The sequence below is a fragment of the Apteryx mantelli genome, chromosome 7 (assembly GCF_036417845.1).
Source record: "Apteryx mantelli isolate bAptMan1 chromosome 7, bAptMan1.hap1, whole genome shotgun sequence".
Taxonomy (NCBI): domain Eukaryota; kingdom Metazoa; phylum Chordata; class Aves; order Apterygiformes; family Apterygidae; genus Apteryx; species Apteryx mantelli.
The window spans coordinates 44383983-44644251 of record NC_089984.1 but is presented as its reverse complement, the minus strand read 5'-3'; the positions used below and the strand labels follow the sequence as shown (position 1 = coordinate 44644251).

The 260269-nt window shown below is 41.0% G+C and overlaps 2 protein-coding genes and 3 long non-coding RNA genes across 11 annotated transcripts; 3 read left to right on the top strand and 2 right to left on the bottom strand.

The window, feature by feature from the left end:
• Nucleotides 1-24252: 24252 nt before the first annotated feature.
• BNIP3 (BCL2 interacting protein 3) lies at nucleotides 24253-35181 on the top strand. Its single transcript, XM_013948433.2, has 6 exons — nucleotides 24253-24373; nucleotides 27264-27447; nucleotides 28601-28685; nucleotides 31454-31560; nucleotides 31669-31818; nucleotides 33874-35181. Exons 1-6 carry the CDS (start codon nucleotides 24337-24339, stop codon nucleotides 33923-33925), a joined length of 615 nt encoding a protein of 204 aa, XP_013803887.1. The 5' UTR covers nucleotides 24253-24336; the 3' UTR covers nucleotides 33926-35181.
• A 1673-nt stretch (nucleotides 35182-36854) lies between these two features.
• On the bottom strand, nucleotides 36855-43801 carry LOC106489243 (uncharacterized). Of its 3 annotated transcripts, none has more exons than XR_010884676.1 (3): nucleotides 42425-43801; nucleotides 41616-41851; nucleotides 36855-37140 (listed from the first exon to the last, which is right to left on the bottom strand). It is a non-coding gene; the product is annotated as an uncharacterized lncRNA (long non-coding RNA). The 3 variants fall into 3 exon arrangements; XR_010884677.1 differs by having other exon boundaries at nucleotides 41616-42526; nucleotides 42953-43801; XR_010884675.1 differs by having other exon boundaries at nucleotides 41616-43801.
• Nucleotides 43802-44375: 574 nt separating this feature from the next.
• Nucleotides 44376-77458, bottom strand: PPP2R2D (protein phosphatase 2 regulatory subunit Bdelta). 2 transcript variants are annotated; one of them, XM_067300390.1, is made up of 10 exons: nucleotides 77412-77458; nucleotides 77101-77184; nucleotides 60647-60744; nucleotides 57184-57349; nucleotides 55290-55402; nucleotides 51525-51702; nucleotides 50405-50569; nucleotides 48787-48956; nucleotides 48598-48689; nucleotides 44376-46431 (listed from the first exon to the last, which is right to left on the bottom strand). In XM_067300390.1, the coding sequence occupies exons 1-10, from the start codon at nucleotides 77416-77418 to the stop codon at nucleotides 46152-46154; spliced, it is 1353 nt and encodes a 450-aa protein (XP_067156491.1). In that variant the 5' UTR covers nucleotides 77419-77458; the 3' UTR covers nucleotides 44376-46151. The 2 variants fall into 2 exon arrangements, with proteins under 2 accessions (XP_067156491.1, XP_067156492.1); XM_067300391.1 differs by lacking the exons at nucleotides 55290-55402; nucleotides 57184-57349.
• LOC106489249 (uncharacterized) lies at nucleotides 68997-71685 on the top strand. 2 transcript variants are annotated; one of them, XR_010884771.1, is made up of 4 exons: nucleotides 68997-69087; nucleotides 69252-69406; nucleotides 70134-70359; nucleotides 71099-71685. It is a non-coding gene; the product is annotated as an uncharacterized lncRNA (long non-coding RNA). The 2 variants fall into 2 exon arrangements; XR_001293362.2 differs by lacking the exon at nucleotides 71099-71685 and having other exon boundaries at nucleotides 70134-71053.
• Nucleotides 77459-77670: 212 nt separating the features above from the next.
• Nucleotides 77671-135439, top strand: LOC106489281 (uncharacterized). 3 transcript variants are annotated; one of them, XR_010884673.1, is made up of 4 exons: nucleotides 77671-77747; nucleotides 78347-78518; nucleotides 134959-135130; nucleotides 135211-135439. It is a non-coding gene; the product is annotated as an uncharacterized lncRNA (long non-coding RNA). The 3 variants fall into 3 exon arrangements; XR_010884674.1 differs by lacking the exon at nucleotides 134959-135130 and having other exon boundaries at nucleotides 135176-135439; XR_010884672.1 differs by lacking the exons at nucleotides 134959-135130; nucleotides 135211-135439 and adding an exon at nucleotides 82302-82946.
• The last annotated feature ends 124830 nt before the right edge of the window (nucleotides 135440-260269 follow it).

The following is a 260269-nucleotide window of genomic DNA, read 5'->3' as shown; positions in this document are numbered from 1 at the left end:
AATAGAGAAAAATATATTTGAGATGATGTTTCAGTTAGTCTAGCGCATGAACTAAGCCAATAATTTTCAGTGTTTTGTGTAATACAGACTATCCTTTATGGAAAAACAAAATCTTAAAGAATGCAACCTGATCCCAGGAAGTCTTGCTAGACCAGCCGGATCCGACTGACCAGGCTTTGACCGAACAGCATCGCGAGCAGCCGAGGCACAGACACAACACTCAGTAAGCAACACTACCCTCCTTCTGGGGGGCATGGCCTCAAAGGTTAGAAGCAAATCCACGAAGCATGGAACACCTTATATGCAATTTACACTTTTTTTTTTTTTTTTAAGTAAAAATTAAATAAAACTGTTGCCTGAAAGCTGGTCAGGACACAGAGCAGAACTCTTCATGTTCTAAGCTAGTCAGCTACAGCAGGCTGACTCAAGGGAGAGGAGGAGTTTGGCGAGGAAAGCTTCTTACTCAGCAAGGAAGTAACGATTTTTATTTCTGGTATTATCAAACAAAAGGGAACTGTAAATCTTGCTCTTCTTCTTTTATCTTCTCTGACAACTTAGCAGCAAATGCTGTTTTTAATGTGGTACAAAAAAAAAAAACAAAAAAAAAACCACAGAAAAAAACTATGCCCCAGAGTTTAACATTACAAATGTTTTGGAATCAAAATTAAACTTTAGAAAAAGGTACTGTAAATCTGCCAACTGAAATTTCACATATAGCTGTGTCTCTACAAGCTTCTTTCCAGTTCTTCTCTCATGAATGAGACAGCTAGCGATTAAGATATTCACATATTTCTGAAAAGCAATCTAGCATACATGGGGTGCTTATTATTTACTCTACAAAGGTATTTTTGGAAAACAATGCTCTAAAACGCTTGTGAGCTGTAGAAAAAAATTAAGCAATGCTCTAATGTCCATCTGGCAAGTTGGGATCATATATGTTTTTTCTTCCTTCATATTTATTATGTTCAAGAAATACTTTATAGACAGGATGCAGGCCAGATACAGTCCAAATCCAGAAACTTGATTAAACTTCAATATGAGAACAAAACAGTAACGTAACAGTTACATTTTTGTAACCAATAACTGCTACCAATCCCCCCGAATGACTGTTGGCCTAATTTTAGATGTAAAAAAAAATAATTTTGGCTGAAAATAAAATGAAATAATGTCTCAAAATTTTGACCTAAAACCAGTTAAGCTAGTGCTTGGAATCCAAAACTCCAAGAAAATTTCAGAGACTTAAGCTTGTATTTTTGTTACTTTAAATAAATAAATTAGTTATATTGGTATGAAATAAGTAAGCATGAAATGATGTTCATATTCACAACCCTGAACTAGTGAACAAAATCTAAGTTTTATAAAAATTCACTGATAAAAAAATTACCCTTTTTTAAATAGCAACCAGGGTTTTGCACATTTGCACCTATTGCTTCCTAAGCATTCAACTGTGGAAAATAAAGATGTTTTCCATCTGTTTTTCTGTTTGTGAGGTAACATTTTTCCATTTATGTCAGTGAATATAGCTGATGTATATAACTGGGTCCTTCAGGCAAAACAGTTATTATTTCTATTAAGTAGACAAAACATGTCAGATATTCAACATTGATCATAGTAAAAAAAAGAAAAATCGTTGTTAGAAAAAAATGAGTTTGTTTTTGGTACAATCTGACTTCACTTCTCCTAAAGAGTTTATACCAACCACAAAGACTATATAAAATTACATAATTTTTAGATATATAGAAATACACATATAATGAAATATAAATTTTATACATATACATAATAAATAAAAATTAATATAAAAGAATTTTTTTATGACTTCACTTAATAAATCTATCACATCAATCTGAAACATACAGATAATACCTAAAAAACTTTAGCATATAACCCAACCGTCAAAGATTATTTCCACAAGAAGCTCAAAGGGCAAAATCTTCACAGGTACCCAGGGCAATCGTGCTTTGAGGTATCTGTTTATGTGCCTAGAAGCGGGTTCAGATCCATGGTTTTAAGTATGCAGTGGCTCAAATTGTTCAATGAGACCATAACTAAAGGGCTCACCAGACGCAGTGCAAAGCCGAACCATTGCTGAAACAGGCCTGCAAAGCAGCAGCACTAAAGGGGGCTTAGCTTAACCTGCTTGCGAGCAGGCGTACGCACGGTTAAGGTCACAGTAAACAGCTCGTCCCTGCCTCTCAGCCCCGCGTTTTGGGGTGGCACGCCATCATTCCCTCCACGCTCCAGCCTGCCGCGAGGGGAGGGATCGAACGCACCGGCAGGAGCGGATTTACCCCCGTTCAGCTGCACGGATGGCTGGCAGCTCCAGGCTCGCAGAGGACAGGCGTACCGCGCCACGCGAACGCAGACCGAGTTCTAACAGAACCTGCGTGCCTGCTGCTCCTCCGCCCCTCTGAACATCTCTTCTTAATGGTCTTAATTAGACATTAGTTTATCGAGCCCAAACAAGCAAACGCTCATGCATGTACCCCCTGAAACATCATATTTCTGCTTCACCATTGCAGGAGGCATTTCAGCTCATGCACGTGCTTAGATTCCTTATGTTATTAAAGAAAGTGCTACTAAAAATGCCCGAGTAGCCTCTAGAGTGGCTATGTCTATGGATTACAAGATGTGCCTGGAGCTGAGAGTACAGATGTGGGGGACTGCAACAAAGCAGTTAAAAATGGCTAAAAACAGAACAGAAGACACTTTCTCATGCTCTTAAATCACGGCCTAGAGTTACTATATACATTCCTAGAGATAGTGATATTTAAAAAAAGGTAATGGATGGTAAAGTAAGTGAAGAGATGAGGCTTTAAGCCAGAGAGTTTGGATGGATGCAAGAGCAAATTCAGAATTTCAGAGTTTCCAGGACAATTTTTTATTACCAGCTGAATTATCTGATTTCATTTAGTGCTGTTATGGATTAATGCCTTCAAATTCCGTTCCATAGATGCCTCTGTTGTTTTAACATATCCTCGCATTTCTTGCTTCCTATCTTTCATTTGTGATTTGGAGATTTACATATACAGCTATTTCTGTGTAGACCTTCCTTCCCAGGAGGTACTTCTACTCCTGAGCTGACTAATACTACTTGATATCACTGTTTGTTGATTGACATAGACATATAATCAGAAGAAAAAACTATTTATAATATTCATTTTTCCTTTGAACAAACAAAATAAAAAAAGGGATGGGAAAAAAAGCATACTTATACCTGACTTCCAGCTCCTACTCCTGATAATGAGCCTGATGCCCAAACTCAGCTATTCCCCACTCCTCTGCCGCCCTGCCTGCTTTGCCTGTCTCCCCTTTGCACACCTGTACCTACCACCTGCTTCACTGAGGACAGATCCACATGTGCCAGGCAGTCTCCTCTTCTACATTTCACCTCAAATCTATGATATTTTTCACTGATATTTCCCACTTTCTGGGTTGTTTGCTTCTCTGCTACATTTTTACTTAATTTGTGATTATAACACTTGGAAGGTCAAGACTATTAGCCAGCCTTAAACAACACACAGATATTTGCAGGGGGGAAGAATCCCAACCCAGCAAATCAGCAAGATTACTTGTCCTTAGCAAGAACTGCCTAGGAGGGCTCCCTGGCACAACCCTACCAACCTCCTACCTAAACTGAGGTCAGCAGTTTTCAGCCTGCTGGGCTAATTGACAGTGTAATGAGGGGCACCTGTGAACAAACAACTAGTTTTTAACTCCTGCTAAGCTCGAATGCATCCTAGGGATAATTAAGGATAATGAGATTTCCCTTCCACTACAAGCTTTTGAGCTAGCAAAGTCCAAAGCTTTGACACTCCTGGTTTTGTCTGTATAAGTCTTACAAATAGGCATGAGCAATATGTGTAATTGAAATTTCAACTACATTGTGTGTGTGTGCAAATCCAGGAACCACATGCCCAGCATGCTCAGGAAAGCTCAAGAAACACAGAGGAAACCAACTTGAAACAAATCTCTTTGTTTCAAAACCTTGTTTGATTTTTCAAGAACTGTGCTGCTAAATGTTGCTAACTGTGATCTCGAGAGATAAAATCAGCTATTATTATACTTTTAAAGTCAGCTAGTCTTTCTCAACGCTTAACACATGGTTATCTGACAACATCAGACACCAAACGAATTTACAGTCTCTATGATAATGTGGGGAAAAAATAAGTGAAAAGGACAGAAAAAGAATAACGCAGTGTCTGAAACACTAATAAATTCAGAGAGCCTCTCCCCTCCCCCTTCATAACCAACTAACACTCACGGTCTGTGAGTAAATACAAACAGCAGAACAGTCAAAGAATGAAAGAGCATCGGATAAGACCTAGTGTAAAATATTGAAACAAATACAGGTAAAAGGTGAAAATGTTAATGAAAACATATAATGAATCCTTCTGCAAGCAATGTAAATAATATATCATTCACCCCTGGCGCGACAAGAGTGCTTTAGCCCTTCAAGTCCAGAAGGTGCAGGCATCCACTCGAGCTAACGGAAATTTCCTGCAGCTCCCAAGAGTGCTTTAAGTTATGGCCATTCTGAGCCAACACCTTTATGGAAATGTCAGATATTTATTTACACAAACAAAATTCATAATGCTTCCCTCAAGAACAACTGCTAAAATAGATAACTTATGTAGTAAAAAAGCAACATACCATCCACCAATAAATTAATCTTTAAGTGACCATTCAAAATACAACAAATCCCCAAATTACTTTGGCTGGGGAGAAAAAGATTATAACAACTGCAAGCATTAAACTGTCTATATTCATCCATCCTATCACAGTTCACTCAGTAAATTTTCCATTTACTTCCTAGTACTTCAGAGAAAGCTAATCAGTTTCTCTTTAAGACCTTTTGCACTTTACTAACTTCATGCACACATTTCATTTGCCTGCACGTTCCTCTGGTTTTGCTTTGAATCCAAACAAGTTAGAAATATTAAAACTTAGTGATAATAATCCCCAAAGTCACAGCAGCAATACCTGACTCTCACCCACATAAAGTTTCCTATGAGCAAATGTCCATGTGCTCAGTCCGTTATGCCCATTTCCCAGGCAGGGAAGCTCTTGCCGATGTGTGGAACGGCTGAGCAACGTGTGAGGTGGCCTGTGCTCAGGAGCACCTGAAGGTTCACAGCCATGTACATATTCCACGCTCTGCCTCATACTTGCTTAGACATTCATGCGTGCTCCAACCATTTTTTTGTTGAACTGAACCATATGGATAATCTGCCTTCTTAGCCAATATAATAAACATTATCCAAGAAATACTGTCAGAATAATTTGGCCTTCCCTAACATGCAAGAAGTTATGATATTAGACAACAATGATCAATCATTTTATTTTGCTAATAAAACAAGCAAAATGTAAAGATAAAAATGTCAATTATCACCCCATAAATAACTATGGATATTTACTGTTATGGACCAAATATTAGGTACTTGCCAGGTCCCTTCTTTGAACTAGGGCAAAATTTGGATATCACATCTGGGTATGCACATCACTGCAATTCTCCAAAGTGAAAAAGGCTATTACCAAAAGTTACTATATAGTTCAACATGCAACCATGAGCATATCAACCATGTTTAGGAAACCTCTCTTCTATTTATGTGCAAATTTGAAATTTACCCTTTGAGGTAAAGAAAAATCTGTGCTTTGGATGGTAATATTAGATTTAAAGTATGCCCTCAAGTTTCTCATGAACTTTCTTTGCAGATGTTTCTTCTCAGACAGTGTAAGAAAATATCACATATGAGTAATAATCCTATATACATAAAAAAAACCCAACCTGATGGAAGTTTGCACTGTTACAGAAAACATTTTATAAACCAGGCAAATAAAAGAATGGGACAATTAAGTGCTCAAATTTATGTAAGCTCATATATAAAAACTTGTAAGCCATTAATACTAAAGCTTTATTTTTATGACAGCATTAGACAAGAGAATTGCTTTAATTCGCTGTGACATATTGGAAGATGTCTTAATTTTAAAATATTTTAGTTGTGTTAATGTTGCATAAATAGTAATATTCCAGGATGAGCAGTAGTTCATAACTTCATTATTCTGTAACATGTAAAGAGTTACAACTTGAAATCATCAATTTGGAGAAAAATAAAGTGAATATATCATTCACTGCACAATTTTTTTCATTTCCAGAACTCAACTCCTTTTGTTGTTTTGTTCTTTAAGGAAAATGCTACTTCAGATAACTGTACTCTCAATAGTTGCAGGTTGTTTCCCGATAAACAACAAATTAGCTCCAGTGAGTGCCTGGTCTCACATGTTAGTGGATGGAGCGCTCGACTGGGAGCCAAAGTTCTACTACCTGGGCTGACACAGGCCTGTTTAGGAACATCGATTTACTTCCTTTTTTACCTTCCCCCCTTTTATCAATTGATTATAATCTCTTCGAGTTTGGACTGGCGATCTGTGTGGAGTCATCTATACAGTATAAGGCAACGTTATGAAGAGTGCCATGCAAGCCAGTGCAAACATCAGAAGACAAGAACTTCAGAAAACATCATCCAGATGAATGCTGCCTGGGCGTGATCATGACAAATTCAGCTATGCTGTTCCTAGTATCCAAATAGTTCAGAGCACAGCACTGCAGTGTAAAATGTTTCCTGACTGTTCCCATACAGCACAACAAGGACTTCATGTGCTATCTAAAAATGAAAGAAGGGCTTTCATAGTCATGCACACCATAAGCAGGGACAGATTTACCATGAGGATGTGGAGTTTGAGGAGATAGAGCCTCTGTTCTTTCATAAGCACTGCCCAGAGACATTTGCTTTGGGGCACATGAAAGCTGCTGCACTACTCCCTGTCTCCTTTCTCTCCCCTGCCTGTCCTCTCCTATTCTCTGCCTCAACACTGATGCATCCAACCTTCTGCAAGTGTAAGTATACCTGCTGTGAAAAAGATGTGATCTGCTTTTGTAATTTTTTGGGCAATTTTATGTCCTTTCCTTTACAGTGCCAAAATAAAAATCATAAAAAGTAAAGAAAGAGAACACTGGAATTATAATGAACCAGTATTATAAAGTATTTTGAGAGCTTGGAATGGTAATACCTTTATGAAGAAGTGGCAGCAGCACCATCATTGCCTTTTTTAATAGCTCTTGACAAAAATAAAAGGTAACTTTACTATGACGGTACTAAACTAGTAGGAGTTTGAAGTGTTTCATACATCTGTCATGTTCCCTAAATCTGTAGTCTATGTGACATATTAAAATCAATCATTTCTAATGTTGGAAATATCACATTTCTAATTCCCCATATAATTATGAATCTGCTGCTTATGAAATTACCTTGTGATCTGATTGAGTGAAATTCACTTTGCCTAGCCTCAAAACAGACCAAATAGCATAAGCCATTTGGAAAATGATCAGTTATTCTGACATGGTGCCATAAACTTCCAGAAGTACATAAGCAAGAGAAGGAAAAACTGAAATTTTTTCCATTTTTCCAAGTCAAAAAGCACTTCTCAAAGAAAAAAAAAATCACACTGACCTAACACTGTTCACTGATAGTCAGAACTGAACAATTTTGAATGAATTTTGAACCTATTGTAGTTAAGATATACTGTTAATGAGCTGAATTCCATCAGTGAATTCTGGGGTATCACTGCCATACATTCTGTCAGACATTGCTGTCACTTTGACTGGGATGTGGATTACTCTTTACATATTAATTAAATTTGCATTCTCTGCTATCTATCATAATATCTGAGAAATCTGAAAACCTGTGCCTTCTCTTCAGAATTGAATGTGAATAGATACATGACTTAAATACCAGTAATTTGCAAGAACTGTAATTAGTTACAAGTACAGTTAGTGAGTTAAGAATAATGTTAACAAAATTAAGATACAGAATTTATTTTCCCCTCAAGACTGCCATCCTTCTTGAGTAAACAACTAACAGGTGTACCTGGTGCCTTATACAGCGGTTGTGTTCTGTGTGAGCAGAGATCTCTGTCACACAGCCTGCAGTCTTGGACTGTGAATCCTTTAAGAGAAGAAATTTCTTTTATATTTACCATCTATTTGCATCCTCCATTACATTTTCAAACATTCAGTTACTATAGAAATTAACAGCCACGCTAGCAGCAACAATAAATTAAATGCATAGATTTTCTAAATGTAAATGTCCTACCTAAACATCTAATGTATTTTGAGGTCCTCTCCACGTTAGAAGGATTATATACTTCCACACTAACTGCAGTTCTTTACCATGAACTAAAAAGACTCTGGCTGATTACCTGACCCAGTCCTCATTAGAGATGGTCCAACACACCACCTCATGTAATCCTACAAACTAATATGTGAGTTTTCTGAGGTATAACTCAAGCCTTCATCCTTCTGAAAGGTTACTAACCCAATGACAGTTGATGCTCCTTGCAGACTACCTTAGGCTGTGTGTAGCCAACACATACTGTATTACAAAGCAAAATGGTTGATACTGAAGACCTGGCATTCACACTATACACGTTTTGAGGGTACTTCAAACTCTAGTGCTGTCCCATGGTGTGAGCACTGGTTACTGGTTGGAGAACATCTTTTGATTTAGTTTTATTCAAAAGGAATCCAGAATGTGCATCTAAGACCACACCACGATGCAAACTGAAGTGCAGCAGATGGGGATGATCAGATTTGCTTCAAAAGCATCAACTAAATACACCTTTACAAACCATGACTAGAATTCATTTATCATGGAGACAGCTAGAGAAGTAATCCAGTATCAAATGAATCAGTATATTTTAATGTTAAATTAGTTAAACTGAAATGTAACAAGAATTTTTGTACAGGGCCTTGGGGATTTTAGATAAGGCTCCTATTAAAAGTTAGTATGACTCAGTAAATCTTTCAGCCACTTTGCAAAATTCTACTTCTGGGCATAGCCTGAGTCCCTTGAAGTCAGTAAGAGTTCTGACATTGACTCAGTGGGATCAGAAACAGGCCTTTTCTGTGTAATTTCTCTTTTAATTAAACAACATTAATACAGAATTTGTTTCAGATTTACAACCCACTAAAACATAGTGTGTGCCATGTGTTCCTTAATGCTCTCCTTTAATTACAGTATGTGCTAGAGGATACATATATTATGCAACCAAGGGACAGGGAAGACAAAACTGAGCAGTCAGCAAAAAGATGAGAAGACTTTTTGTGTATCAAAAGTACAAGTTGAATCAATTAATTACATCTATACTGATTTTCACAAGGTTGAAATAGAATCCAGGATTGCCACAGACTGATGACAGGTCTAAATAGCATCTCATATCATAGCAGTCTTGCACAGCTAATAGTTTGCTCCTCAATTAATGTTAAACTGCTTCCATGGGAATAAATTCTGGTTATGAATTATGATAAAATAAGCCTCATGGAATATCCAGGGTCATTTTGTCAGCAGCTTTTAGACAAGATGGGACATTCCCAGCTAAGTCTGGGAAAGTTTAGGAGAGTCACAGAGACTATTACTCTCCATACAACTCCGAATCAGAAACCACTCTCACCAAACGGTTAGGCCTCACAGCTATATTACGAAATGAGAGCTGAGCTTGAAACCAGCAAAAGGAGAAAAATAAGAATCCAGAAACATTAGTTAAATGGATAGAAAATACAAATTCTGTATCTTAAACTGACTTTCTGTTCACCTCAGATCTATGAAAAATAAGGTCTCCTTTTTGCATATGACCTTGTCAAAGTCAAACGATTATAGCACAGGTGGAATAACTTGAAAAAGAAACACAAAAGAATATCCATTTGGCTTAAAATAAGCCAACACTCCATGACCCACAGCTTACATATGTGTTTTGGGAAATAAATTTTGTCCTCCGGACATTTTCTTAGGTCTGTCTTAACTATTTTGTTTCAGACACCTGCCCTATTTGGATAGAGTACAAAAAGGAGGGTCACATTAGAGACCATAGGAAACTACACAGCTGGAATTCACTGAACCTGTATCTTGGTTCAGGATAATCAGTGAAACTGAACTCCTTAAGTGTCCCTGAAGAAAGTAATATGCAGAACTCCTGTAGAACTTAAGTGTTTTTAAAAAACCCTGCAATGATGTTACTCTCCATTAGAATAATTTCTACAAAACTATATTGAATTCCTATGGTCTTTTTTGGTTTTAGGTCTATTTGATTATAGAAGTCTTGACTGCAAGTGACAAAGGAAAAACAGGGAATTACCATTGCAAGTTAGACCACAGATAGAATCTGCTTAGCATTCTGCCTCCAATAATAGCCAACATTTGATGCTCTAGAGATGAATAAGCTCTCCTTTTTCCTTAGCAGTCAGATAAATGCTATTTATTAGTTAGTTGTGCAGAAATAAAGAGAGGATTAAAGGAAGCTGGAAGTGTTAGCTATTATTTGGCTGCTTTTACCATAGTATGTGTACAAATGCTACTATTTGTCTTAAAGTTATTCAGTCCTATCTAACAACCAGAACAGTTTGGTGGAAGTTTTGTGTTCAAATCCTAGGTTCAAATCAATTGGTTTATGTAAAATTTTTGGAGCATTCTTTTGTTTTATTGCTCCATTGAATTCAAACCTCTGCTGTTGATTATACATGAAGAGTATGCATCTGAAAAGGTAACAAACTTAGAAGGCTTACCCACAGGTAAAGACAGATGTTTTAATAGAAAGTATTAAAAAGAGATCACCATTTAGAGCCTTCATCTGTTAGCACTGATTTGCTGACGCTATTTGATTTCCAATGTGAACTATCTGCAATAAGGGTAATATTCCAGAGATGCATTTTGAAAAAGTAAAGTTTTATTCTTTTATTACACATAAATTGACAATGAACTTGGAAATTTTTTGAAGTTTCACAAGCTAGGAGGTGTTGACAACTGTTACTTTCAGAGTATATAGTATGGAAAAGCTTTATAGGCACACGGTTCCACAAGTATATTTAATACTAGTGTTCTTCAAGAGAATCAGTGGGCCCTAAGCACATTCTTAAAAGTCATCCTAAAATGGGATGCTATTTCTTCCATCATAGCCCTAGTGACAAATGCAATTTCCATTAGTCAAAGAGTTCCTTCATCCTCATACCAGTTTCAGTTACCTTTTAATCCAACACCACTACAAATGCTAATCTCTCCACCATTCTGATATTTCCTGGTGAAGAAAGAGAAGTCACAAGTCAGAAAACTGGTGGAGCCAATATAAAATAAACAGATATTCCACTGCAAAAATAAAGTATTAAGACAGCCCCTATGCCAAACTTTTCTTTTCTGAGCATAATTTAAACACCATGCGCTTAAACATACAGAGAAAAGCAAAATCTTAGAATAGTTGGTATGTTAAAAATGCTATATGAGGGCCAAGAGCTGTAAGCCTAAACTGACAGCAATGAATAACTCTCTTGCCAATAAATTACTATTGTATAGTACATGGGTTTCTCTGAAAGTATCGTGATGTGAGAAATAACAAACAAAAGTCAATCTGACTCCAGTTCAAGGTATTTGTCCTATAGACTCTGTGTGCATTTTAAACAGTTTCAGTACAGAAGCAGCAACGTTAATTCAAAGGAAAAGTAATCTTGATAAGTGACATTTAAAACCATCAAGGGAGCAAGCATCTGGAAAAAAACTTTTTTTTAATCTAACAGATTAAACAGCAAAGAATAGGAAACAGTTCTCAAGCAACACAGTATATGCATCAGAGTTCAGAAAATAGGAAATGTCCAAATCAATTATTCAGTGAGCACAGAAACTAGATTACTTTGTTACAGTAATTTATCATAAGTTGTATTACCCTGAAACACCAACATTCACAGCTGCAGAGGGAGATTTATCTACAATTACAGGCTCTGACATTTCAACTCAATCACGTATGATGGAGACTCTACCAAGATCTGGACTGAATAAATGTAGCAAGAAGGTGCAGCCCATTTAACCAATGAAATGCAGAGAGATTATCTTAGAAGGGCTGGCATGCATCCTAAACCGAAGCTGTTGTAAAATCAGAGCTATGCTTATTAACCATAGCAAAGAGAAACTAGATATTAAGGGGAAAAATTCCAAACATAGCATGCAAAACAGGACATTTGAAAATGGATTAAACAAAATCTATATGTAGTATATATCACTCACATGTAACTAATATATATATACACATACAACACATTTATTATATACATATTTATATTATGAATAAACATGTATAGGAACTAACCTTACAGGCATGCTCCATCATGATGCACACTGCTTTTCTGCTTTACCTGAGGACAGCACCATTCCTTGTATGCAGTGCACTTCATTTTAAAACCTGTGGGCTGTTCCTAACAGACAAATTTAAAAGGATTTTTATGATTCACACTGCAAAAAGCTAAAAAAAATCCATCCCTGCTGCATAAGACTATATTTTCCATCTCTATCCTCTGAACAGTGGAACCAGATGAGAAATGATTCATCAGTCCAGGGAAGCATTTAGAGGAGAGAGGGAAAAAAAAAAAAAAAGAATCAACCATACAGTAAAATCTGCTCACCATGTACACACCCCCAAAGTGAAGAATCAGAGCAGCCTAACTGAGGAGAAGCTAAAGATGGATTTCACAAGAACGCTGCAGTTGCTGGGCGATGCACTGTAAACCCTGCTCCCTCCTGGGAGAATGAGCTCATTGCGAACATCCAACAGCCGCCCCTCAGCCATTGCAGTGTCACTGCAGCTAGCAGCTGAGTGCAGGCACGTCATCACAGAGGCTCGCGAAAAACCGAAAACCCTCCCTTTGAGAAATCGAAGTCAAACATGCCAACACAAAAACACCTCACCTCCAATGCAGCCCAAAGTCATTTTATACCTGGATACTGCTACAGGGGCTTGCATTTTCAGTTTTTATTCAGCCAAAGATTTGCATTCAGCACAGCATGAACTGGAACCGAACTCCTCCTGAAGCAGGAGCTAAATTATAGAAAAGGGTAGCTAAGATTTGAAGGATATTTGGATTTAAAAATAGCTAGCTGCCTTTGCACTTGCTCCTAGCAAAGGAGACATTCGAAGTTACATGGAAATCCTTAGACATATGCAAGCTCAGGGCCAGGCATTAGAGATTATCTTTTATATGAGTATTATTACCGAATAATCCTCTACTCTGCAATTATGTGGAAATGGAGATACGATGGCAAAGAGGCAGGTGTCTTTATAAACTCCTGTAAGGTACAATTTGAGAATTAAAGCACTGCAGATATGAAAAGCCTAGCTTTTCATTAACCCCTAGCTTACTGTCTCTCACTACTTTTCAGAATTGAAAAAAATGAGCATTTTCAGTATTCAAACTCACCATACTACAGATTCTCCTTTAATTCAGTACTTAGTAACAAATACAGATAGAAAGGGAATGGAAGCTATTTGGTTACAAGATACTTAAAACTGCCCCACACATTGCAAAATTATCTAGAAGTCAATGGGATACTGGGCCTATTTGTTTGTTTTTAATTTCTTATTGATGGTGAAGATTAGGAACCTCTCAGAGTAAACTCACCATGTTGCTGACAGGCATGATGTCATGATATAGTGATCTGAGCACAGAACTGGAAACCGGAAACCTATACTAAAGCATATTTGTAGTTTTCAGAAAGGTGGGTGGTTTTTGGGGCGTTTTCTTTTTTCTAAAAAGCAATATCTAAGTATCTAGAACTTCCCATTTAAAAACCTTCTAGTTTTCCCTGAGTCCAAAACCACAGACTCTGTGCAGCATCTGAGTACAAATTAAAGAAGTGCGTACTGTATGACTACTCTAACCAGCTTCCTAGAAACTTGTTCCTATTTTTGTGGTTAACCACTGCTGTATTTCTCATAGCCTCTCTCACTCCTCTGCAATTTACTTATCCTTTGACAAAGGTACATGTAGTGATAGTCTGAGAAAACCATTAAAATAAAATTTCTGATTACTTCATAGAAATATCTAAAAGACAAAAATATATCAAATTCTAGTGATAGGAAGCTTCAAGAACAGAATCTATTTATTTTTTGCGGTCAAAGTTTTAGACTCATAATTTTCCTTTTCTCTGCCCATTCATACAGTGCTGAAGTAAAAAAGTAATGACACATACTCCTCATTAGAAAGGCATTTTTTCCTCAGCCTCAATCCTGACTGTTTAGATGGAACTTTATACCTGTTTGGCATACTCTTGAACGCAGTAATTCTTCGTGGAAGTACAAAGTTTGCCTGCAGGAAACTCTGCAGGATCAGTGCCTCAATCTACAAACACAAAGCTACTGAATTTAATATCAAACACAAGCAAAGATACACTACAAGCTTCGGACATCTCTTTTTCTAGCTTTGACAAAAACTCAGTGGTTTTCCCTGCACCTTCTTTATGACACAAATACTTCTTAAGAACTAGACCATCTTTCTGCAGCTGAACTTCTATAGCTCAACCCATTCCACAATGAGAACATCACCAAATCACCCATTCCATCCCGTTTCCCAATTTAACCAAAGAATCATTTTCCATAATATGCAAGGGTTGACTGATTCGTTGACTGTGACACCTGGCTAAAGCTGTGCAAATAACAGGTTTTGAATTGCTCTACTTAAAACAGTTTTCTATTTTTAGAGCTGAACTGAAACATATTGTGGGAATTTGTGAGTAAACAAATAAAATGGAAAACAGTGTTATAAATGACATAAAGCAAGAGGTCATTATTAGTTTATATCATTCAAAGAACCATTTTGTTTTTTTCAGCTGGAAAGTGCTAATGAAAGGACATTCTTTTGGCAATTTACATTTACTGAACCATATCCATTACAAATCTGCCCAAAGAATTCCACTACACAATGCTTTATCAACCAGAAAACAAATGTTAACAATCTTTAAAAATTTGAAGTTAGCAGTAAAAGAACAGTTGAAGAAATTTTCATGCCCCACTTTTCTGATTCATTCCACAAGTGATTAGAATTTCTTACATTTTGGAGGTTAAAAATACCAACAGAAGTCTGTTTTCTGTTTTTAAACTTCTGATTTACCTCCTTTTTTCAGCTATCTTAGCATAATGTTTACTGCTTTGCCATAATAAAGATGAGCAAGTCAGCCAGGTGATCTCTCATGTAGCATTCTGTGCAGCTATCTAAGGAAAGTGGGTAGGAATCTTCTCCTCAGTCTCTTACTCAGTAATTTCTAGAGATAAGTGTATAACACACTATACAAAATGTACAGTGCAGCCCTTGGATTGCAGTAGCTATGTCAGAAGCAGCTTTTTTTTTTCTTTTAAACTCTCCAAATGGAACAAAATGAAACCCTCTTAATCAAGAAAATGTGATTCTTGTGATGAGATCTTGAGGTAAAGGATATTAAATGACGCTTTTATAACCAGGGAAACTGCTCGGCTGAAGAATACAAACAGGGTAGGAGCAATAGATGGCCCTATTCACTAAGTACCCCTTGAATCTGTAATACGTTAAAAGAATAACGTCCTGAGGGAACTCTTCTTTATTTGTCTTTCAGATAAGCTCCATTCTGCATTTCTAATGTCAAACATGATTCTATATGTATCCGATAGAAGCAAGGAAATAGAAAGATATTTCTAAGTCTTACAGGTATTTTATCTGTTTGCATATCTAAAATCAATTTACTCTTACTTACAGTCAATGAGTCTTGCTTCCTGTGCAGCTCTAGCATGCAAAGCTAACCAGTGATGCTATAAGGCATGGAAGATACTAATGATCAGATTCTTGTTATGGGGCCATCAGAAATCGTTGCAACTAAGAAATAACACGTAGAAAGAAAAATGCAAGAAATGGTGATGCACGTTCCTAAATCAGAAAGAAGAAAACAAATTGTGGAAATAAGTTACAAGATTGGCCTCCACCCCTCACCCCTATAGTGTTGCTACCTTTTAAAACCTAATAAAAATCATGCAAAAGCAAACTTCAGTGTTCATTTAGTTTCTCCAAAATCCTGATGCATTGGGGAGCTAATATTTCCTTTTGCTTCCCTCATCACTTATAAAATGTATGCCTTGTTCACAATCTTTCTGCCCAAATCCTTTGAATCAGCTGACTCTTAGGGTTGCCAGAAGAAATGCATGAGATCAGGGTCCCCACCAGCAGCTTTTCAGGCTAATGATGTTTGTTGTTGCTGTTTTGTTGGGGTGTTTGGGGGTGGCGAGGAGCAGAGCAGAGCTGAGGAGACAGGCTATGACGGTCTGCGCCACCCAAGGTGTCTCAGGCTGTTGTTCCCCAGCAGTAGGGATGGGGTGAGCAGGCTGTATTAAAGCAATTCAAATGCAGCCGTGTGCACTCCAGGATACCATCATGTTGCTCAGGATGTGTGAAAGAGCCGTTGGATAAACAGGTATAAATTACATAACTTGATTTATCTTAAATCATTAAGAAACCTAAGAAAGTTTGATCAATATTATCCACTTTAAACTAATTTAAACCAATTTAAGAGTGTCTGCACAAGTCCCAATTTAAATCACTTTAGAAATAGATTTGGTTAAAATGGTATGATTATCATGTATAGACCTAACCCTTAATTCCTTATCTTCTTTAGATTATGTATTAAAACTTATCATTATATTGGCAAGATTGTTTTGTTTTTTAAATCAGAGATATACCAAATCAATAGACTATGCATATCGCTTACATCTCCTAATCTCAACAGTCTGGATAAGAATGAATAGCTTAGAAATGAGTAACTCAGAACAGTTTGGTAGTTAATGATGAACACTGTTCCAAGAAATGCCCCGGTATGAAAATATACATGCTGACTTGATTTACAGAGGCAGCTGATAAAGTTAATAACTAAGCCATTATAGGTGGTGAAGAAAACTGAAGGAAATACATGGTTCTTGGATTTTAGAGGCTTTTGAGGACCTGTGTTTTACACAGGTGAGCAAGATCTGCTCTGTACTGTTCCACCGGAGAACAGTAGGAGGCACATAACTAAAATAGTGTGCTTCATCTCTTGCATTGTACAAAGCAATATCACCACCCCAAGTGATTTAGGCACTTGATCCATACAGCCTCAGTCTCCCAAATCAGTCCTGAGTCTGTACCTTTCATTACACTGTATCCATTATAAAGTAGGTATAAATTACTCACTCTGATTTATCTTATATCAATAAGGAACCAAAGAAAGTTTAATCAGTATTATCCATTTTAAACTAATTCAAATAAGATTATAAACAGGTTTTACCTAATGCCTGAAATAATTTTCCCTCAAAACTGTTGCAGGCTGACGCAGAACAGAAAGACATGCTTAAGATTAAATGCAAAGTTAAGTAAGTCTGCTCAACAAGAATAACTTCTTAACTGTTTAAAGTACTGCAGTTTTCTAGTCAATAGAGGATATGCCCCATTGTCTCTGATTTAAAAGGAAATAATGCATGATTTTTCTGTTGACATGCAAGTAAACAAAATTAATGTGGGTTCCATCCTAAAACAGGATCACAGGTTAATAGATCAGTAAGCTTTTAAAGATTTAGTCGAATATAATTTACAATTTTCAGTGATCACAGCCGAGTGCTCTTCTGGCAATGATCAAAAACCACTTACCATGAAGATTTACATGAAAACAAATGCATCCAATTACTAACAAAGATCCCAGAGGTAAGCTGTCACAGGAGTACTGTGATATTTGCTAGCATGTCTGAAGATTAATCTGACCCTGTTTTATATCTGTTTTAAAGCAGAAAAGACTGCTAGTAAATTGATTTCCTGGAATAAAGGTCAGTCAACAGAACACAGGACATGAAAAGAAAGGGAGCTTTAACAAAGTTTTGTGTAGTGGGGACGTGTTAGTGTTGGGTGGCAGCAGAATGCACAAAACTGCTAATCAGCAGAGCCAGGGCAAGCAGAATTGGCAATGGACATTTGCCTAACAAACGTGCTGCACCTTTTGCTGTCTAAACTCTAAGGACTTGTCACATTACCGTTTTAATCTCCTCCTTTTTTGAGGGCTAGCATCACTTCTTTTTGTCAAGGCCTGTAGCTTTTATGAGCTCGTTCAAGTTCCCGTTGACTGTTTGACTGGATGGCTAGTCTCTCTGACCAATATTCACTCCCATTAACAAAGATGGTTTCTTAATCCGTGTCTGCACTGCGATATCTACGCATGGTGAGAATTTTAAGAACTAGGATTTAATAGCTACTTTCATCAACAGCAACGAGAAGTTGATGACTGTGAGCAGGAGTGGACAGCTGCTGATTAAGTCTTAAATCAGAGTGCTAGCAGAGTTAAAGAAGCTCTTTAGTTTAAACACACCTCCTTGTTACATTCATAGGTATTTACTCACTATTAAGTATATGACATGCATTCCTCCATGCCATGTAGCCTAGTAATTGTTATGCTTTGCCATACTGAGAGTCTGTCAGGGAGCAGTAGGAGCTGGGCTACTCCACAACAGAAAGCAGGACAGGAGCCAAGGGTGGCCACAACACAGGCAATGTCCCCACCGATGGGGCACAGTCCCACAGCACCCGAGCTGGGCAGGGCAGCAACAGCAACCAGCCACATAGACAGCCCAGCAACCACCAGGTGAAGGCAAGTTAAAAAATCAGGTCTTAGGTCAATCTGGGAAATCCAAATAATCAGGAACAGGGCTGGGATCAGGTACACCTACAGCATAGCTCAGGCTAGGAGCGGAGGTCCAGGGCTGGGCTTAAATAGGGCTCCTGGGCCATGGGCACAGGGATCGTGGCAGGTCCAGGTGTGGCTGCTCAGGGCCATCAAGGCCTTTTGGTGTTCTCAAGACCCCAGCAGGGTGTCTGGAGAGTTTATGCTACCTCTTATGCACTGGTGTCACATTTTAGGCACCACTACCTAATTATAACCACCTATATAATTACACCTGCTGTTACTACAGCCGTACATTTTTTCTATTAACTTTAGATCACCAAAGTCAGAGCAGACTCTGGCCCATGGTCTGAAGAATTAATTATTTTCCAAAGTCAGAGAAGTTTTGACAGCAAAATTGTAACCCTTCCTGAAAACTTAGCTTTAACCTTTCAGTATTTACTACTGAAATGATCCCTTTCCCAGCAATTTATGACTTTTTTCCTTACTGTGATTGAATTATTTTTAATTCAAACTAATTATCTGTGACATTTAGGATAACAATGTAATACTGTAAAGTCATAAATGTATATTCAGAGATTAAACATGGAGACCTTTCCCTGATGTTCTCTTGTCAGAAATAACTTAGTAGCATTGCAGCAAAGCTCAATGCAAGACCTTATAGGAGAGGAAAGTGGTCTTATTTTGAAACAAAACCAGTTTGACTCAGTCACACTCCCACATCCGTATACTCACCAAGTCACCAAGACATGTGTGTCCAACAGTCTGTCCAGCACTTAGGCACCAAGACATGGGTGTTCCAGTTGGGATTCTTGCAGTGATATAGAGGACAAGGGAGTACTGTCAAGTACTGGTAGAAACAGTAAACATGGTTTTATTATGGATGAATAAGGTTCTCACATTAGAAGAGTTGACTCACAAACTGCAGAATCTCACTTCAGAATATTTCCAGAATTCTCTTAATAAAATCTCTATGCATTAATGGCAGCAGATAAATAAACAGAGCATTGCTCCTAGTTATCTTGTATACCTTGACCTTCTACTTAATTCAGCACTCTAGGGCAACTGAAGAATCTAATGAAATATAAGCATATTAAATAGACTGGATACAAGCTAGATACTTCCATCAGGCTGGAAAAAAAAAGGCTTGAAAATATGAGGTCTCTTCTTATATTCCCATACAGTTGCCCAATTATGAAGCACATCCTGCAAAGGGGAAAAGCTCTCCTTTCCTCTCTTCTTCCTCTCTTCTTTCCAGTAGAACAATAGAGGAGCAACTTCATCAGGAAATCCTAACACAGATTTATGTTTGCTCAAACTCCTCCTAGAGAAGGGCTTGCTGCTGCTGAAAAACCGATAACAGAGGAAGTCAGTTCTAAAACAATGTAATATTCATGCTGCTGAAACAGGAAATAGCACATGGTAAATGTATTGCTTCACACAGGATATGTTCAGTGTTCAGCGCTAAAAGATGAAATATTTGTCTGGTTTTTGTCCTATTAGGAGACATTTTCAGAGTAGATTTCCACCTGCTATGAATATCATGGAATTATTCCTGGTTCCCAGAGTGGAGGAAAAGACTATTCAGGACTGTTGATTGGTGGATATCCAGATGGTAAATCTTCTCCCCTTAGATTTCTTGCTGTGGAAGGAGACAGAAAAAGATGAAACAATTACTTCAGTGATCCCTTCCTCTCTTCCTGAGCCAGTCAGCACATATTCTCATTCATACAGGGTTTAGCTTTCTGTTCCTTAAATGCTGCCACAGTCCCTATGGGACATATATCATATTCATGTGGAGAAAACTGACACACTTCTGTCTGTATTGTGGAATGATTAAGTTGCTCTTCAGTGTTCAAGGCTTAGATTTCTGTGGATTATTCTTCAGAGCTAGGTGCAAAGGTTTGCTGGACAGCAGAGAGCAGCAGAGAGCTACAGATGAACACGAAGTCCAGTTTGAGGCAGCCTCCAGCTGTCTGTGCCCAGCTATTGGGCCTAATACATGAAGAGAAAATAAATAAATGTATAAAGAACTTGCTTCTTGAACAGTTACTTAATTTAAAATTGTGTTTTGTTCTGTTAAGGACAAATTTCTTAGTAGAACAAAATAGATTTGTAATCATGCAAATTAAATACAAACTTCTCAACAGATTTCCTGTGGCCAGGAATAACAAAAAAATAATTTAGGTTTTGGTATGTTTTGAAGGACTAATCTCTGGAACAGCCACATGCATGTCAAGTTCCACCTCTCATTGCTCTTGGCCTGCCTGAGTGCAGCTTGGCAACAAGCTAGCCCTCCAGGCGTGTCCAGACACATGGAACCCTACAGCTTCTGAAGGACGCGCTTCCTCTGCACCTGCACCTGTGGGCATAGCATCTGTGCACCCAGCGATCTGAAGAGCTGTCTTGGGGCTGCACTGAGGAAGAAGTAAAGACGTTCCTCTCTGGCTACCTTCAGAGTTCTTATGTTTTGGGAAACCCTGCTCAAACTATCTTTAGTGGGTCTGATTTCTCTTCATATAAAGAAGAGCATGGCCTTATGGGGAAGAAGCCATATGAATTAAGTTGGAGATTGGAAGGGATTATCTCTGCCAAGGGAAAAATTCTGTCTAGTGCACTGCTCTTCTACCAGCTACACAGCAGGCACTTCTTTAAAGCAGAGCTTGGGAACCCTTCCTTACAGGGGCCAAAAAGGGTACTGAAACGGCACGGTGAAAGCCGAAGGAGCGGTGTGGTTCTTTGGCCACTGCAGCCACTGAGGAGTGCTGATCTGTCACGTCTGACTATTCCATAACCATTGGAAGCAGCAGAGCGAACCCACAGACGAGTTAAAACAAGCCTTTAGGGCAGGTGCAGATGAAAGTAGCACGGTATCCAGCTAGATGTGCAACTAGGAGAGGGCCAGATCTGATGTCTCCAAGACTAAAGCCATTTCAGGGCCTGATCTCCAAATTGGAGGTTCCAGCCTTGCAAATTATTCTACAGACAACACAACCGTTGAAACCTTATAACCCTTACAATCATGTCCTTTATCTTTTCGAATGCCTTGCTTATCTCACAGGACTGTTACTCCAGTTCCTCTCGTGAGTCCTCCGTATTCCTGCAGGCAAGAGATGGCACATTCTGCAGCTACCCTGGAGCCCCCTGCACAAGGGCGAGCTGGCCACTGCTACCAGTATGTAACTAGCCTAAGTATGTAACACCTGAGTTCTACCTGCTGGTCCCTCACTAGGCTACTGATTCGGTATTTCTTCTTTACCTAGACACTAATTTTCTTAAAATTGCAAAAACTTAGTTATTTTTTAGACTTATATCCTGCTTTCAGATTTGGCCAGTAGATTTAAGTTATTCCGGTGAGAAGGTTGACAGACTGGATAGACAGCGTCTCCTTTAGGAAGCCAGGCTAAAGAAATGACTGAACAGTCAATAACAGGATTTTATTAAAAGCCTGTTAGATAGATATAACATTTGTAATTTTTTGTATTTAAATGAAGATATTAAGATGATTAATCTGTTTTATTACATGCCAGTGCAATTTAAGTGTAATCTGGTTGCTGTATAATGCGTCTGCTAACGACTGCGGAAACAAAATCAAGGCATATATAATGATCCCAAGACATACTGCACTTTCAACATTTCTCCTTAGTGAGGGAGCTGTGTACAAAATCTGTCAGCAGAAAAAATCATGAACACCTTCAGCCTGTAAAGGCCTGAACTAATGTCACAACACAAGTTTGTGATTTCTCTGAATTATTTTTAAGAGGATTTGCTTTGGCTTTGGGGTTCTTTTCCACTGGCCATCCAAGTAGTTTTTCTCATGTGAATGAACACATGAATCAAATTTTTATCACATATGTTTCAGAATTCATACCAAGCAGAATATACTATGAGGAGACTTCCTTAATACTTAAAGCCCAAGCACCTTTAAGTAAAGTCCTACTTAAAGCCCTACTTTAGTTCCAGAAGGTCTAGGACTGAGGTACGGAAAAATGGTGTGTAAGGATGCACTAAGCAAAGCTGGAGAACTGACCATGAAAATGTCTTCATGAGCCAACCTGTTTTTCCACTTAGTCCAATAATCCACTGGCCATACTCATTATAAAATATAATATACATATTAATAAAAATTAATTTAATTAAATTAATAAAATCCTGACCTTCTATCTTTATGGATCCTTATGTGTTGGTGCTGTGCTGGGACAGTATAATCAGAGAATGTGGGCTTGATGCCTTAAGCAGCACAAGGGCAGATCACAGATTAATCTTCCTTCCTATCAAGACAGTTCACTGAAAATTTGCCAGAGATATATTTTATCTGAGTTTCACAATTGCCTACTGCAGAAATGCACAAATGAAAAAGATTTCAACCTGGAGAAAATGCCTGCATCCTACAATTAAGTAAACAAAACTTTAGCCATCCTCTGGCTAAACAAAATAAAATTTTATTTATTTGTCTTTATTAGATTAATTCCCAGCAGTAAGTCAGTATCTGCTTTCAAATGGCAACACTCTTTTTTACTATATTGTCTCTTATTTGGAGAACTCCTGCTGTCTGCTCTGATGACATTACAACCTTAGTCAATATTAAAAAAATAATTAATTATTATCTATTTTAAGGCTCTGTGCCATTAATTTTAGAGCTGTCAGAGACGGGTTTCAAGGCCACAGCTTGTGCTTTTGCAATCAGATATGCTTGCACTTGAAATCCAAGCACAGCTTTTTATTTGCCCTGCATAATTTTATGTAAGAAACATCGTATTCAATTGACAAACACGAGTTGGAAGTATGTTGTAGTACGTACGCAGATAGGCAGCATGAAGGTGGTACACAACACAGAGTACGTATGGAGTGGAAAAATGAGCAACTCCTCTGAGGAAGCCATCCCATTCCTTCCTCAATCGCTATTTTTCCAATTGTAGACCTTGGCCGTTCCAAGGTCTCCGATATTGCTCTCAGAGGCTTAGGTGATCCTCTGAGCTTGCAACTAACCTTCTCTATCAGAGGGGTGTATGTGGATCCGCTCAGGTAATTTTTGTTTTCCTTTCTCCACAGTTATATTAAGCTGTTCATAGTGACATAAAGGCAGACAGAAGCTTACGTAATTTCTAATTCCCTCATGAAAAGGAATCCAATTCACAGCAGATCACCTTTCTTCTGTATCTTCAAGCCGAAACACTAACACGTTAAATTGCCAAAACCATAGATTAACAGCAGATAGTTCAAGATACTTAAGCCGAAGCAGTTAAATAGTTGTGAATAGTAATAAGCAGCATAAATATACATAAATAAAATTAGTCATGCTAGGACTGATTGACCGGAATTGAATTCTTCACTCCCGAAACAAGGCAGTCCCATAGGATATTATGAACAGATTTGAGGAGCAGGCGCACATCAGGAACCTCGCGTTTGCCCGTGCGTGTGGTAAACATCTTCACGCCGGTTCCGAACGTGCTGTCGTGTAAAGAGCAGAGGGGCCGGGATGGGAACGCCGACGCCGTTTGCAGCAGCGGCGATTTACCACACCGAGGGTGCTGATAAGCCATTACACCACCGCTCAACCTCAACCCAACGGCCCCAACGGCCCCAACGGCTGCGCGGCGGTGGGGGAGGGGGAGGGGGCGCGGCGGCGGCCAATGAGGCGGGCGCGGCCCCTGACGTCACGGCCGGGCAGCGCCGGCGGCGGCGCGGTCAGTGCGTGTCCAGGCGCGCGGCCCGGCCCCGGCCCCGGCCCCGGCCCCTGAGGTAACGGAGCGGCGCGTCCCGTCGCGTCGCGTCCCGTCGCGTCGCGGGCAGAGACCGGGCCATGTCGCGCCTCAGCCCGCAGGAGGAGAATCTGCAGGGTAAGGGCTCGCCGGGGCCGGGCCGGTAGCGCGGGGGGGGGGGGGGCGGCGTCCTGCGGGGCAGCGTTCGGTAGCGCCGGAACTGCGTGTGTTTACACGGCGCTGAGGGCCTGATTTCGCAGTTATTAATATCCACGGGCAGGGAGCCGGTGTTAAGCTCTTCCACCTGCTCCGTTTCTGCCGTGGCCGCAAAGAGAAAGACGTTAAATGCCGCTTCCCCAGGCGGTGCGTCTAGCGTAGGACGATATTCTTCCTGATCAACCCATGCATGACAACTGGATATAAATACTAGGTTTTCATTTAATAAGATCTTTCTGTTGTTAATTTGTGATTTATATAGCAATCCCGGCAGTAGCCTCTCAGAAAACTGTCTATAAAGCCTCCTAGTAACAGAGACAAATTAAGACTCAGGTGAAAGAACTGATCAAACTCAAAAAGCCATGGTGTCTCTGTCTTGTCATTTAAGTGTCAGCTAGATTAAGGTAGATCCTCAGGAAGTATATGCACCCTGGTACAAAACCTTTGTTTTCAAAAGAAATGCCAGCTATTGAGAGTTTGGGATGTGCCTTTAAGGAAAAATCTGGGTCATCTGCATGTATCTTGCATTTACCGAGTGAATTTACAGTAGAGGTGGGAGATCTTAGTGCAACTGCGTATTAAACTATGATTCACTTGGTGATTTTAGCAGTTTAAAGAGGCATGCTCTCTTCTTTCTGTATATGTGGACTTTTTATAGTTGTGTTTTTTTTGTTTCAGATATCCATCTCTCCAGTTTTTGAAAGCTATATACTAAGAAATTAAGATTCCCAGAACTCATTGTCTTTTCTTATGCTAATCTGTACTCCCACAGTATATATGCTAGGCAAGCACATCATATAACATCATTCTCTCTTAAGATCCTTCGCTATGACTCAGTCTGTTCAGTTTGCATTGCCACATTACCCATGCTCATATCAGTTTATATTTCCAACTTTATGAAAACATAGGCTATCTTTAAGTGATAAACAGCATAAACAATAATTCAATACAGTAGCACAACCCTAGTCACAAGAAGGTCTAAAAGAAAAAGAAAAAAATGGAAACATGTTAAACATGCAGGTATCCTATGGTCCTTCTGTTGTAATCTTTCTTTTCTCCATGTTTTATCATACATTAACTGTGCTGTATCCAAAAAGATTTCAGTTCAGTAAGTTTAATTTGCTGTGTAAAGCTGTTACATATGCCTATAGTGCTGATACTCATTGAAAAGTGATGTGGGAAGTGCACCCCAAGTCATATGCATCTTTACAGGAAAATAGCTTATGACCATGTACACAAATCGTTATAGTGCAGTACATGTAGCCTGATAATAAGTGGCGGAGCAGAAGCTGAGGTAGCATGTGAAGGGGCATCAGGAGCAAGGGCAGGTGGACTCCTATTAGGTGATACTCTCAAGGTAGCTGGAACTGAGGCTCCTGTTGGACAGTATCCCTAATTTACACTTCAGTGGTTTTGATCATTCTTCTGACAGCTCCGGATTTCATAAGTTGGGGTGGGGAACAGTTTGTCCAGATATAGACAAACAACCAGATAATCAGTCATTTAAAAAGTTGTGAAGTAAAAGAGAGATTATCCAGAAAAATGTTTCTTCAGAAGTTAGTAACCCAGAATGTTTCCATTCAAAATATCTTGTGGTCTTCTGTTTTTTAAGAGAAGAGAAATTAATGTTGTTAATGGAAATTGAGTAGCTTGGTTCTTCCTGTTTTAGTTTTATTTTCGAACCTTAAATCTATTCACAACCAGAGTACCTTTCTGCTTTTATGGTTTATATGTTGCACTAGATCTATTCATTCGCTTCTCTCCTTCTGCATTACATTATTCCTTTATGTTCCTTATTCCTTCTGCTGTTTTATTGAATTTAACTTGCTTTCTGAACTCTGCCACAGTCTGTTTCTCTAGTCCAATTCCTCTCTTAGCACTAGAGCAGGAACATTCTGAACGTGAATGTCTGTCTCTGTCCCTCCCTTTCCTTGTTTTTGTCCTAGACAGCCCTTCTGCTGTGTTAACCACAATTCAGATAGTTCCACCTGCCTTCTTTCTCCTGGTATTTACTGCTATATTTCCTTATTCCCATTCAGGCTTTTGAGCTTTGAAACGCATCCTATGATGGGCGTGATACTTGTACCTACTTTTACTGTTGTCAAATTTTACATACATAAACTTTTGTTTAGGTAAATTCCATTCCTATTGATATAGTTATTTAAATAATATCCCCTGAGCTAATTTTATAAATGACAAAACAGATATGGGTCCTTTTGTGCGTTGGTTACTGCTAGCCCTGAAGAGAGTTGTTATTCAGAACACTTTAAGAAGACAAAGCAACATGTGACTGTCAGTGTTAAATATATTGCAAACAGCAACACATGATCTAGTCATTGCCACATATCCCCTATTGCCTAACAGTAACACCTAAAAATATGTTTAGTGAAAAGAGGCTAAACAAAACACAGTTAGACTGGAGTCTTGATCCTAAAATATTTTGAGTAAATTAATAACTAAACTTTGGGAGAGTACGTCAGTCCTTGAGATTAGATTCTTGGGCTACCGCCTGTGTTAAACAATAAAAATTACACATATCTCTATGAATTAAAATAAAAGATTACTAGCTTCAGAAACAGCCACAGTGTATGACCAGCTTCTTTTCAGTTTTGTGAGACTTCCCAGCTTGCTAACAAAAGCACCTACGCATTTTGGCAGTTCGTCATGTTTGTTAGCTGAGATATCAATGCCAGTACTTCTGGACGTCATACTGTAATATCACACTGGGGAGGATCAAGAGTCTCGTGTTCTACTGCCTTTTATGCAAAACCACTTGATTTATTCTGGTTCTCTTTTCAATTATGATGCACAGGTTCCTGGGTAGAACTCCACTTCAGCAGTAATGGAAATGGTAGTGGCAACACAGTGACGCCAACAAGCCAAGAACAAGTACCTGCCTCTATTTCCATTCACAATGGTGACATGGAGAAAATACTCCTTGATGCTCAACACGAATCTGGACGAAGTAGTTCAAGAGAAAGTTCGCACTGTGACAGGTAGACATAAAATGCTTTATTGAAAACAAAGTAAAAGCTCACTATTACACAAAGCCATTTTTATGTACAAGAGGCAAAGACAGATACAGAAATGTATACACGCATCTGAGTATGTGCATATGCAAATGCATACACATGGACAGAGAAGGAGACAGGAAAACTTCATATTTAAAAGATGGATATTTAAATACTGAAGTAGGGCTTGGATAGAAGCCTGTCCTGAAACCAGAAAGGAGTTACAGGCAAGAGGACACTAGAAGACTTCTCACATCTCATGAAGATGTCTTCTTGAAGTTTTGGTGTATCCTGACAAAGAAGTTCGCAGCAGCAGTTGAACTTCCCATGGGCATGCTGCTTGTGGACAAGCAGCAGTCTTGTTCCAGTAGGGGGAAAAAAAAAAATCTAGAGCACTGTGTGGCTGTTATTCTAAAGGATTGGTCCTTGTGCAAGCGGTGTCAATGCCATTCTCAAGAGCATATAATGCTGCTTACACTGCTGCCTGAAACAGGAGCGAAAGAAAGGAAAAGATGATGATAAAAACAGCTTGTGTTTTGTAAGGATATCTAATTGCTTAAAAAAAAATTGTCCAATATCTAAAAAACAAAATATACAAATTTCTGGAAGTATATATACAAATCTATAAAGATGATAGATGTCAGCCAGTGTTATTTATTCATTTGTTTGACTTTTCTGGGCTGCGGGGTCTGCAGCCTAAACTTTATTTAACCAGAGGAACTACAAGACTCGTGAAATGTACAGTAGGAAGCAGAACCTCCCAGTTTCATCTGGCTACTTCAAATTCAATTCAAAACCCACTATCATCCATCAGTTGCTTCCCAGTGTTTAGTAAGTAACGTGGGCCATACCCAGCTTACAACCTTACAGGTGTATCTTCACACTACTGAAAACCAGCTCTGTGCAGCAAGGTTCTTGGCTGATTCAGTTAGGAAATCAAAGATTAACTGTATATGATGGATGAATCATATAGCCAGTTGACAGATGATTCTTTTAGGGATTATAGGTCAGGGCACTATAGCTCCTTCAGGAGAGCTGCACATACTTCATTCACTAGCTTTTAGTTCACCCCATAGAGAATATCATCATGAAAAAATATAATGAACTCTTTCTTTCTTGTGCTTCTCTCTTTATCAAGCCCTCCTCGTTCCCAGACACCTCAAGACAGTAACAGAGCTTTGGAAATAGAGAGTCACAGCAGTGGAGAAAAGAATAGCTTTCAGGTAAGAAGTTCACCTTGCTTTAGGGAATAAATCTGTTTATCATAGTTTGAAAACCAGTATTAGAAAATAAAAGATGAGGCTGATAATGCAAATACTTAAGCAACTGAGTAACTTAGTAACCTAGAATAAACTCTGCAGAATCAGGCTTTACGTGTACTTTTAAGAATCTGATTTGCATGGACTGTTTTTTTTTTTCTTTAATATGTAACCTGAGATTTTCAGAGGAATTTAGATGCCCTAACCTATTGTTTTTCAAAATGGCCTCGTTCTCAATGCCTCTTTCCAGCCACAAATCAAAATGTTCATCTTCAGAATCGACAGTAGCTTTTAGGAGAAAAGATAGGCCAGAAGATAACCACTAGACCAGTATTAAAGAAAGCAGAATTCAACATCTTGCTGAGACTCCAACTTTTTGTGATCTTGAGTCATGTTCTGTATCATGGTCCCTCTGTGAAATGGGCATTTTTCTTCCCTACTTACCAGGTCAATTGTGAGTAAAGTCTTATCAGTGATTGTGGGACAATCAGATTTTACCCTGAGGTATACAGGGAATGTATCAATGAGACATACGTATGCATGGATATATAGATAAACATTAATGTTCTGCAGATAACCTGCCCTGCAGAAGTGTCCTCCTCTTCCTTTGATTGTCTGCTTGATATATGTCACAGACCTCCCACAATGAGATTTTACTTGCTTTAAATGTGCTGCCACAGATGCATTATGAATTAAAAAAGAGTAGATTTGACAGCAGCAAGAATTTCTAGTCACTTAAGCATGACAGCCAATAAAATATGTTTTCAAAGCAGTGCAGTAGCTTTATAATTCCAGTTCATTTTAATAACTAGTACTTAACAGGGACATTTCTACATACTGCTTTGAAAATTCACAATTATTTCCAATTTAATTCTGTACAATTTCTGTTTAGATACTTGCAAAGAAAATTAGTGAATCACACTGACAAAAGTGTGAAAAAAGCTTACTGTATATTAACCATATTTCATAAATATATAGCTTATTGCATTGTAACAGGCTAAAATCTTAAATCTTCACAGTAATTAGGTGCTAGCTTTAATATTAAAATTTTTGCTTACAAAACATTTTGAGGCTAGAAGTATTAGAATGGCTTTAAGTAAGTCTCCCTGTTCTTCTGAAGACTTCCTGTATTAGGTAAATTCTTCTCCCTGCGCTGTTTCTGTACAAAGAGATACTGTTATTTTCTCTTTAAATTGAAATATGTTCTGTAGCTGTGACTGATTATTGCAAGGTTAGCAAATAGCAGTCAAGATTATATTTCACTTGCGGCCTCTACATCAAATAAATAACAAAGTATGATATACTGGCAAAAATCATCAGCATTGATTTACTTGTGCTCTGATGTGCAATGTCATTCCTTTAATTCTTGTAAAAAAAAAAACCCAGCACCTTTACATCTTATTTTAAAAACACTGATTTCTTCCATCAGCTCTCTCTATCTTGATTACTGTGGCTTATCATCTGTAGGCTGGCTATGTGCTGAATATTCTCATCTTAGTGTCTCCTTGACAATCTCCCTGGCTGTCTGTATTCATTTTTAGATTCTTTTTCTTCCCACTGTTACAAACTTTCTTAAAGAAAGGAATGCCTTTGTGTTCAGTGCTAGTACAGCATTTAACCCAGTGGGGTTTCAGTTTTTTTATTAGAGTTTCTAAATTATACAGCTGTATAGATAATATGTAGTTTAATTGGTTCTCAAAAATTACATATAACATGCTTGGTCCCACAGCTTCTTCCTTTCCTATCTAAAGCTCTTCAGTCATCTCTACAGCTCCTACAGGAATCTAACTGAATGAATTATCAGCTTTAGGTAAACTAAATACATATACTGTGAATTAATTGTTTTTATGTTACATTACATTGTTACACTTTATGTTACCAGAAAACCCCTTATATCTTAAATATCATTATTTAGACTATGAGATCAAATAATTAAAAGTTAGAAAAATACCAGAAGTGTTAGAATTGCCTGATCAGTTTTACTTGCGTTCTTAAGTGTACATGTGTATATATAACTTTAAATCTTATGATCACATACTGTTTTTATCACAAGACTTTGACTCAATTTAATGCACATGCAATAAGCTGCAAACTGCATTCTCATTCAGTATTTATACTGTATTCCCTTGAAAATGAAGCCACTGTTGTTTTTTGCTGCACAAATTTATGCAGATAGACCTGGGCTCTCTTCATCTGTAGTCCAAGTTTCCTTGGTATGAACAAATGCTGGCCCAAAAGCCAAGTAGCTTTATTAGACTAGAATTAGTTTCATTTGGCTTGTATCATGGATCTTCAGATCAGGTAAGTATGATATCTGTATAACTTTGAATGCAGGCAAAATGAGAAGTTTTTTCTGCCAAATGTCATTCAGATGCGTGGACTTAGGATATTTTCAGATCCTTTATGTGAGGATGAAATACAGGGCTGTGGCATTATATTTCCAGGGTAGCCTTTACCTAAGCAAATATGGCATTTGGTCCATTCTGTTCAAATCTTGCTCTGAAGACAGGAGAAAGACAACACCCCACCCCCACCCGGCTCTTTATCTAGTATCTAAATATTTTACTACAAGTGATACGGAAAAATCATATTGGGAAGAGATGGGACAAGCGAGCTGTGGAGGTACAATCTAGCATATGTGCTTAGACACAGGACACAAGATTTGTTTTGCAGTAATAATTGCCTAGCCATAATAGTCCAGTGTACCGTTTGATAATGTTTCTTTGTTTTAGTCTGAAGAAGATTTTCTTGAAAGGAGGAAAGAAGTTGAAAGGCTCCTGAAGAAAAATGCAGATTGGATATGGGACTGGTCCAGCAGGCCTGAGAACATCCCACCAAAGTGAGTGCTGCCAGTATTTCTGGATGAACTTGGATATGGCTTTTACTTCCAGAAGCTTCAGTACATATTCATTAAATATTGTGTTTATATTTTCTTCCTCAAAACTAGGGAATTCCTCTTTAAACACCCCAGGCGCACAGCCACCCTCAGCATGAGAAATACAAGTGTAATGAAGAAAGGGGGCATATTTTCAGCAGAATTTTTAAAAGTTTTCCTTCCATCTCTGCTACTTTCTCATTTGCTTGCCATTGGACTAGGGTAAGTTTACATTTAAAAAAGAAGCATTTTCACTGTGAATTTTTTACCTCTTTTCTCTGAGACCTAATTTGCAGTCCTTGTTTCCTCTTTGTCTAAAAGGTAAGTGGTACACTGGTCTCCACAGAAGGGCAATGACCACTTTTTCAGAAAGTGTTTCCTGCTTGGCTTCTTGTGGTATTGCTGAATGTATCAAGCTTTTCTTCTCTGCTTTTCTTGCTATTTGAGAACTTTTCAAAAGAAGAGACAGTTTATATATATATGAACTATAATTATACATACATAATCAGTTCCATGGGAAGATTGATTTTTAATCTCAAAACTAATTATAAAGGAAGAAATGATTATCGTATTTTAAAATTCCACATTCAGAGGGGGGACACACAAAGAAAACAGGAATTGATTTTCTTTAGATGATTAAGGGTTCAGATTATCCTTCTCCTTTAAAAATACCTGCAGGACACAATGCGAAGAGATTAAATATCTTTTAGTCAAGAGCAGAGTTTGCCTGTAGCTAAGCATGGTAGATTCCTAGATACCTACAAAGAACGTTGGGAGTCCAGGCATATCCGTGCCTCTCTCCCACGAGTTCACTGAACCACATGAGAGGGCTTAGGGGAGAAGATGAATTCTGAGGAGATGCCTGTTTTCCAAGGAACCTTCCATTAGCTCTGGTTCTGCTCTTTCTCTGCTCACTCACTTGCATAAATCTTGAACCCTTATCAAGGCTACAAAAGTTTAGAATGAGGGGATGCAAGACAAAGAATGCCTCAAATTTTGTCTTTTAGGAAAATAAAGTTGTTTATTACTTAAGGCATAAGAGCTAATTCTAGTTCTAGTTTAACACACCAAATGAAAAATAGTTGTGTTCTTGGAAATTTGGTAAAGATTAGGATCCAGTGCAACATAAGCATGCCAATACTATTTCATGAGTCTCAGTCCCAGCTTTTCAGTATTTCTTCCTAAGTATAATTTTCTTACTCTTTCTTTTCACACATAGAGTTTGGCAGGCTACTAGGGCCAGACAACGTACAGGAGAAACCAGCTCTAAGGAACAAGTGTTTCACTAGCATGGACCCAGCCTTGAAAAAGTAGTCAGGAGGACTGTGCAACTACAGCAGTTGGAAAGAGGGACAGCCCCAATCTTCCTTAGTCCCGTAGTGTGCGTAATTGGGGGTGCATGAAGGCACAGACGATCTTCCTATACAAAATCAAGATGTCATCCACATTAGACTGTAAAAGCGGCATGAAACCAATTCAACTTTCTTATCTCCTTCCAAAATTAAGATGAGTAACTGCACGACATAGAACAAAAGCATACCGGAATTTTCTTTCCGGAATGAACACAAATTCTGTAACATAAGTACTTACTTTCTTCCTGGTGTCTTTCATCATTGCTACAATCTTGCAACATTCCACTTCAGTACAGAATAGCTACCACAATAATCACTTCTTCACAGAGTGCTTAATGTAAAAGCAGTTTAAATAGTTACACTTCAAAACAGTCATTTCTGCAGAAAGTAAATGAATATAAGACATAATAGAGGGCAGTTGTGAAAGCATACCAAGATGGGAAATAACAACTGAAGAAATAGTAAAAAGTACCTGAAGATGACAGTAAAATGAGATGTTTAGAAAGGTTAATGTATTTAGCAAATAGAAAAAAACCTGAGATGACAAAAGGAAAAAAAAAAGACAAACTGACTTCAGAAAGCTCCTGAAGCAATGTGATCTTGTTAATGGCATACTTACCCGATTTTTGCCTTCCTGAAACTGAACAGGTATAACAGCTCAGCTTACACAGAATTAATCTCTTTTAGAATATAGGGAGCATTATTTGACAAGGATATGCACAAAGTCATAAGCAACTGAAACCTGAGTTTTATAATAGATGCTTGTTTTGCTGTCTTAATTATAGCAGGCACTGCTGCTCCTACTGCAAATTACATTACTAGTAATCTGATGAGTTTAAAAAAAAAAAAAAGTGTTCCTTACATGCTGTACATTCCTTTTAAAATGAAATGCAACACTTACTGACCATACATCCTTGACCCTCAGGATTTACATTGGAAGACGCCTTACAACCACAGCATCAAGCAGTACTTTCTAAAGGCAGGTGAAATCCAGTTTTGAAGCGAAGAAAATATTCATCAAAGAATACAAGAGGTAAACAGCAGACACTTCAGTGCTAGCAATGGCTACATGATCCGTGTGTATCTGTTCTGTAAATGTTGTGTTCCTAGTTTAGTAAGAGTGGGAGAAGAGATGCTAAAGCTAAGGTATAACGTATAGTCTTCTGGATCAATTCATAAAGCATGTTTCAGACAGATTACAGCTGTTATATTGCTTTGTAGTGAAATATCTTTGAAAATTAAAAACTTGATGTTTAAAAACAAAACCTTAGCTTTAATATAGCAATTGTGATTCAGCTAGATCTTCATCTAAACCGCTGTTTCTTTATACTTCATAGATGTGAATATTCTTCACTGCTAATGTAATCATGACAATAAGGGATTAGCCCAGAAGAATGTGTGGCCTTATGTAACATACAGGAATTCAGAGAAAGCTTTTGCCTCATTTGAGGCAACTCCTCATTTACTTAAGATTTTGCCTAGCTCTTTTTTCATTTTACGCGAGACATGAAATGTTAAAAGACACGATCAGCTTGAAGAAACTAGCATATCAGTAAAACTTCACCAATTTTTATTAGTTTAGAATATGATCCACAACAGTCTAAATTAAAACTTGAACCTTAATATCCCATAGTGTCATTTGCAAAGGCTGTTATTTAACTCCCAAACTGCAGAAGTTCCTTCTGTTGTTTCTTCTTGCAGACCAGTGCTTCTCAGTCTTTTTATCTGTAAAATAAATTTGCATCTTAAACTTGCCTCATCCCTGTATAGATTCAAAGAAAGGTTTGCTTGCTTATTTGTTTGTATTAAGGGAATGCATTTTCATTCAATAATTTTATCTTGTTTAATGAGAAGAATGGATGTTTGCCAAATTATCGTAAGTTTTATATATTTAAATAAAAAGGTTCCTCATAGATATTCAGAGTTTTCCCATTCCTTTTTCTTTAAGCCTTTAAAAATAAAGGTTGAAAATAGCATTAGACAGGGCTCTTTGTATGATATCTATCGTCCTCTTGAACAGGACACAGTTTCACACTAAGTTTATTTGCATGACTGGCAAATCAGTAAGAATTTTTTTTCATAAAACTTTTTTTGCTAATTAATTCTTAAATTTGAATAATGCTAAGCAGTCAAGAGGAGTCATTCAATAAATAAAACTCACTGAACTTTCAAATGTGTGTTTTACTTTGTACCAGCATCATCATTTAAAAATAAACTTGCTTTCTGCTTGTTTTTTGTCCTGTAACCATAGAGTTTTTCTTCTGTGCTTAAAACAGAACTGCAGTGTTATTTAAAAAAATCTGTTTGTTGGTTAGGGGGCACCTTGCAATACCATGTAGGGTTCATGTCCTGTCATCAAGTCACATCATCACAGGTGTGGGACTGGGCTGTTGTTATCCAGGCAAGCAGTGGCCTTATGTGGCCCCTAATCCAGCGGAGACACATGCTTAGCTTTCCACAGACGTAATCCTGTAAAGGCCATCGGAAAGTCTCACGTGGATGTATTTAAGAGCATACCATTTACAGGAGAAGCAGGTTCTATCTTTGCATACTGCATGTCTATATGTGTGCAAGAGAACTCGATTTATAGGATTATTTTGATTTCTAAATAATCTTTCCCACAGCACAAATACAGGACATTGGAGACCAATAACTGAGTTGAACCATGTGTGAAAAATCAGTTGATTAATTGCTTGAATATATCTCTTAATTGGAGCAAAACTGCAGTGGAATTAAGCTTGTTTAAAATAGTCAGTGTTCCCCCCAAATAGTATTGAAAACACATTGATATTTGAACGGTAGTTAGATCAGCCTCTTCCTCCCCCTTGATTAAAAAAAAACTTACCCTTTTAATACGTACTACTGCATATAAATTCAAAGAAAATATAGATTCCATAAAAATACTGCAAAACCCCCCACCAGCTCCTCTGTGCTTTCCAGCCCTAATTCCTGTTAATAACACCACAACTCCACCATTCTTTTATTCAAGGACTAAATTACCTCTGGTTTGGTGGAGGGGTGGAACGTCTTGACTATTTGCAATATTCTTTCATCCCAGAGGCATTTGCAGATGGTCAACTTTTTTCAGATTATGCACAATGAATGAGGTCTTTAGAGGTAGCTATACATTTAATCTTTACTCCTCCTTAATTTGTAGTGAAAGAAAAGAAAGCAGCAAGAAATCAGGGGTACTAATGACGAACTCAGTACCTGGAGCTCTTTGACTTCCACAAGGATTGTAACAAAGACATTATCACTTTATTTACCCATGTTTTTAAGATCCTCATTCAGACAACCTAGTACTCAATATATTATCCACTGTATTTATATGACATGCCAAAAGTGACTATTACTCATCTCAGAAAAAGCAACATTGTATAACACTTAAAAATCATCATATGGGCCACTCTGTATCAGAGGTTTATACTTATACGTAGTAGCAAATTCTTAGGCTGCCCCGAGCCAAACTAAATCAATATATAATTATTTTTAACATGACTCAAAGAAGCAAGGTTGATTAAAAAACAAACCTAGTCACCATGGTATCATTAAACTAACAAAATGTCATTACTGAAATACTGGTTAAGACATTTTTCCAGATCTACATCAGTTTTCTATGGTCAAATGTTTGCCTTTTGCCTATGTGTTTTCAACATTGATTTAGCATGCAGAGGCTTCTCAAAAAAGGAATTATAACCAGTGGACAAATAGTATACTGAAAGATAGGGCCTAAAAATGTCTTAAACATGCTAGTAATTCACAAAAATTGCACTGAAGACTTAGCCATTTGATCCTCATATGTAATACCAGAGGAAACAGAAAATTCAGTCAGCAGTGTTACAACTAAACTTATTTTCTTTTAAAAAACCCCCAACAGTCATGGCATAAATAAGTTTAACAGCACAGTTTCAGTATGAAGAGCTTTATTTTTTAAAGAGACAAGAATATAATAATTTAACAAGAAAGAAGAACTTATTTCCAAGTCTTACTTATAGACATCAAAACAATATAGACAGTACTGTTTTCTCTTCTTGCTCTTTGGATTCTCTGGACAGTTTGTTCTCCTCCAGATGTTCAGCCCTGCAAGGCCAGGTGCTTTCTAGCACTTTGGTTGGGTTCCAGCCTTCCTGATGTAGATCGTGCACTAACAACAACGCACAGGGGGATCCTTCTGGAACCGAAGGCGCGTTAGCTGTGGGCACAGAGTAGAAAACAGTACTTAGAGTTTTGTAGGTACAATTGATAAATACAGCATTGTTCTTTGGGTAACAAATATGATCTGCAGGTTTGGGGCAGCTCCTCAGTCACTAAGGGTAATCCATCTGGAAATCTAATTGAACATGGAAAATGGAAATCAAGCACTTTGGGAAGTAAGTTTTGGAGAACTTGGCTGTGGGAATAAATATGCATGGTGGTTGCCTGAAGGTTTTACAGAATGAGGATACTACTGCCTTTCCCAGTGAACATTCACAGAAATCATTATTAATGGGAGGCACAACTTGGAAATTGGCTCATTTCTGCTCAAAGCATGCAGTGGTTCACATCACAAACTATCAGTGGAAACGTTAGCACCGGCATCGAGGCTGGGGAAGGCATCTGTCTCGCTCTGCCTTCTGTTCAACGTTCTCTTCTGTGTAGTGCATGTTCCTGGCATGAACTATTACACAGGAACTATGGAAAATCCACAAAAGATGGACACAAGGTGGAGGTAGAGAAGATGACGTATTTCATAACCACACAGATTCCGTTAAGGCACCAGAGAGCTGTAGTCAGAGTACACCCTCACAGAAGGAAGACAGTCCTATTCAAAGCAATATATTTGTCAGTCTTTTTTAATGCTTATAGACTTAGCCAGCTTATGCCACGGGCAGCGGGGAACAGGTGTAGGGCCCACTGAAGAATCACAGCATACATAGTTTTACACCAGAAATACTGTCACTGAGACTGTGGTATAAAAACTTATGATACAAAAAGGAAGTCATGAAAGAATTATCAGGAATCCATGCATTTTCCACAGTCCCTTGAAAGCTATCACCAAAGGCTTTCAAGGCATGCAGGAGAAGGCCATTCTTTCTCCAGAAGCCTAGCAACAGCGGAGCAGCAATCAGTTTGTTGCAGTTTTAAAGTAGTTCTTCTGCACGGGTTTAAAGCTTTGCATTTGAGCATGCTTTGCTTTACTAGTGGAACGTTACCATCATGAGCAAAGAGTAGACTCAAAAGCCCAAGCAGTCGGGTCCTGGGATCAAACTGCAACAAACACTGGTGTACTTGCCAAGCTGACTGCTCCCGAGACATGTATCATTTGCAACCGCAGAGGACACTGTGAGGCTGGGTCTGTGGTAAGCCTACTGTACAAGAGCCACCATCAGACATCAGTGAAGGCAAAGACAGTAGCTGAGCTCCAAGAATGACAGTTTCTCCGATGATAGAACTGAAGTGACTTGCTGCAAAAATCAGTTTCTGCTCTTTCTACATGTACCCTTCATACTCTGCAGCGTTCAGAGAAGGAGATTTGCTTAGGGGAGCCTCTTATTAACACGGTCTGGAGTGGCATATATTCCCTGTCATGTTGTCTGAGGAAAGCTGCACAGAGCTTCCCACAGCCTCCCACTTGTCCCATAGTGTCCACATGGCAGCTGGGCCACACGTGAAACAAAAAGAACAACCAAACTGAGTAAGAGCAGAAGTCCACCTGGATGCAGAGCATGCGAAGATGCCCAGTGCAGAGTATAAAGAGAACAAAAGTGTAAAGATATACCACAGATACTTTTCCAGTGCAGTTCACTGGAAGAGAGATGGTATCTTTCGATTAATAGGTGCCAATCAATTTTTCTTCCAATAATGTGTCTAAACACTCTTTGAACCCAGGAGTTTCAGCCACCTGATGTCATGCTATTCACTTCAGGGACAACAATCTTGTGGTTTCCACAAGCTTAAGTTACAGATTTGAAGGAATATGAATGAGATCACTTAGTTCAGCCACGTCCATAACTGGGTTTATTAGATGTGCATGATAGAGTCAGTGGGGAGCCACTATGTCAGCACATGTGAACCGGTGGCAATTTTGGAGACTGCAAGTGATCGACAACCCATCAGTCAGACCATTTTCGATGCAAAGCTATGGCTTACAGCTTGTTTTAGATGCTGCTTGCTTTTGTAATACCCGAGGGACTGGATAAGGCAGAAATTAGTATCAAGGAGCGGAGGGAGATTTGCAGAGTACTGATGCCTCCATTAGTGTCTAGGGGAAGAGGAGAGAGAAGAGTTAGCTCCCAGGATGTAGTTTTACTGGTGGGCTATTCGCACAGCAGCTACTCCTCTGATAGAAGCTACACCAACTGTAGAAGCTTGTCTGTGCAAAAGCACGGGTGGGGTGGGGAAATCCCTCTACTTTGAGACGAAGGGAGAGCTCTGAGCTGAAGTTGACAGTGTTATGCTCTTGAGATGGCTCCCTCAGTTCCACCTTTTCAGCATTACTCATGACCAGAGAAGGCTAAGTCTTACAGCACTACGGCTGTTACACCGTTATTTATAGCACACATACTTCATGTCTGCGTTTCTGCAAACAACTCATCCGTCCAGCCGGTTGCTGAAACAAAGGGGTCACTGTGTGATTCGGGAGTGCTTGAAAAAGGACATGCTAACGTGGCCTCGTTCCATTCGGATCAGATTTCTCAAGCCTTTTTTGATTCCCGCTTTGCAAGTCCCTCCTTCCCTCCCAAATTAAAAGCATCAATACAGCTTCACATTCACCTTTGAGGAACAGCTATATATTTGCTTTGGCTTTCACAAGGGTTTCCTAACTAAAGCTAGGGGTAGAAAGACGTATGAAAATTATGAAATTTTTTTTCCTTATATATTCTATTCTTTCTGATATATGTGTGTGTGGGGGGAAGCTTTTTAGCAGCCATCATCATCACACATTTTAGTTGTCATGGTTAGTGGGGGAAAAAACTGTGTAGTATTAAAAGGGTGAATTAGTGGATTGAAAGAACAATTGCTGCCCCATAGAGTTTCCTTCCTAGGAATAATGCGGAAGTGGCAACACATTAACCTGAAAACAGGCACTTAGAGTCTCTGCCTTTGTCCCTTTTCACACAGATACAAAGACAACCACCTTGCATTAAACCATAGGTCGACCAAGCAAAAAACTGTCTCTATTTGTACTCCACTCTAATTGGAGAAAGTAAAACTCTCGCTAAACAAGCATTTTGAAATATTATGCAAAACAGTAAAACTAATAGTACTCAAGGCTTCTTAACACTAGTTTTATAAGCATCACAGGAGTTTGGATCAAACTCGTCATAATACAGAGAAGACCTTTATTTCACAAGCGAGTTAACTAGACAGTTATATACAATCAGTGCAGAGCACAGCAATCCGCAAGAGCGAGAAAGGCATCAGCATGCCCTGTGGCCTCCACCGCAAAGCGGTTGTGTTTAGCTGTTTATACACATGTGGACACAACACCTGTGTATACGAATACAACCCAATCTTGAGGTGCTAGGAAAAGGCTGATACCTTTTTGCATTGAGTTACAGCTCCTTCTTCTGAATACCTCAGACACCAGATAACCATCATTCAAACAGTGAACAGTTTTGAATGGGCCTGTTCCTCTAAACTAAGGACTGATTAGCACGTGGACCAATTTTACCTGCGTTATGCCTGGCTACAACAACGTTTAAAGACTCTGGATGCAAAGGACAGGACAACAACGTACTGTGAAAAACAGGTGTTTTATATACAGCTGATTAACAAACTTATATCATGCTGAGGACTAATGATTTGCAGAGTAGCTTCTGGCTCCCCCTCTCCTGACCCCCCCCCCCCCAGCTTTAAAGATAAATTCCTTTCCAACTATGTTTGGTGTTTGCAAGGTGGAGAGATCAGAGAGAAAGAGTAGCGTCTCACTAAATTTTCAGAGACAAATTTCTTGAGTGTTTATCCCTAAAGTACTTCCTCATGAATTTGGATACACAGGGTTTTTGGTCCTGACTACAGGCTGTCATCGTAGACACCCAGCGTCTGCTGGGCTATGGATTACTGTTCACAAGGAGCTGCTCACTTATCTTCTCAAGTTTTCGTTCATTGAGGGTGGGGGATTGTCCCCCACCCTCAGACAACAGGATCTAGATAACCACTGCTGAAGTGGTGGATCCTCACTCTTACCGTCCCTGAAACCATTCCAATAGCCAACAGTTAAAATATTTGAAGGGGGGGGATGGGGGTGATCAAAAAACCCCACATCGGGTTTTACTGGGTGATGCAGGAGTAATTTTGCACATAGGAAAATATTGCTCACTCCCCTTTCTGTAATTCCAGGCCAGGGCGGTTGCACGGGAAAGTCCTTGCACGCCTCTGTCATGGAGAGTCTGAAAGGTTATTTAATTTCTAGATATGGCCTCTGGACAGGGTACAAAGCAAGGACCTGTGGTTAAAAGCTGAACAGAGATGATTTCTCTGACTCTTGAGCCTAAAAATAGCGCTTCCTAGGCACAAAAGCATATTACAAAAGCCTTTACGGAAAGGACCATACAATCCTTACAGCCTTGAAAAGGACAGAAATTTAATCCTAATTTTTACCCCGTCCCCATTAAGCAGCGAGCTTTCTTTACAAAGGACAGGTCTGTTTGGGCCTTTTCAGCTTCTAGAGCACAGAAGCCTTACCTTAGAGCAGGTTCACCGTGAGGATCCCCACGCCAGCGGCCGAAGCGCCAACAGCCGAGTCCTCCCTCCCCGCCGGGGAGCAAGCAGCGCGTGTCGGTCCGACGCAAAGCCGGCGGCTCCGAAAGACGAGAGCCATCCACCCGGGCTCGCTCCGAAGCCCCGAGGACCTCGTGCCGGATCTCGCGGGCTTGGCGCGACGCTCGAAGCGCTCCTCTGTGCTGCGGGCGGGGGCAGACCTGAGAAGAAGACAGATGACGACAGCCTCAAAGCTTCGGTAACAGCTTGCTTTGGACAGCGGGGAGAGACGAAGGGGTGAACTGAAAAACGCGACTTCCACCTCACGGAAAAGGAAGGTACCAAGCAAAATAACTAAGATACCAAGCCATGGAGGAAAATCCTTAGGTCTGAGATAGCGGCTTGGAGTCCTAGCAATGCATTTTATAGCCTCAAAACCCCACCCCGTATAGCAGGCATGACCCATTAACAACAAATAAGAAGGGAGGCCAAGCAGCACTAAACACCCCCCCCCCCCCTTTTTTGTGTGTTTTAAACCAGGAGGGCCAAGAACTCGAGAAACAACATGTTCTACCGCATGACATGAAGTGTCAGATCAGTCTGAATAAAGACCATCTCAAGGGAGAAACTAAAAACCACATAAAATTCCATCATGTACAGCTTATGTTTACTAACGTAGCTAAACTCCAAACTGGGGATGAGAGAATTTCAGTCATTACCTAAAAAAACTAAAGGAACTAGTGTCCTTAACTCATTCAATCTAGCTACGAAGCTGCAATTGAAGTTCTTCCTACCCTGCAGATGTTAACACAGGTTAAACACTGATGTCTTCTCTGAAATCCCTCTTCTGATTTCCTTTACGCAGAAAATTAGAAGTACAAATCAGGTGACTGGAGCTGTGGGGAAGCACAGTTTATTCATAAGCACAGCACTTCAAAATCTACGTATTTCAATCATCCCTCAGCCAAGTAAAGCACCCCTCACTATGTACTATATGCACTTTCAGAAGAGACAAAAAATAATATTTATTCTGTCTACAGTTTAGGGTAACCCAGCTCCGCAAGTACCGGTTTTTGCATTGTTTTAGCTATGGACACTACTCAGGTTAGCCGGCTTCTTCCAAGTGATAGCGCCTCTCCTCCTCTGCTCCTTCCCGTTCCCTACAACCGGGAACGGAAGGTCAGAATCCAAATGAACAGAACTGTGTGCACACAAGTTTCTGATTGCCTTGATTCTGAAAACTCTTAAACAAAACAAAACAAACAAGCCCTCAATAGAGGTACTTAAGGTTATATTTACAGATATCCCTGTTTCTTACTTACCCTTACGAATTCGTTTTTTTCAGAGTCGCTCAGCATTTTCCTAAGGAATTCGGGGTTTTTTGAGTTTGTATGTGTTTCTGTACGGTTGGATTGATGTAGCAAAATGACAATGAAATTTAAAGTTTCATCTTAAACCGCATTTTTTCCAATTTTAAAAATCAGCCCTGAGAGGAAGTAGCAGAACTTCCGGCGGGTCGTTAGTTTTCCTTTCAGTGCTTCAGCATCATCTAACAGCGGTGGCAATCGTCATGGATGCCCAGGCTCCGCTCACTGCAGAACTATGATGCCGACAATTTAAAACATGTGTCTAAGTCTTACATGCACAAGTGAAGCAAGGATCACACAAAACTGAGCAAAACATTAAACTATTTCTCAGGTTTACAAAAACAGTCTTTGATACACAGGGCTCAGTAAAATCCTAAATAACTGTGTATTATCGATATCATTGTATCAAAACAAACAACTGGTTAAAAGTTTCAAAATCTTACCTGTAAATTCTAGTACAAATAGCTTCAGCTGTTCTACTTGTTTTCTCAAAAATAACAGACTTCCCTCTCCTGAAGTTCACTTGTGGGAAATATTTGCAAGACAGTAGTTTCATACTTTTTACATAGCTGAAAACCTGTCAGAATGTGTGTGTAGGGATTTTAATGCATTAATGCCAGATACCATACATCTAATGCTAATGCAGTAGGTCCGACTGTTTGTGTCACAGATTCTTCTTTTATAAAATATACCATTTCCTGGAAATTAACTGCTCAGAATATTTTAAGTATTAGGAATACTGCGGTGCTCTTACAAACTGGTAACAGAAGTTACAAAGACAAGATCAAGACTATTTCAACTTGAGTGAACTTTTACAAACCACTTACAAATACCTAGATGTTACTTATTTCACTGATCTCTTAATGGTGGTTGTGTGCAAATATCTGAAACTGAAAGAACGGTAATTTTATCAGGTCAAACTAACAATAACATTGTTTTTTAAATAAAATGAATGATAAAAATTTCATGAATCAAAATCTATTTAATTGAAAGAGGTACAAGCAAATCATGTTTTTTATATAATAGAAGATTTTATCATATCCTTTTTCTTTTTACTCATATTCCACTTACATTTGCTGAAAAAATAGATCAAAAATAGACAGCACTGATATATTCACTGAATATGAACAGACGGCTTTCTGAGTTAGAGGTATGACCATTCAAAAACTAACCATTTAAAATGGAAATACAAACAATCTTCAGATTGGCTAACTTGGCCAATTATCTCACCAAAGGAAAAAAAAATTGTCAAAATACACAGAGCAAGTCCAGGTAAACATTTAAAATTTATTAAACTTTTTGGTCAAAATAATTGAACAAGTATGTACAATCCCATTTTATTAGCTCTATTATGTATTTTAGGAACAAGGTCAAATCTAATGCTTTAATGACCCAGAAGTTCCACATTTCAAGATTTGCAAATAGTGTCACAACCAATATACAGTATACGTTTTTTGTTTTTTGTTTTTTTTTAATTTAAACTTTATTTGTAGAATCTCGAAGTTAGTTGTACTTACTAGCTTACGGTGAACAAGAGTGGCACTCTACGGACATTAATTGAGAGGGTAAGAAAAGAGACATTTTGCTCTTGCATATGCATATTTGATTTAGTAATCATAATACACCTTCATTTTTAATAAAATGGAGTGTAAACCACACTTCTGTATTTCATCTGGGAATCTTAAAGGATCTAAATTTTCATGAAGAATTTTTAATTTGCAGGCACATTTTACAGACTGTAACTTCGAGCTACGTGATGCTACTAAAATGTGCTGCAATAATTTCAGGAACAACTTTACATCCATGCCAGTCTAGGGTATAGAGAAGGTTGATGAATGTTAGGCCCCTTTGGAGGAAAAAAAAAAAAAAAAAAAAAAAAAAAAGTACCTAAGGCTTTAAAAAAAAAAGTTAGCAATAACAAAGATACAGTAACAAATGCATGAAACATCAGCTTGTAGTCTCAGTATTTTCCGACCTCTTAGTCAGGGACCCCTAAAGTTAGAACATGTTAAAATGTATTAAGCTGTGTTGCTGCTTGGCATAATCAAGATAGTTTTTTTGCTGGCTTGAACTGCAATGTGAAATACAATATATTATGCCAAATATTTAAAATAAAGTACATCTTCAAGACAAACACTAAAACGGTTAAAAAAACATAATGCACATAAGGCATGTCTCTAACATTGAGAGGCATCAGAAACTGAGTTTCTCTCTTCAAAGAAGAAATTTTGTTAAACGTTTTGTTTTCCTTCCTGTGCAAGGCGGTCACTGTCTATTAAGGCTGTGGACATCTTTATACTAACCTTTCCAATCTCCTACTTGGTATGCAGATGGCATTTTACAAAAATGGTGCAACTTAAACTAAATGACAGTTTTATAGAAACTAAATTTAGAATTTGAAATACTACACAAAAAAGTTCAATTAGTCTGCCAAAAATCAGTGTTTTGGGACAAACATTGTCAAATCTGCCCATCAGAATTATTTTGCACAATTTCAGTACATGCAATAAAAAAATAAAAAGACTGAATACATACCTTCAGATTTAAAAACACTTTTTATAGCTTGTTATTTTATTAAGTGGTTTACACCAGAAGGTGTGGTTATAGATACAGTTGGTGAGTAAATATTCATGGAAACCTGTCTACGAACCCAACTCAAGACCTACCTAAGTGCTCAAAGGTAAAAACACCTAAGCCTAGATACAGGCCAGAGGAGGAATGTTTACAGGCATTAAGCACAATATATGTTTCAAAAGGCCCAAATATTACAGCAGAGAAAGAGCACGAGAGATAGAAATTACATTTTTATGACAATTTTTCTTCTTGGGTGTTAAATTTTTGGTCTATAAACTGGAAAGGAAGGCTCAGACTTAAATAAATACATTTGTTTTGAGTATTGGCCTTATTGAGTACTGTCCATCAGTTCTGCTTCTAGAGGGTTTCTCTCAGAAAACTGCAACTCATGCTCCCTGCCCCCACCGAAGGCAGAACTACACCATGAACTCAAAAACCAGGCCAGATTCTCTCCTTTATCTAAAGGGAAGTAAGTGCATCAATGTTCTTCACTGGTAGGACAACAAGGCCTTCTCTTTTACAGATAAACAACTGAGCTTAACTATGCAAGAAGACGACTCTGTCCTCAAGTAAGTCATCTTTAGTTAATTTTGTCCTGAAATATATACAAGTTATTGGTGGCAGCTACAGCAATGATGTTCTCCATGGGATGCCATGCTGTATGAAGAATCTTCTTGTTGAAGTCCAGACTGTCAACGCTTATTTCATCTTTCTTTCTTTTACCACCCGTACACACTTTACGCGGCTTTAAGATGGCACGAGGTTTGCTACTCTCCCTGGACGCTTCCAAAGTGATATCTCGTCGCGTGTTCCGGTCAAACATTCTAAAGAAATTGTTGTAAGATCCAGTCATGATAGCACTGTTCGAAAACAGAAGAGAAACCTTCTATAATTAGGTTTCACAGAAGTAATATTTCACCCCTATCTTCTCTTACACACAAGGCGACTGTCAGATCAAGCTCACAGTAAAGTGCATTTGGCGTTACACTTTTTTCCTCACCAATATATACCTTTCCTCAACTCCGTTCAGACTTTAGTACCACTCCCACTCCACCACTTTCTCTTCAAGATCTTGCCCTGGGGTCCAACCCCTCCTTCCACCAGTATCCAGCAGCACCCTTATCCTTAAGGTGAGAAAAGTGGGATTTCCTATTTCTACTCTATGTTTTTATCCTGCAGCACTGGAAGTCATGGTGGAAGCAAAGGCCTCGGAAAACTGCTTAATTTAAGTACAGCATCACATATGCAAGTCCCCTCCTTTGCACAGTACACATGCTGACCATGAACACACAAATGGACTGATTAACCACAGAAAAGTTTCCTTGAATCACAAAAAGAAACCCCTTATGTGAATACATGATGCAGTCCTTCAGAAACAACTCGGGCTCACTATACAGTACCAAGCTTGCTTCTGAATAAGGCAGAAAAAAAATTTGCTTCTGAAAATGCTTTCAAATAACTAACTTCCAATGAACACCTTGCTTGTAGCTTTCACAAAACAATTTGTTTGAAATTTAGGCTGCAATGTTCATTTTTTGTGTATATAAACACTTTACCACCTGAAAAAGCCATTTTCCAAGAGGCAGAAATCCCACTGATTGTTAAAATCTCAACCACCTCAGCCTTGTCATCTTATTTGTTAATACATATTGTTTTTATTACATTAAAAAAACCCTAAAGACTAGGAGCTGATTGAGATACTATCAACACAAAACGCATTGCTCAGGTTGTACTAGGGAATACACTGAGGGGAAGAATTTTTTGCTTTTTGAAAGGGAGGAGAGCATCACGACCTATGACAACTTATGTTCTTATGATATGTTACATAACAGACACTAAGCCTAAACTTAATGATACTTTGACTTTTTTTTTTTAATGTAAGATTGACTGGAATTGCTTGAAAAAAATTTAGAAGTAAGGGTCAGTTTCACTGCATTTCAGCAGAGCTGAAGAACACATACCACATCTTTTACATTTTCTGTTAGATATTGTAAATACTGTGTTTTTTTTTTTTAAAACGGGACTGATACAGTATGATTATTTCCTCAGTGAAAGAAAGAAACACAACTCCACCACTGTTATTAACTGCTGAAGTACATCCTTTCGAGTAACAGGCTACTTGACTTTACTGACCCTGGAAGCCATTTTCCTCTTCTACTTTTAAATCTGATTTAAACTACAGCATCCTGTTTTTCAACAATTTGTTTTCTAAAGATTTGCTCAGATTTGGATACATTCTTCTCCTCAGCCACTCGTAACCTGACACTTACAATAATCAGTTTTCCTTAATATTGTTTACTTACCAAATTAGTACGTAAGTGGCATGTAGCAGCACATGCAATCTCAGCCATCACTGCAATAGTGATGAAGGTAGGTTTCCCTCTGCTGACTCCTGCACACAGCTTACTAGACTTGACTTCCCTGACCACTGTCCTCTTCTATACCATGTGGTGGATCTTTCGTTCTCCAAAAGAAGATAGCTTTAGGCCAAAGCTTGTTTCACAGGCTGATCCCATTACCATCAAACCAAAACTAATGCCTTTTCACTGAACAGCTTGCAAGTATTTGGTGGCAGGCAAGTCACTGTTTTAGATAGTTCAGACATATTCACAAAACTCCTACCCCCCCCCCAAAAAAAATAAAAAAAAAAATCCCCCAGACATGCCAACATGAAGTATTCAGATACAAAAGCCAGATCTGCCACAGTCTCATCCAGGGGTTCTAAATGCATTTTAAAAGCATTTAATACCCAATATTACCATATCTACAGACAGGAAACATGCCCAATCTGGGTCAATAAAACTGGCTTTGCTATCTGATTACAACGCTTCCACAACTTGCAGGCAAGACAAGTATTTCCACTGAAGTCTTCTTGCAAAGTCAATTCATTTGCACTCAAGTAATGACATCATTAAAGCTAAGGACTGGTTATGTGTTTCAAGACTAGATAATAAATTCCTAAACTTGGGGGGATGGGACAAAAACGAAAAAACAAACAGGAAAACCCCCCACACCAAACACCTTACCTATCAGAACCATTCCAGCAGCATTCAAACTTGTCAAAGATGCAGTCATTTTCATAAAGGGAACAAAGCTTGCTTCGAAGATACTCATGAACCTTTTTGAAACATTTAAAACAGTATTAGAGAGCTTTAAAGAAAAGGAAGGGGGGAAAAAAAAAAGAATGAACGTTTAAGAAAATGTGACCACCATACTTGATATGTCTCTACAGGCCTGTTTTCCATATTGAGATCCCATACTTTAACCGAAAGGTAGTCTCTTGTCATCATGTATCGACCACTGTGACTGAATTTTACATCAGATATCGATGATATTATTTCTGAAAAAAACGATCTGCTGCTAGGATCTTCAGGTTCTTCAAAAACTGTAGATAAAAGATACAATTACGAATGAAACCAACACCAAGTTCTACAGCTTCCAACATTTTTCAGTACTTACACAATTTTAAGTCATAACAGTAGTTTCTTTTAAAATAAGGTTGCTGTTAAACAGTCTTTTAAAATAGTCTCTTTTTGAACAATGTTAGGCTCCTAGTCATCAGTTTGCTAGATGCCAATCTCCAACATACTCTCAAATAGAGCACAGCATCAGCAAGCTACAGTTCAGAGGTCTTAGGGATGAATGAGAGAAGAAAAGTTAAAAAACAGTGCATGGGTATAATAAACAACACAGATCTACAAATTATGTTGAACAATAGCAGGAAAAAACAGCAGCAACCCCAACGCAAGATATTATTGCATGACCCACGTATTTTGAGAGGGTGATATGTTTTTATTTACATTCGAACAAAAGTTGTACAACACAATCCATTGAAATGAAATACTAGTATCAACACTTGAAATGCGATTGGTATGGTTTTAGAAAGCAGATAAAGCAATATATTATTTGAGCATCATAATCTTTGAAGTCAATGTTTCATGATGCAACCTATCCAGGACTAGCTTTATTTTTAAACAGGAAGTTATTCAGTGAAAAACTTTTTAAAACAAATTTTAATAACTAAGTTAACAGCTAATAGAGTAACTAATTTTAAATAATAACTTTAATTAATAACTAAGTAATACCAGCTTAGCATTATATATCTCCCACTGTACAAATATTTCTTTCCACCAACATAAAATCCTTATCTTCACTATAGAAAGCTTACCTGCAAATATCAATATGGTAGGTCACCCCACACGAATAGTAATACAAGTAAACCACTGCTACCACAGTGGTGAACAAGAAACAACAGGCTGTGTGCAAGGCACTGGCAGTTTTCCTTATCACTGCAGTACATATGTTTTCCTCACCTACATGAGCTTAGGTGGCTCAGCAGACTGAGAACATTCACGTTTCACCCCTGCAAACTAGCTGCAAACTCAGCACATATTCTCAAGATCAAATTCTACCCCAGTAGGTGCAAATGGTCACAACTTAAATGGATTCTGGCAGCCTCAGACCAGTTCCTAATGTGCAAAGGTGAATAAACTGCCCTGAACTGGCATTTGTTAAGCAGATACCTTTGAGAAGCACCAAGACTGAGTCTGGACAGAAGACAGGTCTCACTGGTGCCAAAAGCACTTGTTCCCATCAGTTTATGATGCATAAATGGGTAAACAGGAGCAGAGTCAGATCGTCAATTGTCTCATGCTACACTTCTGCTTGCTGATGGCCTAGAACAAGACAATTAAAATGTTCCATTCTACAAAACTACCACCCCTTACCTTGTAAATTCTTTACCAATAAGCAGAACTTGGTATGTTTATTTATAAGCAGAATACCTACACAGTCTATCTTGCACCAAAACAAAAAAAATGCATACTAACTCACATTTTGAATGTCTATCACAGAGGGCTGAAGAACGCATATCACAGAGTCGAATAGTTCCTTTGCTACTACTGTAGACAAACACATTACAGTGATGAGGGTGGAACTCTGCAGCAGTAATCACTTCTGTCAGTTCCTCCATGTTAGCAGGCTTAATATCTACAATATCTGGGAAGGTTTTGGTAAAGGCAAGTAACATTTTACATTCAAATCACTTCTAGCAGATAACTATTAAAAAAAAGTTAAAAATACACCCAAATCTAATGCAGATAATCAGGGCAAGATCTCGATTTCTACCATGTACAATCTGCATAAAGTAAAAGGGACCTGAGTAGATTAAAAAAAAAATCTAGATTTTACAAATCAGTTTTAATATATGCTGGAGATAACTGAGGAAGAGCAGAATGATATACAGAATTCATTCTAAAACATAGGCTAGATCTATCCACAGAAGCACAAAGAGCCAAGAATTAATTTGTATTTTTCTTATAAGCTCTTTATTTGCATAGTAGTAGCATAAAAAAAGAAAACAAAACAGAGTTAAAAGATTGTTCTTAGAATGAAGCTACCCTCCAAACTGCCAAATAAGCATCCAGTAAGATTAAGCTCTTATGTAGAAATCTCATAGACCCTCTCAAACCTCCTTTTTAATGCCTTCTTACTGAACAACGAATATACATTCTCTCTCCATTTACCTAAAGCCTTAGAAAACTTGAGTACACTCTGTTTATATTTCTGCAACTGCTATTTTACAGCGAATTTGCCAATGGAAAACAGAATTTACAGTAACACATGATCTACTTTTCATCTTTCTGCTCTTATTTAAAATAGACTCTGAACTCCACGAATAAAGGATGATCCCAAAGGTCCTCAACTTCTCTTTAGAAATCAAACTACCTACAGTATTTCTATCAATAGTTTTCCACTGAAAGAATGCTCAAACTCAAGAATGAATGAGAGCATCCAAAGGTCTATTTTCCCTGTATTAAACCCCTAGGTATTAAAATACAGGTTTTTAAAACCTAGAGTCAAACACTTATTTTGATTAGTAAAATTCAAGTGATTCTGTTAAACACACAGATTACATGTGCTCCAGGGTTCATAAAGGACAAAAGAAGGATACTAAAACTTCTATCTGTGATTTCTAAATGCCATAGGTTAATTCTTAGGTCATCTGCAGAAAGGTACGTTTCATGATCACTATTTACTGAAATAGAGTTTATGTGATAAGTATGTGCATTTGCAAATATCCTTCTGGGACTTGCTTCTACCATTAGGTCCATGGGTTTCAATATCGGCACCTAAAACATGAAAGAGAACAGTCAAATGTGGCATTAAAGAGGTATTTGTTTCAGAAGATTTAAATTAACGCACTCCATGGGTTCCAATTTCAACTTGCTGGATCCCTCCACCCCAATTTTCCAGTAGGAGTATAAATTTGTCCTAATTTTTCACAGAACCACAGAAGTTAATGAGCGCAGTTGCAAACCCCAAGTTATGAAATGCACAATACTTTGTCTAATGGCAAACACTAAAAATAGAACTTGGATTTCTTCTTTTCTAAAAATGGTTCACCTAGTTCTAAACATTTTTCAAATCCTCACAGCAAAAAAACCTGACTTAACATACTAACAACACAAAACCTCTGACACAGACTTCTGCAAAAGTTACCTGTGACATACAAAAGCTTTGTACCTCCTCCATCAGGAAAACAGTGCATGTTTATTATGCTATTTGAGGATGATGTTAATGTGAAACTAGCACTTCTCCCCTGCCCCAAATTAGAGGAATGCTTGTGAAAGGAAAAGCTAGCAAAAAATCCCCACAATTTGTTTACTCTGAACAGTCAGTTTGATTTTATGAACACATGGACACTTTTTTCCACAACTAGTTGGAAGGAAGACATAGCTTATCACAGTGAAGTGGATTAAGCTTCCCTCTCTCTCAAGTTTTATCACTGACCAGCAAATGAATAGTTTAAGATTGCCCACGGTCATCCTATGCTCTTCTAGTACACACAGTTCAACAGAACGCTAACTTTCATCATCCAAACAAGAAAAAAAATTATGTGTGTCCAAGATCTTCTGTCTTCCCGGAACACAAAACACATTATCCAAGAGCTCTGTAATTGTCTTCGCCATGTCTATCTTACAGTCCATTTATATTATAAATGGTAACGATTAATTTTAATCAGTTACTGTTTATTAGGCATGTTTATTAGGTACTGATTATGTTCATTTCTGACCATGAGTGTTCTTAGCTCTTAGTTCCTGCTCAGTTATGAAATCAAAAATGCATTAATGCAAATCACCAGGAATAGTACTTTGATATGCCCTGGTCTCTCTCTATGTAAAGGATGCAACTTTGAAGTGCTTCTTCTCCTATGAGTCTCCTTTGTTACACAGAAATGGGGATTATACTTCTGTATTGGAACATGCAAACAAAGCCCATAGGACAAGCTATATATACTCTAGATCCCCAAATCCTGATAATTCTAATATTTGAAGGTAACTCTAGGTGAAGGAGAGCTCCCTCCTCTCCCCCAATCCTTTCTCACACTTTGTTCATTCCATAATCTTTTCCTGCAAGATGCAGTGCTTGGCAACGTCTGCAGCTCACCCCAACCTTCCTTTCCTAGAAAAACAGCAAGTTTAGAAGACTAACTTTTAAGAGGGAGGTTCTTGCTTTTTGATGCCTTCCTCCCATTCTGCTTGCTGCTTCCTAAATATATTCAAGTGCTTAAAATATATGTTCACACACTTCTTCCGTGATATAACCAATACCTTGTAAAACCATGAGGCCATATTCCGGACTCTCCATGTTTCCAGATGGGTAGTCTCCTCCTACATAAGGCCAAGGTTGTAGAAGCCAAAATTTCACCTGTACCTACTTTCTATCATTCTAGCAATTGCATTTGGGGCTAAGGTAAGATATTTTAATCTGAAGACCCTATCAGATCTTGGCTCCCACATACTTGAGTAGAAAGACACCTTCCAGAGGAACTGGATGCCCTTTCCCAACATGACTATGCATTAGGCTCACGTATACCTAAAGCTTCAGTTCAATATTCAGTTTAAAGAAAGAAAAACTGTATAATCCCAGCAAACACCAATAGTGACACAAGCTCTGAAAGCAGTGAGAATCTTGGTTTAATTCCTATTTATGGTAAAAATCATTATTCCATTTCAGGAACTCATGCTTTAAATGGTCCCAGGTTTGGAGCACCAACTCTATACTATTACATCACTACAAAGGTAGGAAAAAAACAACCAAACAAAAAAAGCAAGTATACATTAAGTTTTGCAAATGCTCAGAATTGACCTCTGACAAAAACACCTTCAACCTAACTGTAGAATTCCCAACAGTTTAAAATTTTAAGACTTATTCCTAGGAAAAAGACCCCAAAAGTTAAATACAAAGTTAAAGAAATATTCAGCAAAAACTGAATTATCAGTACAATCAAAGCTGAATATTTCCTAAATTCACATAGACTACACTTAAAGCCCAATGACAAGACCCCACCTGCCAGTTTCACTGATCAGCACTCGGGGAGGATGAAGGTTAAGCTGGGTGCCTACTCTTCCTTACTAGTGGCACAGACACTACAGCGTTATCCTCTGCTGGTATTAGCCACAGCAAGGACGAGAAGACAAGGGCCTCTGCATACTGAAATAAAAGCGTTCTCTACGTATGTCCCCCAACATATTTTGCGGGGGAAACAGGCTTCATCCTAAATGGACAAAATTTAAGTAAAACGTTGAACAAGTTTAATAACTTTCAGCACCAACGCAACTGAATCATATCAGCTGAATCTGCTGAAGCATCCAGCAGTACGTTTCATTCAGTTGTGGCTCACTATACATAGCATTTTTAAAACCTCAGCTACAAAGACGACGTGACCAAAATGTATTACATGCTCTTCCATTATTTCAGTTAAATACTTTAAATCTGTGATTTCATTCTACTTTCCTAGCTGAAATAAATAAATTTATTGTGGCTTATCATCCAACATCTCTCATCCTGTAACGGTCTGCATATTTTGTTGTTTTGTGCCAAAAAGGAAAAGAGAAGTCACTTTTAGTCATAGATAACAATTTATATGGTGCAAAGTAAAGAGAAATTATTTTTCTAGACACATTAAAGAGTTTTATGATAAAAAAATTAGCAAGTTTCTCTTCTGAAACACCATTCTTATTTCAAAATAAATATGGCTACAAGTATGTGTCAGAAGCATTCAGTTTAAAAAAGTAATCATAGTCTATCGGCACACTCCTCAGCTATAATTAAGCCAGAACGACTAGGTGTAATAGTTTAGATTAACTAGAAAGTGCAGACTGAACTTTTTATCACTATTCTTAATACTGCACCAAAACATTAGACTGTTTTATGAACAAAGCATTATGAATCCATACTTTCTGTAAACTGAGTTCAGAGTATAGCGGTCTCAATTGGTGACATCCTGAAATGCTGCAAGTTTAGGCCAGAATATCTTCAGTCTGTTATATTTTTACAGCTCAATTTTTTACAAATTTTTACAGTCAATTTGAATATACTCAGGTGGACTAATGCTGTTTCTAACAAAGTATTTTTAATTAAAAAGAGTTTAAAATTCAAATCCATTTTAAATATGTTAAGATGTTCCAAGAAAAGCATATTGGAAAGCTAATAATCAAATACTAAAGCCATGGAGGTCTGTCTTAAGTTTTCCAAACCAACCTTTTCTTATAGGTATGTCTTCATAATTAAGTATCTCCATTTATAAACGTTTTCAGTGTCCCTGACCAAAATATCATTTCTAGTCTACACATTTCAGATGACAACTTTGCTAGTACAAAGGTAAAGAAGTAAATGAGAAAAAAATATTTAAAGCCAAAGAGCAGAAACATACCCGTAGCGCTGTGATTCTGAAAGGATCCCTAAGTCTTCCATCTTCATCTTTTAAATTATAACCTTCGGCTCTTTTATCCCTTTCACTTATTTTCCATAATTTAATAGTTTTATCTAAAACCAACAAAAATTCACATCCTTGAAATGAATTAAATTCAAAATAAATCACTAAATAACAGAGTCAGTAGAGTGGGTATTATTTCTTCATCTAGGGGTCCACTGCTTGCCACAAAGAACCTCACTGGAGTCCTTTGAACAACAATATGATATAAAATACAATCCTCCCTATATATACTACAATGTATAATGCAACAGTACTTCAGTTGTACTGTTTAACAGAACTGGTACATTTAAAAAAAAAAAGCCCAAATACATTCACTCAAAGGGTGGGGATGGGAAAAAATCAATGAAAGTATCAGTGAAAAGGAAAAATAAGATACAGATAAATAGATTCCATGTTCAATCTATTGTAATGTTTAATTTGAATAAAACACAAGTCTTCACCTGAACAATAAGGCACTAAACCTATCGTTCATTGAAATTACCCTTCACAAGATAAGTGTCACACACCAATTACCAAAATTCACTAGAGAGCCCTGTACTGACTACCTAACCCATTTTAACTAACAAGACAAATGCTAGGAAAAAAAAAAAACAAACCACCCTAGGAAAACATGAATTACTTATAACTACCTCAAATTAAGGAAACCCAAATTTGTTCTAAGCGTCTGCTAGGAGACAACCAAAGGCAGTAACAGAGAGCAGGAACTTGCTCCATTATTTTAGGACTCCATGCCCGGAGGCATGTACTTCCCAGGTCTTACTAAGGGAAGTCTGTCCAAATACAGAATGTAAGTATAAACCAAGAATGAGATCTATAGATACCTGGAAACAAACCTCTCCTCCACAAACCACAAAGTATTTTTAAAGCATTTAAGATTTAAAAAAAAAAAGTTTAAGACTGCTTTGAATTTAATATGAATTAGGTCAAAGTAAGACAGTTTTAGATTTCAAGGTACTGTAGACAGAAGTCATTCTTGCTTTTAAAGTTTTGTACAGCAGAAAATACATCAGCACTTTTATAAGATCATTTAAGCACAAGGAAAAAAGTGATCCAAACTTTTAGAAGCAACACTTATTCCTCTGACAATAAAAGCAAGTTTTTCCATGCACAGTTCTACATATTAAAGCTTGCTCCATGACACAATAAAATGAAACAGTCCTAATAATTATAGCACTGATTATACCAGTAATATAAGTAACAACTAATATCATACTGGAATAAATAAAAATGTTTAAATAATTAACAGGTCAAAGAAAAGGTGGCATCGCTACCTTTCCAACTTGTAATTTTTGCATTGCATCTACGTATTCTAAGGTCCACAATGAAAATACTACAGATTACTACTTTTAATGTGACTGTTGCCTTTTAGACCTTGGGCTCTTCTAAGGATGCACATGTTTTGGTATCGGAAAAGCAAAAAGAGCACTGTAACCACTGTGTTTCAATTTCAAATGCTTATCTTTAAAACACGTGTGGGATCAGAAAAACCATCAGTCACGCTTTCAGACTTCTACTACAGTTCAACACACTGGGAAGCCCTTTATACAGAATCCAAACTAAAAGGCAGAGTAACAGGGTATGCACATTGATAACATGGCCAGCATATCCACAGAATTAAATTATGCCTGTTACGTAGCTGCTTCACTACAAATTTATGGTAAGTCAGTAACCTACAGTATTACAATCAAAACATATTTTACATATAATTAGAACCAAGAGAAGACATTAAAACAGTCCCAAAACACCCCCAAAAATCACAAATGGATCAAGGGTAAGATAATATTTAAATGAAGTATAAAAAGGTTTTTTTGCAAAAATAAAGTGTCCTTACCATTTGTAGACAGCAGGAAATGAGCAGCATTCTGTTGCGGTAACCACCTAATTTTATTAATTTTTTCCTCAATTTCTAGACTTTTCAAGTAGTCAAACTCAGGTTCATGACTCTGAAAGGTACTGTAAACATTATATTCTCCCCTAGAATGAGGACGGCTTTTATTCTGAAAGGAAACATAATATTTCTTGAAACTGATGTTACTCAGTTCATTAGGAATTGTACATACAAACTAATGACTAGAAATTGTAAATTAAGTGTCAACTAGAAAGTAAACTTATTACAACAGGTCTTGATGAATTTGACATTTTTACTCTATGGTAGTATCCAGTTTAGCATCACCATAATGCACACAGACTTACTTTTTAAAAAATAGCTTTATATATAAATAATAGAATAGGTTCTGTGATTAGACAAATAAAGTACTTTAAAGAGGCACGTTGTTTGCAAAGGAGTCCCTGCGTTTGTTTTGAAGAGGTCTAGGCTATACTATGACTACCAAGCAGTTTCAACAAAATCAGAGCAAAGAGGTTAGCTAAATCCTAAACCTTCACCTCCAAGGGATTACTTTTCCCACTTCGCTTATCTCCATACCTGTCCTCACCCAAAACTCACTCCTTTAATCACCAAGTTATGGTCATAATGCTGGGTTTCCAGACTATCAAATGTTTAATTATACTATGTTCTATGTCCTTAAATACGTTTTTATAAAATCATGACTACAAAAAGTCACTGATGAAGGGCCAGAAGGATCGAGCACCAGAACTGGCTCCTTCCTACTCTCTTTAACAAATACTGTACACAGAAAAGGTATCAAGGTTTATACTTAAACTCTGACAACCTTTCTCATTCTAAAAATCTTGAGGGAAGGAACTACCACACTTTCATCTATGGCTTTCTATAGTGTTCATCATGATATACTGAAGATTATTACACAAACAGGCAAACAACTTTTTCCCCTTATAAAATTAGAGGACAACTTTGTATTATTCTCATTTGGTAGATGAGGTACCAAGGAACAGATCAAAGTCACAAGTATCCACTGATTTGCAATGTCAGATTTGAGGTATCTAGTTATTTAGCTTTTCAAGTAAGTTCATGTTAGATACTCGTTCATGTTTGGAGAACGGCTCCCCCCACCCCTTGTAGGGCTGCATGTGCCCAGAACTTCTGAAAAAACCCCAAACCCAAATTCCCATAAAACACAATTGGAAACCACTCACTTGAGAAGAAGCAAATCATCTGCAAAGACAGGCAGGAATCAGTTGCCCAGGAAAAGCCTATTCTGCGCATTGACTGATGGTATGTTACTGTGGGAAAGCAGCAGCGACTCACGTAATTAAAGACTGCTGCGCCAACCTAAGGCTCCAAAGGCAACCTTTGTGCTGAAACTTCCTTGCATTTACATGCTTGACTTTGCAGCTTTCGATAAGGTGGTTTTGGCCAGTTTCTTTCTGCTGTCTCGCACAAGTGTGGAGTTTTGGTTAACTCTGTATGTGAAATTTTATAACTATGCTGGATTGTTATTGACCTAGTCTAAAACTCAACTAAAGTGTAAGATTTTACTTATGTTTTCAGTATTGTTTGAGTAGATTTTTTCCTCCTCTCCAGAAGTTCTGTAGTTTTATACGTGACACAAGTACTTTGGTACTATGACACACATCCTTGCCCTGTTCTGGGTTAGATCAGCTGAAGCATGTCACTTCATCTGTGTGCAAAGAAATCAAAACCTATCAAATGAATGCGTTAAACTCGTATCAAGACAATAAGCAACTTGGTTTCTGAAGTCATTTGATTCCATGGGTCTTTTCCTTCAATAAAAAACACAAGTTCTCTAACTCCTGAATGGGATATAGGAAGGGAGAATGTTAACTGAACGCTGATGAGTTAGTGGCGGTGAACTGAGCACATTAACTTACCAGCTGGTAACACACAGTGGACCCTTGGAAAGTCTATAGCAATTAAGTTAGGAACAAAAACAAAACCCCTCATGTTTGGCTGGGGGGGGGGGGGGAGATGAGCAGGAAAGAATTACTCTTATGCCTACCTCTCCCTACAGTTCATATGCGCTCCCAGCAGACAGCTGAATATTCCTGTGTGAAAAGTCTGACTTTTTTTAAACTGTGAGGAAAGGACTTGACAGCTGGGTTTTGACTTACAGAACTGAGCACTAAACAGCTGAAAGACAACCAATAATAGTTCCACTCTAAACAAGCGCCAACAAGCCAAAGACCCTGAGCAGGTGCATGCTTTTGACCTTGATCTCTCTTTGCTTTAGTTAAGTCTATACAGCAGACTAAAGAGCTTTCTAGGTGTAGTAGCATAACATTTCAGCAGCTTTTTCAGCAACAGTATTTTCATTTTACTACCTCTCAAAATCCTCACTTGAAAACTAATAAGTCACCTTCAGTAAAATGTTTTATAAATGGTACTATAGTAAAGATGAAATGCAAAATATTGAGCAGCTGTTCATTAGCTGAGCATCGTCTGAACCACACAACAAACGAAGTGGAATTCTGCTAAAAAAGAATGTAACACCTAAAAATTAGTATGCGTCAGGCACAAAAAAGCTGAATTAAAATTCCATGTTCAACTTTGGTATTTCTTATGCAAGAAAAGGCTCAAAACCAAAATTCTCATAAGCTCTTTAAAGAAAAGCATAAGCATGCTCCTCAGTGGCAAGAAAAAAAAAAAGGCCACGTGAAAAGTTCAGTCTTTAAAGGAAAGAAATCAAGGTTTCTCACAGACATGATAAGGGACGACAAGCATCTGTCTGCGTTAAGGCCTAGTTAGTAAGTCAGCATTTAGTGCGCTCTTCCAGTGCACACCACTGTGGTTATATAAAGCTCAGTAATGTATCTGTGTTGATGAACAAGCAGAATATTGCACAGTATCATCACACAACTGAACAGCATTCCAAAGATCCAGTGGAAAAGCCACATAACTTTGGGAGGGGAGATGTCTTCCTACCCTCTGGGTCTAGGATGCCCAGGTGTTTCTGGAGAAGTAGCTGCTCCCACTGTTTTAGAGCCATAGGCTCCTAAAACACACCAGATGGTTAATTCTTCAGTTTCTGAATCATCTTTTCCTGTTCTCCTTGCAGCTTAACATGTGTTCTCCTTTATAAACTTGTTTTCTTAAACTATTTTCAAAAATATTAGTATTTACCTTAAATCAACCTGACCCTAAGCATAAAGTTTAGGAGAAAGTCCACAGGCAATTCTGCAAGATGATACTGAGCATACTAAGCACATATATAAAGTGGTCATCTTTTTCTTTTGGGGGGGTTACCACCAAACCAACCTACTGAGTTCAATAAGAGGCAGATATTTAGAGATTTGGACAATTTAGGATTTTCTGAGAAAACTATCAAACCATTTAAAAGTTGCAGCATGAAAAGATGAAGTGAGACCGTGCAACACAAGAGCAGTGTAATAGCACTGTTATTTTTCATGGCACTGACCTCTTGTTCCCTTTGAAATATAACCACTCTGCCACCTTTGTCTCCTGTCGCAAGAAGATCACCAGAGTAATTAAATTCAACTGTTGAAATAATATCAGCTGTAAACAGAACAGAAATAAAATAGCACTGTAATGTGTAAAGCAAATCAAGATGTTTCAAGACTTGAACACAAAACAAAATTATTCAACTTGTATTAAAGCAACAGCAGAACTATTTGATTTACATCCTTGTATCCAAAAATTACGCCATGTTTCAGAGCCTACCCCCCCCCCCCAAATGTAAAACATTTTCTCTGTTACTCTGGAGTATCACTGCAGCTTACACTGATCACAGTAAGGTTGGCACATATCTGCCTTCCCCCTAAGCTGAGTATTTATGCAGCTAGTTCAGGAAACAAAGCTGGCCAAAAAATAATAACAAAAAAATAAAAAAAGTAAAGAAAAGTTTGACAGTTTAGCTTCCTGAACCAACTCAGTGCAGAATCATCAGCACTTGTACAGCAGATAAGAGGCAAGGATGATGGCAGGCGAAGAAACAGGAGAGCAAAGGAAAAGACTGCAGGAGCTCCAATTTAGACTGACTTAAGCTCCCTCCGAGTCAAACCCTGAAAACAACCAGCATTTATTCACCACTGATGATAGATGCTCTACCACAGGCCACAAGAAATCTTTGGAGGTGGCAATAAAGAAATAATTGTTATCAAGCAATCTCTAACCAAGAGAAGAGCTAATTAAGGTCTGTGTCTGTCAGGTTTTAAGCACACGGTAAAAACGAACAATCAGACAAAACAACCACACACATTTTGATAGCATAAAGTTGTAAGTAAACATTTTAATCACACTGTTGTTGGCTAGCCATGTAAATGCATCACTGTATTATGCAGGTAAAAACAATTTGTAAAATTGGAAGTATTTCACATCAATTAGTTTCAGAGTCTGTAATCGGAGACTAGATAAAAAGTTACTTTCCTGTATTGATTTTGATATGTCATTTTCGACTGATAGTTTCAATTCAAACTTTAAATCTCTTTGAGTAATCCCCCACTCTCAGCAGGCAGATGTTTAGACATTCTAATCAGCTTTCTCAATATATCATACATATTTAAATTATTATCAGATCCCCTTCATATAGTTGCTTCCAAGTGTATAGAGATCTTTGGTGGTGGGGGGGAACACCCCCCCCCCCCAAAAAAAAAAAAAAAAATCACAAGCTTCCTACAGATTTATCCCAGCCTTCAAAATTATACTACTAATCTGCTTCTGGACACTTCTATTTCTATATTCATCTTTCTTTAAAATGTTACAAAAAGATTCCATTTTGGTAAAGAACTGGATAATAGCTAATCCAGAATCTTCAGCAGACTTGCTTAAAACAGACCCAAAGCAAGAGAATAAAAACTACACTATTGCTGCACACACTCTGTAGTGAAAAATCAAGTCTTTCCGTAATCAATTTTTCAAAATTAGCTATACTGTTAGCTTTTAACTAGTGTCTCTAGCATACCTTGCTTTCCCTTCACAAACTTAACTTCAGCTGCCATCACGATGTCTAACTACAGTGAGCACCAGCATTAAAGCTCCTTAGTCATTTCTAAACTCGAATCACAGAATTCTTTGCAAATTCATCCCTTCACTGATGACCTCTTTCCAAGTTATTAGGAATCAATCTTTTTTGGCTTTTTACTAAGAGCATCATCAGAATAAAAATTTATTCCCCAATTTTACATTTCTGGTACATGATCATTTTGCCTCAGTAGGAGACTGTATATAGAAATATTTAAAACACAACTCCCTCCCCCCAAACCAAGACAACACCCCTCTCCAAATTGCTAAAATGGATTTACAGCAATAAAGTTACATACTGAAGATAACATATGATATAAAGGTTTCACTAGTACTAAATGATCCCTTACTTCAGAAATTGCCTTAGTATTACGAGTTCCTTGTAACACCTCACTAATAAAATCTTAAGACATAGTGGTACATGTATACATGTATTTATACCTACATATACATAAATATATATAAAAAAATCTCATGATACCATATATATAGTGGTACGATATGTTTCCTCAATTCAAAGATATAAATAAAAAAAGCTATCTATTCCACTTGCCTAGAAACTATGCACAGCAATAACATTTTATAGGCATTTTTCTTCACTGAACCTCTGTGTTAAAAATTAAAATGCCTACAAGAAGTTTAAACAACGATACAAGATCTGTCAGTCTGCATGTGAATGGGACCTCTGTCCCTCTCTTTGGAAGGTTAAAGAAAACTCGGATTATTGATGCACTAACACCTGCCCTTCCTACACTGTAAGCAAACCAAACTGAGGAGATGATAGACAAACCGAGTTTAAAATGGCTATGAAGAGACTGGGATTTCTAGCACACTGATTGCTCAGTCAATCCTGTTCATACTTTTTACTCCAATTAAGTCAAAAAGAATACACAGGTTACATTGTACATAATTTGAACCATTTCTTTGATACACTTTCTATCCCCAAAACAGAACAATTTTGTCTACCCTTAAAGCTGATATACTATTTCACTTTTCCAAAGCTCGTCACATTTCTCTAGCTTAACCACAGATACTCAGAAAGGCAGCGGGGTATCACATACATGAAGAGTGTATGAACTGGTCCATGCAAAGCTTTCTGATAACTGGATTTTTTTTTCCTCCAAGAATGAAAGCAAACTTTTTTTTAAAAAAAACATAAGTGACAAATCATATGGCACGAGAAATACTGCACGTGAAGCCTTACACAGGGCACATGCTTACAAGTTAAGAGTGATCAGTGAATGAGGTATGCATAGATGCATATGCTTGGTTAATGCTAGAAGCAGTAGATAAATGGAAAATTCGAAACGTGACTGATCCAGTTAGCTACGTCTAACAGAGCCAAGACAACAGCAACCTTTCATCCCCAAAACATATCTGAGCTGGTGCGATCCTGGGGGGAGTGCAGAATTTGCTGAATTCCCAGGGAAAATCTATCTCTAAGGAAAATTGCTGAATACACTGAAGAAAGCAAAAAAACAAAGTTTAGTACACCTGCAGACAAGTTTTATATTTTTTTCACTATCCCTGTATTTCCAGCTGGAAAACTCATTTTTCCTTTTCTTTTTTTCTTTCCTTTTGATGTACATTTTTTCCCCCAAAGAACTGTTATCCACATTTAGAAACAAACTGATTTAAAGTATCTTAAGCATTCTGAGCATTTTAAACAAGGCCCTTTCAATACAACTTGCATAATACATGTACGTGGTAATTTGAAAATGTTTTAAAGCCAACACATTCTTCCTCCATGGTAACGACTGGAAGAACAAGAGGTAAAAGACTCAAGAATCAATTAAAACAAACAAACAAAAAAACCCTCTGTATGTGACTAATATAGCTGTTGGGCCTCAATACTGATCCATGTTAATCATTTCCACAATTACACATTTGCTTTGCACCCAATACATGCCTAAATTGTGTGAATGTATAAATTATAGCTCATTACAAATGGTTGACTGGCTAAGAGGTTTTATAGTTATGAATACCAAATATCTTGTCATAAACAGAGAATTTAGGAGTAAAATGAGGAAGCCAGCATGCCCTGAACTAGCTGGAAATGCTCTCTTCATTCAATTCTACTCTAAGGTTGACTATAGTGCTAGAATAAAGAAAGTAAAACTCTTACATCCCAGTATCACTCAATTATATACATAAAAATAGGCATATCAGGAGACACCACAGGAAAGCAGAAAACCAAGGAAAACAGAAATGAACAGATGAGGTACTCAATTCAAGGTGCAGTGACTTGACAGAGTTAGTTTATGATATATTCAGTACTCTTCTCAAACATTAAGTAGCTCTTAAGTTACAAAGATTTACCACCAGCAAAACTACTATTCTGCTACCATGAAATCTGAAAGCCATTCAAGTGTAGATCATTTTTACTCTCTGAAACATTACACTGTCCTAGTAAGAATAAATCACTCTTTAACATATGCAATTATTTCAAAGGAATGAATTCATAAAAACCACTTCTTTTAGCTTCAGAAAGTAAAAAAAGACTAATAGTTTCTCCCATGTATACTATCAAAGTATTTATCGACTTATTTTCTCAAAATACACTAAACATCATTTTTGCTTTAATGTGCATGAGAAGTCAACATCACTTGTCTGACACAGCTCTTGCTTACTAGCAGTGCTAGGTGTACAAACTGAATACTGGGTACCATTATGCTAAGCATTGCAGAAAAATGCTAAAATCCAGACACTGCCTGAATTCTAAGGTTTTAGGGGGAAAAAAAAAAAGTAAACAAGATGTATAGATAAAATGACCATGCCAGTGCAGAATGTCTCTCTTTCCCAACTGACTGCCTACTGGAAAATGCTGTCTGAAATTTTAAATGTCACTGAAATGATGCACAAAAATCTATTACAAACGTGACGGGCTGCTCCTTCCCCCCCCCCCCCCCATGTGCTCTCTCCCCCTCAACCTGACCTCCCCGTAAGCAGCACGTAGGCAGGGCTAATTGAGCATGCGCCAACTAAGACCCATCTAGCATGCAAATATGACTATGAGTCAGTCACCTCCCCCCCATAAATAGGGGGCAGCCCAGAGCCCATTGAGCTCTGCTGCATGGCAGCAGGCTGCCTCCTCTTGAGCAGGGACGCCTCTCAAGGTTACTCTTCAAAGTTGAGGGATTCCTTACCTGCCACAGATCCTCGGTAAGTGATTAATAGCATGCTGAAACTTTGTAAACTTCGCAAAACTTTGCTGAGTTATATCTCTGACTAATTGTGCACATAATCCCTTAGACATAAACCATTGACCAAGTCTGAGACTAGGATTGGAGCCAGCCGCCCCCAGGCTCCTCTGAGGAGGAGTTTGGAAAGCAAGGGGGTCCTTTCCGAACCTCGTGACTCCACGGGAGGGTCTCCTTCAGACATACACCATTGACCAAGTCTGAGACTAGGATTGGATCTAGCCGCACCCAGGCTCCTCCTCCGAGGAGTTTGGAAAGCAAGGGGGTCCAGTCTGAACCTCGTGACTCAACGGGAGGGTCTTCTTGACACTTATCTGACCCTGTCCTCCATGCAGTAAATAACTGAGTGAACCTTGCCATCGAACCTCGTTAAATCATTGCCTTATTTATGACTGAACTTTGTTAAATCACTATCTTACTGCAATAAAACATGGTGCTGCTTCTCTCTTACGAGTAAAGTGCGTTACTCTCCACGCATCTGCGACAGCATGCTGCCTGGGAATAGGTAAGTGGAGGTGGCATATTGGCACAAAACCAGACTATCTGGGGAAAGCAAAGTTAGGAATAGAGCTCGCTTGTGGGAGAAACATATGTGAACTGCCACCTGACTACACTGTGGCCATTTCATTCAGCAGAAATGGTCCTTTTTTCCCCACGGATGAAATAGTCCTTGCACCACCTGTAAAAGTATTATCGACACTTACTATGGCAGCAGTACGTTGAAGTACAGCAATCAAAATGAGTTCTGTGTGTAGCAGGAATAAAAATTAAGTTTTAGATAAGGTAATGACAAAAAAAAAGTTTTGAAGGAGGAGGTTACAGAGGCTACAGAAGATTACTGTTGTTGTCATGGAGCTGACATTGACAAGCCATTGAAGAGCTCCCTTGGAAGGAAAAAAAACACTGAATACTTGCCTCTTACATAATGTTTGAGGATTTTTTTAATCTCAAGAAAGGTCTAGTTTTTGCTTAAGATTTAGGCTATTTTTTATTTAAAAATTACCAAAAAAATCTCTAGAAGCATACTTTGTTCCAAAATGAAACACAAATATGTGCTGACCACAAGAACTGGAAAAGACTGTCATAGTTGTTGTATGTGTGTACTTTATCCAAGTTACCAAGAAAAATTTAAACTATGATAAATCAACTTTTTAAAAGCACTAATGCTTTAACACTAGTGTTACAATTAGTGTAACATTAGTGTTAACAACACTTTTCCCTACAGGAATGTTTCATTGAAGCATAATGAACCCTGGAGTAATTCCATCAGTATTCTCAGCACTATACTGTTTCAAAACTGGCAAAATCCAAAAATTATGAGCCTAGAGGTAAACTGCTAAATTCACTCCAAATCAATCATTCTCTGTGTACTGCTCAGCCTACTTGACCCATTTACACCCACTCTTTCTTTCTACGTCAGCTTAAAACTTTTAGAAAAAACAAAGCAAGCCTTTGCAGATTCTTAAAGATCACATTAACTTTGGAATTTTTAAAGTATTTTTATTATATGTCAAAACTTCTTCTTACTATGCATACAAACAATCTTATTTCCCAACAGAATATTTCAGCCTTTTCTTCATAACAGCAAAATACCTTAGAATGAAACGTGCAGAAGAATGAGAAAAGGTGACACATCATGTTATTTCCTGACGTACAGCATCATAACGCACTCTTCTCACGTATGGGACACCCCTGGGTTACGTATTACGCAGAAACAGTTACAGAGGTTTGTCCGACTTGCTTCCTTCCTCTATGTTCTAGCATGGCTAGAGCTCTCTACTCCAGAAGCGGCCAAGTAAACTTGTAAACAAGTGCTCTTGTAAACCACGGAGAACAGCAAGATTTATGGCTTTACAATAGAATATTAGTCTCGCAATATTTGTTTCTTTCTTGCCATGGCAAATTAAATTTTAGGTTTACTTTCAGAAAGCAGTTCTAACTTACACTCTGCGTATAGGGTAGGAAACTCCTAGCCATTTTCAAAGCTTGTCAATTAAAAGCAGCATAGGGAGAAAATGCTGGCAACTAGATTAGGATCCTGCAGAATCCTCCCAATTTAAAAGCTCTGAACACCTCTATAGGTAGCAAATGTCCTCCCAACACGTTAGACAGCTAAAAATACCTTTAAAATATCTTTAAAATAATGTAGTGGAAGCCATTCTCAGTGACTCAAAGGCTCTCGTAAGCCTTAATACAAATTTCAAAATTCAATGTAAATGCTCCAAGTCTTTTAAAACCATTGCTTAATCTTCATCTCTGCATATCACAAAACTCCTGTCATCATTCTGTCAAAGTTTATAAATTTAGGCCTCCAAAGTCTCCTGGGCTAATTTACTTTGGGGGGAGGGGGAGAGATTTTGAGATATATTAAAAAAAAAAAGAGGAGGGTGGAAAAAAAAAAAATTAAAAAAAAAAAAAATCAAGCTTAGTCTTCCAAACTAATCTAATCTCACAAAGAATTCATACTAGGTATTCCTAACTGACAGAGATTTCAGCGCTGGGACTCTCTGTTTAGGCAATGGAGAAAGCAAGATATCCAGAAAATCTAAATTAGACACTTAAAATTAGCTAACATAAATACTCCCTCTAGAGCTGGCTGCATATTACTATTTAGTTAGAACCCCAAAACTGAGAAAAAGTAATTATTTTTTACCTGAGCCAGCAGATTCATGCATTTGGGGCTGCGGACCACGCTTTAGCACTAACTAGACACAAGCAGCATCAACTTTTCTCTTGTTCTTTTACGCTGTTCAAAGACTCTTTTGTTAAAAGCCCTCTCCTCAGACATTTAATGGACAAAGAAGCCAAACACGCACTGTTTTAGAGGATTATGTGAAGGGGAGGCTGCTTTAACTCCTAAGGGATCTTGTCTTTTATATTTTTGGAAATCTTAAGTAACACAGGTTCATACTCAGTTCGGAGACTGAGAAAAACTGCAAGTCCGCAGACCTTTCTCCTGCTCTCCCTACCTTGAGAAATCTTTTAAATATGTAACACCTTTTTGATGATCTGTCCTAGAGATCCAAGAAATGAACTTTCTGAAATGAAACTTTCTGAAGAGGCTCATGCTTTGAGAGGAAATGACTGGATACGGAACAAAGCCAGATGGCTGGCATAAACTGTAAAGGAGATTGCCAATGGAAACTAAACATAGAAAGAACATTTCTCTCCTGTAATTAAGTTCAAAGGTGACACACCTTCCCCCACCTCCCCCACTGTTATTCTAGAAAGTATTTTATTCCACAGCTGAAGAAAGTTACTGAAGACTATAGTCTCCCACAGTGGATGGAAATGAAGCAGAGAGTGTAAAAGGGGATGAGTACAGGTTATGTGCTACTAATTCCACTTGGAAATCAGGAAGCAGGAACTCCGATTTTGTGCTGGACTGTAAAAAAAAAGGCAACATAATGAACAGAACTCTCCTTTGCAACAGCTGACAGTAATATAGCACTTCAAGACAGAACTGGTTAAAAATACGGTTAGCCAGGGCCTATGCAGAGAATGGCAAGGAACCAACATTTCAGAACGACTAAGCGAAAAATCGAATGGAATGAAATAACAGAATGTAAAAGGAGCAAGTAAGAACAGTGACGTGATAGAAGATATGAAGAGAGCCATTAGAGGGAACAGAGTAAGTCAAAGCAAAAGAAGAAATGTAGCAACCAATGTCTGTTAAACAGTAAGTAATGAAAAAAAGATTAAAAAGAAATCAAAATCATATTCAAGCAAAACAAGTTAAAGATGCACAGTATCTTAGAACTGCCTTGTTACCAGATTAACATTTATTCCATGGGAACGCTCCAACAACATCACTAATAGTAAGGTATCTATTTGCATTAAAAGGCTTTTGCGGGGGCAGGAGGAGGAGCTGGCATAACAGCTGACAGTTCTTCGCATTTGGATCAGCGCTGCCGTCACACAGAGGCAACAGCACAGAGCTGCCGGCAGGCACCGCGCTGCTAACCAGAGCCCACCCTCACACTTACTGACAGGGTCAGGTGAGCTATCAGGACTTCAGTTATTACACGTTTCTGATTATTACCGAGTGGCTTCAATATCGATTTTTAGTCTTCACCATCTCCTCCTTTCTCCTCATTTTTATCTCTCTCACTGATTTGCTTCTGGGTGAATGAAGATTCTGTGCTTTGGCTGTGAGAACAGTCAATGAAAAAGATTTATATTACTCTGCAATTAGGATAGATCAAGACCATGTATTGCAAATTGCTGTTATTCTGTCGTGTCTTAGCTCTTGTAAAGTATTTCCCAAAAATTGTTTCTTAATTTAACATTTGATAGAAACCAGATGTCTATCTCTGAATTGTATTGTGAGCTGAACTTTTAAAGCTACCAATAATCACTTGACAATATAAATATTTACACAGTCACCTATTTTTCAGAATAGGCTGTTTTGCAGACTCCCATTTTCAGTTTTCCATTTTTATTGTCTATTTAAAGAGTTAAAGAAATGAGATGTATCAGAAGTCAGAAGAATATCCCAAAGATGGTGGTGCAGTTCTGCTCAGAGCAAATTTTCATTTTTGTTTTCCAGCTGACGCTGTTAAGCATTGTGCCCATTTAAAGCATACATAAGCATAACGACTTTTTCTGCCATAATACTCAACCAACTCACCAAATGGCTTGAATTGCCTTTAAGTATTCTGTATTAAGTATTATATTTAGTCTAAAATACGCCTGCTTTTTGAACTAATTCAAATTTTTGCATAGATTTAAGGTCAACCAAGTAAAGGCATCAACAGGGTCCCCAAGCTGCTCCAACCAGCACTATGGTTCTACAGACAGCAGAAGCTGGTTGAGGTCAGTACCGCCACTGAAAGGAAGTGACAAAGCGCAAACAAGAGCATTTCTCTTGGAAAGACTGTCAGCTCCGACATGTCTTGGATCTAGCGTTCAGCTAAGTCACTTGGTCAGAAATGGATGCTACAACAAACAGGTAGGAAATAAGTAACAGGTGTCAAACTAACTATTCCCAAGATCCGTTCCAAAGGCCACAGTACACAACAGATTCCCAACAACTGCACACATGCTCAATTGATTTAAAGTTACCTAACAGTTTGCACCTCTTACATGAAAAAATACTGCAACTCCCTCAATTAGATAAATCTGCAGTTTCTTTTCAATGGAACTAGATTGTAAATTGATGCTGTAACTCATTAAATCCAGTAAAGGCAGTTTTTTTTAAAGTACATCTGGATGCCTAGATGTGTTAGTGACAGCAAGGAAGTACAAAGTATGGGTGAAGCAGCAGCAAGGAGAAAAAGGTAGTACAGCTGATGTTCGGCAAGACAGAAATAAACTTTACCTTCATGCTTGCCAAAACTTGCTGTGCGCTTTTTCTTACAAGCAGTGAGAACTTAAGGAGGCTATTTTTAGTATTCAGGACATAATCCTGTATTCTGTATGTAAATCTATTGCCTCAGTATGTTTTTTAACCTATGGAATAATAATTTCAATAACCTTTCTCCCACTGGAAGTATCTTTAATTTGTTCATGTTATTATGTTAGTTTTTTATTAGTTAATCATGCTTTTCATTGTACTTTTATTACAAGAGTTAATAAAAGTCTTAACATAATGGGTAAAATTTTTCCAGTTGCAATGTTCACACCTTCCCATCATGCTTTTACTTAAATAAAAAAGTGTTTTTTTCCCTTTTTATTAATTTTTTTCCCAGATCTTATGGTACTCAACAAATGGCACACAACAACAAGAGTGCACATGGGAAGCATATCAAAGCTCTCCTGGGTCAAAAGGTAGTACAACCTACTGTTATCACAAACTACCATTCTATTTAATAACAAAGAATATTGTGCAGGGAGACAAAGTGCAGTGGTTTTCACTGTTCACAGATTAAATGTACAGATCTAGAAACTTGTATTAGTTTCTGTATTCCCACTACTCTGAATGTTTTCTTTTGCATTCCCACCTTACAATTCTGCAACCAATACTCATCACGTACCCAAACTGTTTATCAATCATTTGTGAACTATGCATTCCTGCAGCTTTGCATTTTAATCAAAATATCATCCAGCTGAACATATTAATTTGTCTTCTCTTGTAGCCCAGTGGTTGCTCATCCTTTTAAAGGATTTTCTTATTTGCTCTTTAATATTCCACTTGGCATCTTTCACTGGTCGTAAGAATTTTTTTTTCTTATACCCATAAACCTACACCTCTATATTCTTCTGACATGATTGTCATAACTTCCTTTTATGTATCTACATCTCACACACACAAAAAAAAAACTAAATAAAAAAGCTCAGCTGGAACTTCCATAGTGAAACAAGGCATTTGTGAATCATCTTTGACTGCCTTTAATGTCTCCTGCTATGTCCTAAATTTCCTTGTTTTCTTTACAAAAAAGGGAAGTCTTTTTCATAATTCTCAGAATGTGAAACACTTGGGTATTTAAATTCCTCCTCCCCCCCCACCCCGCCCCTGCAGTTCTATTACCCCATCACACACAGATGCGAGGAAGAAGAAGAAGAAGAAGAAGAAAAAAAAAAACTGATGTATGATACCAAGATTACATATTTAAATTCATAATAAGTATGTTAGTTGACAAAACAGATTCTTCTCCAATTTTTCTTCTCCAGAAGATGAGAAAGCATCACTTGACATGAATACTTTTCTTCTGAAGCCTGAAGATCATCTGGAACACTTTTTTTTTTTTTTTTTTTTTAAAAAGGTGTGCAGCATTCACTTGTAAATCTGGGCTTTCTCAGTATGAGAAGCCATACTCTAAAGATCATAAGAAACAGAAAGACCTGATTAACTAGAAGCCTCCAAAAGTTCACTAACACAGCATTTCTCACACATTGCACCCTGTCTTAATAGCCTCTCAGTGTTATTTACTCATACAGTAATATCACAGGATCACGAAATAGTTGAGGTTGGAAGGGACCTCTGGACATCACCTGGTCCAACCCACCTGCTATACAGTAAGACAGTACCTTTTACTTTCCAGGGGCATAACACCCTCTTTTTGTGTTTGGTGATGGAATTAGAATTCAAAAGAACACATTTATTATTAAATGCTGTTGCCAGAGAACAACATTTTTAAGAAATTGCGTGTTGCGGAGTAAAAGGTGAGAAAAAATTCTTGGTCCCTCAGTTGTAAGAAAGAGTACAAGATTAAAGTGGTCTACTTAGAACATTAAGACTATCTTCTCCAACTAGAAACCACTATATAATGTGCGTTCAGGTCACAACTGTTTTCAAATTATTATTTTTGTCCACATTTAAACATACCAAGATCTTATGTAATCATAGATACTAAGCAGAACACCAAATACAACTCATGAAGCAGTAAAGATCAAGGAAATTATCAATATTCTTGGTCTCTGAAACAAATAGTGGCTTTCCAGAGTATTAACAACAGTCCTTTTGGGATTCTTAGCAGAAAAGTGGTAAAGCTGTCAAAGGATCAAGGCAAAAGCACGCTATTACATATCAGCATAAACCAGTGACAAGTGCAGAAAGTTTTAGGGAGGGCAAAAACGTAGGCATGTGAAAATGCCTCTGAAGTGCTGTTTAGAGTAAATAATAGTTAACTCCCCAAAACAGCTTAAAAGCTCACCTTTCTGGCCCATTCTAATAAGAAGTGAGATTGTCAGAAATAACCAATTATTAAGGATGAAAGGAAATGCAATTTGTACTGCATTAATAACAATAACGGCTTAACAACAATTCCCTCATCAGATTTTTCAGTTCTTACTGGGAAATAAAGCCCAAAAAACTTAGCAACTTAAAGATAGTAACCAAGTCTATCACTCCTTCCATTCAATCTTAATCAGATGTCAAATAGCTATACCTTGTTTTGGAAGGAAAAAAAAAGTGAAAATATTAACTTTGAAAATAATAAGAAAATGCTTGTTAAATTTCTGAACAATACATGAAAACTTTTTTTTTTTAAACCACTGATTTGTAAAAGGGTTTTACACAAGGAGTGTTTTTAAACTTGAAAACAATGGCAGGATTACAGTTCATTATGTTTTTATTAGATCATAGTTTTCTGCTTGTATTCTGTATTCAAGTAAACTAAGACAGACTTACTCAGTACTATAATAAGTCTTAAAAGGTGAACTAAAGAATTTGTGGAACTGATGGTAACAAGGTATCTTTCAGTTTAGCAGTGCTGTAAATGCCAGTTACAATTTGGAGATTTCAGAAACTGTATTTTTCTTTTTTAACAAGCAGAAAATCCAATAAAGCAGGACAACTACTCTTAAAGTCAATGACAACCTTTCTGGTAGTATTAGAGTTCTGCTCCTATGAAATACCTTACAAAGGTTCATCCTCAAGTTAATGAATGGGATTTCACAGCATCTCTTCTCTACTACAAATGAAGGGCACCATGTCCTGCATTTATTCGCAGGACCAGGCTTCAGACTCAGCTGCTTCAAGAAAGGTTTCAAATATGACACTTAAAATGGGTAAAGACTTAAGCTAATGAAGTTCCTCAGACAAAAGCAGTACTCATTTCATTTAGTGGAGTAGTCATACTCTTAAAGCTGTTAATATCTGAGACAGGAAGATATATTTAATCAGTACTGAATTAAAACAGCACTTAGAGGGAACAGTTCATCACAATCCAAAAATCCATACAGATTGTTTTCAAACAGCTGCCTTCCCCTCCCCCTGCCCCCCCCCCCCCAAAAAAAAAACAAAACCCAAAGAAACCACAATATCAATAATGGTAAATCCAAGATCTCCACAGCATACAGCTTCACATTCTGACAAGGATTTTCAGCTTGTCAATAGCACAAGTCATTTAGGAAGACTTATAGTGTGCACTTAAAAAAAAGGAAAAAGAAAAAAAGCCCCACACAGGGGCAGGTGCACGCGTGCACACACACACACCTATTTTGTTAATTACATCCAGAAGTGATTACAGATTATATGTAGAACATCTGGCCCAGGGGATTTGGGCATATCCATACATTATTTAATGTTAACTTTCATATTTTGGTTGCCAACCCTCCTGCCGCCCCAAAAAACAGAACTTTTTTGAACATGCAGAACAAATTGGAGAAAACACTCAAATCACTAAACTAACTAGGTCTCAGGCAGCATAAAAAATTTGAAGCCTGTATTTAGAATGCTACTTTCTACCAAAACAGGTAATCCAAGAATAACAATCCCAAGTTCCACAGGCAATGAGCATTGTGTTTGTAGTCACATGCTTTTATGCAAACAATAATTACAACACAAGTTTAAATTACTTTTTTTTTTTTAAATGAAATTTGTTACTATCTTCAATACCAGTTATTTCATTCAATAACTGTTTTTCCCCCAGTCCTCCTCCTTGAATCTAGACGATTTTCTGCTTTAAAAAAAGAAAAAGTATATTTCAATAACTGAGACATTTTCCTCATCTTTTTATGTGACCAATCTGACTATTTAAACACACCATTGACTTGATTTCAAAGATTACTGGTTCAATACACAGAAAACACAAAGAAGAGAAAGTGATTCTCTATATGAATGACCCTGTTACAAAAAATTCTAGGAATGCAGATGGCAGTTGCAAATCTAACAATATCAATTTGTCATAGCCATGCTAATATTTTCATTAAAGCAATACCATCTGAAAAACAATTGTTGAATATAAAACGTATTCAAGAATTACAGTTTAAAAGGAAGAGACTTTTTGGTTAAGTCATCTGATTACCAGGCTTCGAAATTTCAATCACTGAATAAACTGCCTATATGAACATTAAGCAAAGAGTCTTTATTTAATGAATTTAACAGCTATTTTATGTTGTCATTTTTGGATTTCCTTTATAGAGCTATTTTTTTTTCCAAATCAGAGAAATAAAAAAAGATTTATAAAAATAGCAAGCTGACCAAAAAAAAAAAAAAAAAGAATTCACAGTGGTTCCACGTAATGTTTGCAGCAGAGCTATTTCAAGTTGATGGGGAACTTCAAGCAAGCCTACATGTGCAGTTTGGTTAAAGACATTTAAAAAATGGTAATGAATGAGTAAATATTTCAATAATGAGGCAAAAATCCAGCAATGAAATCACACTCCTATTGCATATTGCAGAGTCAAATTCTGCCAATTATGAGCAAATTAATTTTGTGTGTTTTCCATATTTAATTCCAATTTCAAGACAAAAACTAATAGAGGAGAGAAAAGAACAAAAATGGAATATAGACAGGGAGTCACAAAGACTACAAGTGATTCTTATATTCCAGAAGGAAAACAAAACTCTAGTACCAATTCTGCAAAACCACGCACAGAATGACTACATACACGACTCTCCCTATGAAGTAAATGGAATTATTCGTATGTAGTAATGTCACACAACCTGCAGTCCTCACCCTACAAAAAGTCTAAGTACTCAAGAGTAAATCCAGGATAAACTGTTGAACACCAGAGGCACTATTTTCCCTTACCATTTCTGGTTACTCAGAACATTGAGCTTTCACCTCTTTAACCTAGTAACTCATCAGTCTCTGTGACTTATCTCTTTAGTAATACAAGTTTGTTTTCTCTGAACAGTGCTGTTATACGCTTAGCTCATTAACTGGGTTTAAGACATACTACTGTTTCAAAAAGCAGAAGCTTTCTGGCTCTGCACAAATTCGTGTTGGTCAGTAGCAACTGGGAAGTAAGGTGCGCAGAGAAGTATATTTATTCCAAAAATGGAGAACCCACGTTTCAGTGATGCAGGTGACAGATACTAAGAAAGAAGGACCACTTCGGAAATTCATAAAAGCCACTTAACACATTACATGAGCATTCTGGGAACTTCAGATTAGCAGCACAAGTTACAAAATATATCTAGAAGAAGAAGAAAGAAAACAACCACCTCAACTGAGCGCTAGTTCCTCAAGTGGTTTTCAAGTCTATTCCTCCAATAGCTATTATTTTGAATGGAATGCCAAAACAAATGGCATGGAAACGAAAACATTGCCAACATAATTTCTCTATAGTAGACAGTAAGAAAAAATATTTACTGCATCCAGCAAAAAAAAATCCACAAGCCAAGACGACCACACACAGGGACTACAAGTAATTTCACTTAATACAATGAAAACAGTTATTTCAGTTAATACAGTAAAAATCTAAATATATAGCACAGAATTCTGTTTCTCACACACATACTTCACACCAACCTGAAGAGTCTAAACATGGAAAATTTGAAAAAAGGGAGAACTTTCTCATCGAACTCCAGCAGAGCTTCACATGGCAGTTCTACATGCTACAGAAATACCTCTTCCAAGTAAAATATTTCTCGTTTTCTACTCACGCCAAAACACGCTGCGCTTGGTACGTTTCAGGGAAACACTAAGGTGTGCCTGTTTTTCCTACTTAAAGGTCCTTATTCGTAGCTTCCAGGGGCTAATGAGTGGGAGCACAACCCATGCACAGCTGCAGGAGCCTTTAAACCCTACTTTTTAAGTTAAGCCCACATGAGGCTGCTCTCTTGGCTTCGGAGAGGAACTCGAGGAGCCCGACAGGCTCCATTCGTGTGTGGGTTTGGTGGGGGTTTTTTTGTTTTTTTTTTTTTTCCCTGCATTTTGTCACTGTCGTTAGCGCTTCCCCCCAGCGGCTGGAGGGGGGTGGGGGAGGGAGGGAGGCGGCGGCCCGGCGCGAGGGGCGGCTGAGCCGCCGCAAGGTGCGTCCCGTCCCGTCGTGGTGCCCCGGCGGCGGCAGCGGCCCTTACCTTCCGCCACGTCCTCGTCGATAGCCCCCTTCACCTGGGAGAAGCACCACTGGAAGTCGTTCCCGCCGCCGCCGCCTGCCACCCCTGCGGAGGGAAGAGAGCGGCGTGAGGGCGGGCGGACGGGCGGCCGCCGCGGCCCCCCGTGGCTCGGCCCGGCCCGGCCCGGCCCCGCGGGTGCGGCCCGCCGCCCGCCGCCGCCCGCCGCAGGCCGCGCCCCTCAGCCCCGGCCCGGCTCCCGCAGGGCCGCGCTGCCCGCGCCCGCGCGGCCTCCCGCCCTGCGCGCCCGGCGGCGGCGGCGGCGCCCCGCTCACCTGCCATGTCGCGCGGTGCCGGTGGGGCGGGGGCGGGGGGCCGCGGGGCGCGCGGGGGGGAGGCGCCGGCCGGGAGCGGGTCGCCGCCGCCGCCGCACGGAGCTGCCGCCGCTGCAGGGCTCGGCGTTTCAAAATGGCGCCCATTGCCGGTCGGCCTGATCCGGTGACGTCATCCCCCGGCTGCCCTCGGGGAGGGGGCGAGCCGCGCCGCGCCGGGGGCGGCCGTTGGGCGGCCGTTGGGCGGGCTCGGCGCCGCGAGGCGGCGGCCGTTGGGCGGGCTCGGCGCCGCGAGGCGGCGCGGGGCCCCCGGTGCCAGGCGCTGCGGGCCGCGGCGAGGTAACGTGACGGGAAACACCCGGCGCTGCCGCCGCCGCCTCCTCGGGGGGCTCGGGCGGTCGCGGCGCGTGGCGATTTGAACCCTGAATCGCTTAAAATACGTGGACGATCCACGCGGCGGCTGCTCGGAAATCATGAATCCCCCCCCCCCCCCAAATCACCGCTCTCCCGCGGAAACTGGATCCTCCGATCGTAAAATTTGGGCTTAGTACCTCTCTTCCCCCCCCCCCCCCCACACACTACGCGGGGGTTTTGGGTCATAAAGTTACCGTTAGAAATCGCATCTTCACGTTAAGAAGGTGGCGGTCGCTGGCCGCGGCGCGCGCTCGTCCCCTCGGCTGACACGCTGCTGGTGTTAGTGGCAGTAATTGATTATAAGCGCCATTTGGCGCACTGCAAATGGTGTTGAGGCTGCAGCGACGCCCTCGGGGCTGAACGACCCCTCGGAACACTTAAAACTGGGAAGTTTGGGAAATAATTTTGTTGCTATACCTTTTGATTTCCCCCCCCCACACACACTCCTTTTTCTGAAAGTCTTAAACATGGGAACTTTTGCTTTCAAAAAACGTATATATCCTTTCTTTGGGTTCCTCTTTCAGTGACTGCCAGATCCAGAGTAGCAGGAGGTAAAACATGAGGTAAAAAAGGAAGGTTCAAGTTGTGCCTGTGTGCAATGGGAGAGGAGGGACTGCCCGGCTTGGCCTGCGCGCCCGGAAAGCGCCGTTCCCCTAAGGAAGCGGGCTGTGAGGGGCCACACCGAAGAGGAGTAAGGTAAGCGTGCTTAAAGAGGAAGAAGGAAGAGGACAGGGGCTTCCAGGCTTGGGATGGAAGCAATCTGGAAAATAAAAACATGTAGGGGGAGATTTCCGCAGTCAGTGAACGGTGAGGGATTATGAGTGATCCACCTTGCTAGGGCAAGTGCTTCGGTGAGGAAATGGTCGTGGTAGAGGTCTACTCCTGAGGCTAGGAAAAGTCTCAGGAAACCAAAATAGAACTGATGCTCCATTTAGTTTTGGCTTCTTACGTTCACTGTTTTTTTCTAAATTAGCATACATAGTGAAAGCCGTGAAGATGTAGTTTTTACCCCTAAATCCCAAACAGTGCAAAGAAATCCAAATTAATTTGTTATTTTCCTTAACTCCTGTGTTGACAAGTTTTTCACCTGTAAGGCTCTAAGAAGGTGATGTGAAGTAGATTTTAAAGCCTTAACTAGTTTTGGGGATGATAAAGAAACTGGTTTGCAATAAGATATTTTTACATTCAACTTAATGTTCTGAGAGTTTCTTCTTTGTGGGTGTAGGAAACTGATCTTTTACGACAAGTGGCTGTTAGTTGCTTTTTATTTGCTATCAAGTCTCTGGGCTGGAGAGAACTTCTTGGACAAGCTCTGTTCTTAGGAAAACTATTTCTTCTCTGTTGAAAGTTGACTATTTTCTGATTGGCTTGTGCATTCAGCCCATAATGATTATCCAAATACTTTCATATATGAAATTAATGTTACATCTATGTCATAATTTCATGGATACCTGAAACTTTTGCATTAAAAAATGAAGACTATGGTAGGCACAGTGTTATATGAAAATTCTTTAGATAATGAGACATGGTATATCATTAATGTAAATCCAAATGGTATTCATTTTATTTTTAAAGGAACTCAGTCTTGATACTTTTATTTGTATTAACAATAAAAGCGTATTTAAATAAAATTTATGTATGTTGTGACCTGAATAGATATAGCTCATTAACAGACTAGACCTCGTGCTTTGAAATTTTATTTCAGCTTGAAGTTAACACTTGCTTCATTCCATTTTGAACTGAGAGGAAAAGTTTTATGTCACACTGTTGGCTTGAATCTGCTTAAATCTTGATGACAGCTACTGGTCATGATTCAGGTCCATGACCTGAGCTTTTAGGCATTGTTGAGCAATTTAAAAGCTAATTCAAAAATCAGTGAAAACTCAAATATTTTTACAGGGACAGTTTATAGCATATTGTATGTGTCATATTGTCATTATGGTGAGCTGTATGTTTAATGGTAAAATTGTAAAAAAAAAAAAAAAAAGACAAAAAAAACAAAAAAAAAAAACCAAAAAACCCAAACCCAATTGTTTGGATATCTCTTGTGCCTATGCTTTGGATGTCTACAACTACCTAATGAGTGATTGTGGAGAAGACGGAGGACAGACACTTCTCAGTGGTGCAGAGCCAAAGGACAAAGGTCAATTGATACAAATTGCAGGAAGGGAAATTCAGACTAGATGTAAGGAAAAAGTTCTTCTCAGGAAGGTGGTCTAACACTGGAACCAGGAGCCAGAGACGTGGTGAAATTCCCATCCCTGGAAAAATTCTTGTCTTGACTGGACAAGGCCCTGAGCAGCCAGATCTAACCTTGAAAGTGACCCTGCTTTAAGCAGGGGTGTGGGCTAGATGATCTCCAGAGGCCCCTTCCAACCAAAATGATTCTCACGGTGTCTGATATACATTGTGTTAATTAGCATAGTATTTTTGTATGTCTATGTGTTGGGGTATTTTTGTGCTGATGTATTTTTGGAGTGAACTAGATGCCATAAAGCCCATAAACTTATGTAAATTAATGAGTATGCATAATTTGAGAGATAATTTAAATGTTGACATAGGTAAATTTGTTTTGAGGGTATCCTACTAATCAGAAGATTGAAATTAAAATAGCTGATAATTAAGTTAGCATCCTGAAATGCATGCATACATTTGTTCATTTTCTAATCTGTGGGTTTTATGAACAGGAATTTTTTTTAAAGGACTTCACAGAAATTTAAGAAGATTTAAAAAAAAAGTTAAATATATTTGCAGAATACATCTGTTTTCTTTAATTATATTCAAAGAATAGGTTCCATAAAAATCAAGGAACTAGTTAGTTTTTATAAGCTTTCTAAAGTTTGGAACTCAAATTCAAAAAAAGATTCAGCCATTCACGATCCATTGGTTGGTTTGCAATCTATAAAGCTGTTTAAAATTGTCTGACATTTGTGGGAGATTTTCTTAAGTGTTACTCTGCTCACTTGCTTCCACCTGAAAATAGATTTTATTTTATTTTTTTTGTGTAAAAGGCTGAGGGCTGCCTATTACAGGCCAGGGAACGCTTTCCAGAATTACAAAACTCTAACATTCATCACTTGTATTAAATTGCTGGGAAATTTTTTCCAGTGCTCAGCTATCTATATATTGGTACTGGACTACGCACAGGAAGCCAGTGGGAGTGGTTATTACACAAGTGATAGGATGAGAGGAGGGTGTAATATTTTTATATAATTCCCAGAATTAAAGCACTGTGTGTTTGCATTAGCCATTTTTAGATTAATGTAATGTATGTAAGAGTTATGCTTAGGAGAAAGTGACACTTTGCTCTTGCCACATTTAGCAAGAAAAGCTACTGACAGAGATGTTTCCAAATGTTTTCTCGAAATAGTATCTTGCCTAGCCAGTTGCTTCATGCCCCCTGACATATGCTGTGTGAAATGTTGTTGCCAACTCATCAGCAGTTGTTCTTCTCATCTTATTTCCCATTATCTGTTTATGATTAAACAAAGGCCTGAACTCCACTGGTGGTTTTATACTGCTCTTTCATAACTATCATTCTGAAAATAAAGCATGCTGAAAGTATGTTTATATTTTCAGAAAATGCAGTGCAAGCCATAGAAATAGCATTTATCATAGAGTGAAATACAGCTAAGATACCACATTTCACTAATAGATACATATTACATACTAATTGACATAAAAACATCTGATTATTCTTAGGTTAAAAAAGCAAGAGATTTTCCTATTTCTGAATTTCAGAGAAAGAAGTTGGTAAGCTAGTGAGTTAGTTTTATTAGCCCTGTATTTAGCCTTATTACCTGTATTTTTTACAATGTGTTTATCAACATGGTGCATAAAAGTATTCCAAACTTCAAGCTAGTAGTACTTAAACTTTAGATTGAACTTTCTTTAATTACAAGAATTGCCTGCCCTTGTCATCTTTCCCTCCGCCCCCTGTGTACGTGAATGCCTACTCTTAGAGCTGTCCCAAAGCCATGATACAAACCCTGGTATCTCCAAAATACTATAATTTAGACTATTTTACTTCACCAAAGAGTCCTTTATTCCAAACTTCACTAAAGCCCCTTTCTCCTCATCCAGTCTGATGTCCTAAAACTTGTAGTTCAACTTTTGTCTTGATTCCTGCTCTCCCCAAACACCAGTACTCTAGCCAGCACCGTTACTCTCCCTGGCTGCCGCCAGGCTTTGTGTGCCATGCTGGTGCAGAAATTCCCGTGCCGAGTTGCAGACGCTGCTGCCAGCCTAGCCCTCAGCTGACTTGCTTCACTGGCAAGGGGAGCCCTTCCAGGAAGGAGCAGCACAACCTATTTTCTCAGTGCTAGCTTGGCTGCTGCAGCACATTTCCTTTATATATTATGGATAGCTTTTGTATGAGGGAAGGGAAGGGATGATGACATATGCTTGCTCACTGTTTACTGCTGCAAATGCAAAATGTGCCCTATCTAGTCACAACTTCTTGTCCTGCTTGCTTTCCAGTTTTACGGACCCCAGGTGAACTTCACACCTTTCATGTAGCTGTTATAAATGAAAGAATATGAGAAAAAAAGAACTAGAACTGCAGAAGCCTTTGCTGCAGGTGCCAGTCATGGAGAAGCCTTGGAAGCCTTAGCTTTAGACAATTAAAAGCAGTGTTTTTTCCCTAAAATAGAAAAAAAGTCTTTGATAGCTGAATCACCTCCTGACTGAAGAAAATGTCTTCACTATTGTGTTTCTCATGCTGTGATCCAGTAATTGCTTTCTGGCATTATACGGAAAAAGCTTTGGCTAGATAGAAACCTTAGGCTGCTTCTCAGCACTCTGAACACTTTAATGTAATACTATTGACTTAGTAATGTCAAAAACACTGCAACTTGGAGAGGATCTTGGGAATGGTTGCTTTGTATGCCTGGCTGAGGAGCCATAAGAGTTTGCTACTAAATTACATTGGTGCGGATTTGTAAACAATCTTGCATAATGGAGATGTCATTTTCCATTTCTGCATTGATTTGCTACTGCTTGTAGTAAATACAGACTGTTCCTAGCAGTTTTCTTAGTAATTGCTGGCTATCTGCATAACTGAAACTCTAATCATAATCATGTTTAACAGGTTATTACTGTTTGAAGAAAGATTATTAGGGCTTACTGTATTATTATAAGTTATAATTGGATTCCTTCTGCATCCTCACTCTTTTTTTTTTTCTTTTTGGCCTGCCTTATTGCATTTTACATTTAGTCTCACAGAGTTTGGTCCATGCTTATTTGGTCATTACTTGAATTTTTTAAAGGATACCTTCTTCTGTCTAAAGATCTCCCTTATCAGCACACTGTTCAGCCATGCTGGCGTTCTCCTGTCTTTTTCCAAGCCTTTTTAAGAGGTGGTATGCATTGGCTGTGAACATTGTGCATTGAAATAAGTAGCCTCCTTCCCACCTAAAAGATTTAATTTTCTTAGTTTCTTCACAGTCTACTTTTAACAAGCTTATTTTTTTAAGTCTGTCTTTATAAAGTTGGTCATAAATTTTAATGGATTTTAAGTCTTTTTCAGTCTTACGGGGAGACCAAACAGTATTAGAGTTGCTATATTACATGTGACTCTTCAACTGTAAGATTTGGAGTGAGATCTTGCATGTTACTGAGGACCAAGCCAGGGATCGCATCTTGTTTTGTGGGCTAACCAGTTGTTCCATAAAACAGTAGTTGGTATTAATTTTGAGGATTACCTCCTGATCTGGCCCTTACCTCCATGCAGAAAATTGGAAAATTGTGATTCCCCTTTCCTTTGCATTTCCTGCCCTTTTCTACTCTCTGACACACTTTAGCATGTTGCAGTCAGTGTTGCTATCCTGGCAGGCAGGCAGTAATTTTGATAGATGTTATAGTCTTCATATTTTGGCTTGCAGTTTCCACATGCACTCTTTGTGATAGTTGGCTTGCTAATTTAATTTTATTCTATGTTTGCTTTAGCACTGCTTGACAACCAGTATGGCCTATTCTCTTTTTCCTGCATGTTTTTCATTCTGGTGTTGAAGCGTTCCACTGTTTGTTTTCATTCCGCAAAGTTTCCGTTTATGCCTCTATGGTTGAATTCTTTGAAAGCTATATGTTCCAGTTTCTGCAGGTAGAACTGTTGTCTCTTTTCTTGGTAACCTATTTCAGTGGGTTTGTTTTCCATTTCCTATCTGACTGTTTCTATCCTCTGAACTATCCTTCATTCGAGGATACAGATTTTCCAGTCCTTCATCCCTCACAGAAGTGATGTACTGAATTGTGTGTTGTTCTTCCACACCTGCCTGCTTTCCTTCATTGTTCAATAAAAACGTCATTTGTGACCTTTTTGATTTTTGAGTGCCATCAAGTTGAATCTCTTGTGACTTAGCTGAAGTCCTTCCTTTCTGTACAGACTCTTTATTTGAAAAGTGTCCCAATTCCTGATAAATCAGAATTCCTACCACTGTCAGCAGGTATTAAAATACTGCGTGCCTCCCCCCGCCCCCAGCCTTTCACTCCTGCACGAGGAAATCTGTTTCTAGAAAGAACATTTAGGAAAAGACTTTTAAGGACTTTAAAGGCTTTAGCTGAAGGGAGGAAGCATATACATATGAAAACATGTGCCATCATTTAGGTTTTGCTGGCACTTTTCTACTTTGACTGAAGAAAACTGAAATGCAGAAACAGATTATATCTTCACAGAACATACTATCTGAACTCATCTTAGAACTAAAAATTAATGGTGGCTCCTGTCAGCAGGTATTAGAAAGCTGTGTTTCCCTCCCAGCTTTTCACTGCTGTATGGGCTGCTAGTGGCCCTTCAGAGAACACTGTTGTAGAAGTAATTTTTTTTCAACTTCCTTTCTCCAAATCTAAATCCTTCCTCCAGGTCCTCTTTCCTGTCTTCTGTCATTGGTACCACTTCACAAAAGTAATGTGGTTGATGGTAATGGATAATAGTTGCTTTCAATTCTATTTGAAGCTAGGTTACTTCCTCTTTGGACATTTACAACAGTTCCATATATATATATATATATATATTTCTTTTTTTCATTTTGTTTTGGATTCTTTCTTCTGGCTGGTTTGACTCATAACAAATAACTTTAAAGCTTATGGGACATGAAGTGTTGCTGCAGACTTACTCTGTTTGAACATAATGAAGTCATAATCACTTGGATCAGAGCCACCATTAATTTTTAGTTCTAAGATGACTTCAGATAGTATGTTCTGTGAAGATATAATCTGTTTCTGCATTTCAGTTTTCTTCAGTCAAAGTAGGAAAGTGCCAGCAAAACCTAAATGCTGTTTCCTATGTATATGTTTCCCCTCTTCAACTGAAGTCCTTAAAAGTCTTTTAAAGTCCTTAAAAGACTTTTCCTAATGCTCTTTCTATACATTGATTTCCTTGTTACTCAGCGTTCTTGGGCCTTGGGTGCTTTACTTGCATAAAAGATAGGAATTAAGTCTTGTTTCAGATTAGATTCATCTCATTTAACTTTAAAGTTATTATTTCCTTTGACATAAGTGGTTTGTTGTTTTGTCCTGCCCATGGTTAATCTCTGCCATTTTGCTTCAGGGGTTGTTCTCAGCGCAGTTCCAGTCCCTTAGAGTTGCAAAGGTGCTATCCATGTCTGTCTCACTTGGAACACCAATCCAAAGGAACCAGGTGTGTCATTATGGTTTAAAATAGAAACCATGTATTTGTTACCTTGTTAATGCATCAAGAAACAAATAAATCTGTTTTGTCACTTGCTGTGTTTTCTGATTTTGTTTTCTAGTAGTGGTTTAGATCCTAGGTTCCCTAAACACAGTGATGTTATCTGAATATACTTTTCTTTTGGGGGTAGTGGGCGTTACTTATCTGTGATGTACCATACCTCTAGAGGTGGCCCTTTATGTTTTTTTTAAGACCTATGATGAACTGATGAACTAAGAATATCTTGCTAAAATATTCATTTTCAAGATGACTGTGAAGGGAGCTTTTATTATTTGGTTTGAATTGAATTGCTCATCCCTGTGCTACTCTGAGATTAAAGTAGAAATTATCTTGATTTCACAACTCTGAGAAGATGGATGTCAGACACATAAGTGAATTAGTCATATCTGTGATGGCAAGATTTCTGTTCTGTGACACTTTGCTAAATGTCAGAGTCACATTCCTACCCAGCTACAGCTGCTTCACTCTGTGTAACTTCAATTAAAACCTCAGAATTCCAAACACTTTGGGGTTTGTCCAGCCTCACCCTGGTTTTAATTGTGACTTGTGCCTTTTCCAGTGGAAAAGAAAAGCTATAAACCTGTCATGGCTAAATTATGAGTCACTTCTTTAGCTAGGTGTGGCTACAGCTATTCTACTCCTTTGACTTCAAGACCAAGAAGTTGGTCATTACCTAAAATTTAACAGCATGGCAAATTAAACATGACATAGAATTTGTTCAATTTGTTAAAGCTGATGTGGATGCTTTGGGGGAGGAATGAACAGACCAAAAAACTTTTGTTTTGAAGAAGAAAGTATATGAATTCTGCTGTAAGTTAGAGAAACATTTATTTTAACACTGTGGAACAGGCTGCACAGAGAAATATTTAAAAGACCTTATTTGTGGTGATATACAAAAATGTAGGAAACAGCATTTATTTCTTGCTGCAACTTTCCTATTCAGAAGTAAAGAAAGCTTGAATGAAGAAAAAACCTATTTTTTTCTCTGACCATACTGATTGCAGTACGTTCTTTTGGGAAAAGCAAAAGAGGGGAGGCAGTGCATTCTGTGTGGACCGAATTCATGTCTTAAAAATAGGAAGATTGCCAAGCCTTCTGCTTTCATTGTTAGCTACTGCAGGAAATACTTCAATGTTCTAGAAGTGGTGTTAAAATAAACGCTTGGTGTGGTCTGCTCGGGAATCCTTGATACAAGGAGAAAGTGTAGCGAGTTAAGTGAAATTCTTAAACAGTGTGTCTTTTGAGAGAGATGGGGCTAAATGAAACGTTGAAATCCTTTCGTAGCCAGAAGAGTATACTGGCTGGTATTGTAGTATTTGTCCAACGGAGTGACGTTAAGTTTGGTTGGCTCACAGACTCATCATGCTTTTAAACTGTGTTTGATTTTTCGGTAAGAATTAAAACTATGTCAATAATAACATAAGAGAGTTTAAATTGCAGTGACATAATGGAGGAAATTCAGTGTTGAAATAGACAACACTAACATATGCTAGAGCTAAATAAAGTTTTATTGGAGGACTGGGAAAGAATACTTGAAATGTTGGGATACTGCTAACAGAATATAGATTTTACTACCGGCTCAGTTTGATGACATTTTAAATAATTTAAAATTCTTCTACAATCTTAAATCTGTCTGTTCTGTGCACCTATTAGCATTAATGATGTCCAACAGAGGAGTACAGTCCAAACCAATGAAAGTTGCCATGTGTATTGTGAATATTTCTGTTGCACCACTGTGCAACCTCACAGCAGGAAGGTAAGTAGAAACAAAGATCTGACTTCTGGAGAGGCAGGCCTTATGAGACAATACGTAATCTCAGTTTAATGCCAAGTGCTATTAGATTAATAGTGCTTTTGTGAGCCGGTCTGTAGAAAACAGTGGGCCAGCCTAATGTTCCACAGAGGACTACTGTCCACATACATGAGCTGGTTCAACACCTGCTGAAGTTAACAATGCTCTCCACTGATGTCAAGGGAATTTGGATCAGGTCCACATACAGTCATCTAGCCCTCAAAAGTCCATGCTAATCAAAATACATGTGCCAGTGGTGCACCAGCTTGCTGTGAACTTCACACATATATTAGAGGTCTTCCAGAATTTTAAACACCAGTCTTTATCAAAAAAGGTAAAAGAAATGTTGTTGCTTAAAGGAGTTAGAAATTTATCTGCAAATCTTGGCAGGAAATAGGCTTACAAGCCTTTAAACAGGTCCAGTGTTCTCACCACTGAAAGATGGCCATAAATATATTTCTGCAATATCATATCGATGCCAGCCAGAGTTACAGACACATTCAAGGCCAGATTTTCAGAAAAGTAATTGCAGTCAGAAAATTTACCCTGTAATTTCAGTGCTCTAAAGACTAGCAAATGAATGTGTTCTGAATCTTTTTCCTACTTATGGAAAATAGCAAAAGTACGTGATGCTTGACCTACAAAACATCATCACAAATTCTTGACTATGTAACAGAAGTTAAATTTTGATCTGAGAGAACACGTAATATCACAGAGCATCTAAGCAAAATTGGAGAGGTGTCGTTTTATCAGATATCAGTGTGTGTTGGCTAATGGTATTATATCGGCTAAATGTTTCTGCTCAAACTGATCAGCTAAAGAAAGCTCCATCATCCAGTGCTGAATGAAGTTGTAGTTAATGTCCTCAACAGAACTGCCATGAGCTGTGAAATACCAGTTTACACTGGGAGGAGAGCCAAGGCAAACAATAGTCTGAAGAAAAAGAATGCAGACATTTGCAAAATATTTATTTCAATTATTTGAACTACCCTGTATTCTTACTACAAGCATATAAATGTTTACAAACACTTCCTGATTGAGGATTACTAGTTGAAATGGGATATTCTAGTTGTTTAAGAATGCTGTTTTATTATTAGTGCAATTTGCCTCAACTTTTATTTTTTTTTAAGTCAAAATTCCAAAATGAAGCTTTTTGACTGCTAAGCATCACTGGCCAAAAGCTGTACTGTAAAGTTCTGTATACCTTTTTAAAAGACAACAACATTTAGAATGTTATAGTTAAGACTGAATAAAAATGTTTCCTCTAAAACTAGTTAAAAGCTAACTTTTATTTTTAAATTCCAAATACAAATGAAATGGTTAATATGACTCTGCATTTTTTTCTGCAATGTTCTTTATTCATTAAAAAGTAACATTTCAATGTCTTAAAAACCACACATTAAAAAGAAAAGTTGCAAGATTCTTGCGTTGTTGTAATACTAGTGCTGGTTGCTTATCTGGGAAAATGTCTTCATGGAGGTTTACTGTGGTATGTGTACTACTAGCTACGAGTTCAGCTGTCTTTGCTGGTCTGCTTTTGCTGTCTGCTTTGCTGTAATTTTAACTTTATATTCAACTTGTTCCAATGCTGGAGTACATGTATGGTTAACGCTTTTAAATTTCACTGCCTCTTTGTACAGTGTTTCCAAGATTTGATCTTTCTTCTTTATGCACACTTCAATGTTTTTGTCAAAACTCTGCTCGTCTCATGTCTGGGCTATTGGAATCCACTCTTTGGTAGTGGCACTTCTAGCTGTGCGTGTGTTCAAAAGAATTCACAGTTCTGTTGCAGATGTTGACTATTAGTTTATCACTCTGATGAATGTCCCACGAGCCCATTCACAGGTTCTCCTGCATGCAACACATCAAAACCAAGCATCATATTAAAACCTCTCAGTATCTTAGGCAGGTAAAAAATATCAGTTCTTGAAGAGTCACGAGAAAACCAAAAACCCCTCTTGAGGTCCTTGGCCCAAAGAATGGCCACACGGGACCAAGGGGAAGCAGCATTTATTTCAAAGTACAAAGCCACACTTTGTATTTCAGAGTAGGCGTCAAACGAGGGGAGAAGATGATGGTGTGTATGGCTTGGGGAAAAAGGGCAATGGAGGCAAGTTTCTGGAGTTCTTCCTGCCTGTGAAATGAAAAGCGAATTATTATTCCCAGAAGAGAAGCAAATTTATAGGGGGTAAAAAAGCTACCATCTCCCACCTTTGTTGTTGAAAGCTTGTTGCTTCTGAGCAGCTGGATAACAGTTTGGAGTTGCTTTCTGAAGCTACCTGCCTGAAGATGGCTTATCAGTTTCTATGAAGGTTGTTGCTATCTCCTGTTCCTCCTATTCCTCTGCAGCCCATGGCCTTTTTGTCACGTGTCAGCAGAAGTGTGTTGAGGTATGGAGATGGCAGAACTCAGGAACAAAATACACATCAGTTCATCAGCAATTTAAAGTAGCTTGGCAGACTTCCAGGGGACAGGAGGGGTGGGTGAGAGAGTTGAGAAGAAAACATCTAGGCATACCACGATGCTCACAGTTGGGTAAATACCTGAAACAACCTGAATGAGATCTAAAAGGGCCAGAATATGGAAAGGAGGGGAAGAGTATTGTCTCCTCATGAGAGCTGAGATCTGGAATTTTTGTTTATATGTTTCACATTATGGTCCTGCCCTTATGTCTTACCTGTTGTGCTATGGACACTTAGCTTTTATCCAGCTCTTTCAGTTGTTGTGTCATGGAGATTTATGCTTGCCCTTGTCTTGAAAATTTAGGCTATGCTAACTATATTCAAACTGTCGTATGAATGGACAGTAACATGGATATTTTCTACATCCCAACGCTTTCGTGCAACCAGACCAAAAATGAAGATGGCTGTTGGGAATTACAATGCAATGCTAATAGATCCCTAGTCATTCCAGGCATTGTTCAGGTAGTTCATATCAATTTAATACTGTTAATTGATACAAATTATGGACCATGCTTTTTAGAATTTTGTTTTTACTACATGGTGGCAAGAACATTGTCAGTTAGAATAACTGTGTCATTCATAGATTCTATATTTATGCTGATTCTGATTTCTTTTGAGCTAGGAAATGTGCTATACTGTTACCCCTCCAGCAAATTTAAAACCCATGTGTTGTTTAAAACAAATATTAATGGCTTTTTTCTTTTTTGGAAGCATTATGCTTTGTATCTAATACACGTTACTGACTGTGACCATTTGGCTGTAATCCATTGGAATGTTAGCATTAGGATATTTTGTATAACAAAGCTGCTGGAGTCTAAGAAAATCTTCCAGTCTTCTTTGGGATCAAATGTTATCTGGAGCTCATAGGGTAATTGTAAACACTAAATAAGATTCGTATGATAGTTTTAGCCCATAGTCTACCACACATTCAAATATATATTGTTTGCTGAAGTAGCATCTTTTGATTAGTGTTGTTGATGATTGTTAATTTTTTTATGTGGCATAATTGTTAGTTTAGTGCTAAACTATTGCATTTCATTAGCTTTTTTAATAAAGAAAGAAAATGATTTGTAATATTTGCAGTTTTGCACATCTGCTTTCTAGTTAGAGTTACATAATATTCAGTATCTTATTATTATTTTCTATGTGCCATAGTGCTCTCTGCTGTCCTAGATTTATAACTGCAACATGAAAATTTAATACAGTGTAGTTGATCCTTTGCTGCTTGTCCCTGAGGCTCAAGGTTTTCTTCTTCATCAACGATTTCATGCCCCTGCACTGAGATACTGTCCATTTGTAGGTTTAACTGTAGTCAGAACAACAAAATAAATGCTTTGCAATGCACAGTAGTTCATGGCTTGTAACCACGCATCTCCTCAGGTAATGAAATTGTATTTTCTTTATTTCAGAGGTAGGTATGTGGGCTGTCAGCTGAGGTGCAGCTGAGCTGGCGCCACGTCAGTGCGGCAAGGAGGCCTGCCGTTGCAAGGCCTGTGTCTGCAGCTGTTAAAATCCTGAAGCCCGGGAGGCGTGAAGGGGAAGCGGGCGATGTCTGCCCTTATACCGCCCCTGTTCTGGGCGTGTGACAGGCAGCGCAGGCCACCTACCAACTGTCTTTGAGAAGTTGGGGGAATGTTTGGCTATAGGGAGCCACTGCCTTGGGCTTCCCGTTACTGCTGCTGAAACATTGATTATTCTGAGCTCTGAAGCATGGGGAGGTGGGAGCAGTTTTCCAGCAGTCTTTCTTTCTCTCACACAGATGTACAAGAAGAGGTGTAATTGAAGCTAAAATTATTCACCTAAGGTAACAGCAGAGTGACTCAGAAGATAGATTTTCCCGAACATGTACTTTTTCATGACATTATCTTTCACGTTACCAGTATAACACCATTTCCTGTGCTTCAGTATGGGCAGTGGTGCAATGCTGGAAACTCAGGCTGAATAAATTGCAAGTCTTCCCTCTGAGATGTATTTTCTGTTTCCTTGTTGTTTCTGTATGTGGATTCAGTAAACGAGACTTAGCTTCATAATTGCGGTAAGATTGTTGTTCCACCAGTAGGTGTCAGTAATTTATGAAGAAGGTAAATGCCATTACCAGCGCTGTCCCTGTTTTTCCCGAGTCAGCCCGCCGCTGTGGGAAGAGCGGTCTGGGACCACATTTTGTGATCAAGATCTGGATGATGCCTGCTTTAACTTCCCCATAATTGTGAATAAAAAAATTAGGGGAAACTAAACATATTTCTTAGACTTTGAGGTTTGTCGATGGTGTAGAAACATGTCATTTAAATTGCTAAAGCAGTAGCATTTCATGTATTTAAATCATTCCATTTTCTTAGCAAACTCATAGGTAAAGACTGTTACGTTGTCCATGGGAAGTGGAATATCTAAGGACCAACATTACTTCTGAAATTATTTCCTGTGCCTGGGGCATAGGGGAGGGAGAGAAGGGAGCACAGTGAGGTTTTCCCTGTTGACTGCTCAGCTTGGGGAGCAGTTGCAATCATGCCAGGAGCCCGGGGCCTATGCAAGGGAAAATGATTCCTTTCCTCTGGCCATCTCCCTTGAAATCTGGGGAAAGAAATGGCCATTAACATTCAGGTGGTCTCTATTCTGTCATTAATCCCTCTTGGGTTACAGTGCACTTTTATTTCTGGGCTCTACCATTTGATAGCGACTCCTCACAGGAATAAGTACAGACCAAAGAACTTCATCAGCTCTAAAACAGTACTTGAAATCCAGAATAAGAATCTTTCTATAGTTTTGATGGACGCAGGGAAGTAGGAATCAACAAAACAAATGATAAAATAATAAAAGCAAAGGTCAAGAATATTATACAAGAATACTGCAGTGAAACACAGCATAAAAAGTCCCTTAGAGTGCATACTTTTCCACAAATAAGCCCTCATTAACAGATACTGTCCAAATACAAATGCATTTGTCACCAATCCCGTTGCACCTTGACCTGTACAGATAGATAGGTATGTTTCTGTGCAAGTAAAATGCCGCAATCCCTTTCCCCTTTGCATTTATTGAGAAGGAACCAGATCTTTGGGGATTAAAGAGCTGGAGGACTGTGCCAAATTCAGCTGTTGCATATTAAATGGTGGGATAAAAAGGTGATTTGTGATGAGCTGCTTTAAGTGGAAAGACTGTGAATTTCATTTTCTGTATAAGCCTGAGAGGATGTTCAGAGTTTCTGCATGTATTTTTATGTAGGTAGCACCTTTTTACATACAAGTAAGCCTCAGATGAGCTTTTTTGGTTTTTATTGCTTTTTTTTGTTTTTGCTTGGTGAACCTTGTTTTCTGGGGAAAGATTGTTTTGCTGCTGGCAGTAGGGCACAGAGGTCTTTGTAAAGCAGTATCCTAAGGATTTGTGATTAAAAGTTTCTTTTCTCTTTCTTCACACCTCCAGCTGTATACTAGTAGGAACATTGCCCTCGAAGTGAGACACTGTGCCTTCCCAAAGTAAGGGAGTACTTGACATTAATGAATCAGTTGAATTCTGTTGTTGACAGTGGAGTTAATTAATTTCAAAATATTTATTGTTAAAAGATCCAGAGGGACACAAGCAGTGTTTTAGGTTTCACTATAGCTCTTGAATTACTTTGAGCTACTTCCACGTCAGTGATTTTGATCTTGATGATGCCTTTAAATTCTCAGGCTGAAGCCTTATTTTCCAAACTTGTGAAAGTTAAAGATCTTCCCCCCACAAAACCCAGCAGTGACACCTGAGACTTCACCTTGCTGAAGCTTGGTTTATACGTCATACGTCCTCTATCATCACGGCTACCCAGGCAGGACATGCCTCACATGTCGTAAAATCCTGTTCCAAAGGGCTCATCTCTTCTAAATGAGCCGCGTTTTTGCCAAAGGCTTGGCCCTGCAATGCTGCTGAGTCCGGCCGGGTCCCCAGGGCAGTTTTATTCCTCAGGGCGTGAGGAGGGAGCAGTGCTCCTTCCCGCACGGCGAGGAGGGCTGGGCACGGGCACAGCCCTCTGGGAGCCTCCCAGCCGCTTGTTTGCCGTTACCGGAGCAGAGATACCAATGGACCAGGCTATTGCTTTAGGTTTTGTTTGGTTTTGTGGCTTTTGGTTTTTTTTGGTGTTTACTCTCTTCTAAAATTAAAGAGTAGTACTAAAATACTTGTATTCTGTAATTTTTAAATGCCTGACAGTCAATGCTCTTTAATTTGAAGAAAGAACCAGAAAATGTGTCGAATGGGAGAGGGACTTTTCAAACAGTTTTTAATTTTTACAAATTTTTTCAACTTTACATTGCTTAAAAATAAGAGTAACAAAAATACATAGCTGTCTAGAAGCTAGGGGGAAAGTAAGTATAATGGCTTTTGTTGAGTCTGCTGTATTTGCTTTTCTACAGCTTTCCATCAAACCCGTAAATAACAGGGAGCAACCTGGAGCGGTCTGGGCTGCTGGTGCCGCCCGGGACACAGAGCCACTTGGTGGCACTGTTGGTCCTTATTATACAGGACTTCCCTTAGAAAGGTTGCGTTTTCTAATAAGAACTATGTAAACTTTGGGGGTCTTTTAGAAACAGTTTCCACACATGAATGAAAACAGGGATGCTAAGGATTCTTTTTTAATGGCTACAATATTATGGAGATTTATCATAATGGACCGACTTCTCGGGGTCATGGTTTTTCATCTTCCTTTAAAGTGAAAAATGTGTAGAACACAGGGAAATGGCTCTGAATCCGTTTTCAAGTATTCACACACACTGAGTCAATTGGTGGCATACTAATAAAGGAAAACTGTTTTGTACGGAAATGCTCCATCACAAGTTAAAGGTTAAGGATTCATTTTTATACTCTGCAAGAATGAATGCATAATTGCTATCTGCTAATTCAGAAAAACGAGTGATGGATTAATAACTACAAGACCAAGAGGCAAGACAAAGAAGATAGATAGCGTGGTTGGTAAAAAATTATTTTCTAGGACATCTACCATTCGTATTCCTCTTTTCCTGCTCAACCCTTCTGATGTTTCCTTTTTATATTTTGTATACTAAATGAGGGCAACTCATCACCACAGAATAATAATAAATTCTACCTGCATAAATAAGCTATAGTTGGCAGCCTGCTGGCAACAGGTTCCAGAGGGTGATGTCTGGATCACTGTGGTTCTTGCTGGAATTTAGAATATGATTTAGGCAAACCAGATAATGAAAACCTTTGTAATGGCATTAGCCATTGACACGACAGGAATTTGGACAGCAAACTGGAAAATTTGTGGTTTTCAAACTACAATTTCCAATGTTTTAGAGTAATGATCAGCCAGATTTGAAGACAGTTTCTCTTGTGGATAAATTAAAATGAAGATTACCATAGTAGACTGAAGTAATATTATCACGTGAAGCTCAGGGGAAGGAAGAAGAGCTAATTTTTATATTTTTTTATAGATCTGCCCCTATCTGTGCAGGCAACAGCATTAAGAATGCTTTACAACCCAAGAGTGCTTTGCTGGCTGTTCCACTGACCCTCATGGAGATGGTCTAATTTTCACTCCGTTTGCAGAATGGCAATTATCACTGGGGTGAGAATAGGTCAGTTCAGGAAATCCCATTTCTGCTTTAAATATTCTTTAAATCCCATTAAAAATAAATAACAGTTTTTATTTAAACCTGGAGAATTCCTTTGAAAACACCCCCTGTCCCCAATTGTATTTATCCAAAAGTAGTTTTCAGTGAAAAAAACATTTTTTTTCATTTCTGTGAGAGACCTTAATTTTAACATTTGCCAGAAATAATTTCAGGGAGTCCATGAATCTGGAAGATTATATTTCCTCTAATCCTACAGTGCATTAGAGGGTGCAGCTGACCTAGAGTTTAGAGAAAACGAAACCTCAACAGTTGCTGTTAGCTCTCTGGAGTATTTCCAGAGTAATGCTGATATACTTGTTGCTGATATTGGTAGCACTTCAGTACTTTAATTCTTTAGAGTAATTCATCTTTTTAGTGAAAACTGTTTTATTTTCCTTCCTTACAAGCGGAAACTCCCGTAGCTCCTCTGTGCCGCCCCGAAGCCCTGGAGCACAGGCTTTGCGGTCCAAGGCTCAGCACCCTGGCAAGGCTCGCGAGGGCGGCTTCTGCCCTCGGCCCGCTCCTTGGGGGCCGCTTCGCAAAACACGCTCTCGTGCATTGCGGAGGAGGGCCCAGGATGCGCGGGGCAGTTATCCACTGCCTGATCGTATTGGAGGCGGTTTCGCTAGGCTGTCTTAGGAGCTCTTAGCATCATTTTCTATCGTAAAGCAATCTATTTTAAAAATCAATTATTAAATAAAATAAGGCAAAACGTTATTAAAAGGTACTTTAAAATGTTGCACCTATCTCTGGTAACTGGTTTCATGGCTGATACACCATCTCCAAGATGCTCTTATCACAAAGACTGTGTTTTCCTGCCATGATTTCTTTTATATATTTTGTTTCCTGCTTAGATATCTGTATCATAATGTCCAGGCTTGGTTGGCTCTGATGTTCTGCAGTCAAAGAGGAGGTCGAGGGCGAGAGGGTGAACTTTTTTAACATGCTGAATATATTTGACTTTGTTGTAGCTGAATATGAAACAGAATTCCTAACGATTAAATTTTAGAATTAAGTCACTTGAAAGCTATTGCAATTGAGTGCTTTTCTGTAACTGCTGTGATAGAATACAGCATGTAGATCTGTAAATTGCTTGTAGTAGGCCCAGCATTTTAACTTGGTTGGTCCTCTTTCTTATCGCAAGAAATTTGAAGAGAGCTGTGAAAGCACTTGAAAGCAGTGCCAGGGGTCGGACCTTAGGATGACACTCTGCCCTGCGGTGCGGAGCTGCAAGCGGCACCGCTGCTGCTGAGCAGACTCACAATTAGCTCTTTAGGCAGCCTGCAAGAGAAAACCGGGCGTCCCGGCCGTGTTTGCGTTCTCCTTTGCTGTTGTCAGGAATGGGCTCGGGAAAGGAATCAGGCACTGGGCTGGTTTTTGACTGCTGAAAGGGTATCTGGAAGTTGCTGGAAAACAAATCACGGGAGCCCCAGGTTCCTGTTTGTGTCGGAGATCAGACATACTCATTGCAGTCTCCCTAACACGAGATTTTCTGCTCAGCTGTAGCTCAGGTGCGGGGCCCTAATGTGTGCCTAGAGCTGGCAGAGATCAGACATTCATGTTTTTCATTCATTTCTGCTTTCCTGAGTGAACTCTAGGAGGCGTAACGTGCTTTCACACAACGCAACAACGTTCTTGTTTTGGTACCGCTTGCAAGAGCTAATGGAGATGAGCAGAGGGATGCAGGGGTCCCTGTGATCTTGCAAAGTCTGGCAAAGTTACCAGTGCTTAAAGCTGCGGGGAGGAACTTTTATTTGATGCATATTCCAGTTAGCTCTCTAGCCCATCAAGGGAGAGTACGTGAGCTCGTAGCCAGGACAGGCACGTGAAGAAATGGGACTTGAAAATCAACGGATGGAGAGCAGTGCGGGACTCCCCTTCTGGGGCTGGCGAACTCCCGGTAGTTCTCGTGCCATACGAGCCTTTCCCTGGCGTAGTGCGGCGGCAGTGCGGTAACGGCATTTGCTGGGGAGAAGCGGCCAGCACGAGGGTGCCGGGCGGCAGCCGCCGGCAGGCTGCGCGCGCAGGGGAGGAGCGCGGCGGCGTTTCGCCCTCGCTTTGCCCCGGCACAGCTTCTCAGCGTGGGGCTCGACAGGGAGCACGCTGGCTGGGAACAAGGGTGAACACGGGCTTGGTAGTCAGACACCGCTCTCCCGGGCTACTAGGCCACCGAGACCGAAAATCCTTCCCAAACAACTCTTCTGTTAAACGTAACTGAGTATAAATTCGATTAAAATAGGTAATACTTTTTGGATAATTATGGAGCCAGGCATCCTTCGGTACTTAATTTCTGTCTTTCACGGGAGCAGAATAGCATATGCATCAGTATACCCTTGTGGATAATTTTTGGGCCCCCAGCATTAAATTTTTGCCACTCCTAAGCAAGGCCAAGTCTGTCTTATAATTCAGCACGCTCTCCATTTGTATTAAACCAAAATCTCCACAACTAGGGTGTCCAAGTCCTTTGTTTTAAGAAAGATGCAAACAGTGGAAAGAGAACCGAAACACCGTGTGCCATGGCGTAATCTGCATCCCAGGGCGGATGCTTTTACAGCGGGCACGTGGTCTCTCTCTGTCATTTTGCATTAGGAAGGGACGTGGAGTGGCCACATCATGCTTAAGTGAATTGTTGGACCCCCAGCTTAAATTAGGCACATAGCTCAGAGTGAGCCGGTTCAGGCTTTCTGAAATGCCTGATGTGTAGCGGGCACGCACAGAGATTTAGGAGGGCATGGGAATCGCTGTTCCGTTAGCACTGCCGTCCTCTCCTTTCCGTTCCCGTGCTCCCTCCCGTGTCAGCAATGTGACACCCCGAGAGCTGCTTTGTGTGAACAAGTCACTCGCTCATTGCCAAGGCATCTCTCATTCGGGTAAGCTCCCGAGGTTGCTAACCTTCCTCATGAAGGTAAAATGCCTCCACTTTTCCTTTTGACTTAAATTTTAATTTTCAGCTGCAAAGAATTAGGCAACTGTGGTTACAGAAGGAGTTCATCCACTGCGTTTCATGCCTGTTTTGTTAATGCAACTTTCTTGCCTAAAAGCCGATCGCATTACACAGAGTGAATCCCGCAGCATTTTGTGTCCGGTATGAATTATTGTTTTGCATGTTTGCTATTTTGTATTATTTGAGTCTTTGTAACACATTGTGTCCCACAACAGAGTTTACGAAAACAGGTATATTTTATTGTCTGTGTATTGCAAAGAACCCAATTATGCTCTCAGTTATACCTGTGTAAATAATCATCAGTGCATTTAATCTTAGTTTTGAACTGTCATAACTAAAATCAGAATGTATTCTTGTTTTTAACTGAGGAAGTTAGTACATAAAATATCAGCTACCTGCAGAATGATCATTGGATTAATAAATAGTAATTTTTGGTCTTTATTAGCCACATTTTTTACAGTATCTTTAAAAAGCTCAAAATGTTAGAGATTGGATGAAGTGAAAATGGCAAAAGTTTTTTGATCTGTTTTTGAAATATACATCATTATTATAGTTGGTTAGCTAATACACACTTACACATTGACAAACACTACTGTTAACAAGCTGAATGTTGCGAGGCAGTTAATTAGAACTAGCAGCAGCTTTAAGTGAGAGGCATCCATTTGTTTTCACTGCAGGGAAGATCAAATCCCAGACTAATTATACCTAAAAAGGGGAGAAATTAGTAAATTGCAAACTTTTAATAAATTGGTGCACAGAAAGTGAACTTTGCAAACAAACTCATAAATGAGACTGTATGACCATACTGTACCGGAATCGCTAGCAAAGGGCAGTAAGGGAAAAATACACACTGTGTGGTCTGGCTGGGGAAACTGAGATCAGATGGTGAGATTCAGATTAACACAGAATGCTCCCCCAAATCAAATTATGAAGTTAAGGAACTAGGGAATTAATCAAACTCAAGAAAAAATATAATTTTATTAGGAAAAAAGGATGGAAGCTAATAAAAATGGTCAGCAAAATATTGAGGGGTTGCGTGGAACATTTAATGAACTGGTCTGCGCTATCCTAAAGCATTCAGCTGCTTTGTAAGTTCTTTCTCCTTTAAGGAAAGTTGCTCAGAATCTCTTCTAATGGACTCTCTCTCACTTTGACTGAAGTCGCACCAAACTTGAACCCTGACACTGCTGTGTCCACATTTGTACGGTTTGAAGAATCAAACACCTGCAAGACTATTTCAGGAAAAGATGTTAGCAAGTGACTTTTCAATAAGGTTGTGTTAGGGTCTGATCTTAGCCAAGTTAATGTGATACTTTCCTTTGAATTTAAAAGTGAATCAAAGGTAAAATATAGAAACAAAACTTTCAGCAGCATGAGCAACTGTCTCAGTTCAAAAAAGCAAATAAGGATGGAGATTACATTAGCCATTAACCAAGACGGTGCGGGCTAATAACGTGTTACTCAAGGGCTAAAACTTCAATGAAGGAGGATTATAGACCTGACAAAATTTGGATTTCTGTAATTTGAAGATGTTAAAATGTAAAGACGTTGAAATAGGAAAAAATTAGAAAACTGAAATTTTTTTACAAGAAAATAGCTTTTTTGGTGAAGCAGACAGGAATTCAGCGGGTGTCTGAGGCCCTAAGACTTGCAGCCCATGGGATGTGCAGAACGGAGGCGTCCGTGTTCGGCAGTCATCTCCAGACGGGTCCTGCCCGCTCGGCGCTGAGGCCATCCCCGCTGAGCAGCGCTGCGCTGTTGTGTGGGTCTCGCTCCGCCCTAAGCCGAGACTTTGCTCCGTGCACACCTCTCCCTGGGAAAGTCTGGTTTTGTGCTTTTTGGTACTGGCTGATCTGAGAGAAGGAGCACTCCCCGGCCTGAATTTTGTAAAGCAATCGCATCACAGCTTGTTTAGTCGGCCTTCCTGACTGATTTTGTTGGTCCAGGCAAAGAAGGTAGCAGGCAGGGAATTGCCAGCAATGTTTGTTCCTGTTTCAAAGGCAGACGGTTTGCACACAAATAATAGCTGTAACCGGTGCTTTGGCACAACAGCATGAAAGGCGAGAGCTGGTGCGGGAGCTAGGACAAAAGGCTGCATTTGCAAAGCGTGTTCTCTGCCTTTTGATTGCAACATCCCATATAGGGGCGTTTGCGATGGAATATATTCATCTCTTTTTCTATGATTTTTGGACTATGTAACAGAAGTATTTTATTCTTCCACATATTGAAAAATCAAAGTTTATATGTACTTAAGTACAAAGTAATGGAAGTCCCAGGTGGTAGGAGAAAGAAGAGGGCAAGAGGCTAACTCGGTTTCCACTGACAGTGACAAGGTTCTTCCCCAGTCTTCAGAAAAGTGGCGATGATCAGCCCCGGAGAGCTGACCAACGGGATTTGGTACTTTGGTAGTTGTCTGATGCATTAGGCTTTTATACAACCCATCCCATAAAAGCAAAACCAACTTGGAACTCACTTTTAAAAAACAGGACAAAATCAGATGGTTCTGTTCAATCATGTTTTAAAAACAGATTCCTCTGCTGTAGTAGCATCTATAGAAAATATTTATCTTACCAAGAAAAAAAACAAAACCAAAAAACACTCCAAACTCTTGACTCATTTCTCTGAAAGGTGACAGAGTAAATCCTAGATCCAACAGTGGCATTACTTTTTCTTTAATTGAGAGAAAAATACATTCCAATGCGTTCATGAAAATCTCCTTTAAGCAATTGTAAAACGATTTTGTAGCAGACCTTTCCGTGGTGCGTGTTGAAGAACAGAGGAGCTCGTGAAAGGGCTAAGACTACAGAACTTATTTTCTCGCCTGCTGGAGGGTTTTGCTGTGGCCTGGAGAGCGACTGATAATTAGCAGCGCAAGGCACAGTCCCCATGTGCGCCTGGTCTCCTTGGCTGGCCTCATTTCTACACCACAGGAGTTATGATCTTTCCAAACAAGCTGGAGGCGGGCGAGAGCGCACAGACTCAAGGATTGTTCGGGCTGATATTGTTCTTGTACAGCAAATACCATTTTTTTATAAACCCGTGTTTTGTCTCGACGATTTTTAATTGAATTCTGCAATCAATACATATCTGGAGGCAGTAGGTGCGTACACCTGGTACTGTAAGCTTCTTTTATGTGAGAAGGTTTGTTTTTTTGGGCTAATTCCTGTGATACGAGGCAGTCAGATGTCTTTGCTCGGCTGTGATGGAGATCTGAAACATATCTGTTTTTACTGCTGGTAGCAAAGGGGGGCGTGCGGCTTTACAGATGCTGCTCTTGCCAGGAGGGCGCTAGTCTCGCCGTGGGCCTGGGCAGCGGCTCGGCCCGGGGCCGGCGGCGCGCGGGGGGCACAGCCACCAGCTCTAGCGCTAGCGAAGGTCACTGCGGTCCGGTACGTGCGGCAGCGCCGGGAGCAGCAACGTCTCTCTGCCCGTGATGAACAGCAGCAACAAGAAACGGCAGCAAGCTTCGGTACTTCCTCAACGTTACATGTTCAAACTATCGCGCAAGCTTTTACGAAGCGATCCCTCCCTGCGTGAGATAAGGCAGCATCCGCAGCCCTGGTTTTGCAGCCGGAGGCACGTAGCAGGGGAGGTTAGACGAATTGCCCAGGGACAGAGAAGAGGTGGCAAAGCAGAGGTTCCTTACTCATTTCTTCCCTGCGAGTCCGTGGAAGAGCAGTTTGCCTCCGCGTCTGTCGGGACAGGTAGCTGGTAGGTAGTCCCACTTCAGTGTCTGTTCACCTGCATCAGTTTAGCATTATTCTTCTGAGCTGTCTGGACCGAATTGGGTACTCGCTCTCATGATTAACTATTAACTATTTTTTTAAGCTATATTCTTTATCTTTTGAAAGCATTAAGTATTTAAAAATGCTGAGAAAATGATGAAATCCAGAAACTGCTTTTATACCTGAGCATTTTATACCGGAGAGCGGGGTTTAAGAGAACCGGTAGGTGGAGTGTAGACGCATTTAGGTGCGTACAGTTTTGCTTTTCAGAACTAACCAAGAGGAAACACGACTTTCAAGATGTATGTGGGGCTACGGGGAAATTCTGCTGTTTACTGCTCAGGCCTCGCAGCCCGGAGTCCTCCCTAAGCCTGAGATTCGTACGGGCGCCTCCTCGCTCCCAGGACACCCAGTGCAGCGATGCTCCTGCCTCCTTTGAGGCTCTGCCACCTGACAGGCAGTAACTAGCCGGGACTGGGAGAAGAAGCAAACGCGGAGCGTGGTGCTGTCTCTGGTTTACCACCCAGGCTATGTTCTGCCTTCTGCTCTGAGGATTGCTTATATGAATTTATTGTATCAGTGTCTCATTTAAAATATATAGCCTTCACAGCATCACACGCGCATCAGATTTCCACATCCCACCGCAGGCACCTCCGCCTCTGGTTTCTACCTTTTATCTGGACAAGCTGCCTCTGCAGTGAAGGTGAGTTCTCCTTTCTCCTGTGAGGACGAGTGTGCAGAGAAGACTGGCCCCAGAGCAACTTCCTCACTTCACTTTAATGCATGAGCTATGTTTATCAGAGGCAACTCTTCCAACTTGCCTCAGCATGTTGTGCTCTTCCAAATGTGTTGTATTCTAATGTCTGAATGCATAGAAATAACAAACTATATTTGTTTTGGTAAACTCCAGAGAATTTACATTGGCCTTGTAATTTAACAACCATGTTGTCTTGGTTTAGACTGCGGACACGGCTGGAGGTCAACTTGAAGTAGGGTAAACTAAAAGAGAGGACCCTGATGTCACTTCTTGTGACCCTCTTTTGGGGATAGCATGTTATCTAGCTCTTCATGAATGCTATTCAGCACCTACTACTGGGCTTGGCTGGAGTGTGTGTACAGAGACCTGAACTCAAAATTCTTTTCACTTCCATCATTTGTTCCAACCTCATTATTTTAGTTTGGTAACACATTTATGGAAGGAAGTAGATTCAGAGCCTGTGAGGTGCCTCGAGCTGCAAATTCCCCTTGTGCCTCAGGGAAAGGTATGTTTCTTTCTCAATCCCTGGGGCCAGCATGGCCCCAGCGCCACGCAGCTCGTCAGCAGATCTGCTTCACCCGCAGGAGAAGGCAGCAGGCAGGCGTGAGGAGAAGGGGGCTGCCCTGCCCTGTCCGTTTGCAGAGCAGACTGCAGAGCACGTCTCCTCAAGTCCCGGGGCCGAGGCGAGGGCCTGAGGAACAGCTTTTGTTCTTACGCCTGCTCTGTGGCAGCTTTGAAGCACGTCTTGCGGTTCTCCTCTTCCCTGTCCTTTGCTCACCAGACATAAGTAGCGAGAAACCCTCGCTGAAGCCGTGGAGTTCCTTTCTGCTGGTCCGTAACGAAGCGAGGTCGGGCATGGGACCTCCATGGGCTTTTGTGGAATATGCTATAAACCTTGAAATGTAGCTTACTGCATTTGGGGATAACAAGCTGTGAATAAATTGAACGTTGTTATTTAAAGAGATAGAGTGTGGATGTTTTCATGAAGCCTGAACGTTTGGTTTCCAGCTTTTTTGATTTCGCCGCTTAGAACAGAGGCAATTTATGGGTGTCCCTTGCTCCTTACGTGTGCTGCCAGCCAGCCTGTAGCTCACAGTACCAAGCCGCAGAGGGCAGTGCTCTAACGTGCATAGAAATTAGCATCCAACTTCCTCCCTCTTCAGGTTGATAATCAAAAATATATTTGTCAGAGTTTTAATAAAAGAACAAAGCGTGTTTTCAATGTGTTAACTGCTTGATGATCTAGGCTGGGTTGCCCTTTAAAAAGCTCGACTGCAGTTGACAGTAACAGCCTGCCAGCAGCTAGCATGTTTTTAATATTTGTTCATCACACTGTAAAAAGCAATAAGAAGAACAATCCAGTCAAGAAAAAAGCATTTCTTGAAATTATCTTTCTAATTACTAATTTACAAAGTTATTGCGTATTAGAAAGTAAAAATTTAAAAATAAACAAACTGGTTTTAGCTTTTTCAAATAAAGCAGTCAAGGAATGATTGGTTTCTCCCATGCATCTGTAATGAAATATTAATTTCATAAAAGCTTTAATATAGATTTTTAGAGCAGCTTTTCCCCTTCCACTTTAACATATTAACTGGAAACTATTCTCATATGTCTCCGTAAGAGAGCAGATTAGAACCTAACTTTCTTTGCCGTGATTATTTTCTACTAGGTCTTGAGTCGTTATTTGTAGGGGGAATTAAGAATGAGTTAGGAGAAGAACAGGAGAGAGGAAATGCAAAAGGCAAATCAAAAGAGACAGAGCTAGAGGTTGGGTATGATAAAGCAGAGGCATGAGAAGAAGAAAATGAGCTTGGGAAGACTTTGCGCCCTGTGGTTCTAGACAGAAAAATGCGAGGGTGTATAAACGTGGAGCTCACTTTTTTAGCATAGAAACACAGGAGAAGCTGCTTTTTGGTTTGTGCGCGTGTATAGTTTTAATGCTGGCTTTACCACTTAAGCTCTTCTTTACCACTTAAGATCCTAAAGCATAAAGGAGTTCTGGCAGTGAGTTAGCAAATCCCTTAGAGGCATATTATATTAGTATTTTTTAAAGGTATAGCAGCTAATTGGAAAGAGACATTGGTTCTAATGTTAGAGTTTTCTCAGAGGGAACTGTGCTTGAAGATTCACAGCAGCACAGCTTGTACCAACGCAATTTTGCAAGTAAAGCTTCTTACTCAGACAGACCTGGGGTTTCTATGGTGTCTGGCATAACAGTAAACCAGAGCCTCACAGTTTGTGATGCAGTCTCACATTTTTGCTGTATCATAGCTAATCATTTATTAGTATGCCTCTGAGATGGATATGAAAATAAAATCAGGCAATTAGGTTTTCCCAGCAATACTAAAAAAGATGGGGACCTTCAGCTGTGGGTTTCCTTATCTGTTGCCTATAGTCTTAAATAACTTTACAGATACTGGTCCCCTGAAAACAGAACTGAAGAGATCATGGATGTTCTATATATTTTTTGTATACCGTAAGTCTTCAGAGAGAGACCTCTCCAAAAGGTTTTTTTTCTCCTTGCTTGCTTGTTTGCTTTCTCGGTGATGTTCTCTTCTATATTTATATTTAAAACACAGTTCACAAAACGCACAGGTGCAGACTTGAAGGAAAGTTATTACGGCTAGAGTATATCATTCAACTAATCAGCATTTCACCTGCTCAGGAGCAGTACACTGGAGATTTATTTTTAGAGCACTTGTTTTGGTGTAGATGTTAAAATGTTGGCTGTGAAAAGGAGAGTTTCCTGCACAGCAGCTAAAAGAGCTGCCAAATTGCAGGTGTGGAGCACCTGAACTGGGAAAATAGGATTGATAGTGATTCTCATAATAGACTGCGTATTTGGAGTTCTACTTTTATATCTATTGCAGTTATTCTATTTATAATAGTAAATGTGCAGACATACAGTTAATTGCTGTGATCATTGATAAACACAGTTCTCTAACTGCTCAATGTGTATATATACACACGTCAGAAAGTCACTGTCATTGACGTTCTTCAAGGTGTTTTACCAATGTGATTTTAAACTGGACAGTAGCTGTAGCCTCTACAGTGTCCAAGTACCTCTTAAAGTGTATCATGGGATACCTCAAGGGGATGAAGACTAGAAAGTGATGAATCCCTCAACTGGTATAGGTAGAAACTTTTTCTTGTTTCAAGGTTTTTCTGCATAGTGAAATCCAGACCCTGTGAAAGTTAATGAAAAATTTGCTAGCAGTTTTGTCTACAGCCCAGCTGAGTTGGCCAAAGATGGGCCCAGATCTCCCTAGCTCTGTGCATTTGCACTTGTCGGACTCTGGCTATGTATCTGTGCTGGTGGGTCAGGCTCTGTCTAATCCCTGCTGCCTTTTGATACAAAGGCAAGGTGGATTTGAACTTAAGTGCGGGAACAGGTTTAATAATTTATTTGTAATTTATGAAGCCAGAATGTTACTGTTGATCTCAAATACATGCTAATTATTATACTAATCAGAAAGCAGTGAACTGCTTCATTATCACTCAGAAAGAAAGTGGGTTGGAGAGTGCAACGAAGCAAAATGTGACTGCTCCGTATGGGGCAATGCAAAGCAAGAGAGGCATGATTTGCAGAGGCTCAGAGTGCTGTGGTTTGCCATATTCAGTGCAATGAAACTAATACTTTCTTGTTCTTGCTCATTTTTTCTTGCCCTTTTTCCATTTTTCTTTTCCCCTCTCTTTTGATGTTGACTGTTTCACATCGTAAGTCCCCTGGTACTTATTTCTCATTTCTGTGCTGTGAAAGACAGTTAGAATGAATTTCAATGACATACACTGTATTTGTAGAAGTGTTTTGCATATCTTTGCTCATTAGAACGTATCAATATTTCTCATGGAAACGATGCACTGCATTTTTAACTGTCTTAGATATGGGGATCAGTATGTTTAGTTAACCTTTACTTCATTAATTTGGACAAATTGTCAGTGTCGGAAAGAGTTGGATTTTAAAAATATGTTGGTTATTTTTAAATGAGTGACAAAGGCTTTTTAGATAACCTTTGCTAGAAAGCTTTTGAATCGCTGCTGTTAAAGTACATAGAATACTTTTCACAGACCTGTAGTGATACATCAAGCATGTTCAGCTTCAAGTTGTGATAACATACTAATACGTTAAATCCCCTTTATTCAATATTAGACACTTAAGAACCAAGAGCTAAATATGCTATAATGTCAAGAAAATTCCCAGCGTGTTATATGAAAAGTATGGTACTATACCAGTGATGCAAATTATTATGACATCTTTTAAGCACTGTTTGCTATGCACCCTCTACTTAAATACCTATAGTATTTTACCAGTCCTTGTTCTACTGTTGTATAACCCCAAACTGCCTATCTAAAAATTCATAAAATAAGTATTAGCCGAGTGCACTCTGCAATGAGAGATCTGGCTTTGCTAAGCTGGCAGATGAAACTGATTCCAGCTAACTGCGAAAAACTGAGATTCTGGTGTCAAATCTATATAGTTTGACCTGCCTGATATATGGCATTAATAATATATTTAGTATATATAGTATATATATAGTATATAGTATATAGATAATTTAATAGGAAACATCCTCTGCACTTCAGGGTATGGGGAAAGAAGTATGCTTTTTTTTTCCCCCCGTGCCTGAGACTGTTAGGTTTTCATGAAACTTAATGAGCTAAAATGATATTTGAAGAAAATGGGTAGCCAAAAAAAAGCACTGCAGGACTCCATCGTGCCTCAGGGTTGCCCCATTTCATTTGCGCTCTGACGGGCACCAGTTTGGCTCGGTTCACTTTCCCTCATCTCCCAGGCCAGTGAAACCGCTGGAAAGCAGGGAATTGTGTGAGGAAGCAGAAGTGCGCATCAGGACACTACGTAGCTTCGTAGGTGGTTTTACAAGGCTTCACAGCATATTCTGCAACCTCAGAATATCTTTATTTTTGCAGCAAGCAAGAACGAGTAGGAGACGTAATGGATCTGATCGTGCCCCACCAAGAAGAGTTGTTCTTCAATAACATCTGGAGTCTCTTAAAGACCGGCCCCACTGCTCTATCCACGCAGCTTTCTACTTGTCATTACGCAGATAAGACTTTCTATCTTATTTCAAATCTTGTTGGCAGTAATTTCTGCTGCCTAGAGAGTGCACAAAGCTGCTATGCTGTAGCTGAGGCTGTGCCCATCTGCAACAACATTTGGCATTAGGAATTATGCCGGCAAGGTGCCGAGGCGGAGGATGCAAAGATGCTCTAGGTAAGCGTGCTGTCCAAGCGCTGGGATGGCTCCTGCTACAGGGCATCTCCAGGCTTTCTGTGTCCCCAAATTAGCTTGTGCTTGAGCCTTGCTGAATCTGAGGAAAGCCCGGAAAATGAGTCATGGAACGAATCCTCAGCTCAGCGCTCTCCACTTGCTGTCGACATGTCACAGCCTCGTGATCCCTGAGCTCTGCCTCACCTGGGCTCCTGAGTGCCTTACGGGTATCCTGGGCAGTGAGTGTCCAGGACACTTGTGTCTTGTTTTTGACAACTCAACGCGGTTCTGCACAGCATGGGAAACACCTGCACGTGCAGCCTGGCTGCAGGGTCCATACCAATTCCTGCGGTTTCCGTATCCTAATGCAGAGGGAGGTTCTCCATCTGATCCCTGTATTTAGCTCCCTTCCACCTTCTGGCATCTCCTTCTGAAAACCTTTCCTTTTTTACCACTTCTCACTGTTACTCAGAAGCTTTCAAATTTTTAATGATTAGTTTAAAAGTACTGTCCTCTCCTCTTTTGCCAAAATTGCATTGCTTCATCCCATCCTCTGTCTGCAGTTCCTGCAGAACAATGTCAGTTCTCTGGTTTCCTAAGGTTTTAGCGACCCCGTCGCCGCAGGATGCTTCATGGGTGTCAGGGCTCATGTGAAGCATGGTTGCTTCGTCCTAGGTGCCTCTTCATTCAGGGGTGAAGCCCAGGGTGCAGTGGTTCAGTGCCACAACACGGGACAGGTTTCGTGTGTTGTTCAGAGCGACATCCCCAAGAGCATTAAATCTCAAGTCCTCAGATATCCGCTCCCCTCTTGTAGTGATGCAGAACTCTATTGCTCCCGGTTTTGCCTGAACTTTAAAGATCTGCTATACCTGCAGATGCCTTACCCTCTCGTGGAATTCAGCATTTGTTTGCTAAAGTGTGAAATCTAACCTCAGAGACACAGGACATAAAACAGGACTCTCCTCCTTTCTAAATATTTAAGTGCAGAGAGATTTCAGTTATCCAGCCTGTCTGTTCGTGTGTTTTCAAGTAACCCAAAGGCTGTAAAATTCCTCCTGTCTCGTGATTATGCTACCTCAACACGACAGCGAAATCTCTTTCAAACAAAGCGGGGGCGGGGGGAAGGGGAGAGGTTGTTTGAGGATAGAAATCAAAGTTAGTGCAAGTATAATTGATGAAATAAGTTATTTCTCTGAACATACAGTATTCAGAAAGTTAGTCGTATGCTTCAACGCTAAAAAAAATATCATCTTTAAGCCATAGAAATCAGTTAGCAAGATTGCCTCTGGTGATCTTCTTTGGACAACCTTAAAAAAACAATATATTTATGTGTGTTTATTGCAGCTACAGTTCCCCAAATGAGAAAATATGATATTCTCATATGTTAAGATTCTCTTTCTCTCCTCTCACCCTCAAGATTAATTAAGGCATAGCTATTAACAACAGATTGGTCATGTCAGTGTAAAAGAGCCTCAGGCATCTACCGTAGTAACAGGAAGGAGAGGAAGGGAAAAGATAAAGTTTTCTGGAATTGCTTTATCAGCAGCAGCCTTTAAAAGTCAGGCTTTATAGCAGCCCATCAAAGAGCGCAGCAAGCCAGAGCCACCTAGCTTCCAGTTGCTAGCAATGAGGGAAGGCTGGTACTGAAATACTTGCGCTTTATTAATATCAGTATTCAGTTACTTCTTCGGGAATAAGGCAAAATAAATATCCCAAGCTTTTAATGTGTAGAAAACCCATCAATATTTGAAAAGGTAATGTAGCTTCTAGGAACCTGCGCGGGTATTTTCTTCACCAAACAGGTGATTCTCCATGAAACCCAGTAGTTCACTGGCAAACAAAATAAGGAATATGAGCAAGTCCTGCTGTCCGTGCACACGCACAACCCTTGTCAAGGAGCTGTAGCAATTAAGTCTGCAAGGCTGGCTTTCCTGCCCAAGTCTCCTCGGCCGGTGGGGCTGGAGGAGCATGTCCCTCCACCACGGTCCCAGCCCTGGCCCCGGCCATGGCCAGATGACTTCTGCAAGGCCACAATGTGCTCGTTCCTTGCCACGGCCTAATTTTGTATCATCAGGCGTGTTTTGGTGTTTTCACCAGGAGATTTATAACTCTTTCCTTTCATATTCTCTCTTGCAAAATGTTTTCCACCAGAGTAGATCGATGTGAGGTGATTGACTGCCTTGATCCTGGTGTGGCGGCTCCGAGTGCGCTGTCAGCGCTGGCGGAGCAGCAGGCATTAAAGCGTACAACTAAAATCCTTTCAAGTCGGCCGAAAGCCCATTCACTTTGTTTGGAAGGTTATCCCTCTGCTCCCGTGGGAGTGCTTCTCCTAGGGATGCCTTTTTCAACTAGCAAATATTGGAGTGGGGGGTGAGGGGATTTGATTCCTTGGAGGCATTATTGGTATAAATAATGATGCTCTAATGTTGCATTCTGACAGCAGGAGTTTAAGCACATCTTAGCTGTTTTGATTTATAAATATGATTTATGATTACCTAATTTGTGTAGTCACTATATTGTTAGAAGCTACAAACTTAAAAACAGTCATCAACAAATTTAAAAAATGGAGCTAAAAAAGATGGATGCGGTAGTTAAAGCTTTTTGGAGCACAATCCTCCCAGTTATCAAGCTGTTTTCCTTATCGCAGCCCTTTCCCCTGACACTTTTTTGCTCTGTCTCATGCTGTTACAACAAGTAGTTCTTCATGGATATCACAGCTGAAGGACATGACCATATGGACGACCGACTGATCTGTCATCGCAGGGACTTGTTGCGCTGGAGGCGGCTCTGCATGACATCCCGACGCCAGCTTGGCTTGGCCTGGGGAGGGTTTCCTGAAGCAGCAGGGCACGGAGGTGGTGCTCTGGGCTGGACTTGTCCCACCACGCTCGCACCAGGGTCCCACCACTGAGACTTGCCCCCGTGGGACTTTCCGCCTGCTTTTGGTTGAGGCTAACACTGTGCTCTGCGTCTGCACCTCCCCTGCGCAGAGCAGGGTGAAAAAGCCCAGCGCTCTCCCGGAAAGCAGTCTAAAGAACTGAGGAAAAAAGTCCTAAATGTAATCAGCTGAAGAAGATTTATGATCATTTTTATTTACTTTTGAGTTTTCTTTGCCCTGTGGCCTAAAAAATGACCGGTCTCTGTTGTGTTACTATTCCAAGCATGTAGTAGGAAAGTCTTTTTTTGAAGAACTTTGCACTATACTTTGATGAAACAAAAAACGCGTGAGTGAAGAGGCCTAAGTGAAGAGAGGTGAAGAGAGCAGGTTGGTGGCACTGACCGGAGCCGAGCACAGGTCCTGACCGCCGATCAGGGCTTCTCCACCAGACCTACGCCGCTGCACTGTATGGAGGGCACGAAGGAGATCTTAAAATAGAAGAAAACAGACAAGTCTTCCCTCCACCTTGTTTAGAAGAGAGAAGGGAGGCGGCTGCTGTGGCTGCGCTTGCAGATGTGTCCTGAGGAGCCCTTAAAAACCTGTGTGCATGGAAATCGCTTCAGGGAGCTCTTTAGGGCAAGTCTCTGGTCAGCGTTCATGTGTTTTTGTGCTGCATCAATGGCGCAAATGGAGCTTTGAGGACGGAAGAATTTGGTCTTTTGAGGTTTTGACGCTGAAAATGTTCAAAATTAGTGATTCTTACCAGAGTTTTGCGAAACTCCGCTCTCTTTAAGAAAGGAATCTTGGTAACCAAGTTCTTGCTGATACAAGAGACCGATAACGGGAGAATCCTCAGCAAGGGGCAGGTGAGCAGCTAGCCACAGCTGCGTGCTGGTCTGCTCAGCACTACACGGGTGCTTTCCTACCACTACACAGTCGTTTTCCTGCAGAAAATTAACACGCGCATATGGTCCAAGTGTTATTCTGCTCTTATGTCTTTATGCTGTTTTAGGCCTGATTATGCATAAAGTCTGTTGTTACAGCAGATTAATTAATCCATGACAGTTTTCAAAATAAATTTGTTTTATATTTTGTTTCAGACCAAACAATTTTCACCAAAGTTGATGGGAAGGGTGTGGGTGCGAAAGGCAAGCAGTGTGGCAATGCTGTGAATGATATAGCACAGTACGGGCAATTCACCACTTTATCCAGGGATTCTGGAGGAACCATGTGTAAGAAGACAGAAGAAAAAAGCACTGGCTCTCTCTCGAGATTTTCGGGTACGAATGACTGCAATGCGCAGAGCACAGAGCCGTTCCTCCGTAGTGCGGTCCCCAGCAGCGACGGGCTGTTTGCAGAGGGCCGTCCTGCTCTCTCCCACACGTGCTCTTCAGACTGTAATTCATGGCCTTTCTGGGAAAAGGATTTGCAGAGAAGTGTGATATTCCTGTATCCTTTTCTGGCTGTCTCCAGATAACCTTCACTACCATAGGAGGTTGCTATATCAGATAATGATCATTTTTTTAAGTGCTCTGTTTATTAGGAAGGAACATTTTGTTTCTTGAGTGACTGAATTCATTGAGTTTCTCCTTTAATTTTCTATTAATATTCATTAGTTTTATGTTGAGTATTTCATTCTAGCATTTAAATGTAGATGTTAGAGAAAAATTTAACTACTGTATTAATCTTTAGTGTTCTCCAGATGTGTTATCACTTGATTGTTGCTTTCTCATTACAAGATGTTTGCCTGACTGGGTTTTGATTTGTTGGTCAGATCATTAATTTTTTATAAATGATAGAGACTAGTATCCAGGGGTTCAATGTGGCTTTACTGGGTGATGCTTACTACTACTAGTATTAAAGCTGTGCCCAGAACCCCACTAGTTAACTCACCTGAGCTGTAAATTCCTCCTTGTCCTCGTTTTTTTGCTTTTTGTCTCTTTTCCAGTATTCAGAGTGCCTAGGATAAAAATATCCATACAAGACAATTTGAATTAAGTTAGTAATCAAGATTTAGTGAGACACAATATCCAATACTTTACTGTAACGCAAATCTGTAATTTTTTTCTCTTTTTATCTTCCAACTCTGTACTGCTGTCAGAAAAGTCAATCAAGTTTCTCTAGAATGATTTATTCTTTTGAAATTATTTATTGCATGTCAGTACACTACTTGCTTGATTTTAGAGGGCTTTTTTTTCCTCTTACAGTTTTCTCCAGTTGGGGCATTTCCTGCCCAAATAAATATTTTAATGCGTTGCCCAAAAGGTCTTTGTTGAAATTAGTAGCTCCTACAGAACTTAAAGCTCTCTGTGGAAGAACTGTTGAAAAACCCTCCAGAAAACGAATTGTTGCCTCATTAGGACATCTTTTGCTTTGAGGGCAATTTTGGCCCTTTGGAAAACAGAGAGGCGAGAGAGAGAGAAGCAGCTCCCAAATTAACAGTGGGAGTAGAGACGTAGCCTGTATTTCCTGTCTGGAGCTGAGAGATCGTTGTATCGCTATGACAAATACTGACCACTGCTTTATGGTCAGCTGCTGAGACTATAAAGTAAAAAGAGGAAAATTTGCTGCATTTATTTGTTCCTTATGAAGATATATCAAGGCAGCCTCATTATTTCTGAGAAGTATCTTTCTTAAAACTTGGTTTGACCTTTAGAGAGATCAAGAATATCAGTTCTTGTCTTTCCTGCGTTTCGCTGGAGGCCACAGTGCTGGCTTAAGTATCGTCAGAGTTTAAAAGCACAACGCGTGAAGGCCCGGTTGGTGATGCCCTTTGAAACCGTCGTGAAAAGCATTCTGAGAAGAATCGCAACACCGTTAAGTGTCATATTCATTAATGAGTAAATGTTTACTTAGGAAAGTAATGTTCATAACGAATTCCTGTTGTCATCCTTTAAAACCCTCCTGTCCTGTGCCAAGCCCCAGGTCCTCGTATGAAGTTTTGGGCCCCCGTGCCCGTGCAAAGGGCATCGCCTCCCAGGTGCTCGCAGAGCCCCTGCACGTCAGTGCCCCGGCTGGGTACAAACAACGCTAAAAAGGCTGATGTGCTAATTCCTGCCACGGTCCCCAAACAGGCCATCGCTTGGGAAGCAAACATCCTGCTTAATTTCCAGCGCACATGCACATCCCTCTCCTGCACTCCTATGGAGGTTTTTCCTCAAGCACTACCTCTCTCTTCCAGATGTTCCCGTTCTCATCTGCACGTATATATGCACTTTGGCTGATTTGTGCCTTCCCAAAGGCTTCCAAAGGGAAAGATTAAAACTAAGAACCAGCAGAGCTAAACATCCGATTTGACAAGAATGACCCAGATTTATGCCTTGCTCTGCACTCAGGCTCAGCCCTGGCTGAGACAGCTCCGGCGCGTTGAGCACGGCGCGCGTCTTGATCGCGGTGCCTCCTGCCTGCCCCGGGGCTGCCACGCTGCCCCGGCCAGCAAACAGCCCTGGTGTCGCGGTCCGGGAGAGCCGGCCCTCTGCTCAACTCGTCGCTGGTGAGAAGAGCCAAAGTCGCACGGCTTCTCTGAAATTCTGGGAACCTTGGGAGATTTTTGCCATTCTGACTGTCGCTTCGGCTCCAAGCGGATAAAGAAGGGGGTGTCCTGCAACACTAGTCTGATGCCCGTTTTCCTTCCAAAAATGAAACATGCCGGCCCCGTTGTGCTTACCAACAGGGCTGATACCCATTAAAGTGATACTGTAAACGTTATTCTTACTCCTACCTGTTGCTAAAAGCTGCTTCATCTCAACAGTCGCATCAGGTGTGAATTTATTTTCATCGGATATAGCTGGAGGGCAACCACACTAGAAAGACTTTTATGTCAGTGAGGCACTTATTTTTCATAATATTTGTCAAGAGCAATCTGCAGCTGTGTATTGCTAATTACTAGGGGATTTGGATAAATGGTATTAACTAAAATATGTCTATACATGTATATATGTATATATATTTCCTAAAAGGTCCTGTGTACCACAGAACTATTTTTTTTTTCTTTCTAGCTTTTGTTCACTTTTCAAAAACAAAGAAGTATTTGTTAAGGCTTCTTCAGAATTCTGTAAAGAGAGAGGTGTCTCCAGGTCTTTTCATTTTCATGTGTTTTTCATGCATTTTCATTTTTCATGCCTTCACAAAAACTGAAAGCCAATGACTGTTTTCTGTTCTGGTGTTCTGATATTTCCTTGGTCTAAGAGAATTAGATAAATGTGAGGTTTCTGTTCAAGCATGTATAGCTATTTAATATCTTGTACCTACTGCGGTTAATTTACCAATATATGCAGCAATCAAAGATTACTACTCTCCATGTAGTAATCTGCCATTTTCAGATTGATGTTTTTTGTGTTGCACTTGGATGTTTTGCCAGAATACTTCAATTTCTGGTCTTGTACATAAAGAGGTTTTGAGGTTTTATTTATTGAAAAGCTTCTAAGGCTTCACAGTTGACTGGTGATATTTCTTTCTCTGCCTGTAACACAATAGATTTGAGTGCCATGCCTGATGGGTTCCCAAATTTTACAAACATTTCTAGAACCCTCTCTAATTTTGGGGTATATCTGCAATGTGGCTGTCTGTATCCTACAGATATATTGGTATATCGGTAATGCGGATAAATCGGGCGATGCATCAGTTTGTAGATCAAAGAACTCGTTACAGCATGATCCTAATAGCTCCAGCATTTTGCACATGTGGATATTTTTGAGTCAAATATGTTGGCTCCTTGGGCAATTCATTTCCCTGACAGAGGGAAAAGAACACTGAGGCAGGAGGAGGTAGGAGAACAGGAGAAACAAAACGGGGAATTTCCAGAGCTGATGGATACATTAAGCCATGGTGGATTTTCTTGTGGCCACCACCACAAGCTGGCATCAAGATACTATCATCAGGACCGCTGCTCCGTAATTGCTTTCCCCCCACAATTTGCTGGAAAGAAAACACCACCCTTTCTGATCTCTTCAGCTATTCTTTAGATGTTTAAAAGCTTGCTTGAACTCCATTCCTGACAACCGTATTGAGACTCTCTGGCAATCTTTATGATTTTCTTATCAGACTTAATGAGCTGCTATAGTTCATTAAGCAGTGACTATGGATTCCTGCATGGAGATGTTATTGAACGTAACAGGGTTTAACAGCGCACAAAGGGGATGCTGTATTTGCCTTTCAGAAGGAAACTGCTCTGATAGTTTTATCTTTGCATTAGGAATTAGCTGACTAGAAAACGAGAACTAAACTAATGCGTCATCTTTCTGAAGGTAAGAAGGGGTGTGCTGAAGGAAGAGTCCACTTTGCTTTAGAAGGGGTAGGACCTAATAAGTAAAAAGTGTGGTTCAGATGTCCCTTCTAAATTTTATTATATATATAATCTCATGAAGATAGGCAGTAATATGAAGATGAATCTCCTCATTGGCTCCAAGTGAAGGTATCAACATTTGGTTTCAGATTTTACAGCTAAAGACTTACACAGACAGCTTTTGTTTATGGCTTTTAATAATAATCCGACCAGTCAGGAACGGCAGCAGCAAGCAGTTGCAACAGGCACCATCAGGGAGCCCCATTTCGTCAGCTCCCCCAATACACGAACACACCTGGAAAGCAAAACAAGGGCTGTGCAAGGCACAGATGAAGCCAAAATAATTCAAAGCCCTTTTCACAGCCAGGGATGCCCTTGTTCTGTGTTTAAATATCCCCTCGTGTGTTTGGGCCCTGATTCATGGCTCGGGCTCTTAACGGCTACCACAGTGCAAAGGGATAGCAGAAATGTTAATAACACTGGTACCAGGCTGAGACAAGTGACAGAGGATTTGCCTTTGCAGTTTTTGTGCTTGAAGGGAAAGATTTTTATTTGGGAAATCTGGCTCAATGGTTCATAACAAGGAGACGTGGAGGCAAATATGAAACCCAAAACTCTCATGTGATTTTACAGCATACAAAAACCAAGCAGAGTACTGGGCAAATTACAACAGAAACTGCTTTAAGGTTTGTTGGCCTCACCCTTGGGGTTGCCTCCTGCACCCCGACTGCCTTTGCTCCTGCTCATTTGGTTTTTCAAGGAAGCTTTAATAGACATAATAAGCTAAAGTACATCTCCCTTTTAAATTAATGTTTATTTCCTAAGGCTAGTAAGGGCAGCAGGGGGGTGACGAGCAGAGCCAGGCCGCGCTGGCTGTTTTTGCTGTTAGTAGAAGACACACTGAAGTCATCGGGCAAACAGGGCATGGTCCAAGTGCGCTGCCAGCCATGGAGCATCCTCAGCAACTCGGGCAGGACAAACGCATCGCCTAACATGTGGCAACACCATGAAACCCCCCCAAGGGCGAGGGGCCCCCAAAAACGCTAGCAAAACTCTGGGGAAACTTCTCAAATGAGAGATAAGTTATAAAGCTGAAATGGTAAAATAATGTCACTTCTGTCCATTGGAGTGAAAACCCACTAAAAGAGTTGAGAGGAAGAAATAAACAGAAGAAAACAAAACACTAAAAACTAGAGAGCATCCACGGCTTTTTGATGAAATGATGAATTTTTATTGTGCTGCATCTTTGCTTAGATGAGACGTGCTCTGAGTGGCTTGGAATAGCACAGAGGGTGTTTAGGTAATCACGCGCTGCAATGACAGCAGCACGGCCTGTAGACTGCAGAGGAAATTTTATCCCTTGACTTTACAGCAAATGCAGCACAGCAACACATTTAATCAGCCTGGATAGTTTTCCGAGGCTAAAGATTCAGTTATTTCCTCCCATTCAGGGAGCATCGAGAAAATGTTTGCAAGCACTTATATTTGAAACGAACGGATTGAAGCTTCTGCTTTTATTGACAGTGTTTTCTTGGCACCAACTCAACTGCACAATTCTGTATGATATGCTGTTATGCTACATTTTTAAGCCAGTGCAGGCTGATACTGCTTTTTGCAGCCACATACTCTGTCACAAGATGCAGATTTCATCCCCATCAGGCCATATTTAAATGTGTTTTCCAGTAGTGTTTTTGCATTCTACCAAAGCACTTTAATATTTCTGTTTACTCTTTTGGAGACAAAAATCAATACTTGTTAGATGCAATTATGAAGAGTGATAGATGTGCTGTCAGTGGTATAAGAGCATGAAAAATAATCTTATGGCACAGGCTTACTCTTAATAAAAGCACAGAGGAGATGTAAACAAGCTGGCCTGAAAAAAAATCTCATCCCAAATCATGAATTCCATAATAAACAAGAAGCTTTTCAAGTGTTGGCTTAAATTAGAGTTGATTAGCTGCTTCAAGGCATTGACTGAAAATTTGCCTGAATAGAAGAGCTGCATTTGTTTTGGCTGTGTTTGTGCCCCTTCAGATTTGTTTTGACGACTATCCTGCACGTGTTCAGCATTGACTGCTCACCCTTTCTTTCAGGCATCCCTTTGCATAACCTATATGTTTTTAAAAGGCTACAGTAGATGCATTGGCTACAACTATGACTTTTTGCACTGTGCTTCCTCTGCTCTGCCAGCCTGTTTAGCATCTTCTTCCTTTTTTTATGTCTCTAGCTTTAAGTGGCATTTGAACATGCAAAGCTTGTGTTTGAGAACAAGTTTTTTAAAACAAAGTTGTGTTGTATTGGCACATTTTGTATTAACACTTAACAGGTGCAAAAAAATATGGTTTCGGAGGAAAGCAAAGAAATAATATTGAGTATTCACTTTACTTAGGCATATTATCAAACAGCAACAAATGTACAAGAACAACCAAAAAAGCACATTTTGTGATCTCAGCCAGGTTCTACCTTAGGCACAAGCAAATACAGATAAAATTAATAACAGTCTCTCCAAATATTTACAACTGTTGAATAGCAATGGTATCTTGCCTGCTGTCCTCAAAGAATGAAACCTTTAGTCTGATAATATTGGGAGGATTCATGTAATTTGAAGTTTTGCACAATCAGCTTCAAAAATTCTTACCTTCAGCTTCCAAACCCATCTGCAAACCATCCCCCAGCAGCACCCAGTCCAAGGAAGGGATCCTGTAGGATCCCGTTGCCATTAAATACCGACGCTGAAGGTGCTAGCAAGCACCTGCAGGCACCTGCCTGCAAACGAGCCCAGACCCTGCAGTGGGGCAGAAAGTGGCTTTTCACTCCCTCTGCTCCCGTGCAGGACTTGAATAGTTAATATTGCCATGGTTGTTGATTCTCAAATGCATTCTTTTTTCGGTGTTCAAGGTTAAACTTTCCACTACAGGATATTAGTTGGTAAAAGACAAAGGACATTGATCAGCAGGGATATGGGAACATACATTTTACAAAAGATTTTCAGTTACAGTACCTGAAGATAGATCAATATTTTCTATTTGCCTTAGCACTAAGCTTATTTTCCTTCATCACTGAAGAGATATGCACTTGTGCTTAGTACCAAAACATTAAAGCGTTGTCTCCTGATAAATTGTAGGGCAAACAATAGCACTTTTCAGGAGCCGCTGACATACAGGGACACATCGCTCTTCTTGAGTGTCACCTTCCTGCCCGTTAAAGAACCCCAATTTATCCCGCCTGTACGAGGCTGGTTGTGCCGTAACCACAGCACAGCCCGTGCGTAGGGCAGCCTCCCCCGGGGATCCCAGCGAAGCTGCCTGCCCGTTGCCTTCTCCCGCCTCCAGCGTGGAGCAGGACTGCAGCTGGCATGGGGTCTGGTGGCCTCGTCTAGACGTACAGTAGTTATAACCTTTCAGTGAGAATTATCTTGTAGTTTGCCTAAAAAGAAACCCGAGAGGTGCCTGCAGTGACCAGACAGGAGAAGGTGCGGTGCTGCGGGTATCCCACAGTCGAAGCGTGCCAGATGCCTCCACACTCCCAAGTCTTCGTGGTGAGAAACAAGGGTCTGAGCCAGCACCCTGAAAGCGCAGTGCGGCACTTGTCTTGGAAGAGTTCACAGCCACAGCAGATCCAGCTTCTTCTATCCAGAGTACGTCAATACGTATAGTTTTTGGTATGTAAATGTTCCAGCAGCTCTGATGTTTCTTGAGAAATTCTCACCAAAGGTTCATGTCTCCCTGAGTAGCCACCTGGGACCATACGATTTATTTACAAAGGTCGCTTTGTCTCCGTGAACGTTTCCGTTATAGTCTAGGGGGAATCTTGCTTAAATGTGTTTACTTGTCCTAATTAACCTGTTGATAGATCACAGTGTGAGCTGTGGCTGTGAACAAGGCACAAAACACAGCATAATGAAAAAAAAAATTAGTAGATCTTGGATTAGACCTCATATAAGTAGAAAAATTTAGAAGCTTAAGTCTAACTAAAATGTGAGGAGAGTACATAATTACTGATTCACCTCTGTTCTCTAATACAATCCACTGCATGAAATTATACATGAATTATTAGTTTATAAACTATAAAAACATTAAGTAAAAAACAACAAAGCAGAAGGAGACCATTTTATGTCATGTTGGGCGACATGCTGATCTGTTTTCCCAAAAGGGAGAAGAGAAACACCATTTATTGTTGCTGATACAACTGCAATTCAGCAGATCTGTGTGTGTTAGATCAGGTCGTCAATCACCCGTGCAGTGCTACAATGCAGAAGACATGGCAGAATGCCTCTTTCTGCCCAGGAACGGGACGGCTGCACGCTCGCCGCGTCTCAGGGCCCCAACACCATTATGAAATTCCACTTGGGTTCCTGCATCATCATAATTTAAATTAAAATGCTTGCATCACCAAAACCTGCCCGTCTCACTGAGAATTTTAAAGAAATTAATCTACCTTTCCGTAATATAGATCAGCTGAGCAGAATGGCCTGAACTAATGCTCAACTAGAGGTTTGTTGTGACCAGCGATGGAAGTAGATCATCCGAGGGTGGTTGTTCGGGTGTTTAGTTAAGCGAAGGGGAAGCGGGACAAGAGGAACAGACTGCAGAGCTGACTCCTCCTCGACACTGCTTTTGAGCTCAGTGGACACGTTAGTGGGATGAGCAGGCAAAGCAGGAGCCCCTGGGAGCCGGGAAGGAGGCAGGCTGGGGACGAAATGCCTTGCACAAACCATTCACTGGCCGCCCCAGCACCTCTGTCGGTACAGGACGGCCGGGGCTGCAGATGGGCTGCTGTTTTTCACAGCAGGTACCTGAGACCACAAGGAGCAAGTGTCCCAGGAAAGCTGGACGGAGGGCGGTGGCATTCGCAGGTGGACTCGCTGAAATTCGGCATCAGTAATGCGAGGGGAGACGAGACAGACCCTTGAAGCAAGAGGAAATACTCATGGGCTTCCTGAGAAATTCCTCCTAGAAAGTTGTCTATAGGCAGCCCGAAACGGTCCATCCACCACTGCTTGGGCTCCTCTCGCAGATGCCTACCAGCTGGGACCTGTGTTCGCCGGCTGCTAATGCCCCTCACCTAAAAGCAGGTGTATATCCACCTACTGCACATGTCCAGGCTGAACAAAACTCCCGTTTGGCAGAGTTCAAAAAGATTACCGAGCCTAGAGAAAGGGATTGTAAGCCGTTAGACCCCTGGACAACCTGCTGCATAGCTACTTCCATTACACATAACCCCATGACTGAAGATGATTTTTGATAAGGGATCTTGATAAATCTTATTAACGTTTGTATGTCCGGAAGTTGGTTGAATAGGTGGATTCATCAGTCTTTTCTAGAACAGGGTAACTGCTACAGACAATAAATCACGTTAACAGTATTTAAGGATCCACTTAAAAAGTACTCAGGTCTTTGCTTTGGTGCTGTGGTGTGCAGGTGTTAATGTCTGGAATGTTTATCTTTCATCCTTTCTTCTGGTTAGGGATAGAGTATAATTAATTTCTTATTTGTTAATCACTATAAGTAAATAGTTGTGTTGGGCTGTACTGTCCTTGTACCAGTTTTCGACAGCTGGGCTGAAGTTTAGCAAGAAAGCAGGGGAAAATTTCTAGTGCTTTTAAACTGTTGTTCGTTACTCTAACTGGAGAGAAGAGGGTGGGTCTTACTTGAAACGTGGGAGTATCGAGTAACATGAAACTAAAACACCATAAAACCTTGGTTCCTAGGTTGCTCCCTGTAAAACAGTCAGAGTTTAAGTGATAACAACAATGATAAGGTAGTGAAGATTTTACAGTAACAGTAGCGAAGGATACATATATTCTGGCTTTAGCAGATTTCACTAAATAAATACACATAAGTATTTTGAGTAGTCCACATTAATATGTCGTCATAGTTTGGAGCACTATACATATATATTTTTTATTACTTTTAAGAAGAAAAATGAGATATTTATGCTTTCTTTCCATAAAAAAACTATGCATCAAGTAAATGGTACATTAAATTCTCTTTCAGGAATAAGATAGGAAATAAAAGAAAGATCGTAGCTATGTGAACACTAATATCCATTATTTACTTTAAAAATTCATAGGATATTAAAATGCAGAAAGCTGCAGTTTTGTACAAGTTATAGGTATAAATGGTTCATGATCTGATACAAAATTAGCGTAGACCTCTAGAAAAATGCAATTTTTTCCCAAAGTTGCTTACTTTGTATCTGCTTCACTTAAAAGTCTAGGTACCTGAAGCATCGCAGTACGTCATTAGTCTTGTAATGTGCATTTTGCACAAGCGTGTCTGCAGAGGTTTCGTTCCAGATCCCCAGCTACGCAGCCACGCTGCTTTTGTTTCAGCCTATTATCTAGTGAATTGGTAATTCAAAAGCTCCTGATCTTCAATGAGGGCTAAGATGTCTGTGTGCACTGCGGGGCTTTCCGAGCGCCTCGGCAGCTCGGCAGCGTTCAGCGCACGCTGCAGCCCTGGTTCGGTGACATTGCTGGGCAACAAGAGCTTTGGATAATACAAGTATTTCTACATAAGAGCAAGGTAGCCTTGCGTTCATATAGTAGACTAACCATAAATGTAAACCTGAAAAATCTCCTGCGTGTCAACATACATTAAGTGTCAGTGAATTTAATTTCCGCATTTACCCAGTAATTATATGAATGCAAAATTCCCCCACATATTTGTGTCATGTGACATTTTGGGGGAACGAGGATCATCTATCTATTCCTGTAGACGTTTGGACCAGTGGTGTCTGTATTCTTAGAAATCACTATAATGGTGTTTTAAAATCAGACTGTTTCATGATGATACGGTGTTTGACGCACTGTGTGTTTTCACAACACTGTGGAGTCCCTTAAAGCCAGATCCCGTGCTGCCTCCATGACGGAGCGGGATTTGGCACATTCCTGTGTGTTTGGGAGCATGTGCAGGCACTGGTGTTTATTATTATTATTTACGATATTATTTATTGTAAATGTTATTTATTTACGATAACTATAATTGTTATTATTTACGATAACCATAAGGAACACGTGGAAACACTGCCGCCGGCCGGGGGGACAGAGCCACCTCCTAGCTGGTCACGGCAGCTGTTTAACGCCTTGGACCAACATTACGTGGCAGTGAGGGAACCGGAACGACAAATTAACACAAACTGATCATCTAAGTTAAACTTTGGTGAAACTACTTGAGCAAACAGCACTTTATTTTGCACAAAATGACAGGTCCTTTTTGTTTACTCACTCTTTTTAGGGCCCACTGTCAATGGAAATTTTGAGGCAGCATCCATAGAAACTTCCTACTAAATTACTTTGATTGCTTATTATCGTCTTCCCATTCAGTTACTACTACTGTAGTAGTAACTAAGTCTAGCGCTGATTAAACACCTGCATCAGTATTATATGATGGTACCCAGAATTTATTTGTATGTAAAGTGTGTTTCCAGCTCCATATCAGCAAGCATTGCAATTTCTTACTCTATTGTGTACATGTTTAGTAAGTCAAAAATCTCTTCACATTTGTATTTTTGTTCAGCTTCACAGCCTCAGCATATGCAGGTCTTGCAGAATGCTGTTTAAAAGTTTTGCAAAATAAAAATGTTTTAGGAAGGAATTTAAATGCTTTTCAGTAATGTTTGGCTCTTTAAACCCGATTTCAGTATGGAATTCTAAATAGTCTTCAGGTGCAAGAGCATTTGCATTGGATAAAACATTATCTGAAGGCAGAGCTACATTAATGAGTCATTTGTGAGGCTGCAAACAGTTTGAAGGAATATGGTGGTGCTTTTTCAGCTGTGTGTAAATAGCGACACATTTGTTGTCTTCTCATAAAACTTCATATATTCATAATTACAACATCAATTCATCATACTTATCATTGTCATCAATCTTTGCCTGCACCAAGTGATGCAGACAGTTGCTTGCAAGGCTTTTTTTGGATTTTTAGTCTAGAGCTTTTACACACATAGTACAGTTCTACAAATATTATGATTTTTTCCCTGTTCTTTAAGCTTTGTAGACTTTCCATGCTTGTCTGCTCTGGGCTAAATCGTGGCCTTTGTCATGTCAGGTCGCTGAATTTAAAAAATCTATCAGAAGAAACCTAACCTTGTTTTCTCTGGGAACGGCTGAGGAGCAGGTCCAACTGATGGACGAAATGCTGCACACTAACTCAGTTCGGTAATTCGAATGAGCATTAGAGAGGAGGCACTTAAGTTTGATCATCAGTTGACAGCGTGCCTCAAAAAGTCTACTAAAAGGAGACCTATGGACTTACTAGTTACTGTATGGTTTTGAACTAATATGCCTTATTTCATTCACTTTAAAATTCATGCTTTCATTTCATGATAAAACATTCAGTATTTTGAGAAGAAACATCTTCAGTTAGAGCCAAAGTATAGTGATGTGTCTTTCTGACAAATATAATACTATAAAAAACAAGTTCAGCATACTTTAGTAGTTTAAAAGGATTAAAGAGCTAAAATGTGCTGTTTGAGCAATTTTCAAAAATTCCCACATGATTCAGTAGGTTTGCTTAATGAATCCCTGAGTACTATCGCTATTCTTACCAGTGACTGACCTTACTGCTATCTCCTCTTGCATGGCAGTACAAAAAAAATATTGTGCACAGAAATATGGTTAGACAGGATGATGCAAACACGATGTAGATGTGGATGCAAAGGAATCTGCTTCTGATGGACTAACTCACATCTAGATAACTTCCTTCCTTCTCTCTGTATCTCAGTTTGAATATCTTCAAACTGTGGACAGCAAATATCTAGTTTTTCTGCGTGTCAAGACTGCTTGGACAGCTGCATATGCCATAGCTGCTCCTTTTATCAACAGTGAAGAAACAAGACTTTACTAGAGAACCGAGGGTGCCTATGGGGGCAGTCATTCGCTTTAACCACAACGCCATATTATTATGATTATTATATCCTTTCTTGACCTTCCAAAGAATGCAAAATCTTTAAATGTTCAAAGTTGTCTAGCTGGATAACAAAATGATTTATACGTAATGCTATTGAAAATTAGAATGGTATATAAATTCCCTCTTAGATCTCTATTTTAATTTTTATTTCAAAAATTATTTCAGAATTATGAAAACAATCCTCCTCAAATCACAATCTAAGCAAAATTTCACTTGTCAGTGCTGAACGGAATTAATGAATTAGGGCCTTATCTACTGATTCGGTTGCTGTGAAGGTTTTTCTTTTTATTCTGTTCCATCAGTGGTGAAGAACCCAGTTAGTTTCTGAGGTCTGAGGTGCTTTGTTTAACCACAGCCCCTGGGGCTGGTTTTGCCCTCCAAAAAGGCGTAGGTCTTGCTCAAGGGCTGCTTGGCTCCCTGAAGCTAAGGTGTTAGCCTCAGGGTAGGATCCTGCTGTTAGTCCCCAACGCCCGGAGGATCGGGGTTTGCCGACTGCGTGTAGCCTTTGCGGCAGGTGGGGAAGAGCTGTTGGGTGCAGAAGGCAGCTTGCCGTGCGGAGGACGTCGATTATATATAGGACAATATCGTCATTAATGCGACCCTCTGCTCGTGTGCGCCCCGGCTGGCAGCACGGGTGATGCTAGCGCTCAGGCCAGGTCATGTCGTGCATAAATCAGGGAGATGGCGGGCGAGGGAAATAAAAATGTAGAGAGCTGTGGTGATATCTTAAAATCTGTTATACTGCATGACTAGAATCCTGTTTTTCGGAGGATAAGAGAGAAGATGTTGTTATGATGTAATAAAGTTTTCTTTTTAATTAAAGAAGTGCTTAATGTCAGTCATGCTGCAGGAACCGAGGCCTCTGCGAGACAGCTGAGCACTGCACTGTGAAATATTGTGTTTTGTAAAACTGGAAGAGTTGAGTACAAACCACAACAGAGAGCAAACTGAATAATGAAAACAGAGAGATGGCATTTCCCCGTGGGGACTGAAAACAGATGGAGTTTACATGGTTCCTTCAAAACAGAAATATGCACGCTTTGAGCTTGCTCCAGCTTCACTGAAGTCAGTGAGTTTTCTTTTGACTTCAGAGGGTGGTGGATCTGGTCCTCTGAAGGGTTTTTTGTTTGTTTTGATTTAGAAGAAAATAGAACCTCTGTTGACCGCTGTCTGTATTATTCTCAGAGATACTGAGCATTCACAAGTATCTCCATATATGATACTTAAACTATATCCAGGTAGATTTTTTTATTGTATTACATGCCTTTTTATATTTAAAAAAAAGCAACAATCATAATTTAAGGACTTAAAATGCCTTTGGACTCTGAGGCAACCTTCATTTCAGAGCTGCGCAGTGTTGTGCAGACGTCTCCATTCTAAACTGTCCAAAAAGGAGAAAAAAGGGTGATGGGCGAGTGAAGAGTTAACAGGACGGAAGTTTGTCAATTGATATGCAAAAGAACTGATACGCACATCTTGTGTGCAAAGCTGCTGAACAGAGGAGTCAACAGGACTAAAGAAATCTACCAACCGATATGCGCAAGGATTGATATGTGCAAGGCTGCGGAATGGAAGCATTAACAAGACTGAAGAAGTTTGCCACCTGGAATCTGCACGGACCCCCGGGGAGGGAAGAAGCAATACAGAGGTGTTGTGGTCTTGCCTCGCTAGCAGGGTCCTCCCAAGCAGACAAACAAACAGTCCTGTGATTGTTAAACTTGCAAAAAGTCAGCAAAAGCGTTGTTTGCCCAGAGCCCCAGCCGTATAAAAAGAGACTTGGGAGCTAGGAGAGTTTGAGCAGGGACGGGAACGTGACCTGATCATCCTCTCCGGCTGGACCGTGAGTATCCCCCCCCTCCCCTTTTCCTGGGACGCTGGGTTAAGGTAACTCCTCGAGGTTGAGAGCCCTCTCACTAAGAGAGTGAACAAGAAAGCTTTCAAGTAGGGATAAGCAGTCCTTCCAATTAATAGTGCAGTAATTGACGGTTTCAGGTTATCCTTTCTAAATTAGTAACTGATGGTTTTGTGTTATTCTTTCTAAATTAGTAATCACATTATTTTAATGGATGTTACTAATCCAAGAACTTGTGTGAAGAAATAAACATCTTTTTTATTATTATTATATTACTGTCTCAGTCGTTGGTATTGAACCTTCATAGCGTGACAGTGCGACAAAGGGAAACTCATCCTGTAACATAAAATTGAGATACAGTGTCATGAAAAATTAAGGAAAGTGCAAATGCAATATTTCTGGATAAAAATACTCACTGTGTAATCTATTACAATTAGAGAGTCCTGCTAACATACTGCCAAGCAAAGAAGCCTGTTGGGCAGGAAAGTGACCCAAACCTGTGTATTTTGGAAATGGGCCAAATTAGCAGACTAAGCGTTGAGAGGATTGACCAGTCTGCTCTTTTATCTGTTGTGGCACCATCGTTGATGCTGATCTGTGGACAGTGAAGTGGACAGTGAAACCAAGGATCAGAAATAAAGCTGTGGGCATTGCTGTTTTGGCTCCTCTTCCCTCCACGTCGGGGTGTCCAAGCACACGCTGCGGCATCGTGGGACCTCCTGAGCTTGTTTCCAGCCGGATCGCTTTCCCGGTCTGTCTCCCTCGGCAGCTTTGTGCAGAGATTTGGGAATCCCCCCCTCCGAGGGCTCTGGATGACTTCAAAATATGCATCGGTTCCACCCAAGTTCTGAAACTGGCAATTGTGCACCAATGATTCAAAAAGCAGGAGAAAAGTCTTAAGCATTTGCGTTCTCCAGGTGTCAGAGGTGCAGACAAGGCTACGTTTGTCTGCCTTTGCTCGTCGAGCAATCCTCAGACACGGACCTAAGGTTACCGCGCCGTGGAGCATCGTGCCCAGAGCTGCATCCGAGCTTCCGGTGTCCCAGCGAGCAGGAGGAGCCACTTTGGTCGCGAGATCTGGTTCAGCGTCCGTTCGGTAAAAACATGCTACGGGGCCGGTGTCTCTGAATTACTGTGGGGAGCCTGGTGGGTCTCCAGCCTCCAGCTGAAACGTGAACAGATGTCCCACATGCAAGCCGAGTGGAGACCAGAGTTTTCACCTCCACTGCTTTGTACAACTGGGCTGAAAGCATGCAAGTAGTTTAATTTTTTTTTTTGATGGCACTGTGTAAAGAGGTTCTGGTTTATAAATAAGTGTGAATTTTCATGATCTGAGGGGTTTTAGACCATCAGCCTCAAAAATGGAATAGTAGTCATGGGTTAAAGTACATAAGTCAGTTTTTCTTGACGATTTCAGCTTTGTAAACATCTGATTTCTGCTAGTGTCTGAATTTCCAGATGGTGAAATGCAGCCGTTAGCGATCTGTATGCAGGTGGCAAAACATCTACATTTTTGAGCAAAGGCTGCCCAGCGGCGGTGCTTCTGCTCCCTGGGTTGACAGGCGCTGAGCTGGAGCTGGAGCTGGAGCTGGAGCTGGAGCTGGAGCTGGAGTTGGAGCTGCCACCGGAGGCATGCGGTGGCTGGGGCGAAGCCGTGCGGCGTGGGGACCCCAGCTCCCCGGGGGACGCGGAGCCCGCGGGACGGCATTGCCTGTGGCACGACGAGAGGAAAGCCTAGATGGAGGCTAACTCGGGTGGACATCCAACAGCAGCTGTCCTGGCGCTCTGCACGTTGCCGTGGAGGCCTCAGAGAGAAGCTGCTCTAAATGCATTTGTATCCCCAGAGAGGGGAATATAAAATAAAGGGATGAAACTGCTGTTGAGTCGGGCTATTTGTTATATATTTCTTACGAATGCTGTGAAATACCTTTGTTTTATACTGTAGTAGAAAGACCTGACAGTAGGTCACATCTTTACTTAGATGTCCATCATGCAAGTATTAGATCAAAGAGGCGCACGTTATCCATTGATTTACATCCATTATAATTCTGTGCACATTAACAGCAACCTATGGGAACAAGTCAGTGGAGACCGCAGCTGAGAGATTAAAGTTACAAAGAAAGAAAGATGTGTTGGCCAGTCTAACTGAATCTTTAGCAAAACAGTCCGATAGCGCCAGAAATGCAGTGTGCAGTACAAGCAACGTGCAACAGGGTGCAGCATAAGGCAACAATAATGGCAAAAGCTCCCGATGAAAGAAGGAAGGGTATTTGTCAGCTTGTTTCTGAAGGAAAAAGTAGCCCATAAGGTGGCAAGGAATTGATCAAAATTCAAGGAACTAGTAAAAAAAAAAAGTTGAGAAAAAAGATTACATATTGGTAAAACGAGGCTGACAGGCTCCCTTCCTCCATTTCTTCCTCCCTCCGTCTCTTTCTCTCTCTCTCTCTCCCTCTCTCCCTCCTTTTTCTCTTTTTCTCTCTTCTTCCTCTATTTCTTTCCAAAGGCACCTTTGGTTGTAGTTATCATTTTACCTGTCTTTCTGATGCCTTTGAAGTGCTCTTTCCCATCATCATTTTAGAATGTAATTTCAAAGTCAGTAGTATTTATACTTTTTTCTTTCCAAGACACTTCCTCAAATAAGCCGGTGCCCTGAGATTCCTGCAGATATGAAGGCTACTCAGTGTAATCAAATATGTATTGACTGCTCTTAGCTTCATAGGTCTTCAAGATTGACAGAAATTTAATTGTTCTTTGTACTTTTAGTCTTTCAGAGATACTATGCCAAAGCCCGTGACTTCCCTGCTGTGCGTGCCCGTGACGGGGCATTGACCCACCATCACGGTTCGTGCAAGCCGTGGGCAGATGGCATGCTTTGCTCTTGGTCTTCCTCGTTGGACCTTTGGCGCTTAGACCTGTTTCAGGCTGGCTCAGGGCTGTAGCTTCAGGATGCTCCAAGTTTGGCAGCTGCTGCTGGTCCACCCAGGAGCGTGCACAGAGCCAAACACGGCCAAAGCTAGCCTGTTTATGCACAGGGTTTAATCAGGGTTTCCCATCAGCAAGAAACGGGCTGGCAGTTTTAACCTGGGAAAAGCAGAGAAGTCGTGCCTGGAGAGCTGTTTTCATAGTGAGTAGCAGGAATTCCTGCTTCTCTAGGATATATCTGTATCCGCTATTCAGCTTCTTTCCTATCTCATTAATGTTAGACACGCTTTCTTTTCACCTTCGCTCAATGTCTTCTGCTTTTTCACTTTCCAAACTATTATTTTTAGCCTTTGCTGTGACCTTCTGCAAAGTGATATCAGAAATTTGGAACCTGTGTTCTCATCGGGAATAAGAGGCAGACTTCATTAATTTGGTAACAGCTTTCTATTGACTAAGGTCGGGCTGCGATTTCAACAGCCAAAGAGACACGGAGGCCTAATAGTATGAGGCCTAATAGGAGAAAGCACAAGCCTTGTAGGTGGGAAAATTCACTTCTGTTCAACTCTAACGCGATATTAACTTTGCATGATATTGGGCTCTCTGCCTTTATTTTCTGAGATCCAAAATAAATATACCTTTTCCCCCTTTAGAAAGTGATACAAATAAAGAAATAAATATGTAAATGCAAAGTTTATGTTATTACATTCAGATTATTTGTTTCCAAGGGATTGCTCTGTTGTTATTACAAATGTTATTTTGCACATCCAATAAAAAACATTTTTTCTGTAATTTATAAATTAAAAAAATCAACTTCAGCTATGTCTTTCATATTTAGTATTTTAATATTAGGCATGAGACTTTGAAAGTAAGCCATACGTAACCCATAAAAAGAGGCAACTGTAGTTTCTGAGCGATTGTGGAATTTTTTGAGTTACAGGGCAAGCTTTTTGTTGTTACTTCAGCAAAGTTGCAGAGGAATAGCTTTGCAAACTGCACCTGACACGAGGTGCAATCTGTCTCCTAGGAAATAAACAGTGATGACAGTAATATGTTTGCAGAAAATATCTTTGAGATTCTATTCCCAATTATTGACTTTAATTGTGGTACAGTTTAAACTTAGAGAAAAGAGATAAGCAAATAAAAAGCTTTGAAAGAATCTTAATCATAACCAAATATGCAACAGCTCAAAGTGATCCTACGTGGCGCACGCTAGGCGACACCCCAGCCCCATGGAAGTTCATCGCAACTTCTCGTCTGGGTGACCAGGGTCTTTGTCGGACACACGTAAGGGACAGCGACACGCTGGGAACGCGTCACCTCCCGGTTCCAGCACAGCAGATCAGAAACTGATGTATTTCTTGGCTGAAACGTGTGGAATTACACTGCTGTAAAAGCGGTGCAGGTGTTATCAGAATCAGGATCGTGATCATTAATACTGTTCACAACCGTCTCCTGTGAGACACTGTTGTGGCTTGCGTTGTGCAGGGGAAAATTCACTGATCTCCTACTGACGGTCGACACGAAACTCTGACTACGTCCATAGGGGTTTGGGCTCCATGGGGGCACCGGGGCCAAAGTTCTTCTGCAGAACATGTATATGCACACGGTATCATTGCTGCTAAGCCATTCCTGTTTATTCCTATACCTCTACTTACATAACCAACTTAAAAAAAACCCACAAACCCAAAACAGAACTTCTGGTTTATCTTTTCCTGGCTGATCTGTTTTCCAACCTAAATCAAGAAAATGCTTCATCTGGATGCCATGCTCTACTTCACTTTGACTTTATCTTTCCCTGCGTGAAACCTTCTGCTTCCTCCTGCAATCCCCAGTTAAGCAGTGGAACTGAAGTGACAGCTCCGTATTTCTCTTTCCCCATCTTCTTTATTACAGAGCACGCACAGACTTCTATCACATTGCGGGTGGGGAGTGAAAGAGGTGACTGTGAGAGGAACATGGCATATTTTTCTCCTAGGTTTGAGCACTGTCTTTTTTCTTCCTTGTTCTGTGCATAAATCCCACGTACTTACCCATCCACTTTGCACTTCCAGGGCTGCTTGTACATCCTCATGATAAAAATAGGTGAGAAACTCTTGATAAAACAGCTGAAATAGAGTGTCAGTAGGAGTGTGACTCTCCTATTTTTTGATAAACTTGAATGTGAATATTTCCTCTATTTTAATGCCTTCATGATTTTGTTTCCTTTTTTTCTAAAATACTGAATTTTCACTTTTACGTGTGTTTGTCTTAAAGTGGGGATCTCTGTCCACCTAAGACCAAGCTTCACTGCTCTTACCCATGCTGTGCAGAGTAGCACCTTTCTAACCATGTAACCCTTTTATTTAATGGGGAATAGGATATTTCTCCGGGCTAGTACTGCCGGCCAAAGCTGTTCCTCAGTAATAGTACTGACATTAAAAATGAAAAGCTGGGTTGTGATCCTAATTCAGCAGACCTCCCTGGTCAGCACAGGGGCTGAGGAGCTTCAGTTAAAATGATCCTAAGACAATCCAGCACTTGATGGTCCATTGTAGAAACTATTATGTATTTGCTGTCATATTAGTTAATTCTAGTTTTCGTTTCCAACATCTTGCTACACAGATGGTCTTTCATCTGTGGTAGCATCTAAATGGGGATCCAGGTGGCCAGCAATCAGCTAAGTTCACAGGCAGGCTTTGAACTTTCCGACATGCCTGGCACGTGTTCAAGTGCATTGGGTTACCCTGGGATGACATCAGCTGGTTATGGATTTGAGATGGATAAACACACATGCACTATGGTTATTTGGGCAGTTTTTAATAAAGTTTTCATCTTTTTTCCTGAACGTAAACAAAAAAAGAACAAAGGTGTTGCTTAATAAGCAATTGTCCTTTTTGTAAAATGAAAACTGAATATTAGAGAGTAATAGTGGGAAATCAGACACGCTGATGTGAAGCTGAATAAACTTGTCCATTCAATCCAGAGTCACAGCATATCACAGGTCAGACTTGAGTACGTTTCAGTAAGGTAATGGGTGTTTATGTGAAAAACAAAAGTGTTCAGCCACAGAGAAAGTAGTAATAGAGTAATAGAAAAGAATAAAGTCTGAGACTCTCAATAGGAATTGAAAACTTTGTGCTTCAGATGACAAACCCATTTCTGGATAACAAGATTGTAAAGAACATTTCTGAGTTTTTTTTCTTAAATTATTCTCTAGCTGTATTTGCACATTCCTCCAGAACATCTAGTTTTAGTCTTGTTGGAGGCACGTTAGCTTAGACAGGGCTCCTAGTCTCATCAGAAATGCAATTTCAAGGCATCTGTAGTCTTAGATGTGCAGAGGCACAAGTGTTTTACAAGCCATTTGGACAAAAGCACCACCTTGAGCTTGGTCTGCTTGGGCAAGAAGGCTTAGGCGACCGAGCTGCCTGTCCCCCTGCTTTGCTCGTTCCCACCTCGGTGACGTGTGAATGTGGCCAGTTTCCCCCAAATTTAGCAGAAGGAGGCAGGGCTTGAAGACAATCACGATAGTGTAATTTTCAAACGGTCGGTGGTTCGGTGGAGGAGAGACATCTGATTTATTGTCCACAGTGAAGCAAAGGCGAAGGGTTGGATGGGTGTCGTTTCTGCTTGGCCGGTCCTGGGCTACTGAACTTGTGCAGAGCAGTAAATGCGTGAGCAGCAGATATGGGGGATGCGGGGAGCGGGGGCTCGGGAGGCGCGCGGGGGAGAGCGGGGAGGTGCAGGGAAAACGGGGAATGAAGCCTTTTTGCTTAGGTGTTTATGAGACTTTTGTCTTCCGTGCATTTTTAGTCAGATGAGTCATTTTCTTATGACAAATTGCAATGTTATTAACAACACAGTAAGATTTTATAAAGTATAACAGGAATCATTGGTCTTCACAGTTCTGAGGGAGGGAGAAAATGAATCTTATTTTCACTTATGGGACGACATGAGGAAGCATCTGATGAGATCGAGTATAATAGTACTGCAAGGCACTGGTGTTATGGCAATATTACAGTGCAGGCTTCTACACTCAGCTTTAACGACAGTGTCAATTCAAGCTGGTGCAATGATTATATCACTGCTAAATGATATAATCAGGCCCCTTAGTCGGCTCATTTTGAGAAAAATTGCGAATTTCAACCTAGGGACTAGCAAAAATAATTAAATAGCTGAACGGAAGCTCTGGAAGCTGTACATTATGAACAGGCCTGAAGAAATTGTGTAGTTTTATCAAAATGGAAAAGCTTCATCTATCATTTACATCTCAGAGCGTAAATGGATTTTTTTGTATCGTGGGCTTTCCTGGTACAGACCTACAGAAGGGCCGAGGCCGGCAGGGACCTCTGGAGATGGTCTGGTCCAAGCCCTGCTCAAGCAGGGGCAGCTGGAGCAGGTTGTGCTCCCGGGACCATCTCCAGTCGTGTATGAACATCTCCAAGGATGGAGACTCCACAACCTCTCTGGGCACCTGCTCCAGTGCTCGACCACCCTCAGAGGAAGGAAGGGTTTCCTTGTGTTCAAGTGGAATAGCATACACATACACAGGTTTAGATGTTGACATACGCAGGTTTCAGCTGGCTGCCACATGTGAAGTCTGGAAGAAATTCCATTACAGCACAATAGTATGAACTCCAGAGGATTTTCTCTCAATCCAGTGGGCGCTCAGCAGAATTCTTAAATTGGGGTCAAGTGGATATAACCTAGAGGACCTGCTGGAGCAATCCTGCTCAGTGTTCATGAGGCGACTATTTAAAAAATCTCTTTACTTTTGATGTTATTTTCTGTATGCTTTTATAGTTCAAGTAAACCTTTTGGAAAAGAGTAAGAAATTTCAGTCTTGAGAAAGATTTGAAGGGAAGAGGTTTCTGGAGTCTAACATGTCCTCTATGCCTGCACACTTGCTGAGATGATAAAAAGAAGGGTCCTAGGTGGATGATTACAGCAGAAAAGCCAAAACACCCAAGAGATGGAAATTAGCTGTGGTCTGCTAGTAAATATCCTATTTATTTTTTATTGGAAATAGCCAGAAGAATCATTTTCTATATTGACACTGGGGCTCTCTCACACTTAGAAATACATTTTCACAGAAAGATTTTTTTTTTTCAGGTCTTTGCTGAAAAAAAATTCTGAGAAACTACACTGAACTGAGTTCACCTACGTGAAAAATTACAATTGCCATCAGCATTGCCAAGCCTTGAACCTGTGACCTTGGGCTGTCTATTTTTATCGAGTTTAGCAAGTGGACTTGAGTTGAGTGGACTACTCAGCTCTTTCAGAGGTGCAGTCTATAAACTACTCTATTGCATTTTGTCTTTTCTCTTAGATATTCACTTCCTCACTTGCAGCTGCTATTTGCAGGTACCAGGTCCCCTGACGCAATGCCTCGAGTTCCTCAAAATGAAAAGAAAAAGAATTTGGAAGCTTGCCTTGAAACACTGCAAGAGAAGAAAGAAAAGAAATTTACAGGCTTGTGTTAATTTTCTCAGTTTTCTGACATTTTTAGAAGTGGTTTTTGTCCTTGTGTTTAGAGAAGTTCAGTTTATTAGACATTGTACTACATAATATAATAATTATGCAAATAAATGCATCATATACCTGCTTAACCTAATGTTATTTTCTTTTGAGTATGTTCAGATTCTCATCTCTTTCTCTTAAATATTTTGAAAGAAAACTAAGACTCTACTGAAAGAGGGTAACTGTGTACTCTTCTAGCCAGGGGTATCAAATCTGAATAGAGAGTTTTGTCTTTATTCTCCGGTTTATTACATGGCAGAGCCTTCCCTTGCTGTTGTCCCAGGAGAACAGGTGTTCATTTGAGTAAATTCTTTCTGCTAGTCTCTCCAGATCAATATATTATAAGAATTTTTAGACTAATGAGGAAAGACAGATCCTCAGAAAGAGAATAAAGCAGGGAAAAAAATAGCCATAGAAAATTTGTCATGAGGGCAATTTCCAGCTGAGGAGAGCAAAGTGATATTAATCTCGGCTCTAAAAGTCAAGGACGCTTGCTGCTGCTTGTTTGTTGTTCAGTATCGCACGTCCTCAGTCACGAGTGTGAAAAAGTGAAGAGAAACCAAGTACGTTTGTGAACATCGGGAATTTAAGGTCATGAAACACAGGTACGTCCAATTATTCCTGTCCTTGGAACGCCCTGATCAGCGCATGGACGTTTTTCAGAATAAGGATGCTACTATAAGAAAAGACCCAACTAACCTACAACAGAGAAAAAAGTCAAGAGTCTTCGGAAATCTTTGTGGATAATCCATGTACAGAAACCAACCATTACTAATATTAATTTATACCTCAGCAGTGCTTGTTCAGATTTTGGGACTGTCGTCTCCAGGGCACTTCATAAGCACAGAAGAAAACCTGTGTTTTGAACAAAACAATGTAAAACTTATATTGGTTCTCTTTTGGAAGCTCCACAGTTTTGCAAGTTGTGTATACTCATATACAGTTTCTATCTAATGAAGAAAAGCAAGTAATAACTTAATCACTGTACAGGAAGAAAACTCCCCCTTTCTCTTACCCCTTTAATTAAATAATTTATCCACAATTCTCCAAATCCCTGTTTCTTAAGATCCAGTCTCTCAGAAATATAATAGTAAATAGAAATATATAGAAATATAGTAATAAAGTATAGTAATGTAATCTTATACTTAAGAGGGACCAAGTCTGTTTATTAGAATTTTAAACTAATTTCTCTCTTAAGTGATGAAGAAATGGGCAAAACCTCATTCCTAGAAAACATTTGCTATGTGAAAATATTTGTTTAAACCCAAAGATTTAGGCAAGGCAAGCATGGTTATGACTGACTTGGGCTGATGTTAGTTTTCGAAGCTGAGAAACGTTTTGAGACTAATCCTCACGGTATTTACGCTACACCTCATAGGACTGTTTTCCCTGGGGAAGGCTTCGCCCTGCAAGGATTTGTGGAATACTGTGAGAACAATTCTCCTTTTCACACTTCCCGTAATAACACAGGCAGTGGTGCAGAAGAGTAGGGTTATTCCAGTCAGTTCCCAAGAAAATGCTTGAACGTGCTAATGAGGGAAAAAAAGCAAGAAGTGGCGATGTTCAGTCTAGAGGCATGAACTCCAAGGAGGGACATGGGACGTCTTTAATTATGTAAAAGACTATGGCAAAGAACAAAGCATTAACCTGTTATCCGTGTCCACCCAGGAAAGAGCAACAACTGAGTCTTCAGTCGCAGCAAAGGAGAATTATTTAGTTATTCATAGATGTTTCCTGTCGTCGGAGGGAACCCGTGAGCAGGGGAAGAGGCTGCCCCTGGAGGCTGTGCCTTCGCTCAAAGAGCAGGCCGGAAAACATCCGTCAGGAATGGTTCAGCTCTGCACGATCCCGCTGAGGAATTGGGGTGATTTACAGGGTTCAGAGACCCTTTCAGTCCCTTGCCCTCCTAATATTTATTTCTCCTTGTATTAGTCATGTGTTTAGTTATTAAATGTGCTCTAAGATTAAAGGAATCTTAACTCTCACAGATATTAATTAATGAAGATTCGGGACAATCCTGTGAGGCTACTATTCCCATTTCACAGGCGGGGAAACTAAATAAGAAAGATGAGAAGCTCAGCGTTGCACAGAGAGGCTCTGGTTTCAGTAAAACCCAGGAGTGCTGACTCTCTGCTTTGCATATTCTTACAACCAGACCCATTTATTTTCCTGTTACTACCTCTGCAAAACAGTCCCCGACTTGCCGTGCAGAGTGAGCTTCCTCCTCTTTATAGCGATGAACTGGACTGACCCGAAATCTGGGCAGAGCGCCTCTCGGAAGCAGAGGAGCGGGTGAACCTGATGGGAACGATGAGGATGAGCATAGAGGGAAGTAACGAATAATTTCTTGCAAACTCTAGCAAACGGAAAAAAATACAGAAAAGACCAGAAAAAAGCCAGTATTATTTTTGTTAGCAGGGTGTCTTTCTGTGGCTTGGAAAAAAATGCATGCAATCTGAATTTCAGACATGATAGCCTACCAGTAACAGTGATAAAATATTAACTTTTTCAAACATTATTTTCATATATATTATCCTGGCTTTAACTCTTTTTTTTTTTTCACTGAGTTGCCTTCTTTCTTGAAAGTATTCCCAGGATGTAAATCAGTGTTTTGTATCTCCCTGGGAATAACAGCCACAGAAGTCAAACAGTCTTTTTCCACTTGATGTTTGAGATATGCATGAAAGCAGAAGAAAAGATGATCACAAGATGATCTACAGTGATTCTGTAAAATCACTTGTTTCAGTCAGATTAATTTTTCATTGTTCATTAGTTTTCTGTCTACCTTCAGTTACTTAGCTTCACCCCCTTCAGGAAATCTCCACCAAGAGTATGTGCGCAGAGCTGTAAACTTGATTTCACTAATTATCATTTCTTCCAGCACTAAAGTCAGCTTGGATTACTCTAGATTATTTTTCTTTTCTCTTAGTAAGACACTTGATTATATTTGGTTTATAGACGAGATGGAACAGAATTAAGCCCTGAATCCTAAACACTTGGACAGCTGAGCTAGAGCTGTCTGAGGTCCGGAGATCTTTGCTGAGGACTTTTAGTTATTTGTGTCACAGATGGTATAGATATCAGTCACAAATGACGTACGCTTGGGTATATAACACTTACAGAGAGTCACATCTTTTTGGAGCGACAGGGACATTAAATGGATGCTCAGATGTCTCAGAAGAAGGGTGTTCACGTTAAGAGTGTACAGTGCAATACTCCAAATAAAACTTGTGCGTCAGATATGGGAAATTATGTACGTGACACTGGTGATCCATCTCCCTTTGTAACACCACCCTTTAGCTGTTTAGCAGTACTTGCAGTACTACTGCTATATGCATCTATATGTGTGTATACACACACACACACACACACACACACACACATGCATATAATATATATGTTTATATAGCACACATATATGCATAAACTATGTAAATATATGTATTTATATAGCATTACTTTTGCAAATAGCTATACAGTGTAGCTATACTATTATGCAGTAAAACTTTAGGAGGTATTTTCTGGTCAGTGAATGTGACTTTAGAGTTCTTATCTTAATTCAGGACTAACAGAAAAATTCTTCTAAGGCATCCCTTAATTCTGGTTTCCTGTGCCGTTTCTTTTGGCTCTCTTTCTTTTTCTGGTTGTTTTCTGTTATTACTGGCTCTTTGAAATATGCAGGCTCATAGGATGCCTCCTTCATTCACCTAGTGGTTGAGTTAATGCTACAATTTTTATATTCATGTATTTTTCAGTGCCTGCTTGCCCAGATCGTGCCCTCTGCAGGTGACAACATTTCCAGAACGAGTGTATAGTGGCTAAAAAAGCCTCTCTGAAATCTCCTAGTAGGGCTATAAGATGCTCTCTTCCACCACACCTGAATCAAGAAAATAACTGTGCTGAGCACAGTTTACAAAAATTTGGCCGGCTAATGGAAAGAAAACGGAGCATGTGAGCCCAAAACCGGGAACGCCGCCTTGCTCGCAGCTGCCCCTCTCTCGTCCGCCAGCCCGCGGCCGAGCAGCCCACCACGCGAAGCTCTGCTCCGTCCTCGAGGCGTCTTCCTTCCACTTCCCGGGACACAGTGCTTTCCAAGTGGCCATCGTTTCTCTGATTCCCTGCGCTTTCCGGCAGTCGTGCGTAAGGAAGCGGAAAACCAACAGCAAGAGAAGGTGGAGCACGAGGCCGCTCGCCCGCGGTGGCCTTGGGAGGGTCGCTGGAGCCGAAGCTCCGTTAATGCCGCTGGAGAACTTCCCGGCGGGAAGAAGTAAGTGCAGTACGCTGTAACCAGTCATCGGAGGGGAGCGGGCCTGAAAAATAAATCTGTGCTGCTTCAGAGGGAAGAAGCACACCAAATGAACTGAAAAATGAAATGCCGCTGTGTTCACCGTTTCGTATGCTCCAGTTTGTAGTAAAGCAAATACAGAATTTCAAGTTCTGCCATCAACAAGTGAAGAGAGAGAAGGTTACCTTTTTCTCTTTCTTAGGCAATACTATCCTGGCCAGGATCTATAGGTTCGCAGCTATTATTGGGTCAATAACTCAATAACAGTGACACCATTCATGACACGATGGATCAAAAGCTTTTCAGGGAAAAGTTTCCAGCATGGCTAAATTACGATCCCTTCTCTGCATACGAACCTGTTATTAAGCAATTGAATGTTTCTTACCTCTTTACACCCGCTTTCAGGATAGGGAGAAGAGCAGCTTGCCTATCGCGCAAACATAATGCGCTTCATGCGCTCAAGAACATTTAAGATTCTTGAAAGAACTGCAGAAATACATAAATATGCAAATTCCATGCAGATTAGGCAGGTAAAAATGCGTACTTAATAAATATTCTTCGGAAGTCTCCATCTCTTCCCACAAATGTTCGCATTTTCCCCCTTTTTGGGAAAGGGCAAGTTTTGCTCCTTTTTTGGTCTTGTATGTGAGCTTGTTGCTTGTTTAATAACTGGCCCAAACAGCCTAAGGTGTCCACTGCCCTGAGGGTGTAAAAGGGCCAAGGAGAACGCTGTTTCATTTTTAGTAAAGTCTCTGTTACTCTATTCGCTGAATAGTCCTGGACTGTCATCTCACTTCTAAGTTAAAGGTTAATCAGTGGAGAAAGGAGGTGATGTCACTGTCATAGTTTAATATTAATACATCCGAGCGTGTGCACCTTCGAGCGTTAACAAGTGCGCCAAGCTGCTGCTGTTAGGATGCGCGTTACGATGATTGCATTTAAACTATGGCACATTCTTTCGAAAAGGTTTTTAAAATCCATCTTTCCCTGCTCTGCGGAAACAGGTGCCATGCTAAGTTCAAATTAATATTTTAAATGAGATCTCTTTTTATTCTTGCCCCCCGGATGCCGTGCTACCCGTATCGCCCTGCCTGCATGTCCTTGTCTTTTGGAGAAGGAGGGTCTCCACTTCAGGGCTGCGGTTACTCCTCCCTCCTGCCTCCCGGTAGCTCAGCGGCATACCTTTCTCTGATGTTACTCTGTTGGTTTTTTTCCAGTATGTTTTTCTTCTCCTTTAAAAAAAAATACCTTGATTCTGCATTAAGAACAGCCCACCAAGAAGAGGAGCCCAGGGCACAGGACGGCTTGCCTACGGCTTTTCCCATGAGCTCCAGAAAACAAATAGGGCATGATATAAGACAAAATAGCTTGGCTTGTTTTTTTCCCTAGACACCTTAGTATGCGTTTTTTTTGTTTTTTTTTTCTTTTCTGGTATATAACAAATAATTAGTGTCCTCTTTCCTTTTATCCCTTACACACCTTAACAAAGCAAGCAAGAAAAAAGAAAGCAGTTGGCACATGTATATCTAAACAACCTCTAAAACTGCTGAATTCAATGGACTAATTAGACCTGCTATAGCAATCAGTGATCACCATGGGGGGAATATGCATAGCGCAGATATTTTATGCAGAAATTCCTTTATCTAAAACTAAGCAAAAATCTTTGGTTAGTGCAGCAGAGAACCTAGTTACAAACAGGAAGACCACCGTTGTATTGAGCTGAACCCCACGGTTCTTCTTCAAATAGCCCTCCTTCATGTGTCAGCATGCGTTCATTGACTCTAAATTGAAAACACAGCTTGAAGATTAACTTGTACTTGTGTAAAATTATCTCTGAGATCCCACCGAGATGACCCTGATATCATGAGGGCCATGGCGTTGGGTGATGACTTCTACTAGTGGGACCTCTATTGAGTTAATCTTGCACTTCTGTACCCAAGTTAAGAGTATAGAATAGACTGCTCACTTATATTTCCTTCATCCTTGCCTTGTCTGACTTGCCAATCAACCAAACTATAAATCAATCCACTTACTTTGTATGTTAAAAGCAAAAGCATAGTGGTGACATGGATCAAAATCATAACCTGTCACAGCACTTCAGGATCTCCAGCATGTGTCATGCTACAATCCAATGTCACTGGAAGGTTTATTTCATTTTATTAAAATAAGAATTAATTATATCGGATCATTCTGTCAAAGTGGTTACACTGTAGATTGGTGGTTGACTGCACTGAAGCATCTGGATCTTAATTTGATATTGTATTCCCCCCACACAAACAGAAATATTACTAGTGGGACATTTTATGAATAAAGAAAATTTTATAATGAAGTATGGTACTTACTTAAAACCTCATTATCCCTATGCTGTTTTTTCCCCGAAAAGCTGCATGTTAATTTTGTTGCCTGTAGGTAGAGAAGAAAATGCTGCTTCTCTCGTCTCTCGTTCCCTTGTACATCCTGGTTGGTACACCATAAATTTTGGGGAGCAAGGATCAGAGAGATACAATTTAGAAACAACAGAAAGTGACCGTGAGCATCCAACAGAGTTCGATGATGCCCTTCATAAGCATAAAATGACAAGAATAAGAAACCTGATGTTAGAAAAGTGAAAAGGACAAATGGGACGGGAACGGCATCATTAGACATTTATTTATGCTTTTGAACACAGGTTTGCAGATATGCAAGATCAGCCCATGGTCCTGGCACAGCTCAGTCCCCTGTGAGACAGCGCTGGGTGGTTGGGTACATCCAACGAGTCACACCGCATGAGCCTTCTGCGGTTTAAAGTTTCCCACTTCTGGTCTAAGGCCTTATTTTGGATTTTAAATACAGGTTTTTCCATTTCTTGCTGACAATGTTGTGAATTGTGACTAGTTGCTGGCATTATTTTAACAGGTGCAGTGCGAACGATACTGTCTGCGCGTCTGGTCAGAACCTGCTTTTCTGCCCCACACCAGATTTTTGAGTTCCTCTTTTGAGAAGCTGTGAAGCAGAGCTAAGGAAAACAGATTCGTAAAGGATCCGGGCATATCAGACTGTGATAAATGCATAACATTTTCGGCACCTTTTAAAACGAGGCTGTTCCTGGAAGTCCGAAACCAACGCACACAACACCTGTGGTGTGGGAGCAAGGGGAAAACAATGTCTGGTACAGGAATTATTAGCAATTTCCCTACATATGCCATAAAAGAGGCATCTAGATATGCTTACAGGTTGGAGTGAGGTAGTCTTTTCTCACTTAGATTTAGAATTAGTTTCAGGCTAAAATTAATTCCTCATATAATGATGATGATGATGATGATGATGATGCGAGAGCCATGGTTGATGCCGTTGGTATGGGATTGGGGTTGGAGCCATTTTCTAGCCCCTAACTGAGAGAGGGAATATTTGTCCCTCCTTCGGGTTATGTTCAGCTGCTGAGCCAGGTGCGGAGATAGATCATAGATTTACTTTGCTAATTCTAATGTTCATATCAGATGTTCCTCTTTTTCACTTAGGCTTGCTGCCACTGAGTACTACAGGTCTGTCTCTTAGGGGTTAGCTTATTTATTTTTTATCGGCTACGAGCAGGCATCACGTTTGGAATACCAGGTCTCCTGATACCCTTTTCGTCCGGACTCCTCACACCTTGTCACCCGTACTCACAAGCACGGCTGTTCTCCCGGCACGGGGAGGGAGATGCTCTCAGTGCCTGCAAATTCCTTGAGCTGGATGGCCTGGTCCAGCTGAATTTTATTTAGTGCAAAATTTAAGGAGGGAGGGGAGATGTGGGATGATGATGCATTGAAGACTTGATTGCATATGTGTGTGCTTTAATAAAGTCTGAGGTTTGAGTATAATCTAGAAATAAGTGGGTGTTACAGTTAAGTCAGAGCTATCATGTCTGTCAGACCAGGTTTAATACAATGCAATGAGATGTATTTGACAGAAAGTAACCTTAGTCAGATCAAGTCTTGAGTCCAACAGGGGTGAAGCTCTGTTTGCTTTTTCAGCTGTGTTTAATGATATTGCAATCTAGGAGGGCTCTGAAGACCAGGTGAGAGGAGCCAGTCACATGGCGGGTGCAAATTGAGACCAAGCCAGGAGATATATAAACCTCAACAACCCCTCCTTCACTCAAGAGTGTCTTTGCCACTGCAGGTCTCCTAGATGCTGTAAGTATCTCAGCTTATTTTTTTTTTTTGCTTTTGAAAGCAAAGGCTTAAACAGTATCTGGGCTCCTCTTTTCTTCTGTGTCTTGAATGACAGCTTCCAAGCTGTCTCAGCTTAATGTGATTATGAGCGTGGAAATGTTAAAGTCTCTCTAGTGAGCTGTTTTTTAACAAGGCAAACTTTGCTTCTTTAAAACTTGCTCTCTCTTTAGTGTTTAGCAGCCTTCATACATCACAGCAGTGCAAGAAAGTTCAAGTGTTTAAAAACTCTGTGGAGTGTTAATCTGTTTAAAGAGAGCCTCTTTAGTAAGTGTTGCACTGAAATTGTGGTCTTTTCCCTCTTTGTGCGGCTGGCAGCTGCCAGGAAGCCCGATACATCGGCCTGACGAGTAGCTTGTGCATGAAAAGGTAAATGCTGCAAGGTGCTGCCTCTGTTTTCCCTTGCACTGCGGTGATGAGGGCTCTCCTCAAGGGCAGCCCTTATCTGGGTGAAAAAATGGCTTTCTGAGCAGTTTTAGAGATAAATTTTATTTAATTAGATTAGGGTATTTCTATTAGGTAGGGCTTGAAGGGGCTTTGAAAGAAGTGGTAGAAGACGGGTTGTCATTTAAAGTGATCTATCTGCCCTGGGATGCTCTTAGAGAACATTATTTAAAAACTGATAAAAGATGTGGCAAAACCTCCAGTGCGGTTTGCAAATACGGATGTTCTCCTTGGTGACATGTGAAGCTAGTAGTGATCCTGTTCTGTATGAAATAGAAACCTGAAAGCTAGGTATTTTGCTTCTTTCCCAAAGTTTTCTGGAAAACTTGGCTTCTGGAGATAGAAAAGGGGCTTTTGCCAGAAGAAATGCTTCTGACAAAGTTTCTTGCCTTATAATTTGTTTATACTTATAATATAGAAATGGACTCTGGGGTTGAGTCTGATTTTATTTATACAGGTCTCTGGCCTCCTTTGAGTGATGATGGTTATTTGCACACTGCAGCTTGCTCCACCTGCCACTTGCAAACTATTTGGCCCCATAACTGCTTTTTGGTTTTTTTTTTCAGTATTTGTTTTAATTTCTCTTTCAGTTTTGCTGCTTTTTACTATCTTGCAAGTGCAAAACACTTGTTTGCTTCTTGTAAAAATGGGCTTTGACTATGGTAAGCCAGGATTAAGCTGCTAAAATTTTGAAAAGTTACTGTCAGCTCATGTAGCAGACAACAGTGGTGTAACACAATGTGCAAAATACTAGAAAAAATCCATGCCTGCTACTCAAGCAGTGGTTTCCTTTTGGAGCATCTTTGCCCCAAGGACTGGCTCTGGGTGGGCTGCGGTGGAGGAGGAAGCTGTTTCCTCTCTAATAGTCCAGGAAGATCACTTTGAGCTCAGGAATGAGAGTCTTATCTTCCTTCAGGCTTATTTAAGGGCCTGTGTTTATTTCATCTTATCTTCAAACCTGATTAAATCACAAATCAAGAAATTGAGCAAAATGGTAAATGTTTAACTCAATTATACCTAATGAAAAACCTGAAGCATTGAAAGCAGTCTAAAGGAAAATTTTTAAAAATGATTCTTTCCCCTTCTCCCTATGATGAATTATTTTAACATTGACATTTTGAGTGCTAAATTCTATTTGAGCGCTATTCTAACTTTTATCCCATGAATATCTGAGAGTAAAGTTCAAACTATGGTAATTTAATCAGGCTGGATTTTGGCAAGGCACTGCTATTGATTGTTATCCTTTGTAAGTAATGCCTTTCAGTTAATGGGGAATTTTGTTTGGTATCTTGGTTTGAGAAACATGTTGAATCTTTCAGTAACTTAGATCTACTCTGATAAAAAGAACTTGTTTCACTTAGGGCCCAATGAAGTCAGCAGAAAGGTTTCTGCTACTGTAATCTCATGATGTATAGCTTTTGGGGAGGAAGAGGAACATCTAGACAGATTTTTTTTCTCAACTCCCTACCACCAATACTAACTGTAGCTAAGGAATAAAAAAAAGAAACAGTTTTCATGCAAGTTTCTGGTAATTAACAGGAACTGTTCTTTATAGGCTGTATAGAAGAACAAAACTGGATTTTCAGGTGACAGCTCAGATGTAAATAGTCTCCCCTTTCATCCTTCCTGTTGCCAATGGGTCCTGGAAATAGCAACTGCTGTTGTAGGCTCAGGCTTGGCTTTAGGAGAAGCCCAGTGCTGGACCAGCGGTTATTTGTCAACCATCCTCAGAGGTTGAACTGAATGATTTAGGCTGTGTTTCAGTTTAGCTCTGTTCCGATAGACCTCAGGTTTGTGTGTCCCTTGATGCCTCCCTTACTCTATTAACAGAAAGGAGCACTGATAAATCACCAAAGTAAATAAAGCTGTGACCACTTTGAAGCAAAGTATTACAGCTGCTGGGCATCCAAAGTCTTGGAGAACATGGGGCCACCTCCTTAGCTACTCAAAGGGATGCTGCTGGCAGTGTGAATTCTCTGGCAAAGAGGCTGTAGGCTCTTGCCAGCTATTTTGTTTTCTCTTGGTGGATGAAGATAGGCACATGGGATAAGGAATGGTACAAGGCTGAGGTTTTTTATGGCAACCTTGTCTTTGGAATATCATGGAGACTTTTGCAGCTTCTAAGAATCAGGTGTCTTTTAGCTTGGTCCTACTTGTACTACAAGGAGAAGCCGAGTGAAGATGAGGCCAGGATGAGGGATAAGCAGGGTCCTGCAGTCATCTTGACAGTGTCCCTTCTTGTTCATGTTCATTTGTGCCCTGAAACTGCAAGAGCACTTCAGGCAGCTGGGCTGCCCCATGGGATGGGGGTTGGCCAGGGCCTTTGCTGCCTGTGGTTTGTGTTGATTAAACACTAGAGCATCTGGTGGTGCTGTAAAGCTGTGGCTGTGCAGCCTTCTTTGATTGTTGTCCTCTTCATAATGAAGTAAGTATAAACTATCAGCTTATAAAACTCACAGAAAAAGAAAACAGATGGTCTAATTATGTGGAACTTCTGGAAATATTGAATAATATGTGTTCTGTAGCCTGGGATATGCTGTATAGCAATTAAAGTTTAGCTCAGTGCAGCTGAACAAAAAATGATTATTATAGATTGGAAAAGGGAACAGTTTCTTATTCTGCTGGCAAATGGAGAAAGAATAACTCAAAATTTCACAAAGGACACTTTAAAATAGCTTTCATCAAGATTACCCTAATAGGAAACACTAGCCAATAAATATCCTTTCAAATTTCAAGTAGTGTTAGGCAAATATGTGAAGGATGTATATTAACAGGAGGTGACTCCTCTTATGACTTAAAAACACAAACCTGGTTTTGTTGCTTGGTTTTGCAAGGGCACTGCTGTGTTTGTTTCATGGTTACTTTTGTGCGAGGGGTGACAAAAGTGAGACCTTTCCATCATTTTGTATGCTCCACGAATGCCTTTGGTTCTCCTTCCTTTTCTTGATCTAATGCTTTTGGGTATTAGAATTAAATGTTCTGGATCCACCCAGAAGTGGAGCCTCTGTATGGTTCTGGGCAAAATGCCTGCTAAGATAAAGCCTGAAGGGCTGAGTCCTTTGGTGTTGATGTCCACCAGCACCAGCGGGGTCACAGCGTGCAGAGGAGATGAGACTGTGTGGGCTGAGCTTGGGAGCAGTGATGAGCTGGGAGCTTTCCCAGCCAGAGCTGTGCCGCAGGCTGGGGAGCTGGAGAGCATCCACTGAAGCTTTATCTTGTGCATATTGAACTAAGTTCACTCAGCTCTTTTGGGCATTTTTTTGGAAAGCACTTAGGGCAAGCTTGCCCTGTGTAGTGACTGCAGAATTACATTAACATTATTTCAAGAGTTGAAAACAAAACAGTTTGATAAAATAGCTTTTCTTGCTTAGAGACAAAGCTTTAATTGCAGCAAATGGAACTAAAATCAATATACATGGGAATGACCTGCATTTTGGGACCCTGGGTTCTGTTGATTTAATATTTACTTAATGGCTTGGTTAATGTGTGGTTTGTCCATCTCAATAGATTTTGAAGAAAAGGGTAAGGCTTTATAGTAAACAATATAAAATTCAAACAAAGGCAACTTAATCAACTCCTAGAAAAATGAGTGATTGAACATGTCATAAGCTGACGTCATATTTATCATGCTAGTCATTAATACTGTAGATCTTCTGTAATGGCTTCATTAATATTAAAAAGGATTTTAGTGCAGAAGTGTTCTGTTCTTATTTTTTGCTGCTTGTTTCCATCCAAAATTCAGACTCTGTCCAGTCCCTTACAAAAAGTAGATATTTTAAAGCTAGTGTAAGCATACATAACGCCTCAATATTATCCTGAATAACCTGGATTCTTTCTGCCCAATTTTGATATGGTATATAATAAGTTACTGGTATTTGCAATATTTGGGAAGAACGTAGATGATTCAAAATAGTGTGTAATGCTACACAAAGCTGGCCGCCTGGCCTGGTTTGATATAGAATCAGCTAAAAATGTTTGTGCTGGTGGAAAAAAGCTATTCAATAGGAATAGCTCATACAGCTGTCTGAAAGACACCCGCTTCCTTGGTGGCTTAAAGAGCTTCCTCGGAGAGCAGGGTTTAAGGCAGTGGGATTTAAGAGGAAGTAAGTTGGGATTTAGCAGAATAAGCTAGTCTGTAGATGTGACTGCCTTTAAAATTGGAGCAAGGAGACCCTTGTGAGGATGCCCCTGTGTTGGGGAAAATGTACTTGTTATTGGCCACCTGGCAATACTTTGAAAAACAGCTACTAAGGGATCCTAAGAAAGAGGTTTAATTTCTTCTAGACTGAGGAGTCAGGTTGGTAGCCCATACCTTCTTGGGGTACAGATGTTATTTCTGCTAAACATGAAGGGATATTATTCTGGCTTATTTTATGTATTTAATTTTATAAAAGCAAAGTGTACTGGAAAATCAAGTAGCTGTCTTCCAGTGAAGAAATCTCTAACAAGAAATTCATAGATGAAGGTCTTTCTAGCTGCTGTAATACAGCAAATGACAAATAATAAATCTAAATGAATAAATTTGCATTTATATTTATTTGGAGACAGTTTTGAAATATCCTGGAGCAAGTGTGTAGTTAGTGTTGTGAAAAAGAGAAATTAAGGTGACATTGGTAATCAAAGCAGTGACTTCCTCACAAAAAATGTCAAGCGCCAGGGGCAAAGCCAAGAACTTCTGTGCAGCACTTTTGTGTAAAAAACCACAAAAGTGTGCTCAGACAAATGACAGGTTAACAGGTGTCTCACCCTGTTCTGGGGAGAAATTTTTGAGATCTGCTTTTGCTGATATTAGTGTCAATGCAGGTTCTCAGCTGGAGAGAATCTTGCTAATCATTCATTTGCAATGATATTCATGCAGATGGCTTTTTCTTGGCTAGCTAAACCTAAATTGCTTTTCACATTCAAGATTAGAAGTATTTCTCATTTGTGTTTTTTTCCACTCCTTTGCCACAATGCTTCTGAATCCTACTTGCCACAATATTCTTATGAGGCTCCTAGTTGCTGCTTCTTCAAAAGCAATAACTGATTTGGCTTGTAGGTGGTGGGGTCCCAGCTGTGCACCCCTAAGAGTTGGGAAGCGGTGGCACCCTCAGAGTGAGATGTGGCTTTTTATAACCAATGGTCATAGCTGCTGGTACAAGCTGCTGAGAGGGCGATGTGTGGTGCTGGGGCATCACTGTGCTGCTTGATGCTCCTCTTCTGAACCTGGTCTTCTAAATTTAAACTCTTAAATAATTGAATATTTATGAAAGTTTCAATGGCAAGTCCCTAAACACAGTGACAGATGGTCAATTACACCTTGAGTGAGACAACTCCTGAAACAGTTGACACAGATACCTGAATAATGCTCTTCCCCCTGACTCCAGTGTTGCTCATTTGGGTTGTATCAAAAATAACATTAGCTAAAAGGTATGTGAAGCATCTGCCAAGTCTTGTAATCTCTCTCTGTCCCAGCTCCCTTAAGTAAATATGCTTGAATGTTAAGGTGGCCAGAGGAGGTGGATGAAGGCAAATCCAGAAAAGATCCAGAATTGGATCTCTTGTAGGAGTGCAGCATTTTTATAAATTGCTGCTTCTTGAATCTATAGTTAATTTTCAGCCAGGAAGAAACAACAGATAAGGGTAACTTTGAAGAACTATTCTTTATCTCTCCTCCAGGAAAATGCATCTCCACCTCCATAAGTAAAACAAATGACTATGGAGTAGGTTTTTTTGTTAATGTCATCTTGTGGGATGTTGTTGGCCTTAATGCCAAAGGCATCAAAATAGACAGTGGAACATCATTCATCCTGTAGCACAGCAAAAACATCTTAAGAAATTAATTTACTGTGCCAACATGGACTGCGATGCACCTTAGCTTCCTGAGTTGCGAGGCTGGAAGTGCCAAGTTCCTTCTCTATCCTGATTTCATTTGTAAATCGTCTTTGCAATCTGAAGCCCTGAAACAGCCTATTCATTAACTTTTAAATAGGATATTAAAATGTATGTCAAAGTCAATCCTAAAGCTGACAGTTGCAAAGATAACCATTTCCTTATGAAACATGCTGAGAAGGAAATAATTAATGCATGATTAGATGGGTCCTGCCAGTGCTGGGTGTCCTCAGCCCTTTGGTGCACCAGAGAAGCTGCTAGTTCTTGCTTGTAGATGTTTGCACTGGTGTAAAAATCTGGATTTTCTGGAGTCCGGCATGCTGCCTGTTGCAGGGGTGAAGTGGGGGGGGAGAAGGTTGTTGGTTATTAGTTAACCGATTTATTGAAGATGGCCATACAGTGTAGTTATAGCAAGCAAATATTACTGCATGTTTGTTAGTGCCTGAGTCTCGGTTTCTTACCACTCCAATGGTTTCATGTCAGAGGTTCTCTTAACTCCAGGAGAGTAACCTTGAGAAGCGTCCCAGCTCAAGGGGAGATTCACTGCTGTGCAGGAGAGCTCAAGGGGCTTTAGGCTGCAGCGCTATTTATGGGCACGGAGTTTGACTCATGGTCATACAATATTTGGTGTGGAGATGTACCCTTTTTGCTGACCTCATGCCATGTTGGGGAAAATGTACCTTTTTGCTGATCTCATGCCCATTTCTGGCCTCACCGGTTGCAACCAGTATCACCTAGTACCTCCTGGTCAGCCCTGGGTGCAGTCAGTTGTTTGCGGTCAGCTGGGGCCTGAGATAAGGTGTTTGTGTGTGTGGGGGGGGGATAGTTGTGCTTCACCATGCTTTGGGCCTGAGATGTGTGTGTGCAGGGGTGAGTAGTTGCATTCTGCCCTGCTGCCCATGCAGTCTCTCTGCAGGTCGCAGCTGTAGTCATGGGACAAGTCTAAGTGCAGAGGTGATAACTTGGGTTGTGGAGCCCAGTGATATTGCCTGAACTACTTCACCGTGCAGGTGATGTGCATGCCGTGCACCCAGACCCCCTGCTTTTTTCCAGTATCCTCAGAGAGGTGAGAGGTTTCACACACCGGGTGCATACCTAAGGGTCTGGACTTGCGGTGGGTCGGCGAGGTGCTGCTGCCCTGTGCTTCCACCACTCTAAAGCTGGGGCTTCCCATGCAGTTGTCTGATGTCATCAGTTACTCCTAGTCCAAGCTGGATGCTTTGAATAGTCTGAATCTTTAACTCAATCCTTGCTTGGTTTTATGATCCAGTGTCTCAGGTTTTAGGTTAGTTTAGGCTAAAGTGGGAGAAGGTAGGATCCTCAACACCAAGCCTAGACAAAAAAGTGTGGGGGGTTTTTTGTGCTTGCTATAGCAGACAGTTAAATATTTTCCAAGACTGAAATGAGAAACAAAGAGGTAATAGCATCACTGTTGCTTGGAAGGACTTTGAGTCTGTCCGAATAGCGCACTGACTACAGTGTCCCCTTTTTTGCAGTTAGCCCATCTAGTCTTTGTGTCAAGGATAATTCATTTGTTGAGCGGTTTGGATTTTAATACCCTGCCGTATGTTATTCTGTAACTTGTGCTCTTAAGAGAATCTGAAAAATTGTGTTTAAACTACTAGACAAATTCTTGGTAGCAGCCAGTGTTACTATCTTGTTTGTAAAGAGAAGTTCTTAAATTCTCTGATTTTTGGGGTGGATTCTGGAGCATCTAACTGTCATTTAGCAAGTTACCTATGCAACTGTGTACTTAGTACATCTGATACAAGAACCTCTACCTCGTTCTATACTTTCTAAACTGTCTAGTAAATGACATCAAGGGGACAAATTGCTTTCAGTAACTCCGGTCTAGCATGTCCCTTCTCTTTTCCTTTGGTTTTATTTCCTTCTGATTTTCTTCCTTATCGCTTCAGCCTGTATTTCTTCATTGCTGCAGGACAGAATGGGCTCTGTGAGAGTTATTAGTTGAGTTTCTTAAGTAAAAGAAAGTTTTCAGATGGTGGCAGTATAAGACACTAAATTGAATGGCCTCTTCTGCTGGGAGATCACTTCCCCTTTCATTGGCTTTATCCTTCTATTCAGTTCTCTCTAGCCTTTCAAAAACATAAAATACTTTTTCTAATTTCTGTTTAGAAGTTCCTCACACTGAATGACGCTAGCTACATGAAAAAAAAATGGTCCTGGCTTGTGGCTGTGGAGAGAAAGCAGTAACACATGGCTGAGTGTTTTGTGCCAGGAGAGGACTGCAGATGAAGATAGCTGTGACTAATTCTCTTCCTTTTTGCTCTGGAAAACAGTAATTTGTGGCTCGCTGTTGCTAGCAGTAGATCAACACTTGCGTTTGGATCGGTTGCATGGGCCAGTGTGCAGATAGCTGAGCCATGGTATCGGCTGTCACTCAACTCCTCAGATGCGTTTGTTGGTGGTGGAGAAGAGCACAGAACTCGGGATCCTAATGGTGGGGGGAAGTATGAAATACTGCTTTTCCTAGAATTGCAGACGCCTGTCTGGCATACAGGAAGATGCTTGTTTCTGATGGAAATTCATTCTGGTCTCATTAAGGTAGCCTACATCAGACACTTATGAAAAGATCCTGAGGAAGATGATTAATGCTTGAAAGTCTCGGCAAATTTTGGATCCTAAATCTGTTGTCTCTAGAAAATGAGACATACCTGAACGCCCTAGCCCCAAACCACTGGGCTATGTTTTGTGTTGAGATGATCTAGATCCCTCCTGCAGGAGCTCTTTTGCTGCACAGAGTGAATATATGCTCATCAGGGCGAAGGGAGGAGAGTGTGGTATCACCCCTTCACACTCTGGTGACTCAGCTGGTGGTGGGAAGTCTGGATCCAGGCCCTGATCAAAATATGGTGTCATAAATTTTGAAATTAGCTTGATCTCTGGTGGCAGATAAGAACTTGGATCTAGTGAATCACAAGATTATTCTGAGCACTGGCCTGTGAAGTCAGTGCTTTTTCTCTGGCAGCAGTGAATAATTAGTCATGTGGAGCAGAACAACTTCAAGAAGTACTGATATTTTTTTAAAAAAAATTACATCATATTAGCTCTACAGTAAATCATTAGTTTTTCTTCTCTGCCAGGTGTTAGGTGCTAGGAAAGGATACAGCTTTCTAACCCTGAAATTTCCCATCTTCCTTTCCTTTTGCACTATAATTTTTCTTCACCACTTCCATTACTCCTGCCTCCCTGCTGAAGCATCACTTTCTCTCAGCTTGCTCCATACTTTTCCCAAACACTTCCCAGAAGGTATTTTCCAGCCTACTTAGTTGTAGCTGTGCTAAGATGAAAGTTGTTGGATGGGAAATAAGCAAAGAAAAATGATGTAAAAATGTAATGTATGAGGCTATATGCCATGGGTCACTCATGGAGACTAAGTGGGAAACAAAATAATGAAGATATTTGCTAGTGGTGAGCAAGAAGGAGGTTTCTACACAAGATGTGATGGTAGGGTCATCTGCACCATCCTACCCTTGAGGTCCACTGCAGACCTCCTATTTTCTCTGGAGGAGCAGTCCTGACTCAATGGATTGCATATGCATTTTAAAAACTTTGAAATATTTTTGCTTTGGGAATAAGGGGGGGGGGAAAAATTGAAAATGATTTTTTTAGGACACTTTTTACCTTTCTAAAATTCTACATAGGCGCTTTCTGTCTTTTTCTAAGAAGGAAGACCAGTTCAAATTGGCAGTTAGTGGAAAATGAAATGCTGCAGATACTGAAATTAAATGCCCTTATTTCAAGAATTTGGCTCGTTTTTATTATGCTTCATTGTACAGTTGTATTACTCAAAATAATTGATTACAATCATTCACAGTAAGTGGGGATGATATTCATTTCCTTTAAAAGTAGTTATCTTTCAATAACTTCTAAATTGCTTTGAGGACAAACATATTTTGTGTGTATGTATAAAATGGCAGCTTTAAAAGCAAATGTTCTTCATTTGTCATTTATAGTGATAATTGGGATTCTGGTTTACAAATTTTCAACAGGCTGTCAATCTATCTCAGCAAAATGTTGTCCTCAATGAAAACCAAATAATACAGGTTTTTTTCTTGATCCAGTTTTCTGAATCAGTTTTGGATTCCATGCTTTCAAGTACTTCACAATGTATCTTAAATGCATGTGTATAAGTGTGTGTGTGTATATATATATAGGTAAATATATGTATGTCTTACCAAATTAATCCAGCATACCGAGTATACAGACTGAAGCTATGAAATGCATGTGAAATTGCATCTGCAAATCTGTACCTGTAAAATTAAGGGGTCTTAAGCACCTCTTAAGCAATGAATCAGCCTTTAAAATAGGGCCTGGGTGGCACCTACCTGTTGAATAGGCCTTGTGCCAACCCTTTGCAGGAAGAGGTAGAAACACTGCTTTTTCTTACAAGTCCGTAGCATAAGCACTACCGTAATAGCAGATTGTGTTTATTTTCCTAGGTCTCCCTCAACAAAAGGGGCCCTGCAAGTATCAGTATCTTACAGGTGGTAGCTGTTGCTGTTCCTCAGTCTTGTTGTCTTACATGTATCTGTACGGGAAAGAGCAGTTCAGCATAAATTCTTGCATAACTTAAACTGTTGCTGAGACTAGGTGAAATCTGTTTGGAGAAATGTATTTTGTTAGGAAATGATGGTGGTTGAAGCCCGAACTTAGTCTTTATGTGAATTACCTAACTGCCCAGTGGTGGTCCTGCCTGGAGCATTGGACTAGAAATGATCTGAAATGCTTAAAGCACCAGGTTTACTTCAGAGTAATTGATTATTTAAAGTTATTTCCCTTTTTTGTATTTAATAAGACCAATGTTGAAATCAGGCCAAGACTGTCAAAGTTGTTTCCAGTTATATTCCTGTGTCTGTATTTTAGACAGCTAAAGCTCTGAGCTTGAGCATGGTTAACTTTAATGTTATGACTATTCCCATTGAAACAGATGGCAGAGCTTCAGAGGGGAGAAAACCAGCATGTGTGAAAACACTTTCAGGATGGGAAGATAATGGCCCTATTTTTTTCAAAATTGTGGAGGTGCAGTACATCCCAGCGAAGCTAACGGAATGGATATATATGGTCATAACAAAAAATGAATAAGGAGTTAAGTGAGCATAAAGGCAAAACCTTTGGGTTACTTGGGAGAAGTTTTCAGCAAATCAACGTAATCCTGGTTACGCTGCAATAAAGCACCACAGTGACCTTCAGGACTGTGCTTCTATTGCGAGCCAGGAACTTCTGAGTGATCACCTGTGTTGCCTGCCTGCTGCTGGAGTATTTTTGGCTTTTAGTTTCGTCTCAATCACTGAAAGGTCAATAAACTGCTCATTTATTTTAAGAGCTAACAGTTCACTGAGCTGTCAAATCTAGCATCTTTCAGTGCCATGATGTGATAGGACTTCATCTACTTTGACATGCCAGATATTCGCACATATCTGGGTTTGTAACTTTAGAGGTAAAATGGGCGCAAGTTAATAACCTGTTAACCCAAGTTTAACCTCTTTCTCCTTGTTTTCCTTCTTTCTCAGATTGGCATGTTTCTAGAAATAAAGTAGCGCTCTTGTTTCCCTCCACCTCTATCAATACTTCAGATGCCAATAGAGTTGATTTAGGACTGTTTCTTCAAAAATTGATGTTTATAGTTGTCATGAGCAAAAACCAAATCTGCTACAACTAGACTGAACTGCCCAAATATCTGAATCTGAAGAAGGAAGAAAAGGGATGATATTTGCTTCAAAAAAAATGCAGAGATCTGTTTGGAGGAAAACAGTGTTTATTCTGGGATCCTACCTGAAAAAGGCAATGGCCCTGGAATTTCTTCAATTGCTAAGGATTAGTTTGTTACAGAAATCGTAGGAGATCTGCTTGCAGGAGGTACGGGCCTGGATACTGAAAGCAGCAGGATTTTGGCAGACCTCCTCGCTCTGAACGGTTACTGAGCCCTTTGGGGCCAATGTGGCTGCTGCTTAAAAAAGTACAAATGGCCAGTGCTGCTTAATTTCAAGCACATCTCATTTCCCACTGGCTTTTTTGGAGCCCAAGTCTCAGTGAACATACTGAGAATTAAGACATAAAATGAAGATTTTTTTTTAAGTTGCAGCAAAAAAAACTTGCAGAGGGATATTAATAATAACTCATTAAGAGAGATCCAAACTGAAGTTTCACTACAGAGATAAATAAGAGAATAGCTGGTCAGGCGGAGTGCTAAAACGGCTGTGGAGGGAGCTGTTATTCATGGGTAAGGGTGCAAGATTAAATGGAAGTCAGCCTTGGACTTTTCACTGTTTTTTTAATGGATTTCTGCTGAACTGGTGAATCGGCCTCCTGGCTGACAGAGAAGCTCTGAACCCTTATGTTCATGGCAAATAACAGGATTGCTTAAAGAGTTAGGAAACTTAGATTAGACAATGCTTTGTTTATGGGTTCAGAAACAAACTGCAAGAGTTAACAGAAGTTACTTATAAAAAAAGAATCTCTTTAAACATTTAACTTAATGTACTTTAGAGCAAATTCTGAGCACTAGGAAGTTTATGGAAAACAAATCTCATTTGAAAACAGCAAAGATAATCCAACAAAGCTGATCCTATCAGATTTAATTTGAATTGTGGAATAAAGTGCAGAGCTATCTGATGTAGTTCTGAACACAGGAAAAAAAGCATATTGATCAAATGTAATCAGCGCCGGATCAGATAGGGGCGGAACGGGTGGAATTTCCAATAACCTTCAAGGATTCTCTAAATACATAATTCCCTGGGTGGGAAGGCTCAATGGATGAAGCACAGCTGGATTTCTGAAGGTGCTTGGCATGATCCAACATAGCACATGAAGGCCGAGTTTGGGGTACGTTGTTCATACTGCGTATGCATGTTTTGGGTAATGCTGCAGAATTATGGCTGCAGGTGTTGTTTGGAGCAGAGGCAGAGCACGGATGTGCAGATCTAGCCCAGGCGAGGTATTACCAGTATTTTCAAAACCCATCAAGTGTAGCTTGGGATGCTGCCTTCATAGCACGCTCTATTCTGCAGGCTTGGATTTCCTTCCAGAAGTGCCGAGCTCGCATCTCCTGTAAATTATGTTCCTTTAAAACACGAACCCTGAAACAGGATCTCAATTGCTCTTCACTTCCGAATCATTGTCCTTGATTACTCGGATAACTGGTCTCCTTCATGGCCAGAACAGTCAAACGGAGACAAAGCATAGTAACTCCTGTGAGCACAAAAGCTACAGGAATACAGACTTAAATACAATAACCATCTGCTCTTAGAAATGGGACTGGAAAGCTGGGAGAGATTATTGTTAAATACCAATACCATTGTAAGAGCATTCCTATGAAAATGAATTAGTAAGAATATAAACGGTAGGCACCTGGTAGCATTCAAATAAGGGATTAACCCAGATTTTTGTTTTACTCAAGCCATTTTACATCACTAACTGCTAATTATCTTTACATTCATTTTGACCCTTCTTCCTGTTCAAATGGTTGCATTAAGGACCCTTAATACAAGTGAGAACTAGATCCACAGTGTACAAGACTGATCCTGTTCCAAGTCTTTGGTAGGTCAAGGAAGCCAACAGGGCTATTGCCACTGTGGCTGTTTTCACAGAAAAATGTTCCAAACTGCGCTCCTGACCCCAGAGAAAGTGTTGTCTGAGCTGAGATTAATCTAAGAGGATCTAACATATAACGAAGCTGGTTTTACTGTCATTGCGAGAGAGAGTGAATTTTGGAAGAGAATCAAAGATCTCAGTGTTACTGACGGGTTTCAGTGTAACAGCTAGGTGTGTTTTCACACTGAGATTAAAAACTAATAGTGATGGCAAATATAAAAATCATGACTTGGTGAACTTGGGCAGAATGACTTCATGGGAAATCACAAAATGTGTGGGATAAAGCGAGCTTTAAGGTGATTAAAACAAAGAGCATCATTATATTAAATAGGTAATCTTGAAAATTGGTGTTAAGGGTATTTGAGGAAAAAAATGCACCCTAATGAATGAAGGATTGGGGTTTCAGTATGTAGGAAACTTTAGTGCTGATGTCTGGACTGGACCCTTCCTTGCTCTAGGCAGATGACTCAGCAGATGGTTTGCTGCTGCTTAAGTGGAAAGGTACTTGGAAAACGGGTCATCTGCATGACAGTTTGGTGTTTGTCAGAAGTAAAATCCAGGTTGGTACAATTCCTTTCACGTAAACCTGTTTGTGTCCAGAAGCATCTGCAGATACCTACAGGGGAAGGCTGAGCAGAATGGATAGGGATATGTTTTCAAGATGGTGAGACTGATTTCTACCCTCTGATATGGTTGCATCCATATGTTTTTAAGTAAACAGGGGCTATACTCCTAGGGTCTGCTCAAGTCTGCAGGGTATAACCAGGGACTGAATTATTTAAAACACTCCCCATCCCCAAACCCCTTTGAGTCTATTCTTTAAGCAGGAGGATTTTCACAGCTTGTGGTGGCAAAATTCATTTGTATGCCAAACTGAGCAGACTTTATGATTTTTTCATATGTTTAAATTTGCTTTCATTGAATTTATCCTGTCTTCCATCATGAATACAAAGCTGGGGCAAATAATTTACTGATGAAAGGCTTATGTTTCCAAATATTTAAAGCCTGTAAAAATCTGAGTATGATGAGAGAAGAATGGAAAGTGAATGAAGGGAAATAGCATTGTTTGAATAGATTCAAGGTATTTTAGTGAGCAGCAGGGCACCCTGCAGGACCCTGTCACACTCAAAGCCTGCAGTCTGCAAGCTGGACCACTGCAATGTGGTTGCTGAAATGCCAGCTTGTCCTGGATGGAGTATCTGTTGCATGTGATTCGACTGAAATTGAGGTGAAAACCAGATGATGCATTTGCTAAAGAAATGCAGGCTCTGGGTGCTCTGGAGCAGTCCTTCACAGGAGGAAGGAATGATGAGGAAGAAACCACAAGAGAAGACCTATTCTTCCAAGAAATTAGAAGGTGACAGAAATTGAATCTTCAAACACAGTAGCTATGACAGCTGTGTGGTGAGGTTCTTGTCTCATTTGACATGGAATGGATAAAACACACCTAAAGCATGTAAGCAATTTTTTGAAGGAGACTCTATTAGGTAGGTCTCCACTGACTGCAGTTGAAGGTAGCCAGTCTCTGCTTTGTTTGCACCTGATGCTTCCCTGTTTGGAGATCCAGGAGAAGCAGTGCATGCTTTCAAGGAGGCAACAGCTCAAGGCAGCAAATCTCATATGAGGTGTCTTTCTGCTTTCAGCTCTGAAGTTGGTTATAAGAATGAATGCTACCAGAGAACATTTTATTTTTGCAACATCTGAGGCATGCCTTTGAGCTTTGCTGTTTGTCCTTAAGCCACTTGCTGTAAGTCGTGTAAATGCACTGGCAGGAGAATGCAGCCTTGAGGTTGCACCAGAGCTGGGTCTTTGCGGTGGGCAGGAGGTGGCCAAGGGTGGCAAAGCAACTCTGGTGCTGAGAAAGCTGGGTCTTGGGGGGCTGTAGAACAGGCATGCACTGGGGGAGAGCTCCTTCTCTGCTTTAATTAGTGTTCCTAATCTTTTTTAGTGTGGCAGTCATGGCTAATGACAACTGAGAAGGCCAAGCACTCAGATATTGTTGTAGTGTGGCAATAGCAAAGATTTCAGAAAAAAAACACAGGTCCTGGTTTAGTAGCTCTAACCTGTGTACATCAAATACAAAGATCTACTTCTGAAACATGAGTGAAACCAAACTAAGTGAGCCCCTCCCCACCCTGACTCCATAAGGAGAAAAGAATTCATAAGGGGAGGGAAAAAATAGATTATTCTTAGATAAATGCTTAAATATGGCTTTGTCTTGATGCTTCACTATCCAGGCTTTCTTCATTGATTCCTGGATGGTGAGCATGCCCATTGAATGCCCTTTCAAGGACAAAGCTGTCTTTGGTAGTTGTGGACCTGCCAATTTATATTTCTTTGGATAAGCTTGTGCTGAGTAAAAGCAAAGAAGCTGAATAGGAAAGGCAATACTTCAGAAGCTACTGATTTCATTAAAAGGTGTATCAGATATTGGCACCATTACAAGGAAATATATTCTTGAGAAACGATATAAGCACATTAGAAACTGTATTCCTACCAGGGATGACTTTAAGCATACTCCAAGTTGCTCTCTGAATTTGTCCAGGCTCTAAACGATGGCATGTGGCTCTTTCCACAACGTTTTCCCTCAGGAGCCACCAGCTGTTTGGATTCCAAACCCCTTTAGTAGTTATGTCCAGAAAGCATGAAAGGCAGGAAAGAGAAACTGTTTTTGCAGCTTCTTCCAAGAACTTAAATTATCTTTGTCACAGATGTATTGGCAGTTATGCTTACATGGTAATGTTAATCTGCAAGAAAGGGAAACTTTAGACCTGATTCAAGCCTTTCGGAATTGCATTTGTTTGGATCTTGCATTAGAATAGTATGAAAATAGAGATGCTTACAGGATTTAATTATTTCTAGATGGTGTCTCCAAAGGAACACAATTTTTCAGTTTTCTTTCACACTAGGAAATATTCTGAGTTTAAAGAAGCAATAGGTGGAAAAAACGGCTTCTGAGGCTCATGCCAACTGAATTCTTCCAAGGCACCTGAAAATCCTCTTCCTTTGGTATGTTCAGTGGGTATCACATCTGGTTATGTACATTTTGAATGCGAAGGAATTCATTTTCCACGTTTTAATCCTTGAATACAATTTGCAATTTGGTCTGCGCTGTTGAAATACACTATTTTTTGCAGGTTGTATGTTTGTTCCAGATGAGAGCATTCTGTATGCATGGCCTTCCCAGTACGCCTTCTCATGGCACAGCTCTTTATTGTAGCTCTTTATTGGGCCTCTGCTTTGTATTCTTTATATTTATCACACCATATGAGTTTCTTAACATCTTTATCTTTCCTAGCCTGACCCCTATTACGTCACTGCCATTAATCTAGCATTTACTACATACTTATGTTTAGGTGGGGTGCATTCACTTAACATGGCTTTAGCTAAAATTTACTCCTCTCAGCCCCTGTTTTCTAAGATCCTGTAACTTAAGCATATGGTGGAGTTCAAAATCTATAGCTGCTTTCACGCACAGAGTAAGGCCAAGCAGCAAAGCGCCCGGCTGGGTGGCAGCCGCGGCCCCGGGAGGAAGGAAAGGGCTCCTGGCAGGTCTGCACTGTGCGGGCGCCTTCCAACCCGGAGAAACCAGGCAGGAACGTAAAGGGAGGCTTTGCTGACGCGGTGCTGACATGCCTTCACCGAAATCCCACCGCCACCTTGGCCGCCTTTTTCTGTTCTCTAGATATCGCAAAATCTGCATTCTGAAACACTGCATGTGTTTTGTGATACAGAGCACTTTTTTTTTTCATGGTGACTTGTACAAAACCTGACTTTTAAACTTTCACAGCTGGTATTAAGCTGCTGAATAGAAAAGATTTTCTTAGTAAAAAGAATATTACTAAGGTAATAAAAGCAAATGCGAAATTTCCACCGTTTGCATTTGGAAGGTGATGCTTGCAATGAGAGTAACCATTTCCTCATCCCTGTCATATCTGTAGTGAGCAGCCAGTCTCATTCCAACTTTGCCCTCTGCAAAATCCATTTAATTCTCATATTTTTCTAGGTTTATCTTAAGTACCTATTCTAACCTCGTTCTAGCCGTGCTATAATATTTTTTACTTGTATAAACTAAATGCTATTTTTACAGTTTTATAGATACATTATGTGCTTTGTATCTAAGCACAATGCCGTCTTAAGCATTTGCACGAGTCCTTAAAAATGCAAACAGTCAAAGTGAAAAATTAACAGATTTGTTTTGCCACTTAAAAAATGTGGGGGAGTGCTGTGCAAAGCAGCACAAAAAAATATTAGGAGGAATTGGAGATTTGCTTTTCTGAAGAAAATATATCTGTGCAGGTAACTTTTTAGGCTGGAGAAATATTAATATGAGAAATAATATTGTTTTTTAATAAACACAGGTAGTATAATTTGGCAAGGAAGGATTAGGACCAGATTGCTTTTTGGTGTTCAAACGACTTCCATTGCTGGCAGACATGCCAACAAGAGCAGGGAGGTTGCTATTTCTTTAGTACCTGAGAATTTTAAGGCCAGTGGGAGTTGAAAACAGATGCTGAGGGCCATAACTCTCCTGGCTGCCTGGTGCTGCGGGTGAGATGAAGAGCAGTGCCTGCAGCATGGGGAGGTCCTCACCTGGATGAGTTTGGATCTGCAAGGTCAGCATGGCATGCTGGTGCCAAAATCACTATTTTTTACAGTGTACGAGGTAGATAAGTGAACATAGAGAACAAAAAGGTGGAAGGCTTAAGAAGTAGTAAAAAGACTAATCTTATCATTCCAAGGTGAAACAAGTAAAACCAGCACAAGTGAAAGGAGCTGGATGGGTAGGAGGTGGAGCTCGCACCATGAGGAGGAAAGGGAGTACGCTGCATGGACCATAAATAGGGGGAGATGTGAAAAATAAGGTTCTTGGTGGAGGTAATGCGGATTCCTGATAGGGAGGAAAGTAATAAGGGGTTATGACTTTGTTTTGAAGTGCACACAGCTGCACTTCACGCAGCATGAGCTGCGGTTATATGGGCTTGGAAATTCAGGTCAGGAGTAATGGGGAGTGGGCACTTTTTGCCAGTGACTTTTCCCTTTTGCTAGAGTAAGATAAGTCTTTATCTGAGCTAAAGGAAAGAGAACTGTACTTAAATTTCTAATTATAAAAAGTTAAGACCATAATAAGGACATTGGGGTGATAAATTGGAAGATAAGCATTCATGAAAAATAAACAAAGCTAAAGTATTAAGCCGAAGAGTTGGTCTGCCCTGGCTGTAACTTGCCATGCAACAGTGGTCTCCATCATGGTGCATCACCTTAAGGCACGTTGTGCCTCAAAGTGGTGATGTGCCCAAGTCCTCTGCAGCTGCTGCTTGGGTTGAAGGTGGCAGAAAGGCCGGTTCCTGGGTTAGAAGAATTGCTGTGTCCATGTCTCCAAGGATTTTGGCCTGTTGCTGCCAGAGCAGGACAGGAGGGCTGTGTTGTATTGCAGGACCCATCTTATGGGGAGTGACGGTGTCTCTTAGGATGAAGGAGCACTGGAGCAAGCAGGACCAAGAACTGGTAGATCTCAGCGTTGTCAGGACCAGCAGACAAACTGCTGTTAGAAGACCCTCAAAAGCCAAGGGGATACCTCAGAACACAGTTCAGCCTTTAAATAGATTCCTCTTCTCCTTCAACCCAGATCCTGAGGGCTTTCCTGCTCCTGCTGTGAACAAAACCCTTCAGGGCTGGTTGAACGGGAGGTGGAGCCTGCTTGCTGCCTGACCTCTGAGCTGCTTTACAGGGAGGAAAGCAGCTGCACAGCAAATGCAAAATAAGGCTTATATCAGACTAGGTAGTTAAAAACAACGCATTATAAAAATCTCAAGTCAGGAAGGAAGTCATTCCTTCAAACAGAAGATTACCCTCTTCCCCCTGACCCCAACCAAAAATCAAAGGACACCCTCGCTTATGGCAGAAGTGCTGGGCATGGATGGATGTGCTGGTGTGGGTCTGGTCCTGGGGGTGTGAAGGGTGCGTGGTAGGACACAGTGCTTGGTGTTGGCAGCTGGCTCTGACACCCTGGGTGTTCCTCCCCATGCTTCTCCTTCTCCTCCTCATTAAAGGCTACATTGATGTCTATTTTATGTATTTGGATATATATGCTCAAACCTGTAAGATGGCACTTTGGACCCAAAGGGACGCATTTCCTTTGCTTCCTGCTGTGTTTCTCTCCCAGTTTTTACAGGAATGGATGGTCTGGTGGAAGCTGTTGTGGTGCTGGTTTTGCTGCTCCTGTGGTAGCTCGCTGGTTATGGGCAGCTGCGGGCTGGGCTGCAGATCTCCAGCAGTGCAGCTTTGGGCCTGAGACATCAACATGATCGTAAATTCTGTGGTGCTTCAAAGTTGCGCTAACAGTAACAATATGCATTGCTGGAGCTCTGGAAAAGCACCTGTTTTTAATAAGGGCTGTCCTCTTGCAATAGCTGATGCTGCTAGAGCTGTGACCTTTGTTTAACCTATCAGGTTGTCTTTTTTTAAACTTCCAAGTGATAGTTTACATCCCAACCTATTCAAGTGAAAAGGGGGGAAAAAACCCCACAGAAGATACCATATTGGATAGCTTTTCAGGAACATTTCTTTTCATACACTTTATTTTCTTTAAAGATTGATTTTTCCCAAAATAAATTAATGGAATCTACACACATAAAAAAGATTGATAACACAGCTGAAGAACTTCACAACTGCTCACTTCTGAAAAATGGAAAACTAGTGTTTTTTGTTAATGGAAGGGGTAAATAATAGCAGTGTGAATTAGCTGTTTTGATGTTTGTGCTACCTGAGAGCATGAACATCAGCATTAGTCTGTATGTGAAAGAGATGAAAGGACAAAAACCATGATTGTCCTCAAATTCTCAAAATGCTTTGCAATGTATTTGATGTTTTGGTTTATTAGAACAAATGAATTTTGTTAAAAGTATATTTGAATTGCTGATTGGAAGATGGATGGCTGGCAAATATGCAATACAAATAGGTTTTTTTTTTAGTTTTACTCATTGCTTGGCATTTTTGTGCTGTCTCTGTATGCCCAGGCAGATTGCATGTAACATGCTACTTTCTCGCGGTGTTTTGCTGCACTTGCTGTTCAAAAGCTTATTTGCATATAGAGAGATATAAGGTGCTATATATAAAGAGGCTTTAATTACTGTTTTGCCTGATTTAGATACTCATCTACTACAGGCAGAGTGAGTTTTAGTGCAGGTCACCTGTTTAACCCCCTGGCGCTTGGTTCTTGAGCAGCAGGATAGAGGGATGCGCAATGCAGTGAGACTTGGGGACTGCCAGCGAGCTGCTGGCTCAGACCAAGACCGTGCCACGAGCAGCCTCCGGCCATCCTGTGCCCTTTCCGTATTCCTGTTCACCTTCCCGCGCGGGCAGTGAGCACATCGGAAAGATGAGGCTGTATATGCATCTGCCCGACTAGTTTTAATACTTGTATCCTCCCATATGACTGGACTATTCATTGGAAAACTTATTGCTTTGCATTATGTTAACATGTGGAAATCTGCACTCTGAGGCTAATTCATGGTCTAAGGCTGCACAAACTATTAATTGTAATATTAAAATATAGCATCATATCCTCTCCAGTGGTTGATGCAAATGGTTGCAACAACTGAACATTTTGCTCTTCTATTATCAGAGGAATTTTTTTTTAAACCATGCAATTAAATCAGAAGTGATAGGTAATCAGAAAGGTGTTCTGATAAAGAGCTGCTTTGGTATCAAAGCATGGAAATAGAGGAGTGAAGACATCTGCTTAGAATTTTTGTTTAATCTGGAATCTATTCTTTGGATCATTTATTCTTAACTGCTACTGTGATTACAAAGACTACTTGGTGCTTTGGCTCAGCAAAACTTGGTGGGTGGCAGTTGCAGGATATAAATTGGATACAGCCTTATTCTCTTCTCCAGTGAGTCTAGGTTTTTTACTGGATTTCTCTGGCTTGTTTATGCTTTAGTGCTAATGCTGAAAGTGGGAACCTGCAGTCCTGGTGTCAACAAACAGCTGTTGGCTGAAGCCTGGTGCTTCTGAATGCAAATGGTCACTGAGCACTTGGTTATTGATTTGCATGTGCAAACATTGATTTCCATATTAATGTCATGCTGCTGTGCTAGAGTGAGCGGTGGATTTTTTTGATGGTTGATTTTAAGCCATTGTTATTCAGAACAGATGTGTAGCTAAAGAATGCAGGTTGCTTTCACAGATAATTTCTTGAGTCATATGGCCAGGTACTTTTATGAAAATACGCTTGGGAAATGAGTCAAATAGAAAGATAAGTTGTACTTAGGGAATGCCAAGTTACTGATAATCATAATATTTTGGACTAGATACTATGGGAAGCCTCATTAAAGGAAGGTGGGGGTTGTTTGTTTGGGTAGCTTGACTTCAGGAAAGCTGAATCTGTCAGATTAGAAAGCTTTCTAAAAGGGCTTTGACTGCACTTCCAAAAAGAAGTGGAGCTGCTCACTTAGCTGGAAATAATTTAGTAGTCATATGCTCCACAAAAGTGACTTTTAGCTGAGCAATTGCAGTATGCAACATGTAGAAGACTCAGATCTTGGTTCTTGCTCAAATAGTAATTCCTGTTTCGACTAAAAATGAGTCTCTCTATATACACGATTATGAGGCTCTCAATGATGTTTAGCATTTGCATGTGGCAAATTGTCGTCCAGATTAAACTCGGTGAAGGACACTGCCAGGTCAATGCTGTGCTGACAAGGAGGGTGGACATGGTGATGGCTTGTTTGTTGCTTCCAACTCTAATTTCCAAACCAACTTTCTCTAAACAAAGGCTGGGCCAAGCATATGTTTTCTCTTTTCATTGCTTTTCCCTTTCTCTAGGGACAGTGAGCTGGCACGGGTTCCTGCTGCGTTCTTCAACTCGGGCAGCTCATGTGGCCGAACCGCCAATGCTGTGATCTGGGGGGGGTCTCGGGAGATTTTTCTTCAGCTCTGTCTGCTGTTCCTATTCCCACCTTCGGCCCTTAAGATTATTAGGGAAAGGCTTTCTGTTATGTTTGTTCAGTGCTAAGAGCAACAGGATTCCAGTCCCAATGAGTATTTCAAAAATATTTCCAGTGCTTCTGTAAAACAAATACCTTTATTGTTGCTCATAATATCCCTCAAAAGGCCTACTTGCAGATGATATCCTTTCCCTCAAAGTAATATCAACAGTGTAGTTTTAGGTTTTATTTTTTTAAATGAAACAATCCTTGTGGAATATCTGCCTAAAACTGCTGTGTTCCACAGAGATACATAACCTCAGTCCATATTGAGCCATATGGACATAGCTGAAGTCTTTTTCATCCATGTGGTCTAGGGAAAAATCTTCTGTTCTGACCATTTATTATTGACTTATAAAATCAGGGCATTATTGGTTTTGTATAACATTTCATTAGGAGTTCACTACTACTTCATATCCTGTCCCTCACTGTGAATAAACTGCTCTTTAAGAGATCTGGAAATTCTTCCTTTTTCCCCATAAGATTGCTGCAGCAGGAGGTATCAAATACAGAAAGGTATTGTACAGGATGTACTTAAGTCATTAAGAAAATGATCTTATTAAAGATGTTCTCCACAGAACTCTGAATAACTAGTATGTAAAGTGTTTTTTTAGGGACAAGAATTGTTACTGATTGTCATGGGCTTCAGATAGAGAAGATAATTATATTAGGATAATATACTGGTTTCCTTGCTAATCACAGGCAATTTGCAGTGATTTTAATAACTATGACTTGTCATTTCAGACCCAAATGGAGTAACATAAAGGGACAGATAAGAACTTTGTCTAGTAATTTAATATATGCCATGCCTATTAATCTCCTTTGTGGCAACATTTCTGTAATGTGAAGTATTACAACTTGAATAAGAGATTTTTCTAAAGTTATTGGAATTCATTTCCACAGAATAGCTTCATCCTGAACTCTTTTTGGGGGAAAAGCCCTGGAAGAACATCAGTAAAATATTTTCTGGTCCAGGTCTCAACCAACATCTCTGAGCAGTTCAATAGTCATTTCTTAATTCCTCTTATGCCTTCTGTAAACAGGGTTGTATGTGTTTAACATCAAATACAACCGTTTCTTTCTTATTCCATTGATTTCACAGTCAATATTAAACGAACACATGCAGAGTCGCAAACTTTTCACAGTTAAGTCTTAACATGGCTAGTCTCCACTAAGATGGATGAAGAAAAGGCAAAGAAATGGAGAGAGGAAAGAACTCAAAGAATAAAGATGATGCTAAAACATGGAGAGAAATGAGATCCCTTTAGTCCTAAGTTTGTTTTTTTAAATATGATTGGATAGCAGCCAGGCAATACCATAAATTACTGTGTATGTATATAATCTCTTGCTGATGTTTTTTTCTAATAAACTATAGATATGCTAAATGATTTTGTGGTAATTATGCTCTGTGTACTGTCCAAGACTGTCAAATGTTTTGGAAATACTCAAATGAAATTATGACATTTTCTACATAAACTCAATAGAAAGAATGTCCAAAGCCAATCTCTATTACAGTATTAAACTTTTCCTAATTACTGCAATGCCTGTAATATACATATGTGCTATGTCTGTTTGCAGTTAAAAAGACTCAAAGGCTGATGTGACTTTGCTCGGACTGGGTAATTCCGGCCAATAGACAACACATGGAGTCAGGCACTGCACACTATTAAAAAGGCTTAGTGCAATAAAAAGAGACACTTATTTTAGATAATCAGTAGAACAGTATTTTATGGGTTCCAGTTTAAAAAGCTGGCAAAAAGAGGAGAAACCTTGTTTTTTGGTGACACTTATTTCCAGATTCTAATACTGTATTTAAATAGACTTGTGGGGAAGGAAACCATTTAGTAGTGCATCCTTCTCTCTCCTCAAAAGAAAAATCAATTCATCAGCCTCTTCTGAGTTTGCGAATGTAATTCTCAGCAAGTACAACCAGGCTACGAGGGGAATTGCAGAACGGCTTCAATCCACTCGCCTGACTCTGCTAATATCGGCGGTCTATTTGGCAGATGTTGGCGTATTCCATGTTGTCATTCAGATCTTTTGCGTTGATGGTGGAGTTGTACTCGCCTGAGATGCGGTATTCCCCTGAGCATCGTGAGCTAAGCTTGGCTTTATAGCAGCGATCAAAACATGTCTCCAACTTGTTTTAAGAAGTTTGAACATCAGACCACGAAAGCAAAAGGTAATCTTGGTTTCTGAAAAAAGAACTTGTGCGTGAGCACTTGTATGTTACTCTCTTACCTGTGGTTGAGAACTAAGGTTCAATGCAGACAAAGTGCTGTGAACGGTGTACATGGCTAGCTGTGTGTTGGTTGCTTTGCTCCATGTCTCTTAACTCAAAATAAATCATAGGTCACTTTTTCCACTCAGTTCTGGAAAAGCGGGTTTTGGTCCCAAGCGGTCCCTTGATGTGATGGGTTGAGGCCTCCATCCAAGGTGAGAAACGCTGCTGGTGTCACCTTGCCGCATGGCTCGTGCCCGAGTGATGGGCCTGGCTCCCAGGTCCTGGCTTTCATTAGGCCTTTGCAGGAATGAAAAGAAGAAACTGAGGGAAGGATTTAAGCTCTTTCAAAGGTACAAATACTTGTCTGGTGGGAGGAAGTCCAGAGGAAGCAATGGGCCAGCTGATACCTCCCACAGTGGGAGGAGGCTGGATGCTGTGTTGTGCCAGTTGTAGAGTATTTATGCAGTTGGTTTTATGCTATTAGTGTCTTGATACCACTGTGTCCTAACATAAATAATTATAAAGTGTGCAGAAGAGAGGAGGATCAGGCTAGGAAATGAGTGCTGTCAGCACCACATCACTTTTTTCAGCAAAATATTCCTGCTGGTATTTTTTATGCATGCTAGCCATGGAATACAGGGGGAAAAAGGGTGATTTTTTGCTTTTCATGAAAAAGATTATATCTAGTAATTTTCAATGAATGTGCCTCTGAAGAACAAATGTAATTACTTTGAATGCTATCACTGAAAAGCCTCCAGCAGGCTACATTTGCCTATGACATGTTACATGGTGGAAATAATTCCATGTATACTTATCAGACAATTAGTTGATTCTTGTGCTGAGCTAAAACAATATTAGGATAATAAACTTAAGTAATATTAAGGCCATGAATAATGTGCTGGTTATAGTCTCTGGGTCTGGTGTCCTGTCAATCCAAGTTATGTCCATATAGGGAGACTATAATAATTCACAAGGAATTATTCTTGTGCAGTTTGTTCCAGCATATAGGCTGGCTAATCTAATACTGCAGCAGCTGTGGCCCGCTCTGGGTTCTTACCCAAACATATTTTTCAAATCAAAGTTTAAAAATGCACTGCATGTAAACCTAGTTTGCATATTTCTTTGAATAATGTACCAAGCCACTTAATTATACATACATACCAATAATGTAGCTAAATATAGAAGCATCCCTCCTGAGGTTTATCTCGGGGAAACTTGCAAAATGCAAGATGCCGCTGCAAACACTTGCTGCCTATCCGAGCTGTCATCTCGGTGCCTGCCCTGGAAAAGATCAAATCTTCTCTTTTCCTCGAGCCTGTCCCCACTGCTGCACCTGGGCACAGTGGGCAGCAGCTGCTGCCTGGCTCCAGCGCCCAATCCCAGCTATTTTATCCCAACTTTTTTCTTCTTTCTGTGCATGGAGTTGTGGTAGGAAAAGCGGGAGCTGCATCATTATGCATGGTGGTGATTTCTGTTGGTGTTCATCTTGGCTAGTTTGTAAACATTTCTGTGGTTTTCTGCAATTCACCTGTGTGAAAGGTAGAAGCAAAACCTTTTTTCTCCTCTCTATCTCCTCTGCTTTGAAACCTTGAATCCGCCTTTTCGGAGTGGAAGAAATAGCACTTTGACTTTCCGCAGTTCACATTCTGTAAGATGAAGTCCCTATTCACTATGCGTTTCTGTTCTGAAACGACATGGAATAAGTGCTGAGATGTCAGGAATAATTGCTTTTTTGTTAATGTGTGCCTAGCGCTATTGTTGAATAACTAAAAATTAAAATTCAAGCTTGCTTAGAGCTCCAAGCTCCCAACTATCACAAACTCATTAAACTTGCATGCTACCAATTGCAACAGTCTCTGGCAGGGAATCTGAATTCCACACAAAGTCTGTTTCTTTTCTTTTTTTCCTTCCTAAATGTTAAAATTCGTATGCAGCTTTACATCAATATGGAAGATGCCATTAATATTATTTATGTTAGAGGCCAGCCAGGAAGAAAGTCCTGTTGGTAAGGAACGTGTGTAGCTATCATATTACATATAATAAAATGCTAGCTTGGTGCATGATTTAAAATGGATGGATCAGTTAGGCTCACTCTTCAGAGTTAATAGTTACACTAGAGATTTATGTGATCTCTGATGCAGCATTAACTCAAACTTAATGCAACCCTGGAGGGGGACATCCAGCTCAATCCCTCCCCCCCCTTTTTTTTTCTTAAATTGGTAGTAATCTATTCAAATTAGCTTCCACCTCACAGAAATGGTTCACAATGTGAAGGCTTTATACTAGTTTTAAGCTAGCCTGGAGATCTGGAATAACCTGCAGGGTTTGTTGGCCTCCTGTCCCCATGCAGATCTCGCTGGCAGCAGCGATGGAGTTTCTGATGGGATAGCTGGAAAAGTGAACTGAAACTACAGCATTCATTGGAATACCAGCTTGTGATGTACTCAGTTATTTTTTATAACCTCCTTCTGTTTGATTTGATTTTACCTTTCAAAAACAATTCTCTGGCCCTTAACCCAAAATGCATGTTGATCCTAACACAGATAGCCAGCACTTTTTTCTTGATAAGTAAAACATACTCTTAAAGAGTTCGAGTCTTCAAGTAGAACTATAATCCTACCAATTTAAGAGAAAATTGATATTGGTACTGCTGACTTTGAGACTATAACTTGATGCTAGGCAGTTTGTTACTGTTGTGGGTGTATTACCTGGTTTATAGACTGTAGGTGTGACTCAGTCTGTTTTCTGGTTCAGACCATTTCATGTGACCCTGCTGCAGGCTGGCAACTCCCCAAAAGATCAGTTGCAAAGAAGGAACAAATCCCCCCAAACTAGGACTTCTTAAAGTTCTTTGGTCTTAAGTTCCTAGTAACCTTCTTGTTAATACAGGAATAAATCAGATGTATTTCTCATAACATGCACTCTATTCTAGAGAATAGTACTCAAATGAAGTGTCTGAATTAGAAAACGGTTCATATTTGGGTTCTTTGGGATGTGTTTGCATGTCCTTCTTCAATTTTAATGTCATACTTTGTTTTTAGGGCTCTCCATGCTTGTTATATCCTTCTGAGTTGTCATGGAGAATTGTGCCTGTCCATCGGCACATGCTCTGCTTGGTGTTTATGGAAAAAGCCAAATGTTGGACTTCAGCTCTCTAGTCTGTATGGACTCAGTGATAGGAATTTTAGGAATAACTGAAAAGTTGTAATTCATCAGGGTCTGGGACTGCAAAACTGTTCTTACTCCCATCTGTCACAATTGGGTGTGAGAACCCAAGAACCGGGGCATGGCTTTCCTTTCCTATTTCAAATCCTGCAAATAAATCCCCCTGTTGGGCAGGTCGGATGAGGAGCATCTGCTGCAAGGCCACAGGTGAGGGGAATTTCAAGTCACACCTGCTCGGGATGTTGCTTGCTACTACTTATTGGTTTCTTCTTTGCTGGATGCTGTTTCATCCTTCTCCTTAGGATCAGTCAAGTGCCCAGTACTCACAAAGCTGTGGAAACGCACTGTACGTCAGCCCGATCTTTCAAAGGAGACAATACGTGCAAAACAGTAAAACATCGACATACTGCTTCGAACAGCCAAAATGAAAAAATCTGTTAATCTACAAATCAAGCAAAGAACTGAGAGAATTAGCTGCTTTGTTATAAAATGAGGCATTTAGTCATTTATTATTTACAAATAATTGCTTCTTAATCAGTTAAGCTACAAGTACTTTTCAAAGTCTTTTTTTGCGCTCAGATGCTGAAGCACATGAATTTTTCACTGATTCCCTCTTCTGCCTTGTGCAAGACTTCTGATTTCCTGGACACTCTCTCCAGCTGGAATAAAGTTATATTGGCTCTAATGTTGATTCTAGACAAAGTCCTGGGATTCTTCCTTCGTGTTACTCCTTGCTCTGGACTACTTCTGCACAGGCTCGATGAGGATTTATTTTGATGTGTCAGTACTTTTTGAAGGATGTGGGTTGTCTGTGTTACAGGCAGTGAAGATTAACATAGCAATTAGCAGCCACATCAGAAGCACATAGTGATGTTAATTAAATACTAATTCCAAGTAATTAATTAGCAGGGCACTTCCAGCCACTTCCTTTGGCCAGTGGGCAAGGCTCAACTGCAGCCTCATCCTCTGGGCGGGCAGAGTCCCTGGAATAGGCAGATCCCAGGGTTTTTAGATGAACATACAGGTTTTGCACAGGTGATTTGTGTGTGATTTGGGTAGCATCAGAGGAACATCAGTTATTTGGTGTTAAGAGCTGTTCCTTTTGGTATGGAAGTGTTTGAAATCAGCTATTGCTGTTTGTGATTCATTCTTGCCTACAGGAAAAGGGGGGGGAGTTTCGAGGCAGTAAAAAATTACATGAGGAAAATTACCATATCTGGTATGGTTGATCTAATTTCCTACTAGAAAAAGGATCAGAACTGAGATAAAATGTACACCAATAGGGTACATGCAGTCTTGCCTCGGGGTAATCTGTTCAGCTGTTTTATCATTCTGCAATACATTAGAGTGAGATAACATTGTATAAATGAGATGATTTCTTCAAGAATATAAGGGCCATAATTTAGAAGTTAAAAAATTGCAAATACGAAGAGCATGCAGTGCTGGTAATAGTTACAGATATGCTTCAGCTTGAAGATTTTGCCTGTTTATTGGAGAAAGTTGTATTTCTCCAAAGAGTGTTTGATATGAACTCGGTGGTTAATGCTTTGGGAATGTGACACTTGCCCAGAGTGCAAATGGTGTATTAGAACAACAACTGACATATTTTTAATTTGCGCTCTTCCTTGCAGAGCGTTCTAATATGTAGCAGCTAATAGTTAAAACTACGGTAGGTTGCGTTTCTGCCCTAACAGACAAATGCAATTTACATCAAGTAAAGACAAATGACACACTTAAGGCATTAATATGTATGAATCCCACCCATGTACGCTATCTCTTGCTGTGTCTACCTTGTAAAATTAAAGCTGTATTCATGCTATAATGCTCAAGTTGCACTTAGTATTTGAAATCTTTCTTTTTAAAACTCATCCACCTTTACTGAAGCAAGTAGAGGTTTATAACAAGAATTTTGGCTTATGTTTTGAAAGAATGTGAAGTCTCTAGAGACATACTTACAAAAAACAATGGTACTAAAAGTCTGTTAAACTGTATTAATAAGGATAAAATTGAGCTGTTTGATTCATATACAAAAATTTTAATGTTTTTATATGTATAATATGAGATTTTCATGTCTTCATTAGGTATGATAGAGGAATCTTGCCGAGAGCAAAACTTCTCTTTTCCCCTAAATAGCTGGTTCCTAGTACAGTTATCTTTGGCTTGTGGACTCAGAATCCATTCAATTAGTCACAAAATGTATTTTTCAACTGAATTTACTCATATACATGTCAATGTATGACTTTGATCAAACAGTGCCTGCCAATGACCCAATAATGAATTATTTTTCAAAGTTTACCCTTGAAATTTTCTTTTTGTGCCTGAAAATCAGGACTGTCTTTGAATGCCAGTTACTTTAAAAATAAGTAATAAGTGAATCCACCCATTATCGATGCAACATATGGCTTACTGAATCCCAAAGCTGGGGGAACTCATGCATCAACTTTTTTCTTAATTTTTAAAGTGTGTTTGAACCTTCAGTAGAGATGTGAAGAATATGGAGAACTGAGACTGCAGAATCCCACTGCAGCTTTAGCTATCTTCTGAAATTAGGCTCTGTTTTGTTTTTGCTCCTCTCTTGTCTTTTAATAAAACATTTTTTTGCCTTTGTAGTGTGCTTTCCTTGAACAAATATTTGCTATTCAGTGATGCTGTGAATCCTACCGGAGGCATGTCAAAATCAGGGATCAGTTGTGGGTACGGTGGTGTCACAACGGATGAACATCTCCCTCCCCCGGCTTTGGCTGAGAGTTCGATGTATATTTAAACTTTCATCAACATAAAATCAGCATGATACTTTTGTAATAATCTCCATGTCATTATCACATTTTAATTGTTAGGACTCTGTGAGCAAAGCCATCTTAGCACAGACGTATTTCAGCATGATATTTAGAGTGAACAGCCATAAGCGTTGGCTCTAAGTGTAGGGTTATGCAAAGGATAGATTTTTTTTAATGATGGATAAAGCTCTGATGAGTCTCCTGAGCAGTGATATAGGGGTGCAGTGTGAACTGCCCCTCTCTGTCTTTTCGCTCCCTGCACTCTGGTCTGGCTTGGGAACAACTCTTAAATTTCACTTTTTTCTGTCTGGGCATATACACAAAATTCCATTTTTGTTTTTCAAAAGCAAAATGTTGCTAGAAGTCCATTATGACAAAACCCCTCAAAAATTTTGGAAGCCTTTGTTAAAGTTTTTTTAATGTATTTTTTCTATCCTTATCTATTTCTACACTTTAGTCAGTTTGAGTGTATATACATGAAATGTCCAAAGTAATCCATTTTCATTAATTGAAGGGATGGTTTTATACTGTGATATTGAGTTGCATAAATCAAACATTCATTGAAAGGCTATCATGAATATAAATAAAACTTGATTTAAAATGCATAGATTTACAAGTGAAAAAGATGAAGGAATCTCCTAATTTGGACAATTACATCATTTTTTCTCTGCTGCTATATAGAACTGGGACAATACAAGTATTTATCTTCGGTTGTTGATTTGTAGAATCATGCTTTATTCAGAAATTGAGGAAAAAAAACAAATAGTGAAAAACATCATGTGACTGTTGCTAGAAGGCAAAGCTTTCAGGGTGGGAGGAGACCGTGTGGTGTCATCTTGATGGCTTCCAAAAGTTCTGCACTGTTCTTTTTCCATGTATGTAGTGGGAATCAAAACCCTGTAACTGTAGAGTGTTATAAATGAAGTAAACCAGACAAATTTGGGAAACCAATTCCTCTTTCTTAGTTTGTTTTGCATGTTTGACAGCGCTTGTTTATAGCTGCAGGCTCTGGTTTTGGCCAGAAGCGTTGTGGCCCTGGATCTGCTCTGCTCCCCTGGCTGAACCTGCAGTGTTAAAGGCGATGCTGTCCGGGTCAATGATAAAATTCCTCCTTATGCATCTTGGCATAGAAATATCCTGAGCGGAAACAGGTGAAAAGCAAATTGCCCAGCAGTGGCGCCTTTCACTGATGTACGCACAAGGCTTTCTACCGTTATTATCAAGACTGCACCCGAAGAGTTTAACCCGAGTTATGGCTAATGGCATCTTCTCACAATTTTCTACGTGCATCTCATCTTCCTCAGCCTTTCTCCTTCTGTGGGTGTTTTTCAGGCCTCTGCTTTTTGGAGCGCAGTGGTGAGGAGGTGCAGCGAATAGACCCGGCTGCTCGTTATCGTGTCCCACACGGGAACCGGGGCAAAAGGCTAAATTACTTTAGCCTTGATACAGAGAATCTAAATCATTTGAATTCATCCCTAATGGAGGAACAGGGCAATTTGAATATAATGAAGTTCACCAAAACAGCTACTTTCCAAAAATTCAGTGAGTTAAGCCAGGAGTGTATATTTTAAATAAGATTAAGCTCATTACTTATCACAGATGCAGATGTGAAAGGTGTTTTCTAACTCAGCTGACTCTAGATTTTGAAACTCTCATGCCTGACAGTCAAGTATATATCCTTTCCCTTTTTGATCATACATTATTTTCATATTTTCAATTTATGACAGGAAGATGTTCTATATAGTTGGTAGTTTCTTTGTATGTTTGGCTATTGAAAGTTGGTACAGATGAGTAGATTTAATAAGCTGAACGTATCACCAGAAAGGATTCAAGTTATGAGGGCTTAAGAGCACATGAGGAAAACCATGAGAGCGTGATGAGAAGAGGATTATACTCTGCTGAAAATATATTGAAAATGGATCTGTATACACACAACACGCACACAAATGCACCATCCCTATTTTCCTTGAGAACAAGGTACCAGAACTCTAACCTTAATAGTGGTTGCTGCTTTCCCTTGATAATATTGACTGATTGGACAGAAACTCTTTGTTTTCACTCAGGAAAAACGTAAGAAAGAAATCCAGTAAAAAGTAAAGCATACTGAAAAGCTGACACTGTGCTTTAAGATTTTGGCTTATAGGGTGTTTACAACTTGATTATTTCTTCATCACTTCAGGCTGATATTGAATGTGTTGCCTCTTGACTTCAAAGGAAAGAGGATGAGCCCTAATACACATGCAGCATTTAATGTAATTAATTAATGATCAACACTATTAAAAATGCAAGTCAGTGTAATGAGAATAAATACAGCTGGTGCTTAGATAACAAAAAGAGTTCAAATAATTCATTGTTATTGCAAGGTGTGGATCTTGAATTGCCAGAAGGTGCGAGTTCTCCTTGTTTTTTATTAGTGTTTGTTTTGTACTGATTTCACCATTTACATAAAATCTGGCAGGTCATTAATTGCTTTGCTGAGTGGGTACTTCTACATAGCTGGTAATATAGTCCAGACATTGCGGAAAGGAAAGAAGAGTTGTGATGGACCTATGCAAGAGCAGTTCCTGATATCCCACTGAAGGCAGAGGTGCTTTTATTCTTTATTTTTTGCTTTGCTCTTGAAGTTGAAAAACAATGAAATAAAATCATCTCTTAGATTGGTCCAAAATGAAGTCTTTAGTTTTCTTACAGAAACAAAGCAACAAGTTTTGTACATTTCTTTTTGTTTTTCTTTTGCAACATTCCTAGAAAAAAGACAAATCAACGCAGGGGAATTTCTAGACTTGAGTTCTATTCACAAAAAAACACAGGAAACCGTAGCCTTCCCACCCTTATTTCTTATTAGTCCATTTGTTAATCCATTGGTTAGGATTGCAGGATGTGCTTTTGAAACATAGGTGCAAATATCTCCTCTGCATCCAGTACCTGAATGTATGTCTTCTACGTATCTTCTGCACCTCCCCCAGAAAGGGACGTTTGGGGGGAATTTGGCCAATGGCACAGAAAACTCTACAGCTTTATTATGGTGATGGGACCCTCCATTTCCTGCCCTGGTGAATATTTTCCTCAAAGCCGATAGCTCCAGTCAGTCAAAATTCTACTGAATTTTCACTGTAAAAAGGTGACCCTGATAGTAAAGGCTCCCTCTCCACGGCCCAGAGCTGAGCGGTGTTGTGTCATGTACCCAGATGTCTGTGTTTTCTTTGTGGAATTTTCCATGCAAGAAAAATAAGAGGTCCAAATCATGTTCTTTAGGGTTTTTTTAGTTTCCTGTGAACAGAGCGCAAATATGCTAGTGCAGAGACAAGGGTAGCAGTCAGTGGCATTTGATGGAGAGGACGCTGCTATCTGCAAAGCAAACAAATCACGTTTTGGAGGTTCAGGGGTTTGCTTTAAGGTGGCTCTGGCTCTAAGCTTACAGAAGAGATTGTCCCTATCTCCAGCAGGGCTGAAGCAAACCCTTGTAGCAGTGAAATAGTCATTAAAACCCACCAAAAGAAGTGCTTGTACAGTGCTGGAGCCAGGGTCTTGGTCAGCTGGTCCTGAAGACAGGATGAGCTGGCAAGTCTGGGCTGGGTTAGCATGACGTTGGCCAGCAGCTGGAGGAGGAGGAGGAGGAGATCCTTCTCTCCCTTCGAGGTCCCCTCTGGACCCCCCAGCACCCACCAGGTTGGATGATGTTCTTGGCATCGCTGCAGAGGAAACGTGCTTAGTGCTTTACAGTCATTTTTTCCCTCAAAATTGGAGATGACAGATGCCGTTCCTTAAATAGTGTTTGTTTTACTCGCACGCTTGTTTTCTTCAAAGCTGTCATGCCAGAAGGTTCGTAAAAGTCTGTTTTGGCTGTGGAGACGCGGCTCGAGCCGCGGTGCTGCCTGTGTGTCTCTCGACTCTGTCCTCCCTTCCCTCCCTCCACTCCTGAAAAAGCCCTTGAACCCACGAACCGAGTTCAGGCTGAGCAAGGCTGGAAGAGGAATAAATGTCTGGAAAAAACGTCAGGTTCCTACCAGTTTGAGGGAAATCATGAGCCAGGCTGAGGCCGTTCTGCTGCTTGTGCAACAGTTTGTAATTCCCAGGACAGGTGCTGCCCAGAACATATAAATCGTCCAAAAACCAAATGCAGGTGACTGCGTGCTGCAAGATGGTCATGCACTTTTTGACTTTACAATAAAACCAAAAACTGAAAGTTCCAGAAATGTCTTGTTCTGGTAGCGAATGAAACTCTGACTTTTTTACAACATATGCAAAATGTGGGAAGAGAGGGTGGTTCGGTTGGGACGGTGGGAGAGGTGGATGGTGATGAGCACGGTGCAACCATCCTGCGTGGACAGTAGGATGGGCCGTGTGGAGCAGGGCTTGGAGATGGTGGGGGTGGGAAGCGTAAACCCCGCTGGGTCTACCGATAAATCACAGCATGGCCTTAGAGCTGGTGTCCTCCATCCTGAGCCGGTGTCTCAGCTGCAGCTAAAGGCTGCTCCAGGAAGAGTCTTCTCTCTGATTCTGGCCAGAAATCTGTTCCCGGGTTTGGGAACTGCATCCTGATATGTTTCTGTGGAGTTTTCACTTTGATGAATAAGCATTTTCTGATGGAAAAAGGACTTGGTGGGAAAATTCTTGATCAGAAATTCCTTGCAGTGTTGCCGAATCCCCTGCGTTAGAGCTCTTACTTCCAGCCAGCAGGTCTCCATTATCAGTAGCCAGTGATTCCTCTTAAACAGGGTATGATATTTTTGAAGATAAAAGAAAATTAACCCATTTATAATTTAATTGAGAGTTGAGCAATGCATAATGTAACAAGTCATGTCATATATGCAAATTTGGATCTATAGCTGAGCCTTCAGTCGAGAAATATTTGCTCTACCTTCGCTAATGACCAAGCTATTGAATTGCATATCTTAGAAAGCTAAACACGGTGTGGGGGGGGTTGGTAAGTATTTAAAATAAGGTCAAGGAAATAACTCACATGTATGTTTTTATGTATTAAGTCCCCTCCAACATTTATTTCCATAACTGTAAATGAAAACAGAGTTATTGACTTCAAATAATCTCCTCAGTAGAAAAAAAAAATATATATATTACCCTATCTCCAGAGAACATTTGTTGAAATCAGGTAAGTCGATGTAATGACTGTGCAGGACATGACAAAATTAAGGGCCAGGACGAGGCTGTTTGACAGGTCTCCGACGCGCTCGTGATCCCCTCCGCAGGGGCCCACCGCAGCTGCAAAAGGGGAATCCTGGGGAAAGAGAATTTAGGCCACTGCGCTTTTTGGAGCAGTGTCAGCAAAATCCTGCTCTTTACAAATAATCTTTGTTTGAGTAATTGGATGGAGCATAGGAGTGCAATCTAATAGGGAATAGATGATTACGGCAGCTTCAAAACCATATATGTGTTATAGGGAAAAAGCGTTAATAAAATAGAACCATTTCACTAAAGAGTACTTTCCAACCATCTCTGTTACGCTGAGGAAAAAAAACGTTTCCCGTTGAAGCTCGTTTGTAGTCATGAGTTGGGGCTTAAGGATTTTTAACCTTTTTGTCACGTCACTCCAGCCCGGAATGAAAGTCTCACCCCCAAGGCAAAAACACCGTTGCATTAAGGTGAGTGTATTAATCTAGAGAAACAACCAGTCCCCAAAGGCGACACCGCGGTGGCATCTGCTCAGCAAACCAATTTAAATTCTTGCTATTTTTGACGGGTGCGAGAACGGGATCGCTGGCTCCCGTTCTGAGGGAGGAGAGCAGAACGGCGGTCGTTACAGTAAATCACATTCTACTTAACGAGCGCACGTTTTGATTAGAAAAACCCTACCGGCGCTACTGTAAGCCGCGCGCCAGCCAGAAAACCGTGCTTTTAGGACATAATTGTGCAACGAGTGGATGTTTGATTTACTTGAAAGCCCAACGACCGAGTCCTGCCACCCGGGCTCCATGTCTGATGAATATTGAACCCGGTGCCGTGGGGTCCCCGCCGCGTCCCCGATGATTGACGGCAGCGCGGCGAGCTGCGTTTGCAGGCAGGGAAAAGCAGAGCGGTCCTGGCTAAAATAAAAGCCGTAAAACACCTTTCTTAGGCTGCGTAACAGGTGGGCAGCTCTCTTTAAGTTATAGCAGGTAAATGCAGACGAAGAGCTTGCTTTTTGTGCCTTAGGCAGTACCTGTAAAATTATACGTTCCCATCATAAATATTATTATTTCAAAGCTGTTTCTGCTTCAGGGCTACTTCTTTCTGTTTTCCCTTCCCACTGGAGTCCATTATACATAGCCTTATTTATATACGTTTTTTCTGTTTCCCAGCAGTGAAGGACACAGAGAATAAAAGGAACAAACAAGAAAAATGAAAAACCGAACAAACAGAAGCTCAAAATTGGGCTAGCGCTCTATGAGAGAGCCCAGCTGGTGTGACTAGTTAGCATTCATGCTATTTATTACTGTAGCCTGTTGCGTTAGCTGCCTAGGAGTTATTGAATCATGGAATTAGTCAAACGGTTCTTGAAAGTTGGTTATTGCATTTTAATGGCTTTATATCTTTGTTTACCGCCAGAGTTCCCTTGTATAATGTGCTGGCTGCAAGATATATGCACATCAAGATGAAATAATCAGATTCATACATAAATATTGACACTCTCCAGAGGGTTTGAGGAACTACGGTGCAGTATTACAAAGCCGAGGATGCACGACGCTGTAAAAAGGGCCAAATGTGATGGTAACTGCAAAAGTAGAGCGCGCTTCCCAGCCAGCGATAAGAGGATTAGGGAAAAGCATCAAGAACTTTGAAAAACGGAGATTATAGAAATCTTGGGCTCTCAGCGATAGCATGGGACCCAGCTGGAGGCCTGGAAATACTCCGCTTTTTGAAAGGACAACGGTTTGGCTCGTTGCTTTCGTGCATTCGTGTCCCCTCGGGCAGAGCGGCCGCGAGCTTTCGGGACTCCTCATCGTTCAGCGATGACCGGGAGCGCATCGAGTCATTTGCACTGTTTTGTTATATTGGCGATGCAAGGAGTAGGATGACCTGTAAAAGGTCCTCCCCGCCTGCAAATTCAATATAAGCGACCGACAGGGCGTTCAGGGGGCGCGATGAGATGTAGTTAGGGAGAAGAAAAAGCCTCCTTCAAAAGCGAGCCCGTAAACTTTTCAGCAGGCTTTAATAAAACACAACGCTGGCTTCTCCCCGCACCGTGCCGTCTTGAAACGGGCGAATCTCTGCGGGCAGCTCAGCATTTGCCTACGGGATCAGCCGAGCCTCAGCGACAGCCCCCGCAACGTGCAGCGAGAGCCCCCCGGTCTCGGCGATTCGCTCCAGCGAGCGCCGTTCCCCTCGGCGCCAAAAGCAGGGCGTGCTGTTTGGGTGCAAAAAGCAACGAAACCGAGCAAAACGAGCGCGCGCTCTGCGGGGGCTGCGAGGCGGAGACCTTCCTTGGGCGGGACGCAGCCGCGCCGCTAGCCGGCATCCCGGCACGAGGCACCGCAAATATCGGGAGTCGGCGGCTGCCCTGCCAGACGTAACGTGTGCGTGTAATATAGCTCTGACGGGTTCGTCTAGCTTTGCTCCCTGTGCCCTCTGTAGTTTTTCACCCAAACGCTATTGCTTTAAATAATCTCTTTTTCGGAGCTCAGCCTGGCTGTATTCCTGTAAGATTAACCTTTGAATTACAAAATGTTCGAGTGTTTCTACATAAGCACATAAACTGAAATCCTGCTGCTGAAATTAATCCGGGAGATGTTTCCTGTGAACTTCGGGAATACAGGCCGGAGAGGAGACGATAAACAAGTGTCTTTGTATTCCCAAGCGCATCCTTAAGCATTGCGAGAGGGAGTTTTCTTCTGCATCCTCCACCCACCTCTTCTCTCCTATAAAACATAAGTCTCCCAAACATAAGTTTTATTCTTCAAATACCAGCAGACCGATCCGTTGCCACCAAGGTGGTGCGCATGGACGAAGACACTTGATGCTGCAGCTCCAGCCCGGCTCGTGCTCCCGCGGTTACTCCCGTTTACGGGGAATTTCCTCGGGAATCGTGAAGCGGTTGAGTTTTGCTGGCTTGAGTGAACGTGTCCATTATGCACTTGGTTTGTGGCCTTTCTCACATGGGTGAGGAGTACCCGTAGGCTTGGTTGCCCGACTTTTCCTAACTGCGTAGCTCAATACAAGCAGTTTCCAAGCGCTTTGTCCGTGCTTCCAACCTTGCTGCATGATTGATGCTGCTTTGGAAGCGCTGCGCAAGCCCACACGTGCGCTCCAGGACCTGCATTTTGGCATAAGGTTTTGCTAGGGCATAAATCAGTGACAAAGTGCCCTTGGAAGATGCTCGACTATCTTCTCCAGTGCAATAAGAACTCAGTTTGAGATGGATGTTTTGTACGAGGAAATATGCTGAAACCCCAGCAAAGCTGGCATTTAATATCCGGCTTAGTTTTCCCAAAGGTTTTCTGACGGATTTATGAATTCTCCCCTTATAATATGGGAATGTTATGAATATTGAGGTAGTGATATGCAGCGCATTGTCAACGTTCGATCCTGAAACTCACTTAAAGAAAATTAAGGCCTGTCCTCAGATGACCGAAGCAACTTGAACTTCTCCCGCACACCTTGCTCTTGCATCCAGCCCGCTCCGGCAGAGGCTCCCATCCGTCCACGCACGGCAAGTGCCTGGAGCGTGACCATGGCTCAAATTTGACCTTTAAGCTGTGTTTTTGATCGCCTGTATGTTTTGGAGCTCTATTTTACTCTCTAAAAATTACGACGTGGCAATATAGTTTCTTGTGCCCCCCAGTGACTTAAAACAACTCAATTTACCATGTTATGCTCTATGATACTCCTAAAAAAACCAGCCATTTTTGATTATACCTCCTGGAAGGCGTTTTATCGTGCACCGTAATTTATCTGAAATGTAGGCAGTGAGCTGCCATTTTCCGACAAAGTCCGGGGAGCGAAGGTGGCGGTTTTCTCCTCGGGGAGGCTGGTGGAGATCAGCGTAAACACCGCGAGCACGGCGGGACGAGGTTATGACAGCGTGCTTCGCGTTTTCCCCTCGCCTGTGGAATCAGAATAAACGTTTTCCTCAAATCGTTCCGCGGAACGAGTCTGTATGAACTATTAAGCAACCGAAAGAAATTTCCCTCGGACGCGGAGGAGGAAAAGGAGCCTGCCTTGATGTTCCTGTGGGCGGTTTGGCCTTAGCTGTGCGGTACAAGCTGCGCCATACGAGCGTCCTAATTTGTTCTCCGTCTGTCCCAGAATTCAGGAATCGCTGGATGAGTCTGCTTTATGCAGACGGCCGGATGAGATTGTCTAATTGACCCGTCTTCCTCGTACATCGAGTACCTAAAAGGTGAAGGGATATCAAGCTTCCATCAGGGGAAGCCTGGATGGCTGCAAAATCTGATGAAGCAAGGCGAGAAAGAGAGTGTGGGGTATCTTTGCCAAACACGGAAACGGGTTTCCTGACTTCTGCTTTAAGTGGCATTAGGAAGCAATATATTAATTTGTAAATTAATAAAGCGCATCTCGGTGGTCCCAAAGCGCTTCCACCTGGATGCAACCACCTTTCCCGTCCCCCTCACCGGGCAGCACCGGCCCCCAAAAAGGAGCCCGCAAAAGGCTCCCAGCGCCGTTTCGGGCCAAGCTGCAGGGCTGCCTCCGATGCCGAGTCGCCTTCAGGCTTCCCTGGCTCGCGCCCTGCGCCGTCACCCGTGGGATGAGCAGCTAAAACACAGTTTTTAGCAGTTTAGCAGTTCTCCAAAGCCTCGGGGTTCGTGGATGTCAAAGATAAACGATCGAGCGAAGCGAAAAGGCATCCCAGGAAAGCTCAAGGGAAGGCGGCACGCTAAGCTCTGCTGAGCACCGTGTTCTGCCTTTTGTTTTCCACCACTAATTTTGAGCAGGAGAGAGCGTTTTCCTGCCTGGTGAATGGCTATCTCTATTGCCACTCAACTGCTAAAGAAAATAAAACCAGGAAAAATTCCTGAAATATGGGATGAAAATGAAGCTCCTTTCTAAGAACAGCAGTTGCCTTGCTGCACCTGGAAGGAAGTGCTTGAAAAGCGTGGTTAGAAAGACTGAGCTGAAATATCTCTCTCTCATAGGGCAGTAAGGGCTTATAAGTTAAAGTTCGTCCAGGGTTATTCTTCTTTTATGTTGCTTATTAACTATTTGACGACAAGGCAAGAAAATCCAAATGTTCTGGGGCTCTTTTTTCGAAGTTGTCTCCTGCAACGAGATTTTAGTTCGGCAGATCTCCGCTGGTGTTCAATCTTCTCAGGTGCTATTTGGTGGAGGAAGGCAGTGTATATCTCGCTATTGGCACTAGCTTAGCGCCGTCCCCAGCGGTCCACTGCGTACACAGACTCGGTAAACATCAATAGATGCAGAATGGCCCTGAATTATTTCTTATCCATTTATCCTCCCGGTGCAATGTATCTGCACTAATTCCTCAGCCTCAACATCCCTTCCGCTGCAGGCAATATTAGAAAATCTGTTTGTAATATCATTCTTCTGGGAAGATCTCAGATGAATTAATAAGAGTACTGGAAGAACTTTCCCCTGGAGCCCACCTGAGGTGTCACTTGTTTTGCATTTTGTTTAAGCTGTTTTTTGGGCGCGCTGCAAGCGTCCGTGCAGCTGGCATGGTGCAGACGCCGTGCCGGCACCTGGGCATCTGCGGTGGACAAGCCACCGCCGGACGCTTCCTCAGACCAAAAAGGCAGAGGGGGGATATTTCCTTCCCTCTTTGCTCAGGAGGTGGAGATGTCTCCGTACAGCAGCCTGGACCAGGGCTTCTTTCTTGCTGTAGCTGGATCACAAGCATCTCTCAAAATAACCTGTATTTGTGCCGTGTTCTCAACCTGTGACATTTTAGAAGAAAGAAAATAAGTAAGTTAGCCCAGGCATCCTCAGCTACTCCGAGCTGCCCCGTTGCATGTTGAGTCCTGACTGTAGCTTGTAAACACTAGCTCATGGTCTTAGGATGAAAAATGACAAATAGGATGAAATCATTGTTACTAGCAGCGATGATTTTGACACACAACAGCCTACAGTTTCAAGCGAAGCCAACACGCCGTTCTCCAAACCGACTACGTTTTACCTTCGCTTGGCAAAAGTGGTGCAGGTTTGCCCTTTGGATACTAAGTAGGAAACGTAATTTGGATTTTTAGGATTTATTGAAGTAAATCCAAAGAAAAAGATGGCGGTTTAGAAGCCACTGCAAAATGCTGTTCTTAACGGAGAGAGATGTAGTTGAGCAGCAGATGATGCCCTCCAGATGGCGATGGTGGGTGGCCAGCTGGAGGCAGCTCTGATGGGTCCAAGAGAGGATTTCCGAAGGAAACCTGCTGTCGCCGGTGAGGCCGGGAGAGGAGGTGAGTTAACGGGGAATGCTCCAAGGCGGGACGGAGCCGAGACGGGGGGCGATTCCAGCAGGTGAGCTTACTTTGGGTAAGTCCACTTTCTTTTCCACAAACAGACATTTTTCTCTGTTTTTCTCAAAGAGGGCGCAGCAGAAGTAGTGGAGCTTTCGCTAATAGCGCTCGCGATGGATCCTTGTTCTTTGGGGACCTGAGCTGGCATTTTGCAATATCTATTTTTAATGTTGGCTCAAACATAAATAACTCCATTGCAATTTCATTTATGGTAAGAAATGAACTATGCGATTCAGAGTAAATTGGTCTAGCAAACCTGCCTGGTGTTATAACTTGGAGTTATAGAGACGGAGCATTTCTTTCGCAGAACTTGCATTGACAGAAGCTGTCAGGCTCATGGGCAAACCGAACATCTCTGGAAGAGAAATTAGAATTAAACAGCACAGGTAGGGCAAGCTGAATTTGCAGTTTTCATCGGTATCTTTTTTTTGTTTTACATAGCAGAAGTAGAATTTTCCCAAAGAAGCAATATTAAAAGGGGTTTGATGTCCATGGAAAAACTTGAATGTAGAGCACACCAAAATACTAATAGAAGTTTATATGATTCTCCTCATTTCTATGGTACTTATATTTAAATAATTGCTGGATCTGCATCCAAATTCTAACCTTGACCTTCCTGTGAAGGAAAAGATTAACTCTTCAAAGTGAAAAGCTTTGATCATCGCTTAAATAAATAAATAAATAAAATCCTGCTTGCAGGTGGAAGTTTATGGCTTTGCTTATCTGTGCCTGGGGTTGTGAATTAAAACACATCGTGACTAAAATAACAGGGAGATGTTTCAAGGGGCAATTCTAAGAAAGGTCATATGTGCAAAGAAGTTGATTTGTTTGGTGTAGCTATTTACGGCAGTAGGCCTCCAAATACCCCGTTCTGCCCCCAACGTGGCTGGAGACTCCCCGGGGCAGAGCGCGTGTCCCCGGCGCCCACGGACCCGCTCACCGGCGTCATGTCCATGGTGTTGGAAAGGGTTAGAAGAATTGTCACTAATAGTGGGGCTACACACGTGTCCTGACGCCTGTGCTGGTCAGCACCAGGCTAAAAAGCATGTAGATACGGGCAATATATATTCAGAACTGAGGGCCACCTTCAGCCCATGCAACTCCTGGTATTTAAGTGTCTACATTAAGGGATAATGTTCCTTGCAATCTCCATACTCGCTGATCGCTCATTGGGGGGTACATCACTCGCTATGGATGACAGAGGAAAACCGAAATCTCTCTGCTTCTCCTGGAAACCCTTCAGTCACCTCTCCGAACCCGGCGGGGTGAACCTGTTCCCAAGGGCACAGCAACAGCTTGGTGCGGCGAGGGCCATCCCTGGTCCCAGTACAGCTCTTTTTGCTTCTCAAAAGGGATTTTTAGGGAGTGGATTTTCAGAATGCTTGCAATGTCTCTAAAACCCCCCCCAACTTCCTTTATATTATGTAATCCTACCTATCTGATAGAATTCCATTCCATTTATTCTTTAATTACAGGGTGACAGGGATGCTGTTCCCGTTGCTCCCTGTCTGACCCAGCACTCCCTTTATGCAAGCGGTTTGCACCCGACTGTATGGGCAGAATTATGAATTTTTTTGGTGGGATTTTGGGTAGTGCTGTTCCTGCTCGTGCTAGCATGCTCCAGAAAGTTAATTAATTTTCTTCCTAGCACTCCGGAGAGATGAGTGGGCATTATCCCCATTTTGTAAATACGGAATTAAGGTACGGAGAGATTAAGGTCAAAAGTATCTATTAACTTTGCCAAATCTGACATGCCTCGTAGCTGATCTTTCAGAGGACCTGGCACTGTTAATTACTTTCATATTTAATCATAGAAATTGTAACAAATAGTCCTGGGAAGGATATCAAGTCATGCAGTAAATCCCTTTGCTCCAGGTAGGTAAATTCTAGGATATCCAGTTAGGATAAAGGCCTAACCTTTAATGACAGGGATTTTACAACTTCCCTAGTCAATCTGTTGAAGTGCTCAACTATCCCTTATAGTTAGGCAGATTTTCATAATGTCGAGCTCCCATGTTCCTCGCTTCAATTTAAACCCATTGCTTTTTGCTCTTTCCCTGGGGAGCAGGAAAAACAGCTTATTGCCGTTCTCTTTGCGTCAACCCTTTGCACATTTGAAGACGTTATCATATCTCTCCATTTCTTTTCCCCTAGATAAAACAGTTGATATTTTCATCCTTCCTCACAGGTAATGCTTTCTCAAGTTCCGATTGTTTCTGATGCTTTCTTTAGGCTTTCTCCAGCTGCGGCGCATCTCTCTTAAATGCAGCGCGCTGGAACGGCCACGCTGCCCCATGCCCGGCCGGAGCCGAAGGGGTTGGAGGGGTGACTCGGGCAGCCCGGTCGTATTTACCCTCTAACAGCGGCAGGTTTGGTTTTGCACGTGCACTTTGTCATCCACCACGACCTCCAGGTCCTTTTCTGCAGAACAGCATTTTAAGCAGTAATTCCTCCTCTTCCATTGGCGGGATGGGTTATATACATATAGCAGCAGCGCTTTGCACTTGTCCTTAATGAATTGAGTCCTACTTATTTCATGCTATTTCCGCTCTGTAGAAAGTAGTTATTGACTCCAGACCCTGCCCAAATGAATAAAGTTCATACATGGAAACAGGAAGAAAAACACAACACATACCGATGAAAAAAAAAATCTGTTTTCTTCCCCAATATGAATGGGCACCCATGTGTTGGTTTTATTAGAAGAATCCTTGTCATTAAAGGTCTGAAAAACATGTTTGGAATATTTTCTTCCACCATGACTGAAATTTCCCCTTCTTTGACTAACGCCTTCCTTAATCTTTCCGTATGGTGCTAAAGATTTTGTGCCATATATTAACAACGGGCGCTGTACTGTTCTTGCTCCCGTTGCTCGTTTCCCGGCCCTAACCATTAATTCCAACCACTTTTCAACACAAGCCCGCTCCTGCAACCCCTCCGCAGAGCATCACTGCCTGCCAGCAGGTTTATTTCTGTTAAATATGCTTGGGAAAGGCTAAACAAAACTGGGCGCTTAATCCTCCCTGGCACTGGTGGATGTAAGCAGGTGGCAATGAATCCTGACGCTCCGCAATGAAGGGTTTACACATTGAGAACAACGTCTTCATGCATCAGGAGGGCAGATAACAGAAGTATGTGTCTTTTTTTATTTTTTTAAGGAATAAATTCTGATATTAAAACCTAGAGGTTCTTTCCAAACCTCATTCTGAAAATATTTTTTAGAAGTTCTTTGCATATTTGTATTTGGTGGAATTCTGTAAGGTTGTGGTTTTTGCAATGTCAAGTTGAATTATTTTAGAATTGCACAAAGACTATATCCATACTAAAAAGATCATCAATCTGCCAAAGGTTTCTTTAAAGTTCCCTTAAATGAATACAAACAGTAACATCTATATTAAGAGAAATGCAGGCTACTTGCAAATACATTTTACATTCAACGACCGTTTTCACTAATGATTACAACAATCTAATTTTCGTTCAGGGAAATGACAAATAAATGAACTTATTTTTTCTTGTCATTTGTGGGATAGTTTCTGATCACAGCCACAGAACTTGTGGTTGTTCTTGTGTCTTATGCTTTAATCCTGTCAGATTCCTTCTACTCATTTCTGAATTTTGACAGTTATAAAGATTATCATCATAAGTATATTCTTTAAAAAAAGGGATAGGCCTAATAGCTGGTGAGAAACTAATCTATTGCACAAAGACAATATCAATACTATCAAAATATTGAGTATCAGTTAAGCATAAGTCACAGAGTATCAAGGAATGGTTTGATTAAGGAGGTCTGCACCTGAAGCTTGAATATGATGAGGACGAGACTTATTGCTCTTTTTATTAATTTAGTTAACTTTAAGCTGTCCCAGAAGAAGCGGACCAAAGCAGAGAGTGGAAGCCAGTTCCCACGCTGGGGCAGAGCCTTGGACACCGACATTTCAGAGCGTTTCCACCTGCTGTTCTTCTGGAGGTAAAACAGAGATTATGCTTGTTCAGTTTTGCTTCAGGAGTCTTACTAATTTATTTATGAGACAATAAAGTATTTTATTATTGTTATAAAAAAGGCAAATAAAAGATTTTACATACTAAATTAAGCAGAGCCAAGCGTTTTATCTCTTAGAGGAAGGGGAAAGGGGATTAATAGTCAAATGTTTGCTGCCTCTTTTATGCTAACATAAAGGCAGAAATAGTATTTCAGTTCTTTTAAAATATATATATTTGCGTTGCCTGTGAAGCTGTGATAAGTGCACATCCAAACTGATGGAAAGGCATTTTCTTGTGGCAAATGGCTAATTATGCGATGTTTCTGAAAGAGTCAGAGGCAGAGAGAGACGGATGGTGAGTGCTAATCATTAGCAAAACAATAGCTCGTGAGTCCTGATTTTCTCTACCTTATTACTAATCACACTGGCGCTGTGTAATCGGAAGCACAAACGATAAATCATCTTCTCGCAAGATAAGGTGACATTCTTTCTTTCATATTCTAATATTCTATGTTTCTAGGAACAGAAGTAGTCCTTTGCTTGAATACTTCTCTTCTTGTATTTTGCTGAATAGTTTTTTTAATAATGGCGATTTTGTAAGTGGTTATTTGGAGAAATGCGCCTTCTTAAAGACAGTCATGTTTTGTATGCAGCTGCATATGACATTGTGGAGAAGCTGTAGCTGTAGATCATTTACTTGGTCTAATTCAGAAACAGGCAATCACAAATTGATGTCAATGGTAGCAATTAGCATTGGGAAATAGATTTCAATAATATCACTCCAGAAAACACATGTTAAGGTCTGATTGACCATTTATATGCAGATTTGCTGATGTAAATGAATGAAAAGAGATGAAGAAACTCTTCTTTTTTATGTCCTCTGGAATTCTTAAGTGATCTAAATGCAAATACGTATAAACGTAGGAGAACAAGTGCCAGACCTTTGCTGTGTGACATTGCATGACGATAAGCGTCAGGATGGTTTGCTTATGGGCTGCGCTTTCGTATGTTAGCGGTTTGGAAACAGAAGCACAAGCACGCGGGTTTTCTTTCTGTAGTTGTCTGAGAAGCCATTGAGCATACCCAGTTTAAAACCGATATATATTTTTTTAAATTTTTGTTCAAATCTGAGGACTGGTCCTACTGTTTAGGTGAAATGCCCTATACATTATCTCCTGATAAACATGATTTTTCTTCCATGGTGCCTTTTTATAGGTTAAAATGGCAGTGATGAAATACTTGGCCGTACCTCCCAGGCTGTTAACGGAGGTGTCGAATACATTCATCCAACTGAAATGACTCAAAAAAATTTCCCTACTCCTGAGCAGGTACAAGGTTTGGGGGAGATCAAGAGTAAGAGGCAAAACTTTTGTCCAAGTTTGGTCTGGTAGTTTTCAGTGGTGTATTTACATTTTTAATTCTTTCTGTGGTTACTAGTGTCATACTGATCATCGTACTGAATTAGAATTTGCATAAATTAATACCAAAATAACAAGTCCAAGGTCACATCAAGAAGTCAAAGACAAAGTTAAAACAATCATGAAGTTGCTCATTAACTCAAAGAGACCTGTAATAATGTCCAAGATGCAAAAATAATGAGCGCTAAACTGGTTAGTGGGCACACTTTTGGGACTACACAGACCAACAAGGAGGGACTTCCTTATAAATAGACTATTTTAAACAGGTAGGATGAATTAATCTAATTGTCAATAAGGTGAAACAACTATAAAATGGGAAGCGGCCAAAAGTTACTGCAGGTTTTCTGAGAAATCCAATTAGACATCGAAAAGAAAAAAAATCAGTGTTGCACAGTTAAGTCAAGAACAGAGACAAGCGGAGAACACGTTGATGAAAAAAAATTCTAACCATTTTCTTTCAGATCTGTCCTCCTGTCTTTTTTCCCTTGATCACAAAGAACAGGACTGACAGTGTGAGCAAGTTTTACAAGACAGTAACAACGGTGTTTAATACATGCTTAATGCTTTAGAAGATGTGGCATGAAACTAGTGAAAAATTTTACAACAGAATTTTATTGTCTGTAATTATGACAATAGAAAGTTATAATCTTTCTTCCCTAGGTTGAGAATATTTTGTCATTATGTGCAACTGAGTTTTTATTGTATTGATAGTGTTTTCAAAGAACATGACATCAGAAAACATGCGTTTTACTTCCATTGCAAAGATTAAATTTTGTGTGGGAGTATACGTTTCAAAGATATTAGTATTATCATTAGTTATTAGAAACGGCTGAACCAGTTTGGCTGAAATTTTCAAAAGCAGTATTGGTCAAGCATATTCCAACATCTTCAGAGAGATAGGAACTCAGGTGTGAGGAGAGCTGTAAATTCAGGTGTGTTTTATTTTATGAAAAGTCTGAATAGAAAGTTTGTAAATTATCCTCAAGTCTTCACCGTTCTGCATGCCGGCGTAGGGATCTGTCATATTTAGGGCTACGTCCCTGGAGAAGAGCAGTGTCTGGAGACGTAGGAGTGAGTCGGTTTGGCACTGGGGACGAACGGAAACTGCTCTACCTAAATAGACGGAGACTTAGTACTGTCCTGCTTTATGCAGACATTCAAAACACTGGAAAAGCAATTTAAATCTATATATTAGTGGGCAACTGCAATATCTTTATCTGTTTGGCCATACTGAGCCTGCTGTTTTTAGAAACAGAATAAAGGATTCACATAAGTAGAAGACAGTCAAACTCAAAGCAGATAATACCACTTTACAATTTCAAAATTAGCAGAAAATGCTAATTCAAAATGCATGTTTATTCATTGCCTTTATATAGCTACATCTTTTTTCCATAAATTTATCTTGTTCACATTTTGTTATTCTAAGAAACATAAATACAAGGAAGCAAAGGGAGATTAGAAGTGGAAGGCATCTGAGCTGGCTGCTGAAACACTCCTAGCAGCACAATGAATTATACAATAACCCTTTAAATGTTCGTTATATGTTCTTACATATAGCAGTGTGATCAGGCTTTATTTGCCAGCGTGACTCATTCATTGCAGTTGCACATGCTTCTTTTTCCCTGGTTAAGATTTATCAGAAGCGTCCTGGATAAGAGCTACGCAAGTGAATGATGCGATCAGCTATCCTGGAGCTAAACTTTCAGACAGAAATAGCAAAGTGGGAAGGAATAACAGATAACAGGATTCACTTCAATAGGATTTATACCGGGACATGAAATCAAGGTTTCGGATAACCGTGGGAGTAGCACGTTATAGGGAACAAGGAGTGATTTTAGCTGGAGATCTGGTTTCATACCGTAAAACAGATTAAAATTTGGCACGCTGCCGTGTGGTCCCTCACCCTGCACACATCAGAGCCACGTTTTCGTAGATATTCGGTGCCCGAAGACGCACATAGGGACCTCGGGGCGCTCTTCAGAGCAAGGAGCCCCCAGCGGCTCTGATTTAGGAAGGTGGCACCGTTTGTCCCGGGGCTGGTGGCTCTGGCCAGCACAAGGAGGTTTGAGAGCACGGTAGCGAGGCCCCGCGATCTCTTTCAAGTTAACAACGTACATCCCGTAGAGGTGACTGAGCAGATCCGATGCCTCATTAGAAACCAGAGATATGGTAAAAAGCGTCACTGTCACAGCAAGTTAGGAAGAGTTTGATAGAAAGAAACAAATTCTGAGGGCGACAGCGCCTCAGCTTAACTCCAAGGTAAGCTATTAGCTGCTCAAAATAGGTGGAAATGAAATTTAAATCCTGGTAAAAGACAATTGCAGAGCTTAAAAATCATTTAGTCACGCTATTGGCACTTTGCATATTTTCTTTCATTATCCTTTTCTAATGAAACATGCAAAATGTATGTATGTTGTTTGAGTTTGCCTCCTATCATCTCCAACCAAAGACAGTTTGCAGTCCCTGAATGATATTTATTTGTTGCAGAAATATTACTTGCCTCTGTGCTCTTGTAGAAATAAAATTTCCATATGTTTGATATATTAAAAAGTATTCTGAATATTAAAAGCAAAAATAACAGACGTTTTTTCATGGGTGTGATGAATGCAGTCTGGTGAGATTAACTTTGGGAGCTAAATGCATTCAACTGAATTGTGGTAATGGGAGTTTACTTCTCTCGACGTGAGATAGCTATACTTCTTATTTATCACAGATCCTGATGAGGAAATTATCCCTGAATTCCTTAAAAGCTTTTACATCTTATCCACACAAGACTCTGAAATAGCTATCTATCAGTATTTGTTTTATTTCTCATATGAATCCTCTTTGGATTGGCTTTTACCTTTTCAGATGCGATCCACTCATTTTCTTTCTTTTGTGAATTTTGAGCTTTTGATGAAATAGCTCTTGCAGAAAAAATATTGCCTGCCAAATTCCTCACCAACATCTAAACATTGATTTTTAATTTTTTTTTCCCTCACAGATTGTTCTGAGGAAGAAATGTTACTTTGCAGCTAACGTATGCAAAAAGACAAAAAGCCACCTGTAAACATTAACGTGATAGCAAATAAATTTTTTTTAAGATGAAACTATCCAGGTTCCTCTATAATAAATAAAGATTGATGAGGACCATTCCATTAAGAGCCTCCAATTATTTTATTACTCCATATTGATCAAAGTAGTCACAGCTCTTCTCAGCTGAGTCTTCTTAATTTTTTTTCTTTGCAGAGATTGAAGTGCCGCCAGTCTTTATCACTAGTGAAAACGAGGTGTATTTCCTTAATTTCTGGAATATCCTGGTGCTATTTAGGGTTCATATATAATGGTTGCACATTGATTTTTTTTTAAACAAATGTACAATTATAGTAACATAGGTATGGTCACTAATTATGAAAACAAGTTCTCGGAAAAATTAAACAAGCGTATTTTGGACTACAGTGGAAAGTTTGCTCTGTGGGGGCTGATTCCTGCATAAGAATCACTAAGGTCTCTAAAAATTTTCTGCAAAAGACTCTGCGGAGACCACTAATGCACAGAGGTGAGGTTTTGGCTCCTAGAGCACCGAAGGCGCAGGAAATAGTCCATTAACGTCGGCGAGTTTTGAACAAGGCTGAGCAACCCTGATGAGTTCAACCAGATAAATCAAATTCTCTTTTAAGACCTGTAAATTTTGCTCTGTGCAGTACATCCAAGCGGGAAATAGATGCGCTTCTGTGCAGCCGCCTGAACTGCAATGAGTTAGCTCACCAGTGACGTCGGCGAGAGGGACGGATGAGATTTGAGCGCGTGCCCAAGGGCCGCTCCGCACTCTGTTTGAGCTCGTGTTCAAACACGCGCGCTGAGGAGTGAAAGCTGTTGACTTACGGAGCGTCCGGGGAATCCTGTGCAAGTTTGCTGGAACGAATTTTACCGGGGAGCGTAGCCTGCGTGTTTGCGTGTTTGTCTTCAACACGGGGTTTTGCCTCATCTCTGGGAAGCAGAAGTAGGAGCTGGCGAAGGAGCAGCCTGTTTGCACTCGTGTCTTCGGATTTTTTTTGTGTTTAAAGAAGGTAGTTAAGCCACTCTGCTAGGAAACCTGAGCAAACACAGATCCCTCGGTGCAAAGCGCTCACGGCATCGCTTAAACTTGTTCCTACCAAGCCAGCTCCTATCGCACACCAGACCTCCCGGTAAGGGTCAATGGGACTCGCACTATCCTGCCTCTCCAACATATATCCCCTCCGGTTGTCCATGGCAAAAAAATCTTAAAGGCACCATTTTAGACCACGTTTTTTATATGTTTTTAGCTTATATCCCTTTAATCTTCTGAAGCGTAGCTCTTTTGTCTGTCCTCCAGACAAGGTCTGTCCAGCTCCTTGGGCTACCCAGGCTGAGGAGTGCCAACGTCTGCAGCCAGTGTCACCCAAGGGAAACCCAAGGTCCTTCTGGACATCCCTGGTTCCTGACCCTAATGCCCCATTCACAGCTGAAATACTAGCTCAATACTAAGGGTTTAGGGTCATTGGATCAGGTTTGTAGCACACAACGCTGAGTGCAAGTTTCGGTGGGTGGGTGGGAGAGGACTACACGAGGATAAGTGTCTCCACACAGAAAGGTGTATGGGATCGTCCCACCACTGCAGCTTTTCTCCACCCTGTTAAGCCTATTTCTGCACATCGCAGTTCACGGTCTCTCGAGTTTTACTCTGATCATATGAAGAACAAAATATTGGCAGTTGTCTATGAATTTTCTCATGTTTTATATGCAACATTGCATTTAAACATGCCTCGTCTAATCACAAACACTAAAGCTGGCAATGAGTGCAAATAACTTGTGAATATATAATTAGAAGAAACAATCATTAACATTTGCTAGTTATTCTCATGAAAAATGTCACTGATGTACATCATCTGGATGACTGCCACTGCTGTTGATTATGAAGTGTGCATTTCTCCTTTCACTCGTGTAGGAAAAACAAGAAGAAAGGTGGAGGACATGAAAATATTTCATGGGTCATCTCTCGAGTGGACTGTTCCCCCATGAGCACCGTGGGGACATCAGGGGTCATATCCGCCGTTCTTTGTGCCATGCTCCTGGAAGAAATGCTATTTTTGCTGTTCAGTGAAGGGAGAAGTTGCTGGTTATTCCGGACACAAGAGGAAATATTGTGAAATGGAGGAATGTCATCGCTGGAGTGCTTTACCTTGTCTCCCCTCTGTAAATGGATGAGCTGCCAGCGTGAGGGAGATGGATCTTGGACCTTAACCCATACGTGTGGCTGTGCCAGCTCGAGCAGTCTGAAAGTGTCACTGAACTCGTAGCAGAGCTGTTGCATGGACAGGAGTGAAATATGGGGCGCCCCCCCCCCCAGAGAAGAGGCCACATTATTTCTAGAGCAAAGAAATATCCTAAAAATCTATAAGAACGTTCTTCTTTTGAGATAAATATACACACTCTAGCTATCAACAAAATACATTACCTTTTTCAGAGGGTGCACTGCAAACCACTGAGTGCACTACGAAGTGCAGCTTAACCTTATGCCGTAAATATATATCATTTTTCACTCCGTGCTAGGACACACTTGAGTGGCTAGCTGTCAAGATGCGCTTTCGCTTTGCACTTTGGCGAGAAATCCCGAGCACGTGCTGGCAGGAAGTCAACAGACAAATTAACTCGCAGACCTCAGCGGGAGAGGGATTATTTGTCCCGCAGAAAGTCCCGCTGAAGGAAATGGCGCTGGTTTTGGCACGTGCATATTCAATATTCGCTCGGAAAGACAGCAGCAGAGCCCGCTGCTCCCCAAATGTGAAAATTGTTGTGTGCTGTGCGTGTGTTAGGCCTCAATTCAAATTTTCTGGAGGCATGTGCCAAAGCGCACGTCTTCCGCCTGCAAATGTTTAAAATTCATCGTCCGGATGATGATAGTCGCCTTTGAAGAACGGCGGTGTTTCTGCAGCACCCCTGTGCAGCGCATCCACCAGCAGCGCAGGCACTCGGCGATTGCGCTCGACAGCGGCCCTCGTCCTCCCTTTCTCTTTCTTCTCGTGGAAGGTTTGAAAGCTCGTGAGCTGAGTGCGGCGAGCTTAATTCAAGTCTGCGGTCTAACAAAGCCTCTCTGTCCCTCAGGTCTCGGATGAAACAATTCTCCCCAAACTGAGAACGCTTGAAAGTATTGTCTTTGTTCTCCTGTTCAGAAAGACTAAAAAGGCCCAAAGTCCCCTTAGCGATGGAAGGTGAAATTGCGTTTGGCTTATTTCTCTTTTTCGACAGCGCCGTATCATGTTCTTGAGCGTTTCCGTCTCGTTCCCGTTTGTGACCCGACGATCTCGCTGGGAAAGTCACCGTCCTTCCGCCTTAATGAGAACAGCTCTTCACCGGGAACCTTTAAACACCAAATAACGATGCTCTGGAAAAGGGAGAACTGCTGACGGCTGCAGACATCTCTCTGCAATGAGCGCATTAAGAAGCCTGCGAGAAAGGTTTCACCAAAAGTGCAGTCAGAAGTCATCGCGCCCGGGGATTTTATCAACTTGACCTCTAGGGAGGCAAAACGGCTTGGCAGCACAGTCCAAGGGTTTTGTGTTTTTACTGCTTGATAGTTTTAGGCAAGTAGTTTGAGTTTACTGCTGGCTTTATTGGGAGATTTAGTTTCTCCTTGAGGTCACCCAGCCTTCTAGTTTTTGCAGTTTTGCTTTTCATTTGCTCTTGAATCGAAAAAGATTTCCAGAATTGGGGGCTAACAAGGCAAGGCAGCCTAATTAGGAAAGCGGGACACGTTATATGCTTATATATTACTACTATATATTACTGCTGAAACTGGGAAGGAGAAGAAAGGGAACATCATCTCCCACTGACTTGATTTCCCCCTCTGCTTTTTGGTTTCTGCAGCAGTTTGTTTTATATCTGCCTAGTTATCTGTCTCTAATCTGCCTATCTATACGCTGGGTTTCTTCAAATTAGGACTGTGAAGTTTTGAAAAAGTGGGTTCCAAAATGAAAGACAAAATAAGCATTTATTTCAAGGCAGGAAATGAGGTGAAAACAGAGAAGAAAGCTCAGTTTATGAGCTACTGGACTCTTCTGCAGTTGAAGCCGTCAACCCACGAGCTACGCTGGGTGAATATTCAGGATAAGGTGTCTGCGACAGGGAGCCGTTCCCGTCGGTATGATGCTGGTGTTTTGAGGTCTCTTATATCCAAGGGTCGGATATACGTCGTGCTCGAGAAGTGTGTGAGCGATGGTGCAGCAAGGCTTGGGAGGGAAGGAGAAGAAGGTGTCCTGTTCCCCGGTTCTTGCTGCAGACGCGAGGGATGTCCCCTCTCCCAGGAGCTTGGTCCCTGGGGACGCGGACCCGAGCTGCAGGTGTCCTTTCTGCAATTCTCACCCCGTGGGGCTGCGTTCTCAATGCAGCTCTTGACTGCGGAGGGGAGAGGACAAAATCATACGAGAAAGTTAAATATAGTTTATGCGCTGTAGCGAGGAAGGACTGGGCTCGAACGACGGAAAAAGCGTGGGAAGCTTTCCCAGCCGGCTGAGGCTTAATCGCTGCCAACGGCGAGTGCTTGGGGCAGGCCGAGGGAAGAGGGACGTAGGCAGCCGGAGATGATCCCAAGCAGGTCCGCAGCAGCGCCGTTTTGGACGTACCCCTCGGCTTGTCAGATGGCGGAGTAATTTCTACCGTATCAGTGAATTCTCAAATGCATTTTCACCTGTTTGTTACCTTCCAGGTCAATCCACATGCAAAAGGAAAAATACATCCCGGCCGAGAGACAATTTAGAAAGAGCCTGCTGCCTGTGATTTATTGTTTTAATTAAAAGCTTTTTAAGCTTTAATTAAAAAGGTACATGAGCACTCAGTATTCAAGAAAAATGCCTTTGTGTTTGGGTCAATTGAATAACGTAAAATATAATGAGATACATATTTCTAGTCTGGAGCATCACATGAAAAAAAGCAGTATACATAATTAAAAAGTAAATTTAAACTGATATAAGATAGCTGTTGTCAGGCAAAATAAAAGGGTACGCTCTAAATTAACACCAGTAGAGAGGTTTTTTTTTTTTTTCTCCTTACTGTAACATCACTAAAAAAATCTTGTGGTACAAATTGAGTTGACTTCATGGATGTGTATCCAAGAGAGTGTGTTAAACTGAGTAGCAGGTTATTATTTCTAATCCTAATGATGCTTAACGTGCAGCAGATAGTAAAAGCTGGGAAGTGACAAGCTGTAGCATGGAAATTAGAAAGCTTTCTGCATTAGACACTACCTGGAGTTGTTTTGGCTAGACGGGTGGGTTGGGAGAGCATTTTCCCATGCTGGCTTTTGAGGCCGGACACGCTCTAATTTAGCACTTAGTGTTTAAACAGAAAACAGCGCTCGCCATCGGAAGGGCGAATGCCTCCTTAGCCTCGTGCGATGACTTCTTTGCCATACGTTGTGTTTTTCCTGTAACAGATCAAGCGTTAAGGCATCCAGTGCAAAATACAAAAATCGGCGAACAGCTGGGTAACGGCTTTGTTGCTCAAATCACATTTGTGATAAGTGATGGCAGATAAACACCAACTGCTTGCTTTCTTAATAGCAACATCATGTTTTCATAACTAAGCCCAAAGAAAGTAAAATAAGATGATATTTTTCTTTCACTTAAAAAAAGTCATCATTCTTTTCAATAGGCTTCAAATGTTTGAGAAATTTGGGGGGGTTGCATGTTAATCCGGAAGGAGCCGTAAAATTTGCATCAGCCTCTAAACCTCTGGTCTTGTTTATCCACATTCTTTAATAGCTATCATCAAATTCCAGTTTCTAGGAAGTTAGAAGGAAGACTCTTTTTGGTAAAAAAGTAGACTCACTAATTCCAAACCATCTTTCAGACTGATTTTAACCTTACTGAACAAAATGAGTCTTACAAAACTCTACAATTTATCAATTTCCTAAGAACAAAATATTTTGATGTCTTTTAGAAAATTGAGAAAATGCATAGAAAAAATCTATATTTGCATTGTAAAGCATTAAAATTGTATGATTTTTATCCCACTCAATCCTATTTCACTTTTAAAGTTGCTAATAAACTGTAAGTAGATTTCCATGTAAATACAGATTTAGTCATTCAAGATTCCTACAGCTATGGAGATTTTGAAGTTAGCGTGTACAGTCTGGAGGTTACTGGATACCTTGAATGGAAATTATTTCTGAAATGTCTTAATTTTTGTTAATTATTATTATAATTATCCTCAATTAAAGCCTGTCTTTTTTAAATTAGTGTATCATTATGTGTCGAGACCATAAGCAGTAAACAAAAACAGTAAATAAAACTTGTGAGGATTTGGTTTAACAGATTTTGGCCTGAAAATCTCATTCTAACTATATTTGGACTGGCATTTCAATGTTTGCTGTGTTACGGGCAAAACACAGCGATTCCATCTTAAGACATGTTTTCTACAAAAAATCTCATGCCGAGGTCACTGTAAGGTGAATGCATTAGACAGTAGAAGAAAAATGTGCTCGTTTTAAGTAGCTCTTGAGGCCTCTTTCATTCTACAAGTGGCAGAAGCATACAGCTTTTCATGCAGACATTCAATTTACTGAGCAAAATCCGTTTGAAGATTTTCCCCGTGTTTTTTGTTTGACGGGAAGGTCTTTGCTGCAGGAACCGAGTTCTGCCTTCAAGCTGCTTTCGTGGGCTTTCAGCAGCAAAATAACCGAAGCCCCCCGAGCTGGGGAGAGGTTCGTGGTCGTGCGGAGCTCGTTGCCTTGCGCCCAGCTCTGCCCAACTGAGGGAATGCCACACCGTGTCTGAGTTCCCTTTTCATGTTTTTTTTTTTTTTTTAATTTAATAAAAAAGCTTGCACATTTTCAAAAAGCGTCCGTGTGGGTCAGATGAGTAGGGTGGAAAAGAAGACGTAGCCGAGGAGAGAGTGCTGATGAATATTGGCTTGATCTGTGACTCTGAAAGCCGTACTTCACGCACGCCGTGGCCTCTTTGCAGCGCTTCCAAGGCAAGGTTTGGAAGAAAGGAGCGCGAGCACGGAGAACCGGGGTGAATAAGAAAATAAACCCACCCAGCTTGTTTGACTTGAAAGCTGTAAAGTGAGTGCGATAGTAGCTCTTGACTCAACGTGTACTTAAAAAAAACTCAGTCTCTATCTGAAATACATAGAATGGCAAAAGACAGCAAAGTATATTGAATATTGTTGAAGACAATCTTTGTAATGCTAATCGGGAGTATTTGACCGTACAAGGGACGACGGCTAACATTTCCTGCCCGTGATAAGGTATTGCAGCACTCCATTACTAATATTCTCTCATTGCACACACAGTAGGGATCCTACCTGTTAATAAAATTTGCCTACAGCTACTTTATTGTAGCCTGGCCAGCCAGACCAAATAATGAATTATATATTCCCACGAATGGGCTTTGGGACATTACCTCTTTTCCTTCTTGATGAGGTAGGGGTGGTCCTCCAAGGGACGCTCGCATCGTCCGCATGCGTCTTCTCTCATCCCAAGCACGCACCCTGACCACTTAAATCACTATTATTTGTCTGCATTTATTTTTCTTGGCAGTTTTTCTCTCTCCTACAGTTCCTTATTAGCCCTTCGTCTCTCCCTGAACACAGTCATTTTCTTGCTGACCATCTGCTTAAATTAAAATTAGAAAATGACCAAGCTAACAGCTCTTTAATTTCCTGTTGATTTCCATTTGACCAGGTACTCTAAATTTATGCTGGAAAGTTGCATATTAAAGCAGAAGAAGAATGCAAGATACAGATTTTTCTTTAAATTTAAAATCCAAATAACTGTCGTTCCTGTTTATGTGATGTGGCCTCCTGTGAATAAACCAGGGTCCAGAAAGCTTGTGCTAGGGAAAGCTTCAGAGTTTCCCTCCCACATCCCATATTTTCTTCTTAGAACTTATTCTACCTGCTGTACATAATTTTTTCTTCATCATATTATTCAAACACAAGGGTATTGACTGCTCATATTGTTTACATAAGCATTTATTAGCATATGACTAAGTTTTGTCATTACCTACTCCTCAGACTCTCCCTGAAAATGTTCCAGCAAACATGCAGCACTGCAGCTTGCCAAAAACGTCTTTCCTTCCCTTTCCAACCAAACCAACCGAGCAGGTCACTATAACCTTCTGATTAAGAGAAGTGCACGTGTTATGCAGTTCACTTCTGTCAGGCAAATTTGTTGGGTCTAGGTTTTTCTTGCTTACATTTCTGTACATTTAAAATGACTCAGTATGCTCAACAGGCCATTCCTTTTTCAAAAAGTCAACTCAATTTTCTCCTTCTTGCTAAGTGCCTGGGTCTCCCAGCCATACAAAAAAGACTGTGTAACAGTCTTGTACTTGTATCTGAAGCTTGATCTTTCTGAGTTATTATTTAGCACTATCAGTTCCCTGTAAAAATACTAGGCATATGAATATAATGTAAAGATCAGCAGGTATTTTCACACTGTTTTACTTTTTCTCTTTACCTAATTATTATTAGAAATTAATATTTTTTAGGGCTTTACATTAAATTATGGGCAGTGGACTATACTGCAGCCTTGACCAGGTTCATCTTGTTGGCTTGCAGACAGGCTTTGCGGTTTTATGGTTATTATGTTAGTTGAGCTAGGTCCCCTTTACTTGCCCTTCTTATCAAGCTCGTATCCATCTTTTGTGCCTTTCTGGTTTTCTTTACTGTAGCTGGGCCAGGCCACTCTCATTTGCCCCAGTTGGAAGATTCTGAACCAATTCTGTCACTTTTCCATAACGTTGTTGCAGACTATTACACTTGGCAAATGTTTCTGCCTGCCTTGGGCTGAGATCATATGGGCAGAGATTTCTCTCTCTGTTCTGCTTCTTTGAGATATAAACACACAACTGCACCAGCATCAAAATACGTTTTCTGGCACCCAGACCTATTTTTGTCTTTGGTCTATGATGGAGCTATTTCTCCAGTCTGCACGCCCATCCTATCTTATCTGTGTGAGAAATAAGTTGCAAGATTAGCCTAGATAAGGTTTTTTGCAGAACTGGGGTGAGGAGTGGTGCCTCAGTAGTATTTGCATTCAGTTTTACCCCTCTCTCTTCCAAATTTGAAAAAAACAAACAAACTAACTAAAATAGACACCAAAGGATTTTGAAGAAAATTGGAAACACAGCACATGCAAGGCAGGGCAGAAAAGATGGAGCACGATGAAATGCTAGCAATGAGAGCATATTTCCAGTTTTTGATCATTTATACAAGCAGTCATAACATTTAATTTATACACCACATCTGATGATAAAATGCACTTATTTTCTGGAGATATAAAACATTATCTAAAAAACCTGTTAACTTGATGGTCATGTTTTTGACCATATTAAAAAAGCAGCCAAGGTCAACCCTCCCTGGCTAAGCACTGCGCAGACCTGCAGCGAGAGACAGACTTCCCCGTCGGAAGACGTGTAGAAAAGACAGACAGAGAAAAGCAAGAAGGGCAAAGAGAGGGGATTTGGCTTGCCCGACTGCCCCGAACTGTGTCTATAGGCTTGATCTCTTCAGCCCTAGCCCAGGGCGCTTTTGAGTCCCTTACCTGTTTCAGCAGGCAAGTCAAGCTTACCTCTTAATCTTTCCTGCCGTACCCATACCCCGGTTTCACGTTGTCTTCTGCACCTTGCGACTCTCCTCAGTGTCCTGTCTACACCACAGGCTGCTATGGACCGAATGTTTTACAAGAAATATGCACGCCTGAGAAACGCTGTGCTAAAATAATAGCAGTTCTGCAGCACGCATAGATCCTTCCTCCTCGTAGAAAACTCAGGCACACGTGGCCATGCCAACGGCTTAGAAAGGATTTTTTTTCCCTAATATAAATTTAAAGTAAGCACTGGAGAACACAAGGAAACATTTTTAAAAACTGTTTTATAATTTATCATATCTTCCATCTCTGGCTGGTTTCAAGACCCATGTGAGCAACGTGGTTTGAAGTCGGTGCTGATCTCACTTTGGGCATGAGGTTCGACTAGAGCCCTCCCAAAGTCCCTCCCCACCTGAACAATTCCATGAACCTGCAAAAGGCGAGCAATTTTGGTCAAAAGAACATGTCTTTCAGCCAGAACATGCTGAAACACCTGTATTAAAATTTAATCTATGCACCAAGTGGAATGAGTCAGAAAATTATCAGAGGAAAAAAAGTTTAAGCGAAATAAAGTAAAAAGGTTTAATGCATTTATTCTCAGAACACCGAAGGATGGCAGTTTTAGCCTCATTCAGGATCAGGAACTGGAGGACACGCTCAAGGACCTATACTAAGTTGATAGTGACCAGAGCGTTGAGCGCATTGTTCCCAAATTCTTGTGTGTTAACCACAGAGCTATCCTTGCTCTCTGATAATAACCCTGTAAAACACACACATACCGTAAAGAACTAACACCTTACATAGGCCAGTAGGTAAGCAAAGCTGATTAGAAGATGCTCTTTGCAGAAATGAAATACTCAAAAAAAAAAAAAAAAAAAAAGTTATGTGCCACTAATGCAAGAAGGGATTTCTGGGCAAGCTCCATTCCTTCCCGATCTGGGATGGCATTTTGCTTTCAGTTCACACAGCAGAAGCAACAGGAGCTGGCATGAAAAGTAGCAGCAAAGCAACAGAAAAGAAAGGGTAAGCTTGCAAAAATTAGGAGAGGTCACACATCCAGCACGGCCCTAAATATGCAGTGATAAGGACAATAAGGAGGTGTAACACAACGGAACTGAGAACTGATATGACGTGTTGAATGGGAAAGCCTCCCCTGCTCAGTAACATAACAACAGTAATAACGGGGCTAAAACAAGCATGAAACACAAACAAAAAGAAATAAAGGCAAAATAAGCAAGGATGCGACATTTAAAGCACCACTGAAACTGGAGAGAGCTGAGCTAGGTGGCCTGAACTTAGTACAAAACCATCATCATCTGAATAAGAATTGGTTATAGTCATAATCATGAAATTTTTCACGTTTAATTAAACCCAGACAGTTCCCTGAAAATGCTAGCTGTCCACCAGGAGAACAGTGAAAAGTGTTGATTAGGTGTGATTGCAGGTGGATTGACTTGGAGGTGTTGCACACAAAGCTTTGAGAAGCAACCCATTACAATCCATTAGGCAAGTTAAAAATCTTGATTAAGAGCTATGAGTTACATCCAGGACTATTCCTGAAAAAATATATCCATAATTTTCTTAAAATTTTGTGGAGTGTGAAAAATCAACCAGCTGTTGCTCATACTCTGCTTCCCTTTCTGGCTTTGAAAACCTCCTGCTGGGCTTTGCCAAGGTGATGGAGCTGCACAGGAGAGAGTGCACAATGTTTTATGTTTGGATGGATCTGAAACATGTATTTTGCCCTAACTCATCCGATGTAAAATCCTGCAAAACTTTGCACTGATGAAATCCCAGCCTACCTTCTCCTTCTGGGTTTCACGGTTAGTTTGAAAATCCAGCCAGGACAGTTTAAGGTTACTATGAGCTTGGGCTCACCTAGGAGCAAATCTGGGCCACTCCATGATTATGGTGGTTTGATATAAACCCAGAACTTAATGAGTGAAACTTCATGAATAGAAAATCCAAGCTCTGCACATGCCCTGCAAAATGACAGTGTTAAATTCTACAATATTTTTGTGTCTGTTTCTTTGAAAATGGAAATGAATTTGGAAAAAACAGCAGCAGCTAAAATTAACATGAGTTCTAACTCCTTAGCTGGTGGTTGCTGATTCCTGTTTCTAAGGAAACAGGCAATCAGCTGGTATAAAAAGACATCTTCTTAAATGCTCAAAATTGTTTGAAGTCTAATACTGTTGGGCTGCGTTCTGCAGGCTTGATAGCAGGCTCTCTTCTCTATTTTGCAACCAACTTCCCAATCAAAATAATCAGAATTTCCTCTGGGACACTGAAATCCATTAGGGATCCGCTACTTAAAAGTAAATTTTGCCACTTTTAAATTATCCTTCAAATTAAGATAATTTTGCAAACGGCTCCTGGTCTGGTTTATGGTTCTCTTATCACAGGTTTATTTATCAAAAACTGACCAGTCTTGGAGCAGGAGAATGTGAAGACCTCCTTTTTGGTGTCCTCCTTCGCTGAACCATGAACTTCCACAGGGCTCTGTGAAAGTGCTCCGGACTGGGAGCTTCGCCGTGCCACGCTCCTGAGGTCCGAGTCCACCCTGGGCTGCTCCGTCTTGCCCAGCTGGAGCTTCCGTCCTGGGGGGATTACGATGCCTTGCTCTCCTTCCAAGAAGCTCAGCATGCTTGTCCCATTTCTGAGAGGCGGACAGAGATTTTTGGTCATGTATTTTAGCTTCGGACACCAGGCATATTCGAACACTTGGGCAACTACTGTCTTACAGGGCAGGATACCAAGTTTGTTGTCATGTGGGAGCTTTTACTGGAAGGGAACGGGATTTGTCTTCTCCACACAGATGGTTTAATTTGTATTCAAGTTTCAAAAGACTGCAGGGCCAATACAAGCAGCTCTCAGAGCAGAATTTCAAGTGGAATTTCAAGCAGGTTTCACCACTGTTTTCTCTGTAATGAGTAATAACGTCTTTCTCCTCCTCCTTTCCCTACCCCGTCTGCATTTCCTCGGGGTTGTATCTTCTTCCTCTGAACTTTTATCTCTGTTATTCTCCTTCGCGCTCTCCCGTGCTCCCGTCTCCCACGCGCTCGGTATTCATTGCACTGCCGTCTTCTCTCGCACACATTTTCATGCCTCCCTCCAAAAATGACACATTTATGAATCAACATAAAACTTGTTCCAGCTACTATGCCGAAAAAATTCACCACGCGCGCTCACTGTCTTCTCACCAGCCCCTCTCCCTAAGGGCTGAGAGTCTCCTGCTGACACGGTGGCTGATATTTATTTATTCATACTAGGTTTGTCTGGGTAGCAGCTATGATTTTGTGCCTCGGATTCTGACATAAAAGGCAAAGTTACAATCACCAAGTGCACCTTTTTCCTACTGCTCGTGCTCTATTGTTTCTTGCTAGTTGGCAGCTTGTTCCTGGGGTGCCACTGTTTGGCACGCAAATATGTTTTTTTAAAAGCAAACATAATATGGATTCACTGGGACTGCATGTGGCAGACTATCGGCCTGCATAACATTGCAGTCTTATTACACTCGCTTCTTACTCTTGGTGTTTCCTCCACTTTTAATGTTCCCTGCGCTCCTTGCTGGGTTTTCTTTCAGCTTTTCAGGATAATATTCTTCTTTCCATTATCTTTCCGTTTATCTCCGAATGCATTTGCATTTTTTTTTGTATTATTTCAAGCACAATATCAAACCGGTGTGCAAAGAGTTAAAGCAAATCAGCTTTGTCCCTGATTTACTTGGGATTTCTTGAGAGTTAACACCAAACTTTTATTACGTTTTAATGTAGGAGGGTTTTTTTAATGTGGTTGTTTTGCATGAGTATACTTCAAAGGAACAGCACAGAAAATATTCTGAACTATGACTAAGAACCAGTGATCAGCAGAATAATCTCCATCTGTTTCGCAAAATCAATTCTTACTGCAGTTGGCCAATAGAAGTATTTCCAAATGAAATGGAAGCATCAAACAAATGCATCTGCGAGCAAGAACCTCTCAGTAGATGGCTCATATGTGCAACAAATAATGATCACAAAGGACATCTGTTACTGCTTTCAACGGCAACAAGCCTAGATTTGCAAGTACCTTGTTTTGACATTAACTGGTATATGAGGAGACTAATTCTTCTGTGAAAAGGTTATTAAAGTACCTAAAGATGATGGAAAAAAATTGGAATAAATAGTCACAAAGGTAAAGCACTAACTGATCAAATTAAAATACAGAAAATATATGCAAACGGTACGTTGCTTTCCTTTTCTCACTTACATTATTCTTCTTCTAAAGTTTTATGATGTCCATCCCTGGAGATGGGTGGATTTTCAAAAGCAAATAATAAAGAGCGACTGCCTGATCCATAGAAGATGTAGGTACGTGTGTCACTGGCTTGCAAGCTCGGAACTGCAGTTTTCTAGCTCCCTTCTCAGCGCTTGCCAAACACTTCTAGCACCTAAAACTTGCTCATCATCGCTTTGAACAGAGAATTCCCTACGTGCCAGTAATTATCTTCTACCCAGATGCAGAACCACTTAGGTATGACCCTAGATCCTAACTTCCAAGAAAGTCCCCTTGTAATCCGTATTAAATAGCCCTTAGGTCTGATATAACAGTCTCTTGGGCCCGGGAGACCTCAGCCACCACCCGTGCTGCCAAGGCAGACGGGGATGCGAGACTCATAGCATCAAGAAGCAGGATTATAACTGTAGCTTAAAGGCAGAAATTCTGGTTCGAGTGTATCCCATGCTGCTGGGATTATTTCTGATTTGTCTAATTATGGCTTAACAAGACATGCACACACACCCCTGGCAACACGAATTGCAGCCCAAGGCTTTCACTTCCCGGGCGCGTGTGCTCATCAGATGCTGCAGCGGGTGTTGCATCCCTCACGTCTCTAACGAGTTTGTACTAGGAGCTAAGGGAAGAGCCTCTGTATTTTCCAAATGGGTTGGAGAGACAAACCGTGGTGGGGGCTGTAAGATCTTTCTTATTGGTTGTGCAAAATGGCTTATGAGGAACTGACGCTGGCCTGAAATGAATTAAAATATGGAACTTTTTATAGCTATAGACTAGACACAAACCTCCCACTCTTCTGCATGAACACTCACTTGCCATTAACACCCTGATCTACAAGCCATTGCTCTCCAGCTTGACTGCTCTAGGAAGACTGCACCAAAAGCCTCCTTGCAGTAGTCCAAGGACAACCTGGTTTTGCTCTTACTGCCCTAGTAACTCTTTAGCCAAGCCTTCAGTGCCGAGGGCCTTTGCTAAAACTTGTATCCCGTGTCCTGTTGGACATATTTTCGCCGTAGCGATTTCCTCTCCTTCTTTCTTATGAGCGGTAAGAGATCCTTGCTAGGTCAGATCAGGATCAGGCCCAGGGATGGTGACCGGGATGGGACGGGACGGGCAGTGCCCACGGGGCAGGTCCAACAACCCACCGACAAAACTGTGACCTGACAGAACTAGACATGTAAGTGGCAAGATGTGGGATCTTCCCAGCCTGGGCAGACCTGGGGATACCTAGTGATGTTCACAGAAAGGAACCAAGTGTACCTGAACAGAAAGAGGGGGAAAACAGGGGCATGCCTTCTAATTTCATTGAAATACAGAGGACAGAAAGAGCTTTTTTAGGGGTTCAGAAAGGAATAAGAACAGAGATGGTGCTGTTGAAAACAGGGTGTTCTCTGAAAGGAGCAACTGACCTGCAGGAAAGGGACAGTCGGGATCTGACAAATCAGCAAGTCTTTGGCTGATGAGGCTAAAGGTGCTCTTAATTAATCTACCAGTAAGGAACTCCTGCCTCCTTTGGTCTATCTTTTTTTTTTTTTTCTGAAGAAAGCCCCTTCCCACCTCTTTTATTTCTTGAGAATGGTGTGGTGTCCCTCTGCCCTTCCCGGCAGGACCATGTCCCATGCTGGTCAACAGGCCACGCATGGAGCAGGCTATCGGCTGCAGGCCGTGCCGCAGTTGCTATCGTGGCAGCGAGCTTGTGTCGCCGGCTGCGTTAGCGCCTGAGCCAGCTTCCCAAGGACTGGCTCGTTGGTGGCTCTGGAAGATCTGCCAGAAGCTACAAGCTGTGTTTGCATTTGCATTTCTTCAGGGACGTGGGACTTGTCTATGGCATCTTCAGTGCTTCGCCAGCTGAAGGTTGCTGATGTGCTTGTTTTGTCCAAAATGTGCCTCCCACGGGCAAAAGGTGGAACCTAAAGGCAGTCCAATGTTGGCTGGTAGGTTAGCGAAAGGAAATTTTTGGGGGAGAAAGAAAATTACACATAGACCCATGATTTATACCAAAGTGTGATGTTGGGTCTGTATGCCATGTTCATTGGTACCCTTCTTCCAGGAGCTTTGAAGTTACCACGTACTGTAGTAATGTTTTTTTCTACATAAAGAGAAGTGGTTGCATTTAGTAAATTTTAAGGCTGACCAGCTATGTAAAAGAAATTCTTTCTAGGTGTGGCCGGGGGAGACTGTTGTAGACCTTCAGGGAGCCATGAAAGTTTTTACTGGCTGGACATCTATTAGCACATATATTTTCTATTTAACCTTTTCTCCCTCACCCCCAATATTACAATAATCCCAACTGTAGGAAACACATAGAAGCTTAGAAAAATGTGAGTGAGGAAAGCAATTCAGCATTAAGTTCTTATCTAGAAAGGTAAACAGTTTTGATAACTAATTAAAAATGATAACCCATTGACTGTGATCTGTAATATCTGACACGTCTTGAACACTGTCATTGCCTTCTGAATAATTATGATTTAACTATTTACATAGGTTTGATTGTTTTATTGAAGGAAAAAACAGAATGAGAAAAGTACTGATGTCAGGGGGTGGATGGTGTTGTTAATCTCTCCCTGGTTGTCATGCATATTATTGGAAGAACCATTTTTTTATTGACTGTCGTGAGATTAAAAATGAAGTTGCAAATGACTGTGGCACATACAGAGTTTCTGAAAAACAGCCCAATATCACAACGAGGTAGCTGAAAGAGGTCTGGAGTAAGCACAAAGTACAAAATCATAAACAAAAAGAAGTTGTTAAAAAAAAAAAAGATGGGAAAAGATGCTCAAAGTTAAAACTAGAAAACGGATGCTCGGTGCTTCTTAGGATCTCTGCTGGTAGCAGTTACGTGAAAACTATCTTTAATTGGTATTAAATTGCTAAAATGAGGTATGGAAGAACGGACTTCAGCTCTCTTCTGCTGAAGCAGTTGCAAGCTGATGACTCTTTCTCGGTGGCGGCCTTATTTGCCAACTGCAGGTTGCCTGGGAGGAGAACCCCGACCCTTCCTGCTGTGCAAAAGCTTTCAGAGCTCCCCAGGCTGAGCAGAAGCAGCACGGGAAAATACTACTGCAACGGGGCACAGCGCAGGGAGCTTGGGGGTTCTGGTCCATTCTCATGTAAAATCCTCTGCAAAAAAAAAAAAACAGTCGTCTACTTCACCCACTCTTGTAGAAGGCACTTAAAGCTAGCCCATAATAACTGAGAATTCTACTTTCTGGCTCCTAAATATATTTAAGAAATCTGGCCCCAAACGATTAGTCTGCCCTTTCTTTCTCCAAAGTGGTCTCCCTGGGCATTGTGCTGAAATAAAGTATTCCGGCTGTGATACGGGAAGAGAGAAAAAAAGCCCCGTGTGTTACCTGTGAAGAGATGACCTTATTCCTTGCACTTTCCTCTGCTGTGCATTTTCTGAAAAACAGACCTCCATGCCTCCAAGGAACACCGGACCCCCGTGCCCCGCTTGATCGCAGACTTGGGCGCATGACAGAGTGCTCCTCCATTAGGTTTTATTGGGGTGTCCTTTGGGCTGCAGGCTCTAGCTGTTCCTCAGATTTCATGGATATTTAGCCGGACTGGGAATTGAGCTTATTTCTTGCTCATGAGTTTTACTACTAAAAGCTATAAAGTAAGTCTTTACTGAAGTGGAGCCAAATGTTTTGCAGATTGTATAACCCCCATGAGTTTAGGCATTGCAAGCCTGTTGATGATTTCAAGTCCATTACTTATTGTCATCACACCGGAGCGCACGCAGACCTCTTAGCAGTTTTTAAGCTTTAGCAGATTGAAAAATAAAAGCAGCAACAGCAACGGAAGTAAAACTTATAAATCATGCCATGGAAAGGTGGCAAATATTCTTATTCTGAGCATTCTTCTAGGATTAGTTTATGTTGATTTATGATCTAAATCAGTTATATTTCACTTTTGCCAGTGTCAAAAAATTGTTTGCTGGGAGCAGAATATTCCATATAGTGCAATGCGAGATGACAAGAGACAAAGGAATAGAGTTTGAATTATTTTGTATGATCACCTGCTGAAGTCACACTACATCAAAAAAATGTGTCTTTCCCTATTAATTAAGTATTTTAGTAGCCAAAATGAGATGGAGTTTCCCGGAGAGAACTGCAGTTCTGCTGCTTTCTCCCACTAGACCATCCCCGGTTCCCAGACAGTCGCTGGTGTCTCGTGGTGCCTTCATGGTGTCATGAGTGTTGTCATGGTTACTTGGGGTTGTTACAGTGCTGAAAACGAGCTGGTTTAGGTATCGGTGCACGGTGTGAGCAGGACTACCTCCACTCTTAGATAGAAATGTGGGTTGAACCATACTGTGGTCAGGACGCTGTCCCATACGACTCCCTCCTATAAAGTGCAGATGATCCATCACGCTTCTGCTAGCTCGCACTGGACTGTCCATGCTCAGCAAGAGGTGCGGTTTGCTCTGATGCAACAACATTTCTTATCTGCAGGAAAAAGAAAAGTTTCCAGATTTGCTTTTGGCTTCTCATTTGGAACAAAAATGGAATTTCAAGCATGGATTTGTGAAATCAGGAAAGTGGAAGCAGAAAAAGCGAGACTGTAGAACAGAGCGGAGACTGGGCACTCAGTTCCCATCTGTGAAAGCTAGGTCTGAGCCCTACTTTTAAAGCAGGAAAAGTAGGAATCAGGTGTAGCGGAAACACCAACCTGCCTCTTTCACAACCTATGTAAGTGCCATAAACAGTAAAATTTATTCTCTCCATGAAAGGGATTAAAAAGACTTTCACATGCTGAAGCGTTTGCTGCTTGGTCCATACCTCTGTATCTTTTCTTCTTTTTGTAGAATATCTATGCACAACCGTACTGCTAGAGGTTATTGAGGACTGCGAGAAGTGCAGCAGTGTCAGTTTGGTCCAAGAGTGTTAACCTCTCACCCAACATGTTTTTCCGAATTCTGGCAAATATTGGAGGAGGAAGGGGTTTGGGCTCCCTTCACGCCCTTTGGCTCCAAAGGTTTCACGTCTGCCAGTGACCCTCAGGCATGTGGTGGCTTCACGACAAGCACCCGAGAGGGGCTTGTTGCGAGAAGTCTGCTGAGTCTGCAGGACTGCAATGCTTAAAGCACGGTAATCCACCAATAAGTGCAGAGGTGCTCGCAGAAACATTATTTTCAAAATAATGGTATTGCAGCAGCTGAAATCTGGGTAGTGTCCAAATATGAGGGATGGCTGCAGACAGTGCTGTTTCGAGGATCACAACAGTATGTTGCTCTGGTTCCCATTCATTCATATCTATTAATACCGGGGTTATAACGTAAATAAATCACAACGCTCCACAAGCTGCAATAAACATATTACCCAAGCAGAAACTAGAACAATAGGGTGGAACATTACTGAAGATAAATTATAAAGATCCACTAGTAAGTACTGAGGCTCTTGAATCACAAGGGTATTTTTTCAGTAAACATTTGAAAGGTAAAATTAAAGTCTTTCCAAAGTCTAACCAAATTTATAACTTCTAAATTATAAAGGATATTACACTTTTGGTCTAACTTAACTTTTTAGAATTCACAGCAGCAATAGTCCCCAAACTAGCTCTTCAAGTTCTTTATTTCCTTACTATTTCCTTGATAATTCAAAAATGGATTCAACTTTTCACCAATAGGCTCCAAGTAGCAGTAGTTAAAGTGTGGCTGGCTACATAATAAATATAAATTAAATCTGGGGCAAGCAGGAAGAGGGAAAGTATGCTTTCATTGAAGAATTAGTTCGGAACATAACCTTAATGTCGCTGCTGCTTAACTCCTGCAAACCTCGAGTTAAACGGTGCTTGAAGCTTGAGCCAGCTGGCCCGTCGGGGAGCATAGGCTGGACCAGCGTCCTGCTGAGCTTGAAATAGGGATGCACTGGCTTGCAGATACAGGCTATCATTCAGGCTAGAACAGATCATCAAATGCTAATTCAGCCATTCTGTACTGCCTCTTGCATCACTCTGGGACAGTGGTTTTGCAGCATGGGCACCTCCATTTGAGCTAGATTAGCTTCAGCTGGGTAGCTTGAGGTAATCACTTAAGTGAAAATGACCAGAGAAAGAAAAGAAAGGGGAGAAGAAAGGGTTGCAGCTTTTCAGGTAAGAAAGAATTTATTCTCTTGGAAGGAAAAAACAAATCAGCGATGTGTGTGGGTGTGTGCTGCATGTAAGGAATGGGTCTGCAATCTTTCACTGAAATGTGGCAACAATATGCTATGGAGTTATCAAATGATTGCAGTCTTATAAAAAGGAGGTGGAGGAAAGGGCTTGAAAGAGTGGCAGTGATGGACTGGTGATGGAAATAAACACTGTGCTTCAGCTGCACATGCATGTGAAACCCATTCAAAATAGAAGAGACACAAAACAAGAAAAATAAAGATTCCTAAGGTCAAGGAACTATGAGGAAAAAACAGTTTTGGTATCATAACAAATGTATCAATATCCTTGAAAACTAAAGAAAGGGGAAAAATAGCTGTAACAGCTGTAGGAGCCTTTTCAGAGCTGGTTCTTACGTTGCCCTCCTGCAGTGAGCTTGGCAAGATGCAGCTGTGAGGCCTTTTCTGTGCAGATTTGCAGGATTTCAAGTGTAACTTAATTGATGGTAGGGCTGCTGCCTGCAAACCCAGAGGTCCCTGCATCCTTAGGAAAGGGACCTGTCCTGAAACAGAGCTGATATGTTGGTGCAGGCCAAAGCTACTCCATGGATCGTGTTCTGGGGAGCATCGGGCTAAAACTGGCCAGTCCTGCAGCAGGGAAAGGGAGACGTCAGGACTGGTGGTATCTGAATAACTACTGGCTTTACGCTTGGTCCAGCCCGTGCTGAAATATGGGGGCCTTCTGGAGGCCGTTAGGCGGTAATGCTCCTGTTGCATTGAGGAAATAGGCCTTTGACTAATGTGATGTTTCTTTGTACGCTTAAGCCACAGAAAGGTCCCTTTCCTGAAAGGTTGCTCAAGAGAAGTCAAAATATGGTTCCTCTTTCCCGTAAATAAATGCTGTGGCTTTTGACAGCCTTCATGGATCTAGCTTTCAATTTATTCTTTGTATACACAGTTTATCAAGGGGGTTGGAAACATCATTTTAGAACAATGTCTTGTTGCTCTCTGAAAAAACAGCGTGTAAATAATGTTTCCTCAAGCACTTCATTTATATTTTAGTTTTTGAATCCAGATTTTTTGAAACTTATCTCTGTTTTCAATATACATTCATCTGAGAATGGCCTAAATTACCTGTTCTTGTCGAGGCTTTTTTTCCCTGAGTTTATCGAAGCTTATGTGAATGCAGTAACAGTTTCTTGGCCTCAGTTCCCTGTAGGTATCGCAAAGCCCAGCAAACCCAGGCCACGTCTGTCTTCTCTGGGACTGTGCTACTGCCCTGGTGGGGTAGGCATTGCCTGTTTCTTTTCTGGGTTGCTCAAGCTTGATCATATATTGAAGGTCTACATTAAATATTCCTTTGCCTCTTTAAAATTATAGAAGATGTACCATTTGCTAGCTTCCAGAATGTGGCAGAGTGCTCAACGTGTTTAACAGCAGAAAAACTAGTAAACTAAACTCACTTATGACTTAATCTCAAGAGAGCTGATTCCCCACCCCCTGTAATCTAGCAGATGCTAATTGCTTTATTATGGACCTTATGCGTTTAAGATGACAAGGATATTTCAGGGCTGGATTTTCGTATTATCTGAAATGGAGCAATATTTGTAAAAATAAGGTCTAAGCCAAGAAAAGCCTCACTGGGATGATACTACCCAAAGCTTTTTATGGGCCTAGGGGTCTTTACAGCCGTATCTTGTGCTGTCCTTATTTTTTAAGTATTTTAGAAGTAGGGAACTGGGAGAAATCCCAATTTGTCAGGGTACTTCGGCATCAGGGGCATTCGATGCCTAAGTACTTTAACAGCTCTGAAGAGCTGTACTTTGCGGGATGAGCTGAATAGATGGTTTTCATTGTAAATTGACTGTTAAGAGGTAGCTGGTTTTTGCAGATGAGCAAAACCCAATAAGGAGAGAGAGGCCGTTTTTTGCCGTGGTAGTGCTTCTCCAAGCAGTATGTTCTGGGAAGCTCAGAAGCTTGATAAAAGAACCGAGGATTTATTTTAAAAATCTGAAACTCGGGCAGCAAATGAACCCTCTCTTCATTGGCTTGCTCCTGAGCCCTGATGCGTACCCATAATGATTTGCGTACGGGATATCTGCCGCTGTCCCGGTGTCTTGGCGCCAGGCTGGTGCCCATCCTCGGTGCCTCGTGGTGCTGCTGGTCCTGCTGAGGCATCTTTCCATCACTGTCCCTTTGCTCAGTAATGAAGTGGCCAGAAATCACAGGATAAATAGGACTTTCCACCATGACCCTCAAGTCTCTGGAGGGGGAAAAGAAGACATTTAAAAAAGGAGACTTGGATCTTCCAGGTGCCTTCAATGTCAGGCAACATATATCAAGGCAGCTTCCTGCAAACCTCTTTCTTCCTTTTCTCTCTTCAATTTCCCATTTATATTTCTTTTGATTAAGTTTGTTTTCTGCAGCGTTGACTAACTCTGTAGGTGGTATTGACAGCTCCTGTGACCTTGGGGGACAGGAACCGAACCACCGATTCAGTTTTATTTCCTTTGTGAGAAGCAGATTTGGGATTTACGCTTGGAGAATAAATATTGACCGGCCTTTATTTCAGAGACGTACAGCACCAGTGTTATGTGAATTTAACCTTTTTCCCCCCTTACTTGTTGTGTTTGCAAGTCTACGTCCCTTTTTATCTTCGCTTTATCTTAAATGACTGGAAAAGTCTTGATCTATTAAAACGAGGCTATTGTAGATACAGTACAAAATAGTGCAAGAACTTCCTGGGGCTCCTGGGGCTCTGCTATAAAAGTAGTCGATACTGACATGACACAGCTAACGACACAGTGATATATGAGCGGTGTGGTCTTTCTTAATGATTTTGCTTAAGCAAGAATGGGTTGTTGATCTTCTTCAGTCTTAAAATAATACTCCTGGAGCATCCCTTGGAGGAGGCTGTTGGTGTCGCTGCTCTTGGTGCACCAGCAATACCTTGGATTCGAGGTGTAAAAGGCCTCGAGGGTGGTTAGCTGGGCCTGGGGTTTGTTTATTTTTAGTGCAGAAAGAGGAAAACATACACAATCTTGTTCTCCCGTAAACTTGTCGTAGCCGCGACGTTGCGAGGTCGGCGGAATGAGGTGCATCTGCCGCTGTTCGGTGAGGGAGCGAGGTGGACATCGCGGGGACGTGGCCCTGGGGAGCAGCCACGCGCCGGCACCGCGGCGGTTCGCGGGCTCTCGGGAGGACGCGCGGCGAGTTATCGCTCTGGGTTCGGCCGCGGCTCGTTCTGTGCCGCTCCGGCACGCGGCCCCGGGTGGGAAAGGCTGAAATCGATAACTCTCGCTTCCGCTTCACGTTTGTTGCGGCTTCCTCAGTGATACGGGGGGTTTTGCTGGTGTTGTTTAGTTCACCTGGTGCCGATGTTCCTGGCGGTTTTGCTGTTCCATTAATATCGACAACCTTTTGTTTCTTTTCCCTCTGCGTTTTCCCTGTTGCCCACTTGTGAGGTTGCGTTGATGCTTTTCAGCACCTGTGTCTTTCCACCCGGCTCACTGATCCTTGCACAGCACACCTGTTAGCAGGGCGAGCGGATATTTTGGGGTTCAACTCATACGGATAGCTAATTTTTCAGTTATTCAAGCTCAGACTCTCTAACTGCAGTTTCTCCAGTTTTAAACACCCCATCAATTTTTTTAATGAGAAATTAATTCCATCCTGTTTCAGACTACCCTTTCACTCCTTTCTGCTGGTTCAGAAAGGCTGTGAGAGCACAGGCAGAATGCAGTCGTGCTGAATATGTGACTTTGGAATTAAGATTAAATTTTTTTTTTTGTGAGAATTTAGGTTAAAAAAAATGGTGAAATGCTTGAATGTCTCATGCGTTTATTCTCTGGCTTTGATATGTGAGAGCGTCTAGTAGAGAAATAGTAAGACCAAGAACTGGAGTCACTTGAAACAAATAAATGCTCTTATAACAATATCTCTAAGGTCTTAAATAGGGTATTTCAAAGGCTTGGAATAGTAACTGTACCTTCCAAGGTGTATTAAGAGTATAAAGATTGACAAACTTTAATATATCTTGAGGGAAAGGAGGGAGAAAAGGGAGTCCTCCAAGTTTTTTTCCAAAAACTGCTACTTTTTACCAATATTGTTTTTGAAGTCAGGGTTGGCTTGTTTACTTAAGAACTGTGTTTTTTTGTTTTGTTTTTTTCCTTCCCTTCAAAGAAAAAATATAGCAGCTCAGATGGCATTTGGCCAGCTCAAACGACAGCTTTCTCCCTTTGGATCTGCACTGTTTTTCATCTCAGACAAATTAGTTTGTTACCGATGAAGAATATCGCACCGAGCTTTGGAAAGCTCCTCGGGGAGGGGACGAGACGGGAGCGCTGTGTCGGGCGCTCTCACGCTCCCGGGTGCGCGCTTCGGTGACAACGCTGCCGTCGTGCCTTACGATTCAAAGGGTTTATGCGGATCCATTCGTTTCTGCTCATCTGCCAACTTATTTAGTATAAATAAGCTCCATGGTTCAATTATGCTTTTAAAATCTTCTGTTGATCAGCAATCTGATGTTATTTTTCATACAATGCTCACTCTGCTCTCCGAGGTTCTCCATGTAGTCACAGGACTTGCGGTATTTTTCTGGGGCATTTTTCCCTTTAAAACTTGCTGTTTAGTGACATGGGCCATAAATATTTGTCCACGGTAGTATTTTCAAAAGCGCTGAAGAAGATCGCGCCTTTATAGCCATTTAGGTGCCTCTGAAAGTCTTGCGGCGCGTGTGGATGCAGAAGAGGGAAAATACAGCTGTAGCATCTTCCGCAGAAAGCCTCCTCGCCAACGCTTCTTCCAAGCGAGCGGGTTTGCCTGTGACGAAAAGCCCTGCTGACACGAAGAGGCCTCGAGTGTCTCCAGTCCGAATCCAATTAGGGAGGAATCGCACAGCACTTTCACCTCGCAGGTTAATGCGCTTCTCTTATTTTCGGATTGCATGCAGAATGCACTTCATTATGGGTGCTCTTTTGCTTACCTCCCAACATTATTAACTTCCTTCCAAAGCCTTCTTTCGTTTGTTGATGTATTACATATAAATTGCAGAATAGCCCTTGGGCGACTCCTTAATGCAGGCAAGCCTTGAATACATGAAGCCTTGTTATCCAAGTTTTGGATAATCTGAATTTCAGATATTTCCCCTGAATCCAGAATTCACATAGAAATAAAATGCAATCCCAAATGCTGGTTATCTGAATCCTTCAGACATTTCCCCAAGACATACAACTAATCAGGATCACTGGTATATTGCATTTAAGCATCCTGATTTCATATCATTTAATAATAAAAACTGTGGCATGGTAAGTCAGCTGGATCCTTTTAGTAGGGTTTAACACTCTCATTTTCTTTTTAGCGTTTACCATTAGGATCAGCGGAAAGGCTTTGACTTAGGCTCTTCTAGATACCACCCATCGCCAAAGAGTGGCAAAATCAGCTCTGAAGGCTTAAAAACCTGTTCCTCCACCACGCGTTCAGAAGGCCCTACAGATCGTGAGATGGGGTCGGTTTCTTAAAAACCGGTGGCAACATATATTAGTAGGCACGCGCTATTCAAAGCTGGGGCTTGTTGAATGACAGCTCATTTCGCAGTTTACCGAAACGTCGTGTGCATTTTTAAAAAGCCGAGAAGGCAGAAGTGACGGAGGGCAGCAGTCACCAAGTTACAGAGCACGTGTTAAGCTGCTTCCAATAAACACCAAGGGAAAAACATTTACAGAAGGAATATGCTTTAGCAGTTGCACGTTCCTGCTGGTTGTTGGACCCTAACCCCAGCGGCTACCTCTGCGGGTGGTGCCTTTTCCCCCCGGATGCCTGCATTTTGCTGCTTTTTCCTGATAGCAGGTGGTTTTTCTCCTAACCCTCGTGTCCCGCTGCGTGAAGCTGCTGGGCCACCTCCTTCTGCTCCAGGTCCCTTTGGGGCTGGTGCTAGAAAGCACTGGGAGCTTTGCTGGGGCGGAAAAAGTCGCTCCCGTACCAGGAGAGCCACTGAGCTCTTTCCCACGGCAATGGACTGTTTCCCACTTATTTCAGTAGCGGATGTGCCTTGCCGTTCATTTGGAAGTATGTTCCCTGCTCCCTGCACGACAGCCTCCACAGTGGAGAAGTTCTGTCTTTTGGGAATTTTTTTTTTGTTTTGTTTTGGTTTATTATTCTCGGCTCGAGTCACACTAACATGATTTTCAAATCTTTTCTCCCAGACTTGCAGTCTGTGACAGACTTGCGTATTAGCAACTTATTTGGAAGGATGGTACAGATGCAAAATTTAAGAGTTGTATTATTGTCCTAGACCAAGTGACTTGTGAATATATTTTGGCTTCTCTTTCCACTATCTATTTCTTTCAGTTCTCCAACTCCTTATTTTTGTTAAAGGAATATACTACTGCTTTGTGCTTTGCTACAATTGCCACGGCTTTTATTAGAAGCATCAGAAATCCATCAGTCTGTAGTATCTTCTCCCATCATGCTCTGGAAACTTAAACTCCTGAGCTTTAGTAATTCATCCAGACGCTTATGTGCGTCCTGTATGCTGCCAAGCTTTACACGTCCCACACAATGGCAAAGCATGTCCACGCCAGCGTCTCCAGCACACTATTTAATCCAAGCTTTTCTCCGTATGCCTGAAATGCAGCAACAGAAAGCAAAGAGCTGAATAATGAAATAACTTCCAGGCATTAAAATACCAGTGCCTGCAGATAAGCTGAGGTACTAATCAATCTGTATTTTGATGTCCCTTCTGTGATGTCGATATTGAAACGGGCCGATGATACATTCTCAAATGCAATTGTGGAAATGTACAATTTCCTTCACGACGCTGAGTGGGGAACTTGACCTATTTGCATCTCAAAAGGAGATAAAGAAAATGTGCGTTACGGTATGTTGCCTCCTAACAGCGAGGGACATGCAGACTTGCAGAAGTCGCTTCATATTTCAGCAGTTTCTACCTGCCCTAGTCGCATCAGGACGCCTTGGGCGGTTGAGGGCAATTGCAGTAGCAACGAAGCTCTCGGAGCAGTGAAAATCCACAGCCTGATCTGCAGGCTTTCCAGACTGCATCCGAAATCCATGATTTTTTTGCTGCGGGGAGCTCTGCGGAGCCAAACCTCTACGCCCAGAGACCCCATCAAAGTTAGCTGGGTTCTGCAAAGGCTCTTGCCCATCTGCTCTCAGGTGGAGCATGGCCACATGCTGCTGATGTCCATGGCTTGTTTTGCACAGTGGATGTCATACGCAATTCTTGGGCAGTGACGTTTATATGACAATGTTAAATGGAACGACTCCATCAAGGGAGGTGGGAGATGCAAATCTGTATTCCCTCAGGCAGAAGAAGGGGCTTTTCTAACCACTGGGAGATTTAGTTTTGAGAGGACTGGAAGGACCTGCACGTGTATTCCCTCCTGCTCCCATTCTGTGGATGGTACCCAAGTACAGCCTTCATTTTATGGCGATTTGGTTTTGCTTGAAAACTTCCAAGCAGAAAGAAAATGGAAATTTGTGATGATGTTTTTGGCAAGCAAAAAAACGGGAAAAACCTAATTCACAGTTAAGCTGATGTTCCTCTATTATTGTTTGAGCTCCTGAATGGAAAACTCAAGGACTTGCGCAGCCCTCATTAGGTACGACCCCGACAGAAGCACGGGGAAGTGGCAGATCTTCAGTATTTACACGTTGTACGGTCTGCATTAAACTTTGTCATCGTTCTAAGGGAAACGCATACAGTTTGTCAGTGCTTACTAGAAAATCTGTATGGAGAACTGCTGTATTGGAAAGATGTCGATGAACATTTGTGTGGTGCAGATAACTTAATTACGCAGAGGGTGGAGGCCCTGTTTATGAATGACATGAGGGTGAATTTTGAAATCGCGTGTGTGTTAACAGATGGGTAAACTTGACACCAAACGTTAATCTTGTTTATCGCGGATAGCACTAAGAACAGCTTAAAAAAAACCCCATGTTTTTGTGAAATAATGAGAAAATATCTTGATTCTGGCTTACAGGCTATCTGATTGAAAAGCAATACGTCTACTTTAGGACACTGACTTCTGGAGATGCAGGGGCTCCCTCATCTGCATGCCGCTATAGGACTTAGGGCCATTGCCACCCCCTGCAAGGGAGGGATCTCGTAGAGCTTCTCCAAGGCGACCTCTGGTCCTGCTCATGTTCCCAGTGGAGGAACAGCCCCAGCTGCTGGCTCGTGCTGCTTCCAGAAGACCCAAAATCCATCATTTTCCAGCTGCAGGCTATACGACTCTGGTGTTTTTGCAAGTAGCATGCATAAGTGTATAATTATTTAGTCTACTAGAGGCATTGCAGAAGTGCTCATAGATGCGTATCCAGTTCAGGACTTTCCTCTCCCATGTCAATGCACGAGCAGTCACGTAAAGCCCGCTGTGCTTTAAGGACCCGCGCCAGCGCCTCGTGTTTAGAAAGCCAAACCTCCCACCTCAACACCGATGAGAGCTGGTGCAGGTGTAGTACTGGGGTGGAAAATCTCCGACAACTGCTCTTTAAGTGATTAAATGTCACTGGGTACATTTGCATTGCAACGGGAAACATCGCTCTGTTGTGTACCGAAGCAGTATTTAAAATATTACAATTATAGCTTTTAAGTGGGCTTTTCTCTGCACTGGAAATATAGATTAAAGACTAAAGACTACTGCATAATTTTCATGGTGTGTTGTAGCTTTTCCTTCTTTTGAAATGCAGAACAAAACTGTTTTAAAAACAGCAAACACCAGCTGAAGGTTCGCATGGTTACACAACCTAATTATAAACATTCATCGAGTTCCAAAAGCACAGCGAGGTAAATAAATGTATCACACAGCTGAAGAATGCAGCCCTTATTGTCAGATATTTAACAGTTTGGGAAGTAATTAAAGGCAAAGTATCAATTCAAGTCTGCAATTTAACAGAAATTTAAATTTTATTTTATAAATTGCAATGTAGTTGAGGATAACCCCCTTCCCAAACAATAGCAATGAATATTCAGATTTCTCAAGTGAGAAAAGGAGCCGTTTCTAATGAAAGGCTTGAAGATTTTTATTCATCTTCTAATATGAAAGGCTACACGAATTAAAGAAATGGCATCTGTCGTTCTACTGTCATAGTTTATTATGCAGGGGACAGACTGAGCTGTGGCTCCTTAAAGGAGAGAAAGCATAAAGGTTTATTAATTCATTAGCACAAGTGCAGTGTAATGTCTCCCTGCCCTGTTGTTTGGTTTGAGCAAATAAAGTCCATTTTCCTGCTGAATTATATCTGATGCTGGAGGAGGTATTCTTGAGATAAACAATATTATCCACCAGAGACTGATAGGAGATGATAAAAGTCACTTTATTTATGGTATTTTCAGCTGTCTTGTCAGTATAACGTATTGCAGCGCTGGAAAACACTGGATTTATTTTAACTTTGCTCCAAGAAGTAGACTTGCCGTATACCTGTCCACTGAGTCATCGCATCCATGTGCTGATTCCTGATGCTGTGATTTACGGTTAGTTTTCTGGGTCACAATAGTTATGGCAAAATATTGCATATTATGCTTCTCCTAGAAGTGTACCTATGAAGATGACAGCACTAACATGTATTTATTTTATATTGCTTCAGTAATAAAATGCTTCCCGGAGGAAGGGCAGAGGATCCTTGACCCTCTTCCAGCAGCACTGCCGGCAGCGAGCGGCGGAGCTGGTGTCCAAGGGCCCTATTGAAACCAGCTCCCGCCGCTCCTGGGCTGGTCAACGTTTTATTTGGCGCTTAAAGTAAATGTTTTGAATGCGGACGGACTAGTAGTCAAGAGCCACCAGCTCCACTTTTTAATTTAAGAAAACGACAAATGTAGTTTCCTAGGCAAAAGGCCCCAAAAGAAGTTTTCTGTGCAGTAAAGTAGGCTTTCAACGCTCCAAAATAAGCATTTTTAGAGTGAAGGTGGCTTAAATGATCTACGTGGTACTGAGCGTGACCATTGCTCTTAGGTGCTAAGTGCATTTCTTTGATTGCTTCCCATTCGTGCCTGCTGCCAGTCCGCTGCGCGCAGCCAGCGGCGGTTCCCCGTCTCCTCCTTTTTTCCTGGGATGCATTCCCACCCCGGGCAGGCTGAGCATGCCTGGGCTTCTCTTTTGCTGGAAAAGGTCTTTCCCCGAGTGTTAAAGTTATAGCTGGGAGTAGTTAGCAGGATTCTTTAGTTAGATACCTCCTGTTGAGTTGGCCGTGAGGTAATACATTAAATATTTTCTGAATGTTGTTGCAACGTGAAGCGTTTCTCAGGAGATCCTAAATAATACTGTTAGACTTTCATGTATTTAAAAACAGATGAATGAACCCGCTGGCCTCCCGTCCCCGGCCAGTCCTTGGCGCTTTTAGATAGCCGTCCCTTTCTGGCGGATAAAGTCCATTTTTGGTCTTGCCCCGCCAGGTGTATCGGCTCTTTCCGTCTTTGCCCCGGGCTGTTTTGACAAGAAACCGCGAGCCCCTATTACATCGTGCCTATGGGCCCTTTGTGCTGTGGGATTTCTCCCCAGAATGATGCGAGATGCCCCAGAATGGGTCCAACCCGTCACCAGCGGTGGGGGACAGTTTTGTTATTGCCGGGGACGGTCGGGGTTTTTGTTCAGCTGTGCCCGATGCCGCTTACACGCGGTTTTGGCATGGCATTAAACCAGCTTAATTCTGCCCCTTAGCAATAATGAAATAATAAGGATTGCGTGAAATAGTGACTGCTTGTTTAAAAAACTCCAAACACTGGAATCAACAGAGTTCACTTTATGCCAGCCTCGAGAACAAGACGTATTTAGCTAAAATGAAGTCTGCTCTCGAGACGTCTCCTTGCCCACACTCTGGACAGCCCGCAGAAACTCCTTGCCTCTCTCTGACCTGCTCTACTGCTTTTTGCGTTATTGTTGCTTTAATGAGTGAATTTTAATTGCTGCCTTTCAAGGTTCAGCAGAATTTTGTGCAGATAAAATTTGAAAGTCTGAGAAATTAAAAGGCTTATTAGAAGAGAGGTGCCTCAAAGTGAAGACGCAAATACCAGTCAGTAAGTTTTTTTGTTTTTTTTGTTTTTTTTAACTATTTTACTGTCATTTTATATATATCACTCTAGGTTAAACCTTCTTGCATGTGTCAATGGAAGCTGAGACAGAAGAATAAGAATTACAAGCAGAAAGAAAATAATTTACAGGTATTCTTGTTCAGTTATTGTGTAGTAATTTATTATCAAAATCTAGACAGTCACCTAGAGTTAGGCTAGCTGAAGATTTGACCCCTAATGTGGGATGTTTCTCTCTGTACTCAATTCTTTGTAAAGCCTTTTCTTATTTAGAAAATAGAGATTTTTGAGAGCTGTAGCTTGGTGTGCGCTGGGTTTGTATCATGAGGAAATGCTGTTCAGACGCTATATAGGGATAAAGGCTAAAGCTGGGTTTATTTTAATTGATCAGGTGGACCGAGACTTCGTTGCCGATGTCCTCTCTCGCCAAGCACACTGTGCTGTGAAATAATGTGATGTGAATCCTGCTCATGAGCGTGGTTCTTCCCCTAGCTTAATAAAATTGCAAGAAATGGTAGCATGCTTCTGGGAGCGCTCGCGGTACTGGGAAATCCGATTTGTCTCAATGTGCGCCAGAATATTTGCTTTTTCCCTGCTATGCCAGTATGTGCACACAGAAGCTAAATGGCAAATTGAATTTCCAAAGTACTTTGCGTGTTTTCTGTGATTATTAACAGCAGACCACGGAGGTTTTGGGGTTTATTTTCCTGACTTCTGCTGTGTCTATTTTCCTTTTTTTTTTTAATCGAGGCTATTCAATTTTGCTTTTTTGTTTTTAACAGGTTGAACTGCTTAGGGAGAAAAACTAATCGTATAGTTTTACTTTTTCTTGCTGGGTCTTTGCAGGCCTCTGAAGGATTATATAGTGTATATTTTATGACTGTATAACAGCACTCATATCCTGCTGGAGCGATCCTGTGGTTGCATTGCTGAGTGTTATTGTAACACTTAATATTACTTACTGTCTTACGAACTATATATCTCACTACATTGACTTAATTTTACATGCATTTCTCAATAAAAAGACACCTGACGGCTTTTGCACTTTCCCTTCTTTTGCCGAGTTTTTAACCAGAATATGTGTCAAGTATGTACATTTTGCACGGATGTGGGCACACTGACACCTTATGCTATCTGTTCCTCGGTGTGATTCCGGCTGACACAAAGCTGGCACTGGTTTTGAGGAATTTCTATTAGAGGTGAGTGAAAAGAGTAGGGTTTCCGCGGCTCATCGATTGTTTGGAGCTACCAAAATGGTCATCGCCAAATCAATTCTGCTTCTCTCTTCTTCTGTGATACTCCTCGAAGATCCAAACAAAACACTTGCTGCTAATATAGGGATTTTTCTTTCCAAAATCAAGCCGATTCCAAGCGAATAGAGAGACTGTGATTCACCAAAACACATAAGTAGAAAGCAGGGTTTTTTGACAGGCGAAAATAAGCAGATGCTCAAACACTTGACTAGATCAAGACTTATGACTGATTGCTGCCAACTTAACAGTGTTGTTATGTAAGGCTAGACATTAGTTTTCATTTTCGTGAAATATCGAGTAAAACGGTAGGCGAGCAGCACAGTAAGCATTGACTTTAAATTGGCTGCTTTTTGTGTTATAATATTTACACTATTTTATATTCAATTTATCTAATAAATTTCTTCCAAGTAATATGGTTAATAGATTAGACTTTGAATGTTAAATCTGTTCCAGGTCTGCACAGGAGATGGAAGGGATTTTTTATGATAGTTGATAATACAAATAAGTGCACTAATACTGTTTTTTTATTTTTCTATTTATTTTGTTACGTTGCAATTGAAATTATGCTTTAGGCATAGAATTGTTGTCTGTCTTTGTTTAAGCAGTAAAATACCCGATACTCTTCATCTATGAATATTATTACTTTTCATATGTTTTTTGTAGTTTGGTTAAATATCACAAAGAAGTACAGCTAAACATGGCATAGAATTGTTAAAATATCTATCGAATTACACAGTTCCATTGTTTAAAAATAGATTGAAATTAGAAGAATTCATCAGTTAATGAGAGATCTAAACAAGAATATTAGGTACACATGCCAAAGTTCATATCTACATGTGAATTTTAACTCATAAGTAAAGGTAAAATTGCAGATCTTTTATGTATAAAAATAGCATGACCTGTATCACATATCCACATGTGGCAAAATGTCATTTTTATAGCTTTTAATGAAGATTGAGAAGTAGGAAAATTTGAGCAAGCATGAGCATCATTAGCATTTGGGGAACTGGAAAGAGAAAAAGGGAGCTCAAGTAGATAAAACTACAGAATTAAGAAAAAGTGGGAAAAGGCCCCTTTCCCAACCAGTTCTGGGTATGGGGTTGTGAGAGCGTAGAGCACTAAACATGTAACCTAAGACAGCAGAGCTCCGTCTTGGCTGTTTTTGAAAACTTTTGACTTGAAACTGTGAAAGGTGAGAGAGTGTTTGTACGGCTTGCTTATTTTTGCCTACCCTTACATCCTGCCATGTATTTAACTTGGATTTTAACATTAGCCGATTAATTCCTGTATCGCTGTGCAGTAATTACTTCACAGTAACGTGAACAAGAGATACGTCAAGCTTTAATTTCAAATCCAATTTCCAAAATGTGGTATAATTTCCTGTACTCATTCTGGTTTCTCTAGGAGTGGGGTAGAGACAAGTGGGAACGCGCCTCCGCTGAGGCCGAGGAGGGACTTTGCAGGGATCGGGGTGCGAGGTGCAAGAGCCTTCGATTGCTATGAAGCTAATTTGTTTGTGGATGCCACTGGTGCATCTGTTGATTCAGAGTGATCCAAAGAGGAGACCAGTGGTGTGAACTGGTCTAACTGGAGTGGTGCTTGTTCGGTGAAAAAGAGACTGAAACTTTGGCTTTTCCCCCTGCATTTTGCAAGGGCTTTCTCGGCTGTATGTGGCTTAGGGATGATTGCAGCTGTTACAAAAAGAGGTTGGGCAAAATCTTCTCTCTATCCATTTCTTCAGCTCTGTCTTTTAGCGGCGAATGTGCAATTGGAAGAAAATGGTGGTTAAAAGCATCTCACAACTAAAAGTTCAGATCTAGTTTAAGTAAAGGTGATCCTTGGATTTTCTTTTATTCTTCCGAGCTTTGATTGTCAGCCTAATACTGTCTTTCCTGCTTTCAGAGCATTTAGTACTATCTCAAATGCCTGAGCAGGGCTGCGCTGCGCGGTGGAGACTTGCTCCTAGTCACCGTAGGGACCTCAGAGGTCGTTGCGCTGGGCTGGCATTGCTGGGACAAAGTCTTTGCCCCTTCGGCAAAGTCTCCTGCGTGGCTTTTCCTGTTTACTGCGTTATTTTATGAGCTGCGTTGATAACATCTTTTTATAAATTGCGCAAATTAAATGCACCAGCTCAAGGCTTCAAATATCCCGGGTCCCTGAGTGCTCCGTGAAATTGTAAAAGCAAATACAATAATTATCTTGAAGTGTCCATGTCAAACCACGCTGTTGCATGGATCTTTTGAAGTAATTCTGTATTTCATTTGATAAATATGAGAATTTTAATTTTTTTAATTTTAGAGTTTTAATTTTTCCTTTCTGCAAAAGATGCATTTAAGTTGACGAAAGCTATTCAACATTTGGCACTTTTGAAGACCAGGCAAGCTCTTTAGCTATCTAAACATAGATTCAAAGCTTGGTTTTAGGTTCCCTGTTATTCTAAGTTCTGAATATTTTATTGCTGCATGCAGGGATAGCAGCAAACTTTGGTGAAAGCCTTCAGGTCTGCTTGTGGGAAAAATCTGCACTTGGCTCCAAGGTAGCTTGGAGAAAGTAAAACTTCAATCTTTCTACAATCCCAATAGATATATTTCTAGTTGGACTTCCACATCTGACCAAACCAAGTTAAGATCCACATCTTCTGCTGGAGACAACCATTTCTCCCACCTTTCTACCTACAAGGCATCTTCTGTGCTACACCCGATCCAGATTATTCTTTCCTTCAAAAATCTGTTGGTGTCAACAACTCGGTGGTTTGGCTGGAGCCAGTGTTTTAAGCTGATATTTAATGTTCTGTGATGCACTGGAAATGCGGAAGATTATTTTATCTGACACAATGAAGGAAATTTGCAGGTTACGTGTGAATAGTATAAAGATGGAAATGGAAGAGCAGGTTCCTTTCTATCGCGTCTTTGCCGATTCCAGCAAATCTTCTCCTTCGGCTGGGACCTGGCGTATGGGTGGCCCTTCCAGTCAGTCAGCACGGATACTATCAAAGCTAATATCACACTGCAAATTTCTGTGGCAAAAGAATCATGCTAATTCTTTTGATCTTTGGTCAGCCCGGGTATAGACTATACCTCGAGTAACAAGTGGGCTTTTGGAGCACTCTGCAGCGTTGGGTGGCATGGACAATCTTTCTGTTGTAGCATTTTTCAGCTAGGGTCATCATATCATAGAGCAGTTAGAAATTTCAAGATTTTTCTCATTTCTCCCTGTAGTCCTGAAATGATGAGATAGTTCTTTTCCAATAAGTAAGTAGGATTCTCTTTCCATATCTTAAAATTTTATTTTTCTCTTCCTTTAAAAAAAAATAGAACTTTTTTATATTTTAGAGGAACCTCATAAAACCACTTCCTCACTCATAGAAGCGTTTGTGTTTACCTATTGGATTAAGTTTGAGTCACAAGTAAAATACTGGGTGGCCTTTCCCTCTACTGTACATCTATGATTAGTCCATATTTTACAAGTACTTTTGTCAAGTTTTAATGTTAAGTGAAAGCAAGTCCTAAAAATTGAATTTTCTTGTTTTTTTCTTTTCCTATCTTGTGATTGCATAACTGTAAGAGAAGACAGCTCATTAATCTTGAGTTTGTATAATTGCAAGTTTAAAAAAAGTTGCATGTATTTTTCTTCAGCCCACAGGAACTTTTCCTCCTATTCCTAGGCCTACTGTGCAGGTACACAATTGAAATTAGGTTGTCCTTGATTTTCTGTGAGGTTTGCGCTGCACACCCCATTTTATTGTTAGCCGACGTCAGATTCTAGAGAGCGTGAGTCCAAAGCAGATTTTTCTCCTGGGTTACTGTTTTTTTGTTTACTTAGTGACAATTGTGCTTTTACAGCTCACCTTATTAGTTGACCTTTAGTTATGTTCTCAGGGGATTGTCACGTATTTTACACTAACTGTTTTCCTATATTACTTAGAAAAAGGTTAGCTATGTTTCTGATTACTCGGGTACTTTTTTTATAGCACTGTTGGATTAAGCATGTGTGATTTATTACATATGTTGAGTATCAGATGTATACACAAGATTATTTCCCTACATTTAGCTGAAACCAGAAATCTTCTAGAAAGTAAATATATATGCAAATTACCTACACCGAGACAAACTCCTAGACTTTCAGTTTACAAAAGACGTATTTATTCCTTTGAAAATATATCAACGAAAAGACTCCAGTCTTTGTGGGTTTTAGAAAACATTCCAATTTTAGGATTAGCATTTTCCTAGCTTACAAATTGGCCAGAAGTTTCTGAGTATTATTTGTGAAGAATTGTATCTCTGTGTGAGCTACCGCTAGCGATGGGATGCAGGACAGAGTCCTCTTCCGCATGAGGCAGAGGAAGAGTAAATGATCTCATAAGCACTTGGAAAATATGATGCGGAGCTCGAGATGCTTTTAAAATTCCATACACGTTTGCACGTGTTGTTTCAGTCCAATTATCTGATTAACTGTCTCTTATGCGAGGCATATCTTTGCTAACGCTGCTTTGATCTCATTCGATAGCACGTAATTTCATAATGTATAATTTGAGGAGCCTTTTGAGTTTAAAGAAGACTTTGGCGAGTTAATAGGGTCAGATTTTGCTGCTGTGAGCATTTATTCCTAGTGAGGTCAATCTTGTAATTTTGTGTATGGTGGGGAAAGCGTATGGTGATAGCGTAGGAGGTAACCTGTGTAAATGCCAGCCTTAATGTGAATATTTTTTGGGATCGGCTCCAGCTCAGCCCCTCACAACACAACGTCTTCATGATGCCTCTAGCGACGTGGTCTCCAGAAGAGCCGTTCTCGTAGCCCCGCGCCCTGCCGTTGGGCTGCCGGTTGAACCTCGCCATCACTTTGACGGCATCATCTTAAGAGCAAAGACAGGGGCTCGTGTTTCTGCGGGTGCGGGAGTGCAGGGAGCCGCTGGTGAAGCCGTGGCTCCTGCCGGAGAGTGATGGGTAACTCCACGGGAAATGCTCCAGCTGTCTCGCTCCGACAGCGCTCGGCGCTCGGAGAACCGCTGTGTATGATAAAATAGGTCACCCGAAAGGTAATTAGTCCTTTTCCAGTTAAGTAAGGAAACTGCAGTTTTTATGCATTGTTTTATAAATAAAATCCACATAAGAATAAAATGAGGCACTCCATATGTGCCATTCCTTCTGCACACTAAATATGGGCTGGTTTAATTATCATATTTTTGATGACTTGCCATTGTTCTCTGTTTATTTTTGCCAAAAAAAAGTCCTTGCTGTGCTGTAGCAATTTCCAGGTTCCTTAATTTGTTTTGTTTGAGGTGTTTCTAGCAGTCACAGACTACAGCATAATGATGGTATAGAACTTGTTATTTAGCAACTAATTTAAATGAAAATAGACATAATTTAAATAAACTGAAATGTCCTTTAATACTATTTTTAAGGACTAATGGAAATGCTGCGCTGGCTTGTACGGTGCTGTGTTGAATATAAAATAAACAGAATTATTCAGACGCATTTAGGTGATTCTTTCAACCCTTCATGGGGTTGTTTCAGTGCAGAAAAACTCTGCGGTGATAAGATTTATCAAAGGAGCTGTGAATTACTTTGATACAAAAAGAGATATTTATTTCACTGCAGGCTTACTTTTCCCTGAGGTGGTATAAGTATTTTTTTTTCCTTTTCTTGAAATATTGTTTTATAGAACGTCAATAGGAAGAAACAGAACAAAATAGTAATCAGAATACTGCCAGTCATGACCGTTGGGTCTTCTGGCTAATGGTGGGTAGTCCGCAGGAGCTCGTGACGCTGCACCGCTTCCCACCATGTGTGCGGAAAATGTTCGGGCTATGCATAAAAATCCCACTGCATCGTCTTCATAGGCTGGGGTTTTTTTGGTTTGGGGTTTTTTGTCTTTTTTTTTTTGTAAGAAGAATTGTTCCTTCTTCCCTTGCACCTCTCTCCTCAGTTTTCAGGAGCAAAACTTAGTAAGCTGGGGGAAAGAGATAGGTTTAAGCAGGGCTTGGAAAAAGAATGGAAAAAACTTGATGAGTCTGAAGTTCTCATTGCCCGTTTCCTGGTGAAATGAAGGCGCGATCCACGGACCGACGGATTTGGTGCTTTTTTTTTCTGCCGCGGTATCAGACCTGGTTAGGAGCTCTGCCGTGCTTTCTACACGTGCGTGTGCGGTCAGAACACTTGGCTGCATCTAAAGCAAAGCTTTTCACGAAAGCGTACTGGCTTCGGTGCAGCATTCCCTGGGTAAAAGCACTCGAGGTTCAGAACACCGTTTGTGATCAAAATGGACCCAGAATGGTTACTGGCGAAGGGAGCTAACAGACCGTTTGCTTCAGAGCAGAGACTTAAAACTAGCTCTTCCCCATTCTAGCCGAATTCATGAAATTGCTAAATTACTGACTTCCGTGACCCAGTGCGGACTTTTGTGTGATCTCTTAAAAATCCGTTTTGTTTTCCTGGAAAAACCGCGAATCTTAGTCTGTCCCTGATTTCGGATGGATATTTCTCTGAATCTTAAAAATCCTCTGGGATGGGGAGCCCAGTCTGCCCGCATACGGATTTTTAATCCCTATTTTGGGGAGCAGATGATGCTCCACGGTGGGATTTGTGCCCGGGCCGCCCCGCTGCCAGAGCGAACCGCTTTGGCCCGCTCCCTATATGCAAAATTTATTAAATCATGACAGTTGCATAAATTAATTTCTGCCTTACAATATTTAATCCTATTAAATAACTGTTTAAGGCGCCTGTTCCCTAGTGTAAGAAGATTAGACTTTGTTTGTACTGCAACAGGGAATTGGCTTAACGTAAGTTTTATTGAACTTTTTTTTTTTAATTATCTTTGTGACAGTAGTCAAGAGGAATTCATTGCTGACTAATCTGCAAGTTATTGTAATATTGTGTGCCGCGTGTCGTCTTTGTTTTCTGTGTTTCTTTAGGCTGGATGCAGCGAATAAACCTCCGTGCGCTGCGGCTTTCCCTGGTTCCTGCTGTGCCAAAATGCTCCCTTTTTTCCTGGCGTGCCGGAAATGGATGCGCGTAAATTTTTCAGAATGAGGCAAGTTGTGGGAAAACATCATTTGGGTGGGAAAGGGCCCCGGGGAGCTGGTCGGGACCCGAGCGCGCAGCGGAGCGGAGCATCGCCAAGCCCTGGCACCTGCGTAATCGCCCTTCGCCGCCCGGGAGGAGACGTAGGACGGGGGCGTTTCGCGGCTGTTTGCTCTAGCGTTCCCCTCTTCTCCCTAAACACTCGGATATTTCCCTTGTAAAATGCAAACTATGCATTAAAGAGGCAGCTTCAAACTGTTAAAAGATGATGCTTCAAAAAAAAAAAAAAAAAAAAGAGCATAAACCAGAGGCGTTATGAGTTTAAATTTCCCGATGCTTGTTGTTAATGTTTTTTTGGCACTTTTTTCTGCATAAAAAGATTGAAATTTCTACGAGCGTAGTATTGGCATAATATAGTAAAATCAAACTATTTCAACAAAGTCGTTGCCATAGAAGATTCAGGAGTAGAAAATGAATGCAGTCTGAAGTAATGTAATCACAATTTATAGTGTGGTACGTGTAGGATCCAAAAAATATTACTCTTCCCTCCTATGAATACGGTTTTGAGCCAAAAAGCAGGACACTATTAAAAAAAATTCTGAGTGTCTATAAATTAACTTCTACTCTTTCCGGATAACTCTCAAGATTGTTTAATTAAACATAGCGATAATAAGACTTAGAAAATGGAAGATGTGGCAGCATTAAAAAAAAATCACCTTTCTGCAGGTTGCAGAAATAATAACTGTTTTTACAGGTATCTCAGCTCCTGTGAAGGCAGGGACACTTTAAAGAATATTAGCACGGTTAGATTTGTTGGTTAAAAGTAAGGTGTAACTCAATCTTTAGAAATATCATAGCGTGTAAATTAATAGGAATCAAAGCCAGATTTTAAGATTTTCTAGGTTGGATATCTCAGCTTTCCAGCATCACCTATATATATGTAATCTATTCCAGCATCACCTATATATATTATACTCCTAGTCTGGTCTGCTAGCAGAGGGTTTCTCTTTCGCAGTGTTTTGTTGCCTTGCCGCTGCAGGACTGCCTAAATCTCTCTCTCTGATATCTGGTTATGTCTGTAAGCTTTTGTAATGTTTCTTAAAATACTTGTGCATGCCTATAGAGACAGGAAAAGAATTACTAATTTTGCAAAATAATGATATATATTCAAATATGTTAAATAGTAGTGGTTTTTTAAAATATTATTACGGTAGTCTGAAGTGTCAAGCAGGATCGTGGCCTGATTCCCCCGAAAAGGGTTCAGGCGCTGGAGCTGCCGCTTTCTGAAAGAGCTTGAAATCCAAGCAGGAAACACGGAGATTTCTCCCCTAAGAAAGGGGAAATGCTCATTTCCGAAGGTGGGGGAAGCTGAAGCTGGTCTAGTCTAAGCTAATTTACATTTAATGGCTAATATTGTGCAACTAGAAGTATATTAAGGATATTCTTTTCGTTATAGAAGCCCTGAAGCCTCGTCAAAGCCAGCTAGCCCTCCTGCTTCCTCCAGTGCAAGCAGGTTGTAATGTAGACACTGATAATAAGAATTAAAAAAGTTCTAAGCATTTTTGCTATTTTCAGCTCCGGCATTCATGAAACTGTGCAGGTTTTAAAGCTCAGAGACAGTCTAGGCTTATACACGCGCAAACAAAATCCACGCAATTTTTGCTTTTTTTCCCCACGTTGAGTTGTGTAGCGATGTGAAGGTTGACGTCCCCCTATGCACACACGCACAAGCGACATAACCCCAAAGACACCAGATGCTGCTTTGTAGAAAGCCCGTTATTTCTGAAATAAAACATTAAATATTTACAGGTCAGAACTGAACTGCTTTATTGCCCAGGTGCTTGAGGGGAAGCTGTCCTGGAAGTGCTAGGGCGATATCGCAGGGCTGGCGATACGACACTTGATGCTTTTGTGACTGAAAAATAAATGCACTCCTAATCGCCCCTATTTAAAACAACTTTAAGATAAAACAGAAACCACAGGAGGCGGCAGACAGCATCCAAGCTTAAATTTTTTGCTCCTTGCGTTCTGTTTCATTGACTTCTCAATTTATTAGTCATCGAAACCAGTCTTTACTAGAGCAGTTACTCCTGAATCAATATGGTGATAATTTTAGTTTACTTGCATGTAAAATTCATAAAAATATTGATAACTGTCTACATAATACGGTCAATATAGATCTATTAGGGCAAGGCAACCTATTTCTAAAAGTGATGCTTTAAATTAACTTCAGAATTTCAGAGCTGGGGATGCATCGCTAATGATAATTTTTGGACTCGAGGTTGAGCATCTATAGATCTGTTTACAATTTAAATGACTAACTAGCGTTAACTGGGCTCGCCAGACTTTTAAAAGCTCCGTGGATAAGGCAGGGTGACGGATTAACCGAGGTGGGTTTTTCCCCATGCAACGGCTTTTACTTTGTTTCTGATACCGACAAACTGGGAACAAATTCTGTTTTTTTCCTCCATTCCCCAAAACATGTGGGGAATGGGTGTGGTGTTGTCATTTTAGATGGGGGATTTGGGGGGATTTGTTTGTTTTTTTTGACTGCTGACTTTGTGTGTGGGTGGTACGTACTTGATGAATAGCAGTACTTCTGAAGGGAATTAATTCCTTTTATCTTTCATATGATTTATTCTGCACACCAATTTTAACTAAAAATAAGTCCTGGATGATCCTGGCAGCTGTAATTTGGGTTCAGGCTAACGCCTAACTTTTCTGATACTTAATGCTTCAAAATTAGATCTTGCAGGAATTACAAGAACTACATTTCAAATACTTCCCTGTTTTGACTGGATAAAAAAGTAATTTTTTCAGTTTCATTGTTAGATTTGGAATAAATTCAAAGGTAGAAGAAAGAAGGAAGGATTAGGTGTCCAACAGGAGCTTCAAAACGGGTTTCCAGGAGCAGACACACCTGATCTCCGCAGCTTCGACACCGTTGCGGAGACCAGGAATCCGCGCTGCCTTTTTGGCCTTTCTCAGCCGTTTGCGAATGCCGCGACGGGTGAGAACGGTTTAGAGGGTAAAAACAGAATTGCTCCACAGCCGCTGGGTCCCAGTTCGATGTGGTTCTTTCGGATTCCTCAATTTATCCTGAACTGCTAATTGCGAAAATACCGCGTTTGTGTGTTATGCACCGACGTGCCGGACACGCGCTGCCTTCTTTTAAAAATAGAAGTAGGCTTAAATAAGTGACGCACTCGTCAGTTTAACGTGGCTAAATTTCCACTGAAGTCAGTGGGCAGGGTCAGGTCCTGAAATATATTTTCGTGGACATACGGGTCCTAACGCACTGATTACCTGCAATGGCAAAGTTGCCAGCAGATGCAATTTTGGGGCATTTTTTTCTGGACGGCTCCATATGATTCTAAGTTCGGTTCACCTTAAAGGGGTGATTAAACTATGTATAATTCTACCGGCCACTTCTCACTGCAGTTTTTGATTGCAAAAGCAGCCTGGCAGCCGTCGCGTCGGCTTTTCCGTCTGCTGGTCTGGATGGCGAGAGGCTGCCTGCAACCGCGGTCCACAGCAGCAGAGCCTTAGCTCGAGAGCAAAAAAATACCACGCTTTTGGACATTGCCGAGTAACTTACTGACATAGTGACCGTACGGTTTTCAGAATTAAGGAATTATAGTGTAATTTTATCAAAATAAAAAAAACCCTAAAAAGTACAGCTGCAGGGTGTACTGTACTGCAAACTGTTATGGGAAAAAGAAATCTGATTTAATGAATGAACCTGTTACGGCAAATGTGCAGAGATTTCTTTTTTTGTAACAAACGGCGAAGCCGATCTTGAGCCAAAAAATAACAGTAGACCACAGGCGTGCATCGGAATTTATATGTAATGCACAGAAATATTTGCTTCCCCCCGTGTTCTATCCAGTGAAGCTTTTTGAAACCCATTTTTATATCATCAAAGACGCTTGCAGCTCGCCAGCGGTCGGGTGCGGGAAGGCAGACCTGGAGCTGGGCGAAGCTGGTTTTAGGCTGACGAAGAGAGAAAGGAATAATACCTAAAATCCATAAAACGCACGGCGTGGCACCAAATCGGTGAACCGCAGGCCAGCGCGGGAAGGGGAAGGTGAAAAGCGCGTTAGCGCATACGTAAGGGCGAGGAAGGAGGAGCCATCGCCAGGGTTTTCCTCCCGGCGAGGGAGGTGGGACGAGCCACCGGCCGCAACCCCGGGACGCAGAGGAAGGTGAGGAAAAAGCTGGGAAAAGGGGCAGAAGGGGCTATTGCTACCGGGACCTCTGCTCTATGGTAGCACTCATTGCTGAATTTTTCCCTTTCTGTAACAGTCAAATTGGGGCTGATAGTAGTTCTTTGACCAGCCTGTGAATAATTTATCATCAGGTTTTTATTGAAACCTTCTGCGAAGCATGGTCCCGTTCGGGGCGCTGCGTGACGTAGCTGCTTGCCGCACCGGACCGGCGGGACCTCCTCCCACCGCTTTGGGGTGGAAGTGGCGGAAACCGCGTCCCTGGCTCCGGTGGGACTCGCGGTGGCCGAAATCCGCGTCCGCGCCAGCTGGTTTGGCCACCCCAGTCCTTGCGGGCTCCTGTTTTCCCAGGGTAGCCGAGCACGTGTGTGTTTTCCCCTTGCTCCCTCTTTATCTCAGTTAGGCAGAAAAGTAAATACTTATTAAAAAGAGATTGCAAAGTGCCACAGAACTAATTCTTTTGAGAGTGCATAAAAAAGCATAAAATGGGTTCATATATCTGAAAAGAACATTCATATGTTGCTGTGAATACTGTTATTAGAAGGAGGTGAGCTAATACGTTGTCTGACATGAGTATTCTGATTGCTTTTACAGATAATTAATGTGTTAGGCATGCTTAAAGGAAGGGGCTCGTGTGATTTACAACAGCATGCAAATTGAGAGGAACAAAAAGCTGCTGAAACGGACTGAAACGGAGCCTGTATTTAGAGAGGGCCCGTACTATTTTACTGATGATGGGTTTGCTTTATTTCCTGTCTCATAAATGCATTAATGAGGAAAACTCTCTCTCCCCACACGCCCCAGCTCCCAGCAGGATTGCAGCTAGTAAGAACAGTATACCCCTAAGTAGTGTTGAAAGATGTTTTATTGAGGGTGCTTATTTTCTTTATATTTTATGTTTTATTTATATAAATTAAATACAGCTGAAAAAAAATCAAAGAAATGGAAAACAAAACTATACTGCAGGGAAGCAGTGCGCAAGTGGTTGCAAACCGTGTTTGTCATGCGCGTACGTGTGTCATCGGTTCTGCTAAATCGACCAGAAGGTCTTTGGAGGTGCTGATATGTTATGGGAAAAAACTTGAAGTCCTTGGAAGAAAGCCCTGGGAGATGCACAGAGACGTGACCAGGAGAATTAGCCTAAGGGATTCGTTCTGCAGATGTGCCTTATCTTCATGTCACTTGAAGGGAAGCTCCAGTGCGACGCCGGCTGTGATCCTCCTGCCTCCCTGAGAGCAGCCAAGCACTGCACAGGGCTGCCACGAATATTCGCAGAGCAGAGAGGCTAAAACTGTGTTTTTTGGGTTTTTTTTTTTTTTTAACATATTTAAAATTCACAGGTTGCTCTGTGCTGTTTGGTTTCATGTCATCTATAACCAGGAGACAAATGCAATGCTACTTGACTTTGGTAGCTCACCACCTTCCTGGGAATTTCCATTTTTTTATGAGCAAACGTGGTCACGGCTGACTGGCTGCCAGCGATCGGACATTGGGAATATGGGAGAAATGTCAGAGACCTCTGAATCATGAAGGATCAAGGATCTTGCAACGTGTCTGAACCGGTGCCAGGTCTAACATGGGATTCCCTTGTCCGTTACTGGTAAGTGCAGCCTTGAGTTTTCGGCTAGTATTACTGTTGGGGCAAAACATGTCTATTTTCAGCTGTTGGGGTGCTGCTTCATGATTTTCTTCTTGCTTGGCTTCGTGAGTGCTGGAGGTCCCGTCTCACCAGTCATGGTTTCATGTATCTCTGTCTTTCTCCAATTTACCCTTTTAATAATTAGGTTGTCAATATCCTTTCATGATTCTGTAATTTTCTGAAATTCACAGCGCAATGTGGAAATTGCTGGGTTTCAAACAGTTCAACACTTGCTAGTGGTAGACAGTCATATGTCGTATTTTGCGTTGGGAAGAATGTTTGCTCTATCCAAATTTTAGCACCTTCTGGAGACGAATGAGAAACTTGAGGAAGAGTCAAAATGAGTTTAATCTTGTGAAGAAGTCCATGAAACTCTCCTCCACCCCGGCAGGTCTGGTCCGGAGAGTCAGAAGTGCTTCCACAGCCGCTGCCCCTTCAGAGCAATCCCCAGGAAGAGAGATGGTGCAGAAGCTCCCTCTCCTAAACGCAGACGCACGTCTGGTTAGATGGCTTACCAAAGCGGGTGTGAAGGCTGAAAAATCCACCTCGCGTCTTGATTAATAGCTCAGCAAAGTTCGTAAGAGCCTACCTTGCAAAAGGAAAGAGATTTATTTTTTGGGACCTGTCCAATTCACGCTATCATTCAATATATACTGCTATTGTTACTACATCAAAAAAACAAACAACCCTCCCCCCCCCCCCAAAAAAAATAACCCACTTCAGTGAAAGTTCTTTTAATGACCACACCACTCACGCACTTTTTGGTTCGAAACAGCTCCATCTTTCTCCACCTTGCAGGGCAAACACTCCTAATGACTTTTCAAAGCCTATCCATCAAGACTTAGCTCTGTCCGTGGACTTGAAATACATCCTCCAGCTTATGAGTCCTCCCTTTTAAGCACCGGCGTTTTGTGTTCTTCTCAATATCTTGTAAAAGGAGCATTCTGGGTGGCAGTGATGTAAACCTTAAGAGCTAGCTGAGCAAGCCCTAATAGCAGTGCCATGGTATTGCAATATCTGTGAAGATAACGCTGCTTTGAACCTTCATCCAAAGATACTGGAGAGGGGCTTGTCATTTAAAATAAAAGATACACTACCTGTATTTTTTCCTTAGTCTCAGTCTCATAGAATGCAAGAAAAAAGCTTTAGTTCCTCAGATCTTTTGACTGCACTTTTCTTCTCCACTGAAGGCGCAGCACTCTCAAGCTTCCTTGGGACTCTTCATTTATTTGCAAAAAGATCAAAAGGTCAGGCAATTTCAGTTCAGTGAAGCTTCAAGTGAATTACATCATGCATAAAAATTTGCTATTTTCAAGCTAACAAACTTTTATGAGGATATTTTGCTCACTTGAGCAGAAAATTGGCTGTGTTAGCAGCTTTTCTGAGCAAAGTCCTGATAATGGATCTATGTAAGGTCCTCCGTACATCCCTGGTACGAAGACCAGCCTCCCATCTGCTCCCCATTTGCTCAGCAATTGCTTGGATCACAAACAGGGAAATGAATATATATATGCAATCTCTGAGATGTTCACAGTGGCTGTTTTTCTTTCAGATGTGTTGTGCACGTAAACAAGATCTTGAGTGTCTGCTTAAGTCCTAAAAACCTTCAAGAAAGGCAGGGCAGATGCAGCCCGTTATGGCTTCGCATACCAGCATGAGGTTGTGTAGAGCTTTGCACCTTGCTCTCCCCCCTCCTAACGCTACACGGGTGGTGTGGTTAAATGCACGGGGCCTGCACACCTTTAGGGCCACAGCTACGTGCAAAATGCATCCTGCCTATTCTTATTTGCTGCCATATAAGGAAAAGAGATTGCTAAGGAAAAAAAACTGATTTAAGAAAAGCTTTCTTGCCCATTAAAAACTTCGCGAGTTTTCGATTCTAAGCAGTCAATCCAGTGGAAAAATTAGTCACAGTGATAATAATCACATTGCAGGAAGTTCATGAGCCTCCCCAGCCCTACGGAGACTGTCCCGGTGCCAAAGCGGCACTTGGAGTTTTGCCAGGTCAGTAAGGGCACAGTCCGCTTGTCCAGCGCCAGGTAGGACGGTGGCCGTAGCAAAGGCACATCGCAATTTGAAAGAGCAATTCATTTTGTAGAGTGGAGATTAATTATGAATGTGGCCTCCATAGCTCAGGCGACTTTCTGAATGAAGAGCGTAGCAGAAAAGTACCCCCTGTGCCGGTCAGAAAATAACTCGCTGATGACTTTTTTTTTCCTGTTGAGAAAAACAAATATATGTATGTTTAAAAAAAAAATGTTAAGCTATTTTCCGTATGACCGCTGGATCTTTGCTTGAGGACTTAACCCTGTGCGATTTGTACGCCGCTAAGAAGTGCTGTGATACCACAGCAATGCAGGAGATGAGATGTGACGCACAAAAGCGCGATGAAGCTAAATTCATCTATTAGAGTATATAAACACTAATCACAAATAATATTCGGAATGAGACTGTGTTCTGAATGGCAACAACAGAATCTTTCCGCAAGTGTGGGTTCGCACAAAGCTCTTAAAGTCGGAAACGAGTCTTCCCACCAGCAGCAGGTCTGTGTCGCTTGCAGCCCATGCGCAGGAAATAAGAGGAAATGCAGACAGAAGCGCACGCCGTTAAACATTGCTATGCCTTTAAAAGGGAAAAAAAACATTGTCAGCTCAATAGAGAACGGGGAACTTGATAAAATTTTCCAGCAGCCTGTCAGTTATGCTTTCCGCAGGTTAGTCCTGATCAGGCCTTTGATATAGCCAAGGATGGGACCCATAGGTGCTTTGCCGTTAGCTTTAAGGGTGCGTGGTGTCTTAGATATAGGTATAGATATAGATATAGACTGAAAGGTACAGCGGGGCCTCGCGCTGCCACAGTGGGAACCGTGGGGGAGAAGGCAGAGACGTGCTGGTGACACCGCAATGCATTTTTTTATTCTTATGAATAAGAGATGATTAATGCCAGGGGGATCTACGAAGATCCGGAGGTTCGGGTAGCCGTCGAAGGGCTGGGATGTTCGTTCACGCTTGCATGAATCGCTCCGGCCCGCGGAGGTAGATAGAGCTTCAAAGCGTTCGTCGTGCTGCGCCGCTTCCGGAGGGCAAAACGCAGGAATCTGGGGAACACGGAGTTTGCAGGGAGTCTGCAGGGGCATCAAACATATTGGGCCGTTTCTGCTGAACCGTTGTCCGCCGGGGGCGTTCAGCACGCGGCTGCGAGGCGCTCGGTCCTTGCCGTTCGTTTGGAAATGCAAAACTGAGCGTAGAAAAAGGAGAAAAAAGAAAAAAAGAAAGTTAGAAAAAGCATTGAGCAGAGGGGGAAGGGAGCCTGACCAGAGAAAGGGGAGTAATGACACAGGAGACGCTCACATAAAAATACCTGTTTTACCTTTTGATGTGCAAGTTCAGCTCTATTAAGTTTTCTCCATCTCCTCAACGCTGTTGTTTAAGTATGTCATTGCAACAGAACGATATGCTATAGCAAGATAACGCACGCAATTTGCTTAGCGAACAGCAGCCTTATCTCATTTGATTAAACCCCCAGCAGATAGCACAGTCTACGTGTGTATGTGTTCAGGCAAGGCCCGTGAATTTTAAGCCATATCATTTCTTGAATCGCATATCCAATTATTGCAAAACGGTGAGTCCTCGGAAACTGGCACCTAGCCAGCACTAATGAAAAACGTGTAGCGTGCGTCGCAAACATTACAAAAATGAAAGTGCTACGCTTGTAGCATTATTCCCGAAATCTGAAGAGCTACTCCCTCAGGTATGCTTTTTGTACTTTGGCTGTCTTAATTAAATGGCATCTAAGTATGGACTTTGCTTTCTAATACAGTATTTTTTTAAGCAAACAGTCCCATTATAACCCTTATTCCGGAAACACCAGTTCTTCGAATTAACAGCCTATGCTTCCTGTCTCACTCTGGACGGAAGATCCTTCTATTTGTTGCTAATTAGAGCAATTTTTTAAGATTACCATTACATGCACGTAAGCAAAGTGAGGCATTACAACAAACTACACTGAGAGTTGCACTAAATTATTCACAGTGATGCCCAGCGTGTAACCGAGCTGAGCAGACGGTCGTTAGGATCCTTCCCAAGGACGGCCCTGCTGAGGGGTGGGTTTTAACCGGGATCATCTAAAAGCTGAGAAGAGAAGAGGGAGACAGCTGTGAGTCGGCAGCACCCTGCGGTTCCCTCGGCGTCTGCAGGAGAGGAAGAAACGGGGGGGAAAAAAAATACTGGCAGCTGATGGAAGCTCCTGGGTTGGTTGAAGCTCCTGGAGGCGACGTTGTGGGGCCGGCTCCACGTCCCGACGGAGGAGCCACTGGCAGAGCAGACGTCCTCCATCACGTTACTTGTCCAAAGCGCCACAAGACAAAGTCACCATTCCCTGCTAAATGCTCCCAAAGTATCCCTTGCACTGGGGAGCTCATGAGGTGCCCCATGACCTTCATGAGCGGGCTGCTTCCTCTTGACACCCAGGAGCTTAAATATGCATGTGCCTGAGGGAGCTGATGGCAAGGAGCCGCGCTGGGAGCGCTGGAGGACGATCTAGGAGGGCACGTGGTGTCCTCGAAGGCCGGCGATATGTGTGTTGCACCTTTATGGCCAGTGATGCAGAGACCAGGACTTGGGAAAGCTGTGAACTGAGCCTGGTGTTTCCCACGTCGCATCTTGGAGGTGACTCGGGCAACGACTTCATCGCCAAAGTCTCTCCTGGTTCCCCAAAGTTGTTCTCAAAAGTGATGGGCATGACAGCGACTGCTTGCAAGATGGCTAAAAGTCATCAAATAGCCACTGATTTCCATCAAAAACCCTCTTCCGATTTATTCTTCTCCCATATGCCGTCTTTGAACTACTAACAGACAAAAAAAATACATGCCGTGACTGTAAGGCATTGAAAAACCTCACCAGTCTTATATGCAAGAAGTACAACTGCTAATAGCAAGGCACCAAAGATAAGACTAAGCTGGAAAGGGAAACGCTGCCCTTGTTGCAGAAGAAATAATCTTTACTGACGTGTCTTCCCACCACGCTCTGGCTCCTAGCTGTCTCCGCTGCCAGAGGGAGAAGGGCCGTGCAAGGACGTGCGCGGATGCGTGCTTGTCGCCGGAGCTGCCCGCAGGACGTGGCACGTGCTGTTTGCTGCACCTCATCCAAGGCAGACGGAGAAAACGTGCAGAACGACTAGGAAGCAGGTTTCCTCTCATTGATCTTCTGTTTTTCACAAGTACCTCTCGGTCTCTTGCTGCCCTCATGTTTTTTGCAACTTTTAATTTTTCCCTTGGCTTTACCTAGTTTTCCCTAGGATTTTTCACTTTGGCAAGTTTCTAACTTTTTAATACAAACTGAAGTTGCTTACCAAGAGTATTCTTTTCCAGGTATGCTCAGATCTAATCCCTAAGCAAGTCACATAAATAGCAATGCAAAAATTATCTTTAAAAAGAAAGAATTTTTGTGTTTTCTGTCATCGTGCCTGTAAGGATTTGTCAGCAGTGTCCAGAGGTACGAAGTGAAAATAAGCTTATTTTGTATTCAGTACCCTGGAGCTGAGGCATCTCCTCAGCTTCTCAGGCAGGTATTTCTGCCGTAGGATCTGAGTTGCCGCCGTGTCAATAAGTTGCGATGGCTCAGTGTGAAATGTACCTTCAGCACCAGCATGGTGTACGTGTCCCAGTGGGTTGGGGGATGTTGCTTGAGCATGTTCTTCACGTCAACCTGAAATCGCGGTGTAGCTGGCAAGGGGCAATGTTCATACGGAATCCAACAGTCCTCACGTGTACGTAGCACCGGGTCATTAACTGCGTTTTACAAAGTTATGTAATAGTATTAGTATTAGGCGAAAGGCTTTGGCAAGAGCCTGTTGTTGAATGGTGACATAAGACGGAAACGGAGCGTTGCGAATGAGAGCAAGACACTGAAGTGCTCAGAGCTGTCTTCGTTTCGAAAAATATTGCCAAATTGAAGGCAAATGAGCAGATTGCAATATGAAAACTCTAACAAAGGGATTGACAATTTCTATAGTTGCCTTTGGCCACATAATAGATCAAAATGAAGACTTTGATTTTGTTTGGTTGGCTTAGGTTAAGCAGCATACGTCACTATATATGAATATATTTGTTCTGTAGTAACTGAGCCCCCACCATGGGGATGCGCTTGTCCTCGGTGGGAAATTTGGTACTGCTGTGTGCAACCTGGTAAGGCCAAATCCTTTAAATTCCTATAAAAAAGAGGTATTCATGACTAGCAAACTTCCAGTTCTAATTTTTAAAATTTTTAAATGTGGCAATTTGTTCTAAACAACCTTGCTGTCTTTGTGATTTTTGTCCTGAATTTAGAAATTAATTTCAAATGAGTTCATTGAAAATGGATTATGATCAATATATTTAATAGGGGGGAAAAAAAAAAGATAGGCAGGTGGTTTCATACAATAGAAACATTTCAAAATATATGAACAGCGTAAAGAATGAATATTTTTTTCAGGTCTTTTACAACTTAATTCCTTCCATATTTTCTAGTTTTAACTGTTAATCAAAACTTCTAGCTTGTTGGGAAACACAATACATCTTTATATCCCTAAAGCTTTTAAATTATTCACTGTGCTTACTGTTCTCTTTCTGACAGGAGATTATCCCTTTTAATTGGAATTTTTCTATTATTTGCATCTGAAATATTTGAAAGTACAAGTGTAGGCTCAGATCCTATACATAGCAAACGTGATAGGAAGAGTTTGGAAGGAAACTTTTCATCGCAAGCACATTAACCCAGTCAGTTGCATTAATCCTGCTCAAAACATAACACAGTGTAGCAAAAGTCCAATTTTCATCCTACTGATTTTTTTTTTCCCCCTTTTTCAATTCCATCCCTTCTTTCCTCATGGCAGGGGACACAGTCATGCTAGACCTGGGAGAGGATGAAATCTTGGCACTGGGGGAGAAATTCCACCTTTATTACCATGGAAGAGCCCTCATCTTCTTCGTTTGAGGGTAACGTTGACTCTCACGTGAGCCACAAATTACAACGCTTTCAGGCTTGATGTGCTCTATGAGAGACTTTTCTTCCTCCAAGTGCAGCCCATATTCATTATAACAAAAAAAAAAGGTAATTTTATATAATCAGGCATAGCAAAATGCACTTTGTGTTTCATGCTCAGCCCCCAAACAGCCCAGGTTGGGCTGCCGTGGGGTCCTGGCCTCCTTTGTATTTACCCTTACTGCAGTCTCTCCATCATCTCCCAACTTTAACAGTGGTAATTTTATAACTCCTTCCAGGTTATTGATAAAAATGTTCAAAATCATTTAAAATCATTGATTTTTAAGTCAGTAGATCCCAGGCTTTTGTTTTTGACCTTTTCTAGACGTTACTTCTTACTTTCAAAGACTGCTCAAAGATTTGGGTTTTCTCTTTTTCCCACGGTTAATCATTCGTGCATTTCAGTCCTTTGGATGCTCAAGAAGCACGAGAAAGAAGGAAAAAAAACCCCTTCAGCTGCAAAATGGCTCATTGACCATAATTTTCCCTTGCTTAGGAGGTACCAAGAAAGGTCGAGCTGCCTCACGCAGCTCACGTTGCTGGGGTGGCAGAGTGATGAGCTGGTGTTACTCTGTCTGCAGACTTACATTTTTCTAATATTCACCATTTCCTGGAGAACTGGACTTGAATAATTCCTATTTAGAATATATCAGAAGAACAGTTACTCTAGAGGATTAAGTGACACCTCTTCATCAAAGAAGCAATAACTACATCCATGGGAGATGTGACACTACCACTTAGGAATTCCCTAGCTTTCTCTAAATGACGTAAATTAGATACATCTAACGTTGTCTGTTACGGAAAGCTTAAGGAAGATGCAAATGCTGCACCCAAATAGGAGAAATACAACACATGAGTGATCACAACCATGAGGGGCTTGGGGGGGGGAAAAGGGTCCTTTAAACTGGTTAGTTGAGCTAAATTTATGTACATCACTTTTATAGCCTGGAATGACAAAGGAAGCTGTTTTGTGCTGTGAGATACTGTACAGTCATTGCATTGTAACTTTAGCTTTTAAGTCTTCTAATCGTGAACTTTTCCTTACAGTTTTTAAGCATATCAAGCATATTAATCCTTTCAAACTATTATCTTAAAAGTACAAAAATACAAAATCTATGTCAAGTTTTCTAAAATACTTGGTTTCTGTTAAGTTCAGAACAGTTTCATACCTACCATACCTTCATACCTATACTTCAGTTGAATAATTCTCCTAAAAATGAGTTATATCTAAAAGGAAGATGAACTTTTTAGGTGAGTCAGTCTACATATTTCAGAAACATCAGGATTTCTCTCTAGCAGCACTAAGACTGTGTCACAGTCCCTGGTGAGATAAGGGAGATATGTTGTTGGTTTTAAGGAGAATTTACTATCTTTTAAGGTTCTACAACTTGTTTGTGTATGGGAGGAGGAGGGGACAGCAGGAGAAGTAAGTCCGTGATTCACTGTAGATCAGATGAACTGAAAGGGATGTCTTCTACCTGCGAGAAAATGTGGACTTTCTCTGACTATGTCTTTGATTAAAAAACGTATTGGATTAATTTGGTGATGAAGAAATTTCTTTATTTTGCTTTGGTGGTTCAGGCTGGCTCATTCCAGTCTTCCAGTTAACAGCTGCACTGTTGGTCTCAGCACGAAGTTTCAGCGCAGGTCGTCTTCTGTGTTTCAAAATGTGCTCTGAACATATTCCTAAATTCATGCTAAAATTGTTTGATTCTTCAGATATCCACAAGGAGACTCGCTGACTAGAGCATTGACGGGAACTGGGTGTACAAAGCGTGGAACTTGGTTAAAGTTAGAGAAGACTCTTATTTGAGCAAATGCTTCCGGCTGAATTTTCAAATACTGTCTCAGTTCTGGTGAGGACAATAAGGTATTTAGAAAACTTATCTAATTACATCTCAAATCTCTGTCTGCAGAGTGCTGGAATCACATTCTCCAATGTGAACAGACATTGCTTTTAGCCACAATGCTAATTATACTTTAAATTTCTTCCTTTGTTTTGGTCTATGAAAGTTTCTTTTTAATTATTGAAAATTAAGCTCATGTTTAAGTGAAGAATTCTTACTCAAAGTTTCTCAAATTGATGGAAACTTTGAGGCTGATACCCATGTCAGAAAAATCATGCATTGCTAGAGCTGTTCGTAAGGTGGCGGATGGCTCATACGAATTCTTCGGAGGATGCACGTCTCTGATCGGTGCTTTAGCCGCAACCTCGTCCGCGCCAACTTGGAGCTGGTGTCAAGAACTTGAAAACAAATATGTTTCAATAAGAAATGGCTTTGCAATAATATTTCTGCCAGCTCCTTCTCCAAGCTTTGATTTTTTTATTTTATTTTAGTTTTTTCATAGAGGACCCAGAGAGCTCACGCAGTTATCCACACGCTCTGAACCCCTTGGGCTGAAAATTTCATGAGCACAGCCTGCCTCGTGATTTTCTCCTATTTCATGCTTTCTCGCTGGATGGTAAATTGCTGTGAAAACAGCCTCTTCTGTTGATTTCGGTGAGCTAGCTTTATTTTTCCCCCCCACCCCGTCCTGGCTTGCGTTTGAAAGTGCCGCCACCATGCACGGGGGAAACCAATGGGTGGTGGAGGACGGCTGGCTAAGACGATTTTTAATGCTGTTTAGCGTTATTTAGTCGTACCCGCAAGCCTACGCCCCGCTGTCTCGGCGTTCGGGCCCGGCAGAGCGTCGGACTAGCTCGACACGCAGCAAGCGGCGCTCCGATGCAGCGCGACCCTATGATTTATTTAGGCTGCAGCGCGGTTTAATTACGAACGGCATTACGCTGATTTGGAGAGGAGCTCTGGAGGGCTCCTTCGCTTCGTCGAGATGTTTGAAACGCGGAGCCGTCTCCAGGGCCCTGCAGCTCTAACGAGTTATTCCTCCTGGAGCACTAATAACGACGTCGAATGGGAAAGGGGAGGGTGGGAAAACAGAGCGAAGGAGGAGAAGATGTCCTAGCTCTCGCTGCGGATGTGCGTCTCTAACATTACGTTATTTCAGCAGACATCATCGGGAATCACTCCTCATGCACTTTTTTTTTTTTTGGTCTGTTTTGGCAAAGAAATAAGTTTCTTTTTGGAAAATTCTCGGCAAGCCCGCCCTGGGGAGGATTAAGATAGAGGTACGCAGAACTGATGGGGTTAACCAGCGTAATGGGTTGGTTAACACACTTCCAGCATGCCACCGAGCAAAACTTCATACTTTTCTAAACTCTTAGGGCTGTATCTCAACGAGTCGTTCTCAGTGCCAGAAATAATGTAATTCCTTGAAGAATACCCTGGCGGAGTTTCCCTGCAGAGATGATGGTTTTTCGGAGGACTGTTGACCCAAACAGGTGCAGTAATGATTTGAAAACCATAATCATGTGAAACTCCCAAATGCTCGGTGTTTTGTTACCCGCCTATTACTGGGTACGGTTCTCACGGACTCGGTCAAACCTGTGCGTGACCTTTTCACTTCTTCTCCGGCTACTGAAATTACCCCTTTGCCCGTTCTTTTTCCATCCTCGACAAATTGCAAACTGCAGTATTGTAACGACAGATTATTACAATTTTGCTGCAAATTAGCCGGGAGATAAGCGGAGCGGCTCGGCTGGCCCCAGGGCAGCGCTGCTGGAGTCGCCCGCGGGAATTTGGAACCAGGAGTGGGAATCTGCTCAGCCGCCGAAGTTACAGATGCAAAGGGAGGTGACGGCGTATTACCCCGAAGATGCTTTTATTGCCGCGTAGCTGTTGACACCCCTGCGGAGGCACCGTGGCCTGGGAAATTGCAATTCTCCCATAAAACCGAGCCCGGGGCTCGGCAGGTACAAGCGCAGGTCGGCAAAAAGCAGCTTCCCTGTCTCCTTCGCCTGCACGCGGCAAGGAGGGTCTGGTGAACCGGGAATTAAATGATAATTGCAACGCCTTGCTGCCCAAGTCATTCCTGTGCAAGTTAAGAGCAGACACGGGGAGCATTTGGCTGGGGATATGGTTTCTCTTGGGTTTGTCCTGGCAGCGTATCTTTTGCAGTTTTCAATGTCATTCGGTATACGCTAAATACAATTAATCAATACCTTAATAACAAACGCACGGTGCTGCACGCTGCGGTAATTATGTGTTTAACTTCTCCAGCTGTCCGGGGCGGATGTCGCCGACGGGGCCTGGACTGAGACACATCCGTTACTGTCGCCGGCGGTGGGAGATGAAGATGCCCCGAGCAGTTTTTCACTGCATACCGTAGCTTGAATCAGCTCCTGGAAGACCAGTCGCTCCAGGGAACGGCGTTGGTCTGACGCAGTTTGGTAAATGGCTGCACAACGTGCGTTGTGAACGGAGCAGCAGGCGTCGAGGAAAATCTTCCTAAAAACCACAATAAGCAGCAAAGAATGAGTGCAATTAGCTCTTTAAGGGATCAAGAAAGGGTCTAGTACTTGTCGTTGTTGGGAGAGTGGCATATCAGGGATTAAAAATAGTGCCCAGGGGGCTGGGGAGTCTGTACTCTTTTTATCTATACCCAGTAAGGCATCAACACGTACTATATGTAAAAAATATATATGTGTGTGTGTGTGTGTGTATATGTATATATATTTTATATTTATATATATACACATTCACTTGTTTTATTATACCTGGATAAACATAAACACTTTCTTTTGTTCCTACTGTGTTTCCAATCCAACCCTTAGCTTTCCTTACCCCCGAATATCTTTTAAGTGGTTTGGTCTGGGTTAGTTACCTGGGAAAACGACTCTCCCGTGACTGTCCGAGATGCGGTGGGGCCATCCGCGAGCCTGGAGGCGTCTGGGCTTGGGAATTCGGACCGGCTCACCTTGACGGGGGATCTTCCTAAAACGCCATGTCGTGTCCCCGAAAACCAAATTTCTGCTCTAGGGTCTTGTGCTGAGCACCCCGAGACTGACTTTTCAAACTCTGGGAAGGATGTGCATAAATCTGTTTTCAAAACAGCTTTTAAAGGCACTGTCTCAAGCGTGTCTGGCTGTTTAACATACATGTGGCAATGCAAACTCACGCGCGTGCAGACTTAAGAAGCACTCATTCTGGAAATATACTCGACGATGCGGAAAGTGTTTTTGAAACGACGATGTGAGGAAAGGTCTTCGCGGCAGCCTCCCACGGGCTCCGCTCGCTGTTCGCCTCTCGCCGCGGCGGAGAGGAGCCGGCAGCGTGGGAAGCGCCGACGGGCTGCAGCACGCCGCTCCGCGCCGTCGTGCCTGCCTGCTTCTCCAACGCTCTCCTCGGATCCCGAACCATGGATAATTGCAGAAATCCCACAGCCTGCCAGATCTGAACTACCTGATACAGGTTTCCTTACTCCATTCCCCAGGTGCAGCAGGTGTGTGCATATATATATATATATTTTTTTAAGTGAAATATAGAAGTTCGTATTGTGATTACAGTTGGAAAAGTCAAATTCAGTTGACTTCAAGACTGGGATTAAGCAAACAAGGAGCAAATTTATTTGTGACTGTGTACACGCTTAGTCAAACCCACCAAAGCCCTTCATCCTGGTGCTGCCGCCTTTGCTTTTCCCCTTTCCAGCCTGAACATGGAAAAATTAGTTATTTGGTTTAAACTCCCGGTGAGCCCTGAGCACGAGCCACGGAGATTTTCCTAACGGGCAATTTCGTATGTCCATATATATTCCTTAGTGCAATGCTCTCCGGCGCCCAAAAGCTCACCAGCTCCATGGCGTCAGCCAGAAACCTGCAGAAATGGGTAAAACGGCTGGTGCGCAACGACAACCGCGTAACCGGCAGCCCGCTGAGCCTGCCGGCGGCTGGAAACGATGCTCCTCGTTAGCCTTTTAGCCTAACGAGGGGGGTTCGTTTGGCTGTGCGAAGGGGTAAGGGGGCTAGCAGCTCCGCAGCCGGCTCCCCTGCCCCGCGGAGGAGGACCGTGGCCGCATGGAGAGAGGACGCATCCGAGGTGCTCCTTATACGGCTCGTAAAGACCGGGTTCGATAATCTGAATGGCTGCAATTTTATATCCACCCGCTTCTGACCGGAGCGATCGATACAGGTAATATCTGTGTACAGGGAGATTTTAATGCTTCTTTACAGCAGCGCGTGAGGATGCGTTATGCCCTTTTGTGCAACCTGCCAGCGTGTTTTCTTTGTGCGGGGATTCGCTATAGGGTTGAGCTACGGTATCTTTGCAGAGGAACAGCTCTCCGGAGCATTGCTTTTAGCTTGATATTGATTATTATTGTCTGCAGCCACCGACGTAAACGTGTACCAGAAAACCCGGATCCTGGAGTCAAACTGCTTCTACTGTCAGAGCAAAGCAGCTGTGATGCAGCGGGATGCGATGAAAGTGCCTTGGCGCGTGCACACACACACATATATATATATGCAATTTCGACTAAGGGCATATTTGGGCTGGAAGGGGACTCGCTCTACAAGAAGGCAGATAGCACCACTTTGTCCTCCCCTCTAGGACCCAAAGGGGAGAAGAAAATGTAGTTTAGACTCATTAAGGTTTCTTTAAATATGAAATTTGCTTTTCCTCGCTCTAAATTATATAAAGAGAATGTCTAATTCTGCACCAGCGATAAGTTCGAGAAGTGGCACCCAGTAAAACCTTCTAAATAGTCGCTGGCCCAGGAAGCCAGACAGAAAACTGGTGTGAAACATCTGGCTCTGGAATACAGTCAATCCTTTCTAGGTGGTCTTGCAGAAATTTTGGGTTACTTTGGGACTGACTTTCAGAGTTGGACTAACAGCAAGGAATGTATATGGATTTCAGTGTGGAACAGCATCCGTGTATTTTCATTGCAATATTAAAACCTTCCTATAACAATTCTGAAAATACTTTCCAGTATTTTGTCTTATGATATATGTGTGGAATAATTCAGGGTGTCTTTAGGAGGTTTTTAGCACCAATTTCAGATGAATGCCATTCATCACTACTGCAGGCAACTCACCGTCGTGCCAGGACAACCTCCTCTCCGTAGCATGATATACCTCTTGAAATCTATGAAGCTTGCAGTAATAGAGGGTAGTTCTTACAGAAAGTCTGTGCATTACAATTTTAATAATACCTGCAGCCTGAATAATATTATTAAAAGTTGTGTTTGTTCAGAAGTTTGTAAGTCACCGCGCGAAAACGCAGCCGTGCAGAACGGATTTGCAGCCGCTTGCAGAAGCGAGTTATCGTAGGAAACGTGTAACTCGGCTTTAAGGGAAGGATGACGCTGTCCCACAGAGCTCCTGGTTCATCCCGTCGGGGGGAGCGAGCCCGGCTAACGCGGGCTGAGCAAACTGCGCAAAGAAAATGCGATCATTAGTTGGATGCCTGTGATGGTCTCCCAACATCAAAATGCTTATAATTAATCAAACTTTTTAAAATACAAGTTATAATGATTATAACGGATATACACAGCATGCATACGTGTCTGTCAGCAGACCATCCAAGCCAATATTGTTAAAATTCAGATGAATGAAAATTAAGATTGCCTCTATAATGTAGGGTAAATAAAAATAAAGCTTGTGTTAAGTGGTAGCCTCTACTTGTTTGTGATTGATTTTACAATTACCAAGATGGATGATTTTATTACAGAAGTGTCGGTGTAAAGGCCCATGGAATAAAGAGTCCACATGGATACCGAGCTGGCTATTTTCTCATTGCGGCAGGCTTCAGCCCCGTTCCTTGCAAATCCGTCCAGGTGCGAGAACAACCAGGGTCCAGAAAGCTCCTTCGTGTTGAATTGGGCTCCGCTTCTATGTACTCGGCAAAGACAGTTTCTGCCGTGTCGGTCCATGCAATTCTGAAGCAGAAGTCGCAATTGTTACAAAGCCTTGTTATGAGAGGAAAAAAAAAAAAAAGATATTTTAAGTTGGATCCCATAAGGATTGTGTTTGAACTTTCCATAATTATTAATCTATTTATCCTCAGATTTTCTCTGTTAAATAATGGCTGCAGAAATTTCACATTATGCAATCAACAGAGAAGAGCTGTTTGATAGCATCATTTTTCCATTAAAAATTAAGGTGTGTAATTTCATGTGATAGTTATACCTGTATGATAGAATTTTACGGTAGACGTACAACACAGGGACACAGAAACTGCAACAATACAGTGCAATAATACTTATTAGTGCATTGCTGATTTTTGGTAGAGCAAACCAAAAATTCGGTAGCCTCAAATCTAGGCTACTGCTCTTACCCAGAGGAAAACTACCTCTCCTGCACCTCATGACAAAACTATGATCTCCAGCGGATGATTTAATTTCTTAAGGCATGAGCAATACAAAACACATATGTAGATATAGTCCCTCGTTTCTCAGCTGTGATATTGCACTTTTTGCAGCTAAATGTTTTCAGATGAAATACAAGGTGGATAAAAGGATCTTTATTCTGTCATCTTGATGAATAATTGCAATGTGGCAGGTAGTAAATGGCTCTGCTTGTAACCATTAGGTTTCATCATCAGAGCTATGCTTGAGAGAGAAATGGTTTATTTTTGCTATATTAACAAAAGTATATGTTTATTTACAATCGGAAAATTTCCAGGATAAATGCCAGTCCTTTTGATGTGGAATAATGTATGTTAAATCCAAATACATGTCACCATTTTTTGTAGTGCTGAATATAGTGCTGTTTCTACCACAATGGTCTTCTCTTAAATCCCAAGACTCAACGTATTTTCCTACTATACCCTTTTTACAGTGTGTATGTTTTCTGTGATTAATGAAAATATTTGAACCTTCTTCAGTGCAATGTTTATCGTTTAGAAACCAATGTCTGTGATGAAATTGTCACATTAAGGCAGGTAGGACTACCTTTTCTTGGTCTGGTGCCTACATTTTAGTGTACCCGCAGTTTGCCTGCGTGACCGAGCACTGCCATTGTAATTGTGTGGGAAAATGCTCAAACTCCTAATTTGCATGCCCAGAAATCACGGTGGCGAATGCAGTCCCAGAAATTAGAATATGTTTGCCCATTCACTTCGATAAACAAGAGCTCAGAACTTGTTTGTATAAGAGGAACAACATCGAAAAAGATCTTTATCCTTGTCCTTGGAGCTATCCCCGCAGTACGGGAGAGCAAGCTGGCATACAGAGAGTGAAAGGCTCCAAATCAAGCTTTTTTCGCCATGATAGGCACAGTACAACCTGCCCATCACTGAAGTCTGAATGAAAAAACCCTTCCTAATGTATTCTTCCAGTTGTCAGCTTGGTAATGCACTAATGGCTCAGCAGTACGTTAATCACCAAAATAATCCGGCAAACACCAAAAATAAGATTAACAAACAACAGCTGTGGTATTTTGGGTACGACCCAAGTGCAGTGCCTGCCTGAGGGCTCCACCGTCCTTCTCCTCGCTGACGGCCTCAGCGAGAGGTGGAGAACCAGGAGCGCCCTGGTGGCAGCGGTGGCTTCTCCTCGTGCACGTAGGAGCCGCAGTTGCGTCCCAGAAAGCCTCCAGCAGAAAATCCAGGGCCGGACCAGGCTATGTCAGTGCCTTCTCCTATGTCGTGAACACTTTGACGGAAAAATGTTCCTTCTCTGCTGAGCTCAGATTTCTGCTCTCAGGCTACAAAAATCTGGCATTATCAGAACAGAGAGAATATGGGTAAAATAACGTAGCCAAAGCATTCCCTGTTCAGCCAATTTGATGTGCCTAATGACAATGAATCACTAAAATACTTTGCTAAGTGCCACTGAACTTTTTGAAGAACATTTAGTTTGGAAGTCATCCCAGAAAATGCATCTACCCCTGTAATTTACACCTCATTGCATAGGGCTAAAGAGGGAGGAAATGGAGATGATTAATTAAGGAAAAGTAAATTAGTCTCACTCTGTATGTAGCGACTGTGGATGATTTTCTCCTTCCCTCTCCTTGTTAAATTAAACCTATTTGTGGACTAGCTGGTCAGGCTTTTGATTCTGAAATAACAACACTTGACTTCCAGTTACCAGCTGAGGTGAATTCATCAAGATTTTGTTAAGCAAAGACAATTTGCAATGTATCTCAGAAGTGCCTTTTCCCCATTGTTGCCTTCGTCTCTTTCCACCAGCTTTTGTTTTCATCCTATTCTATGCCAAGGATGGTGGTAATAATATAGAAATATAGAAAAGGGACACAAGTGAAGAAGCAGCAATTTAAAACAAATACTGCACCAGGAAGACGTATCTGGTGGTACTTCATTCTTAGAAGAAAGAATTGTCACTTGAGTGCTGCTAAGGTCGTAAAGATGCCGAGATGTCTGCAGCATAAGTTGACGTATATACCAAGAGCGCTAAGGCACATTCAGAGGGTTGTACGTGTGATCTAACGTAGTTTGCTTTTTTGGAGCAGACTCCTGTGTAACTTTTGATTATTTTCGACTAATGGTGCCTGGTTATTCTGATGAACTAATCACAATGTTTTATAAGTGAAAGAGCCATCATTCTTTATAAATAATGCCACAATCCCCCACTTCTTCTTTTAGTATGGTTTGGTTCATTTTATCCTATTCATGAAAATGGATGGTTATTCTCTGCTCGTCGTTACAGAGTAAGAGCTTTTTTGAAAATGCATAGCAGGCACTCTTGTGGAACACCAAGGTTTGGAGTCCTTTTGATTCACTGCAGGTTGGGGAACAGGGGGAAGATGAAGGTTAGAGGACATACGACCACCTCCTTTGGTCCTTTGGACTTTGCCTCTGGCTTCAGCAACGGCAGTGTCTCTACTTACTCCGGTGGTAGAGGGAGAAAAAAATTCTTTGAGATGTTGAGACTGGCGACTTGCATAGCAATACTGTGACTTTTGCTTGGAGCAGAACAGCGAGCACCCAGTGGACGTCCTGCCGGTTTTCGTGGACGACATTCAGGTTGCTCGGCGCTGTCGGAGATGGCCTTCTGGTGGCTTTCCTGGTCGCTCTTGGGTGAGTGAAGGGAGAGCAGGCAACACACAGCAGAAGTCCTGAGACGAGGAGGATGTTTGCTCATCTTTAAGCTGACCAAAACAGCGTAAAAAAAGCATTTCTCGCAAGTGTCGTTCCTGTGTCCAGGAACAGCGTGGAGTCATTAGGATACTGAAACAGGGATTTGTTGGCTTTTCTTAATCTGGTGAGCTCCATGAAAAGCCTCTTATTTCCCAGCAGGTAGATATTTAATTAGATGCTTCTCAACAAAACTTTCTACTAAATCACTGTGACAGGGGTAATGGCTTCGCATTTGCAGAAAGACAGCCTGTTTTGTTGTGTTTTGCATATGGATGGTGTCACGTTTACTCTACATCCTCTCTGTAATGGCACATCCTAGAGGAGGCTCTGAGCTTCTCAAAGTCCTTTCTGGGACTGCCCTAGAAGAAGGCCGGTGGTTTGAATACTGCAAGGCTTCGAGATGGGTACGAAAGGAGAGCAAAGGCAGGGAAGAGCTCTGCCAGCCTCGCCTCGTCTAGGGCCAGGCAAAGAACAACCAAAGACACCGTGAAAACCTGATTTTACCAACTTTTCTGGGCTAGTTGCCATCACCTTCATTAGTTGTTGATGGTGAAGGAGCCGTAGGAGATGGGAGGTAATTGGCAACTCCATTAGCACCAAGTCCCTGTTTCCTTGAAAAAAAACCACCACTGTGGAGTCGGGCAGGTGTGTGGGTCACCCTGACGTGGGGTGGCAGCATCCGGCATGCCCCGAGCATCGCCTCCGAAGCAAGGGACTTCTCCAAAGGAAGGGCAGGTGTCCGTAAGAGCGACCTTAAATCTGACTTTCTGGCCAGAAGGGGCTTGCCTTGCTGTGGTCTGGCCTTTCCTTCCGTGTTGTTAAACCTTTCCAAGAGTTTAAGCTTTCTGAAATCAGTTTTGTTCTAGCTAGACCGAAACTGGTTAAAAAACCCAGTCAATTAGGATAATAGGTGGCACATTCACATTCTAGAAAGAGAGTGCATAAATGAACAGCACAAAAAAGGATAGTATTTTCCTCGGCAAAACTACAGGTACTGAGATTAAAGGGATCAATAAGCCATCTGTGTCACAGTAAGAACAGTCATAAATTACCCCCAAATCCAGGTTTTGAGCAAGTCTGTGGGCATATGGGCAACGGCAGATCGGCTAAGTGCTGCCGCTGGAAGCCATCTTTGCATATTGCAAATTTAATGCCTCTGTCTGCTGTCACCGGGAAATGAAGGATGAGGTGCAAAAATGGGCCAGCAGCGCCACAGCCTCAAGGTAACACGGAGTGAATGCAGGAACTCGTTTAAATCACACACTGCGCAATGTATTTAAAATCTAGGCGTTGGTTCTGCATCTGAGTCCGAGCAGATCCCATTGAGCAAAACTCTTCGAATAGCAGGAGATTAACATAAATTTTCAAATTTTCTAATCGAACTTCATTAACGCATCCATTGGAGATCCACGAATTGTAGCTGCTCTTTTCTCTTGGTTGTACGTTTATTCCGATGACTTGTAATGATAATGAATATTTCTGTCTTTCTGAGGGCTCCTGCCTTCCCGAGAGGAGACCTGCGTGCCTGGCTGTGCCGGTGGCCGGCGGAGCCGCTGCTGGATGTCGCTGCGGGATGGCCTCGGCAAGCCATTTCCTGAGTGCAAGTAGGCCAGGTGCCTCCAAGGCTATTCATGCTTTAAAAACGAGCTAACAATAATTTGAAGTATTTAACTTTAAACAAGCCTGTCGATGGGGCTTTTGCTCCCTAAATACCAAGTCCGGGGTGCAGCCTGATGCAGCTCAACCCTCGGTTCCTGACGACGACTATTCATTTTACTCTAAAGACCCGTGTGCATGAATAGATAAAGAATTTGTTTTCCTCTGACTTCTGCTAAATTAAGTTTTACGACAACGCTGTATCAATAAGCTCGCAAGATTTCTGCTGACACTGTTTTGGAGCACTCGATGCTTCCTTGGGGGAGGGGTCACGCTGCGGTTTGCAGCCGTGTCCATGAATGTCCTTGCAGAGAAGGGCCAAGGGGAGGGTGGTATCCACCTGTCCGTCGGCCACTTGACCTGCTGCTCGCAAAGGCCATATAGATGCAACACTTTATTGCCAGCTGTGTTATCTGCTACTCCATCTTCATATTGCCTAATATTTCTCAAGAGGATATTTTAATGTCATTTTTTTCTGTGCTTACTGGCAACTCTCCTATTGGACAAATAGGACACATTTGCTCATAGCTGCATGCTAGAGTTTATCTGTTGTTCAGAAATAAAGTATAAAAATGTTTCTTCAATAATGCAGAATAGGGCTGGTCTTTAAGTAATTTATAAACTTCATAGCTATAGCAAGTCCCTGCTAAAGCAGGTTTACTGCTATCTCTACACGAACACTAGAGAAATAATAAGGCGAACAGAGAGATGCAAAGTTAAAAAAGCGTCACCATATTTGTTTGAACGTGGCTGGGAGGTAAATCTGTCCCAGATAGAC

What these genes read in the sequence shown, in the direction of transcription:
- BNIP3 (XM_013948433.2), top strand. Translation starts at nt 24,337, where the DNA reads ATGTCGCGCCTCAGCCCGCAGGAGGAGAATCTGCAGG. An exon ending in GAAAGTTCGCACTGTGACAG is followed by an intron (nt 27,448 to 28,600) that starts GTAGACATAAAA and finishes CTCTTTATCAAG; the next exon opens with CCCTCCTCGTTCCCAGACAC. An exon ending in CCTGAGAACATCCCACCAAA is followed by an intron (nt 31,561 to 31,668) that starts GTGAGTGCTGCC and finishes CCTCAAAACTAG; the next exon opens with GGAATTCCTCTTTAAACACC.
- PPP2R2D (XM_067300390.1), bottom strand. An exon ending in TATTTCAAAGGGAACAAGAG is followed by an intron (nt 57,350 to 60,646) that starts GTCAGTGCCATG and finishes GTTTCCTTTCAG; the next exon opens with AATAAAAGCCGTCCTCATTC. An exon ending in CTGTGATAGACATTCAAAAT is followed by an intron (nt 48,957 to 50,404) that starts GTGAGTTAGTAT and finishes TTTTATCTACAG; the next exon opens with TTTTTGAAGAACCTGAAGAT.